Source organism: Peromyscus leucopus, chromosome 10 (genome assembly GCF_004664715.2).
Source record: "Peromyscus leucopus breed LL Stock chromosome 10, UCI_PerLeu_2.1, whole genome shotgun sequence".
NCBI classification, from domain to species: Eukaryota; Metazoa; Chordata; class Mammalia; order Rodentia; family Cricetidae; genus Peromyscus; species Peromyscus leucopus.
This window is the reverse complement of record NC_051071.1, coordinates 6,755,042-7,043,399: the sequence shown is the minus strand read 5'-3', so window position 1 is coordinate 7,043,399 and position 288,358 is coordinate 6,755,042. Positions and strand designations below refer to the sequence as shown.

At 37.7% G+C, this 288,358-nt stretch overlaps 1 long non-coding RNA gene across 2 annotated transcripts; it reads right to left on the bottom strand.

Annotated features, from left to right (window-relative positions):
- Window positions 1–97,477: 97,477 nt before the first annotated feature.
- LOC119088616 lies at window positions 97,478–234,164 on the bottom strand. Of its 2 annotated transcripts, none has more exons than XR_005092276.1 (4): window positions 234,004–234,164; window positions 158,542–158,692; window positions 100,009–100,083; window positions 97,478–97,702 (listed from the first exon to the last, which is right to left on the bottom strand). It is a non-coding gene; the product is annotated as an uncharacterized LOC119088616 (long non-coding RNA). The 2 variants fall into 2 exon arrangements; XR_005092277.1 differs by lacking the exon at window positions 234,004–234,164 and adding an exon at window positions 233,764–233,924.
- Between the last annotated feature and the right edge of the window lie 54,194 nt (window positions 234,165–288,358).

The window sequence follows — 288,358 nt, the reverse complement described above, 5'->3', positions numbered from 1 at the left end:
GCCTTTCACAGTCATTGAAATTTGTACTCGATGTTCTTCTTTTAAAACCCTATCCTCTTAAGTAGGGGAGGAGAACACACAGTCAAATGTTCTGAGAATAAAGCTAAGACCAGACACATAGACATGTAGAGAAGTCTGGGTTCAAGTCGCCTGTTCATGCTTTGATGAAGCTTCACTAACTACTCCAGCAACCCAGATATCAGTGAGCTTATTCTACAACTCAGCAGAAGCTTTAGTAGGAGGTCTCTGTGAGCTAGCAGTCTCAGATTTAGAAATTCAGAACCAGAAGCTGTGGTTGCTGGTTTTGTACACTCTGATCAATAATTCCTAAATACTCAGGATTTCACAGACTCTCCACATTCTCACTGAGACCAAAGGAAGGCGTTGCTATCCCCCTTTGCCATTTCCATGGGTCTGAGGCATTGGGTCATTGACATAGCTGTACCTGTGTCAATGACACATATTCACTCGGGACTTGTCTGTCTTTACATGTTCACTCAGGGCTTCCTTGACTCACTAAAACCCTGTCTCAAAATCCAAGGATGACGCTTGTCTTAATTAAAGGTTTATTGCTGTGATAAAACTTCATGACCAAATGTAGCTTAGGAGGAAAGAATTTCCTTCCCTTAAACTTCTGTATCACAGTCCACCACCAAAGAAAGTTAGGGCAAGACTTCAAGGCCAGAACCTGAAGGCAGGAACTAATGCAGAGAGCATGAAGAGTGTTACTTTCTGCCTTTCACCCCATGGCTGAATCAATTTGTTTCCTCATGCAACCCAGAAACACTTGCCATAGGTAGTTCTTGGCAGAACTTTCAAGTCCTTCTACATGATCTAACTCTTACACTGCCTCATTATTACATTATATCTATTCAGTTCTACCTACTGTAGCCATACTGGTTTAACATCTTAAAAAGCTAAATTTATCTACCCACCCTTCCATGTGTCATTGTATTGATTCTCCTCTCAGAGGTGATATTCTGGTCATAAGGAAGAAAAACCGTAAAATTATAAGATCAAAGGTGAAAAGTCTAGGAAGTGATTCTCACATTCAATATGTTGTCATTTTGAATTAATTTTTATAGTCTTTGATATCATGCCACAGAAATATCTTTCTGAAGAAAAAAAACCTCACATCTGTGCATCTTATTAGATAAAAATGCTTTGCTTTGACTCTAACAGCTTGTTAATAAGTATTTTAATATAGATGGGAAGATTACTTTTGTAATAAGTACAGCCACATACTGAGTAGGGATGAATTTTTTTCTGAGTGTGGTTATCAGAAAAAAGTAAAATGCTAAAAATAAAACAGAATTGAAATGGTTCATGATATTACTTGAAAAAGGAATGAAGCATGTGCAGAGATGTCTAGAGATGAGTGATTTCTAGAGAAGACATTGCCGTGAGAACAAATAACCACAATATTAACACCGTTAACCCTGAGTACAAACATGGATGCACATCTATTACAACCGTAACTTCTTTCCTGTTTTCTCTGGTTAGAATAAAGATCACATCAAGTTATTTGCATGTAAAAAGTTCATATTGTTAAACAGACTATTAATCACGTTTCTTTTCCCCTTTCTTATCCAGATAGATCTTACCAAAAATGGAAAGCCCCCATTCAGACATAAATGGCTTCAAAAGAAAAATCAGTCAAGAGCAGTGTCTACTAGAGTTAGGCTTAGATACAACATCCTCTACCACATGCTAGACAGTCTAATTCTTTGTTTTCTTCCAGACTCTCCTCCATACACTGTAACATCTTCTGCATTTTTATATAGTTTTGCTTATATTTTCAAATGGCAAATTAATTCGCTCATGAAGGTTTTGAACTTACAGCTATCTTCCCTTTGTGCAACAACTTAATCCTATTTCAACACAGATTCCACTCATTGATCTGGCCCAATTGGATCTTCCATTGTTATGCAGGATCTGCCTACAGGAGGAAATGGTGCAATTAATTACCATGTCTAAAAAATAAAACAAGCAATAAAAATATTTCTTTAAGGCAGTCTGCAATATTTCTGCCAGGATAGGAACAAAACCCATGATGCATTTACCATTAAAACTGATAAATAAAAGCTAACTGCCTTTAATTTTCATTTATTTATTTACTTTGTTTATTTTGTGCATGTGCTGATACCATGGTGCCTTTGTCATAGGACAACCTGTAAGAGTCAGTTTTCTCCTTCTGCCATGAGAGTCTTAGGTATGGAGCTCAAGTGCAGAAGCAGGTATCTGTTCTCATCCCCTGGTCCCTACTTATCTTTCAATATAGATATCTTAATCTATTAGTATCTTTTTAGATAATATAAACTAATTTTACTGTGGGGCATTTCAGCACTTCAAGGCATATAGAATTTTCCTCTCAGGATGGAATTTTGTTTGAAGTATTGCAATGTAAAGAGAATAAAAACACACTAAAATTATGTTTATTCATTGTGGCACAGACATTGGGAATTCCTGTAAGTACATTTGTCTGTGTATTTTAATAGATGAAGGGCTTTGACCATCATAGGATTAGGTCAGTAGTCAAGAAAAGAGAAAAGTACTACATTCTTCCATTTCCTCCCTGGTTTTACATTCCTGTAGTTTATGGACAATATAAAATGTTCTGTGTGAAAGTCACACTGTGTAACATCACAATGCACAAACATTAAGCATGTATGTATAACATACTATAGGATGGATATTAGACAGTTCATCATCAGCTTCATAGGTAAAGTATGGAGCTACACTGAAAATCTCCATGTGTTTGCGGTTACTGCACACCACTGCACATTTCACTACCCAAGCCCCATCTCCACCAGAGTTAAACTGTATTGTTTTAAAAGACTGCATTCAATGTACTTTAAATGCTACATTATAAATTATGCTGTAATTTATCTTATGTTTGTACACAGTAATGCTATGTGCAGAATTCAGAAATTATCTATTTCATTCAATAGATACCTAGGTTTCCTCCAGGAATCATATGTAAGAGTAGTATACTCATTTTTTAAATTTCATATAGAATATTATATTTGTATCAATTCTATCTCCCTTTCATCTCTATAAACTATCCTGCATTCCACACTCTACCTCAAATTCATGGCTAAATATATATATTATCCATTTAGTATTGCTTATATGTACACTTTTTCAGAGCTGACCACTTAGTATTAGTTCATCCCTGGGAAGGACTGGTTTTTCTTCTCTTAGGAATCACTAATTGTCTGTAGCTCTTCATTTAAGGGTTAGGGCTTGAGAGATTTTTTTTTCTCCATTAATCTTGACATATCAACTGGTAGTATTATTATTCAAGTCTTGTTTAGACAACCATATTATTGAGATTTCTTGAGGGTAGCTTCCCAGTCATATACAGAAGACACTATCTCACAGTAAACTGCCCAATTCTCTGATTTTTACAGTCTTTCCACCTCTTTTTTATGATGGTGTAGGAGTAATGTTGTAGATTTCTGTATTGGAGCTAAGCATCACATGGTTATTTGTTCTCTGCATTTTGAACGGTTGTGGATTTCTGTAGTGGTATCTATCTTCTGCATTTAGAAGTTTATCTGTGGGTATAAGTACATAGGATGCAATTAGAAATTATATGGGCTTCGGAAATTGGCAGTAGTAACTTCTCTAGAGTCCATGGTCTCACCAACCTTTGGTAGTTGCCTGAATTTATAGCACAAGACATGAATCTCATTCTTCTGAGCTGATCTTAAGTACAATCAGACAGCTATTAGTTATATCCAGGATATAAACAACGCTGCTATCACACCTTTAGAGATATATTGACATGCTGATCCCTGGAACTCTTGGTGCCACTGCTCTGCAGGACTATTGATTTCTTTTCCTTCTTGGCAGCTTGATGATGAGTTTATCATGTCACCACACTGTACACCCATTCCCTGTTTTTAAATATATTAGTTGCTACCAAATTTTGGGTTTTTATAACGTGCTGTTACAATTTTTTGCCAATCAAGCTGGTCACTGTTGTTGGTGGCGGTGCTTGTGGCTGGCTGCTGCCCTCGGTGGCCATGCCGGCGGAGGAGAGTGCTGGAGGAGAGTCATGAGCCATAGTTAACCTTTTTAGAGATTTATTGGGAGAAAAGGGGTGGGAGAGAGAGAGAGAGAGAGAGAGAGAGAGAGAGAGAGAGAGAGGAGAGGGAGAGGGAGAGGGAGGGAGGAAGGGGGAGGGAGGGAGGGAGGGAGGGAGAGAGAGAGAGAGAGAGAAAGAGAGAGAGAGAGAGAGAAACAGAGAAAAAGAGAGACCGCACAGGGAGTGAAGAGAATGGAAGGAGAGAGTGCGGAAAAGAGAGTATGCACAGAGAGCATGCCCGCTTTTTAGGCTGGGACGCAGTGCAGGCTGGTGACGTAATTAAGGACATAATCCTTACAACTGTAAAAATCTCATTTTTGTTTTAACTTGTATCTTTTTTTCTGTGTGTAGTCAGACTCATAGTTCTCAGAAAAATTAAATTAAGAAACTAAATCCATTTATTTTGTGGCTACCTGGAATTCTTTACTTTTTATTTTAATGGTTTGTCAGCATATTATCTCTGTAGAAAACAGAACACTTTGTGAAAAACAATAATTTTATTTGTTCCATGATGATTTGACTAAAATTTGTTGCTATTTATTCATCTTGGGCACTGATTGGATAGCTTAGAGGCTCAGAGGACTTCCTGCTCATTCAGAGAACTCAAGTGGGGTTTGTTCTCAGCACCCAAATTAGGAGGCTCACAACTGTGCCTGTAGCTCTAGTTCCAAGGGACCCAATACTCTTAGTTAACCTCTGAGTGTACCTATGCATATGTGGCACACACACACACACATACACACACACACACACACACAGAGAGAGAGAGAAATAAAGATAAATTTTATTACCTTATTTATCAAGTGTCTTCCATGCCACTGTGACTAGAATAGAATAATACCTCAATGGAAATAATGATAGAGTAATCTTGATCTACAATGAGTGGATAATATTTTGGGAATTTAATACTTTGAAATACCATTTCTTTGTGTATTCACTTTATGTTACATTAAGGGAAACTCATTTTAGGCATAATTTAAAGAGATTATATTTTTAAAATCCAAGAAATTTTAGGAAAGTCTCTCTATTAAGATAATTACATACTTTATTTTTCTATACATAAACTTTTAAAATGTCACTGATACAGACTTTCTAATGTTACACTGGCCTTCCACGGTGATATTTTATAACACTTTGTAATGCCAGATAATACTTAATCTGGCCATGATATAATAAATTTTATTTTTAAATATAGGATTGGAATTTACTTTTTGTTTTAGTATTTTTCCAATAATGATTCTTACTGATATTGGGCTATCAATTTTTGTTGTGGTTTTTCATCTTTATCAGGCTTGAAAGTTTGGCTCTTCTTGTGTTAAGTAACAAGTCACATAATGCTTATACATTTCAGTTCTCTGGGAATGATATTCATGAAATTAAACTTTTCTTTATTAATTTGTGTGTGTGAGTATGGCTATGTGTATGTGTGTGTGTATGTGTGTGTGTGTGTGTGTGTATGTGTGTGTGTGTGTGTGTATGTGTGTGTGTGTGTGTGTGCAAGTGCAGTATCTGTATTAGCATGTGAGAGAGAAGGCACTCCAATGCCACTGAGCTTGTGTGCAGACCAGAGGACTGTCTCTGGTGTCAGTCTTTGCCCTCCACCTTGTTTGAAACTGGAACTTTGAGGCAGGTAAGGCCAAAAGCGCTAGGTCATGCCCTAAGCAAACAAAGAGCTGTGACATTTGCAGTAGTTTTCTGACCCAGAGGAGCCTGGAACCAGAACCCCAAGATGACAATTGCCGATGTAAGACCCAGGGCCAAACCAAGAAACACTGGCGCTGGAAGCAGAGCCCGCCAAACAGCACACACATAAATACCTCGGCCCTTTGTTTAATAAATGAGATTGCTTGCCTATCTCCCAGAAGCTGTGTTGTTGACTCTGCATCTGCCCAACCCCTGCCCCTGGGATCAAAGACAGCAGGACCCAGCTGCAGAGCCAGCAACGTCTTGGTGGCCAACATGACTGTATAGACCCTTTCCCATGGCTCGCTATCTGAGTCCTTTTCTTTGGGGTGTTTTTTTTTTTTTTTTTTTTTTTTTTGTTTTTGTTTTGTTTGTTTTGTTTTGTTTGTTTGTTTGTGGCCAGCTTGCTGTCCTGATTACCACTGTGACTCAGCATTGTGACATGCTCCCTATGGCTATTTTTAGGTGAGTAGACCTCTATTCTCAGTTCTTTGTTCTTTCTCCCCTTTGGTGAGTCTCAGTCTCTCTCTCTCTCTCTCTCTCTTCTCTCTCTCTCTCTCTCTCTGTCTCTCTCTCTCTCTCTCTCTCTCTCTGCTCTCTCTCTCTCTCTCTCTCTCTCTCTCTCTCTCTCTCTCTCTCTCTCTCTTCCTTTTCCCTTGCTCATCTTTAAGGCACATACTGTTTATTTTTGATTCATCCTAGCATAAGGGCTGGCCACTCAGAAAACAGAATTAAGAACTGACCCCCCAAAAGGTCTTTTCTTTCTGGAGGCACCGTGTAGGCAACAAATCAAAGCCTCAAAAACTGTGGGAGCCCCCACAAAGGACTTACACTCAGTACCACAGACACAAGCTTTTTCTTTCATTCCCAACCCAAGACTTCACGGGACTCTCCATGGCTCTGAACCAACTGAGGTTTCTTGCCTGGAGATACTCGCCAGGAGAAACTCAAGGGATCTCTGCCCACTGGAGGAACCCAGCAGCCCCTGTGGGGTGTAGTCAAAGGTTGTTAGTCTATTAATCTATTCTTGAATTCGGTTACATGACCACCAGATAAGTGGCCAGTATCTGAAATTCACGGTCAGGCTTCTGATTACCCCCTACAGAAATCCCCCACTCCCTCTCTCTGGAAGGAGCAGGAATGTTCCTCTCATGGTACACCAGTTCTTTTTAGTCCCGTTGTTCAGCTGTCTGTCATCTCCCACCTTTTCCACCTGCCCTTGCCCGACCCCCATGAAGTGCTCCCAGGCCAGTCTGTCCAGAGGCCGTATGCCTCTGAGCACGGGGAGCCGCTTTTGCTGTCACTGCCCACGGCCCCTCCCAGCAGCTATGGCCTGCCTGTTCCAGGTGAGCTCAAGGAGCCAGCTGTTGTTTTCACTGCCAGGTGCCTGCTGCCCGCCCAGCAGGGGCTGCCCGTGCCGGCCTGTTCCAGGTGCCATGAGCAAGAGTGGGGAGTTGCAACCGCGGCCAGGGTATCTGAGCGGGTGGTCCGGCCACGTGCCCCAGCTGTGCAGAGCCACAGCCATGGGCAGAGTATTTGTATGTGGCACAGCCTGGCCACAGTCCTTATGCCCAACTGTAGTCCTACCTAGCCGAGGTTCATCCACCCGAGGGGCATGGGCAGTTGCATTCCTGAGCACAGCTCGGTTCCCAGCTGCAGTGGACTCGGGTGGTAGCTAAGACACGCTAGCTATTCCACTCCCTCCTGCCCCTCCTAAGCCCAGCCTGTAGTGCGAGAGGGTGGCTGGGGCCAGGCATCCAGACTGCACCTGTTAACGTTTCTCCGCTTTCCCCAGCTAAACAAAGGCAGTGGAGAAGCCTGCGATGTTTTCACCACTGGCACTAGAGGGGAGGCGGCATGCCTGAAATCCAGGCGCTTTCGTGCCCACCAAGTCTAGGCAGAGGGCAGGAGAAGGGTCCCTCCCACCGAGTCTCCAGGCATCCAGCAGCTGCGATCATACAAGGTACTTTTCATTCCTGTTGACAGCCACGGGAAGCACCTGGTTCAGTGTCTGGTTGCTGGTAGGAGAGGGCGGGGCTCTAGGTTCCTGGCCTGCTGCAGCCTTTCACGCAGTGTTCCAGAAGCACCTGGCCCCAGTCAGCAGCTGCATTTGTGATCAGGAGAGGGCTGCAGGTTTAACTCCCGCTGACAGCTATCTGAAACACTCCCAGGAGAGTGCATTTTTTATCGTCCCTGTGACTAACAATGATTAACTTTCCTGCTACAGTGAGAGAGCTTCAGATATTAGCACTTAAAGGTCCTTTACAGGCCAGGGATAGTCGCATCAAGCATGCAAACCGGGCTGGTTTTTAGGCTGAAGCCTTGCCATAGCACCCTGGATAGCTCCTGAGAATATCTGAGATTCTTCTCTCTGGATGCATATCTTGTTTCCAGCCAGAAAAAAAAAAAAAAAAAAAAGGAGGTTCTGGAAAGGGAATCTCCACATGCAAAATTCATAGCTATATTACCGGGCATTATAACCTGTTTAAAATCAGGTACCACAGATGATTTTTTTTTTCTGTTTGTTTGTTTGTTTTTGTTTTGTAGACAGGATTTCCCTGTGTAGCCTTTCGCCTTTCCTGGAACTCACTCGTAGCCCAGGCTGGCCCCAAACTCACAGAAATCCGCCTGCCTCTGCCTCCCGAGTGCTGGGATTAAAGGTGTGCACCACCACTGCCCCACCAGATGATGTTCTTAAAGCTTTTAATGACCACTGTATAAAACACAAAAGATGAATACCCTCTCGCTTGACTTCCTGCCTCCATATTTAGAGCCAGATTCGGAGAATGAGGATAACCCACCAAAGAAACCTCCTGTACAATCCCCTCCAGCCTCACCTCCTGCAGAGTGGACTCTCTATCCTTGGGCAAAACTTCCGTCATCCTTGTGCCATGAAGAGCATCACTGTGATTCCCTTACAGCAAAACCACCCTTAGTAACTAAAGCCTGTCCCGCTCCGGTACCTGAGCCCCTTATGCAAGCTCCAACAATAAAGTACACTATTAGCCCTTTTGCCCTCCCAGTTAATGTAGGACCTAATGCTGCCACCCAGCCCTGGGTACCCACCCCTCTTACGGGTCTTTGATTCATAAAGCTGCTAATGAATCAGGTCCTAAATCGTCATATTTTGAACAGGTGCTGTGACAATGGATTTACAAACCTATTATGATTGGTTCCATTTAATGAAAGCAGTACTGGAACCTGCAGTTTTTCTTAATTGGTGAGAAGCATATAAAGAACAAGCTGAAGCTCAAGCACGTCTAAATATTCAATATAATATTGCTATATCCCCAGACATGCTGACTGGCAGGGGCCAATATGTTAGTCCCATGACCCAAGCCCAAATTGGCCTACATGCCTCTTTTCAGCAGGTCTCTGACTTTTCATTTAAAGCCTTGAAATCCTGCACTCCTCAGGATCCAACTGCGTGCTTTCATAATCTGATACAGCAACTTGGGGAATTATTTACTGACTTCTTAGCCAGAGTCAGTGAGGCAGTGGAGAAAAAGGTCAATCTTGGCCTGACCAGGGAGATGATCAGTAAGCAATTAACATGGAGAGAGAGTAATGCCCCTACCTTCAATACAATTGTGGCAGTGTGTAATGAGAACATCCATAAATGGGTGATTGCTACTCATGATCTTGACCCCCAGGCAGGACCAATAGCTACCCTTACAGCCTCCCTCAATGCATTATTAGATTCCAAAGACAATGATTGTGGGCAGTCCTGTCCTCACACACCTGACTGTTCTTGCTGGGGCTCTCTCTGATCAGTCAGGTCACTTTTGTAAAGAGTATCCCAAAGCAAGGCCCAAGACCAAATGTCCCAAATGCCAAAAAGGTTTTCGTTGGGCACATGATTGCAGGAGCTCTCAAGTTCCTTTAAACTCAAGGGGCACCCTTCAGCCCACCAAGTAAGCCGGGCTCCCTCTAAACTTAGACTATTCTGGACCCTTCCAATATTTCCCCATTCTCCCATGATGACTGGATGGCAGACACACCAAGGGTCTGGATGACACTGGGGCAGAAGCCACTGTGATATCTTTTAATGATGCTCAAGCTTTCCCACATTGGAAACTTGAAGGCGACCTAACCATTACAGGGGTAGGAGGAGATAAGCCTTCTAAAACAACCATTCACCCAGCTCACTGGAAGGACCCCAATGTAATCAGGGGCGATTCCACCTTATTATAGCTGATACATCCCGTACACTTTGGGGTCGTGACCTATTAGAGGAAATGGGGGCTGTGCTTACCACAGATGATAAAACCATTTATGAGGATACAGCAACACATGATATGACAGGTCAATCTGGTAGAAATTCAAGTCTTTGCCCCCAATTCTAAGGGCCACTCCCCCCACCGCACAGATATAAATATTCTAAGGCCTATAACCATTAAATTGGACATCATAGAAGCCTGTGTGGGTGGAAGAGTGTTTTCCAACCAAGTTATTATAAAACTTAAACTATCAGAGTTGAGAAAATTAGTTGAAGAGTAATTGTCATAGGGCCACATTGTGCCTTCTCACAGTAGATTTAACACCCACATTTTTAAACTTAAGAAAAAGTCAGGAAAATATCACCTTCTGCAAGACTTCAGACAAATCAATGCACAAATGGAAAAGGTAGGCTCCCCTCAGGCAGGGCTGCTGCACCCAGGTGCTATTTCACCAGGGTGACATATTCTTGTAATAGATATTAAAGATGGTTTTTTTCTCAATGTCCTTGGCTCCAGAGGATAGAGAGCGCTTCACGTTCACTGCCTGGGAGCCCAATGTTCAAAAACCTGTTTCCCATTATCACTGGAAGGTGTTTCCCCAGGGTATAAAAAACAGTCCAATTATCTGCCTGTTGTAAGTTCAACAGGCCTTGGTTAGCATCCCTGGTGAGGTATTAATGATTCACTATATGGTTAATATCCCCTTGGCTCACCCGAGCAGACAGAAACTTCAGGAGTTGTTGCCCCAGCTCCTTGAGGACTTAGGAGCCCTTCACCTCAAGGTGGCCCCAGAAAAGATACAATGGCTACCCCCATTTGTCTCCTTGAGTTACCAAATCAGCCAAGCCATCCAACCCCTCAATGCCTCTATTATAATATGGAAGTCCTACTCCCTTACAGACCTCCAGAAACTCTGTGTCACCATTAATTGGCCAAGCAGTTTCTTCCAATTCTCAATGAGGGCATGAGACAACTGTTCTTCTTTCTCAAGGGGCATACCTATCCCTCTGCAAAAACACAGTTGACAGAGGGGCCAGAGACCTGTTAAAGAGGGTTAATGAACTCACCTATAATGCCTCCCTAAGGAGACACAATCCAAACCTTCCCTTGATAGCCCTAGGCCTTTGGACTCAGGATGGTGTATTGGAAGCACTGTGGCAATCAGGCCCTATTTCAAAACTCATTTAATTATTCATTTAGATCTTATGATCTAGCAAATATCCTTTGCTTTGATGCACACCATAGAATGGATGCTTCTTGGTGCATTCCTTTCTCCTCTTACTTTACAGGGCATTTTACAGGACTACAAGGGGTAATTGGAGAAAAGACTGGAGTTATGCAAGGTATCAAAATAACAAGCCCCACTATTGAGAACAAAGGGAAAAAAATCACTGAAGGCATTCAGCAACCATTTGACTCCTTTTGTCTAAATCCAGGGGAATATACTACTAAGATTAAAATATCAATTAACTGTGATCATTGCCCTCCCGATTTTGTACCGATAGTGTACCCCCTATATGGAAAGGCTAACTTGGGACTTTGGATCCAGACACCAGAGGAGGGTGAGGCTATCTATGAACTGTACTACACCAAAAACTATTGATGGTTACCTCATAAAATGAGTAAAAAAGGCCAGAACTGTCTTTGGGGCCTGGCCTCTGTGTGGCCTCCATGCCTGTATGGATTTAAGGCCCTTTCTGTTTATAAAAGGAGGCACTTACTTCAATGGATATCGTACCTTTTTATATTATGATACCATCTCTGCTTCTGACTGAGTTACAAATGATCTCTATGTTATCATGTGAAAATATTTTGCCCTCTCTGCCACCTCTGTATGCATAAAGACCCCCTTTTTCTTTATCTTAGCCAGTTCTTCCATGTCAATACTAAATTGCACTCAAGACCTTTTTAAGCTGGGACCCAGCTGGAATCCTGAGCAGGCCTCACGGACAGTGCACCTCCCTGCTTTCCTTTGGGTACCTCTGACCAATGTAACACATTTCCATAGGGCAGAATTGATGGAACAAACCAGAATAAAAAGGGACTTTGGAATATCAGTAGCCATAATGGCTGCTATTCTGCTTGCTGTGGCAGGTGGTACAGCGGCCACAGTCCCCCTGGTTCAAATGGGAGCCACTGTCTCTACACTTAATAAGGCCATAGAAGAGTCAGCCCAAGTATTAAGTACTCAACAGCTGATTAATTCCCATTTCCAGTCAGCTATACTCAATTTACAGCAACAATTAGATTTATTAAAGGAAGAAATCCAGACATTAAGATGGCTGGTAAGAGGAAACTTTGATCCCCAATTTTTCTCCTTTTGTTTAACCCCTTACTCAGTCTTGAATATGACACAAGAAAGGAGTCAGTTAGGGGAAATCATATTGGGATCATGGAGCAAAGAGTTCTTAAACCTTTCAGTACAACTCTCTAACGAAATCGTAAGCCTAAACTCTATGCGTGTGAAACCACTGCAGGTGTCTACAACATTCTTTTGCTCAAATTTGGGGTCACATAAAATCAATCCTAGACCTTTCAAAAATAATAGCATGGGGAATAATAAGGGGAATGATACTCAATAATTCTGTTGTTTAAGTGTTTCCTACAGCATGTTTCCTGGCGGTGTTGTGTCAACAAAATGACCCTGCAACTGCTAATGGCTCTGGAATACCCTGATCATCACTCCATGTAAGGAAATAATAAGAGCCTGGCTCACAGAAATTTGTGATGCCTCTGTCTGATTCCTCTGTCTACTGCTCTCATACCCTAGGCACTTTCCATGGGAACCACCCTCCCAGTGTTGGTAGCCAGAGATGGGTAAGAGCCTGTTAGGCAGGAAAACCTAACACAGTCACAGTTGCCATGTTGGAGGTCTCCTGAGGTGGCGACAAGATTAGAGCAAAGAACTCTAATTCTCACTAGCAGTCACAAAATAAAGTAAAAAGGGTGATATGAGGCGAGTAAGGCCAAAAGCTCTGGGCCGTGCCCTAAGCAAACAAAGAGCTCTGACCCAGAGGACTCTGAAACCAGACCCCCAAGATAACCACTGCTAACATACGACCCAGAGCCAACCAGGAAACACCATGGCAGCTGGAAGCAGAGCCCACCAAACAGCACACACAAATACCTCAGCCCTTTGTTTAGTAAATAAGATTGCTTGCATATCTCTCAGAATCTGTGGTGTTGATTCTGCGTCTGCCCACCCCCTTCTCCCAGGATCAGAGACATCGAGGCCACAGCTGTAGAGCCAGCAACAGTCATTGCTGTTTAATGAAGATCTGCTGACCCCTGGTTTCTGACAATCCTCCTGCCTCTGCTTTCTGTCTCTCTGCCAGGGTAGAGACATGCTGGAACTGGAGAAATTACACTATTGTGTCTGGCTGTTAAGTGGGTTCTGGGAATCTGCAACAATCACTTTGTACACTGAGCCATCTCTCAAATCCTAAATTGTTTTCCAAATGAAAAATTTATACAAATATGTTTAAAAATACATGGGCTAAATTTTTATAGTAAGGTTGTTCCATTTGTTGAATTTAATTTGTATAAGACTTTATAAAATTCCTGTTTATTTATGCATAAAAGTATCTACTAAGGTTAAGATTTTATATTTTATTTTCACTTAGAGATAAAAAGCAAACAAATCAATATAAAATGCATTAAAACCATAGACTTTAGAGAAAGATAAATGACCAACCAGAGTTCACATTGTACTTCTATTATTTGTTGTCCTTGTGGCCTTGAATGGTCTGGTTTTCTCCACAGCTCAATTTTAAGGGATTTAAAACTGGTTTGTCTTTAAACGTCAGTATGCTCAATTTGTATCCTAGCTAACTTGAGTAAAACAAAAAGAATTAGTATGAATGAGGTCCTCAGCCCAAAGCACATTAGACAGTGTATGACTGTTTTACTTTGTAATTATCTCTGTTTAATTTTAGCTTTCATTTTGACTAATTAGCTCACTATCATTTATTTCAGCTTGAATATTTCTACCTTGCTCACAAAATTTAAATTGTATATTTATCACTCGAAATCCCCCCCACACACACACACACTTTTTTTTTCTATTTAACTACTCTAGGCTTTTTCATGTTTTCTGTTTTTGCCATTATTTAAGTTAAAACTTTGTCTGGTTTGCCTATAAGCCTGACATGTAAGTTACATAGAGAGAAATGGGGGGCCTTGGCTATTTTATTCAGTGTGTTTTGGCAAATGAATAACAAACCACAAAATATTCCATCAGTACAAAGCATCCTCATGTGACTTGTTACTAAAACACTACCTTTGAAATAACTAGCTCTTCCTAAAAATATAGGCATAATTGTTTGTTGTAGAATTCAATGCCAACAGATTCATTTTTGGTTCTGGTTTTCTTTATGCAACATAGCATTCTTAGATATAAGCATGTTCCAATCAATTGTTTCTTTCTAAATCTAAATAATCCTATGCATAAATGCACTACTACCTAATGATAGAGTCATGTGAGCTCTGGCTTTGGATTAATATGAGTAAAGCTGCTTTAAGCATTTCTTGCACAGTACCCTTAAAAAGCTCACTTACATTTATTTTGGATTACTATGTAGAAGTTGAATTCCTGGGTCATATGACAAATATGTGTTTTTACTCTCAAGAAAGTGACAAAGGGTTTCCAAAGTGGCTGCATTATTCTGCATCCACACAGCAGCACCTGAGCTTTCCAGCTGCCCTGCAAAACCTACAAGGCATTGTCTTTGTAATTTTACTATCATAACCTTAATTTCGAGTATGCACTGACATCTTTTTGTTCTTAACTTGTAATTCTATGACAACGGATAAGGAATTTTTCCCACTGGCCTTACACATAATTATATATTTTACCTAGAGAAATCTTAGTCTTTCTCTCCCCTTTTTTGGGTTATGTTGTCTTCTTAGAAATTCCTGTTAGGAATTATCCCAAACAGAAAACTTTGTTTAAAAAAAAAAGACATAATTATGCCTCCTTTTCCTTGGTTTGTCCAAATAAAATTTGGAATAGTGTTCCTGCATCTTGTATTCTCAGTGGCTTCATGAAATTATGCATACTTATGGAGTACTATGCAGTATTCCTATACCTATAAGCATCCTATGATGTTCAAGTAAGTGTAAGCATATCCATTGCCACACACATTAATCATTAATTTGCAGGGGGAGAATGTATATATGAGATTCTTGAAATGTATAGTTCACTGTTGGAGTCATGAACTCTGCAGTAAGACAGCAGAACTTCTCCCTTAGAACTCCATGCTCATTGATGGCCTCTCTGCATCCCTTCCTGATCCTACTTTCCCAGCCTCTGAGACCATTATTTTACTGTCAGAAATTGTGCCTTTGTTTCAGTGGAATTTATTTCTATACACTATAGTTGATTTAACATCAGAAAATAATTTAATATATTTCATTTTATAAATGTATTTATACAAATGTAGACTCATTTTATAATTTACAAATACATGTATATAGAACCACTGTAATAGTACTGGTAAGGTAACTGATAAAATTCACTGTTTTCACTAAAATTGCAGTCAAGTACAAAAAAACTTAATGCTTTCAATTCAATAAAGACACCTATCTGATCACTAACATTTCTCTTTATAGTAGACTATAAGATATTTTTCCATATAAAATTGGGAGAGAAATGTGGGAACATATGTTTAGCAGCATTTTCTTTATTATTATTATTTAAAACAATTTAAATTTAAATATATTTTAATCTTATTCTTCTCATTCCCCAAGTCCTTCCAGATCCTCTCCCCCTCCCTACCCACCCAACCTTAAATTCTTAAAAAAAAAAATACAGCAATAACGCCCAAACCAAGAAAACAAAATACCCACCCCCCCAAATAGAACCTCCAAGCTCTAGCCAAATAAAAGCATACCTTTTTAAAAAGTGTGGAGTCCATTATATATTGGTCAACTACTCCTGAACATGAGGCCTGCCCAGGAGGGGTTGATATACCTAGTGTCACTCTACTGGAGCAAACTGATTTTTTTTCTCTTTCAACGGGTATGGCTGTTGAATTGTTACTCTTTACCCTAGAGCCTAGGTTTTCATTCATTCACTCATCCATCAACCCATCCATCCATCCATTTATTTCTAAAACAAATAGCAAAATAAAATACAATATGAAAAAACAAAAATTATCACACTGCAGTTGGACAAACCAACAGAGGGAAAAGAGTCAAAGATAAGACACAAGAATCAGAGACCCTATGTAGAACTGAATAGTATTGCAAAATAAATACAAAAAAAAAGAATCAGAGACCCATTTGTTTGTACATGCAGGAGTCCTATAAAAACACTAACCTGGTTATATGATATATGCAATATAATATATATATGCATAACATATGTGCAGAAGACCTAGTGCAGACCAGTGCCAGCCCTATGCATGCTACTTCAATCTCTGTAAGTTCATATGTGCTTTACTTATGTTGATATGGAGGATCTTGTTTTTTAGTGTCCTTCAACCCTCAGGCTCATACACTTTCTAACTCCTCTTTGTAGAGTTCCCTGATTTCTGAGGGGAGGGATTTGATAGAGACAACTCATTTACTGCTGAGTGTTCTAAGGTTTCTCATTCTCTACATGATGTCTCTATATTTAGTCCCATCTCTCCAGGGGGAAGCCTTTCTGATAATGGCTGAACAAGACACTGTTCTAAGAGTATTGCCAAGCCATGTGGTGGCAGCACACACCTTTAATCTGAGCATTTGGGGAGGTGGAGCCAGGGGGATCTCTGTGAGTTCAAGGCCAGCCTGGTTTACAGAGCGAGATCTAGGACAGGCACCAAAACTACACGAAGAAACCTTGTCTTGATAAAAAAAAAAAAAAAAAAAAAAAAAAAAAAAAAAAAAAAAAGCAGAAGAATATAGCCAAATATGATTAAGAGTTGTTTTATCACTACACTGCTACTTAGTTTTATCCTAGGTTCTTGAGCTATCTAATCAGAGGATCTTAGTAACCCAAGTAGTATCAGGTATGGGTTACAACTCATGGAGTAGGCCTTAAGTCAAATCAGTTATTTATTGCTTGGCTAATATCACAAGCTCTGTTCCATCATTGGTCTAGCATATTTTGCAGGTTGCACATCACCTTTCATAATAGCCTCAAATAATATAAAACATCTTGTGGTAACTCTAACCAAGCAATTCAAAGACATATGATAAAAACATCAAGTCACTGAAGAAAGAAATTGAAGAAGATATCAGAAGATAGATAGATCTCCCATGCTCTTGGATTAACACTAAAATTGGCCATCCTACCAAAAACATTCTACAGATTCAATCTAATCCCCATGAAATTGAAAGGATAATTTCAGCTTCATATGAAAATACACACACACACACACACACACACACACACACACACACACCAGGATAGTGAAAACAATACTAAGTAATAAAAGAGCTGCTTGATGTATCACTGCTGTAGATATTGCTCTGTATGCTGTGAATGTGTTGCTCTGATTGGTTAATAAATAAAGTGCTGATTGGCTAGTAGCCAGACAGGAAGTATAGGTGGGACAAAGAGAGAGGAGAATTTGGGGAACAGGAAGACTGAGTCAGGAGATGCCAGTCAGCCATCCAGGGAACAGCATGTAATGGCACACAAGTTAAGCCATGGAACATGTGGCAACACATAGATTAACAGAAATGGACTGAGTTTAAGTGTAAGAGCTAGTCAGTGGTAGGCTTGAGCTAAATGGCTGTACAGTTCATAAATAATATAAGGCTCTGTGTGTTTACTTGGGCCTGAGAGGCTGCAGGACTGGCAGGGGAGAGAGATTTGTCCTGACCACCATCAGGCTGGGACACAGGAAATCTTCCAGCTGCATATCACCATCTCTGATTTCAATATAGTAATAAAAACACTGTGGAATTGTGCCTTTCAGTGAGAAAATATCCCATGTCTTTTGAAACATTGTCTGTTTTTCTGAATTGTCATGCTTTTTCCTCTCCAAGAAAATCTTATTTTCTCAAAGTTTGACAGGCACATTGTATTTTTCCTAGTAACATTTGCATTTTATGTTGATCTATTTTGAATTCACTCTTCATAGAGTATGAAATAAAGTTCAATCATTTTTAGTGTAAATATTTAGATAATATTTTGATTTTGTATTATGTTTGCTATATAAGGTCTTTTATTTCTAGTTTGTTTATAGTTTTATCATAAAATATGTATTTATTCTGTCAAATAATATATGTATGTTAATAATAGAATTTAATAATAGAATATTATTGACATTAATTTTTATGTGATAAAATATCCTGGGTTTTTGGTGGTGAATTACAAAATTTAATATTCTTATATAGTATTAGAATTAATATTCTAATTTTCTCTTGTATTTTCAGTTATTAAATTAATTGTGCATAACACATAATGGCTCCAAAAATATACTCTCCATACTAAAGGGGACCATGTGGTATTTTGATACAAGTTTATATTGTGAAATATTTAAATCAGGTAAGGTATATCTCTCTCTTTTAATTTTCTTATTTGTTTCCTGTGAAAATATTCACAATCTTTTCTTGTAGCTTTTTAAAATGAGTAAACTTTTATTAAATGTTTTAAATCGATATTTCTCAGAAATATTGGTTTGTAATTTTATTTAATCCTTAAAGAACTTTGTATTTTGTTCCATGATTAACTCATTTCCCACAATAAGTTAAATATTTTTTCATTGGCTTCTATTTCTGATTTTTTAAAAAGTATTTTTATTATTTGAAATAATTTTAAATCTAAATATATTTTGATCATATTCTTCCCTTCCCCCAAGTCCTTCAAGATCCTCCCCCGCCATGCACCCAACTTTAAGTTCTTTCTCAAAAACAAACAAAAATCTAAAACAATAATCTCACTAAGCCCAAGAAAAGAAATAACCCTTCCCACAAAACCCACTGAACTCTAACAAGCAGAAACACACACACACACACACACACACACACACACACACAAAACAAAAAAAAAAAAAAAAAAAAAAAAAACTGTGTTTCCATTATATACTGGTGAACTACACCTGAACATGAATGAGGCTTGCCCTGGTGATGTATAGACGTGTTTAAATGTTCCAGTTTTCTTGTTTCTTGTTTTTTCTGTATTTCATTTGTCCTCATTGTATTATTTAACACAAAATTTAAATATCTCTCATTTCTTTATGCTCCTTTGCCCAAATAGATTTTTTCATTAAACATACTTAGATAAGTTCATCATTTAAATTATTTTATTTATTACATTGGGTGTCTCAAGAAATTTGTCCACTTCATCAACTTTACTGATGTAGAGTTGTTCATAATTTCTTTTACTAGGTTACTAATCACTGAGGGATTTGTATCTTTTATTTATTTTTGAAACTGGCAACTTAATTTCACATTTTTTTTACATTAGTCTTCCTAGCATGTTACCAGTTTTAGTGTGTGTGTTTGTGTGTGTGTGTGTGTGTGTGTGTGTGTGTGTGTGTGTGTGTGTGAAGCTGGGTGTGGGCTGGAGTATGAAGCCTGTATAAGGGCATGGAGAGGAGAGCGGGGGCATTGTGTACCCTGCTCTGTCATTCTCTACCTTATTCCTAACAGAAACAGGGTCTCAGGATGATCATGGATCCAGAGAGTAGGACAGAAGCCCTGGTGGTCCTCCTGTTTCCACCCACCTCAGTTGTGGTGTCACGGGTTTACATGGACATGAACTGGCATTTTTCAATGAGTGCTAGGATCCAAATTCAGCTCCTCATGCGTGGTCATGAGTGTCTCTTACCCACCGAGCCCTTTCTTTAGCCCTTTCTGACATTAAAAAAGAACAAAATTTTGTATTTGTTTGCAAATTTCAAGTCTTTATAACATTCTTCTTTGTGACTTACCTTGAGTTTAATTTGTTCTTCATTTTCTGGCTTATAACTGGAAAAATAGTTTATTGTTCCCTTTTGTTTTTTCCTAATAAAGCATTTAAAAGCAAGCATTGGTGTTTGTTTTCCTTTTAGTGTTCGCTAACCTGCTTTCATTGTCATTGTCCTCTATTGACTTTTCCCTAGATACCTTAATCTTAAATATACAAATACATAATACATATATCTTAAATACACAAATATATATTATATAGTATTTATATATGTATATATTTGTATTTGACATTACACTAAGCTTCCAATGGGTTCGTTTTATTTTATTTTGTGGTATATCGCATTTCCTCTCAGTGTTTCTCATTCCAGTCTAAACATTTTTACCTATTCTCTCTGTCTCTCTCTCTGACCATTTTCTTACATTCCTGTCTTTTTTTTACTTGTGATAATCTGAGTAGACATGTGCTAGACATTCTCCTGTTATTCCTCAACTTTCCACATCTGTTGCAGTTTCTTATTTCTGATTTTTTCTCTATCTTTGGTGATGGGATTCAAGTCTCTTGACTCCTTCTTATATACACTTTCTCTCTTTTTAGGATTGCTCTGACTGCTATCCCTGTTCTAGATAACACGTTAAACTCAGGGTAGATATCCTTCAAGAAGAAACTTCCAGATATCTAATGCTTCTGGACTGAAGTAAGTTTTTAATTCTGAGCATTTATAAAGCATCTCTAGCTTAAATTTTGTCAGAAATAAAATTTACATTTTGCTCACTTCTGCCCATCCAAGCCCTTCTTATGTTCTTGTTTGTTTTATTTCCTAGTAGAACAAGAGAAAAGGAGGACAAAAATTGTGCCTATGAGTTTCCTACATCACGTTCTGAAAGCTGCTTGGGAAGAGCTCTTTTGAAAGGCTTTGTTTTTCTTTACTTTTTTTTTTTTTTTACCATATTTTATCCATTCTCATGGTATTAAGACAAAGAATTAATTTCCCTTATTTACTTAACGCTCTTTTGTCCAATAGATTTAATTTTTTCCATTAAAATGCATTTATATAAATGTCACCACTCTCGAGGTGGTGAGTTATGCAATAGCCAGCTTTATTCAGAGCTTCAGATAATTTATACTCTGAGTGTTAAGGAGAGTAATCCAAGTACAGTATACAACCACAAGGACAAGCCATCCATAACAAAAACATGTTTTTCAATAGAGGCATATAAACAAATAACAATCGGTAGCTGTAATGAATAATCTGAAGTAAATTTACACTTATCCACTTCACCTGGAAAATCATGAAAACATTTTCCATGAACAATCCTGTGTTCTGAAGAAACCGAGTGTTCTCACAAGTGCTCAGAATTCCTCTCCCATGCCTCAAATCTTGGACTGTGTTCCAATACATGAAGTTCATCAGTAAAACATAAAATTCAGTATTTTTAGTAATATCTACATTGTGAAGCCATTGCTACTAGTACTTGAATATTTTTATCATACTCCCCAGAAACCTGAGACCTACTCATAAATCCTGCCCCACCCCCACTCTCCACAGGACCCAGGATTTTAAAGCTTTATGGATTCTTACTCTGAACTTGCATACAAGTAGAATTATTTAAGACATTTTATGCTATAGGTTTTTGATGTTTTTAAAGTTCATAAACCATAAACACTGTATACTAAGTGTAGAATTGATCCCTTTCTATGGATTAATTATATTGGTATGAATATGTATGCAAGCTTGTACATAAAAATTTTCAGCTCTCTTGAGTGCATATTGAGGAGTAAAATTGCTGGGTCATATGGTAGATCTGTGGTTTCCCTTTTGAGAACTTATTCAACTGTTTTCCATGGCAGTTACCACACTTTATATTCTCACTACAACTGTTCCCAGCAAATTTCTTTTTGATATGTCTATATGGTGTGTGTGTGTGTGTGTGTGTGTGTGTGTGTGTGTGCGCACACGCATGTGTGTTGCACCAATTAATGCAAATGTGTACACATGTGTGCATATGTACATATGGAGGTCAGAAGTCAATGTTGAATATTTTTCTGATTGCTCTCCACCTTTATTTGAGACATGGTCTCCTGATGAACCCGAAGCACATTAATTTGGTGAACTGGCTACCCAGCCAATGTACGTCAGGAACCTGCCTGTCTCTGATGCTCCACCTCTACTTAATACTGTAGTTACAGCTATGCGCTGCCTGCCCCTCCTGCTTCTCATATCACATCTGGGGATCCCAACTCAGGCCTCATCACTTGCAAGGTAGACACTTTACTGAGTCATATCCTTAGTCCCAGATTTTATACTTTTTAAAAATAAAGGCAATACTTGATCATCTCTCGCTACTCAGCATCTAGAGCAAAGAGCCTTGCCCATAGTCCTTCATTGACTGTGGGTTAAGTAAATAAAAAGTAATCAAATGGTTTAAATTATTTTATAAAACTATATGCCTCAAATATAATGAATGTTCATCATTAAAAATGCCTTTTGAATATATATGTATTTGAATAAATAATGTAAAATCACTTTATGCTATGTATAATAGTATCCGTGTCTACATCACAGAGTTAAAATTCAAATAAAGATCATTGTGTGTGTGTGTGTGTGTGTGTGTGTGTGTGTGTGTGTGTGATAATACTTCACAATTACATTGAAAAGCATAACTCTTGTGGTACTGAGCTCACTTTCACCATCCTATAATGACTCGCTGATGTCACTTAATACCACTTTCTGTGCCATTGGCCTCTGTCACCTGTGCTTCCGCTTGCACACTTGTCCCTTGCTGTGCAGCAGAGACAGTGGACTCAAACATGCCATGTATCTATGGCTTTTTCTGATCCCTTTGCTTATGTCTCACATTAGCTTTCAGCTGGTTAAATCTGCATTTAACCCTACCTCCTGTATTGTTTTTTCCTTAGAGATGCCTTCCATAATTTTTTTTATAAGTTTTCAAAATGTTTGTTTGCTTATTTACCTAGTGTCTGTCTTTCTCACCTGTATGATTGAGATTTCTCTGCTGGCCTCTCCTTGTGATAAATGATTGCATTGTTGAAAAGAAGGTATCATAAGCATTTTTGTTGGTGTGTATGTGCATGTGAAGTGTGCATGTATATGTGCACTATGTTCATGTGTGTAAGGGTGAGTGTGAGAGTGCACATGAATGTAAGTAGGGATGTGCATGTGCACATGCAGTGGTCAGAGGACAAACTCACGCGTTAGTCCTCACCTTCCACCTTGTTGGAGCCACAGTCTCTTGTTATTCACTGCTATGTATTCCAGGCAACTTAACCAGTCTTCACAGTAATCACTGCTGACTTGAAAAGAAGTTTTTCCTGGGCAGTGGTGGCACACGCCTTTAATCCCAGCACTTGAGAGGCAGAGGCAGGGGGATCTCTGTGAATTTGAGGCCAGCCTGGGCTACAGAGTGAGTTCCAGGACAGGCTCCAAAGCTACACAGAGAAACCCTGTCTCGAAAAACAAAAAACAACAACAACAACAAAAAAAAAGAGTGATGTGCATATAAACCACACATCAAAGAAAAAACAAATATGGTTATTTATGAAGAACTAGCTACATGACATTGCGTCTTCACCTTCAACCTTCTGAGCCCTACTGTTGACATTTATACTGCCAGGAGTTGAACCCAGTAACCTTGAGGCTCTACCCGTTCACATGCCCTTTTCTGGTGTGACTGAAAAGGTGTGTATTTGTTGTCATTAAGTATCCCTGTGTTCTCACTTCCACAGAATTTGAGAGTTTGTATTACAATTAACATTTCACAATGGAATTTTCTCAACTGAGTTTTAATAAATTTTAATACTCTCTATAGATCCCTTCAAAACAATGGTTAGCAGAAGCTTCAGGTGGATGTAGAAGAAAGTGAGTTATCCATGGGACTAGAGCTGCAGCTTTCAGCTTATGAATAGAGACAAATACAAACACCGTATTAGTATTTACAGTTCTAGATCAAGATCTTTATAATTGTCTGATTTTGTTCATTTAAAATTGGGCGAGAAAGTGTAAGGCACTGTTCCCCTCACTACAGTTAGGGAAAAGGAATAAATGTGGGGTGAAAATGACCCCATGTAGAAAAATAATACAATGTATTTCTAGAAAAGGAACATTTTTTTTCTAATATATATATGTGCTTTAGAACATATATATGTATATATATATAGTCTATAACACATATTATAATACACTCATATATATGCACACAATTTGGAATAAACAAATATAATTATTTTCTAATAACTTCAGAGAAAAGAAACACTGCATTTTTCTAATCTTAATGGTGTTCAAGTAATTATATCAAATATATTTGGTAAAACCAGCCAATATTTCCCACATGTTTTAGTAGGGGAATAAAGTTATATGAAGCTATTATATTTTAAGAGTTCCCTTTAATTTTTATTAATATTAACCAATCTGTATAAAAATACTAAACTAGGCATTGTTCATGGCAAATAGTTATGCCCACATACTTTCTTACAGCCCTCTTCGTCTGATCACTGTAAGCCCATCTTTTTCTACTAATATCATTCTTTTTTTCTAGTTGCTGATATCCTTTTGTAATGCTATTTCTTTTGTACCACAAATCACAGGGAAATGACATTAAAATGTGTGAATTATGTATGAAATATGTAAAATACAGAGAAATTTGTGGAGCCCATAGCATTTGGCAAAAAAAAAAAAAAAAAAAATGAAGCATCTTATGAAATGTTAAATTGCCAAAAAGATACCTATGAGTAGAGTAATACACACATGTCTTTCTTCAATTAGACAAACGTTTTTATGAAACCAAATGACATATGATGGCATAGATTTGTCATGATGCTCTTTATGGTATGTCTTTAGATCCCTTACCACTTGCAGTGAATCCAGCTGTGTAGTCTAGTACTGGGTGGTTTGAAGCCCACTTCTGCAAAATAAAAATAACAGAGAAGTACAAGTTTATTGGGTAAATCTTATATAGATGCCATTTCCCTAAAAGCATAGCGATCTTTCCCCTTGGCATGTATGGGGCTTTAAATGAGAATGGCCCCTGTAGGTCTCTACATTTGAATAGTTGGTCCACAGGTGGTGAAACTGTTTCAGAAGGATTAGAGCATGTGGTCTTGATGAAGGAGGTATGTCATTAAGGTCAAGTTTTGAGGCTTCAACATGCTCACACCATTCCCATTTCTTTCTCTCTGCCTCGGGGGTTGTGTCTCAAGGCTTGAGCTCTCAGCTGCTGCTCTAGCACCATGCTAGCCTGCTTGTTTCCATGCTCCTTTCCATGATGGCTGCGGACACTAACACTTTGAAATGGTAAGCCCCAATTAAGTGCCTTCTTTTGTAAGATGCCTTGGCCATAGTGTTTTACCACAGCAATAGAAAAATAGCTAAGACAGAGCTCAAAACATCTCTGAACAGCACGCGTTATCATTACTTTGCAAGTGAGGATACTAAGATACTAGGCACAGACATGCTGTCAACCTCCATCATAAGAAGCAGAGCGGAACTCAGAACCAGTTTCATCTGAAGCTACAGCCCATGCTCTTTCCCTACATCATTCAGTTTTTGGAATATATTAGAAGACCTTTAAAAAATTCTATATATGAGAACATATCCATTTCAAAGTGTGATTAAATATAGCATCTAACACTGTTCCTTCTGATGTCTAGAAGGGGAAATTCAGACTTAGGTGCTCATTTTCATGAAATCTGTCTCCCTGGAGACTTAGTTTTCAAAGATACATGTATCTTCCTATTTCTTTTGTACAATGAGCCATATAGATGATAGCTCAAATAATGTTAATAAGTAATTATACTATCTCTATTTCCACAGTTTCACATTTAACCAAAGGTCCATTCTATATAATTAAAAGCACAAAACACAAGTCATGCATGGAGTATAATACTTTGCAAGTAAAGATTTGGAAGAGTACGTGAAGCATGTTTATAAACACTTATCTATACCTCATTAATATTTTCACTTCTCTTTCATATTATAGAAGTCGTTTCACCTTTTTGGGTAATTAAGGGCATATGATGTCAAGAAACTATTTAGAAAGAAGAAATTAGGTATTCAGCTGCTTTTTTTGTCATTCACAAAGCAACCATCCTATAGATCAATGATTATTAACTTGTTATTTATATTCAACTTACTGTTGAGACAAAAATGGACTCTTTCTTACAAAATACAGGTTTTACATTAATTAAGATAGAATAATGTTAAACCTTAAAAGTATCATTGGCACAATTTCTTCAACTACTATCAATAATCCTTTCCTGTATTGATTATAAATGATGAAAATTAGTGTGGGACCAAAGGAATACATTTTATCTAATTTTGGGAGAAGTAGGATTTAGGAAAGTCAGTCTAAAATACAAGCCACACTATATAGAGAATGAATGAGAACGTTTGAGTAAATGTAAGAACTAGGAGAGGGAATGAGGGACTAGGAGTTAGGTAGATTCCCTGATAGGCAGCTATATAGAGAGAGGGGGCAAACTGTATAATAAACATGGTCAGCTTCCAAGATGGCAGGCTTCTGCATCATTCTCCTATCCTGAAACAAAATTTGGCAGCTTAAATGAAAGGTCTGACTAGTGTTTTCCCCTGTCAGTGGCCCTGGTACTTGTGGATTGGTCTGACAAGTGCAAGGGCAGATTAAGACATATTCACTCCAAAATTGTGCCTCTATCAGCTTTGCTGTCTTTGTTCAATCTGAATAACTCTCAATTTTGGGGGAGAAAGACCCTCTCAAAAACCTTTAAAGTCCCTAGCCTTCAAGAAAAAAACAAGGCTTCAGTTTTCTGAGTGCTTCCTAAAGTAGGCAAAGGGTGTGTGTATTTACTCACTCATAAAAACAAAACAAAACAAAACAAAAAAAAAAAACCACTTTTTTTTACCAGAACAAAAAAGAACTAAGAATAAAGAATAAATAAAATCTGGTGTTGATAATGAAGATCTCAGATTTCATTTGTACATAGCCTCATTTGTCAGCATTAGTGAAAATAGACATAACTTGTCCTTTTTATTTGTAACCTTAACATTAGTAGATGTCTTCTCACACATACATATTAGAATTAATCAAGTAAGCACCAAACCTTGATATTTCAATACAAATCATGAAGAGAACATTATTGTCCAGTGTTTCTAAGTACTTAACTGAGAGTGTTTCTGCCCATGTAAGAATAACAAAATCTTATCCAGGAATTAATATCAGTCTAAGAAACATCAAGAGAGTGCCTTCTGCAACAGCCATGACCTTTTCCCAAACATACCCCAGGGGAGAAAAGCATGATCTCCATCCTCTCACATGAGCCAAATAGAGAAGTGAACAAAATTTATTGTGGTAACATAGTTACGAAACCTCAGAAAGAAATTAAATGACATCTGTAATGGCCTGCTAAACCCTCCTTCTGGAGAAAACTTAGAAGACTTTCTTGAAATAATCATGATAGAATAATGAAGATGACGAAAATAGGATGAGGAACTGGAACATTTCCCTGAACCAAGAGAACCAGTTTTCAATTTCTTAATGAGGAGAGACTAGACACATTATCTGAATGACTATTTTTATTGGCAAATAATATTCTTCTACTAATCCAGGCCTCTATTCATACATACATATGAACACAGAGACATTGTCTATTTAGTAAGTATAGTGTTATCCATCTGGTAATTTATTTGTTGTGATAATTCTAAATAAAAGGAATTCTTCCATGGTTGCTCCAGATATACACCCACACTCATTGAGTATACCATGGGCTTCATTAATAAAGACTCAATCACCTATGAACCATTCCCAGCAGAGTTCCACATTCTGTTTTGAAGATGAAATAAAAAAAATCTTAAAAACTTAATTAAGCTTGATTATAAACTATTGATAGTAAGTAGCATTCCAACTTGGTAATTAAAGATTCATAACTGTTTTTCCTAAATAGAAAAAAAATGCTCATAAAATCCAAAGTGGCATAGAATTCTGGGTTCTTATGACTTGATTATGGTCATGTTACTGACTTAATACATCAAATACAAACAGAAAATTTGAAATTTATGACCTTGAAAATGTTTATGAGGGCCAAAGGCATAAAGCAAATGTTAAAGAAGAAATGCCAAATAATTTGCTATTTTCTCCCACAAGTCTCCTCAGCCACAAATCATTCCCTTGTGATACAGATATTGTGAAGTTAAATGCTCAGAAAATAACCTATAATTCCATTTGATTAAACATTGAATCATCAGATCATTATATTTCTGAGGGCTATTTTTGCTTCCTCTGTGCTTTGAATTAAGTTATCTTAGTAGAAACAAGTTTGTAGATAAGCTGGAGGTTGTGTCTACATCATAGATGCTTCTTTGATTCCTGTTATATTTAGAAAATTTTCTTGTTCAGAATATAAATAGAAATATTCCTCTAATCCCGTGTTTTCCAGCACTGTGTGTGTGCTGAGTGTATCTCCGGAGGCAGCTATATATAATAGCATACCACTCATCCTCAAGCCTTGTTGATTGAGCAAAATCTTGGGAAACACCTTCCATGTGACAGAAGCTCAGTAAAACATTTTATAAACGACCATCAGACCATTTCCACAAATGCAGACCTATCTGTAGAGAGCTGCGTGTAGCCGTGCCTCAAAGATGGCGCTGGCTTCCGCCTTCCACCCTCCCGAAGGTGAGTGCTCCCTATGATAAACAACTCCTTATTTGGCTAAGGCTAAGGATTTGGCTTGCTTCCCCGTACCTGGACCTATCCGCAGTACCCACATGGCAGATTGGGTTTGGCTGCCCAGAAGCTATTTAGGTTGTGGGTTGGCTTTCCCCGGGGTCAGAAGTCAGAAGATTGTTTCAAGGTTCCTGAATAAACTGCTTGGAGAAGAGCCTGGTGTTGCGTCTCCCTTGCTGGTCAAGGAGGACGCGACACCTATCAAGCATGATGATGCTGTCCAAGGTAACCTGTGATTGAACAGAGGCTGTCTCACTTTGTACTCAAATTAACTTTTGATTACTTAGTTCAATATAATTAGCCTATAAGATCCAAACACTTTACTTCTCCAACTCAGAATTCTTTTAAAATGGTGTTTCTATAAAAACACCACACATGCCCATCAGTGCTGGTGCACATCTTTAACCCCAGCACTTGGGAGGCAGAGATAGACAATCTCTGTGGGTTCAAGGCCAGCCTGGTGTAGAGAGTGAGTTCCAAGACAAAGCTACACAATGTCTTGGAAAAGCAAACAACAACAACAAAAACCACCACACATTTTAGCATATAAAGGTAAATGTTTAAATGCTGTTAACTTTAAAGTGCAACTGCAGTGTGCTTATTTGGTTAGTTTTTTGTGAGGATAAATGCAACAGTCTGTATACAGCTTCATGGAGCAAGAGAAGCATTCTATGAATCATCTTACTGATACCTGCCATCTTGTTTAAAATTCTATCATATAAAATAGTAATTTTCAAGTAAGAAGAATGTAACCTCAGAATAGTGCTGTGGGCCGCAGGAATATATCATAAGAACTCAGCTGGTTATGGCAAAATCACCACCTGAAGGGATCAGGGAATTGCTCCAGAGGAAGTCAAATTCCAAGGAGTTTTTGGTGTTACTTGGCTTGTTATATATCAGCTGTATTCTTTGTTTTCTTTTTGTTGTTGTTGTTTTGTTTTGTTTTTCAAGACAGGGTTTCTCTGTGTAGCTTTGCGCCTTTCCTGGGACTCACTTGGTAGCCCAGGCTGGCCTCGAACTCACAGAGATCCGCCTGGCTCTGCCTCCCAAGTGCTGGGATTAAAGGCGTACGCCACCACCGCCCGGCATCAGCTGTATTCTTTATGAAAGTCATGTGTGCCTTCATAGTTTTCCCAATTGACTTTTCCCTAAGAAGGGCTAACAGTGTGGACTGATCACTCTCTGGACATACACATTCCAGGTATTTGGAGAACAGCCTAGGGAAAGGCTTTCTTTGGAATCAGATATCTCCCTTAGCCACTTTCAAGGACTACAGGAAACACCACCTAGGTGGGCACCCAACTTTCAAGGACTAACAGTGATAGCAGCCCACACGCAAGTCTCCTGACTTAAGGTAAATTCCACAAGGGGATACTTCCTAGGTCAGTGGACATTAAGTAATAGCTTTATACAATTTAGCTCAGACCCTTCCTTCTTACAGCCTTACTAACTTTAGACCTCTAACTCCTTACCTAACCACTTCTTGGAATATTTAGATAACCTGTGCACTAACAGCTATGCTCAGCCAGAATCCCCAGTTCAAGCCTCCCTGTAATTATCATTATTAGCAGCATCCAGCCAGGTCCATGCTCAGTTGGAAAAAAGTACCTCATCAGAGATACCTCAGTGTTCTCTAGAACAGACTTAAGCATCCAGGCTACCTGTTTGAGAAGGCCTGGTAGATGTGCCAATTAAGCTTAACTACCACCTTTCCCAAATCTTACCTCTAGTTCCAGATCTCCCTTTAACTACCACCAGATGCATCTGCTGCACACTAACTGTTATGCCCAGATTGGGACCCCCCAAAGAGAGACCACCGAAGACCTTGGATGTCCAGAATGCAACAGCAAGGTTTATTCTGCAGATACAAGTCTAGACAGGGACTCATTCCTACACCCAATACAGTGAGGCAGGGAGGAGTGCCTCTTTCTTGGGGAAGTTAGTTTTTATAGGCAAAACCCATAAAATTTCTTAGAGGGGAGGGGGTTAGTACGGGTCCATCCTTGATTGGTCAAGTTTTTCCCGGGCTTGGACTTTATCTTATTTTATCTTATCTGTTTGCCCTGTCAGGAGTTTTACAACTCATCTCCAAGGTCTGGTCTTGTTATCTCTGGAGAGGGGCATCTCATGGTTAATTGGTTACCATCAGACATCCTGACTCTGTTCTTTTGTTCCTGGGGCTGGAGCCATCATTTCTGGGGACTTGAAACTGGCCTGGCCTAAATCACAGTCCCCAAAGCCCCCACTGAAGACAATGCAAAAGTAAGGTGTTTTCTAAGTTTCCAGGGAGGCTCTTCCAAATCTCTCACTCACAGCAGGGAGGTGGGGAGAAGGAGCCTCCCTTTTCTTTATGAGGCTAGTTCTTAAAGGCACAGACCATATAATTTATTTTAACCCACCTCCCTTTTTAGTCTTTTGGTCGAATATCCTGACTGTTTTCCAAAGTCCCTGTAGCAGATACAGCCACCTGGGGAAAAGGGGTCTAAGTTCTTATCTACACTTAGGAATCCTGGTTTAAGCTTCTCTTTGTCTGTAGGGGATAGAGTGGGGGGTTTTACTGAGGTATCACACTAACGACTGAGTACACCCCCCACCCCACCCCCGTAGAAAGACAGCAGATAGCTTAGAGCCACAGGAAAAAGGAAGGCAGATTTATTTTCTCCCATTGACCTAGCAACTTATAGATTTTTTTTAATTTTACAATACTATTCAGTTCTACATAACAGTCACAGATATCCTTGTTCTCCCCCTTCCTGCCCCCTCCCCTTCCCCACAGACCACCCCCCTTTCCTATCACCTCCAGATCAAGGCCACCCCTGAGGATTGAGATCGACCTGATAGACTCAGTCCAGGCAGGTCCAGTCCCCTCCTCCCAGATTGAGCCAAGCGTCCCTGTATAAGTCCCAGGTTTCAAACAGCTATCTCATGCAGCAAGCCCAGGACCTGGTACCACTGCCTAGATGCCTCCCAAACAGATCAAGCCAATCAACTGTCTCACCTATTCAGTGGACCTGATCCAGTTGGGGGCCCCTCAGCCTTTGGTTCATAGTTCATGTGTTTCCATTCGTTTGGCTATTTGTCCCTGTGCTTTATCCAACCTTGGTTTCAACAATTCTTGCTCATATAAACCCTCCTCTTTCTCGCTAATTAGACTCCCAGCGCTCTACCCAGGGACTAGCCATGGATGTCTGCATCCAGATTCCTCATTCCTTGGATGGGGTTTCTGGCACAACTATTAGGATGTTTGGCCATCCCATCACCAGAGTAGGTCAGTCCCGGCTGTCTCTCGGCCATTGCCAGCAGTCTTTTGTGGGGGTATCTTTGTGGATTTCTGTGCGTCTCTTTAGCAGGCAAATGGATGGATCTAGAAAAAATCATCCTGAGTGAGGTAACCCAGACTCAGAAAGACAAATATGGTATGTACTCACTCATAGGAGGATACTAGATGTGGAACAAGGATGACTGGACTGCTACTCACATCACCAGTGAGGCTACCTGGAAAACAGGACCCCAAGAAAGACACGGGGATCACCCAATGATGGAGAAATGGATGAGATCTACATGAACAGCCTGGACATTAGTGGGAGCAATGAACGTCGAGGGTCGAGGGAAAGAGAGCGGGAGATCCCACCTGGATCAAGAACAGAGAGGGAGAACAAGGAATAGGAGACCATGGTAAATGAAGACCACATGAGAAAAGGAAGCAACTTATAGATTTTTAACATTTTTTACCAAACACATTTAAGATTATAGTTGTGCACATAAGATCCCACTTCTTAGATATTACCCGAATTTAGCCTTTAGTTAATTCATTAGTCACTTCCCCTTTGGTTTGCAAATGGTAATTAACAACTACTGTCCTTCTTTGTGATTCTTATCACCCCTCCATTTGATCCTGATAGTGGACAATCACTGCCTGAGGAAATTCAGGCTGGGTGTCCTGAGTGGAGCAGAGGATTGTGATTTTTGATTGAGATACATAACTGTAAAGCAAGAGACAATGTGGGAATTAAAGGGAATGGACCAAAGAGCTTTTCATGCGTGGATTAATTCGCCAACTTTAAGAATAGATTCTCAGCTGGTTGACAGATTCTTCCCCGGACCCCGGAAAATTAGGGGCTGGACCCCAATAGTCTCCATTAGTATAGAAGAAAATCCTCTTGAAAAAACTAGTTAATAATGATGCACTGGTGCATACACATCAAGAATTGTTTGGTGAATTATTTCACTGTCATTTAGGAACGATAACTACAAGCTTCAACATGAGAGTAAAAATCTACATTTAAGACACACTAAAAAAAACCTGTGAGAGACATGGATGAGTGAATGGAGGTAAAGGGAGGAGGAAAGGAAGAATGGCATTGCCTGGGTGAGTTCTAGAAGGGATGCTTTAAACTTGTCGGAGACAAGGAGCATTTAAGCCAATGTGGAAACTGTAGGGAGTGGTAACTAGTAGACAAGAGGGTTTCTCTGTCCCACTTTCTGTCTTGCTGTCTCTCTTACTCATGGCCCCTGTGCTGGGAGTACTAGATGGAATAGCTAATCCAATTGATGGCTCTGAGAGCGCAGAAGGCCCAGGGGAAAGGACATGTAACAAGTATCAAAATGCCTATATATTTTTTTTTCAAATTCAGCAGAGACAAGAGGTATTCATAGACGTTTACTACCTCAGCAATCAAGAAAAGAAAGAGTGTTACAAAAACTAGGATAAACCCAAAGGCCTAAGGTTTTTCACAGCCACTGAGTCTTTGTGAAATAATTTAATGTCATTTCCATTTTAATGAAAAGTTCTTGATATCAAATACTTAGCTTTTCATTTATCTGTCACCTAAAATACACTGAAATAGCCAATATTTAGAGACTCTTGCAAATGTACCTGTAAGTACTATCAAGTTCTCTGCTTTTGGACAGATTGTTCTGTATGGTTCATGTTACATATATGAAATTCAATTTCTGCACAGAGTCTGAGATCAAGCTCTGCAACCTAGTTCCCATATTAGCTAGTCCCTTTAAATGACCTCAGTCAGAATTATTTGATCTCTTTAAATGTAAGCTTCTGAAGATAGACACAGGGATCCAATCTGTCTTCCTCAGGCTTTCAATTGTCATTTAAATATAAGAACTTTTTAGCAGTCATTATCAAACCTTAAATATAGAAAATCTCCCTAAGCTACTTCTTACTTAAGAAAAAACTTAATTGCATTTCAGATCATCTCTACAAATGAACCTTCACCAAATTAATGGTCATGCTTCCTGCTGAAATTTTTGGGGAATGTAATTGATAGTATTCAGAAGAAAATAACTGAACTCAAAAAATTTCTCTGAATGAAATCTCCTCAGACAAACAGTAGGACAAATTCAGTAAATATGACTTGGCTTTTTTTTATTTCACTGAGATAATAATAGGAACCACATCCTCCTTTATATTTCAAAAATCAATCTTTAACTTTTCTAGATAAGTATATTAATAAGACTACAAAGGAAGTTCAACTAAACTCACTACAATCCATCATGGTCCTTTGTAACATGCCTATTTTCAAACATTGAAAAAATAAATGTATAAAGCAAATTTTAATAAATATTGTGAGTTGTATTTCTCTTACCACCTGAAACATCAGCCTTTCCAGGATCATTGGATTGTTGGAATTTACACCAGTTGGGTGCTATTGAGCTGACATATAGCTTTCCAGATGCTTTAGCCTTTCAAGTTGAGATGAGAAGGTAGTTTTCTGCTCACTGTCATCATCTGTGACATCCAGCACCCAATGTTTATTACTCTCTATAAAAACTAAAAACAAACACAAATGTAAGCACTGTTGCTCCCCTCAAGGCATGTGGGTTTCTGAGAAGACTAAAGGTTTGCAGACATACTTTGAAGCAGAATGCCTATGGGAGATTCGTCGTAGGGTCTCCCCAAATAACAGCAGCCTGGCTCTTGGACTGGGTAATCTTGCAATCTTCTTTTGTCCAGTTACCTAGACCTTTATTAAATGACACAATTATTCTTTGTAAACTCTCACTGAAGTGTCTCTTTCACCCAGGTGTTTGTGGTTCCTGTAGCACTTCATCCTTTCTTCACACCCTCCACCAGTTTTGCCTCTCTTGTTAGTCCATACCAAACTGCATCAGCCATCCTGGCTTCTACCTGTTGTTCAAAAATGCCAGATGCCACAATAAAATCTGGGTGTGCTTACTGCACTACGTAGGACACTTCACCATGATATGCTGATACATTTGAGAAACTAGCATTTCAGGCTATTCCAGACCCCACCCCATGGAATGACCAGTTTGCTATTCTATATTAACATTCTTAATACTTTCTAATTAATACTTCCCTTCTTTGTTTACTTAGGGGTACTTTTGTGAGATGCTACCTTGAGAGCTTCCCACTGAAGTTATACTTACATCCACATCCTAATATAACAGTGAATAACATATATTTGTACTGTACATTTCATAAAGCTTGAAAATTCAGGATACTTTTAAAAGGTAAAAATAATGTTAAGTGAGTAAAACAAGTGAATAATCAGAATTGTATATCTGGGTGCTGATATTAAACAAGCATATGTGGTACATACATACACACCAAATATAACAGACATAAAGAAGCTGCTGTGATCAAACAAACAAACAAACAAACCACCCCTTGACCTCTCACTTGCCCTGCAATCCCAACTTACAGAAGAATGAAAAGCATGGCATCTCAGCCTATGTTTTGTTTCTTCTTCTTCATTTTGAGGCAGGTTCCTGTTGGACTCTACATCAGTAAAATAGTTTCTGTCTAAACTGCCTCATCCCTCTTCAAGGCTGAAGATTAAGACATTGTCCAAAGCTTGACATTTTCTTAAATTTTAGAAAAAAACAGTTGTTCTGAATCATTTGTTAACTGTCTTTCTTTTGTTAGCTTGCTAAGTATCTGAGGCTGAAGTCAAACTGTGCCTTCCTGCTCTGACAGCAAGAGTCGATTCTGACTTGTTTTGATGAGAGAGAGAGAGAGAGAGAGAGAGAGAGAGAGAGAGAGAGAGAGAGAGAGAGAAGAGAGAGAGAGAGAGAGAGAGAGAGAGAAACATGAATTTTGGTAGGTAAGGAGGTGGTAAGGTTCTGAAAGGAGTTGGGAGAGGACAGAGATTATGATCAAAATATATTTTATGAAAAAATTCAATACTTTTAAAAAAAAATGAAACATGTCTTATGGTCAACTTAGGATAACCCAAGGAAGGACAGTACAAAATCTACAATCTTATGAGCAGGTGATAAGCAGTCAGGAAGGACTCTGCTATTAAGCTATATTTAAACCTAAAGCTCAATAGGGCATAGTGCCTTTAATCCCAGCACTCTGGAGGCAGATGCAGGTGGATCTCTGTGAGTGTGAGGCCAGCTTTGTCTACAGTGAGTTCCAGGACAGCCAGAGCTACACAGAGAAACTCTGTCTCAACAAACAACAGAAAACAAACAAACAAACAAACAACAACAACAACAAAGAAATAAAGGAAGAAAGGAACCTAAAGCTCATGCCATTGGCCACGTTTCTTTTATCTGTTTTTAGCCATTACTCCTCCTCTTTAATTGGCTTCTGAAGGGGGAAAAGGTGGCTGAGTCATTTGCTGGAGCTTCCATAGTGGGGGAATCTGCTCTAAAACTTTTATTTCAAAAGCATTATAGGGAACCCCATACATATGTGCAACTTTTTGTCAATTGAAATAATGCTTCAATAAGCATATTTTATATTAAAAAGTTAAATACAACAGTACAGAATTAGTCCACAATGTGGTCTGCTCAAGTAACACTCTGACTGAATGAGAGAATCCTATTTTGACCTTCAAGTGATGACAGTTCCGTCTGCCTTAAAGACTGTGGGCGTCAGTAAACAGTAAGAAAACTGCAAGCCTGCAGCAGGATAACTTGCAATTTACCATCACAAGCATCAGTATTCGCTGGCTCCTAAGAAACAGAACGGTTTTCTGATCAGCATGGGACTTGAGGAAGGCTGTCAACTTGATTACTGGAAAGTGTCCCCTGAACTGAAAATAACATCAGAGCACAAATTCTGCCTGTGCAGCTGAAATGGCTGAATGTTTCCTTCCCCGAAGCTGATGCCAGGCAGCCCGTCACCCCACAAGACAGGCAGCCTGCTGGGGAAGCAGCAGGCTGCTATTGAAAGGACATACAGTACAAAAGACAAAAGGATTTGGTAACCAAAGGAGATTCAACCACAGCCGCATCCCTGGAACAACTCCTTCCTTCTTCCTTTCTTTCCTGTCTGAATGGATCTGAACAGGAAAGCACTTGTTTGGACATATGTGATTTACAAACGGGAAGAATGGTGAGGATGGACAGCCACTAACCACATCTTTGTGGAAATCTTGTATAGCTCTCATGGAGTCCCTGGCAATCCGCCAGTTGTGGTGATCACATCAATATTTATAACGTCGCACCAGGGTGCCCATGTTTGCCAGCAGGAGCGATTAATGTGCGATATCAACACCTATGACAAGGCACATTTTATTTCTGTCAACAAACAAAGCACATTGTAATCGCTCTGTCAGCTGCATACCCAACCAAGCCTTTTATTTTATACAAATAATCAAGAGTAAAATAAAACAAACAAACAAACAAAACCCCAACATCTATAGCTGGAGCTGAAAGATAAGTGTTGAAATGCAGTCAATTCCTTACATAGATTTCTTCAACTAGCAGGTGGCCCCATCTGTGGCCTGTATCAAACATTATGCAGCTCTGGGGGAGGGTTCCACAAAAAGCCTTGCTGCCTAGGGTTTTCAGGCAAGTATTTATCGTTGAGAGACAAACAGGAGATACAAGCGATATTCTGACGATAACTGTCAAATAACATTACTAATAAAATGACAGAAGCAGCTTAGGAAATTTTATTAGTGATTTCATATTTATTTAGCTATTTTTGCTGCTGTGGCTGTGGCTGTTTTTGCTTTAAGGCTCTGCCGTGATAAGTGATATCTTAGTAAGAGTTTCTATTGCTATAGTGAAACACCAGGGCCAAAAGCAACTTGGGGAGGAAAAGGTTTATTTAGCTTATAGTCCTAAATCATAGCCCATCATTAAAGAACGTCAGCATAGAATTCGAACGGGGCAGGAACCTGGAGGCAGGAGCTGATGTAGAGGCCATGGCAGGGTGCTGGTTACTGGCTTGCTCCTCATGACTTGTTCAGTCTGCTTTCTTATAGAATCCAGGACCACTAACTCAAGGATGGCCCCACCCACAATAGCTGGGCCCGCTTCCATCAATCACTAATTTTAAAAATGCCCTATAGGCTTGCCTACAGTCTGATCTTATGGAGGCATTTTCTTAGTTGAAGCTCACTTCTCCCTGATGACTATAGTTTGTGTCAAGTTAACATAAAACTAGCCAGCACAGTGGTGTGAAGTTTTGAGAGTTAGAATGGATTGGTGCAATAGATTCCTGTTGGCCCCATTAACAGGCAAAAGCATTTTATACAGCTGCTCACAAAAAAGGTAACAAATGCCAGTTCTTAGGCAGAAGAAAAGTGCAGACTGGTTTACTGAACTGTGAGAATAAGTGAGCTTTTCCAATAATGAAAGCTCATGTTCAGGGCTGCAGATGACTTAGATGCCTGGGTACTGCTTACGGTGGCTTGTGGAGAAGCTGTGAAACCAACTCAGTGACCTAAGTACCAAGTCTTCACTCCCAAAAATGAACACACTTGAGCTTGTCGTTGTCCACATGACTCTTACAGAGTATGTTCTTAGTACATCTAAATGAACTGAATATATCGTCAAAATTCTTCTGAAGCCAAAAGGAACAGCTGGTTGTAATGCAGGTATACCAGCCCCAAAATGACTACTTGTCCATGTTCTTTATTGTCATCAACTCAAGAAAATGGAACAGAGTACTAGCCATGAGGTTCCTGAAATTTGATTAGAAGTTGCTGCTGCGTGTAGAACTGGCATCTTGTGTTCTCAGCACTTTTCCTACATTATGTGATTTAGTTGCATAATAGGCCTACTATTTAAATTATTTACTATATCTATTTTAGAGATGAAGACATAACGGCTTGTCTTAAACAATGTGCCCAGGCTCTTCCATACAGTAAGCAATATTTTGGGAACCTGCATCTTCTTCTGATGCTAGTCTTTGTCTTTGATATAGCATATTATTTCCTGAATGACTAAGTTTAGAGTATTCAATAATTTATTCCAATAACTTACTTTTTTCTCAAAATTATTCTATGTGTCTTGGGAGACAGAGTGCCCTGACAATGTTTGACTTGACCCTCAGATGCTCAGAGTCTTAGGAGAAAAGTCAAATATATATAAGTAGAACAGTTAACAAATGATATGAGACAATAATTGAATGCTAACAGACAGAAGCCAAGTGCCTGTCTGTTATCACATATAAAGTCACACCTTTGAAATTATAAATACAGTCTTAAATATAATTCCTTCTGTGTGGGGAGGTGGTGTACTGGGATTGAGCACAGAGTCTCTCACATGCTAGGCAAGCTCTCTGCCACTGGGCAGCATTCCCAGCCCTTAAACATAGTCTGTCAGTTATCTCTGTCCTCTGTATGAATGAGGCTAATTACTTAGCTTTGATGTCTTTGCTTTGCCAATATATCTTCTATATCCACCAGACTCATGTGCAAGCCCTGTGAATTATGTGTATAAACACAGGAAGAGTTATTGCATGCCCTGACTCTTCCAAATATCAGGAGACAAACAATGCACCTTTTATTCACTCCTGCAAGATGGCATTAAAGACAAAGTGGGACAGCAAGGTGTTTCTTAGGATTAGGGACCGTTGGGGCACCCAAAGAAGAATAGCAGTAAAGAAGCTAAGGGCTACAGAAGCAGATCCAGGGCACCAGAAGAGAGAATGGTGTCCAGCAGGGAGGAGCAGAGGAGCGGCAGCACTTCAGAAAGAGCTCTAAGAGCTGTGCCCAGTAACTTCAGGACTACAGACCAGACAAGGGAAAGTCAGCCCAACACATACCTGAGTGGACAGCAGGTGTAACTTGACTTCCCTCTCAGGCCTAACCTCTGTAAAAGGCCAGCTTTTCTAGATCAGAGAGTGTAATATTTAAGAGAAGGATTAGGATGCTATGTGTGAAACTGTAATATTATGAGTGGCTAAGCAAGGCCAGGCTGAGAATCAGAGTACTTACTTCTCAAACCATAAATTTAAAGATAAATTTAAAAATAAAATATTGCCGAACTATCGACAGAATTTGAGGTAAGTTCCTTGAGGAGTGAATTTTGCAAGTAATTGTCTTCCAAAGTACAGGCTAAGCCGAAGGGGCAGCATATGTAGGACAATCATTAGATTTTCACAGTGATGAGAGTTGGACTAAACATAATGAAGTTTATATAAATCATGTGAATCTGCCTATGTTATGCTCTGTCAGCTTCATTAGATTTACCAAGTTTTACCATGTATGGCATTAATCAAATAATCATGGTATCTGAAGTTCTTTCTTGCATTACAGTAAAAAGAAGATAAAATGCAGCAGGATTGCCTTTCTTATATTAAGAACACAACTGCAGATTGCTGCTCTTGGGGACTTGGCCATCACTGTCTTTTGAAAACAGGCTCAGGGGAAGTTTCAGTTACATGATTACCTCCTATGTTTCTCCTTGTCATCTGGACCAGCAGGTTATTCTTCAGTGACAGGTCTTGAGAGAGAGGACCAGGAGATCAGAAGACGAGGAGACAGGAAGGTTTGGGGATGGGGGTTCTTGCACAAGCTATGGCTGTGCCAATAAAACTTGTAAGAAGTCCAGCACCTTGCATAGCATTTGCAGGAGAAGAAAAGGACAAAGACATCAGAAAGTTAACTAAGCAGTGTTGCACACGGAGAACAGAGAGCATCTCCATGGTATCACAGACCAAACTCACAAAGTCGCCTTGGGAATGATAGCTCCAGTGTCTTCACAGGGAAAGCCAGTTCCAAAGAACAGAAATCTCAACTCCTTCAAGGCTCTGGTCCCAGCCTCAGACTGGCCTTGCCAAGATTGTTCCTGAGCTAGTTCACAGAACCAGGTCTTTCGTTCTTTCAGCAGGGCCTCTGACAGAGCCTTGGACTGGTCCAGCTCGCAACATCCTTCGAAGTCCCAGAGACTGGAGACAGGTGTCCCTTAATAAGAGTGGACTTAAGATGTAATCTTCTTAAACTTTCCACTGAAGACTTTAGATGAGAAACTTATAGAAAACAATGGGTTCCTTCATATTTTAAAATGACCTTCCTCAGAGATTCTTTTCCACTGGATATCGGCACTGGAAAGTCTCGGAAAAGCTGACCACTGGGCAATGTCTTCATATTCTCAAGAAAAAAAAGAGTCGAGAGAAATCCCTGGTGCTGTTCTTCCTGTTTAATAGAAACCATCTACCCTTTCATCTTATGTGATTTCCCAAACCCAAACACTAGTATAAACTCTGGCTTTCCCCATGCTATTTCTATTCTAATATTCATGAGTTAGAGCCCTTGGCTCTCTCTTGGTACTGAATGTCTATCTTTACTGTATGTTTTCCATTTATGTCACGATATTTCTGAATTCATAGCAGATGCCTGTCGACCAAGAACTATTTTCAATTTATCTTTTTTCTGTGCCTGCAAAATGAGATGGCTTAAGAACATGTTGTTTTGGTCAGTTACCACTAGGTGGAGGCACAAAGTTTGAAGTGCTGAATAAATGTCCCTGCTCTGAACTTCCTGAAAGGTAATGGATCAAAGTAATACAAACTATTGTTGTTGTGTTCTTAAATGTCTGTAAATTCTATTGCCAAGATGATGCTGAGTTAACATATTGTTTTACCTCATTAAAAGGGGAACACACACAGGCTATATGAATAATGACAAATCTAAAATCCATATATTCTTACTAGATCTGAATAATGTATGTATGTAGAAAGATGGCTAGCAAAGAAGAAAACGCTTATATGGCCTAGCTATAGCCAAAGACAATTTGTATCATACTTTTGTAGTTGAAATGCCTTTAACACCTAAAAAAAAATAGTTTAGTTGAAATTCAGATGGAAGGAAGGGATGTTTGAATACAGAACTCTATTTTCTGCTCATGTCTGTATTTTCATGCAAGTTACTGATATGTGCCCAGCGTCCCCTCACACCCTATAAAAATCTGTTCTCAAGCTCCATTTGATAGCTTTAGATAACTAAATTTATGATTAACACATAGAGGAAATTGTTATTTCTTTAAAATTTTATTTATTAGTAGTGTGTGTGTGTGTGTGTGTGTGTGTATGCATGTGTGAGCACATGCTTGTGTGCACATGTATACATGCACATGATGTTGTGAGAGGGGCATTTTCATGCCGTGGTATGGTTGTGGAAGTCCCAAAACAACTGAGGGCATCACTTCTGTCAGCCCACCTTAATATGAGTTCCAGGCATGGAACTGGGGTCACTGAGCTTGCACAACAAACAGCTTTGCCCATTGTTAAAGTTACACCTTTAAGAAAGGAATTTCCAGTATTAGTAAACTTGTGGAGAGAGGGTGGATGCTTTTCTTTTCAAGCCTGAAATCACACAAAGGAAGACTGGCTCATGTTGAAATCCAGAATAGATGTGATTGATTTTCTTTTCCTTCACAAAGGCACTTGGACCAAGGCAGAAAGATTGTCCCTGGATTTGTTACGACTTTGAGAAGGGAAATTTAGTGTGTGATTTCTTGGCATGAAGTAGCGCCAAGCAAGAGAAATTTTACCGATAGCAGTCCTTTAAGTAGGAAAAAAAAAAATCCCTGGACTTTTTACTCCATAAAAGGAGCTAGTAATACCTGAAATGGAGTGGGGTCTGAGTAGATGAAATGGAAAATACAAATAAAAGGCCTCTATGAGCCCCAGCTTCAGGCTATGAACACATTGAAGCCCTTGTTACACAGGCTTGGAAAGTAAAAACAGAGAATTAGTGAACATGCTCCTCAAGAACTATTCTTTATAACTATTCTATCACTAAGTATTTGGGGCAAATACCTTTTGCTGTTGTTATTTGTATTTGTATTAGTCCAGGGAATTCATTGAGAAAATTATTACTTCACTTATAGAAATGTTATCTTGCAGCAAACAAAAACCTATTAAATTTGCATACTAAATCTTACATTTATCTCTTAAAAATTTCCTGTGCTGTGATTTTCAAAAGAGTAAGACTTCATTTAAACAGATAATTGTTGATATATGATTGGGACCCCATGGTTACAAGCAAATGGAAGTAGAGTTATTGATAGTCTTTGTCTACTACCTACTAAATATTAACTGAGAGTCATTGAGTTTACTCCAGCTCGAGTCTACACTGGTCATGTGGTTGTTCCTGCTTCTTTTCCTCTGTGATTGATTTATTATTGACAGTTTCTTTAATGATAGGTTTTTACCACTGTTATTACAGCAAATGTCTTGTAAAATGAACAAGCTGTGAACAAGTAAACTAACTACCATTTACCTAGGATTTTCAGATCTGTATGAGCTTAGGCCCACTTGGTAATATGAACAGGTATGAATTTTTAAGAGCAATGAAATTTTCTAATATAGCTGTTTTTTATTCTCAGGGTTTTGATAAATGATTATAGGGTTAGGGGTGGAACAATAAAATTAAGACTCAGTATTCTCCTTTGGAAAAGAAAAAGGGGAATGGAGAGGTATAGGTTTTATAATATATTAAGGTAGAATACTGTATCTATTAGTAAACTGATTTAGTAAAATATCAGTCTTAGATAATTTGCACTGATGTGGATTCTTGTACATCGATACAAATGTAAACTACTTTTATATTCATATTTAAGATAACTTGTATATTGATATAAATACAAAACTATATTTGTTATATTGTATATATATATATATATTCCTACTCTTGTTTGAAATATTTTGTATATTGATATAAATGTAAAGTTAGATTTATCATATTATATGGATGTTCTACCTCTGTTAGGGATATTTTGTATATTGATGTATATTAAGGATGCTGTTGTCATATCTCATATTGTACTATGCATTTATTTCTTCTGTTTAAGATATTTTGTGTTGTCACAATTTTCAGTTCATTGTCCTGATACTGTACATCTGATTGCAAACTGTTTACCTTGTTATAGAATCCTTAGTCCTTAGGTTATTTAGGTAGATAAGACTTAAAGATTTATAGTCACCCATGCTTGTCATTTCTATAGTTACGCTAAGTAGGTTTCCCAGAATTACAGAAACATATGTCAGATAGATAGGTAATCTTTAAACACTTCATAGATCTAGAGAATATGGCATTTAAATGTTTGAGAACTTCAAATTCTGTTGATACGAGACACAATTGCTCCTGGCAGCACTGGTCTGATCCCAAAAGAATGCTGGGCTTCTGAGACACTCTGTTCAGAAGTAGTCTTCTTCTTGACACAAAATGGTCTGCTGGGCAAAGAAGTGCCCTTGTATTGACTGCTGACAGTATGAATGTTGTCCTTTCCAGATGAGCAGGACACAAGGAAAAGCGACTACTGAACCTTGCCAAGATGGGGTAAGAAGGTCTTTCAAAATTCCTGCTTCTGAAAATGGTCTGTCAGATATTATAGGCCTGTTGCCAAATTGGATGCCCCAACAATGTTCAGAAACTTTAGGTGACTGTCCAGGCTTGGAACTCTCTCTGTCTATTCTCAAATATTTTCAGAAATTGCTTGCTTACATTGTCTGTCTTCTCAGGTAATATTATGATCCTTCTTAGGTCTTTGATGGGATTGAAGACTAATAGTTACAGTTACAACCTTCTCATATCTTAGCTAAAACATATTAAGAACTGGATTCAGATTCTTGAGGATAGGACACCTATTGGAATAGTCTCTGTAACATACCATTTCCCTATGTTCTGGACATCTCTGGATTTTAGAATGTCTCTTGTTTGATGTTTTTCTTGCTGGTTATATTACTATTTTTGTTTAGGTTATTACCTTTCCCATTTCCTGGATGATACTTGATAATTGTTCTTATTGTATATAATTTTATATTAGGTTAGAACTTTATTTAGAAACAAGGAGAAGATGTAGTGGATAGCTGGTCTTCCTATGACCTTGAAGCACTGCCCTAGAGATGCAACAGGTAACTGCTCCACCTGCCTATGACCTTGAAGTACACGACCCTGAGGCAAAGCCTTTCAGCGACCCTTAAGACCTGAGATACATGTAGGCATTGCTCTCTTAGCTCCCTTGTGGGACTTGGATGCAGGACTAATTCAGTCGGCTGGAACAGTGTTCCAGAACCTGTGTCAATTCTGTTCGCTACAGTGAGTTTTTCCTCTCAATAAATTCTTTGCCCTTTAAACATACTCCATGGATTTCTTGTTATAGGCATCCATATCACATCTCCCTTCTCCAAGATTGAGGGAACATAGCAGAAAAAAAAATGGCAGGAAGTTTGTAAGTGTCAGATGTTGGGGAGGACTGCTGAAGATCAGTGTCTTCTGGACATAGCATGACATTCATGAACACACAACACTTGTCACATGTACAAGATAAAGGCAGTCAAAATTTCAGCAGGAAAGAGAAGGCCATGGAAAGGTCCCATAAAAGGCCCCATCCCAGGTAATGAATTATTGAAGGATGATGACTAATTTTGTCTCAGGGATATGACTTCTTGTAGGTTGCTTTATTGTGAATGGTCTTACATCCATGAACATATTGGCAGCACTAACTGGACTCAGTGGATTTTTTCAAAATGAAAAAAAAAAATGACATGAAATTGGCAGGATGAACATAACATGTTCAGAGAGGTCTGGAAGAGTGGAGATGGCTGATTGGATATAGATATGATAAAAGTATGTTGTTTACATGGATGAAATCTGCAAATGATAAATAAACAGTATTTTGTGATTATTTTAAATGGAAATAGAACTGCTCAGGCCTAGGCCTGGCACCTGAGAGATACCCCGTAAAGATGGCCTTTATCTTACATTACAATAAATATAACCACTCAACTTTCCATTTACTGCTTATATTCTCAAAATTCTGTCACTCACTTGAAATTGTAGTTCTTACCTTTGGCCTTATATTAGAATTTATTGAAGATTTAAAATGTGAAGGCAAAGTTAAATCCCAGTCCAACTGGGAATGGGACCAAGATTCAGTATTTTCAAGTTTGCCAATGTGTCACCAAGGTCAAAATTGTCCTTCTTTAGTTTTGATACTTTTCAAAATTACAGTTTTGTGCTTCAAGTGTAGTTGTGCAGATGCTGAGATGTTGGCCAGTAGCTGAGCTGTACTTTTTACTCTTGATCTTTAGTAGCTTTTGCTTCAGCTCCTCTTCTACTGCCAATTTCTATCATGTCTCTGAGCCTTGCAATGCATGTACCTCTAATCTTTGCCATCTTCCCTTTAACCTCACTTCACGTTACACCACTAATTTAAAATGAGAACGCTGGTACAGAGAGATGTCCAAGCTGGGAAAAGTAAAACTAGGGACATGACTACATCTTTAGGAATAATGAGAACAAGCTGAAATGATAGTGGCATATAGAATTTTAACCCTTCTATTTAAGCATAGAAGCTACTAAATAACAGGTACCACTAATGTTGAGTAAATGAGGTTTACTGAAGGGAAATTGGAGCAGTCACATTGAAGGATGCTGCTCTCTGTGGAGTCACTGTGAATAGCAGAATCCAGAGATGCCTTCAGTGGGCAACAACTTCCATCTGAATGATATTTTAATTTTAATGTCCTAATATTTTCCAAATATTAGAAATGTGGAAAACATCAATTAGAATGTTACTTTAAAAAAATTAACATTCACTTTATTCATATAATGCAAGAACTGAACTGCCACTCAAAAAGTTGGAGGAACAACTTGTCATTCTTCTCAACATTGTACATGCTATCATTTCTTGATATATGTGCAGATTTCTATGAACTTTTCCTGTCCATTGTCCTTGCAGGTGAAGCTCCTTGGCCTAGAACTCACTCGGGCAGCACTAATGCTCCCAACGACCCAATCTGACTCCCACCAACCAACCTTGCTCCCATGCTGAATCTTCACAGACAGTCCAGTGCTAACACCCTCTTCTCCTCACAGGGCTTCACACAGAAAGGTAATGGGATGACTTGGAAAATAAGGCATCTTTGATTGACACCAGCTCTGAAGGTGTATGATGACAGGGACCTTGGTTAAATGTCAGTGGTGGTTACAGAGAAATGCCATCAGTTAATATGATCCCAGAATCCTGACACCATAAGACATCATATGACACATGTCATGGTTTTTAATATTAAATAAAATCTGATAACTTTCATTTGCTTATGACAATCCACAGAATTGTTTTTTCTAAGACAAATGACTGTAAAGGTCAATCTCTCATTTTTTATCCCCCTCCTTACAACATTTTACCATTTCCTCTTTCAATATGTTCCCTATTTCCTTCTTGTTTGTTACATTTTTAAGAGAACTGACGAAACCTTGTTTTTCAGTAATTCACAGATTTGAAAATCCATACTTTAAAATATCTCTAGACATAGCAAGCTGAATAACAAATTTAAAATGAATACACAATTTCCTTTTGTTTTTTGCTTTCTGGGGGGTTTTGGAAGCTAAAAAAGATTGTGTAAAGGCAACGTTTGATTTGGTAAGAATTCTCTGCTTGCTGCTGAGAGCCAAGCTTGCAATAAACATGTAAACAACTTAACAAATGAAGATGTATTTGACAGGTCTTGACCTCCGTGAGGGTGTCAACATTGCTCTTCCTATTACATTTTCTTGAGGAATAAAAATAATTCTAAAATCATAGATAAATCACTTTATCAAAACTGCTTACTTATATTCTATTCTTTATAATTCAAAGATTCATTGGAATTATAAAATTATGTAAATTGTGGTAATGATGTCTTAAAATGCATTTCATTATTAAGAGGTCAATTAAAACAGATTTCAAATCTTGATGGTCTTGCTATTTTTCAGTAACTATTTTTCCTACAGACAAGCAGCACACTCTTAACACTCTATAGAGCAACCACAAAATAGAAAACTTAGGAAGAAAGCTTTCCAAAAATGAACAAACAATGATATCTTGCTCTCCCCTAAGCCCTGGAGTAAAGCTAGTCATGATAAGAAAAGGTAAAAATCTCTTCATTTTGATTTTGTAATAAAAAAATTTTACTGTCACCCTTTTAGAATTTTTAACTGGATTTGAGAATTAAATTGGTGTAAAGCAAATTAGTTGAATACATTATACCAATTTAATTTAAGTTTTGTGACTCCACCCACCTCCCCAACAGTGGGTAAATCTAAATGTTTTCCTGTAAGGTAGAACAAAGAGAGTCAGTTGTTTAGAAAATACCTAAAATGTGTATGGAGACTAAAGAAAAATTAGATTCAACGTGTTCTATTTATGCACCATCCTCTGTGTGATTCCCTGACACATGCTTGCATTCTTCTAGTGATGGAGAACATTTTCCCATGGAAGTTTTTATTTATTTTCAGAAAAATCAGAATGCGTTTCGTGACCTGCTAACCAGGTAAAATGACCTTAATCCAAAGCAGTCCTTAAATCAAGTAATAAATTGGGGGAGCGTATTTCACCATTTTCCTCCCTTTGTTCCATTAGCAGAGGGTACTGAGACATATTTAATATGTATCCTGATTTTCAGTAAGCACACTTCCATTTAGCTCACTTACTCTGGCAAGGCCAGAGGGAATACATCAGCTGATAAGCCTGCATAGATTAGCCATAGGATCCTGGTCTTGGGCCAATATGAATTCTCTGTCTCCCAGAGACATAGACTGGTAGGTTTTCTAAGTTCCCCAGCTCACCATACACAAGATAAACAGCACCTAGATATCAAGGATTCACAGAACTGTAGCCATCTGGAATTAGGGAAGTCAATATCCCCAAACAGCAATAGATGAAGATGAAAACCCAAACTAATGGACAATGAAAATACTGCCTCACACTGTGGCAAACGTTCCTAATTCCATGGCTGCCCACAGGGAGATGTTAAGGACTGACAATTCAATCCCAGTGCTTTAGACAATCAACAGTAGGAAACAATCTCTGAGGCTACATCTCATACTATTTTTTTGGAGAAAGAGAGGGGGAAGTTTCAATTCTTCATATAACACATTTCAATATCAAAGTAGAAAGGAGAATTTGCCTATTTAAGTTGCTTCATAGAAAGTTTTATTAGTAAGTTTGTACTTGATCTGGGAGAGAAGCCATTTCAAGTCTTATGACACTATAATGTCCCACTAGAAGTGATAGCAAACCAGTTAACAGGCTTCTCTTTCTATAATTCTTTCAGAGCATGGAAGAAACCTGCACTTCTATGGTTGTAGCTGGTGATAGTTAAACACACATCCTTCATTGGGGCAAACTGAAGAGCAAATAGGAGAATTTAAACTGACTTCCTTAGACTGCAGTGTTGGAACTTGGTCTAAATCAAAGCCACCTTTTCTACACTGTTTCATTCTGCATGGTGTTACTCCATATCGCCTCTGTGTATACCCACCCTGGAGCAACAGCAAGCCAAACCACTCTGGAAGAGTGCAATGTCCTAAATGGGAGGGGAAAGCTAGATATTTGATTCTAGGTTGGGCTAGAAATAAAACAATGTTAACTCTACAGAGTAGAATGTTCATTGCACTTATTATCCAGATAGCCTAACTCCTGGTCACTTGTATTCATGACCATCAACATAATAAATGTTTAAGCCTAATTTTTATGGTTTGCTTTTTAATAAAATTAGAAATTGAAAATTCTTACAATGTTTATAAAAATTAAATTAAATTTAAAAAACGAATAAACATAAATTCCTAATGAACAGATGATGAAATTAAAATTGAATAAAGCCATGACATAATTAGAAAATTTTAAAGTATGGTATTAGTATATTACAAATGGACCAAAGTTTCATCAGAAACAACAATATTACAAAATTAAACACATTTGTTACACAGTATAGCATAATATTCAACTCAAAGAGTTATAAAATATTTGTACAAAAGACAGAAATGCAAAGCAGAAATCCATGAAAATATAGAGGAGTAGAGAAGATTTACAGTAGCAAATTCTGGCTCCTTAGATCTATTCATTTTAATACAATATACATATTAAAATATGAAAAGGCATAAATAACCAACATGTATTACAAAGTTGATACTTGACAGGTAAATATTAAAGATAGAATAAAATAAATAAATAAAATATATATTAAATTACATGAACATATAAATAATCATGTCTAAGATTTACTTTTGAATAATATTTTTGAAAATCATCAAAGAATCAAGTTAGTAGTTAAAATACACATTCTCCACCTCAATATTAATGTATCACCCACACCTAGACCTCTAGCCATCAGTGAAAATAAACACAGACATATGCACATTTTACCCCCAAGTGCTCATAATCTTAAAGTTTTTAAAATAAATCTGTAAGATATATTTAAGCTTATACGATGTAATTATTTTTATGGCTACAAGCAAAGTTATCAACTCCAAATAACCTAAAATCTAAGTGGTACAAAGATGCACAATAAACATGCTAGTTTCATTAATATAAAACAGTTAAATTTCTAAAAGAAAAGAAAAATATCATCAGATAAACAAAATTACCAATTACCACATGATCCCAATGTAGGCCAAATTTTCTACCAGAAAACTTCTAGAAACTATAAACAAATTCATCAGTGAAGCAGAATACAGAATCAATTTGCACAAATAAATAATTATTCTGTACACCAACAAATAGGGAGGGAGACCTCAAGCACATCATCTAGGAAAGAGCTGTTGCAAACTAGACACAGTAAAGATTTTTCTTTCTGTAGGAAAGAAAAGTTACCCAGATCCACACTTACTGGCATCTGTGACACAACATCAAAGTTTCTTTTGTTATAATTTTCTGGTTTTCCTCCTGTTACATTTATAAAATTAACTAAAACAGTCAGGCATGGTGGCATATGGCTTTAATTCCAGCACCAAGGAGGCAGAAGCAGAGAGATCTCTGAGTTTGTGTACAGCCTGGTCTACATAGCAAGTTCTAAGCCAACCAGTGCTACACAGTAAGACCTAGTATAAGAACAAAATTAAAACTAAACATAGTTCTTTGGAGACAGAGAGGCAAGAAAATAGAGGGCTGGCAAAGAGTAGTGGGCAGAATGGAAAAGAGAGTCCTCATGTTTGGTATACTCTGTCTGAGAATTTTTTGTTGTGTTAATTAGTTAGACGACAGAATCCAAGTTCTCCAACACTGACAAGGAGGCGTTGAATGTGGCCCACTTCAATCTGAGACATCAACATAAGAGGATGGGAACAATCCACACCACATTTTGTCCTCATTGCCATTTTCTTTAAATAATAAAATAACTTTTGACAAATGATCATAACAAATCAACATAACCCATTTCTAGATTAGCTTCCCAAAGCCTTCCTACATAAGAAATTTCCCTAAACATGCAGTGAATGCAGGGATGTATCCATGAAGAGAAGCAAAGCCTGTGGAAGCTCCTTGGCTGGGCTCCTTGACTTCCCCTGCTCTGTCAGCCCCACAGGGGAGAATACACTGTGGTCTGTAAGACTTGATTTCCGGGTTGGCAGTTTCAAGTAGAAATCCTGTACGACATTTTCATTCTGTCAAAAGGCTAATCTGAACCCCTGTTGTCCATCTTGCTGCATTTTAATTACCAGTAGCTTCTACTTGGGGAACATTAGTCATCTATTGTTTAATGAGACACTTAACCTCTGAGAGTGTGCTGGAACACACTAGCTGTTTCCGTGTATTCTATGCCCCCAGAGACTGTTTTTTTCTATACAGCATGGTAAAATTTTTCAGAACTTCACTTTACATCTAGTATTCACTTAAAGGTGAGTATATACCATGTTTGTCTTTCTGAGTGGGTTACCTAACTCAGGATGATATTTTCTAGTTCCATCCATTTGCTTGCAAACCTCATGATGCCATTGTTTTTTCTCTGCTGAGTAGCACTCCATTGTGTATATGTACCACATTTTATTAATTCATTCTTCAGTTGAGGGGCATCTAGGTTGTTTCCAGGTTCTGGCTATTATGGAATAACACTGCTATGAACATAGCTGAGCATGTGTCCCTGTGGTATGATTGAGCATTCCTTGGGTATATGCCTACGAGTGATATAGCTGGGTGTTGAGGAAGATTGATTTCCAATTTTCTGAGAAACCACGACACTTATTTCCAAAGTGTCTGTACAAGTTTGCACTCCCCCAACAGTGGAGGAGTGTATCAGAATCATGATGGGGAAACCTACAGAGACAACCAGACCAAACTAGTGGGAACTCATGAAAGTTGGATCAATGGCTGTGGAACATGTATGGGACTGAACTAGGTCCTCTGCATGGCGAGACAATTATGTAGCTTGATCTGCTTGGGGAGCCCCCTAGAGGTAGGATCAGAATCCAACCCTGATGCATGAGGGGGCTTTGTGGAGCCTACTACCTTTGATGGGACACCTGGTGCAGCCTTGAGGCAGGGGGAAGGGGTTGGACTTGCCTCTACTGGATGTGCCTCCCCATGGGAGGGAGGCCTTGCCTTCTTGTGGGGAGGAGTGGAGGGTAGGTTGGAAGGGCAAGGCTGGGGAGGTGAGAGGAGGGAAGAGGGGGTTCTTTGGTGTGTAAAATGAATGAAAAAATTTTCTTAATACAATTTTTTTTCAAAACTTCATTTGTATTTTTCTAAAGCTTATCTGTGTTTGAGGAATAAAAGACATGAAACTGTGGTCTCTGAGATTATTGATCAAGAGAGCTATTGTATCTCAAATTTTACACTATATTTTAAAATTTTAGGTTCCATAGCAACAGATAATAAATGTGAATTGCCATTATTAGGACTATCCTGGGAGCTGTTGGGCTGTTTGGGTGAGAATTCATTTTAAGATTTAGAGCATCCAAAAGAACAGGCAGTGGGGTCTATCAGGAAGTGCCTAATCTCATGAGTCTTCTTTTGGGGGAATATGAAAGAGTATGGTATACAAGTCTATATTATGTTCTGAATAAATATTAACAAATAATGTCACTACTATGTTTATTTCCCTTTTAGAAGTGTCTCATGGTGGCTTATCATCTCACTTCTCTCTAGTGTTCTTTCTGAGAGAAATGGGTAGCAAAGGTCGAAACAGTAAGCCAATCACAAAGCCCCACATACAAGTTCTGTGTCTACAAATGAGATGGACTAACTGGAGACAGGTTTCTGCATACAAAGCTTCACTATTACAGGAGCATTTACATGATATACAACTCAAGCTCAATAGTGTTATGGTAAAGATGCCTGAGGAACACATTCCACGTACAAGTTTGCTCTATGGTAGTTACACCTTGTTTCATTAGAAGCACTAAAAGGAAAGGAAGAAAAATGGAAAAGATGATATTCTCTCTTACATTAACTGTTTCTCTCCCACAGCCTGACCCATGGTAATCTTAAAGTCTCTCCTGAGGAGCCCATGCTCATAAACTCCTATACCTACTTCCCTTCACCTACTGAAATGATGTCATAGAGTCTGTCCTGTAAATTGCTCAGATCATGAGAGCTTTATGGTATGACATGTTTGTAATACATTGAATCAGTTACTTTTGTATAGATATAACTAAACACTAGACATGCACAGCTGAAAGGAGGAAATATTTACTTTGGCTCATTGTAGCTGATGTTTTCTCTGGTCCTGCCCAGCGCCACAGACCCCACAGTCACTTATAAAATAATCACTCAGAAGCTTATATTGATTAAAACTGCTTGACTATTAACTCAGGCCTACCACTGACTAGCTCTTACATTTAAACTCAGCCCATTACTGTTAATCTATATGTTGCCACGTGTTCCATGGCTTTACCTGTGTGCTGTTACATGCAGCTCCCTGGATGGAGGACTGGTGTCTCCTGACTCAGCCTTCCTCTTCCCAGAATTCTTTTCATCTGCTTGCCCTGCCTATACTTCCTGCCTGGCTACTGGCCAATCAGTGTTTTATTAAACCAGTGTACAAAAGCATTGTCCCACACAGCACATATTTTCAGAGGCATGACTATTAATTACTTCAGGGAGGAAATATCAGCGCATACTGCTCACAAAATGGTAGCAAGAACTGGAAAAGGGGAGATAGACTTTCTGTAACGACACATCTCAGTTTCCTACTCCTCCAGCTAGCCTTTTCTGTTGTTGTCCATAGTGTCATCAGGGGTTCAACCTATTCATTACATCAATGCGTTCATGTTCTGTCTCTGGAAATAACCTCAAAGATATACCCAGAAGTGTGTTTCACTAATCCAATAGGTGATTCTTAACCCAATCAAGCTGAAAATCAGTATTAATCATCACCCATATGTTTGCTGCTCAGCATTATATACTTTTAGCTACACTTGGTGTTTTCCTTAAGGAGAGGTTAGAGTGTATCTAGTAAATTAGTGCAATTCTATAAAATAAATTATAAGATGGTAATTGTGTCAAGGATACAATATTTCAAATTTAACATAGAAAATAAATTAAGAGTTAGTCTTGAACAGGATTTCAATTTGGAGGGTCTCAAAAACACCTGATACTGTGTTTTTGAAAGATATAAAAAGGAAAGCTAATAAACACTCAGGTTAAAGCAAAGACACCAAGTTCTTATTATCGCTATGCCTCTGCCCATGACAGAACAGATCATGTACAGACTATAGCAGAGCAAAAGCCATGTTTGAAGAATGACCTAGGTAGGAATGGGCTATGTAGTGCTCAGTAGCAATCCCAGTAATAAGTTCTGTATCCAGTCTGGAGTTCCCATTATAGTTACCAAATGATCAGTCCTTTATTACATATAAGCTGGTAGCCAAGATAAAATATTAAGTTAGTCAAAATTTCACTTACAAAATTAAGAGGGACTTCAAAATTTCAGGTTCCAGAATAATGTTCTTAAGTATTTTTTTAAAATCCTCTATGCAAATGATGTTAAGCACATACATTATACATGTAAGTCTGAAATTAAGAAAGCACAGTCAGCATCTCATATCCTTTGGGAAGCTAGAAAATACCTTTAGTCATGGTAGAAGATTTTTTTAAAAATGTGATGAAGTGTTCACTTCATTCTAATATAACATGATGTGGTGGATACTAGACAGACACAAGTAGGAAATCATTTTATGACTCAGTAAGTTACCATTAACAAAACTATGTTCTGTATGTAGTAAAGTAAATTCTTTATCAAGTTGGGCAGGTCAAATAAAGTACAAATGAAAGAAGAAAGGTTAGAAAAGAATGGCATGCGTACTGCAAATTCCAGGGTTGCTGGAGTCTTAGGGAGTGGGTGTTAGTTATTTAGCTGCATTGTGTTCTTACCCTGCAAGGAAACGTCACGAAACATGGCAGAATCCGCTTATAAGAGTTTATTAGAGATAAAGGGATAGAGAGTGCAGGCCTGTGGGAGAGACATGTGCGTGATGAAGAGAGAGAGAAGAGAGAACCGGGAATATGGCGCTCCACTTTAAAAACCGGCTGGGGGCATGGCCAGGTCACATCACTACTCCACGCATGTGCGTAGATCACATGGTCACGTTGCGCGCTTACATGGCCATGTAACGTCACGGATCCTGGTCATGCAAGACACCTTGACCCGGAAATGGCTATCTTGACCTGGAGCTTGCTAGGCGGAGGTGTCCAGGTCTGCCGGGTATCCTGGTTACGAGAGACGCCCTGACCCGGAAATGCCTATCCTGACTGGAATTGGCTAGGCGGAAGTGTCCGCCTGGTATATGTGACCGTGGGGGCGTGTTGTGAACCCTTCAGTGGGCAGGAGAGATACACAAATGGGAGAAACAGCAAAGCTGAGGCTGCAAAGAGAAGGAGAGATATACTTAGGAAGACTCTGCTCTCTAGATTGAAAAATCTGTGTTTAACTTGCTGGCAATGATGTCATTGGTGGTTTCTACAGTGATTCATCATGGTTATCAACTTGACTCTTCTGAGAAAAGGGAACCTCAGTTGAGGAACTGCCTCCATCAGATTGGCCTGAGGGCATGTCTGTGGCACATTGTCTTGATTAATGTGGGAGGAACCCGCCCACCGTGGGAAGTGCCCTTGTGATCCTGGCTTGTGTAAGATGCAAGCAAGCAAAGCAAGCTAGTAAGCAGCATTCCTTTGTTTCTGCTTCAGATTCCTGCCTTTGCTTCCCTTGATGTTAGACTATAAAATGCAAGACAAATAAACCCTTTTCTCCCAAGTTGCTTTTGGCAAGTGTTTTATTATGGCAACAAAATGCAAATTAGGAGAGTTTCTAAAGAGAAGGTAGCTGCCATTTTAAACCATAAGGATATGTTCCTTACATTACTTTAGTGTTACATGTCTGGGATAACTATATACATACTGAAGGCACTGTTGGCTTAAATCCCATGATAAATACTAATTCTTTTTTTTTCTTTTTTTTTCTTTATTAAGAAATTTCCTATTCACTCTACATACCACCCACAGATCCCATCTCCTCCTCCCACCCCCTAGCCCTCACTCCCAAGCCACCCCACATCCCCACATCCTCCAAATCAAGGTCTCCCATGGGGTGTCAGCAGAGCCCAGCACATTGAGCCTAGGAAGGTCCAAGCCCCTCCCCACTGCACCAAGCTGTGCAAGGCATCACAGGCACCGGGTTTCCAAAAACCTGTCCATGCACCAGGGACAGATTCCCATCCCCTTGTCTGGGTGCTGCCCAAACAGTTTGAGCCAAACAGCCATCTTCCGTATCCAGAGGGCCTAATCCAGTCCCATGGGGACTCCACAGCTACTAGTCTACAATTTATGGCCTTCCACTAGTGTGGCCTGTCATCTCTGCATGTCTTCCCATCATGATCTCAACTTCCCCTGCCTGCAGAATGCCTCCTCTCTCATCAATTGGATTTCCAGAGCTTAGCCTGGTGCCTGGCCGTGGATCTCTGCATCTGCCTCCATCTGTCACTGGACAAAGGCTCTATGATGGCAATTAGGGTATTCACTAGACTGGTCACCAGAGTAGACCAGTCCAGGCACCCTCTAGACCACTGCCAGCACTCCCAGGTGGGGTCATCCTTGTGGATTCCTGAGAGCCTCCCCGACCCTGCCTCTTGCTATTCCCACGACATCCTCGACTATCATGGTATCTCCCTCCCTGCCCTCCCACTCTGTCCTTGTTCCAGCTCGACCCTCTGTGGTGGTATTCTAATTGTACTGAAATGTGATTTTGATTGTATGTTAATAAATAAAGTTCCCCGGGGGTCAGAGCTATTAGAGCCATAGACAGAGTGTGGCGGTGGTGGCACATGCCTTTAATCCCATAGATCTCTGTGTGTTCAGGGATACAGCCAGCATTGGAGACATATGCCTTTAAGACCTGGGGGGCTGTACATACAGACAGTGATGAGGCAGTCTCGTGTTTGGGTTTACAACCAATGAGAAGGCAGAATGACTATGGAAATGACTGACACACAGGGAAATAGCTGTCTTTCGGGAAGCTGGGACACAGCAGGAGGAAGGGTGAGATTTTAGCTCTGAGCTCTGACCTCTTGGCTTTCTCTTTTACATTGGTTCTGTGTTTCTTATTTAATAAGACGGTTGGTTACTCCTACAACCCTCCCTAAATATTAATTCTTTAAGAAGCTTGAACTTTTCCCTGAAGTCCCACCTTTGACCTCAGGCCATTTGTTCTTCCTTTCCTTTCTGGAACCAGGAAAGCATGCTTAGAAAGTGGCCCATGTTAGGGGCTGAGCTGACAACATTCTCCAATATTTGAGCAATTGTTTAACTTCAACACTGCATATTGACGAGGGCAAATAAATTTTAAAAAGTAAGAGCAATTACATGAGTAATTAGGATTAATTAGTGCTAATTACTGTTTTTCCTACAAATAGCTCATACTGAAAAAGCATGTCATCACATAACCTGATTGTGCACCAACAGCATTTTTGAATGTTATCAATTTTATATTTATAGAAAAAAATTGAACATCATTTTATTTTGTAAAAGATGATTAATTTGAGAAAACAGCTTTGCTTAATGAGATGATATTGCACTGGGTTGTCAGCTTTCATGTGGCCTTCAGATTTGGAATGGAGTGCTTTCACTTGGCCCTGTTTCCTGCCTGGAAATGCATCTTGCAGAAGAAGCAGCCATGGGGTGTGAGAGTCCCAGATATCTTATGCTGTCTTGTACTTACTGTCAATAGTACTCCCCGCTGGGTTTTAGTCTCTTTATCATTTGCCAAATTTGTATCAAAATTTCAGATTTTAGCCCAATAAAATCATAGCAATTGATTGTGAAACATGTTTATGATTATGAAACAAGTTGCCTACCTTTCTAGTAGCAAGTGCAGTCCTGTCACAGAGAACACCTTACACAGCAATTCCTATCCAAGACTGTTTATCTTTCTCCCTGAAGCAAAGCCTGAATTAGCATGTGATCCTGGCATATGCCACAGGTCAATAACAGATTTTACTAAGTTAAAATGATAAGATTATTTTCATATCATCACTGTGAAAGTGAAGAGAAAGTGTGTATGTATTTCTAACACTTTCAGAATATTTTATTTTTACTAATAGTAGCAGTATTTAAAAATTCCTCTTTGTTCTCCAAAATAAATATCGCCACCCAAATGAGTTGATTTTATAATTACTAAATAATGATTTATTTATAGACTGTTTAATATAACATGACCACATTCTTCCTCCATAAAGAATTTCAGTCTAAATAGAATGCAACTTTGGCTTCATGGTCTCTGATAATTTTAGTCTCAAAATAACACATGGCATATGAACTAAAACATGTTCATCTGCTCAAACTACTAAACAGGACTTCTTCAGTTTTGTGGTCACAGACTAGAATTCTGTTCCTTTATTTTTGCTTTTCTGTGTTTTGTTTTTATCTGTTTTATTTGTTTTTTCTGTTTGTTGACAAGCTCTCATTATGTAGCCCAAATCATTATGTAACCAAGGCCAGCCTGGAACTCTGAGACTTCCCAGCTCCCTCCACTTCCCAAGTGTTAGGGTAAAAGGCCCAAGTTTCCGCATCTGATTTTTTTCATTAACTGCTTATCCCCACTCCTAAATCTTCTTGCCTCCCAGACAGAGTTCAGACTTTGTGTTTTTACTTAGCTGATGAGCAAAGTCTTCTAATGTGTCTGTGAAAGGTTCCACACTATTGGAACTTGATGTGCTTCTGTAAAAATTAACACTTCCAAATGTATATTCTACTCTCAGTTATCAGTTTATGGGGATGCAGTAAGCTAGATTGTGATCCACTTGCTAGCCATTATTTCCATTTCTGGACATAGTTCCCAATACTTTCTAACCTCAGTTCAGTTTGGAAACTTTGGGCTGTGAGTTCCCTTCAGTGTGCTGGCAGCAAACATCTCAGAGTATGCATGTGTTCTAGTGTTCTAGTGAAAGGGTGGAGGGCTTGAGGGATGTGGGGGTTTCTTTGTGCAGACTCATCTAGCAATGAATTTGGTGTACATGCAATAGCAGGAATGTGGTCCTACCAGACATACACTTGGGAAGCAAATACCAAGGTGCAGTGGAGGCTTTGTATTCACCAATGTCCTTCAGGATGGCTGATGGCTCTCTGTATTAGCCAAAACAAAACTGGGAAATGAGTAAACTGAACTACCCAGAAGAATGGTGTTTTCTACAATTAGAGGCTTCCAATGTGACAATGAAACCATAATTTAACATATGCAAAATAAGGCACATTCTAGAACCTAAACTCATATCAATTTTAAATCTTCAATTTCCCTTAATTTTGAGGTTTTTGGGTATTTTTTTTCTCATTGTGGAATCACATTGCCTCATGTTTACAAAATATTTGATTTTTCCATTTCATAGTTCATATTTCCCTCCCACTCAGTCATGGTCCCTTTATACTTTCCTGGTTTCTGTGGTGACTCAATACTGGATACTCACATCTGAGGATTTGAAGTGAGGACCACAGCTAAGAGAGAACATATGATGTTTGTCGTTCTTGGTCTAGGTTACTCAACTCATATAATACTTTCTATGTCTTTTCATTTACCTACAAACTTCATGATTTCATTTTTTCTTTTCAGATGTTTATGTACCATCTTTTCATTATCCCTTCATCTGCTGAAGGAAATTTTAGTTGTTTCCATTTCCTGGCTGATATGAATTGAATAGAGCAACAACAAACACTGCTGAGAAGGACCTATGGAGTAGAATGCTATCTACTCCATATCCTTTGGGTATACGACCAGGAGAGGATAGCTAGGTCATATGTAGATTTACTTTCAGTTTTTTGAGGATTCTCTATACTGATGTCCAGAGTGCCTGCACCAGTTGGCATCCCCACCAATAGCAAAGGAGGGTTCCTCTCTCCCTACAGCTTTGCCAGAATTTATTGGTGTTTTTTCTTGATATTAGCCATTCTGATTGGGGTGAAGTGAAATCTTAAAGGTCTTTAAAAAGCACTTCTCAGTCAATGACAATAGATTCCTGGATTATTAGCACTTTTAAAACATATAAACAGAAATAAATTGACATTTTCCTTGAGCTTTCCACTGACTGTTCATGTGAGTTACTAGAATATGAAAACAACAATTATGATTAGTATAGGTTTGTTGTTTGTTTGTTTTTTGACAAGGTGGCACTATGTAGCCTTGTTGACCCTATACTCACTATGTTCCCGGGTCCTTGAGCTTGCAGCACTGTTCCTGCTCAATGTTTCAAGTGCTGAGATTGTAGGTATGCAGTATCACATCTAACTAGAAAAAGATAATTATAATCCAGTCTTAGTATAACAACTGAGAGTTCATGTTAATAGTAATAATAATTATACCTTTGTTTAGTGAATCCTTTACTATGTAATTCTCTTCTTACTTTGTCCTGGTGTCCTAACAATTACCAAATGAGGATAATTACATTATATTTTATTATTACATGTGATCTCATTATAAGTCATGAGGAAACAAAATAATTTTTCAAGGTGGTATAACTACTTAAGAATGTTATTAAACTCTTGAACCAAGGGCTCAGAGAACATTACAGAGGAAGGAGCAGACAGATTATAAGAGCCAAAGAATCAGGGAGTTTACTATGATGTATGACAATTGCTAAATAGTCTTATTAATAAAAAACCTGGAACCAGATACTGGAGTAAAAAACTGAGAGATCAGAAGAGCAGAAGAAGCCAACCACATTCTTACCACCTGGAAATCCTCACCAAAGAGACCTACTTGCTGTATACCCAGGCCTATATGCCTTTCTGTTCTGTATTTTACTTCCTCTCTGTCTGTACAGAACTCCAGACCTCTATGGTTAGTGCTGGGATTAAAGGCATGTGTCACCATGCCTGGCTCTGTTCTCCAGTGTGGTCATGAACTCACAGAGATCTGGATGGATCTCTGCCTCCCAAATACCAAGATTAAAGGCATGTGCTACCACTGCCTGAGTTCTATGTTTTATATAGTAGCTGGCTCTGTCCTCCGATCCCCAGATAAGCTTTATTAGGGTGCACAGTATTTTGGGGGGACACAATATATCACCACACTATGATATTATTTCTCCCAGTAAAATCAATCGCTTTCCTATAAAGTCTCACAAACATGAGCTGAATAAAGATGACACCAATAAACACACCAGATCATACGGGAGAAAGCTCATAAGGCTTCTACCTGAAGAAATAACTACAGCAACTGAGGAAAGTGGGAGGCAATAGAGGTGGTCCTCCCTGGCAAGGACACAACAACTGATTGTCTAATCTCAAAGTACCACTTGAAAAATACATATGCAAGTAACATTGTATGGACTCAACAGATTATATTTTGGATATATATATATATATATATATATATATATATATATATATATATAAACAATTTCAATTGGTGGAAAGAAAGGCCTTGAATTTGAAGAAAGTGGAGGGGAGTATATGGGAAATTTTGGAGGAAGGAAGAGGAAGGGAGGAACATAATTAAAATAAAATTTCAAAAATGAACAAACAAAAAAGAATGATGTTAGGACCCAAACTTTCAGTTTGACTCCAGATCATGTGCTTTCATGATCTCATGAGCCTCAAACCAGAATGGAGAAAAATGCCTCCCTTCCAGAAAGGTAACATGTGGTGGTATTTGTTTTCCAAAATATTGTGTACTCTTATAAATTTATCTGGGGTCAGAGAACAGACAGCCACTAGATACAAAGGCTAGAAAATGGTGGCACTCACACCTTTAATCCTAGCATTCCAGAGATAGAAATCCCTCTGGATCTCTGTGAGTTCAAGGCCACATTGAAAATAGCCAAGCATGGTGACACACGCCTTTAATCCCAGGGAGTGGTGGTAGCAAAAAGATATATAAGGCATGAGGACCAGAAACTAGAAGTTTTTGGCTGGTTAAGCATTTGGCTGGTTAAGCATTCAGGCTTTTGAGCAGTAATTCAGCTGAGACCCATTCCGGATGAGGACTCAGAGGCCTCCAGTCTGAGGAGACAAGACCAGCTGAGGATCCAGCGAGGTGAGATAGCTGTGGCTTGTTCTGTTTCTCTGATCTACCAGCATGGACCCCAATAACTTGCCTCAGGTTTGATTTTATTAATAAGAACTTTTAAGATTCCTGCTACAGTAACACACAGAGTTTGAAAGATGAATAGAAGTTAGCAAGATTGTTTGGAATAGAAAACAAGGGGACTGAGGAAGAGTGTGTCAGGAAAAGAACACAGACTGTGAAAGGACAAAGAAACTGTAGAGTCTAGATGCCAAAGGTAGGTCAGTAGTTCTAAAACTATGAGAAAAGAAGAGTGAAGAGTGAAACCAGAAAGTTGAGTGATTACATGAACCTGTCAAAGCCCACAGTACCTGCTGAGGAGCTTATGATTAAGACCCTTTTGATTGGACTCAAGGTTCACTCCGTGAGATGGAGCCCATGCCTGACATGTTAATGAGGCCAAGAACCTGAGGTTAGACAAGCAATGGGTCTAGGAGAAAATACCATTATTATTCTGCTGGATTGCAGAGATTCTCAACCTCTGGATCGAGACAGTCTTGGGGGTTGAACTACCCTTTCACTGTGGTAACCTAAGTACATAGGAAAACACGATTTTGCTTGTTTGTTTGTTTTCTTTGGTTTTTCGAGACAGGGTTTCTCTGTGTAGCTTTGCACCTTTCCTGGAACTCACTCTGTAGCCTGGCCTGGCCTCAAACTCACAGATTTGACTGCCTCTGCCTCCAGAGTGCTGGAATTAAAGGTGTGTGTCACCACCGTCCAGCAGGAAAACAAAATATTTTCATTAGAATTCATAACAGTAGCAAGTTACAGTTATGAAGTAGTAAGGAAATAATTTTATGGACGGGAGTCATCACAACATGGTAAACTGTGCTAAAGGATCATAGCAATAGGAGGTTTGAGAACCACTGTGCTAAAGGAATACTGCAAAAAAAAAAATTACTTCTAATGACATATTCAACCCTCATCAGAATCAAGAATTGCAGAGATCCACAACCATACAATGTGAAGAGAGTAAGTGACTTTGGAGCACTCAGTTCTAAATGGAATGTTTTCACTAAAGCCCTTCCCTCAGTAAGGGGAGACAGAAGAGCCAGAAGTAGTGGATAACTCCAAGGAGAGAACATCTTCCAGACACAAGATTAAATCATATATGAACTCACAGAAACTATAACAGCATACACAAAGACCTGCACAGTTTCAAGCCAGAAAGATTCCAGCACTGAGAAAAGAAGTGGAAAGTACTTCTCCCAAGCAAAAGCTGTTTGTCATTTTGATACCTGACAGTGAAGGGAAAATGAGCTTTCTCCAATGGAGTGTCATTGGATATACCAACCACACTCCAGGGCAGGCCCATGCCAACAAGTAGTTGACCAACACAAAATGGGCCTCCATGTTATTTATATGCTTTTCATTTTGTTTGTTAATTTTTGTCTTATTGGATTTTGTCTGGTTTTTGTTTGTTTGTTTTTTTTTTTTGCTTTTTTTTGAGTTTTGTTACTTTTAGTTTGACGGGTTTTGAGAGAAAGAAAGAACATGAAGTTGGGTGGGTAGTGAGGTTGGGAAGAGCTGGGAGAAGCTAGGAAAGGGGAAAGAATATATCAAAATACATTGTGCAAAAAATTTTTTAAAGATTAAGACTTTTAAGACAATGAAGTTGGAGTAGAGAGAAGTACATACATTTTCATTTAATTGCATGTGGGGAATAAATTGGGTAAAAGACAAAGAGATAACCCAGAACCTGTTATACACTCCAGAAATCCTCTCCTCAGAAAAAGGAAACAGAGAAAGATTAGGGATTTGTTAAACACAATTACAGTGACAGAGATAAGAGTGTAGGTGCAAAAATAAATCTCCAAGAAAGATAGAAAGAGTTGGATAGTGTTGGAAATTTGAAAGAGCAGAGCAGATGAGACCAAGGGGTCCAAATGGGCAACTGAAGATTGCAGTGTGATTGTAAGGAATCCCTATGAGGGAAAAAAACGTTACTGAAGGAAAATGTTGAAGACTGATTTGAAAATGCAACAAAAATAGTAAACTGTTTTAGGTTTTGCTGAAGTCAACTCAAATGCAACTTTTCTGACATTGTTACCTAACAACTTGGGAGGCTGTTAGAAAATTGCTAAAGAAGTCCACATTAATGTGAGAAAATAGGTCTGCTTACATTGTGTTAGCCAGCATTATATAATGGATTCTTCTCTGTCAAAGTCCTACAGTGAATTGCACCAACTCTTGGTATCATTATCCACACTGTACAGATAAAACTCATACCATCATGTCAGGATCATCTCACACAGGTTGTGATTCTCATGTTAAAAATGATCTTTTTATGTCTACAGAAGTCAGATTCTCCTGGGATCAGAGTCAGCTTCAAATAAACGTCCAGCACTGTCATATCAGTTTGCAGAGAGTAATGCTCTTGAGTTTTGTGGAATACAATTTAAAACTCAGCACTCCATGAAACTCAGGAATTCTCAATGGGATCCTGTAAAGGCTATTTTTATTATAAGTAAAATTTAGTTCACTTTGCTACTGAAAAAATCTGTAAGGAATGCTTTCCAGTTTTTGGAGTTATTAATTGGGGAAAACATCTATTATTTTATTCAGAGTCATGAAAAGAGACAATTAACAACTTATTTCAGTGATTTTGGAGATGTGGAACCAGATTAAGACATGATTCCTCAGAATGGTTTTGTTACGAGCTAAGTGAAAACTGGTCAAAAATATGGGTGGAGGCCAAAGAGATGGTTGAGTGGTTAAGAGCACTCACTGACTGCTCTTCCAAAGGACAGGGGTTCAATTCCCAGCAGCCACATGGTGACCCCCAACCATCTATAATTCCACTTCCAGTAGATGCAATGAACTCTGCTGCCCTCTGCAGGCACTGCACACACATGTTACACAGGCATACATACAGGCAAAATGTCCATATACACAAAATAATTCTCAAAATACATTTTTATTGTGGGTAGGATTAAGGAAGTAAGGGAAAGACAACAGTGGTCCACAAAATAACCAGTATCCATATCCATTTTGTATTTTCACAGTAATGCCTTAGTCCCTTCTAAGCACAGACAATGCTGCATGCTTTCTCAAGTTCCCAATGGTGTTAATTTTCTAAGTCTAAACATAACCAACCTACTTACTGAAAGGCACAAGGAACCTCCAAGGCATCAAGCTAATTTAGCAGGAATTCAGGACTAGTTTCATCAATGAGAATTCCCATCAGTTACTCAGTATGGTGATTCTCACATTTAACCAATAGGTACAACCTCTGCTTCAGATAAAAGCTTAATGACTTTTCTGTATATATGTGTAAGTATATTCACATAGACACAACTTTGTTGTGTTGCTGTTCTGAATGTATTTACACATCATTGTTTCTTTCCCTAAGGGAGTGAACTTGCCCTACAGGTAAACTTGTTCTCATATAGTAATTAATGATATCAGTAAGCTGTACTTACCCACTCTCCCAAAATGTTTTCAGTGTAGCTTAGAAATCCAAACCTTCTTTCCCATAAGATAATTGGGTTCAGAAGAGCAAACTATTAATGGTCACTGTAACTGGGTATGGTACTTTAAAAGAAGACATCTATGAAACTTGTAGATTGAAAACAATTCTCCTGATACTTATTTAGTAAAGAAAAGCTGTATGAAATTTCAAAGGCTGTACATAGTTACAAAGAACTAGACATTATCACTAAAGGACAATAAAGATGAAAATCAGATGCTAGAGGTCTGTTACAGAAACAATTTATTACATGCCAAAAAATAAGGGAATTGAGTTTTTATTCTTTAAGAAACTAATTTCTGGGCTGTGTTGAGTTCTTGTGAGTTTATGCATGGTATTTGTATAAGTCATACATAATTTGAGCAAACAATAAAGCACACAGGAGGAAACATTCTTTTATTTCCAAAATAATGCGTTGGATTAAAAGCTTTACATATCTTTAAAAGAACTTACGTTATAATTTTCTCAACCTAAATTTCATTTACATATGTAATGCAGCATTTAGCAAGATAAAAATAAACTCAACTCCCATGAATCATTTGCACTACCAGAGGTTATACATTTCAATATAAGCCAAATGTCTCACAAAATTGGTCAAGTTTAAGCCAAAGTAAGTCAATTATGAAAAAACTAGAGTATAGTCAATGGTTTTTATACAAAAAGCAAAAAGGCTCACATCTCTCCCCTCAGGAAGAGGCTCTAAAGGATTCTCAGACTTTAGATCTTATTCATGACTTTCTCTCTTTCAAAGTGTCTCCTCTTTTAACTAAATGGCATTTTTTTTTACTGTTGTCTAGGCAGTAATCCTATGCAATTTTAGTCTCCATTCTCCATTCCCACTTAACTCTTTTAGTAATAAAAGGGTAGGGAGGGTCCCCAAACATCCAGTAGCACCTGCCTGTCACTGCCATGATGTCAAAGCAGGCACAAATGTTAGCAGGAATGTCAGTTGCTTTGAAATGAAGAAACTTTCCTATGAGACAGACAGCAGCAACTTGAAAATTGTGCATTTACCCTGGAATGTCAGCAGCAAGTTGAACAAGGCTCTCTATGGTGAATCTAAGCATGTTTGCCTGCCTAAGATATCTACAGTTGGTTTCCTATGGGACCAGGCTTTTATGCATCTATAATGACAACTAATTTAGATAACTTTACTTTGTATTGACCAGTTGTAGTTTCCAGAGACTATCCAGAAAGTTTACAACTCTGGAGAGTTGATGTGGTAGAATTCAAACAGTTTCCTAGTAAAACTGTGAGTTAAAATAAGTACAAAGGCAATTTCTCTGGCCTATAAAATAAGCCTAGACTCACAGAAAGTACACTGAACCACCTCCTTTCCAATAGTCTTAGAATGGACAAAGTAGATGCCCATATTCTACAAACAGGCTGTCACAAGTAGATGCCCACAGTACACAAACAGACTGTCATAGGTAGAAATTTTGATTTTTAGAAAAGTCGCTTTACCTCTTGGACAGGTTTTACATTCTGTAAAATCAGAACATTTTGTAGAAAATAGCTGAGATCTCTGTGATCGAAATAGGTGCTTACTGAGTTTAGGGTGAACACTACTTTCACTGAATGCATTTAATTACTTGACACTCAGAAGAATAGAAGGGTCAGAGAATATGAGTAATATAGCCAAGCACAAGTCCTGTAAATGGCCACTTTAGGTTGATTCCAGCCATTAAAACATAGTCTGGAAATAACTGACTCTTTAATGGTACCTTTAACAATGTTAACAGTCAGGGCAATAGCTCTTACCTGTGACTGACAGATTTAGCAAATGAAAATACAAATGCTAAAAGTGGCGTTTCAGACAATTAATTATCAAAGACAGGAACATTTGAAATATTGGAAATATGATCCTTTGGATGTTCATCACCCATCTGAAATTGTAATATGGGACTGCAATCAGCAAATTCTAGGGTAAATACTACTCTCAACTTATCTTTGAAATGTGTTTGCATCTCTATGCCAAGCCTTTTAAGCACTAAAGATTCTTCATTGTGTGTCATTCCCTCCTTCCACACTGCTGGTTCTCAGAGAGAAAGTAACAATACCCTGTTCCCCAACCTAGTCATCCACAGGCCTTTATCCATCTCTCTCAGGTCTGTTGATGAGGGTGTGGCATTTGCTCTGGTCTGTGTGTCTAGAAATGTCTTTTATACAACTGACATTTTGCCTGATATTTTGACCCCTGTCATAGAGAGGTCTATCCACAAACCGTTTTGCTATTTCTCCTGAGCAAACCTCTCTTCCTTGGACTTTGAGTATATAGTGTGTCCACAGATGGACTTTGACCATCTCTGGAGTTCTCTCTCTCCTTTTTTAATGATGAGAAAACAAGATTAAATTTATTTTTGAATTTTGATATTTTAAGCCAGGCAGTGGTGGCACATGCCTGTAATCCCAGCACTCAAGAGACAGAGCCAGGAGGATCTCTGAGTTAGAGGCCAGCCTGGTCTACAGAGTGAGATCCAGGATAGCCAGGGCTACAAAGAGAAACCCTGTCTTGAAAAACAAACAAAAAAGACACCTTGAATATTTCAATAATAGAATTTAGGTTTTTAATTGAAAATGCAATTTTAACACAGTATATTATGATTATGGTTTTCCTTCCCCAAACTCCTTCCATGTCCTCCCTACTTTCCCACCTGCCCAAACCCACACCATTTCTTTCTCTTTCACATTACGATACAAATAGACAACTAACATCATGATGATGATGATGATGATATTAGATAAAAATAAAACAAACAAATCAAAATAGGACAAAATACAAGAAAACAAGTGAAGAAGAGTCAAAGAAAAAGCTTAAGACACATATAGACTCAGAGAAACTCACACTCACACAAACAAAAATCCCATAAAAACACAAAACAGGAAACCAGAATATATATGCAAGGACCTGAAAGGTTAAAAAAAATCCCCAAGGAAGAATTACGAGACAAAGAACCTACAGCAACTGCCATTGACATCTTTGTGTTACCCAGCTGCTGCTGGGCACGGGCCTGGCCTTGAAAGTGCTTTGTACACTCGGTGAAATGCCACTGGAGAAAACTGATTTGTCATTTTTGAGGAGTTATCAACTGCAGATTGCTTAGGCTTCTGTCCCCTATCCCTCCCAGTTCTGGGACCCTGTCAGGTTTTGACTGGTGCAGGTCCTAAGAAAGCTGCCACAGCCTCTGTGAATTCATATGCAGATCTGTCCTGCTGTGTTCAAAAAGCCTTCCTAATTGTCTTCCAACCCCTTAGGCTCTTACACTCTTTCTGCCTCCTCTGTCCTGGAGCTCCATGAGCCCTGTGGGAAGAGATTTGATGGAAGCATCCCCTTTAGTGTTCCAAGATATCTCACTCTGCGTATTGTCTGTGGGCCCCTGCATTTGATCCCATCTACTGAGGGAGGAAGCTTCTTCGATGCTGCTGCACAAGGCACTATTCTATGAGCATAGCTGTAGCAAGCACATACCCCGGTTACGGGGGAGGAATAATCACTCTTGATTCAGACTTGGTATAGCACTCATTTATTCACACAGTAAGATTACAAGCAATATTCATCCTGTCTTCCAAATGGAAGCAAGAGTACCTCTCCAGGTGTACAGGTCCGGACTCACCAAGTCTGGATCTTGGGTCAGCCTTCCTCAGGTAAGCCACTTCTGCACTGGGGACAGGATCTCATGTCTCTGGCAGAGGAGAGTCATCTCGCGGGAGGGCCTGACGAGCTCTGTTGGTCGGATCTGAGGCTTCATCTTTTATATTCTTTCCTGGTTGGGTTTCCAGTCTTATCCCTACTTCCACGCATAGCTTATAGCTTATCACTACTCCATTCGTGATTTACTTACATCATTCTATTGCTTATCACTCCTGACCAGGGTTGTTCACCCTAGGCCTTACATGTGTTCCTTACAATAGCAGAGTGTTGTTAAGAGTCCTTTTAAATATTAGGAGTCTTTTAGGAGAACAGTATTATTTGGATTTCGCCTAGGTCTCTCACCTATTTGGTCTTAGGTTCTGGCCCATTTGAGCAGTATTGGAGATGGGTTCCATGTCATGGAATGAGCCTTAAATCCAATCAGATGGTGATCGGTTAGTCCTACAGGCTTTATGTCACTCCTGCGTTAGCACATCTTACAAGCAAGTCACCAGTGGTACAGACTGGACGGTTGTTAGGTGGATTGGTGACTACTTTTCTCCTTTGGTAGCATACAGAGTAAATCCCTTCCAGCAACACGACCATGAAGTACAGGTGAACCTCAACTTCGATATGTTTAATGAGTTGTGTAGGTGTTAACTTCAGCAATAAGGATTTACCATCAGTTTATGATAGGAACCAATAGCCTGGGTTGTTTGGAGGTTCACATGGCACCAACAACTCTGTTAGAGCCATTCATGAAAATGGAAGTTTTATTTGATGACAATACATGTCCAGTTGGGGCTCGATTTCTCCCATTATTTTTGCAGTTTCATTTAGATCACCTTCATATGATGTAGAAAGCTTCAACTGCATTAGATTTCCATACAACCTCTCCAATGGCCCTTAGTTATAGCTGTCTCTCCCTGTATTCCCTGTGACTCCCACATCCCCCACCCCTATGTGTGGTGGTATTCTAATTGTACTGAAATGTGATTTTGATTGTATGTTAATAAATAAAATTGCCCGGGGGTCAGAGCTATTAGAGCCATAGACAGAGTGTGGCGGTGGTTGCGCATGCCTTTAATCCCATAGGTCTCTGTGTGTTCAGGGATATAGCCAGCATTGGAGACATATGCCTTTAAGACCTGGGGGGGGGGCTGTACATACAGACAGTGATGAGGCAGTCACGTGTTTGGGTTTACAACCAATGAGAAGGCAGAATGACTATGAAACGACTTACACACAGGGAAATAGCTCTCTTTCGGGAAGCTGAGACCACTGCAGGAGGAAGGGTGAGATTTTAGCTCTGAGCTCTGACCTCTCGGCTTTCTCTTTTACATTGGTTCTGTGTTTCTTATTTATTAAGATGGTTGGTTACTCCTACATCTGGCGCCCAACGTGACAAGAATCCATTAAAAACTGCTTGGCTTGGTGGCAGGTCCACTTTCCCGCAAGGGCGGCAGGCCAGGTGGCCCCCTATTTCGGGCGGTTGGCTTCCTAGCCAGGGCCTAGGTCTGCTTGGCCTCAGGCCGGACTAACTATGAGCTACTTGCTTAAAGCCTGCTTGCTTAAAGCCGGTGCTACAAACAACTCAGGACTGCCCTGCCGAACAGGGCCCCTGCCTGTAAAGCCAACGCACATGGTCGGAGCTTAAGGAAGCCAGAGCCAAGCCTTGACTAGGCTCAAGAGGGAACATTAAGCTTTAGCCGGCTATGCTTTCTTGTGCTTTCTCTCTCTCTCTCTCTCTCTCTCTCTCTCTCTCTCTCTCTCTCTCTCTGGATTTACACCTCAGACACTAGGTGGCTGTTTTGAAAATCCCCTCGGATTTCTACTGTTCTACACAGATTTGGTAAGTCATAACATATCAGATATTTTAAAGGAAACTATTTAAAAGAGAATTTTTTTCCACATTAAAAAAAAATGGGTTTTATGTGTACATTGGAAGAAAATTGGGTTTTGTTCGAAATTTTAGGCAGTCTGACAATGGAACAACTATATGAGAAGATTAGTATTGGTGGAATTATGCAGTTTATCACTATGCTTATCCTCCTTTTACACTTTAAAAACATAGTCAATTTAAGTGCCAGGATGACAGCTTTAGAAAAACTTGTTAAACCTGTAAAAATTCAGACAGAAGAAATTAACAGCGAAGTTGTTTCAAGTTTGGATCATAAGGTTACAGATAGAAAGCCTGTTTTCACACAGTCACCCTTAATTTGTCCTATAACCGTACAGCAGATGCCTGATCAAATGGCTACACAAAATATTTGGGCTCCAATTGAAATGTTGGATTTAAAAAGGTTTAAGGAGGCAATAGTATCTTATGGCATGCATTCCCCATATGTAAAGCAAATTGGTCAACATGTAACAGGATTGGTCAACATATAATAGGATTGTCCCACAGGACTGTCGGGACCTTGCACAAGCTGTTCTGGAACCCAGCCAGAGGCTTCAATTTCTAATGTGGTTTAAGGATGAGGCTAAAAACATAGAAAAACAATGGAGGGATAAAGGAATACAAGTTTGCCAGGATCAGCTTATTGGAGAAGGCCAATATGCTTCAGTACAAACACAATGTTTATATGATGTCCAAACCCTAATTTTATGTTGAATGGCAGCCTTGAATGCATGGGACAGCGTTGAGGAACCAGGAAAAAAATCTGAGTCATTTACAAAGGTTATGCAAGGTCCAAAAGTATCTTTTACAGATTTTTTACACACACTGGCTTCAGCAGTAAAGAGAATGTTCTCAGATTCAGAAGCTAGTAAGGCAATAATTGAATCTTTGGCCTTTGAGAATGCAAATGCAGCATGCAAAAGAATAATCAGGCCGTTAAGGGCAAGATATGCACCTTTGGAAGATTGGATTAGAGACACAGTTAATATTGAGGTTGATAAGCATGATGCTATGTGGGTAGGAGAAGCAATTTCAAAAGGTTTGAGGAATGTTAGATGTTTTGGATGTGGTTTGAAGAAGTAAAGAAAAATTTGCCTTGCTGGGGATTACAAATTGCTCCTGAAAAGATACAAAGAGGAGATTCTATTAATTATTTAAGATATAAAATAGAGCTACAAAAAATTAGACCCCAAAAGGTGCAAATTAGGAGAGATAAACTACAGACTCTTAATGACTTTCAAAGATTATTTGGAGATATTTCTCATCTACAAACTATTGTTGGGGTAACAAATGATGAACTGACTAATTTGTTCAAAACCTTAGAAGGTGACAAGGACTTAAATAGTCCAAGAGAATTATCACCTGAAGCTGAGAAAGAATTGGCCTTGGTAGAAAAGAAAGTACATGAAGGGCACGTGGATCATATTGATCCAAAGCTGGATTGCATTTTGGTTATTTTACCTTCTAGGCATTCTCCTATTGGAATATTAATGCAGAGGGAAGATATTATATTGGGATGGACATTTTTACCAAATAAACCAAATAAAAATTTAAAAACTTATGTGGAAAAAATCTCTAACTTGATTTGGAAAGGAAAATTGAGACTTCGTCAGTTAGCAGGAATAGACCCAGCAGAAATTGTCATACCATTAACTAAGGAGGACATTGAAAAATTATGGACAGAAAGTGAACCTTGGCAAAGAGCTTGCAGTAATTTTTTGGGAGAAATTAACAGCAAATATCCCAAAAGTGATAGAATTGATCTTATAAAGAGAGCTGATTGGATCTTGCCTCGAATTGTATGGCAAAACCCCATATCTGGAGTTCGTACATTTTATACAGATGCCAACAAAGAAGGAAAGGCAGGTTACAAATCAGAAAATTTAAGTAAAGTGGTTCAATGTCCGTATAATTCAGTTCAAAAATCAGAACTGTATGCTATTCTGTTCTTATTAATGGATTTTTCAGAACCTTTCAACATAGTAACTGACTCTCAGTATGCTGAAAGAGTGGTGTTACATATTGAGACTGCAGAATTTATCCCTGATGCTTCAGAATTAACTTCACTATTTATTCAATTACAAGACACAATCAGGAAAAGGAGTCATCCTTTATATATAACTCACATTCGATCCCATACTGGTCTGCCAGGCCATCTAGCACAAGGCAATGATGAGATTGATAAATTATTGATAGGAAATGTGCTGGAGGCCTCAGAATTTCATAAAAAACATCATGTCAATAGTAAAGGCTTAAAAAAGGATTTTTCCATAACCTGGCAACAAGCCAAAGAAATAGTAAAGAAATGTCCTACTTGTTCCTTCTACAATCAAACGCCATTACCAGCAGGATGTAACCCAAAGGGTATTCAGAGAAATGAAATCTGGCAGATGGACGTGTTTCACTTTGCAGAATTTGGAAAATTGAAATATGTACACCACACCATCGATACTTATTCAGGATTTCAATGAGGAACTGCTTTGAGTTCTGAAAAAGCTGATTCTATAATCACTCATTTGCTAGAAGTTATGGCCATCATGGGTATACCTGCACAAATCAAAACTGACAATGCTCCATCATATGTCTCTGTTAAAATGAAACAGTTTTTTGCTTATTACAATATAAAGCATATTACAGGCATACCACATAATCCTACAGGTCAAGCAGTTATAGAAAGGTCAAACAGAACTCTAAAGAATATGCTAAATAAACAGAAAGGGTAACAAAACCCACAGAAATAGACTGCATAATGCTCTTCTAACTTTGAATTTTCTCAATGCCAATGAGAAAGGAACAACAGCTGCAGAGAGACATTGGATAATAGAAAAAACTACAGAATTAAATCAGCTTATATACTTTAAGGATGTGCTGACCTCAGAATGGAAACCAGGGTATGTATTACATTGGGGACGAGGTTTTGCTTTTGTTTCTACAGGAGAAGATAAGCTGTGGGTACCATCAAAATTGATAAAGGTTCGATTTGAACAAGAGAAACCTCTTATTTAGAGGAGGTGTTAGTTCATCAACCAGCATGAGCATCCAATTTAAACTAACTTGTATCAATAACACATGCCTTTTCATTTAATCAGATATTAACTTGCCAAAAAGGAACATCCCCAAAATTATTCTTGGTGAAAGGTTTTTGTTTTTGTCTTTTAGGAGAATGAAGGTTAAAGAATCTGAAGAACACTGGACAAATGAGACAACTGAAGAAAAGGGATAAATCATCTATCCCAAGAAACAGAGTGAAACGGCGTATGGGTATATATTATCTAAAAAATTTTATGTCTTCCTACATGTTTGTTTCTGCTTTTCTCTAAAGATTTAACACTATTGGTCTTCTAATAGTTCCAGTTCAATTAAAATTTAAAGCTGACTTTGGAGTTGGAGAATGGCTCTCTTCTTCTTTAAACTCAAGCATGTTGTTAAAAGGAAAATGCAAATTCCCTGTATCATGCCAGAATAAAAGAGCCATCTTCTGCTCTGGGACAGGAAAAAAGCCAAATTAATTAAGGGGCTATTCTATTACTAATCTCAACTCTTTGATTCTATTCTGATTCTTTAAACTTTTCTTAAAGTATGAATTTTATATCAAAATTTACAAGATTAATATATATATATAGAGAGAGATAGATAGATAGATAGATAGATAGATAGATATTTATACATTTTAAACTTTGTTAAGATATGAATGATCATATAGAGTACTAACTAATTCTAGAAAAAGCTTAATTAGCTGCATATATATGTCTTTGTTTTGATTCTTATCAGTTTTCTGCAGGAAATCACGGCCAGGCCTAACATCAACTGAAGTCTCCAGAAAGAAGATGTGGCCCCACAACAACAACAATTCCATGTGGACAATAATAATATCATTAAGCTGACAAACATCATCCACAGATCAGCTTTGAACTACAAGGTGATCAGAGCAATTTTGAGATGACTAGCTGAGATAATCCAGTCTCAAAGACTACTTGAATAAGGACTTGAGATAAACCCTGAACTTTGGCATTATACACAGACTGGATAATGAAGGATATAGTTACCTTTCCTAGAATTTGACAATTAACCTAAAATTTTTCTTTCAGGATAAAGAAAACTTCGCCCATACCCAGCAGGAAGCAATTTTAAGAATATGACACCCACATTCCCAAAGAGGTGGGGTGGGGTGGGTGGTTTTTTGGTCTTTTTAATGGGTTTTGGGTCTGGCATAATTTTCAGTGTTTGGTTGGTTACAAGTTGTTGTCAAGGGTTAGGAAAAAGGCTAAGCAAAGGAGATTAGATTTAAGGTTCTCATTTTTAAAAAAAGAAAGGAAGAAAGAAAGAAAGAAAAGAAAAAGACAATTACTAGTTTTAAATACTTTACATTGGATTGGATTGTTTTATATTGTATACAAATTTGAAACTGATATTGTTAGAAAATGCTATATGTATATTTCTAATTGTATTCATACCATTCATTTAACAATGTAATGCAATTTTCTGATCCTTGAATGTTATTATTACCAACTATTAGGATATAGAGAAATGAAAGTTAGTAGTTAGACATTACAATAGAACTTGTAATCATATTAGATAGGTTTTAAAAATTGAGCAGAGATGTTTTAGACAGGTCATCTTCAAACCCTTCAGAGATTTACAAAATATGGCATTTACAATGTTTTAATAACTTAGAAAATTTTTCTTTTTTGAGACATGTTGGCTCCTGGCAGTACCAATCTACTTCAGAGAAAATATGGGCATTGAAGAAACTGCATATGGAGTCAGCTTTCATTGTGGCAAAAATTAGCCACTGGACAACAAGGTATCCTCAAATCAACAGGACAAAATGGACAGACAGGACATGAAACAAGGGACTACGGATTCTTGCCAAACAAGTGTGGTTATGGCTTTATCAAAAGGCATCTTCTGAGGCCAGGACAATATGGCCCCATCCCTGAAGTGGCCTTCGCAATCCAGAAAAGGTACAGTGCCCTTTTCTTTGAAGGCAGCTTAACAGGCAGAGGGCCGATGGCTTCTGTTGTACAATGGAACAGCAGCTGAAAGTTCATGCCTCTCGATAGTAGACTGGCATTTAATAGAGGGATGTGGAGAAGAAGGGGATGCTGAGATGAAGCCATATATACACAGCCAAGAAGAATGGACAGCTGAATTCAAAAACTGTCAACAATTTCCAGAATTTAAAATCCTGAATCATGACAGGACACTAGTGGAATTCAGGTGTTTCTGGTACATGGACTGCTCTCACCCAATGTGAGGTTGAACTGTTGACCTTGTGTATATCCTACTTCACAAATGAGTCTGTCAGATATGCTAAGCCTATAGGCTGAAGATGATGCCCCAACACTGTGGAGAAACCTCAGGTGACTGTCCAGGCAGCTGGCTGTTTCTGTCAACTCACAAATTTTTTTGGAAGTTGCTTGCATGCACTTCCTGTTTTTATTTTTGTTAGCTAATATTATTTCCTTCTTGGGTCTCTGAGGAAGTTGAAGATTAATTAGTTATGGTTGAAGATTAGTTAGTAATAGTTGAAAATTAATTAGGATAGAAAGTGTATTAGATACATCTTGGATTTACCAAAATAGGATAGATAATGGAATTATTTTCTCTGATTTGTCAAATACAAATGGACTAGACATTGTTTAGGTATTTATTACTTGTATATATTGTATATAGTTATTGTACTTTTGTATATAGTTTTTCTTTTGTTAGTTATAACCTTTTGCTTTTTTTTTCTTTTTATTAAAATAGAAAAGGGGAAATGTGGTGGTATTCTAATTGTACTGAAATGTGATTTTGATTGTATGTTAATAAATAAAGTTGCCCGGGGATCAGAGCTGTTAGAGCCATAGACAGAGTGTGGCGGTGGTGGCACATGCCTTTAATCCCATAGATCTCTGTGTGTTCAGGGATACAGCCAGCATTGGAGACATGCCTTTAAGACCTGGGGGGGTGGGGTGGGGGTGGGGGGTGGTGGTGTACATACAGACAGTGACGAGGCAGTCACGTGTTTGGGTTTACAACCAATGAGAAGGCAGAATGACTTTGAAATGACTGACACACAAGGAAATAACTCTCTTTTGGGAAGCTGGGACACAGCAGGAGGAAGGGTGAGATTTTAGCTCTGAGCTCTGACCTCTTGGCTTTCTCTTTTACATTGGTTCTGTGTTTCTTATTTAATAAGACGGTTGGTTACATCTACACCTATGTTTGATCAACCCTTTCCAGTCCCTCCAGCCATAATTATGTATTATATCTCTGCTTCCTAGGGTGATACAACACTCTCCTCTAGTCCCTTACTCTATACCTGATCTGTGTGATTATATATATTGAAGCCTGCTTATTGAAGACTTAACAGGTGACATCCACATACAAGAGAATACATATCATATTTGCATTTTGGGTTTGGGGTTACCTCACTCGGGATAATTTTATTTTTTGAGATGGTGTTTCTCTGTATAGCACTGATTGTCCTGGAACTCACACTGCAGATCAAGCTGGCCTTGAACCCAGAGATCCACCTGCCTCTGCCTCCCAATTGCTTGGATTAAAGTTATAAGCCAGCACTGCTCAGCTATGATTTCATTCTTTTGATAGCTGAATAATGTACTATTGTTGTGTAACAATACCACATTTCTTTAACCATTCACTCATTGATGGACATCTAGCCTTGTTTCCTATTTCTAGCTATTAGGAATAGAGCATCAATGAATATGTTTACTATGTTAATCCTACAGATCCATGAGCATGGGAGATCTTTCCATATATTTATTTTTTTTAAAGGAAAAGGAGTTTTATTTGGCTTATGTTTCTAAGTTACATTCAATCACTCCAGGGAAGCCAAGGAAGGAACTTAGGATTGCCTCAAAATTTCTATGTAGCCAAGGATGACATTGAACTCTTGATCCTCCTGCCTCTACCTTCAGAGTGCTGCTTTTGATGGTCCATATTGGCTCAGAAGGATCTTTCATACTTGGTTCATGAAGAATCATATCCCAAAGCTACCTGAATAAAAAGCTCAAGGTATTTGCATGGAAGCAGTGCAAATTAGGTCAGGGAAGAAATTGGCTACTGCACTCCATTTCATCCTCAAAGACCATCAAATCAAATCAGGAAGATGTAGGTGAGAAGTGTAACAAGGCTCATGTATCCAGCAGTCTAGGGTTCTGCTCACCGTGGGCTCCCTGCACACCCAACCCACTTCTTATTTCTGCATTTAAACTACAACTACCAGTGCTGCTTCTGTCTGAGAGTTTCCCTGTACAGTAGCTAAATGTAGCACAAGAGACCACCAGTTACATCTGGGTTTCCTGATCACCCCAGGATGTGAGTGAATTTGGGTGCTCTTGTGTCTGATGCATAGATGTGAGTGTGCAATGCCCTTGCCTATCTCTCCAGACTTGTTTTCATTTGATATTATATTTTGTCAGATCTTAAAATGGTTACACTGGCTTACTTCTTCGGTCCACTTGCTTGGAATTTCCTTTCCATCCTTTTACCCTGAGTCAGTGTCAACCCTTGATGTTGAGATGTGTTTCTTGGATGCAGAAGAATGGATCCTACTTTTGCATCCATTGTGTACTTGTTGTTTTTTATTGGAGAATTGAGACCACTGAGTTATCAATGAGCTGTTTTTGTTGATTTCCATTATCTTGTTGTGGTGTGGGTATTTCCCCCCTCCTTTTTTGATTTTCTGCTCTAAGGTTATTTATTTTGTGTGCTTTCTTAGGGGTGGTTAACCTCTTCAAGTTGAAGTCTTCCTTTTGGTGCCTTCTGTGGAGCTGGGTTTGTAGATTGATGCTATACAATGTAGTTTTATCAGGGAATGTCTTTCTATGTCAATTGTGATTAAAAGTTTTGCTGGTATAGTAATGTAGGCTGGCATCTGTTGCCTCTCAGAGTTTATAGAACAGTCCCTTCTGGATTTTAGAGTCTCCATTGAGAAATCTGGTGTTATTCCAATATGTATGCACTTATATGTTACTTGGTCCTTTCCCCTTGCAGCTTTTAAAATCCTTCCTTTGTTCTGTTATTTAGTGTTTAGATCATGTCCCAAGGGGAATTTTTCTGGTCCATTCTATTGTGTTCTTTGTATTACACCTTGATAGGTAACCCCTTCTTTAGGTTAGGAAAATTTTCTTCTATAATTTGCTGAAAATATTTTCTGTGCTTTGACCTGGGTTTCTTTTTCCTCTATTCATATTATTTTGAATGTGAATACATACATTTTGAGTTTTGTCCCAGATTTTCTGGATGATTTGTGTCTGGAAGATTTTTTTTTTCAGATTTAACATTTTCCTTGACCAAAGTACCTATTTCTTCTATTTTGTCTTCAACGCTTGAGATTGCCTCTTTCTCTTTTGTATTCTGTCAGTGAATACAAGGCTTGCCTTTGAACTTCCTGTTCAAATTTTTAAATTTTTCATTTCCAGTTTTCCTTCACTTTTTATTTGTTTATTTGGTTTTTATTATTCTTTTTCTACTTTCATGTCTTGAACAGTTTTCTTCATGTTATTCACTGTTTCTGTTTTCATAAATTTCATTAATGGCTTTATTGATACCCTCTTTAAGGAGCATATTCATAACAGCCGCTTTGAAGTCCTTGTCTTGTTTTTCAGCTATATTGCATTACTTAGGGACTACTGTAGTAGGGTTGCTGAGTTCTAATCGAGACACTGGTTGTGTTATTACACTGTAATTTCAGAATCTAGGTTTAGGGTGATTGTAATTCTTGGTGTTGATGTGTTGTTTTTGTTGGGAGAGTTTTCCTTGGTTTCTCTTGCCTTCTCTGGATCTTAGGGATATTTTGTAGTGTGGGTTGCCCCATAGGGAGTATTTCTGAGTCCATGTCAGGTGTGACCACTGGGGTACCCAGGTAGAACTTGTTTCTAACTATTGGGAACTGAGGTGAATGAATGTGGGGATGTGCTAGAAGGGCAAGGATTTGAGAAAGTCTGCAGGAGGGAGGAAAGCTGCATCTGCCATAGTATCTATGAATTCCATGGTGAGTTAAGGAATAGGGGGAAGACAGCCCCCTGAAAGTGTTCTGGTAAAGGGTTGGGGATGAGACTGAGAATTGGGATTGGAGTGCAGGATAAAGGGTAAAGATTGACTACCTGATTCCATGGCAGACATGATGATGAGATTTCCAGGGACAAAATACTTTGGGTGTTTGTTGGTGAAACAGAGGAATGGGGAGAGTGAGAGAAGATCTCATCTCTGTAGCTCTTAACTTACCATAAACATATGGCAAATACTTACTAAATGAATAATTATATTACATAATAACATGTTGATAAAATGATTTAAAAATCATGGAGTATCTTATGTTTGTGAACATTTATGGGGTTTTAATATTTGATGTCTATATTGCATATAGTAATTACACTTATGCCATATTAAACAGAAAACAAGAGGATTTTTTATTCTTTAGTACTGTTTACTGTTGTTTATTCTTCTATTTTCTTTACAAAGAAGCTACAAATATCCAATTAACCACTGAATAAATATAAAAGAAGTTTTTATATGAAAATAAAATGAAACTAATAATTTAAATTATTTCAATAGACTCCACAGCTCTGAATATTTATTGACTATGGTTTTCTGTAGTGGTCTCCATCTTTTGTGAAGAGAGAAGTTTCTTTGATGAGGAATGAACACTGCATTATCTATGGGAATAAGGACAAGTGTTTAAAAATTGTTGTTAGGGATTATGCTGATTCAGGAAATTTGTGTGTTTAGATTCTCTTCCTGTAACCATGATTTCACTAGCTCTAAGTAGATAGCAAGAGTTCCAATGCCAGGTACATTATCCCTCTTGTTGAACAGATATTAAATCTAATTGGAGTACCATTGGTCATTTCCAAGGTATGTGTGATACTATTGCACCCTTAAGGTTGTCATGCCATGCATTGATGTGGGTCATAGGCATCATAGCTGAGTTGGACTGCTGATTGCTTCTCTCCTTGGCAACTTCTGGTACCATGGAAGTTAGTCCTCAGGGAGGGACATTCACGTCAGTTCCAGCTCAGAGACTTCTGGGCCCTGTTTCTGAAATGCATGGTGTCTTCATCAATAGGGACTTGCCTTCCACTTCTGGGGGTAATAGAAATAGGCTGCATATTTTGGAACGTAAACATCCCTTGCCAACAACTCAAGAGGACTTCTCATATTTTGTAATAGGGTTTTTATTAAGTGGTCTTTGGAGCTTGGAGTAAGTACAATCACCCCAGATGAGGAAAGTTTTTTTTAATATATATGTATATTTAGACACTAAATTATAGGCATTGTAAGCTTTTTACATAAATAGTTAATAATATAATTTTCTGTGACTTTTTCAACCATCCACATTATTATTTTCTACCTTCCTCCTGTATTTACCTTCCTCCCCTTTCCCCAAGTAGCCTGGTTTCTCCTCCCTTCCTCCATGAGATCACTTGTATCCTGATATTTCCTGTTATCTTCCTCCTAACTTCTTCTGTATTAATCCCCTTTCACATCCTACCTTCTTCTATATTTACCGACTAAGAGGCCCCAGCTGTTTCCTTTTCCCCTATCCAATATCTTAGAAAGCATCTTCAAAATATAGTGCTGGGAAAACTGATGTCCACATGCGAAGAAATTAGACACCTTGCACATAAAGTAACTCCAAAACAAATCTAAAAAGACTGAAACCTGAAACACCAAATCTGCTAGATCCTAGCAGCTAGCAGAAAACATAGGCAGTTCTTACATCATCTATTTGTAGGAAAGGAATTCCTCAATAGGACTCTGTTTTCCCAAGAATTAAGGCCAGTAATTGACAAGAGAGACCTCACAAAACTAACTTATCAATGGCACAAAAGAAAAACAAACAGACAAAAGGCCATTAACCAGGTAAAGAGAAAGCTTACAGAATGGAAAATAATATTTGCCACCTATCCATCTGGCAGAGGTTTGATATACAAAATATGTAATGAACTGAAGAAACAAAGACTCAAACAAATGACCCATTCAAAGAAAATGAAGCCTGGGACCTGAATAGAGCTTTTAAAAGAAAAAAAAATGTCTGAGTTACATATCAAAAATGTTCGTTATCCAGAATGGCAAAGGTCAATGGAGCAGCTAACAAGGGCTGCAGGGGACATGGGAAAAGGGAACTTCATCCACTCTGGAGTTTGTAGTGTGAGATTACAGACTGGTGCAACTATTATGGAAATAGACGTGGAAAAGTCTCAAAAAGCTAAAAGTATAAACACCATATGACCCAGATTCACAATTCCTTGGCTTTATGCCCAAAGGGCTCATCATCCTCTACCACAGATACTTGCTCAGCCATGTTAACTGCTGTGCTTTTCACAATGTCATATTAGGAAATAAAAAGCACCTAAATGTCCTACAAATGATGAAGGAGATAATGAAAATGTGGTACATGAGGTAACATAAACTCAGAAAGACAAATGTCACATGTTCTCTCTTATTGGCGGGTCCTAGTTTCAAATCTTTAGATGTGAGTGCATAGCCTGTAGTAGCTACAGAGACCTAGAGAGTGAAATGGGACCATTGCCAGGATAGGGAGGCTGGGGAGCAATGGAGGGGGTAGCAGTGATCTCGTCAGGAAAATTGGAAAAGGGGGGTCCTAAGGAGGAGGGAAGGAAGTCAGTTTAGATGCTCTTTTAATGTTACTACTGACAGGGTATCAGATTAAAGCCAGTGAATTTTAAAAATCAATCTATTCTCATATACATATATACTTAAAACTTAAGTAGCTGCTACATAAAGTCCATGAGAATGTGTGGCCTATAGGGCACTATTTTGAAGTTTGGTGGTGAGAATCTTGATTCCCACTTGGTGTAATCTGAAACAATGATAAAGACAGATGGGAAACTACAGTACAATAATGGAGTATGACATTCTCTCATAGAATAAGAAAAAATCATATATATATATACATATATACATATACATATGCATATATATACATATACATATGCATATATATATATATATATGAACTTACTTTGAACACATTTTGCTTTTAAAGCACTTGAAAAAAGATGGTTACATCATGGTATAACTCCTCCACAGACAATTCAGCTCATTTCCTCAGAATATGCTTATACACACAACTTTCCTCATGCTTCCTCCTCCTGTGAAGAGATACTCACCCTCATTTGGGAATTTAGTTTGCTTGAAAATTGATTTCATTTATCATGCAGCATCATTTCAACATTGAACAGCTGTGTGAACAGGTACTGCTATACTGAACAGCCCTAACTTTTAGCGGTTAGAAATCTGCTGTCTCTACAAAGAGGCTGAAGTGAAACACTTGGAACTGGAAAGTTAACACTTAAAACTTAAGTAGCTGCTACATAAAGTCCATGAGAATGTGTCGTCTACAGGGCAGTGATGAGAATCTTGATTCCCACTTGGTGCAATCTGAAACAATGATAAAGACAGATGGGAAACTACAGTACAATAATGGAGTATGACATTCTCTCATAGAACAAGAAAAAAATCATAATGGATTTATTACCAAACATACAGTTACTTTTATTTATTTTTTTCCAGTATGAATTTGACATTATTTATAACTGACTAAAACATGGCAACTTTGTTCTTGAAAAGGTCAAGGTGGCTAGAGAGCATGAATTCTACAAGAGTAAGCAACATCTCCTCTGGCATCGACCAGCCCACGGTACCTTTGTGACACAGGAAACAACTTTGATGGTCTGGGGCTATGCTGGCAAGAGACAGTGACAACCGGTAGCTGTTAGATTTCTACATGAGTGAGGGCACTTCCCACTTTTTTGCAAAGAGCTGACAGATCTTATTACAGTGACATGATGCCCATCTGCAAGAAAAATTGATGTGCACAGGAAATTGCTATTTTTGTTTAGGACCTGCTGTAAACAGGAAAAGCTGATTTTTACTGCACAGAAGTAGAGACAGGATGGCCAGAGGTTGTCAGGGCAGATGAGACCAGTCTTTATTTAGACAATTCAGTAACTTTCTCTTATCTAAAGACTCTTTACTTTAAAAAAAAAAAAAAGAAAAGATAAAGAAAAGAAACCCATCAAAATCCATTTCAATCTGTCCCTGAGTAGAATGTAAAACAGACATCAAAGGTTAGCACTGTCTGCTTCAGGTGACACTTTGTCCTATGCTTGAACAATTGGATGAGTTGTCAAAATAATTCACACCAACCTGCAGGGTCCGAGAAACCTAGAAACCTGTGGCCCACACAGGACTTCTGAAGTCCAAGTTCATATATATATATATATATATATATATATATATATATATATATGTATATGTATATGTATATATGTATATATGTTTGGAACATTGTTTAGGGAGAGCTGGTTGATTAGATCAAACAAATTAAGTGTACACAAAACAAGGAAAACAAGAGTAACAAAGTTAGCTGGGCCTGGTGGTGCACGCCTTTAATCCTAGCACTGGGGAGGTAGAGGCAGGCAGGTCTCTGTGAGTTCAAGGCCAGCCTAATCTACAGAATGAGTTTCAGGACAGCCACGACTAGGAAAAATGATTTGTCAATTTGAAAATTATGTGTTTATAAAATATATAGGAGGCTAGAGCAATGGCTCTTGAAGACACCAGATTCTGGAAAAAATTTCAGATCCTAAAGCCGAATTCTTGGTGTGGTTTTAGATTTCTGTGTCTCTGAACCACCTCTTTATTGTTTCTATATGAAATCTAGAGTGATGAGAATGGGAGGGATTTTTATCAGTTTATTTTAGAAAGTAAAATAAGCAGATATAAACACATGCTGCCCAGTGGATATAATTTACAAGAAGCACCAGAAGCAATAAAGGACAAAGGTTGCCTGAGTTTCCTCTCTACACCAATGGTGTACTCTACAGTCCCTTTCTAATCACGTACCTCAAGCCACAATCACTAAGCTGTGTCACAGCTGATTGTGAAGAATAATGAAAACTCTCTCCCATATGCACAGGGTCTAGTCTGGTCCCATGCAAGTTCCACAGCTGTCGGTCTAAAGTTTCTGAGTTCCTATGAGCTTGGTTCAGTTGTCTCTATAGATTTCCCCATCATGATGTTGACCCCCTTTGCTCATGTAATCCCTCTTGCCTCTCCTCTGCATACAGGAGACATTTGTGCAGCTGGGTCTGTTTGAGAGGCCTCTGGCAGTGTGATCAGGATCTATCCCTGGTGCATGAGCTGCCTTTCTGGATCCCATTGCCTATGATCAGACACCTTACTCACTCCTGATAAAGTGGGGAGGGGCTTGGTCCTACCTCAACTGAATGTACCAGGCTTAGCTGTGCTCCCATGGGAGAACTTACCCTGTTGGAAGAAGGGAGAAGGGGTGGGGTAAAAGGTGGGGGGAGCAGGAGGAGGGATGAGAGGGGGATCTGTGGTTGGCATGCAAAATGATTAAAAATAAAGAATAATAAAAACTCAGGAGTGCTAGCTGCAGCCCAATGACTGAGTCTCCCGAAGATGATACTTCTTTTTTCCAATGAGCCAGATAGTAAATGCTTTTAGGTTTTGCAGGAAAAAGGCAAAACTGAGCACATTTGGAGATTCTTTTATAATCATGAAGATCATAATTAATTGAAAAATAGGAAATCTCTTTTAAATCATGAATAGTAAGAGACAATGAAGAAACAGACCTTTGGCCAAATCTATCCCACTTGGCCTCTGTTCATCACTCTCTGATTTGAATAGTGGCTCTGAAGTCTATCTCTTGAGCTCTAAAATGAGGGTAACAATACACCCCTCTTCCTGGTTAGGAAGCTGTGAAGATGAGTTCACTGCCTAGGGAATGTTTCAGAGCTCTGCCTCACAGCAGATACTCAGCAGATGTTTACTACAAATTTTTGAAGGTTTACAAACTGTGTTAATTACATTTGTTCTCTGTTACTTGAGGGCTTTTCTCCAGGTTCCCCAAGCCCCGCAGTCCCACAATCCACTTATAAAATAATCACTCAGACACTTATATTACTTATAAACTGTATGGCCGTGGCAGGCTTCTTGCTAACTGTTCTTATATCTTAAATTAACCCATTTCTATAAATCTATACCTTGCCACGTGGCTGGTGGCTTACCAGCGTCTATACATGCTGCTTCTCCTGGCAGTGGCTCAATGTCTCTCCCCTTCCTTCTTCCTGTTTCCCCAGTTCTCCTCTCTCCTTGTCCCTCCTATACTTCCTGTCTGGTCACTGGCCATCAGTGTTTTATTATATAGAACAATATCCACAGCACTTCCCCTTTTCTTCTTTTTTTTAAAAAGGAAGGTTTTAACTTTAACATGGTAAAAGTACATAAAACAATTATTGAGCAAGAATTACAGTTACAATATTAAAGAAGATGTCCTATCTATCTTATATTTGTGAGTTTAAGGTTTTATATCTAACTTATCTTTTATCATAACTGAGGAAATTACAACTATCTAGTCTTCAACCACATCAAAGACCTGAGAAGGAACATAATGGTACCTGAGAAATGGTAGATAGATGCAAGCAACTTTCGGGAATCTTGCAAGAGTAGACCAAGACAGCTGGCAGCCTGAACAGTCACCTAATGTTTCTCAGCATTGTTGGTGCATTCAAATTGGCTACAGGCCTAGAGTATCTGACAGACCATTTTTAGAAGCAGGAATTCTGAGAGACCATCTTACCCTGTCTTGGCAGAGTATAGTGGTTGCTTTCCTTGTGTCCCGCTTGTCCAGAAAGGACAGCATTGCATTTGTACTGTCAGCCATCAAGTCAAGGGCAGTTCTTTGCCCAGTAGGCCATTTTGTGCCAAAAAGACAAACTTCCAAATGGAAATGTCTTAGAAGCCCAACATTTTCTCGGGATCAATTGGTGCAACCAGGAGCAATTGTGTCTCACGTCAACAGAATTTTAAGTTATTTAAATGCCATATTCTCTAGGTCTATGAAGTGTTTGAAGATTACCTATCTATCTGAAATATAACTATGCATACCTAGAAGACTTAACTAACATGGCTACAAATATGATTATGATAGATGACTAATTATTAATCTATTTTTAATTATCCATTACAATTTTAAATGAGTTAAACATAATACCTCAAACAAGAATAGAAATATATATATATATACATATATATATACATATATATACATATACATATACAGTATAACAAAATTAACTTCAAGTTTGTATCAATAAACTAAAATTTATACCATTGTAAAACATTTAAACAAGTTGTTCTTTAAAAGTAGGTTCATTAGTCTACCCTTTTATCTTATCATCTCTATATCCTCCTATATATCTATATAATATCCCCTTTTCTTTTTTAGAAAGAGATCACATTTATAATCAACCTGTTTTAAATAAAAATATTGGTTTTTCTCTGTCCCATACCAGAGGGCTCTTCTGATTTGGGACACAAGAATCTCTTAACCATTTTTTTTTAAAGCAATATGTCTGGGTTTAGAGGGGGAGTGAGCCAATTCCACCTCTAAAGCCAGCTTGGTATATTTGGGAATTTGGGCATAGCATCTCTTACTACTTCCTGCTGGAGGGGGGCGCTGTATCTTATGGGGATGCAAAGAAAATTTTAGGCCTATGAGGTAGTCCGTGAGGCTGTATTGTGTGAAGCAGTTGCCTTGAAACCGCTCTGGATGTTGGATCATCTGGGCCATGGTGTCATTGGAGACCTTTCAGGGGGTCTTGGCTGGTGAAACCTGATGTATCTTAATCTGGAACAAATCCGCAGCCTCTGACTTTCTGTGGAAACAAAAGCAGAACCTCTTTTCCAAAGCAACATATCCTTAAATCCAAATTTTGAAGTCAAGGTAACTTTAAAATATACATTTTGGCATAACTCAACAGCTTTTGTAATCAAATGTTTTTCTTCAATTACGAATATCAAAGAGAACATAATCCAGATTCTCTGTGTGGTAGCCATCTTTACGTGGCTTATTTTTTATATAACCTCAAGCCTAATGCTTTAAACTGCACCATTCTAAGACTGAAACAGCGCTGTGGCTGCTGGCTCCGCCCACTTCAGCTTCCCAACATGGCGGTGGTACATTTTCCGCCAGCTTGAGGAGCCATGAATTCTCAGAAATAGTGGGTCTAAGCTTTTATCAAATCAGCGTGTAGTCCAGAAACCTCTTTTTTTTTTTTTTTTTTTTTTTTTTTAATACTAGTAAAGACTAAATCTACCACACAGCTTAATGTGCCGCTGGCAGACGCCTCATTTCCGCCATACTGCCGGTCAAACGCACATGCCAGGAACCCGCCAGTGTTCAAACCTGCGTTTTGCGTGTCTAGCTGCCCGTATGAGACAAAAAGCAGGAACCTGGTTTTGGCTTTGTTTAGAATTGGTTATTAAATATTGTCAGGTTTATGGTGGAAACTCGAGCCATTGGGCGCCATTTGTTACTTGAGGGCTTTTCTCCAGGTTCCCCAAGCCCTGCAGTCCCACAATCCACTTATAAAATAATCACTCAGACACTTATATTACTTATAAACTGTATGGCCGTGGCAGGCTTCTTGCTAACTGTTCTTATATCTTAAATTAATCCATGTCTATAAATCTATACCTTGCCACGTGGCTGGTGGCTTACCGGTGTCTATACTTGCTGCTTCTCCTGGCAGTGGCTCAATGTCTCTCCCCTTCCTTCTTCCTGTTTCCCCAATTCTCCTCTCTCCTTGTCCCTCCTATACTTCCTGTCTGGTCACTGGCCATCAGTGTTTTATTATATAGAACGATATCCACAGCAGTTCTCTAACAATTTGATGCATGTATATAATGCATTTTAGTTACTCTCATCTACACCCTTTCTTATCATCCCCCGCATCAGCTCCCCATTATCCCTACTAATCTGTGACCAGAATTCATGTGTTTTCGTTTTGCTTTATGATTATGGTCATCTGTGTTGGTGGTCTCACCAGCGCACACTCAGCTGAAAGCAATGACTTCCTTCTCCCAGAATTTAGTAATAGCGAGTAGTTCACCAGAAGGAATAGGTCCCCATTCAAGACAGATTAGTTTATAAATAAATTAATTCTTAAGAATCTGAAAATGAACATTCACCAAATCAAGTGCTGAGTACATGGTTACTATGCTTTTTTAATTAAAAACTTCATTGAAATGCAGCTGGTGTGATTGGAAGCTTTGTGGTCAGAATTCTGAATTGAGTCTGAAGAGAAGATAACTCCTTTCTAAATTAAAATCGCTATAAAACAAAAATTTCTTGAAAATATTTTGTAGTATCATAAAAAGAAACACTATCCACTGTCATTCATTACTTTTTTATATGAAAAAGAACCAGTAAGTTCTATTTTAAGTCCTTATAGTGCATACCCACTTGTGGGAGGCCAACTGGGTGACCAGCTCCCACATTTTATGACAGGCTACTCTTGAGGAGAGAGGGATGAGAGATATTAGACAGAAGGATAGAGGGGAGAGAAAGAGATAGAAAAACAGGATAGCCTTGGGAGGGCCTGGATCATTATCTACCAGCCCTTTAGTCTCTTCTAAAGGGCTATTTATAGGAATGCCAAGGGGTGGAGCAAAACCCAGCTCAGCCAAGTGTAGACCCTTTCAATCACCTAGTAACCATGCACCCAGTCAAGCAGTCCTCTAATGCAGCTCTCCTGGGTAAAGCAAGTGCAGATCTCACTAGGAAACCTTTGTGGGCCTCCACAGCTCCTGTTCTTGATATAAAAAAAGCCCCCCCCCAGGTCTGTCAGATAGACTGTGCCTGTCTTAGTTCATTCTTGATGAATTTTACATGCATACATTCAGGAAGCTATCAAGAAGAAAGTTGTCCATCTTTGGCTACCAGCCTTTGGCAAGAGGGGGTACAGACCTAACTCAACTCTGGCACAGGTCCCTACTAAGAGCTTACAAACATCCACAGTGATCTCCATAGCTGCCACACTTCCCAGTAAAGGAGTAGAGGATAACAAAGATAAAGTGTTTAAATATATCTAAAGGTAAAAGAGTAATAAAAACTTCAAGATGCTTCTAATTTGATTTGGTTTATCTTTTAAAAATTAATGTCATCTAATTTATCTGGACTAGACAGATATTGAATTTACAGTTTTTACAAACTTACATTCAACATTTACACTTGTTAATTCAATATTTACACTTTTTATATTCAATATTTACCCTTTTACATTCAATATTTCCACTTTTTACAAACCTACAATGTATTTACAAGTAGAATGAATATCACAATACATATTTACACTTTTTACAAACTTATATTCAAAAGGAAATGGTATAGAACTATTTTACAAATTTATCTAGAAGAATCTCTTAACATTGCTAACTCACATACAAAAGCAAACTCTATAGGACTACTTTACAAACTTTAGCAAACATCTAGAAAAGATTTCTTAACTGAACTATTATATTTTCCTTCAACAAGATAAAAAGTACGCAAATCATGAGTTACCATAGTAAAAATTATAAGTGAACTCAAAACTGCTTTATTTCTAAAGTTCCGAGTTCATAATGAACTTTGATATGAGACTCTTATGAACAGCCATCAAGCTTCATTTGGTAGCTATGGGTACAATTTTCCCCCTTCTTAATTTTTTGAAGCTGCATCTTAAGATTGCCATGAGCTCTTTTAACTATGCCAAAGTTTCTTTCTTGTTTCTCAAGTACAACCCAAGTTCTTATTTTTCTTTACTTGGCCATAAGCTTTTTCCATATCTAAAGCAATTTTACAGTGTACAGACTGCTTTCCTTTGCATTCTTAAGGGTTTCAAAACAACTTGAGAAGTGTGATTAGCATATTAATTGCCTCCTGACAGGCATCACTCATTTTTCATTTTCCCACAGCAAGTAATCTCTACCAGACAGGCAGGCTGTTCACCCATTGTGAACATGGTTTTGTGCTAGTACTGAAAATTCAAGATCAAGCGAGGTTTTTTGTTTTGTCAGGGGGCCCCAGGAGGTTTCTGTTCTCCTTGAGCTGGCATTGACAGTTGTCCTTCTTTCACTTACCATAGTCCCTGGAGTGGGCTATGTCTATCCATCCACTTGCATTCAGACAAGCATTTTTGTAACCCTTTGTTCCCTGTCTTACCAGGTCAGTGAAAAAGTAAAGAGAGTACTTGAAAATAGAACTTTTTTAGAAAGATTTTTCCCCAATAGAGAAAGAAAACAACAACAACAACAACAACAAAAACCAAGCTTTTTCAGAGACCTTTACCCCAATAGCATAAGAAAAGAAAGAGATTTTTCAAAGAAACTTTTTCCCCAATAAAAAAAGAATAGAAAAGGCTTCTCAGCTTTTTTTCTAATACTGGTTTGAAGGGGAGATAGGAATAGCAGAGAGGATTTGCCCTGTTCGAGAGGATTTGCCCTGTTCTAAGTTTTTTTTTTTTTTTCCTAGAGCAATTACAGATGAATTTCTCATACTGATGGATGTTATTTCCAGGTGAGTTAAATTTTGCTTTTACAGAAAGAAAAAAAAATCTGAGAAGGAAAGACCTGAAAAGCTTCCAGGTTTGTTTTGCTTTGTTTTAGAGAGGGATTACTAAGTTTTCCCCATGAAAGCCTTCAGTTTTTGAGAGAAAGATTACTACATTTTCCCCAAGATTTCTGTTCTCCATTCTTGGCTTCATGGCCAAGAGGATCTGATGTTATGATGTTTTCATACAATGGTGATATCAATGGAGTGAAGAGTTTTATTTCATTCACATCCACTTCAGGGAAAATTCTTTCCTCGGCTACTCAGGACTTAAATTTAAGCTGTTCACAGGAATCTTTTTCCTGTCTGTTTTCTTTCATAGTATTTTTCATGACTGCAATTCTTCCCGAGGAGTTTGCATTTAGAGTGTCAAGAACACAGCTCCTCTGTCTCTTTGCTTTTCTTATAAGTTTTTCTAAAACTATATTTCTGTTTTCTACCTTACATTTTTTCTTCTTACCCTAAGTTTTTTCTACACTATATTCCTACAGTCTACCTTATATTTTTTCCTTAATTTTTATAGATAGAAAGTAAGAGAGAGAGAAAAAAAGAAAGAAAGCCAGAGAGAGACAAATATTCACTGCAGCCTCACTTTTCAACTTTTGAATTCAGCTGCCTTACTTTCACTCCCGAGACAAAATGTCATCACATCTATTTTTAATTCCTTTTTGGGCATCCCCCCTTTTGCACATGACACCCCCTCTCTTCTTTTGCCAAGTCTCCTGTCCCTGTTCCTGGTGTTATTTGTGGGAGCCCAACTGGGAGACCAGCTCCCACACTTTACAACAGAGAACTCTTGAGGAGAGACAGAAGAGATATCAGATAGAAGAATTGAGGGGAGAGAAACAGATAGAAACGCAGGATACCCTCGGGTGGTGGTGGTGAATCATTATTCACCAGCCCTTCTATTCCTTCTAAAGGGCTTTTTATAGGAATGCTAAGGGATAGAGCAAAAGACCTCTCCCTAGCTCAGCCAAGTACAGACCCTCCAATCACCTAGTAACTATGCACATGGTCAAGCCATCCTCTAATACAGTTCTACTGGTTAATGCAAGGTCAGATCTCACTAGGAAACCTTTGTGGCCCTCCACTCCCACTCATAAATAGTTTTTTATATAAGGAAGTTAAGGGCAGAAATGGGCACAAGAAATTAATCATCATCCCATCATAGCAAGAAAGGCACATCAGTTAATAATAATTGAGGTGTTTTGTTTTTGTTCCCTGACCTTAATGAACCTATCACTCAGCTCTGTGCCTTTCTAAAACTTTAGATTGTCTTCTTGGGTGTTTCACCTTGAAGCTATTTGACAAAACTTCTTAGTTTATTTAAGTTCTTTTCAAAGTTTTGTTGCAGCTATGATTTACTCCAAAACCTGTGAACACATCTCCCAGCATTAAGAATAAAATGATTTATGCTAGCTGGGCTACTAGGATTCAACTTTTTTTTTTCAATCATTAAACTAAGCCACAGTCTATATGGCTCCTCAAAGGAAGCTCATGAATTCCAGCTCTGTGAAACTCTCTTGTTTTACTTTTTTTATTCTCTGCAGGGCCTGCTTTATCACAGACAGGAACATGATTTTATCCTACCTCTACTTATGTTGATTTTTCCACTCAATCCCTATCATAATTTCTTCTTATATATTTTAAAAGCCCTCAATCATCAAAATCTTATTTAAGCTAACATTATTGTTGTATAAAATCTTTGCTACAGTTAAACAGTACAGTTTAGGAAGAAATCATCTTCACAATAATCCATGGTAAAAATGTCCAGGAGAATTGGATATTTCCAAGAGATAATCATACTGCATTAAGGGCAGTGGGGATCTCCCCATGCCCATCCACACTATGCTAGATATCAGAGAGAAATGGCAGCGGCAAACACACAAAGACACAGTAGTAGCGAGAACCCTTCTGGGGCTGAGTCTCCCAGGGCCTTGACTATCTGAGAGTCACCCATCAGAGTTTTGTTTCCTGGGGTCTAATCCTCTGAAGTCAATTATCATATGCTGATCCTCTGACAGGGCAAGATTCTCAAGTTCAAAATTAAGAGGAAGTGAGAAGCTATATAAAAACAACTAGAGGGGAAATATAATGGGGAGTAAATATGGCAACCTCTGAATATTTGGAGAGAAGGAAGAGGCTACCTAAGATAATACACTCTTGCCATTGTCTGGGCAGATATTCAGTACCATTGTGCATTGACATGAGAATTTTAGACCAAAAAAATTGTATTTTAAAAATATATCAAAGCAGAAGTTCATGAAGATGATTATGGGGAAGATGTTGTAGTAAAAGAGAAACTTGTGCCTCTTATGAGTACAAGAACAAATGACAGTATATATGCAGCTAATATGTAATTGTTTGGGTTTTTTTTAACTCTTTGGCTTTTGGGGAAGCTGCCACACAGCTCCCAAATAAATACACATAGTCTTATTCTTACTTATGAATGCCCAGCTTTAGCTTGGCTTGTTTTTAGCCAGCTTTTCTTAAATTATCCCATCTACTTTTTGCCTCTGGGATTTTATCTTTCTCTATTCTATACACCTTCCTTTCTTTCTTACTCTATTGCTGGTTGGGTAGCTGTGTGGCTGGCACCTAATGTCCTCCTCTCCTTCTCCTTTTCTTGTTTCTCAATCTTCTCTCCCCAGATTTCTCCTCCTATTTATTCTCTCTGCCTGCCAGCCCCACCTATCTTTTCTCCTACCTTGCTATTCACCATTCAGCTCTTTATTAGATTAATCAGGTGTTTTACACAGGCACAGTAACAGTTTCACAGAGTTAAACAAATGCAACATAAAATAATGCAACACATCTTTGTATCATTAAACAAATGTTCCACAGCATGAATGAATGTAACACATCTTTAAATAATATTCCACAATACTAATATACAGGTTGGAGTCAAGAATAGAAAATTACTAAGGGAAAACATCAAGGCTAGGAGAATTTTCCTGATAGTAGTCCACACAATAAAGTACCAAGGCAAGAGTGAGGAATTCCGGAAGATACCAACACTATTCTTGCTGAAGTTACTCAGTAAGAGTCTTGCGAGCAATAGACAGGAATGACTAGAATGAGAATGAGGTGCGAGGGTGTCTATAGGATTATCCCCTCCCTTTATCCCAGACCTGGACCAGAGTAAGAAGTGATAAAGAAATAGAAATGAATTTAAAAATATAATAGAAAGTGACAATAATTTGAAAGCAGAGCCACAGTTCTGTAACTGGCTTTGGACCTGGTATGAAAAGTAGTTTCAAAGTAAAAAGGAGCTCATATACTAATAAATGGCCTCTCTTTTCCTTATTACAATTTATGAAAACAGTTAGGGGTAATAAATGATTAATGAAGTGTTTGCTTCTTTTCACTTTCCTGTTTACAGAATATTTAGACAAAAAGTTGCACACCTGTTACTCTACTGAGCTTTGTGGCTACCTTCAGTCCTCACTTTGTGTTTCCTTCAGGTTTAACACTTTCTGGCATTCTGTCAAATAGCTTATATGACTTTAAAATTGTGATTTTGTTCTTGAAGAAGTTTCATGACTCCAAAGTTAGCAGTGATTTTATTTCAATATACATTCCTGACATAAGATCTTTGATGTGTAAATTGCTCATATGCTCCTCTAAAATCATTATAAATGGTCATATCAGAACTATCTCTGTGCTGGCTGGCTGCCTGTCAAGCCCTGTAAGGGCACTGTAAGACAGGAACAAGGATTCTGTATATGTGGTGCTTCTGGTAAACAAATACTTCCCATATAAATTTGAGATCTAAAACCTCCTGGATTGTAAACCGCAGGAAGTCAATGATAAAGTGAGTGGGGGAAGGTACATTTTTAAAATTTTACATAGTTACTATGAGAAGAATGGATAAGATAAACATGAGTGCATAAATGCTAGCCAGTTTAAATGCTTTTCTGGAGGGCTTTTCCTAGTTTACAAAGCCTAAAATTAATGTATGTGATGCTTCTTTAAAAATTCCTAAAAAAATATGTAATAGTAGCTTTCTGTTGTTTGAAACTTTGATGGTCTTTTAATAAAAAAAAAAAAAAACCCAGAGTCATATATCAAGGAGAAAACTGAAAGATTAGATAAGCAGAACAAGCCACAGCCACCATCCTCTGACTCCATGAATCCTCTGACTGAAATCCTCTGAGTCTTCATCCAAAAGGATGTCAGCTGAACTGCTTTAGTTCCTGTTTCCTCATACCTTATATACCTTTCTCTGCCCTACCATCACTTCCTGGGATTAAAGGCGTGTGTGCTTCCCAGTACTGGGATTAAAGGTGTGTTCCACCACTGCCTGCTTTTCTTTCAAGTGTGGCCTTGAACTCACAGAGATCCAGATGGATCTCTGCTTCCCAAGTGATAGGATTAAAAAATGTGTGCCACCACTGTCTTGTCTCTATGTCTAATCTAGTGGCAGGCTCTGTCCTCTGATCCTTAAGCAAGTTTATTAGGTACATAATATATCACCACAGCTTTCGTAGATCATGTGGATGATCTTGTATGAATTATATGACATATGAGGTTAAATCACCTTATTGAGGGTGGGTTTAATCTCAAGGAATTGAAAACTGATTATTTATCTCAGAGGAACCAAGAAAGATATCTTTCTTGAAAATATTTCTACTTCCAATTGTTGCTTAAATGACCATCAAATGACTTAGCTGTTAAAGATTTAAAATTCCTGTGTCTCTCAAAAGGCCAACAGAAGTCAACATAGCAATAGGTGCTTCTGAAAAGTGGCTAGTGTTCATTCCACCCATAATACCCATGAGGTATGATGCAACCCACAGAAGAATTAATTTGTTTATCGCATGCTCCTTTGACTAAGTTGATTTGCTGAACTGAAGCATGAAGTAAAGCAGAAAAGTCATGAACTTGCTCAGAGTGGAGATGGTAACAGAGTCCGATTTGGCCATATGTTTTCTCTCTCCAAACAGTCTTAAATACTGATACACACAACACCCTTTATGATATACTTTAGGAAGACAAAAGTAACATACTAATCCAGCCACAGGAGAGGGGCTCTGAGCACACAACACTGGACAAACATGGAGGCTAAATGGTAGGCAACAAGGAAGGGAGAGTGGAACACCCCACCCTACCCCCCACCCCCGGCCTCAGTCTCCTCATCCATGGAATTGGGCCTTCTTGGGTTCTACCTAGTCAGTTTTTACTCTTACAAATTACCTATCTGGACCATACAAGGCAGTACCTTAGAAGGTTTATTTATTAGAGGCAAGAAAAAAATGAAAGCATTTTCCTTATTACTGATACTCTTCATGTCAGGTCTGACATGCCATAATCACTGTACTATATAGACACAAGAGCCCATTGTTGTTTAGAAGAAAGTAAATCATGCATTGACTGTAACAGTCAGTCATTCATGAGTTACCTTAAAGAGTAATTTAGTTGATGGTCTCAGTGATTTTCAGCTGTAGCTATAAGAACTCTTTGAGTCTGAGATTACAACCTTATTCTTCTGGAGAAAATTAATGGTGGCTTTAGGGATGAGTAAGTAAAACATTTATTCAAAACCATGATTGAATCTGAACAAATAATGGTTTGGAATAAATGTGTACAATGAAAGCTGGCTGTCATCATTTTTAAACAGCTGGGGAGTGAAATTATTAAATCTGGACAAGACACTGTCTGTGTCTTTAATGCTGACTCTAATACTGGAGGGTACACATGAGAGATGGAAAATATTATGAACATGCTTCCCTCCAGCAGGAAGCAGAATCGGTGCTATTACCTGACAGATACAATTTTAACCTGATCTTCCATGACCTCATTCTACATAGCTTCTACGATCATCTATCCTTGCTGGAGCCTGACTCCTAACAATGCGCCTCATATACTTATTTATGTTGATGTGAACCTATGCCTAAGAGATTATCTTATATGACACAGAAACATGACATTTACATACCAAGACAAATTGCTAATAGAGAGTTCAATACTACATAATGATCAAGATTTGATAAAAGAAACAGAATCCATTCAGATATACTTAATAAGCAAGTCATATTTATTCAAAATCTTAATATCCCACACAAAGCAAAATCATAGAACAAAAGGCTTTATGCTGCCAATTAGAAAAATAAATATGATATAAGAAATGAGTGGGAGTGGGCATATCAGAGACTGGTCATTTACAAGTCCCATAATATTGTCATCTGAACTGTTTGGACTAGGTCCCATGCTGTAGAATCAAAGATAAGATGGACTATCTGAAATGAAAAAAGACACATGCTCATAAGTATAATACAATGGTGATGATGGTTCTTAATTCTTAATTTTGGCATAAACAAATGTGCACATCTAGTCCTGTGAGTTCTGATTTAATCTTTAGGGAAAACATATAGTTAAAATCTTTATACACACACACACACACACACACACACACACACACACGTATGGTTTCCTGTATTTCTTGCAACAAATGCAACAGTGTGCAATGCATAGAAGTCCACTGATAATATAACTGCTTCAAAGAGAATATGAAGGATGATTAGCTTGGCAGATGAGATAGGCATGCTAGCTCAACAGAATGGGAGAAGTGAAGCCATTACAAATTTTCACACTGCTTAAAGAAGGTGATGTTTCCCTAATATTTAATAGGATTATAGCATTGGTTAATGCATTTATATCATAGCCATAGATTTGAGAATTAATTTATTAGTTTCACTAGCCTTTTGTAAATGATAATAAGTATGCAGGGATTGTGCCCAGAAGAAGATGACAGGAGGTGATTGAATATTATTATTGGAGAGCCTAGGAAAGAGATAATATGTTTTATACCAAAATTGTGATGCTTTTACTCAAAATACATTGTAGCAAGAATTCCAATTGATCTTAATAATAAAATCCTAGAGTCAGATATTGGGGTAACTGCTGAAAGATCAGAGAAGTAAATGATCCAGACACTAGAAAGACTTCTTATCTCTACCAAATTCTCAGACTAAAAAGGGCTGAGCTCCTGTCTCTGCTCCACTTTATCACTTCCTCTCTCCAACCAGCCATAACACTTTATGTCTGTTGTCTATACAGACCTCTAGACCTCTATGGTTTGCTAATGGCCAGCTCCTCCCTCTAATTAAGGCAAGCTTTATTTGTTAGAGCACAAAATATCACCATATTTCCCTCTTTTTGTCTAAAATAAAAGAGAATGTTATAACTAATATAAGGAAAACTATATACAATAAGTATAATAACTATAAAGACTGTAACAGGCAATAATTACGTCAATGATGTCTATTCCATTAACAATTGACAAATTCAGAGAAAATACTCCATTATGTATTCTTTCATAGTGAGTCCAAAAAGTTGTAACTAGCTCACTTTCTATTCTAACTTGCATTACCAAAACTATCTTTTAATGTCTTTCAACCCTATACACTTTGTACCTCTTTAGTGCATTTCTTTTCTGAATCTGGTAACAGGGAATACTATAACCAGAAATATAAAGTCTTCAACTTCATCAGAGATCTGAGAAGGAAATAATATTACCCAAATAAGCAGGAAGTGCAAGCAAATGACTTCCGAAAGATGTTAGAAATGACAGAAACAGCTGGCTGACTGGATAGTCACCCAAGCTTCCTCTGCAACATTGGGGCATCTGTTTTCAGCCTGCAGGCCTAGAATATCTGACAGACTTTTCTGTGAGGCAGGCTATTCTGAAGGGTTGTCTGCCTTGTCTTGGCAAAGTTCAACAGTCACTTTCTTTTGTGTCCTGCTGATCCAGTTTGCACACCATATTGTCAGCAGTTGAGACAAGGGCACTTTCATGTCCAGTGGCTAACTTTTGCCACAAAGAGTTTCTTTGATGCCTATCATCTTCTCTGAAGCAGATTGGTGCTGCCAGGAGCAGACATGTCTCATTGTCATAAAAAAGACTTTGTATTATTAAAACATATTCTATAGATCTCTGAAGTGTTTGAAGATGACCTATCTATCTAAATATATCTCTGTTTGACCTTGAAAACAAGCCTAATATGACTACAAGTTTGATTGTAATGACTAACTACAGACTTGTATTTCTTATTTCCAAATTAGTTTATAATAGTAACTTTCAAGGACTAGATATTTGCATTACATCGTTAAATGAGCTGTATAGGTACAATACCTTGAACAAGATTATATATATATATATATATATATATGTATATATATATATATATATATACAGTATGCTCTAACAAAAATAATCTTAAGTATGTATCAATATATAAAAATCCATATCAATGTAAAAATATTTAAAATCAGAAGGTTTTTTTGGTTTAAATTCAATTCAATAATCTACCTTTTATCCTTTTTTTATATCCTCCCTCTTTTTTTCAAAATAGATTCAATAATCTACCCTTGTAGCCTATCATATCAATATCTTCCTTTTTTCTTTTCAAACAAAAGAACCCTGAATTTAATCTCCCTTGTTTAGCTTTTTTCTTACCATTACCAATAACAACTTGTAACTAATTCCCCTAAACAATGACAAATACCCATAATCCATTGAATGACCAAAACCCACCCAACTCACCTCTTGGGAATCTTGGGTATAGTGATTGTAAATTTACTTCCAGCTGTCTGGAGGCAGTAACATTTTTAGGGAATCCTGAAAAGAAAAATTTGGGTTAATTGTCAAGTCCTGGGAGAAGTAGCTGTATTATTTGCTGTCCAGTCTCTGAGTAATCTAAAAGTGTAGGGCTTGTCTCAAGTCTTGTCTAGAGTAGTCTGTGAAGCTAGTTCATCTCAGCTAGCCACCTTGAAATTTTCCCCAGCAGTTAGTAGTTCAAAGCTGATCTTTAGGTGATGTTTCTCAGCTTAGTGGAGTTATCATAGTCCTGGCAGAATCGTCACTGTGGGGCTCCATCCTCCTTTTGGAGACTTCAAAGGTCACTGTTAAGTATGGTCATGGTTCACTGAAGAAAACTTAAAAATTTTAAATGTCATGTGCAGCATATCTCAAAGAGGTTAAATGATCAATATTTGTTATGTACATCCAGTCTACTTTCTGCTGCCTGTATGAGCATGTGTATAGCAAATTGGAACAATATTCTTTTTTTAAATTAAACAATTTTCTATTCATTTTACATAACAACCATGGATTCCCCTGTCCTCCCTCCTCCCACCTCCCATTCCCACCTCCTTCAAGGCAAGGTCTTCCATGGGGAGTCACCAGAGCCTGGAACACTCAGTTGAGGCAGGTCCAGTCCCCTCCTCCGTGCACCAAGGCTGAGCAAAGTGACTCAGCATAGGCACTAGATTCCAAAAATCCAGCTCATGCCCTAAGGACAGGATCTGGTCTCACTCTCTGGGGGTGCTCTAAACAGTTCAAGCTAAACAACTGTCTCACTTATCCAGAGGGCCTAGCCCAGTACCATAGGGGCTCCTCAGCTTTGGTTCACAGTTCATGTGTTTCCACTAGTGTGGCTAGTTGTCTCTGTACTTTTTCTAGTCATGGTCTCAGTATCTCTTGCTCATATAATCCCTCTTCTCTGTCATTGATTAGACTCCTGGAACTCTGTCTGGGACTTGACCATGGATCGCTGCATTTGCTTCCATCAGTCACTGGATGAGGGTTCTATCATGACAATTAGGGTTTTTGGCCATCCAATAACCAGAGTAGGTCAGCTCAGACACCCTCTCAACCATTACCAGTAGTCTATAGTGGAGACATCTTCATGGATTCCTTGGGACCTCTCTCACTCTGCTTCTTCCTATTCCCATGGTGTATTCATTTATTATGGTATCTCTTTCCTTATTCTCTCACTCTGTTCCTGATCCAACTAGGATCTCCTGCTCCCCTAAGCTCTCTTTCCCCTAAACCGTTGCCCTCCATTACTCCCTGACCCCTGTTTTGCTCATGTAGATCTCATCCATTTCTCAATCACTGGGTGATCCCTATGTCTTTCCTAGGGTCCTCTTTACAAGCTAGACTCCCTGGAGCTGTGAGTTGCAGTCTGGTTATCCTATGCTTTACATCTAGTATCCACTTATGAGTGAGTACATACCATGTTTGTCTTTCTGAGTCTGGGTTACCTCACTCAGGATGATATTTTCTAGTTCCATCCATTTGCCTGCAAACCTCATGATGTCATTTTTTTCTGTTGAGTAGTACTCCATTGTATATATGTACCACATTTTCTTTATCCATTCTTCAGTTGATGAGCATCTAGGTTGTTTCCAGGTTCTGGCTATTCAAATAATGCTGCTATGAACATAGTTGAGCATGTATCCTTGTGGTATGATTGATCATTCCTTGGGTATATGCCCAAGCATAGTATAGTTGGGTCTTGAGGAAGATTGATTCCCAATTTTTTGAGAAAGCACCATACTGATTTCCAAAGTGGCTGTACAAGTTTGCATTTCCACCAATAGTGGAAGACTGTTCCCCTTGCTCCACATCCTCTCCAACATAAGCTGTCTTCAGTGTTTTTGATAATAGGCATTCTGACAGGTATAAGATGGTATCTCAGAGCTGTTTTGATTTGCTTTTCCCTGGTGACTAGGGATGTTGAGCAATTCCTTAAATGTCTTTTTTGACATTTCCATTTGAGATTCTTTTGTTGAGAATTATCTGTTTAGCTCTATAGCCCATTTTTTAATTGGACTGTTAGGTATTTTGATTTCTAGTTTCCTCAGTTTTTTATATATTCTGGATATCAGCCCTCTGTCAGATGTGGGGTTGGTGAAGATCTTTTCCCATTCTCCAGGCTGTCATTTTATCTTATTGACCATGTCCTTTGCCCTACAAAAGCTTCTCAGTTTCAAGAGGTCCCATTTATTAATTGTTGCTCTCAGTGTCTGTGCTACTGTTGTTATATTTAGGAAGTGATCTCCAGTGCCAATGCATTCAAGACTATTTCCTACTTTCTCTTCTATCAGGTTCAGAGTAACTGGATTTATGTTGAGATTTTTGATCCACATGGACTGAGGTTTTGTGCATGGTGACAGATATGGATCTATTTGCAATCTTCTACATGTTGACATCCAGTTGTGCCAGCACCATTTGTTGAAGATGCTTTCTTGTTTCCATTGTACAGTTTTGGCTTCTTTGTCAAAAATTAGGTTCATACATGTGTGGTTTAATGTCAGGGTCTTCAGTTTGATTCCATTGGTTCACATGTCAGTTTTTATGCCAGTACAAAGCTGTTTTTATTACTGTAACTCTATAGTAGAGCTTGAAGTCAGGGATTGTGATGTCTCCAGAGGTTGTTTCATTGTACAGGATTCTTTGGCTGTCCTGAGTTTTTTGTTTTTCCATATGAAGTTGAGTATTATGTGGTGGTATTCTATTTGTACTGAAATGTGATTTTGATTGTTTGTTAATAAATAAAGTTGCCTGGGGGTCAGAGCTATTAGAGCCATAGCAAGAGTGTGGTGGTGGTGGTGGCACATGCCTTTAATCCCAGCACTTGGTAGAAGATCTAGGTAGATCTCTGTGTGTTCAGGGATACAACCAGCATTGGAGACATATGCCTTTAAGACTTGGGGGGCTGTACATACAGACAGTGATGAGGCAGTCACGTGTTTGGGTTTACAACCAATGAGAAGGCAGAACAAAAAGACTATGAAAAGATGTACAGACAGGAAGTAGCTCTCTTTCGGGAAGCTAGGAACACCACAGGAGGAAGGGTGAGATTTTAGCTCTGAACTCTGACCTCTTGGCTTTCTGTTTTACATTGGTTCTGTGTTTCTTATTTAATAAGACAGGTGGTTACATCTATAGTATTGTTCTTTCCAGGTCTGTGAAGAATTGTGCTGGGATTTTGATGGGAATTGCATTGAATTTGTAGATTGGTTTTGGTAAGATTGCCATTTTTACTATGTTAATCCTAGCTATCCATGAGCATGAGAGATCTTTCCATTTTCTGGTATCTTTTCAATTTCTTTCTTCAGGGACTTAAAGTTTTTGTCATACAGGTCCTTCTCTTGCTTAGTTAGAGTTACCCCAAGGATTTTTATATTATTTGTGGTTATTGTAAAAGATGGTGTCTCTCTGCTTTCTTTCTCAGCTCGTTTGTCATTTGTATATAGGAGGGCAACTGATTTTTTTTAGTTAATCTTGTATCCTGCCACAATACTGAAGGTTTTAATCATCTGTAAGAGTTCCTTGTTCCAATATTTGGGGTCATTTATGTATACTATCATGTCATCTGCAAATAGTGAAAGTTTGATTTCCAATTTGCATCCCCTTGATCTCCCTTTGTTGTTATATTGCTCTAGCTAGAACTTCAAGTACTATACTGAATAAATATGGGGAGAACAGACAGCCTTGTCTTGTTCCTGATTTTAGTGGAATCACTTTGAGTTTCTCTCTATTTACTTTGATGTCAGCTATTGGCTTGCTGTAAATTGCCTTTATTATATTTAGGTATGTTCCCTGTATTCCTGATCTCTCCCAGATCTTTATGGTGAAGGGATGTTGGATTTTGTCAAAGGCCTTTTCAGCATCTAGTGAAATGATCATATGTTTTTTTTCTTTCTGTTTGTTTACATGGTGTATTACATTGACAGATTTTCATATGCTGAACTAATCTTGCATCTCTGGGATGAAGCCTACTTGATCATGGTGGATAATTGTTTTGATGTGTTCTTGGAGTCTGTTTGTCAAAATTTTATTTAGTATATTTGCATCAACTGGTCTGTAATTCTCTTTCTTTGTTGCATCTTTGTATGGCTTGGGAATAAGAATAACTGTCACCTCATAGAAGGAATTTGGTAATGTTTCTTCTGTTTCTATTGTGTGGAACAATTTAATGAGTATTGGTATTAACTCTTATTTGAAGATCTTGTAGAATTCTGCATCGAGACCATCTGGTCCTGGGCTTTTTTTGGTTGTAAGGTTTTTAATAACTGTTTCTATTTCCTTGGGGGTTATTTGTCTATTTAAATAGTTTATCTGGTCTTGATTTAACTTAGGTATATGGTCCCTATCCAGAAAATTGTCCATTTCTTTTAACCTTTCCAATTTTGTGGAGTACAGGTTTTTGATGTATGACCTGGTAATTCTCTAGATTTCCTCATTGTCAGTTGCTATCTCTCCCTTTTCATTTCTGATTTTGTTAATTTGGATGCTCTCTTTCTGCCCTTTGTTTAGTTTGGATAAGGGCTTTTCTATCCTGTTGATTTTCTCAAAGCACCAACTCTTCGTTTCATTGATCCTTTGTATTCTCTTAGTTTCTATTTCATTGAATTTGAGTATTTCCTGGCATCTATTCCTCGTGGGTAACTTTGCTTCTTCTTGTTCTAGAGCTTTCAGGTGTGCTGTTAAGTCACTAGTGTGAGATTTCTCCAACTTCTTTATGTGGGTATTTAGTGCTATGAATTTTCCTCTTAGCACTGCTTTCATAGTGTCCCATAAGTTTGGGTTTGAGGTATATTCATTTTCACTGATCTCTAGGAAGTCTTTAATTTCTTTCTTTATTTCTTCCTTGACCCCTGGAATTCAAATTCAGTTGATCATTGTATTCAGTTTCCATGAGATTGTAGGCTTTCTGTAGTTTTTGTTGTTGTTGAAATCTAACTTTAAACCATGGTGGTCTGAGATTATTCTATTTTTTTTTTTTTTGTATTTAGAAAGTAGTTAAAAAATTTATTTGTATTTAGAAAGTAGTTAGAAATGATGCTGGTCTAGAAATCCTAATGTACCATGGGAGTTTTCAATGTCCTGGTTTTGATAATAGTTCATTGAGGAATTATGGGAGATGTGCACAATCTTAACAGCTTTTTAGTAAATTTGTAATATATAATAACTTCAAAATGAAAAGTTAAAATGTATTTTATCATTCTTGTCATTTGATTATAGCCATTGCAGACATCAATAATGAACAAGCGAAAATATTTTGATATTAAGATCATAATTGTGGACCAGATGAGTGTAAGAAGCCAGGCTAATTGAGGCTGAGAAAAATTAGTTTTGCCTTTCTTTTCAGATGAGAAGCAAAACTGCAGGCAAAGGTCATTATTATACAGAGGATTACAATGGAATGATTATTGTCATAACCTATCACACACTAATGACTATATAAATTCACAGTAAAATCTTCAATATATCATGTCAAATGAGGTAAGCACTACAGCCCCAACATCCTTCAGTGCAGATAAAAATGAAGCCAGTGCTAACATTCCTACAATTATTTTATAACTCAAATTATTATAATAGAATGAAAAGATATTTGCCATTTTTAGGTACTTGATTTCTTTGTTTTAAACTTCATAATATCCTATTTTTTCTTCTTGAAAACACAATTATCAATCCATTTACATGTAAATTAAATAAACAAAAGAGATCAAGTTCAATTCAAAGAATACCATTCTGTGCTCTACACATTCATTTCTTTATATCCCCACTAATGCAATGCAAATAGCTTAAAGGTCCATTCCTACATTTATTACCTTAAGCACACGTTGTTAAAAAATATAATGTAAAATTTAAAATTTTAAACCATAAAGAATAACTTTAAATAAATCTTATGTATAGATGTTCTTCAGAATCAGAAAATTTAATTAATACTTTTAATTGAATGCAAGTAATTATGTGTTCTCATCAAGTACTATCTTGAGAACATAACCTTGTGTATTAAAATTGACTTCTACTTTGTGACCTAACAGATTCCTTTGGAAAGAAAAGGAGCAGCTTTTGTATTAAGTCAGGTGATGTCAAACAGATAAATCCTGAGTCCCAGCGTGGCTGTGACAATGAAAGCAAAGGAATGGAACCTTCAAATCATTTATATGTGCACTATAACATCTTTGTTAGAGTCCAGAAGTATACCAGGGTAACAAAACTGGTTTTCTTAAATGTGCCATGCAATTGGGTCAATATCTATTTAAGTCAGATATGACCTTGCTACAAGATATGAAGGTTAAATGCTTTAATAAAACAAAGAAAATACCTATAGCTATGCATTACACATGTAATACAGGCATCCAACCGATTTCTTCATTTCTAGTCTACTCATGGATATAAGGCAATTTTAAAATATATACAGAACAAGGTGAGATGCTAAGTGCAAACCTTTCTTGATTTTGAAATCCCAGACTAATACCCTGCAGGTCTGGATTTCAGGAATAAATCTAAGGCATATTGCTTTGGAAATGAGAAATTTTTTAGTAAAGGCTAGCTTCTAGATGAAGACTATATGAAGTCCACCATGCTTTGTATATAACAACAAATGCTTTTATGTGTAAAATTATTGAACATAGATTTTTCTATTAAATTCGTTTACATTAAAAATGTTCAGAGTGGCTGGGCAGTGGTGGTACACACCTTTAATTCCAGCACTCAGGAGGCAGAACCAGGCAGATCTCTGTGAGTTCAAGGTCAGCCTGATCTACAAAACAAGATCTAGGACAGGCACCAAAACTACACAGAGAAATCCTGTCTTGAAAAAAACAAACAAAAAATGTGCAGAGTGCTCCAAGTTCCGAAAACCAACATCAAGAGCCATCTCTATTGCTTTGGGTTTACACAGAACAACAGTAATGTCATGAAAATGAGCTTATATGATAAAATATATGTGGTCAGCAAAAGAGACACTTCATTCTTTAACTGTCCTATGTGCACCTAGTCCCATTGGTTACAGGAAACAGGCAATCAGTGATATGGAGAGAGGAATATTTGTTAGGCAGAAGAAACACACAAAGGCACAAAGAAACACAGTATTCTGCAAGATCAAAGTTAAAGGACAGTATTCTGCAACACAAAGAAATCAACAGATGTATGATCTAATTAGAAGTTGCAGGTAGCAGAGGAAGACTCAGAAAGAATATGTATTGCAAATAACTACAACTGGAACAAACAGGCAGGTTTAAGCAAAGACAATAGAATCTGACTTGCATAAGGGGGTGAGCAAATATGAAGGAAAGAGACCAGCAAGTCTATCCAATAGATCAAGTATGTGACAGTTTATCCCTCTGCAGGAAGAAATGTGAATTTATTGATGTATGAGAAAAATTATGGCTAAAATGAATGCAAAGATTGTTGATGAACTCAGATGTGCTTAGATAACCAGTGACAGGAACTTGCAATACAAATTAATTTTTTACATCTACAGGACTTTATGCATAGAAAAACATTTTTCATATTTATTGAAATAAATTTCTTCATGTGTTATATTCTGATTATGGTTGCCCTCCTCAACTCCTCTAAAATCCTCCCCACTCATCCACCTAAATCCATGTCTTTTTTTACCCTTTCTCTCTAGGAAAAACAGACATCTTACAAAGACAATGAGAATAAAATAAAACAAACAAACTTGAATAGGACAAAACAAATAAACAAAAAAACAAAGAGCCAAAGAAAAGCCCACAAGAAACACATAGATCATCACTCACTACATTTGTAAAATCACAAAAACCACAAAATCGAGAACAATAATACACAAACAAAAGACATGTAGGGTAAGAAAAGGAGACCAAAAGAAAGAAACATGTGGGTTACATGCCAGCAGGCAAGACTCCTGCAGGCAAGCTTGACTACTACCACCCCATCAGACCCTGTACTCTGCGAGCCCTACTGTATCCCCCAAACCCACCCATTCCCCCAAGGCCACAGCACTACCTGAAACACAGACTCCACTAGCAAGGACTGGTCCAAAGGTCCAGCCAGAAACTCCAGCCTTTCGGCCTTAGACCCAGAGGCACAATCTGTCCTCACACCCACACCCACGGCAGCCACAGTTGCAGGCCAACAGGCAAGGCTCATGCAAGCAGGCCCGACCACCCCGCCCCAGTCAGACCTTGTAATCTACAAGCCCCTCTCTGTCCCCTAAACCCACCCATTTCCCAAAACTGCAGCTTCTGCCTAAGACACAGACTCTGTCACCTCTGATTGGACTGAGAGGTAAGTGACTGTTTTCCTAGCTGGTCACCCCAGCCTCTAGGCCTCCACGACCCCAGCACCTCCCTGAAACACAAGCACCATCAGTGCAATTCTCTGAGATACAGACACCATTTGAACTGATTGGAGGAAGAGATAGGTAGATGCCAGTGCAAGAATACATTCAACAACATAAATAACAAGTGTCACCACTAGAACCTAGTGGTTATACCTCAGCAAGACCTGAATATCCCAACATAGAAGAAGCAGAAGAAATCAACCTTAAAAATTACTTTATGAAGATGATAGAGACCTTTAAAGAGGAAATAAAAAATTCACTTAATGAAACCAAGGAAAAGACAAACAAAAAATTGGAAGAAATCAATAAACCCCTTAAAGAAAGTTAAAAAAAACCAAGAAAAAGGAATTGAACATGTGAAGGAATTGAACATGTGAAGGAAACAGTTCAAGACTTGAAAGTTGCAATAGAGACAATAAAGAACACACAAACTGAGGGAGTGCTGGAAATGGAAATTTTGAGTAAAGGAACAGGAACTACAGATGCAAATATAACCAATAGTATGCAAGAGATGGAAGAGAAAATCTCTGGCATTGAGGATATAATAGAGGAAATAGATTCATTGGTCAAAGAAAATATTAAAGCAATATGACCAACAAAGTCATAACATAAAACATTCAGAAAATCTGAGACACCATGAAAAGACTAAACCTAAGATTAATAGGTATAGAAGAATACCACCTCAAAAGCACAGAAAATGTATTTAGCAAAATAATAAAAGGAAACTTTCCATACCTAAATAAGAAAATGCCACATTACTGAGGGTGTTTATTAGCTGATCAATGACAGGTGGTTTTTTTTTTTTTTGGTCACTTATGTATAATATCATATCATATGCAAATAGTGAAAGTTTGATTTCTTCCTTTTTAATTTGTATCCCCTTGATCTCCATTTGTTGTCTTATTGATCTAGCTATAACTTCAAGTACTATATTGAATAGGTATGGAGAGAGTGGAGAGCCTTGTCTTGTACCTGATTTTAGTGGAATTGCTTTGAGTTTCTCACCATTTAGCTGATAAACACCTTCAGTAATGTGGCAGGATACAAGATTAACTGAAAAAAATCAGTAACCCTCCTATATACAAATAATAAATGGGCTGAAAAAGAAATTAGAGAAACATTACCCTTTACAATAGCCACAAATAACATAAAATACCTTGAGGTAACTTTAACCAAACAAGTGAAAAACTTGAACTCAAGAAACTAGACCTCAAAAAGAACTTGAAGTCCTTGAAGAAAGAAATTGAAGAAGATATCAAAAAATTGAAAGATCCCCCATGCTCTTGGATAGGTAAGATCAACACAGTAAATATGTCAATCTTACCAAAAGCAATCTACAGATGCAATGCAATCCCCATCAAAATCCCAATGCAATTATTCACAGACCTTGTAAGAACAATACCCAACTTCACATGTAAAAATAAAAAACCTAGGATAGCCAAAACAATTTTATACAATAAAGCAACTTGCAGAGGCATCACCTTCTCTGACTTCAAGCTCTACTATATAGAGCTATAATAATAGCAACAGCTGGTATTGACATAAAAACAGACATGTTAATCATTGGAATCAAATCAAAGTCCCTGTCATTAATCCACACACCTAAGAACACCTCATTTTTGACAAAGAAGCCAAAACTATAGAATGGATAAAAGAAAACATTTTCAACAAATAGTGCTGGCATAACTGGATGTCTACATGTAGAAGATTGCAAATAGATCCATATCTATTACCAGGCACAAAACTCAAGTCCAATTCAATGGAAGACCTCAACATAAATTCAGTTACACTAAACTTCACAGAAGAGAAAGTAGGAAGTATCTTTGAACACATTGGCACAGGAGACCACTTTCTAAATATAATACCAATAGCACAGACACTGAGAGCAACAATGAATAAATGGACCTCCTAAAACTGAGAAGCTTCTATCAGACAAAGGACACAGTAAGTAAGACAAAACAACAGCCTACATAATGGGAAAGGATCTTCACCAACCCCACATCTGACAAAGATCTACAAAATATATAAAGAACTCAAGAAACTAGACATCAAAATATCAAATAATCCAGCTAAAAATGGAGTACAGATCTAAACAAGAGTCTTAATAGATGAATCTCAAATGGCTGAAAGATATTTAAGTAACTACATAACATTCTTAGTCATCAGGGAAATGCTAGCCAAAATGACTCCGAGATACCATTTTCCACCTGTCAGAATGGCTAAGATCAAAAACACCAATGACAGCTTATGTTGGAGAGGATGTAGGACAAGAGGAACACTCTTCCACTGTTGGTGGGAGTGCAAACTTGTATAGCCACTTTGGAAATCAATATGGTGACTTCTCAGAAAATTGGGAATCAATCTACCTCAAGACCCAGTGATAACACCCTTTGGCATATGCCCAAGGGATGCTTAATCATACCACAAGGACACTTAACTCAACTATGTTCATAACATCATTACTCAATAGTCAGAACCTGGGAGCAACCTAGATGCCTATCAACTGAAGAATGGATGAAGAAAATGTGGTGCATATACACAATGGAGTATTACATAGCTGTAAAAAACAATGGCATCATGAAATTTGCAGGCAAATGGGTGGAACCAGAAAACATAATCCTGAGTGAGGTACCCCACACTCAGAAAGACAAACATGGCATGTAGTCACTCATAAGTGGATACTAGATGTAAAGCAAAGGAAAATTGGTCTACAACCCATAGCTCCACAGAATCTAGCTAATAAGGCGGACCCTAACATGGTTGCATGGGTCATCCTGGGAAGGAAACAAATGAGATCTCCTGTGTAAACTATGGTTAAGGGGGACAATACAGAGGAGGGAATGGGGGAATGAGAGCATGAGAGAATGGGATCATTGAGTTGGGGGAGGGATGGAGTGGGAGAGCAATGAAAGAGATATCTTGATAGAGAGAGACCTTATGGTATAAGGGAGAAACCTGGTGCTAGGGAAATTCCCAAGAATCCACAAGGACAACCTCAGATTAGACTACTAGCAATAGTAGATGATGCCTGAACTGGCCTACCCTAGTAATCAGATTGGTGAATACCCTAACTGTCATCATTGAGCCTTCATCCAGTAACTGATGGAAACAGATGCAGAGATTCACAGCCATGCACCAGGCTGAGCTCCAGGAGTCCAGTCAAAGACAGGAAAGTAGAATTATATGAGCAAGTGTAGTCAAAATCATGATGGTGAAATCTACAGAGACAACTGAACCAAGCTCATAGGAATTGATGAGCTTTAGACTGGCAGCTGTGGAACCTGAATAGGACTGGATTAAGCCCTCTGCATACAGGAGACAGCTGTGTAGCTTTATCTGTTTGAGGAGCCCCTGGCAGTGGGATCAGGATCTATCCTTAGTGGATGAGCTGGCTTTCTGTAGCCCATTACTTATGGTCAGATGCCTTGCTCAGTCTTGGTGCAGGGTGGAGGTGCTTGGTCCTACCTCAATTGAATGTACCAGGCTTTGCTGACTGTCCATGGGAGGGAGGCCTTACTCTTTTGGAATAGGTGATAGAACATAGGTCATGGGGTTAGGGGAGGCTGGCAGGGAGCAGGAGGAAGGATGTGAGGGGGATCTGTGGTTGGTATGTAAAATGAATAAAATAATTTAAATAAGAGAAGAAACAAATGTATAGTCAGAAGTTGTCCTATGTCCCTCCCAGCTCCTGTGGTCCAGACAAATCTCTCTTACTCATGGTTCTGTATCTACTCAGAACCAAGTAAACACATAGAGGCTTATATTATTTACAAACTATATGGCCTAATGGCTCAAGTTTCTTGCTAGCTAGCTCTTGTAACTTAAATTAACCCATTTCTATTAGTCTATATCATGTTATGTGGCTTACTGATCTGGGGCGTGTTATTCCTCGGGCTGACGTCTCTTTCACTCTGCCTTTCTTCTTTTTGTATATCTGCCTGGATTTCCCACCTACTTCTAAACTGCCTTGCCATAGACCAATGCAGCTTTATTTATCAGCCAATCAGAGCAACATAAATTCACAGTATACAGAAAGATGTCCCCAGCACAAATGTGTAAACAAGGCATTATGAAACAAAAAAGAAAAGAAAAAGAAAAAGAAAAAACTCCAAAAATACTAACAAATTCATTTTGTCTTGTCTGTCTACTTCTAGACAAGTGGCTTGGCCTTAAGAGTAGTTTATATATCTCATAAGATACCTTTAGAAAAAAAACAAAATTTTCATTTGTGAACAGTTATCAGTTGAAGATATATTCTGGGTTTGGAATGGGTCTTGGGTCCATAATGTAAAAAAGTGGTAAGTAACCTCTAAAATTGGTAAATTTCTCACAATTCCTGAAGTGCTTTATTTTCCAGCTTCTATTGTCTAGCAAGAATCTGACTGTAGATTTTACTGAATTGAAGTGTGTATTATACACACACACACACACACACACACACACACACAATTAAATAGCAGTGAAGCACATGAAATTGAAATATTGTGGCAATGAACCATAATGAGTTTGGAGAGGTGCTAGTAGTAGTAATACTCATAAGAAAAGTTAGATTTTCAGAAGTCCAGACCCTGAAAAGACAATGGTGAAACAAGGCCAGTAGAGGACATGGTATGGATATGAGAAATGAGAACAAAATTAAATTACAAATGTTCCAAATTAATTTTTAAATTGTGCAAAAGAACACAAATCTGAAGCATTACTATAATTATTCCTTATCAATAAAATTTTGGGAGTCAGATAGTGGAGTAAGAGCTTGAGAGATCAGAGAAGCAGAGAAGCCACCAGTCTTTCCTACCCGCTTCCTTCCTTCCTCCAAATAGAGAGCCAGATCCCTTTCCTCCCCATAGAACCTGTAGACTTCATCTGTGAAAGCTTGGGGAGGAAGTTTTTGTTTGGGAATCTTTTATACTTAGATCCAAATGTTCTTATATTTACAGGACTGTTTAATCATCTATTCCTGGAGTAAGACTTTTGTAGTTTGTGTCTTTTGAATTTTTTCCATTTTATTCTTTAAAATATTTTTAGATCTGTGACTGTTTAGGGCTCTTCCCTGATATCAGGAGCACATCTTTTCCTCCTTTTTCTAGTTAATCTAGGACTTACCACATGTTCAACTTTCTGTTTTATTGATTTTTTTTTCTCTCTTCATAGTTGCCTCCTGAGTGTGGGGATTAAAAACATGCATGACCACTGCCTAGCGAGGCTTAGATTCTTTATTGTTGTGTCTGATGCCATACATCTCCCAAGAAATCTGGTGTTTTGTTTTAGATTGAATTCACTCACAAATACTCTCCTTCTGATTTGTTCTTTTACCCAAATGTGTGTATATGTGTGTTGCTTAGGTATTTTCCTGATGTTTTATCTTTTTGTAGTATATTTGTGTTAATTTTCATGATTGAAATACATTCCTTTTCATTCTTTCACCATTACATACTTGTACGTATTTTTTAATCATATTTGCCATCTCAATACCCTCCGATATGTCCCCTCCCACTCCTGTGTCCCCTCCCACTCCTGTGTCCCCCCCACTCCTGTGTCCCCTCCCACTCCTGTGTCCCCTCCCACTCCTGTGTGTGTCCCCTCCCACTCCTGTGTCCCCTCCCACTCCTGCTGAACTTGTCCTAACCAACATTCCCTCCCACTTGCATGTTTTTTGTTTGACTTGGATTTATTTATCTGGAACCCACCACGTGAGCTTGGAAGGGTTTTATTTCCTTGAGCAAGAACACCTTACCCATGGTTATGCCACTAAAGAATTTCACTCCCACTGGATAACCATTAGCTGCATTTATCTCCTATGGCAGGACAGAGCCTCAGGATGGAATGTTGATAGCCCAACTGTATGTAGCTTCTGTGCATTCTAGAATGAAACAGCCATGCCACATTTAGAGGATATTTTATAGCACTCCTTTCTATTTTCTGACCCTTGTTTTTGTTGTTTTGTCTCCTCTTCTGAGATGTTCTCTTGACATCACAGGGATGCCCCATTTGGGACCAAGTCCCCAACAATAACTTATTATTAGCATTTTGACCAACTGTGAGTCTCTTCATAAGTTATTGCACACTGTAAATGACACTTTGCCCATGGCTAAGAAAAGCACTAACCAATGGGTGTATACTTATATATTTAGAAGGTAGTTTCATAACATGTTAATTAACCAAAACATCAGTAGTAAAGTCCTCCCTAGGGTGTATGAACTTCCCACTCATGGAGTTTTGACTATGTTTACCATGTCATTCATGATTTCCTACTAGTGGAAGAGTCCTCATGTCCAGCTGGAATATTGTTGATTACCCTCATAATGATTGAGCTACTATTCTACCAGAAGGGTCATCTTGTGAGGCAAGTTAATATTGTAACATACAACGTCCACAACAGAGAAAGATAGTTGGTTATTTTTCTTCCACATTATCTTGCCTTGATCTTTCCGACTCTATGAAACTTATCCAATAAGGATGAGAATTCTACCTCAGTTCCAACTAAATTCCTTAACATCCAATAACTAAATTGAAGTGTGTACTGTCTTCACCAACAGGGGACTTGCCATCAGTTTTGATAGGCAACAAAGAGCAATGGCACAGTTTTATTATTTGGGAGCTTTTGGATTCTTTCTGACCAACAGATCATGGAGAGGTTTCAATTTAATAATCTATGGCATTTGAGAACAGTATTATCCATCTATGCTGGACACTTTGGTTTAAACTCTTCTCATTTTCTTTTTAAAATTTTTCATTTTAAAATTCAGCTAACAAATAGTAGGTTTCCACATGTGTTCCTTCATACATTATTAGCTTTAGTAAGACCTCTCAATCCCTGCTGTCGTCCCCAACCTTTCCAGACCCAGTCTTGAATCTACTGTGACACATTTCATGAAAATGATGTGTCCTTTCTTGATAAAATAGTTATGTTGGACTTGGAAAGAGTTTATTGGACTGAATATTTTGTTTGCCCTTCTGATCTTTGTTATTTGTATCCTTCTTTCATCTTCTTAATTTTTGATTATGTTGTAATCCATTGTATCTCTCTGTAATTTAGTTTTATTTTATTAGTATGGTTGTTTTACCTGCATGTATGCATATGCACCACATGCATGTAATGTACAAAAAGGCCAGAATAGGACACAAATCTCCAGGAACTGGAGTTACAGAAAGTTCTGTGCAACCATGTGGATGTTAGGAATTTAGCCTGTGTCCCCTGAAATTGTCATCAGGACCCTTAACTTTTCAGCTCCCTATCCAGCTCACACTGCATCTCTTTCCTTGGAAAACTATCTCTTTAAATCATACCCTCTCACAAACCCATAATTATCAAAATTTAACTTCAAGTAACATTGATTTGCTTCAAGAATATCAAGAAAGCTTGTGACATTATGATTTCATTTTTCTTTTCCTGAAGGTTTCCCAGTTTTTCCATGATTATGATTTTCTCTATAGTAGACATTTTCTGACACATCACTAGAGTTCTGTTCTAAAATCCCATAGTATTATCATTGAAGATTAAGGATCATAATTTCAGCATTGGCTAACCTCTATTACTCATATTTATTTAATTTGTGCTCTGTTTTTGCTTTATATATTGTCTAATTTCTATAGAAAAATAACTCATGATAAGTATTTTTATCATTTTAATTAAAATATTACAACATGATTTTCTCCTTCCCTTTCCTCTCTACAGCCACTCCCACACCCCTTTGCTCCAATTCCTTCCCTTCACCCCACACTCCCAAGTCCCCTCACTCTAACACCTTCCATTCACCCCACACTCCCAAGTCCCCTCACTCTAACACCTTCCATTCACCCCACACTCCCATGCCCCTCACTCTAACACCTTCCATTCACTCCATATTCCAAAGTCCCCTCACTCTAATACCTCCCATTCACCCCACACTCCCATGTCCCATCATTCTAACACCTCCCATTCACTCCACATTCCCATGTTCCCTCACTCTAACACCTCCCATTCACCCCACACTCCCAAGTCCCCTCACTCTAACACCTCCCATTCACCCTACACTCCTATGTTCCCTCAATCTAACACCTTCCCTTCACCCCACACTCCCAAGTCCCCTCACTCTAACACCTTCCCTTCACCCCACACTCCCAAGTCCCCTCACTCTAACAACTTCCATTCACCCCACACTCTCAAGTCCCCTCACTCTAACACCTTCCATTCACCCCACACTCCCATGTCCCATCATTCTAACACCTTCCATTCACCCCACACTCCCAAGTCCCCTCACTCTAATGCCTTCCATTCACCCCACACTCCCAAGTCCCCTCACTCTATCACCTTCCATTCACTCCACATTCCCATGTTCCCTCACTCTAACACCTTCCATTCACCCCACACTCCCATGCCCCTCACTCTAACACCTTCCATTCACCCCACACTCCCATGCCCCTCACTCTAACACCTTCCATTCACCCCACGCTCCCATGTCCCTTCACTCTAATGCCTTCCAATTGCCCCACATTGTCAGGTTGATAACCTCTTCTTCCTCAAATATTATGGTTATATACATTAAAAAACAGACTCACCGAGCCCATTTTTATTCATTCGTTTGTTTGTTTGTTTGTTTGTTTGCTTTTTGTATATATAGTTTCAGGGCTCACCAGTCTGTACTGTTCAACCAAATAGGGCGCTCATACCTGGGAAAGGCTGACACTCTCTCAGGAGTCAATGGATTTACAGTTCTTTGTCCAGGGCTATGATTCCATGAGATTATTCCCCCCTTTAGAGTTCAAGTCTTGATTTTTCAGGTCTTGATTGTGCATATTTTTCTATAAGAGATTGTTTCACAACATAACTCCTGGTTCTTTAGCTTTTACAGTCTTTCTATCTCCTCTTCTGTGATGTTCCCTGAGTCATAGATGCAGGAGCTATGCTTTAGATGTATCAGTTAAGGCTGAGTTCCCCTACAATTTACTGACCTCTACATTGTGTCCAGTTGTATTTCTTTTTTTATGATAGTCTCCATTTGCTGAAAAGATAAGCTTCTTTAGCCGGGCGGTGGTGGCGCACGCCTTTAATCCCAGCACTTGGGAGGCAGAGCCAGGCGGATCTCTGTGAGTTCGAGGCCAGCCTGGGCTACCAAGTGAGTCCCAGGAAAGGTGCAAAGCTACACAGAGAAACCCTGTCTCGAAAAACCAAAAAAAAAAAAAAAAAAAAAAAGATAAGCTTCTTTAATGAAGACTGATACCCACTTATATGTGGGTATAAGGATATGATTTGGAATATGGTTATAAATTGCACTAGTCTAATAAAACAGTAGTCATAAATTCTCATCTAAGATATATAATCTCACCAGCCTGGGATGTTGGCTGGTTGTGTAATGCTGGGCATGAGTTGATTGGACCTCAAGTCTAATTAGACAGTTATTGTTTATCACCAATATCTGAGTGCACATTTATGGAGATCTTGGCATGCTTGTCATTACTGTGGTTTATAGGTGTCACAGCTAGGTGGAACTATTGACGGCTTCTCTACCTTGGCAGAATGCATAATATTTTCTGGTGACATAGAAACTAGACTGCAGAAAGCTTTTGGTTTAAATTCTGCTTGAACAATCAGAGTCTTGTGTCCTAAGTGTGTTGTACTTTCAACAATAGTGGCTTACTTTCAACTTCTGAGAAGTAAGCTAAGACAAAATTCATATTCTATATTGTTTTGGCAGTCACTGGAACAACTCTACCACAACCATACTAAAGGAAATTTTTAGTACCTGATACTGGAGTTTTTCTTAGTCTATCGTTCTTCTGAGGAACATTGTCAGCCCTAGTTGATGGTTAATACAGCACTGGTTGGTCAGCGGAAAAGTCATGGGCCACAGTTACCAGAGTTAGAAAGAGCTTTATTAGAAAGAAGCCAGGCCTGGAGAGACAGGAAGATGGCAGGAACAGAGCGGAAACACAGAGGCAGAGAGGGCAGAGAGAAAACGCAGAAAGAGAAGGGTGGGGGTCTGTGTCCGGCTTTTTAAGGCAGAGACTGTGTGACCACACCATGGTTACTCAGTTGCCCGTGCCCACTGATGATGTAGACTTCAGACATAGGACCCCGAGGTGCTCGTGTACAGAATCCTAACACTAGTGGCCTAACTCCTTTTAGTGTGTGTGTGTGTGTGTGTGTGTGTGTGTGTGTGTGTGTGTGTGTGTGTTCACATTCAGTTATATGTATGGTTTTAGGGTAATATAAAATAAGGCTTTGTTAAGCAGCTTTGGTGTTATTTGTCCCTCTTTATTTTTTGGTGTTAATCTTCCCATTTTCCTATTTCCTGTTTCATATCACCTGTAACCTACTATCTCCCTCTCAAGACCCTCCTCATGGTCCATTTACAATTCCTTGGTTTCTGGAATTACTGAATGTTATATATTAAGAAGGTTTGCGGCTAGAAACCTGAGATGAGAGATAACACGTAGGCTTGTCTCTCTGAGTCTGGGAACCCTCTCAATACATTTTCTAGATCCTTCCTTTTACCTGCAAATGTCATTTCTTTTTACAGCTACATAGTATTCTATAAAGTATATGAACCACATTTTTATTATCCATTCATGTGTTGAGGAACATTTTGGTTGTTTCCATTTCTTGGCTATTGTGAATAGGGTAGCAATAAAAAGGTGTAAGTAGAATATTGACCTCTTTAGGCAGAAGCCAAGGAGTGGTATGGCTGGGTCACATGATAGATTTATTTTTAGGTTTTGAGGATTCTTCAAACATATCACATGAGTGGCTCAGACAGTTTTCAATCCTACCCATAATGAAAAAGAATTCCCCTTTCCCCATAACCTCACCAACATTTGTTTTCAGCTGTTTTGTTGATTTTAGCCATTCTGACTGGGATAAACAGAAAATTCATCTGTACTCATTTGTATTTACCTAATTATTAAAGATGATGAAAACTTTTTAAGATTCTTCTTAGCCATTTTTATTTCTACAATTGAGACCTCTCTATAGTGATCTTAAGCCTATTTTTAAAAACCTTTTTATTCATTTTGCCAAACACAGATTCCCCCATCCCTCCTCCTGCTCCCCCATGCCCGTCTAACCCCCCCTGACCCACCCCTCATCCCCTCATCCAAAAGGGTAAGTTCTCCCATGGAGGGACAGCAAAGCCTGGTACATTCAGTTGGGGCAGGACTCAACCCCTCCCCGCTGCCTTAAGGGTGAGCAAGATGTTGGACCATAGGTAATGGGATCCAGAAAGCCAGTTCATGCCCCAGGAATAGATCCTGATCACATTGCCAGGGGCTTCTCAAACAGACGAAGCTACACAACTGTCTCCTGTATGCAGAGGGTCTAGTGCAGTCCCATGCAGGTTCGACAGCTGTCAGTCTAAAGTTTGTGAGTTCCTATGAGCTTAGTTCAGTTGTCTGTAGATTTCCCCATCATGATCTTGACCCCTCTTGGTCATATAATCCCTCTTCTCTCTGACTGGACACCTGGAGCTTGGCCTGATGTTTGGTTGTGGATCTCTGTATCTGCTTCCATCAGTTTCTAGATGAATTAAGCCCATTTCTTAATTGGGTCACTTGTTTCCTTGATACTTTGTGTTTTTGAGTCCTTTGTATATTCTACATTAATTGCCTATCATGGTTATAGCTGGCAAAGTTTCAGTCCCATTCTGTAGGGTTTTTTTCCTGTTCATTTCATTGATTAATCCCTTTCTTAAACAGACTCTTTAGTTTTCTGAGGTCTACTTCTCAATTGTTGGTCTTAATTCCTATTCAAATGGATTCCTATTCAGAAAGTCCTTTTATACAACTAAAACATGTATGGTACTATGTTTTCTTCTATTATTTTTATTTTTTAAGGTTATAAATTGATATCTTAAGGTACTTGGAACTACTTTTATGCAAGGTGATAGCTGTATGTCTAATTTTATTCTTCTACATATGGACATCCAGTTTCCCAAGTACCACTTGTTGAAAAGGATATATTATCTTCAGTGTATGTTTTTTGCTTTTTGTCAGATATCAAATACCTGCAATTACATGTATTCATGTCCAGGTCTTGTACTTTGTTTCATGTCTGTTTTTTGCCAGTACCATGTTGTTTTTTATTACTGTAACTCTATAAAATATCTTGAAGCCTAGAATGGCAATTCCTCCAGGATTATTCTTTTTGCTCAGTATTGCTTTGGATATATGTAATCATTTATGATTCCATGTGTATTTCAGGATTTGTTTATTTGTATGGAGAATATTCAAGATGGTTATTTAACAATGTAAATTTTAATGATCCATGAACATGGAATGTATTTCCATTCTTCAGTATCATTCTCAACCTCTTTCTTTCAGAGCTCTGAAGTTTTCATTATAGATTTATTCCAAGATATTTTATTTTATGTTCAGGTTTATTCCAAGATATTTTATGTTTTTTATGATCTTATAAGGGAAATTGTGTTCATGATGTGTTTCTCAGTGTGGTTGTTTGATAGTAGATAGAAAGGGAAATGATTTTTGTATGTTGATTTTGTACATTGCTGATTTTTTTACTGTTTCTATAAGTTTTCTGGTGGAACATTTTGGGGTCTCTTACGTATAATATCATATTGTCTGCAAATGAGGACATTTTGACTTCCTCTTTTCCTATTTGTACCTATGTAGTTTCCTTATCTCGCTGCATAGTTCCAGCTAATGCTTCTAAGTTTCTAGAACTCTATTGAAATAGAGTGAGGACAGTGGACAGTCCTGTTTCATTCCTGATTTTAAATGAGATTGCTTTGAGTTTTTTTTCCATTTAGGATAATGTTGGCTGTGGGTTTGTCATACATGGCATTTATTATGTTGAGGTATATTCTCCATGATCCTATTCTCTTTAGGACTTTCATCATGAAAGCATGTTGTATTTTGCAAAAGGCTTTTTATGCATCTTTTGAGATAGCCAAGTGATTTTTTCCTTTAGTCTATTTATATGAATTATTATATTCATTTATACATATTGAGCCAACTCTACATTCTAAGAGAAAATCAACTTGATCATGTCACATGATCTTCTTGATATGTGCCTATATTCAGTTTTCTATGGATAATTTTTCTCTCTCCTCTATGTTCATCAAGAATATGGTCTATTATATTAGTTTTGTTGTTTTTGTGTCTTTACCTGGTTTGTGTATTAGAATGACACTGGCTTTGCAGAATGAGTTTGGGAGTAATATTTTTGTTTAATTTTTAAGTAATTTAAAAAGTATTTGGTTGTATGTCTATGAAAGTCTGGTAGAATTTGGATGTGAATACATATGGCAATAAATACTTTAGTTTGGAAGACTTATTACTGTTTCAATCTCATTTATTGTGGATCTGTTTAGGTTGTTGGTATTTCCTTGCTTTAACTTTGGTAGTTTGGATGAATCAAGACATTTATACTTTTCTTTTCAATTCCCCAACTTAATGGAGTACAGTTTTTTAAAGTATTCTCTGACAATATTCTGAATTTCTTTGGTGTCTGTTGAAATGTTCCCCAGTTCACTTCTAATTCTGTTCATTTTAGTCATCTCTGTCTTTATATCCTCGAATTTGTCCAAGATTCTATCAATCTAGTTATCTTCTTACAGGACCAGTTCACAGATTTATTGATTTTTTTCATTGCATTGTTTGTTTGTGCTTGACTAATTTCTGCTTTGATTTTTACTATTTCTTGCCTTTTATCTGGTTTGGGTTTGATTCCTTCTTATTTTTCAAAATTTTTTAGTTTCATCATTAAATCATTTATTTGTGCTCTTTATAACTTAAAGACAAAAAATACATGATTTTCTCAATAGAGGCAGACAGAAGCAAATCTAAGATATATTCATGATAAAAGCCCTAGAAAGAGTATGGTTAGAAGGAATATATCTCAACATAATTAACACTAATATTGTCTTTCTCCTTATTCTTGATTAAATTTTAACATCTGCAAAATGATTTCAATTTTAACCCCATTTTCTTTCATAGCCTTCCAGATAACCTCTTATACCTCTCATATGGATGTCAGGAGTCATATTGACCATATTCATCCACATACTTAATGGTATTTCTCCTTTCTTTTCTGTATTATTTTTTCAAGACAAGATTTCTCTGTGTAACAGTCCTGACTGTCCTGGAACGCACTTTGTAGACCAGGCTGACCTCAGACTCACAAAGATCTATCTGCCTCTGTGTCCCGAGTGCTGGGGTTAAAAGTGTACACCACCACCATCAGGCTTCCTTTTTTATAGTACATAGAGATGCCAATACTTACCTGTTCCTTAAGAAACTGAAAAACATTTGGAAACTCCTCAGTCTCCACTGATCACTCCCAATAGAACCAAATCATATTGTCGTTACTTCATTTATACTTCTGCAACCATGTCCTCCATGTCTCTCCATTTTCCTAAACTATTTCCAAAATCCTGGTAATGAATAACATTTCTGCCACAGGCTACGTTTGTCTTTGCACAGTCTGTCTTCCATGCAACACCTCATGCCTTATGCAGCATTTCACCACCACTGTGGACTGAAAGGAGTACTGTTTAGTCCCTACCCTGCTTTGCTGTCTCCACTGCATTGAAATATTAAGCTCCAGAGTGACTTGTGAATTGCTCATAGGTCTGTCACCTTCTATCGCTATTTAGTTTGTAAATATGTAAAATATGTACTACCGAATATAATTTTTTAGGTAAAATAACTCAACGCAATTGCTAAATGAATTAAATAAGAAATAAAATAATAAGGCAAATATTATTACTGATAATTAGAATGTTTCCCCTGCTCTGCATTGCATTTTTTTGTAGGAGTTACACACCTGTTGTTTTGGGAAAGAAAAAAATATTATGGAAATGTATAGTAAACAGTGTTATTTGAACTTGTCTATTTAAAATAAAATTTCAGCTCAGGAGCCAGATGTTTTTTTTTTTTATCCATTCAGTGCCAGACATCTGGATGTTTACATATCCAACAATGATTGGTTAATTTTGTTTTTTTTTTTAAATTTGGTTATTTAGCATCATGAATAAACAACTTAAATCCCTAATATAGTATAATAAATCTTATATTGTTTAAACATGCAAGAAAGGAGAATTTCATTTTTTGTAGTAAAATCTTGGTGAATCCCACTCCCTACTCATCCATTTATAACATGACTTCTATAATGTTGTCAATCAAGACATTATAAATTATTTCTACAAAGTAGGCATTCATAGTGACATTTTATAAATGTTAATATTAGACATGTTATCCCAGAGTATAAAGAGCATCTCAGAGAATTTTGATATGAGAGCTGATCTTACTTAGCTTTCTGTTCTAGGTATTAACATTTTATTCATTTTGCATTTTTACTTAGGTTTGCTTTTTATCCCCACCAAGATCATCTTTTAAATAAAATATTTACTGATGATCACACACTGAATGGTATCTCTTGGTATTAGTTCCTAGTCATCTTCCAGATCTTCCTTTATATTTTTAAGTTTTGATGCATTCCTGCCTTAAATAACATCTACACAAAAATGTAATCTTATTGTTGGCATTGTAGGCATTGATGAGGCTTCTTATCTGTGAGGACATCACAATAGGTATGAATAGCTGACAACATGATCTCTTCCAATAAACATGATAGGAAAGCTGATTTAAACCTGATTCTTTTGAATACTACTGGTCTAAGATAGTTACACCATCATCATCATGGTCAACATTATACTAGCAAAGATTTATTGAGCGTTTACTTCATGCAGAACCCCATGCTTTGCAGACTTTATCTCCCTTCATTTTTATAAGTTATATAAAAAGCTGCTGTAATCCAATAAATACCACAGTCTCACACTCAGATATCAACAGAATGATTCCCTTAGGGTATCTGTTGGATACTAATTCCAAAGGTTACCAAACAGTGGGAGGAAAGAGTACTAAGATACTGCACATGTGAGGGCCTACGTATCCAGGACTATGGAAGCCAGAGTGACTGTGATTAATATGCTTATAAAATCTGTGATTATCCAAGATAGAGTTGATTTATATCTACTTTTAGTGTGTTAAAGTAGGCATTGTAATATTACAAAAGATGCAGCATATTGCATAGAGTTGCACAAAGGTTTCTGATCATGAGAGCCCAGTGTGGCACTAGTGAGCATCCCATAGTGAATCCAATACCCTTTTTCAAAAGCATGATAATTAACAATTACAAAAGTCAATTTTGCCACCAGTTTTCCTGACATTCAACGTGACTTAGGACCTGGGCTCTGAGAGCTCTAGAGAAACACAAAGGATTGATGTCTTGTAATGAACATGAGCTGATGGTGTCGTGTATATTATGAGATCATACAATCCTTAGAGGGAAATCAAATGAGAACTGTCTCACATGACCTATGACTATTTTAAATCATTTGAACCATTTTCTTTTAGGTCTTCTCTAACACACTCTAACTTGCCTTATGAAAATTACTGAAGATTTGAGAACATTTGGTCCTATGGCAGAGTATTTTTACTTGCAGGTATTTTCACTTGCAGAAAAGATGAATGGAAGCATTTTAATGAGAAGTCTAAATATGCAGCTAGCATTATTTTGCCTATTGTATTCATCAGAGCCTTTTCTGTTCTTTGCTTGCCATTTTCATGTGCAGATTCCAAGTTCTTTTGGGACTACCTGCTGGACTTTTCCATGATCCAAGCTCCATGTTGTTTTCTGGTAACACATGACATATGTCTAACACCAAAGTTTCTAATAATACCACAAACTACATGAAATTAAGCTTTCTAGAATACCTATTAGATATTTAAATGAGTTATATTGTTCCTATTACATTTACTGTTCATTCATCCTGTTTTAGAGTCTACTCAGAAAGCAAGTTATGAATATACAAGGTACTGAAAATGAAGGCCCTGCAACTAGAAAAAAAAAAAAAAAAAAAAAACAGGATGTATTTTCTGCCCATTACTAACTCTTGTGATCACGGGACCACTTCACTTTTTATGCTTACTTCCTGTTCAATAGCTTCTGTGATCCTAGTATATATAATTATGGTAAAAATGAAGGAAGATAAAGCCTGCATAGCCTGGGGTTCTGCAGAAGCAAACACTCAATAAATCTTTGACATTGTAGTGTTGACCATGGTGATGATGATGTAAGTGTCATAGACCAGTAGTATTCAAAAGACACAGGTTTAAAACAGGGACAGAAAAACATTAGTGTAGATTCACAATTACCTACTACCCTGTGGTTTACTAGAAAGGAGTGGTGGCTCTGCTAGACAAGCAGAGATTGCATTTTGGGGAAACATTGGACCAATGACCTCCAGTCCCATCATATCTACCACAGTGACTTTGGTACTTCCTTTGCCACACAGTGATTTGCAGCAGCCGCATCACTCATCCATCATTCCTGCTCTTTCTCTCAAGTCTGGAGGAAAGGAGACTTGCAGCTGTGGAAGGGAGCATCAGGCAGGGCAGCCCTAATGTCCACTCTTTGGAAAAAAGGTTCTCAGGGCAGGTTTCCCTTACTTGTTGCAAGAAATTCATCTTAACTGTAATCAGAGAGGCTGTGGTCACTTGCTAAAGAGCTCCTTTGAGCTTTACCTATAACTGGAATACAAGAAAAGAATGAGTGAAGAATGCTTTCCAGTTAGAGTAAACCATTTGCAAAAACTGTGACAGAAGCAAACCCAAACTAGAAGTGTGTTAAAATAGTAACTTTCTTGTTAATTATTCAAAAGGTCAAAATTAAATTATTTATACACATATACTAATAAGATGCTTTAGTTGTGTGTGTGGTGTGAGTCTCTGAGTTTCTGGACTATAATATTTAGACAATCGCTTTAGGTTTCATTTTTAGCTTCAAATATTATGTATCAGTTAATGATAATGGTGCTAGCTGGTCCTTATAATAGTGCTGGTGGGGCTGAAGCAGGGACCACAAGGCTGAGGCCAATGGATATCAATATCAAGGCCCTGTCTTTAAAATAAAAGGTAAACACTTTTTAATGATAACTCCTAATTTTTAAAACTTTTATTCTTCTCTCATGCATTACATCATGACCACAGTTTCCATTCCCTCCACTCTTCCGAGTCCCTCCACCCCCATCTTCCCTCTCCTCTAGATCTACTCTTCCTCAATTTTCCTTAAAAAAAAAAAAAAAAAAAAAAAAAAAAGAGCAGCTCTCTCAGGGATATGTGCTGAACACATTTTTTCCCCTGAAAACTGAAAGCCCCAAGTGTTTTACATTTGAGGGAAGAATAGAGTAACATGATTATCTCTAGCTTTTCTTTCTTTTGACAAACCACCTTTCTTGACAATTCCCTTTAAATTTTGATGAACTCATTTAGGAACCACTGATTTTTCCAGCCCTTCTAAGTATGCAGAAGTGAAATGCACATGTTGGAGAAATGTCTGACTCAGGCAGAGGCTGATGGGTGAGGGCATTTTGGTTTTAGCTGCCCATGCAGCTTACTCTGTGATTCTCAAGTTGGAGCTGGAATGTGAAAATAACAAGAAAATCCCAGTCTTGCTTTTAGCAGCTATGTGACAAAAGCAGCAGAAACCCACAGAGCCCACGGTCTTCCCAGTCAGAAGCAGCAATGTGACCCCCTCTCCCATCTCTTCAAAGCTGTGCCTCTTCCAGGAGAGTTTTGGCCTCCTTCACAGAAAAAAGACCTCCACATCTGTGAGCAACATCTTAGAAACACAGCATCCCAGAAATTTCACAGTGGTTTCTTAATACTGGCACTTGATATTGTGAGTTATGACTATTTTAATATTTCATCTTGGGATCTGCTTTGAGCAACATTACTACTTTTCAGGGGATTGGATGCCTTATAACTGGTAACACTAATTGAGCCAGTCTTCAGAGTCCAGTCATTACACTGATGATTCCAGAGGGACGAGCTATCACCACTGAACAAATATAGGGCAGAGGAAGCTTATCAAATCGTTTTTTGTGTGACAGAAATTATTTGGGATCAAAGCCAGATTCTAGAATAAAGTCGAATTATACAGCTGCTCCCCTGAACTGGGTAAAGCAGCCTGACAATGAGAGCTGCCAGGTCTTTGTACTAATATTAGCTCAAATTGGGCCCATGCTTGACTCTAAAAGCTTGTTACAGCCATATAAAATAATTTTACTAATAATGATAGGGTGTTTTTTTTTCTAAATTAAACAGCTGTCACACTCTGCCCAGAGCAAACATACATATATGAAAGCCATTCTTTTTAGATAATGGTTACCTTCTTCAATAGAAAATCACTGTGCTATATAACAATATTTCCTTGTATACTTACGAAAAAGACATTTTCCACATTCACTTGGTAACTTCAAGTCTTTCTTCAGTGTTCAGTACTGAGATATCAAATGAAAGTGATTTGTCAGTAAACAGCCTTTGTTTCTAGGTTTATTAGAATTCAAGCATGTAGTGAGGCTGATTGTGGTGCCACTCAGTCACCCCAGATTTTTCCTGTGACTCAAATCAACACACACACACGCACACACACACACACACACACACATCAAGACTGACTTACAAATTTTCTCAAATCCTATTTTAATTAATATTTCCCAAAATATTCCTCATTTACACTTTATTTTTATGTTTGATGAATGTTTTTCTAAGGATTCCATGATTTCAGAAACACACAAAGCTTAGAAATACAGAAACACTCATGCAAAAATGTGTCCATCCACTACTTGACTGCATTTTAAGGATGAGTAAACATTCTTTAATAATAGTGCTTTAAGCCAAACAGACCACAACATGAGATAAGAGAAATTCCTGCAACCAGACATCTGGAAATTTTAGAAAAAAAAAAAATCTAAGAGGATGCTGATTATCATAGGCATTTCTATTTTGCATATTTTATAGCAAATCTTTAAAAACCAAAGATTTCTGTTAAGAAAATATCTTAATTACAGACACAAGAATGCCTTTCAATCCTTTGTTCTAAAATTCAAGCTGCCTTTTTTTCCTGAATAGACTTAGAGTGGTACTGTGCTACCTATCCAGGGGCCAAACTGTTTACATTTGTGTGAACTGGTACTAAGATCACAGCTATAGGAATAAATGCATCAGCTCTCTCCATGTTCCTTGGTGGCTCACAGAAAAACAAATGCCAATGAAGGCACATAGTCTGCACTCGAAGCTGCAGGCATTTAGGAAATCTGAAGTGGAAACATCCTCAAAGTCCAGTGCTCCAAAACCCTTTCCTGTAGAACTAACTTAACAGACCTATTTCACAGAATTGAGTATTTTTCATACTTCTGCTTGAGCTGACACATTATATCTTCAAAAGTGCTTTTCTAACAATGTGAGTAACTATTGAAGTGGATGTAGATCTTGACTAAGATAAAATCCTCAAAGAAACCTCATGGATAACCTAGAAATATGAGAGGTATTTCTTAAAGAGAGAGACACGTCAGTTAGCATCAGCCCATCTCTAATAAAGTGTTGATCAAATGTATTAAAAAAGGTCTTTTAATCTAGTCACACTTATATTTTAATGTCATTTTGTGTGAGAGAGGCAATCAGAGACATAGATTAGCACAATGGTAATCCCAATTCAAGTTATGAGAAAGTTCTTTGGAGAGCTTCATAGATGTTTTGTATCTATATTATAATTATTTTAATTTATTTTTCAAAATTCATCTGGACACAAACATAACATCACCATATTTTTCAGTGATACAGGGAGTTTACATTTTCTTTAAAGGAAACCATCTTTCCACACATATGATTAGTTATTTAGCTTGCACAATGTCAACAACTACTTCTCACTTTTGCAGCCTTGTAGAGCTTAAGGATGTAGACACAGGGAGTCCTCACTCTTTGACTCCTTGGATGGCATTGTCAGTAGAAATGCTAAGATTATTCATAGCTTTAATCTTCTTCCGAAGAGTTATTATAATAATAAAGTCAAAATGATAAAACTATTTGGATCATCACCCAAAACTCTCTTTAATGTTTGCAGGAAAAAATGCTGCATTATAGTAATGAAATCGGCCAGATATGGACTAAGAGATCAACCTATCTTCAGAGAATAAGGTAGTAAAAGAGAATTAAAATATGTATCTCTTCATCATCTGAGCCAGACAGTGATAGACAACCAGTCCAAGATGAACAAAAGATGTATCAGGCATAAAAAAATGTGATGTCATCTGCCATATAATTTTTTTTCATATTGAAGTATACCATCAACTTCTCTTTGTACTTTAAAACTTTTTTAACTAAAGCTGGCTCTGAAATTACATAATGATTTTGAAACACATAGAATTATACTTATGAAACTGTATAGATCTGTTAAACACTGTGGGAGATGCTTGATTTACTTCTTGATGATAATCTGCAGAAATAAAGAACTTTGTTTTAGTTGTCTTGATCCCCCCAAGTCTTCTTTTGGATAGGACCTATCATACTTATTAAATGCATCTTACTTATTGGTCTAAGACAAGTTTGATCTCTGTGTGTTTACATTCCAAGCTGAAAAAATGAGTTATCCTTGTACTAAGGGCAAGAGAAGTGACTCAGAAGTTAAAAGTGCTTAAGTATTCAGTTTCCAGCACTCGCTTATAAGTCCCCAAGCACTAGTGACTCCTAGCCTTGTGGCTCTGATACCAGTTTCTGTCCTCTACAGGGGCCTGCACTCATATACACATATACATGTAAGTTAAAATAAAAGAAATCTTTGAAAACACAGGTTTTTTCAAACAGGGGTGTCACACTCCCTTATTTTCAGAAATCTAGTCAACTTCATACAATTTTAATATGAATTATAATTTCTAATATTTTATCATATTTACTATATGCCAATTGGCAGCCTAGGCATTGATTTATATTATCTGCACAACAATCTGCTGATACAGGAACAGATAATAAAATACCTTTTTAAATGGAAAATTAGTTTTAGAAAAATATGATAACTTACAGGTAAATATGTGGGAAAGCTGAAAATCAAACACACGCAGGATACCTGATGTCAGAAACATAGTAAGTCTTTGTAGCCACTGTACAAACTAACAGGCTTCCTTATGACATTCCATAAACATCACTTACCTTGGTCATATTTCCCTCCACTCTTTCTCCACACACACCCCTTGATTGTCCTTTTTCTTCCTCCAAATAGTCCTTCTTCTGTTGTCATGTCCTGTATAGACTTCATATCTGATGTAAAGCAGGTGATACTTTGTCTTCCATTTCTCTATTACCTTCTCTTAATTCCTGCCCCCACCCTCACTTTAGGCCTCTTCCTCCCCCATGCACAGTCTGGTTCCTTTGTGTCACATAGACACAGATATGTACATATTTATATAGTATGCTTATAAATCTCGCATTATTTGTCTTTCTGAGTCTGGCTTGTTTTGCTTAACATAATGTTCTCCTGTTCCACCCACCTTCTGGAAATTACAAGACTTTGTCCTGGGCTGTGTTGAATAAAGCATGATTGTTAATAAATACAACATTTCTGTGAATGATGCTAACAGATGAGTTTTGGGTGTAGGGATGATAAAAAAAATTGTCTGAAAGTATTGATGTGATAGTTGTAGAATTCTGATTAACCAAAGGTACTAATTTAAATGGGTGAAGTGCAGAGCAAGTAAATATATCTTTATAATCAACTAAAAACTGTAAGCCCAACACTGGTTCCATTCTTTGGCTATTGTGAATCATGCAGCAATAAGTAATGATATTCAAAACTTTTATGTTATACTGCTGAGATTCCTTCAGGTCTGTGGTCAAGGGTGATATAGCTGGATTATGGTTGTAGTTTCAGTTATTTTGAGGAGCTTCCATTCTGCTTTTGTACCAGCAATGTATGAATGTTTTGTTTCTCCACATCTCTGTCAGCATTTGTCTTCTTAATTGCTGCCAGTCTTGCTAGGGTGAGATAGAACCCAAATATACTTGTAATTTGCTTTTTATGATATTTAAAGGTGTTGAATGCTTTTTAAAACATGTATTGGCCATATGTATTTCTCAGAATTGCCAAATGCATTTGCCTATTTATTGATTGGATGATTTGTTGGGAGTGCTATTTAACTTTTGGAGTTCTTTACAAGTTCTAGACAATGAATCCTTCCAGTTATATAACCAGCAACAATTTTTCTCTCAATCTTTAAGCTGTCTCCATTCTGTATACTCATACTATTAATCATATTAATCATTATACTTCAGTTTTCCTATCATTTTCCCCACTGTGCATGTGGGGATCCTAAAACAGAAAAGTCAGATAGATTAGCATAGTGATAGCACAGAAAATGTCTTATTACTCTAAACTGGGTCTCAGGCTGACAGTATCAGCATAGAGCTTGGTAAGTTACAGACTTTCATGCTGCATCTCAGACTTCCTATAGAGCCTACTTAACATATGCATCCAGGATAACCCTGCCCTCAAGAACATTTGTAACAGGTGAAAGATGAGCATGCCTAGAAGAAAGTTCCTAGTACCTTATCTTAAAAGAAATAAGTGATTAGTGTAATTATTTAAAAATGTTTTTCTCTTAGATGTTTCAGGTTCAACTATGCATTTAGCAAACAGTAAAATTAACAAAAGTGTGTATAAATAAAATGGAAAGAGTCAACAAAATTTAACCAAATGTAAAATTACTATCATCCTAGACTAATTAATTATGCTGATTCCTGCAAATCATTTTGCCTCTAGGCTATTATCTGCTATCTAAACCACTTTAAAATGACCTTAAATTTATACTGTTTTTATCCATGACCTCATGCCATCCAGTATAGAAAAGGTCAACATAAATACAATGGTTGTTAATGAATAATTCTAGCTAGGTAGTATTTTCCCTTACATATTTTAATGCAGTGACTCTTAAACATATAGAAAATTATGTGTCTAGAAAGTTTACTAGATTTATGAGTAATGTTTTACATTGTATGGAAAGTCTGTCATGGGAGAACTACCCATGAACATGCTTATCAATGTTGCTGTGTCTAGTGGTGTCTGATTTGATTAGACTGATTAAAATAAATTAAAATACATCCACAGATAGTATGACAAAGTATCTTACATATCACTTTTCTCCCATTGAATCCATGTTTTCTTTCTTGTGACAGTATCTGATTTAATTTAAATTGATTCTTATAAAGGTTAGAACCTTGAACACCAGATGTGTTTTGATTTGTACTTTTAAGGGTTTTTCTTGGGTTCTTACTTCCAGATTTGATTCTAATTGAGTAGAAAAAGTATACTTGGCAACTGAATTCTTGTGCTGTATGTCCACCCTGATAAATGCTCTTCAAAGTGCTTTATTTCTGTTATGGGGCATTAAAACCCACTCTTGACTAGGAATCAACCATGAAAAATGCAGTTCTTAGAGCAATCAATGTGCTTTATGTGCCTGGTATAAATAATATACTTACTGTGCTTAGAAATGAGATCACAAAGCCAAGAGCAGACCTTGTAGCTTTTCTTTCCTTATCCTCAGTATGGGGCAATTATAGTGTAGTGAAATCTTATGAGAAGATACAATGAATATCAAGTAGCTTATACTGTTTCATTATTTGTTTTATACTGTATGTTATATCTCATGTGTATTCATATATTCTCATATCAACCTATTATTAACAGTTATCTGAATTGGAGGTATGGTATAGTAGCAGAATGCTTGATTAGTGTGGGTAAGATTCACTGCCGTAAATAATGAAATGAAATTAAAAATAGACACATTTATACAAATTACAAATTAAAATTATTTGCAAGCCTTTGAAATCTTCACAAATAATAACAATTAATTTTCCTTGTACAATAAATATTGGCTGTGATTGTGCTTCTCCAAACATTGACTATATGTACAATATTGAGGCTTGCTTAGGGCATGTGAGATAAGACTGTGTATTGATTAATTCAAGCATTTGGTGTGAAAGGTAATTAAAGTTGTGTTTGAAATTGTTTATAATATAATTATTTCACAGATCCATTTTAGCATATTAGACAAGGGGAAAGGACATTTAAAATCAAGGGGACTGTGTTTAAGGAAAGTATCAATCCTTGAATGCAGCCAGGTCAGGAACAGAAAATCGGGATCATGAGTAGCTCCTGGACACACTTGCAGAGAAGGTTTCTGAGACCTTCTCTTCAAATTTCAAGACCCAAAAGTTTTGCTGCCTTCACCTCAAAGTTTGACCACCAAAAAAGGTTCATCTTCAATCAAAACAAAACAATAAAACACATAGATTATGTAGGAAAAAAGGCTCGTCTTTCCTTTTAAAAAACATTTATTTTTCTTTATTTTTTTTATGTATGAGTGCTCTGTCTGCTTTTATGCCTGCATTATAGAAGAGGGCATCAGATCTCATTATAGATGGTTGTGAGCCACCATGCAGTTGTTGGGAATTAAATTAAGGACATCTGGAAGAGCAACCTGTGTTTGTACCTGCTGAACAATCTCTCCAGCTTGAGTTTTATCTTTCTTAAGTACATATATATATTTTTTTTCTAATTGCCACAAGCTTTAAAAGTTCCTTTTTTCAGAAAATAATTTAATTTTGAGTGCATTGAGTATCCAAAAGCTCAGTGTACTTGTAAGATTACTGATGGAAGAATTGGTTTTCATTTCCTCAGATAATTCAAGCTCTATATACTTACTCTACTACCCAGTGACTCTTAATATGTGATGTAGCACAAACGCATTACCTTTAATTGTCTAGGTGAACTTTTCCTATAAAACTGTGGACATATGGACAATTTAAGCCTCTATGGAAAACTTATAAAAGTTATATATTTGCTACCTTTTTCCTGTGATCAAATAAATATGCAAGAGACAATTTAAAGGAAGGAATTATTTAGGATGGATCACAATTACAGATAGTTCAGTTCTTGACCATTGATTCTGTGCCTATGATCAGGTAAAGCATGACCATAGGAGCATATGACAGTTTTACTCACCTCATTGTATGAAGGAAGCAGTGAAGGAAATAGAGCAGAGGTCATTTGCACCTGCAGGACTTTCCTCAGTGACCTGTGTCATCCAGCTAGACCACCTAAAGGTTCCAGACAGTACCATAATATAGAACCACCCATTTAATACAAGTACCTTTGGGAGGGAGGTTTCGAATGTAAACCAAAGCAAAGTGGGCTTAAACATGCAAAATAAACAAGGTAGAACATTCAGTTACTCTCCCAAGCTACAGTCAAGCTGTTTTGTCAAGATAAAATCAATTTGTAAACCTTAAAATGAATGTTCTGGTAGTTGTCCTCAGGCCACAGGACTCGACGGACCCCAGCTCCTCTCCTTTCTCCCATTCTGTGTTAAAATGTGGTCATTTGTTTCAACATGTACTCCCGTCTTCCACTGTCCTCCCAAGTAACCAGACTAATGGACCTACCTGTGTAAGCCTTCAACCTTCAAAACTATGGATAAAATAAAACTTCTTTTTACTTCATAAGTAGGCAACTCAGGTGCTTGATTCACTGTAGTGATGGAAAGTCTTCAATAGGGTGTTTTCTTTCTCTCTTTGCCACTGGATTTTATCAACTCAGCAGCCATGTCTTCATCCTCTCATTCTAGCACCAAATTGAGTCTAAAGCTTTATGACCAGAATAGGCACCATGAGTCCAATACAAGATCTCTACCAAAACCCAAACAATGGAGCAAAACCTGTATTTAGTTATTCTCCTGGGGCCAGATTTGTTCTCAGAACTCATAGAAATCTGCCACTTCTTCAGAATAAATATGCACTGTGAAAAACAGGTCAAGTTAGGTTGTTTTTGCAAGTGTATTACTTTTTTCTTTTGATCTTTTATTTATTATCTGATACTTAAAAGCTTAAAAATTACATATACCTCTGAAGCTACATTAATTTTTGATACAGTCATCCATTACAAAACATGTAGATCATATATTTCCTTAGGTTAATGAACAGTTATTCTTTCTTGCATCAAGCCTTTGAAAAATGGAAAATGCATACAAAAATTCTGTAACGCTTCATATGCAACTTTCAGATTTGTTTTGCTAAGCTTATAAGATATTTTCAAAATGGTATAAATTTATAAAGTGTCCATATTTGGTAATTATCAAGTTCCATCTATTTATCCTACCTTTTATGTAGCATGATTGAATGGAAAATTGCAAAAGAGCTAATAGAGCTGAAGTAAATAGCTATAGTCATATCATTAATGAGCATATTTATTCTTTGTCAGGATACGGATTGGCCACGATGCCCAAGAATCATCTTGTGGCATTTTATATCAAACTTAGAATAGGAAATACTGGGTATGTACCCTAAGAGGAAGTGAGTAAATCTAGAGTAATGACACATCAACTAAATAATAGAGCCTTCAAGAGTTGCAATTCATTCCAGATAAATTCTCTGGACAAACAGAGTGTAGAATTATCCCAGATGTAATTAATGTATTGCCTCAAACTGTAGCACTAAAGAAATGAAATTCTAAATTTAGTAATTTGGATGAAGCAGAAAAGGTTAAACTGAACAAAGAGTGATTTTCTGTCTTTATTCTTGCCCATAAATAATACATTCAAGTCAGAAACAAACTCAGTATAGAATAATTAGATGATAGTAATGTTTCCAGTTGAGTATAAAATTACTGTTGTATGTTTTCTGAATGCTACAACGAAATGGTAACTATTTTCTAGAATACAGAAACAAAACTAAATTTTTTTCTCTACATTCGGTGATGATTTTTGGCCAGTTTTGGAGGCAGAAACTCAAAAACAAACCTGAAAGGATCTTGAAAGTGATTAAAACATAATGTGTCAATAGCTTACTAAGCTTTGGTTGTGGCAGACATTGCTCTCGCTGCATGGGACAGAGGGGGTAGTTATGTAATAACTGAATTCGGCCTGTGGTGTAGAATAAAAAAAAAAAAAGGGTGATACCTGTAAATTAGAACAGGAATGATGTCTTGGTGAATGTGGAAGAGGGAGAAGAATGGTGCACTAGAGTAAAGCTCTGAAGAAATTAACATGCCCACAAATTCAGAGTTGACTTGCAACTCCGAGTACTTGAGCTGCAAATGAAATTTCCTTATTGTCATCTTAGTTGCGGGGAACAATAACGTCATTTCTTACAGTTGCTATTTCTAGTTTTAGTGTTGCAGTGAGACCATTATAACAACAAAACCTCTGCCAGAACCAAAACACAGTGGACCCAAACAAAAGAGCAATGCAAGCTCACTTCCTCACTAAAGCAATAAAAATCATCTCTTGTAAGAATATAGTGTTTCGACATTGAACATATAATCTCATGTTCTATTGCTTCATCAGTGACCCCAGCCTGTCTTTTTCCCAGCCTCAAAGGGTTCTTACACAGAGACAATGGAGAGTTAGGTGGAATATTTCTAGCTATATAGATAGAACTGTATTTTAAAAATAAGGTATTTTTAGACATTGTGTTTTTACTTGTAATTATGTAATAAGCAGCTGTGCAGTACAAACCTTCAGCTCTTAGAAATTGCTTCAGCATTTGCACAGACTTAAATTTTACCATACTTATAATCTCCAATTTAATTAATCCATTAGCTCATTTTATAATGTTTTGATTGCATAGCATCTCAGAGACCATTTTTTGAGTTTAGGGATCCAAAGAAGCATAAGACATGTCTGCCAAGGAGCTCATACGTGAGTCAGCACTACACACCACTGTAAAGCATCGGACTGCAGTGACAGACATGCTCTGGGAAGCAATAGCTACATAATGGAAGAAATGGTTGATTCTTCTCTCCTGCTAGAGTGGATCAAACTTCACAGAACACATCAAAGTAAGTCTGGAAGCATATATTCCATCCCCACTCAGATAAGGGGTAAAAGGCCCGGACAGGTATAAGAAATGGATTATATGATGCTGAGTCAGCTGGCATTTCAGTTGAAGCCAAGAATTTGTATATTAGTACATTAGTGATAAAAACAAATCCCTAGAGTATCAGTAGAAAAAGAATTGAAGAGAAAGATATTAAAGGAAGGAGATATATAGGACCTGGTAGCATCCTAACAGCCCTAACATCCAACACAGCAGATTTTGTTTGCTCTAATATAGATGTCACTGAAAGTGCTATATTTGTACTGCATTTATGTACAAAAAACAGGAGAAGGATTAAGAATTAATTGAAGCTGGGTGTGATAGTGCACATTAATCACAGCACTCAGGAAGCAGAGGCAGGTGAATTTCTGTGAATTTGAGGCCAACCTGGTCTACAAAGCCAGTTCCATGTTAGCAAGGGCTACACAGAGAAACCTTGTCTCAAAACAACAACAACAACTAAGAATTAATTAACTAAGAGTTTAAATGTAGTCCTGATCTGCCTGTGCAAAGTTGCTCCCTAAATACCATAGTATTTTCTACTTCTTTGGCAGTCAAGAACTCTTCTAAATTTAATATAAATGACATATTAAGCTTAAGAATTGTTTTTTTTTGTTTTTTGTTTTTTGTTTTTTGTTTTTGCAGTTTTGACATCACAATCTGATCCTAGATCTGATTATTAGCACAGGGTTAAGAATAGCATAACTTGTATTTTAAAGTTCTTCCTCCAGTCATACTTAGATTTTAATTATAATTGTTTTATACCTGTTTATTCAGTTAGAAATCTTGCACTAAATCTGACTGGGGGATTTCCAGAGACATTAGAGAGGCTAATGTCTCTCAAATTGAATTTGGTTCATATAAGCCACACTGTCTTCGTAAATTCATCCAATACTGCTAAAATAACAGACAGAAATCCCAATAAAGAAGATAAAATTGAGGGTCTAGAAAGGTAGGTCAGTTGAAAAGTGCTTACCTAGCATGAATGAAGGCATGGGTTTGCTACTCAGCACCATGGTAGATACAGAAGTATCAGAAGTTCAACGACATCACTGAATGCATAGCAGCTTGATATTATTCTGGGATACATCAGTATACATACACACACACACACACACACACACACACACACACACACACACACACATATATATATTTAAATTTAAAATATTGAAAATTAGTTTTGCCAATTTTATAGCTAAAAGCTAATCTCCAGGAGAAAATACTTCTTTTATATCAAGACAAGATGAAAAATAACCCCCCCACACATTTTATATATATAATGTATGTGTTTAAAACATATTCTATAAAATGTATTATAAAAGGTATTCCACTGTCTTTTCTTGATGCACATATTCTCATCTAACTCATGTATGAATTTGTACCTCTTGAACTCTTCTAGAATATGCTGACACTGGTGATATCTGTCCCTAAATCTCTGCCAGCTTCACTCTCTTTGTCTCCATAACTCGACTCTTCCACAGAATGAGAACCCTGGTATTTATGCACATGGAACATCTACCCTGCTACAACCAAAACACCCACAATCATCTGAATCTTGATTATCACTCAGTTCTTCACACTGTAGATATAAAACAGCTTCAGAGCATACATACTGGAGAAGTTCATACAGACCTTGAGTTGAGAGATGAAATTCAAGAGTTCCAACTAAGACTACTGGTCAAGAAAAAAATTTATAGGCCCATCCTGGACCCCATCCCTGGGCACCAGCCACTTCTGGGAACACCTGCCCAACTTGGCCCCAGGTTCTGGCCACCGGGCAGGTCTCCTTCTAGCTCCACCGGGAAGGATCCCCTTGTCCAAACCCCGGCAGCTCCTACAATCTCCACACCCTGCCCCCATGCCCATCTGCCTGAGACCCCAGCCACTTCCTGAGACTTAGAGTCCGGCCCCCAGCTCCCATCCCGCCCCCAACTTCCCTTCTGGACCAGAGAGGGCTCCCATCCTGCTCTGGACTTCCCTTCTGGACAAGAGCTCACATCCTGACCTGGACTTCCCTGCTGGACAAGAGCGCACATCCTGCCCTGGTCTTCCCTTCAGGATAAGAGCGCCCATGCTACCACTAACTTCCTGTCTGGACAAAATCTCCCATCCTGCCCCAGTTTCCCATCCAGATAAGAGCTTCCATCCTGCCCCGGAGTTCCCATTTGGACAAGGGAGCTTCCATCTGGACAAGAGAGAGAGAATCCTGAATCTGTCAGCTCTGTCTGAAACAAGTGCACTGATAAGGCCAAGAACGAAACATAAGGAGATGGGCAGACGTCAAGGCAGAAGTACATACAACAAAATGAAGAGCAATACAGCATCACCAGAACCTAGCCCGCCTCCAACATCTAGATCTGAACATCAAAAATTGGAAGAAGAGAAAAAAACAGCCTTGTGAATAACATCATGAAGAAGTTAGAGGATTGTGTAGAGGAAAAGACAAAAAAAATGGGAAGAATGCTGTAAACAACTAGAGGAAAGGGCAAACAAATTAGAAGCAAACAATAAAGTCCTGGAAGAAAACAAAGTACTGAAAGAAAATTATGAAAAAGCAATGACACAAATAAAGGAAACAGTCCAAGACCTGAAAAGGGAAATGGAAAAAATGAAGAAGACACAAACAGAGGGAATGCTGGAAATAGAAAATCTGAGTAAAAGATCGGGAACTTCAGATGCAAGTATAACAACAGAATGCAAGAGATGGAAGAGAGGATCTCTGGCATTGAAGATACAGTAGAAGAAAACATTAAAGCCAGCAAAGCCATGAACCAAAAACAAAGTCATGAACCAAAATTTCCAAGAAATTTGGGACACCATGAAAAGACCAACCCTATGAATTATAGGGATAGAAGAAGATGAAGAATACCAACTCAAAGGCACAGAAAATATATTCAACAAAATCATAGAATAAAACTTTCCCAACTTAAAGAAGGAAATGCCTATGAAGATACAAGAAGCCTATAGAACACCAAACAGACTAGACCCCCCAAAAAAGTCCCTCAACACATAATAATTAAACAACTAAATGTACAGAATAAAGAAAGAATATTAAGAGAAGCAAAGGAAAAAGGCCAACTGACCTATAAAGGCATACCCATCAGAATAACACCCGATTTCTCAATGGAGACTTTGAAAGCCAGAAGGACCTGGACAGATGTAATGCAGACACTAAGAGACCATGGATGTCAGCCCAGACTAATATACCCAGCAAAACTTTCAATCATCATAGATGGAATGAACAAGACATTCCAAGACAAAGCCAGATTCAAACAATACTTATCCACAAACCCGGCCCTACAGAAAGCACTAGAAGGAAAATTCCAACCGAAGGAAGTCAGATACACCTTCGAAAACACAGGCAATAGATAAAGCCACAGCAGTAAACCCCAAAGAAGAGAAGTACACACATGCTACCACAAAAAATAACAGGGATGAACAATTACTGGTCATTAATATCCCTTAATATCAACAGACTTAATTCACCTATAAAAAGACATAGGCTTACAGAATGGATACGAAAGCAGGACCCATCTTTCTGCTGCATACAAGAAACACATCTCAAATTCAAAGACAGACACTATCTAAGAATAAAAGGCTGGGAAAAGACTTTCTAATCAAATGGTCTTAAGAAACAAGTGGGTGTAGCCATCCTGATATCCGGCAAAATAGACTTCAAACTAAAATCAATCAAAAGAGATCAAGAAGGGCATTACATACTGATCACAGGAAAGACACATCAAGATGAAGTTTCAATTCTGAACATTTATGCCCCAAACACAAAGGCACCCACATATGTAAAAGAAACATTACTAAAGCTTAAACAACATATAAAACTCCACACATTAATAGTGGGAGATCTCAACAATTATCCACCATGATCAAGTAGGCTTCATCCCAGGGATGCAAGGGTGGTTCAACATATGAAAGTCCATCAATGTAATACACCATATAAACAAACTCAAAGAAAAAAACCACATGATCATCTCACTAGATGCAGAAAAGGCATTTGGCACAATCCAACACCCCTTCATGATAAAATTCTTGGAGCGATCAGGAATACAGGGAACATACCTAAACATAATAAAGGCAATTTACAGCAAGCCAACAGCCAACATCAAATTAAATGGAGAGAAACTCAAAGCAATTCCATTAAAATCAGGAACGAGGCAAGGCTGTCCACTCTCCCCATACTTATTCAATATAGTACTTGAAGTTCTGGCCAGAGCAATAAGACAACATAAGGAGATTAAGGGGATACAAATTGGAAAGGAAGAAGTCAAGCTTTCCCTATTTGCAGATGACATGAGAGTATACTTGAGTGACCCCAAAGATTCCACCCAGGAACTGATAAAGCTTATAAACACCTTCAGCAACATAGCAGGATACAAGATCAACTCAAAAAAATCAGTAGCCCTCCTATATACAATGGACAAAGAAGCTAAGAAGGAAATCAGAGATACATCACCCTTTACAATAGCCACAAATGACATAAAATACCTTGGGGTAACACTAACCAAGCAAGTGAAGGACCTATATAACAAGAACTTTAAGTCCCTGAAAAAGAAATTAAAGATGTCAGAAAATGGAAAGATCTCCCATGCTCATGGATAGGCAGGACCAACATAGTAAAAATGGCAATTTTACCAAAAGCAATCTACAGATTCAATGCAATCCCCATCAAATACCAACACAATTCTTCACAGACCTGGAAAGAATAATACTCAACTTCATATGGAAAAACAAAAAACCCAGGATAGCCAAAAGAATCCTGTACAATAGAAACAACCTCTGGAAGCATCACAATCCCTGACTTCAAGCTCTACTATAGAGCTACAGTAATAAAAACAGCTTGGTATTGGCATAAAAACTGACATGTGGACCAATGGAATCGAATTGAAGACCCTGACATAACCCACACACCTATGAACATATAATTTTTGACAAAGAAGCCAAAAGTGTACAATGGAAAAAAGAAAGCATCTTCAACAAATGGTGCTGGCATAACTGGATATCAACATGTAGAAGGCTGCAAATAGATCCTTATCTGTCACTGTGCACAAAACTTAAGTCCAAGTGGATCAAGGACCTCAACATAAATCCAGCTACTCTGAACCTGCTAGAAGAGAAAGAAGGAAGTAGTCTTGAAGGCATTGGCATAGGAGATCACTTCCTAAATATAACACCAGTAGCACAGGCACTGAGAGAAACAATCAATCAGTGGGACCTCTTGAAACTGAGAAGCTTTTGTAGAGCAAAGGATACAGTCAACAAGGCAAAGTGACAGCCTACAGAATGGGAAAGATCTTCACCAACCCCACATCTGACAGAGGACTGATATCCAGAATATTAAGGAACTCAAGAAATTAGACATCAAAAAGACCAACAGTCAATTAAGAAATGGGCTATAGAACTAAACAGAGAATTCTCAACAGAGGAAACTCAAATGGCTGAAAGACATTTAAGGAATTGCTCAACATCCCTAATCATCAGGGAAATGCAAATCAAAACAACTCTGAGATGCCACGTTACGCCTGTCAGAATGGCTAAGATCAAAAACACTGAGGACTCTTTATGCTGGAGAGGATGTGGAACTCGGGGAACTCTCCTCCACTGCTGGTGGGAATGCAAGCTTGTACAACCACTTTGGAAATCAATATGGCGCTTTCTTAGAAAATTGGGAATCAATCTCCCCCAAGATCCAGCTATACCACTCCAAGAAATGCTCAACCATACCACAAGAGCACTTGCTCAGTTATGTTCATATCATCATTGTTTGCAATCGCCAAAACCTGGAAACAACCTAGATGCCCTTCAACTGAAGAATGGATAAATAAACTGTGGCACATATACACAATGGAATACTACTCAGCAGAGAAAAACAATGACATCATGAGGTTTGCAGGCAAATGGATGGATCTAGAAAAAATCATCCTGAGTGAGGTAACCCAGACTCAGAAATACAAATATGGTATGTACTCACTCATAGGAGGATACTAGATGTGGAACAAGGATGACTGGACTGCTACTCACATCACCAGTGAGGCTACCTGGAAAACAGGACCCCAAGAAAGACACGGGATCACCCAATAACGGAGAAATGGATGAGATCTACATGAACAGCCTGGATATGAGTGGGAGCAATGAACGTCGAGGGTCGAGGGAAAGAGAGTGTGAGATCCCACCTGGATCAAGAACAGAGAGGGAGAACAAGGAATAGGAGACCATGGTAAATGAAGACCACATGAGAAAAGGAAGAAACAAAGTGCTAAAGAGGCCCACAGAAATCCACAAAGATACCCCCACAAAAGACTGCTGACAATGGTCGAGAGACAGCCGGGACTGACCTACTCTGGTGATGGGATGGCCAAACACCCTAATAGTTGTGCCAGAAACCCCATCCAAGGACTGAGGAATCTGGATGCAGAGATCCATGGCTAGGCCCCCAGGTGGAGCGCGGGAGTCTAATTAGCGAGAAAGAGGAGGGTTTGTATGAGCGAGAATTGTTGAAACCAAGGTTCGATAAAGCACAGAGACAAATAGCCAAATGAATGGAAACACATGAACTATGAACCAAAGGCTGAGGGGCCCCCAACTGGATCGGCCCTCTGAATAGGTGAGACAGTTGATTAGCTTGATCTGTTTGGGAGGCATCTAGGCAGTGGTACCAGGTCCTGGGCTTGCTGCATGAGATAGCTGTTTGAAACCTGGGACTTATACAGGGACGCTTGGCTCATTCTTGGAGGAGGGGACTGGACCTTCCTGGACTGAGTCTATCAGGTCGATCTCACTCCTCAGGGGTGGCCTTGATCTGGAGATGGTGGGAATGGGGGGTGGGCTGGGGGGAAGGGGAGGGGGCAGGAAGGGGGAGAACAAGGAAATCTGTGGCTGTTAGGTAGAACTGAATAGTATTGTAAAATAAAAAAAAAAAAGAAAGAATTTTATAGGCTACCAAGATCAGAAGCATCACTGAAGGACATCTAGAATGTTACCCTGTAGAGAACAGAAACTAGACATGAAAAACATGTCTTGCATAGATATTTAATAATATTTAAATAAATATTGATATATTTAATAATATTTAAAAATTATCATTTGAGAGAAGAAATCAGAGTTTACGTATCCTGGATCCATGGCTGTGTGATGCAAAATTGGAGTGCATAATTTTTAAAATGTGTGATAATGAAGATCATTAGAACAGATGGTGATAAAAACATGTGAGAGTAGAACATGGAAAAGTCCATTAACAGCAACAGTAGATTTGAGCACTCTTGTATAGATGATTATATTGCTATGATTTTTTAAAGATTTTTATTTTTATGTGTATGAGTGTTTTGACTCCATATATTGGTGTGAACAATGTTCATATGATACCTACAGAAGTCAGAAGGGGTTGGAGAAACCCTGTGTTTGTGTCACAGATAGTTGTGAAGTGCCATAAGGGAGTGCTGAGAACTAAACATAGATTCTCTGCTAGAGTGGTAAGAGCTCTTAATAACTGAGCAATCTTTCCAGCTCCTACTCCTCTGATTATTTCACTAAATTATTTGGGGCTTCAAAAGCTTTTCTATTTGAAGAAATGAAGATGTTGGACCAAACAGTTTCTAAGATCCTTTCAAGTTCTAAAATTCCAAAGCTCATTTCTACTCACTCCACAGCCAGTTCCCTCCTAAACCAGTAGCTCCAATCAAAGATCTGCTTTATCTTTCTAAAGAAAAGTATTCTTAATGCAACTTTATCTTTCTAGAAAAATATTAATAGCACAAAACCTATTAAACAAGTCTCAGAACTAATAAGTGTGCTTTTATTAGAGTTGCATGGATATATTTTCTGAGAAAAATGCTGATTCACTTTTAAATACACACTGAAAGATATTTAACAAATATGTATTAGCTGGAATTGAACAAATTTAAGTAAATAAATATTACATGTTGGCAAAAAGAAGACATACAGCTCGGGTTATAGTTATGTTGGTATTCAACTGAGTATGTAATTCAGTTGGTATAGGGAAGCATGAAGCTTGGTTGGATCTTCAGTATTTCATAAAATCAGATATGGTAAAGAATTCCAGATATGAAGGCAAAAGAATAAGAAATGCAAACATTAACTTATGTTGAGAGTTCAAGACTAATTCAAGCTATGTAAAACTTGAACAATGCCTCAAAAATATATAAATGAATGAATGAATGAATAAAATAGATCAGCTATATATATAGATAAAAATAGAATGATGTGTTAATTTTGACTAGGATATAAGACAAAAAGGACCAAGAGGTTTCTCTGTAGAACTTTAAGGAAAAGAAGGGCAAAAAATGATTAATTTTAATTCTGAGTATGCTAGGTAGGACATGCCACATTAATAAAACACTTTTTCTTCTTTGCTGTTACTATGCTTTTCTAGGAGATATTCAGTGCTCTAGTAGAACAAAAAAAAAAAAACTTTGCATTTTTTTTTGTTTGACAGATTTGAAAATTAATTTTTACAATTTTGCTATACATAGCTTCCTCACATGCCGGCTCCTCCCGTGTGTGTGTGTGTGTGTGTGTGTGTGTGTGTGTGTGTGTGTGTGTAAAGTCTATCCATATACGTTTGTTGTCATCTCATGTGTATGAGTAGATATTTACTCTCCAGTATTTAAAGAGAGCAACATAATTGCAGAGTAAAGTATAGTTTTTTTAATACATTTGTCCTTGTAAAAAATAATGAATGACTTTTAATTTTTTACATTTAAGCATAAGTCTCTGGATGTTTTCCTCACACTATACAGTGGAATTAAGAAGAAATGCTAAAAGTGTCACAATTCTGCTAGAGATTGTTGCACCCTCTAGTCTGGTCTTCTAGAGATTTTCAGTAGAGTTTAACCTATCTACCTAAGTAACCACAATCTGAAATTTTTTCTATTTTCATGTATAATATGAGAGCTGGAGACAAGTGTAAGATCATGTTGCCAGCAAAAACAGTAACTCTAAACACCTTTATTATTTAGATATATATGTAATTATTAAACCACAATTTAAAAATAATGCCTTAAACTCAAGAATGAACTCAGAAACTAGCCCAAAACGTCATTTAAAATGCCACAAAGGTGAGACATAAGGAAGACTTATTAATACATTTTACTTCCTCTAATTTTCTGTCTTCTAATATTTCTATGCCTTAAAAATCTATCGTAGTGACTGAGTATCAAATACTCTTCCCTTTGTTGAACAGAAAATAGTATCCATAAGCCACTGCATTGAAACCAGTTTGCTTACAACTGACTCTTCCCCGAGTGCCACTTTCAAGAGCATTAAATAAACTTCACCAGCTCCTTGAGTTAAATTTTTCATTTCTCATTTTTGGTTTGGTTTTGTTAAATGATTCCTCATCAAAAAATAAATAAAGATCCTTATTTGCACATTTTATCTAATATCAAATTCCTTAGGTTTGTAGAGCTGGTCATCAGCTGGTGGCATCATTTTATAATGAGGTTTAGAGGTGGAGCCAACTGGAAGAAGTAGGGTCCCCAATGAGGTAACCCTGAGGTTCCTGTTCATGATGAGCTGTCATGACCTAAAACCATGAAGAGAAAAAAAATTCCTTTCTCCCTAAAGTTTTTTTTTTTCTGTCAGAGCAGTAAGAATTATATCTAAAATGACATTTTTAAAGCATATTCACGTGATTTAATAGTATTTTCTGTTTGGAGTGATCAGTAATAAACTCTCACATTATAATGATGAAATGTGAAGAAATGGAGTCAGATGAAGTGAAATGGGTTAAATTCAGTAAAAGAAGTACACACACACAGAAACAGCACACATGTCCACACACACCACACACATACCCCCCCCCTACACACACACCACAGCATACCCCCATCATATATTTGCATATTCAATTTCCAGTTGAACTGTTTGGAAGGGTTAGGATGTGTGGCCTTGTTGACTAGGAAAAAGTGTGTCACTTGGAGTGGGCTTTGAGGTTTCAGAAGCACATGCCAGTCCTGTTCCCGCTTTTTCTCTGCCTGCTGCCTACAGATCAGGATGTAGCTCTCAACTCCTTCACCAGCACCATGCTTGACATCATGCCGCCACCTCCCTGCAGTGATGACAGTGAACTCACCCTCTGAAGCTGTGAGCAAGCCCCCAGTTAATGCTGTCTTTTATCAGAGTTCTCTTGGTCCCAGTGTCTCTTTACAGCAATAGAACAGTGACGGAAGTAAAGGACTTGCATAGTATTGCAGGTGCTAGCATTTAACAGCATTCAAAAATGATAGAAATAGCTGACACACACAAAAACTGCCACCCTCATTAGTATACTGCCTCCTGATATGCCCCTTTAGAACTTACAATTATATATAAATATATATATATTATAGAAAATATGAAACATTAAGGTATATCTACTGACATCAGGCTTTGCCAAGAGAGGTAACTTCTATAGAATTAAATTTTAATGTATATTTGGAACATTTCAATCCATAATATGATTTCTCATTCTGATTGTCAAGCATGATGGTGTAATATGTTGTTGGTAGTGAAGATATTTTAAACACCATAAATTTAATTAGCATTCTCCTCAAGAATTACAGCAAAAAATGACTTTGGACCTTCAAAATCTCTCTGAGAAAATGAAATAAGTGTTCAGATTATGTCTACAGATATAGGTTTAATTAACTATTGTGTGAATACATAGATCACACATCACACATTTAATTAAATACTTTAAATGGCATCAGAGGTTTTAGCTTTCAAAAAACAAGCAAAACTCAAAAGCAATAACTTAAAGAATTATTTTCCACAACTTAATTATTCAACACTGGAAAAAAACGCCTTGAGATGGGAGGTGGAAGGCTTAGTCTTAAACTAAATTTAGAAACATTTTAATTGTACACACACACACACACACACACACACACACAATTAATTTACAATGAAACAAAATAATTTTATTCAATTGACAAGTGTTTTTAACCACCAAATACAAGACTTATTTATTATATATTAGTAAGTACCAAATTACCATAAACTTTTCAGCCTTAAGAAGTACATATTTGCCGGGCATTGGTGGCGCACGCCTTTAATCCCAGCACTCGGGAGGCAGAGCCAGGAGAATCTCTGTGAGTTCGAGGCCAGCCTGGGCTACCAAGTGAGCTCCAGGAAAGGCGCAAAGCTACACAGAGAAACCCTGTCTCGAAAAACCAAAAAAAAAAAAAAAAAAAGAAGTACATATTTATTTTCCAATAATTCCTGTGGTTTGGAAATCACAGTGTAATTTAATTGAATACTCTGCCTTGGTATCTCTCACAAAGTTCTTCTTCGGGGAATTGACTTATTTGAGGCTTCAATGGGAAAGAATCTACTTGTAATCTGCTATGAACACTAACAGGATTCTTTTCTGTAAGTGCAGTCAGGTAGAATCCTTGGGAACTTAAGGACTTTGAAGCAGAGACCACCTTGTCATATAGTTCTTCCACATGGATGCTTGCTTCCTTAAAACTAGCAATGCACAGGGTTAATATTGTTAGTTAGTAAGATGGAATTACTATAAACTTCTCTGATGTAGTCATAGGTCCTGTCCACAGCCAACTGGAGAGAAGAAAAACCCTATGGGGCAGAGATCACTTGCTAAGACAGAAGTAAATATGATATGTCATCTTAGTCTAGTCGTAAAGTGTCTGTTCTACGAATAAGTTTTACAAGCCACCTATCCTTGTCATAAAAATAAAAGAGAGCCAAAATGTCATTGATACATTGACAGTTTTACTCCTTATCATGTTAACATGTGGTAATTTAGGGAGTGATACATTAAATGTGTAAGGTAAATTAAGTCTGTGAGCACTAAAGCCACCTAAACACAAAATGTTGATATTTTAATTTAGCTTTGGAGTAATGGAAATAAGAAGAAGCTATCAGATGAAAATCACTGCTGGCAACTGGCCGTTCTTTCTAAAAGGAGAGTAAAAATGAGAAAAGGAAAAGGATGGCATATATGTGTTCATCCTCAACATTAGGAGAGTATGAACACATACAGATTCACATTAAAGGGAAACTTATTTTGGAAAAGAGATGATGAGGGAATTTTTGGAAAAAATGGAAGAACTGTAAAATAGAACCTTCATAAAATATTCTCCATGAAAGTAAAAAGGAAGTATGTATGTTACAAACAGGAGCACACTTTCAGAATTAGGAAGCTGTCCTACAAAAATACTTCTCTCTTCAAGAGTATGTAATGGAAGTATGTATTGTAGACAGAAAATATAAGTTAGTGTTAGAAGACTCTATAAGAGTAATTTTTGTTTTATCCATTTTGAATCTGAAAGTGGATAATCAAAGGTGAGATGCTTCTTTAACCCTGTATCTCTCCATCTGTGCCTTTGTCAAAGCCAGCCACCTTTTATATATTTGCCTCTCACTCTGCTGAAGTACTGAGCATGTTTCCCACACACTGTCCTGAACCGTATGAACCTGTCCTAAAATAAGCAAATCACTTTATCCCTCCGAGTCTCAGCATGACAAAGAGAGATGATCACTTGTGTCCCACATACCTATGGGTGTAAGTTAACATAAATGGCCTGAGAGTATGAATAGTCATAACAAACTAAGGTTATTACCACTATCATTTGATGATGATATTCTCTTTTAAACTTTATATTCATCATGAACATTTAAAATTATTTCAAATGAGTAGAGAAATCTCAAGTTTTAAGGAAAAACAGCTGGTATATATTAACTTTTAAGTCATAATACTTTCAAAATATTTAGATGGATGGATGTTCAGCAAATATTTGATAATTTGATAGTATGCGACACAATTGGGTTGGTTATTGTGTCGTTCTCACTAGAGTGAATATTCCATGAGCACAGAGATTTCTGTCACTCATTCTTGTGCCCTTTCTGACAAGAGTGGCATTTGGCAAACACTAGAGTATGGCCTATCAAATTCAGTACATGCCCTGCCATTACTGTAGATTGGTCTCCACACATTGTTACCTGTGGTAAGTACAACACAAAATATGATTGCTTTGACTCTAAAGAAAGAATACGCTCACTAAGCATGTATTACAAGTGGTAACTATTCTCTTATTGTTATAGTTCATCTTTTTTTGTTCCCAGTTTAAAAGTTAAATTATATAATAACTAAGTATGGTAAAGTATAGTGTTGAAAAGGTATTCATATTTGCAGTTTCAGGTATCCACTGGGGCTTTGATGTATATTCCTCATGAAAATAAAGATGGGAGGAACTGCTGTAAATGGATTACTTAATTAATTTCAGTTACTTTAGGTTATTTTCTTAGAATATTTAGACATTCAAAACAATACTATTTTGATGGTTTGTGGATAATATATATATATATATTATCCACAAACCATATATATATATATATATAAATTTCCAGTTATACAGAATACTTGATACATATTAACTGTTTGGATCATTAGGAAAATCAATGATAGCAAGAAATACTTGGACTCAAAAGTATTCATAGTGTTCTTTTGTGTTTACAACATTGTCATTACAAACTTGATTTAACTTTCTAATTTTGAAGGTACAGCCTGTTGTAATGCACAGATGCTCCCTGTGCAATGCCAGCTCTCAATGAGTATGATTGGCTCACGGAGCACAGAGAGTGTTGTGTTAGTGGTACAGCCAGTTTGCAGAACTGTTTGCATTTCAGTCTTGAATCAGACATCAGAAACAGAGATTCCTAAGCATGAGAAATGAAAGCCGTGCAGAGACAATGGGTAGGGTAGAAGGGAAATAAAGGTCACTCAGCAGCACCAAGGAATTTAGTCAACTGAGACTTGAACATAGATGCTCACAGGTTGATTACCTGAAAAAAGAAACATTAGCAAAGACCTACTGCATAGTGGATACTGGGCTGTGAATGTTTTTCAATACAGCCCTTGTTCCCCAGAGATTGTGAACAAATAAAGATATTTATGTACTGATCTGATATGTGTAGCTGGCTAATATTTTTCAAAATTAATTTTTAGTTTTCTTTATTCTTGAGGATTTCATACATGATTATAAGAAAATGTTGACATGTTTCCCCTTATTTCCTCCTTCAATAATCTTCATAATCCTCTCAACATGCCTTTCTTCTCACTTCATGACTTTTTATAATTTACTCTAGTGCTGCCTCTCTCTCTCCCTCTCTCTCTCTCTCTCTCTCTCTCTCTCTCTCTCTCTCTCTCTCTCTCTCTCTCTCTCTGTGTGTGTGTGTGTGTGTGTGTGTGTGTGTGTTGTGTGTGGCCATTCACTTGAGCATAGGAATTCTGTCTGTGGCCACATCCTCAAAAAATTATTTTATCTTACCTAGCAACTATCAGCTGCTAACAGCTCCTCAGTGAAGAATGGGGTCTGACGATCGATCACCTACCACATCTATGCCAGAATTTTGGCTGGCTTTATCTTGTGCAAGTTTTATACAATAGTACAGTCACTAGACTTTCAAACTAAAGCTATGGGTAATGGAGGTAGTTTTTTAGAAAGTGTATTGTAAATTTAATTTAATATTACCTTTAAAACATTTTAATTCTTTGAGAATTTTATATAGTCTGTTTCGATTACATTCCCCCCCAACTCCTCCTCCTCCTCTTAACCTGCCTCAGTCCACTTTTCCTCCCCTTATATTTTTCTCAATAACCCATCACTATAGTTTATGTTGTCCATAAATTCCTGGGCATGGCACTATCCACTGGAGCATGGTCACCTTACAAAGTGCCACACTCTTAAAATTCAAAACAGAACATAAACTTTACTCTTCTTCCCCACAGAAGCCATCAGTTGTCCTTAGTGCCTCAGTTAGGTGTGAGGGCTTATGAATCCCTTCCCACAATTCTAGAAGGGTGACTGGCTTGATATTATGTAGATTTTGTGCATACAATTACAGGTCTTGTGAGTTCAGAAGTTTAGTGGTCCTGCCTTGTCCAGAATATACTGTTTTGCTATATTCTCCCCATCCTCTGGCTCTTACAATCTTTCCACAGTAGCTCCACTCTTACACAAAAGTCCCTAAGCCTTGAAGAGGGAGTGTGATATAGATATCCCACCTGTAGTTGAACATCCTGTAGTCACTATTTTGTCTTTGTCTTACTTCAGTCAAAATAACTAAGATTAAGGAAGCAAAAGATGGCACTGGAGAAATGGCTGAGCATTAGGAGAACTTTCTGCTCTGGCAGAGAACCAAGGTTTGCTTCCCTGCACTTACATACTTGTCCATAATTGCTTGCATCTTTAGTTGTAGGAGATCTGGTGCTATGTTTTAGCCTCCTTTGATACTACACACTTTAGACGTGTTTACATACATACAGGAAAATTATTTATATCCATAAAATATTTTATAACAACAATAATAGGAACAGAAAAAGAAGAATAGCACCTCAAAGGGCCAGAAAATATTTTTAACAAAACAATAGAAGAAAATTTTGCTAACCTAAAGAAGGACATATCTATAAAGGTACAAAAAGCTTACAAAAGACCAAATAGATCAGACCAGAAATGAAAGCCTCATTGCCACATATTAATCAAAACAGTAAACATACAGAACAAAGCAAGACTGTTAAAATCTGTGACAGAAAAAAAGCCAAGTAACATATAAAGGCAGACATATTACAAGTATACCTGACTTCTCAATGGACACTCCCAAAGCCAGAGAAGGTCCTGTACTGATGTCCTGAAAATGACCACAGATTCCAGTACTACTATATTCCCCCAAATTTTCAATCACCATAGATGGAGAAAACAAGATATTCCCTGATATAGTCAAATTTAAGCAATATCTGTCCACAAATCCAACCTAACTAAAGATACTAGAAAGAAAACTCCAACACCAAAAAGTTAACTACACTCATGAAAACATAGAAAATAAATAATCTCACAGCAGCAAAACCAATAGAAGGGAAACACACACACACACACACACACACACACACACACACACACACACACACTACAACCACCAACCACAAAATAACAGGAATTAGCAGTCATTGGTCATTGATATCTCTCAATATTAATGGACTCAATTCCCCAATAAAAAGACACAGGCTAACCAAATGGATAAAAAAATATAATCCATCCTTTTGCTGCATATAAGAAACACACCTTAACATCAAAGATAGACATTACCTTAGAATAAAACATTGAAAAAAATTTTCCTAGTAAATGGAACTAATATTAGCAAACTAAATCCCAGAACACATCAAAAGGATCATCCACCATGATCAAGTAGGCTTCATCCCAGAGATGCAGGGATGGTACAACCTATGAAAATCTGACAATGTAATCTACCATATAAATGAACTGGAAGAAGAAATCCACACAGTCTTCTCATTAGATGTTGAACAAGCCATTGACAAAACCCAACACTCCTTCATGATAAAAAGTCTTAGAGAGATTAGACATGCAAGAGATACGCCTAAACATAATAAAGGCAGTTAATATCAAGCCTATAGATAATATCAAATTAAATGGAGAGAAACTCAAAGGAATCCCACTAAAATAAGCAACAAGACAAGGCTGTCTACTCTCTATATATCTATTCAATATAGTACTTGAAGTTTTAGCCAGAGCAATAAGACAATGAAAGAATATAAGGGGGATATAAATTGGGAAGGAAAAAGTCAAAGTATTGTTATTTGCTGATGATATGATAGCATAATACATAAACAACCACCAAAATTCTATCAGGGAAATCCTACAGCTGTTAAATACCTTTAGTGAAGTGGCTGGATATAAGATTAACTCCAAAAGAAAAAAATCAGTAGGCCTCCTATACACAAGTGACAAATGGGCTGAGAAAAAAAATCAGGGAAACAACAGCCTTCAAAGTAGCCATGAATGATATAAAATGTCTTGAGATAACTCTAACCAAGCAAGTAAAAGACTTCTATGACCAAAACTTCAAGTCTTTGAAGAAAGAAATTGAAGAAGATATCAGAAAATGGGAAGATCTCCAACACTCCTGGATCTGTAAGATTAATATAGTAAAAATTAACATCCTACCATCCTATAGATTCAAGGCAATACCTATAAAAATTCCAACACGACTATTTACCAATCTTGAAAGAACATAACTCAACTTTCATATGGGAAAGCAAAAAACACAGGGTAGCTAAAACAACCCTATACAGTAAAAGAACATCCAGAGGTATCACCCTTCCAGATTTCAGGCTGTACTACAGAACTATAGTAATAAAATTTGTGTGGTATTGGCATAAAGACAGACAGGTGCATCAAAAGAATTGGATAGAAGATACAGATGTAAATCCACACCCCATTGTTGACAAAGAAACCAAAAACACACAACTTCAACTAATGGTGCTGGTCTCACTGGATGTCAGCATGTAGAAGAATTCAAATAGATCCATACCTATCACCCTGCACAAAACTCAAGTCCAAATGGATCCAAGACCTCAACATAAAACCAGATACACTGAAAGTAATAGAAGAGAAAATGGCACATAGCTTTGAACACATTGGCATAGGAGACAACTTCTTGAACACTGATAACAAGGCTCTAAGAACAACAATCATGAAATTAAAAAGCTTCTGTAAGGCAAAGAACACCACCAATAGGACTTAAGGCAACCCATAGAATGGGAAATTCACAAACTCCACATCTGACAGATGCCTAATATTCAAAATATATAAGGAACTTAAGAAACAAGGCATCAACAAACCAAACAATACAACTAAAAATTGGGTACAAATCTAAACAGAATTCTCAGAAAAGGAATCTCAAATGGCTGAGAAACATGTCAGGAATATTCAACATCTTTAGCCATCAGGGAAATGCAAATCAAAACTACTTTGAGATTCCATCTTAACACCTCTCAGAATGGCTAAGATCAAAACAGAAGTGACAGCTCATGCTGGGGAGGATGTGTTACAAGGGTAGCACCCCTCCACTGCTGGTGGGAGTGCAAACTTGTACAGCCACTTTGGAAATCAATATGATAGTTCCTTAGAAAATTGGGAATCTATCTACCTCAAGACCCAGCTATACCAGTCTTGGGCATATACCCAAAGGACATTCCATCCTACCACAAAGACAGTTGCTCAACCATGCTCATTTCAGCTTTATTCATAATAGCCAGACACTGGAAACAATTTGGATGTCCCTCAACTGAAGAATGGAGAAAGAAAATATGATATATTTACACAATGAAGTATTATTCACCTGGTAAATACAGGTTTATCATGAAATTTGAAGATGAATGAATGAAACTAAAAAAAAAAAAATAATCCTGAATGAGGTAACCCAGACTCAGAAAGACAAACATGGAATATACTCAGAAGTAAACATTACATCTTAAGTAAAGGATGATCAGATTACATTCCACAGACACAGAAAGGCTATGTAACAAGGGAGGGATCTAGGTGGAAGGCATGGGTATCCCTGGGAAAGGGAAATAGAACAGAGTTCACTGCTGAACTGATGGCTGGTGGGGATGTGAGCTAGAAGGTTCAGGTGGGAGGCCTGGAGGAAGAGAGTAATAGAAGAAACTGCCGGATTTGGGGACAATTCAGGGTTGAGGTAGAAACCTTGTGCAATAGAAGCGCCCTGAAATCTGTGAAGGTGACCCTAGCTAAATCCACTAGTAATAGGGAATATGGAGATTGAACTGGCCATCTTCTGTAACCAGGTAAAGCTCCTAGCAGTGAGTATGGGACAACCATGCCACAAAACCTTCACCCTACAATCTGTCATTCCTGGGAGATGTGCTGGGATAATGGTGGTGCAGGACTTGTGGGAGTGGCCAACAATTTAAGGCCTATGGGGTAGTCCATACCTGACACTGCTTGTATGGCCAGGAAGCAAAGGCAGGGCATCCAGAGACACAGGATAGAACCAAACATGACCCTGGCAAGAAAAAAAACAAGCCAATGTAATGATTCCTAATTGTTGTTGGATCCTAATGGCTCTTTCGAAAGAAAGGGTGAGAAGGCATGGCATCAATGACACAGACACAAGAAGTCAGTTGAAGGCAAACAGGAGATTTGTTTATTCAATAATGGGGAAGGCCTTATACACCCTCCTTCCAGCACCCAAGCTGTGTTCCAATCTAGTGGCATTGGGTAGTCATCCCTCATTGCCTGGGCATGATCAGGAACTGACAGTGACCAGGAACTCTGACAGTGCCTGTGGCTAGGCCCTCAGGCAGACTCCACATTGGCTCATAAGGAAGCACATTATTTGCATGCATTGCAACTGGTTTGAGCCAAGTTCCTCATCCCTATGGTCCTGTCCTATTACACCTAATGGTAGTCTGCTGTACTCATAGATAAATGCCTAGACCAATTGTTATCAGACTGACATCACCCAGCAGCTGATGGTAGCATATGCAGAGACCCACAAGTGAGTACTAGATAGAGCCAGGGGAGCCATGCATAAGAGGGAGGGGAAGGATTGTAGGAGCTAGAGGAGTAGAACACTATGAGACCATGACCCACAGAATCAACTAAGCAGGACTCATAAGGGTTCACAGAGACTTAAGTGACAAAAACAGTACCTGTGCAGATCTGAGCTAGATCCTCTGCATATATGTTATGCAGCTTGGTGTTCTTGTGGGACTCCCAATAGGGAGTGTTTCTTTTCCTTGCTCTTGTGAACCTTTTCCTCCTATTGGATTGACTTATTCAGCCTTTATATGAGGGTTTGTATTTAGTCTTATTGTAACATGTTAGGCTATGTTCAGTTAATGTCCCTGGGAGGCCTTCTCTCTCTCTCTCTCTCTCTGGAAGCAAAATGGAAGAAGAGTGGATCTGGGGTAGGGGAATGGGGCAGGGGCTGGGAGGAGTGGAGGAAGGGGAAACTGTGATCAGGATGTAATATATGAGAGAAGAATCAAAGAAAAAATAAAATTAAAGAAAAGAAAATGCAGGTGAAATACTTATTTAGTTTCAGTAATGAGACTGAATGATGTGTGGGAAACAGTGTACAGTGAGTACTGAAGGATTTAGAATAAGTAGAAAGAAGAAAGACAAGAGAATAAACAGAGGCATGGGTCCAAATTTTCCTTCCCTCCTGGAGACCAGCTCAGACATGGGGCAAGTGGCAATGGTACCAAGAGCTCCTCTTCTGAAGCAATAGAATAAAGTCCTCACAGTCAGACACTGAAAGGCACAATTCTGGTGGTCACCACCATCCTTACATCTGTAGGTGAGGATAGGATGTAGGCATACACATGAGTCTAGTTAAGAAACCAGGCGAAGGAGTTGGGAATGAAAATGTCTTTGGGCTAGAACTGAAACACACTTTATATTAACTTCTTACATGCAAAAAGGTATTTTATACATATCTAAGAGGAGACTATAGACCAAACTGAAGCTAAGTGAGTCACTCAGGCCTTGGAGAAGAGAAAGGCCCAACAGTTGAATCAGCTATCAGAATGGCCATCCTGAAATCTGAGAGCACCCGATGGCTCTGTCAAGCTCTCATAGTCATTCCCTTCTGTAAGACATATTCACTACTCATATCACAGTCTTGGAGATAGGTGATAGTTTTAAGTAAGAAATAAAACCTTCAAGCTTTCATTTTGTAGATATTTCCTAATTTCAGAGGACTATATAAATTATACAAAATTTTACACTTGAAATAAAAAGTGTTTGTATCCTTATCCCTAACTAAACTAAAGGTGATTGTTGAAATAGAAAATAAATTAATTATAAAGGAATTATTTTGGAAAAGGGAACCTCAACTGAGAAAATTTCCCCACTAGATTGATCTGCAGGGAAGCTTGTGGATCATTTCCTTTATCGATGACTGATATGGAAGGATCTAACTCACTGTGAGGAGTAACACCCCTGGGCTGGTGGTCCTGTGTGCTATAAGAAAGCAGAATGAGCAAAACACGAGGAGCACGCCAGTAAGCAGGCTTCTGTCTCAGGTCCTGCCTCCAGGTTCCTGCCTTGAGGCAGGACTTCCTTTGATGATGGACTGTGATGGGGAAATGTAACACAAAATAAACCCTTTCCTCCCCAACTTGCTTTGAATTTTGCTATTGGTCTTAGTTAGGTTTTCTATTGTTGTGAAAAGACACCATGACCCTGGAAACTCTTATCAAGGAAAACATTTGATTGGGGCTGGCTTTCAGTTTCAGAAGTTCAGTTTATTATCATCATCACAAGACATGCAGCATGCAGGCAGGCATGGTGCTGGAGATGGAGCCAGATCAGCAGCCAGGTAGAAGAGAATGCCATACTGGACCTGATTTGAGTATCTGAGACCTCAAAGCCTGTGCTCAGTGATACACTTCTTCCAACAACAACAACACACCCACTCCAACAAGGTCATACCTTCCAAGAGTACCATTCTATGAGCCTATGGGAGCCATTTTCTTTCAAACCGCCACAGTGTTTTATCACAGCAATAGGAGCCCTAACTAAGACAGGGCTAATAGAACAAAATGCCATAGATGTGATGGCAACTAAATGACAAAAAAAAAAAAAAAAAAAAAAAAAAGTGTCGCTTACTCTCTGCTCCAGGAAGTCCAAGATGAAGGAAAAGTTGGCATCTGGTTGAAACCAGCTTTCCAGCTTATAGAGTTATTTTGCTCTATGTTGCCATGAGATGGAAGAAGCAGGACACGTCTCCTGGGTCTCCCTTATCAGGAACTGGCCGTGCCTACAGGGGCAGAGCACACAAAATTAATAGTCCTGTCCTTTCAGTCCTTCTTTCCAAACACTGGTAACATTGATAAGGATATTTCAACTCTCTGTTGGAGGTCTGTCTTAACAGTTGTGACTTTAAGAGAATTGACATTGGTAGTAAAAATGTTACATAAATCAGATGGGTTCTGAGGTCAGTATTCCAACGCATACTCTTGCCTTTTGGATACTTGCCCATTAAGTTTATTTATAACAAACTCCTGGGGATACAGTTTCTAACAAACCCAAATTACTATGATAAACCTTAGAACAATTTGGTATATGTTCACCATGGGGAGACACAGAAAATGTATTTTTCCTGAAAGAGTTAAGTTTCAAACTACTTTGTTCAGTTGAAAATTGCCCCATTGGAAAGTTCAACATGGAATGCCTACAATACTGCAAGAGAAGCTTTTCACAGGATGCCTTCAGCGCCGCAGGGGAAGCTCTACATGGGATGCCAAAATGCAGGGTGTATGCAGGACCCCAAGGAAAGTACAACACAGGGTGTCTGCGGGACTGCAAAGGAAAGTACAACACAGGGTGTCTGCAGGACTGCAAAGGAAGCTCAAACATTAGCCTCTGGCAACTAAGCTGATGAAAAGGAGGTATAGAACCTAGGAAGTTAAAAGGAAAAAGGAACAATCATGGGAGAAGTAGCAATGTACTCACAACAAGGATCTTTCACTTTTCTTGGTGGAATGCTTATGATTAGGCACAAGGCAAGGGAAAAACTGAGCTGTAAACGAAGAAGCATCAGGAACTTACCTTGAACTCCTTCAGTGCAAAGGCACTGTCCTCCATCACTGAGCCAGGTGCATCTCACACTTAAGTTTCTACACACCCTGCTTACATTCTAGAGCCCCCAGGCTCTGACGTGTTCCTGTACACTTAGTCCATAAAGATTTAAGTCTCAAGGTAACTTTCAGACTAATAGGGTCACTTAAAGACAGCCACAAGTTTATATGGTACAAGCAGAGAAATATGTTTTAGTATAATTTGTGATCATTTAAGTCTGGAAAAGATACTATAAGAGGAGAGGAATACAAATGAATGGCAGTACAGATTGTCATACTCAACTGAGCAACAGTGTGTGGAACTAAACAAAATATAGGTCACATTGTGGATTTCCAGCATTTCCTAACAGCATGGACTTTTGGAAACAGCAAAAGAATGTATAAAAATTTCCTAGTATATATGGGTATTTTGTAGTTAGAGAGACTGTGTCATGTGACAAAACATTGCTGTTATGTGGCAGTATCTGGCACACAGTCCTTAGTAAATAATAGCTGAGCTAAAATCGTATTATATTCACAGTCACCTAAGAATATGTCTGCTGTCTGATTAGTTACAAAGAAACACCACACAATAGCAGAATTCTTCCCTTTATGAAAGAAGTTAATTTATCCTAAGTTCCTTTAGTTCACTCTGAAATGATAGAACGCTTTTGTGACTACCAAGTCTAGAAAAAGATGTGTGCCACAAAACCCTTACTTAGGAAAAGTGTCAATTTCACAGGAAACAAAAAAATACCATAACTGTCATATTAAGGCCACAGAAATAGAAGTGAAAGTCACTTCTTGTTAGTTATAATTTCACCATGTCTAATGACTGATGATCAACTGAAAGCAGAGTGTTGCTCTCAAAGTCTATCACATAAGATGCCAATTTATAAATGCAAAGAGGGAAGAGTGAACACATTTTCTAAGGGCCTCATTATCCTTAGCTGTCAACTAATATACTGAAGAAATGACATCAGTTGCATTCAGAAGAGGGAAAAATGTAGGCCCCACCCCACACTGGTGGGAGCCAGTGCAAGAAAAGAACAGGTGATGGAGAGCTGGGAGTGATGGAAGAGCAGAGCGGTGAGTGCAACTGTGGAAAGAGGTGGAACTGGCTATGCGCCTGAGAGAGGGCTGAGGTCTAGGGTGGATCCTGTTAGTGCCCAGTGGGTTTGATGGGGTGGTGTGCAGCAGCCTGGAGCTTAAGCAGATGCAGACTCAGCCCCTGAACAAGCTGCCTGGTTGAGGGCATCAACCTAGCTCTAGGCAGTGACAGAGGGTTGAGATAAGGAACAGTCCACCTTCTAGATTGGACCTCCTCGAAGGACCGCCGTGTCCCGTGATGCCACTGAGGGCTATGTGTGAGTCAATAGCCTTGATGTGGCTTGGGTCTGGGTTGATGTCTGAGAAGCGCATTGTCACCTGATGGCATGCAGATGTTTGTGGCCTGTGCAGTGGCCTGAATCCATGTTGATTTCCGTGGGCCGTGCTACACCCGGTGACTATACCGATGTGAGTGGTCTTCGCTGCCATCTAGGACTGCAGTGGTGTCTGGGTCAGGCCTGCCACCGAGGGCCATGTCCAGGGCTGAGGTTTTACTATAGCTGGAGTCTCTGTTGATGTCTATGCCCTGTGCTACCACAGAAGGCCATACTGATGTTGTGGTCTGTGTTACAGCCTGAAACCATGTTGATGTCCATGGGACAATGGTTCGGCTATGGCCCACATCAATGTGGGTGGACTGTGCTGCCGCCTGGAGCCATGGAGAAGCTCAGCCCATGCTGCTCCTGAGGGCCTTGTCCGGGGCTTTGGCCCTTCTGTAACCAGGAGCCCTGTTTGAGGTCTGTGCTGACACCAGAAACAATGTTGAAGCCATGCTCCTTTCTCCAGAGGATCCTAAAGAGCAAATGAACTACTTTGGTAGTGACATTGATGACAAGAGACACAAAGCTGAGAACGATGGACATGGAAGACTTCTGTGATAACCCCTAACTCCACCCCATCCAGTCCTCTTCAAAAAAAAAATAATAATAGTAACAGCCTGAACGGGAAACCATCAAAGAAAACTCTTAAAGCTGTGATAGGATGCTGATGTATCACTCCCCACAATAGATGGCTTTCAGCAGGAGTGTGGGAGGGGAAGAACTCAGCTGTGTTTATTGGGCAGGCCATTGAGAGTTTGCGCATACTCCAGTGAGTATGTAGGTAACCCAAACAGGACTTTATTTTTATTTTTTTTTTTTTTTGCTGAGGGAGGGGGCAGGTTACCAGTGTTGGAAGATGGACAGAGAAAGACTGGGAAGCGAAAGTGATAAGGTGTGTATAATGTGAAATTCCCAAAGAATCAATAAAATTATGTTGGGAAAAAGAGAAATGAAAAATGCAAAATATTCTAAGCTACAATCTTTTCTTAGAAGTGACCAGTTCAAAATAAATAAAGAACTGTTTCACAATAAATTAATAGAATTCTAAAAGAAGAGAGAATTTTGCCATGCTATGCCTTGAAAGTTAAGAAAAGAATAAAGAGTTGATGTAACAACCATGATGGTGAAAGGCAGGAGACAAAGGTCTGAGTCTTTGGGAGCAAACAATGTGAGCTATGGATTGGTTTAAGTGGAGGCACACAGTTACACTATGAAAAGATTTGTAAACTATGGAACTATCTAAAAAGAATAAGAATTCCTAAGATTTATCACTTTATTTTTCCTTACAGTTGAAGAATGTAATTTCCTAAAAACATGATTCCTAAGCAATAAGATCCAAATCAAAAGATATGTTCTGATTAGCATCAAGCTGAGCTTTCCTTATGACCATCCTACCTCCTTACTATTATCAGCATAATGATATAAGCTAAGCAGCATTCAATGAACAAAAATATCTCATTAACGAAACACTGTTTGCCCTAACTATTCTTAATCTATCAGCCAGTCAGATAATGTGAAATGCTTTAGTACATAAACAATCCAACCTTTTCAACTACCAAATTTCTTTTAAGTTGGATGTGGTGGTATTCTAATTGTACTGAAATGTGATTTTAATTGTATGTTAATAAATAAAGTTGCCCGGGGGTCAGAGCTATTAGCCTTTAATCCCATAGATCTCTGTGTGTTCAGGGATACAGCCAGCATTGGAGACCTGGAGGGCTGTACATACAGACAGTGACGAGGCAGTCACGTGTTTGGGTTTACAACCAATGAGAAGGCAGAACAAAAGACTATGAAAAGATGGACAGACAGGAAATAGGTCTCTTTCAGGAAGCTAGGAACTCGCAGGAGGAAGGGTAAAATTTTAGCTCTGAGCTCTGACCTCTCGGCTTTCTCTTTTACATTGGTTCTGTGTTTCTTATTTAATAAGGCGGTTGGTTACATCTACAGTTGGAAATTCTTCAATGAGATAAATCTGTGACTACATGTATAAATTAATGCTAGGAGTGTTAAGTGTTATATATGTACTGTGTACTATAAATAAATATATTTCCCTAAAGACAATTATATCCTTGACATATGCAGAGACAGCCTATTCATGAAATGCTTCCTTTATTAGCTCTTCAGGTATGATTCTTTGGTTGCTCACAAACAAACTTAACTCTAACTCCTGGAAAAAGAGGGAATTATAGTGAATTATATTGGATTAACTCCAAATTTTTAAAAAGTTAATATGCCACGTTTGAGAAGAAAACCAAAGCAGCTTTTGGGATCTGAGCAGTGAGTCTCAGTATAAGATTACTTCAGGGGATGCTCCTGGAGTTGTGCCATCTCAAACAAGAGCTGCTACCAAAATGTAGCCAGTTGAGTCTAAATGTTAATTAGTTGTAATTAAAACTCAGTTGCTTAGTTACACTAGCCATATTTCTAATACTCATTAGGCTATGTGGCTTGAAGCTACCATATCAGGCATCACAAATATGTAGTATCTTCCTGAGTACAGAAGTAGCTGCTGGGCAATGTTAGCTTAATGTGGCTCAGCCTCCTACATGAATCAGCTCCACTTATTTTTCCAAACATTGTCAGGATTAGAACTCTTCAGAGAGTTTCTTTGCAATACCTATCTATCTACCCACCTTTTTGCTGGGATTTTACAGAGGATGATGGTGAAGAACACCACACTATCTGAGCTACACATTATGTAGAAGACATACATTTCCACAAAGACCTATGGGTCTCATATTTAGAAAGACATAAATGGAAACTGTATGGGCAGAAGCACCCAATGCACACCACAGTATTCATCCTATTGTGTTCATCTCTATGGCAGAATGTATACCCAATGTACACCATTAATGCTTAGTCTATTTTGTTCATCTGTTCACTTTAGTCTTAGTGTGATAATGTAGATGGCAATGCTGGGCAGTCTTCATTTGTCAGTCAGCTAATTAAAACAGACGGTAACCTCTTTAAAGCATCCATTCCCTAGACAGGCATTTGGGCTGCAGTGTGCTAAGCTGTTTGATGTTATGCCAAATCTCCTGGCAGGTAGGCCAAAAACAGAAAGAAACCCTGGATCCATTTACCTTGTCTCTTTATGTCTGAATTATACTTCCCTTTAAATCTAGTCCGGTGATAAAGTAATTGCATATTCTTATCAAGTTTAAGAAAGCTGGAATTTCTTGCTTCAAAGGGTCCATTTTATTATGTAGTAGTTTTCACCTTCACAGAGGAAGGGGAGCTAAAGGAATATTTTCTCAGTGCATAATGCTACCAAGCACTCATTTTCACCATACAAAGTGTCTTTGTTCTGTATTTCTACCTTGATTTATGATTGCAGACTGCAGATCATATCTCACAGTTTCTTGTGGTCTGATGGTAATATACTTGCTGGAAAAAATATTCAGACTTCAAATAGATTGCAGCATGAATTTCACAGTCAATATGCCAGGAACTCAGCACAACCCTTTTTACAGGTTTTGGACAAGAAGAGGAAGTCATCCAAAGCATGTAAATAAGAGTAACAAATGGAGATGCAGTGTAATCATGAATGATGGAGTCAGGTTGAAGCCCTGAGTGTCAGATATCCCAATAAAAGAGTAATCTGAGCTGGTTAGTCACCTGAATCCCTTTAGCCACCTCTTCTCTCATTCTAATTATGCTGTTACCTTATTCCATGGTGCACACACCCTATTCCACGGTGCACACACCTTATTCCATAGTGCACACACCTTATTCCATAGTGCACACACCCTATTCCATGGTGCACACACCCCCATCTCTCCTGTTGGGTCACTGAAGTATATGACAAAACAATTCTGGTATAATGTATTACATATTCTGGTAATATGTATTCTTCTTGATTTATTTTTTCTTTCCTCTCAATATATTATCCAGACCTTCAGGATCCTCTTGCCTATAGACATTATTCTTTCCAAGATTAAAATTAGAAGTAGCTTGAAGCCCAGACTTCTTTTGTTCATCTACACATAAACTTGTTGCAGAAATTATTCTGGAGGTTTGTAAAGGCAAAGGGAAAGTTGTGAGGATGAGTTCTGTAAAGAAGCGCGAGAGAGAAGCTATGTTTTCCTAGAGTGGTAGAGTAAAACTATTTTTCAAAAGATTTGTGCTACATTCCTGTGTGATCCTGAATCCCTCTTCCCTCTCTTTGACTGGACTACTGGAGCTCAGCCTGGTGCTTGGTTGTGGATCTCTGCATCTGCTTCAATCAGTTACTGGATGAAGCATCTATGAAGACAATTAAGGCAGTCATCAATCTGATTACCAGGGTAGACCATTTCAGGCACACTCAGCACTCTGCTGAAGTGGGGAGAGGCTTGGTCCTGCCTCAACTGAATGTACAACTCGCAGCTGTCCTCCCATGAGAGAACTTACCCTGTTGGAAGGGGGGATGAGGGGTGGGTTGGGGTGGAGGGAAGGCAGGGGCGGAAGGAGTGGGAGGAGGGATGATGGGGGATCTGTGGTTGGTATGTAAAATGAATTTAAAAAAATTAAAAAATAAAAAAAATCTTTATTTTTTTTTAAAGAAAGGGCGAGAGAACATGGCATAAATTAGGGGCATAAACTTTGAAAACCACACATTACCAGATGTGAAAAACTCCCCATATCTACATTCTTTGACACAGAAACAAGATGGTTAGAGAAGCTTGAATGTTCTTGCTGAGCAATGCAATGTGTGTCATGTGGTAACTACATGTTGACCATCATGCCACAATAAGTCTTTAATATGGCATCATTTTTCAAGTAGACCAAACAATCACTAGATAATGAGTTACTCACAAACATCTTCCTCTGCTTTGAAAGGGAAGATTCTTTTGGACAGAATAAACAAAAGCTGTATATAACTGTTTGAGAATACCTAACTAATATGGCTATAAGTTTGCCTATTACAGATGACTATTAATCTGTATTTTAAATATATTATATATATATACACTTTTAAATGAGCATAAACATAACACCTTAAATATAAGTAAAAATATACATATAGTTTAACAAAATTGACTTTAAATCTGTATCAATAAACTAACATCCATACCAATATAAAATATTTTGAGATTAACAGCTGTTTTTGGATTAAAGTAGATTCAATAATCTACCCTTTTTCCATCAAAATAATTAACCCTTTCCCCATAATTTCTATATGATATCACCCTTTCTTCTTTAGAAAGAGATGGACTATGACCAATAAAAATTTATAACCAAACGCCTAAACAAGGTCAAACATCTATAATCTATTTTTTGGTGGGGAATGTAGGCATAATTCTCTAGACTACTTCCTTTTCATTGATGGGGCTGATAATCCTTAAGGACATCTGAGAAAATCAGGACAATTGTTAAGTCTTGGCTGTAATATTTTGTAAAGCTGGAACATGTCAGTTAGCAGACCTGAAGTTGTTTTGGATGTTGGATCATCTGGCCATTTTTATTGGTGTCTGGTCCTCTTGTTCTGAACATATATAAACTTTTAAAGCTAACATATATATCTGCATCAATACAAATATAAACTCTCTATTGCACACAAGCCAGACAAGGATTTTTTTTTTTGTTTTATGGGTAGGCAGATGAAATATACGATATGTGTCTTATAGTTACTTTATATTTATTTTCTCATGTCTGTAGTTAGGATTTCAAGGGCTCTTCCTCATTCAAACCTGCTTTTTCTTAATCCAGAATGAATCCATAGTCTCTCATTTCTTGCAGAAACGAAAACATAAACTTTCCCATGAAATGACATAACTTTTAACACAAATTTTGGAGTCAAGTTTTTTTTTTCACATATATGGGTTGGTTTAGTCCAGCAGCTTTTATAATTGAATGTCTACTACCAGTTATCCTTTGTTCATTAAGTCAAAAAGTCCAAATAGAACATAATAAAATATAAAAACCAGATTCTCTGTGTATTTCCCATCTTTACATGGCTATTATGTTTTTATTATGCTTTTCCTTTTTTATGGACTTTACTATTATTTAATTTACACTTTTTTCCTCTCTCTCAAGCCTATGTACATTTTTCAAACATACTGTGACCCATTTAGGGCCTTTCTGTCTGAATCTGTTTTTACTGTATATCTCTATCTCTTTCTGATCATATTGTGGTGGTATTGTGTTCCCCCAAAATATTGTGCACCCTAATAAACTTATCTGGGGTCAGTGAACAGAACAGCAACAATATTAAGCGTAGAGGTTAGGCAGTGGTAGCACATGCCTTTAATCCTAGCATTCCAGAGGCAGAGATCTGCCTGGATCTCTGTGAGTTTAATGCCACACTGGAAACAGCCAGGCATGGAGACACATATCATTAATCCCAGAAAGTGAGCCTTTAATCCCAGGAAGTGATAGCAGAAAGCAGAGAGGTATATAAGCCATGAAGACCAGGAACTAAGCCTGGTGAAGCTTTTTGGCTTTTAGCAACAGTTCAGCTGAGATCCATTCAGGTAAGAACTCAGAGCTTCCAGCCTGTGGAAACAAGATCAGCTGAGGAATTGGCGAGGTGAGGAAGCTGTTGCTTGTTCTGCTTCTCTGATCTTCCAGCAGTCACCCCAATAACTGGCCTTGGATTTGTTTTTATCAATAAGTATCTTTAAGATTCATTCTTCACCATATGTGTCTTTAAACTGCTAATACCAAAGCTTTTGTTCCCTGAGTGCCTACCTTCATGGCAGAGGTACCAGTGGGAGCCACATTTATTGCCCCTATTCTGGGGAATTTTAGGGTCCACACTGTCAACATGTAGAGCATTGCCATCTGCTGCTTATTAACCCCATTTAAGTGTTTGGTAGCAGGGCCTCTTAAAAGAGCTGTGCAGCTTTTGCCACTGGTAAATGGGATGATGAAGGGAAGAAAATGAGGGGTAATGATATGTAGGTCTGTGAGTGAGATTTGAAAAACCTTATGTAGTTTCTATGCTAATTTTGGACTTTTTTATAATTTTTGCTATTTAAAGCAATTTTAAACTATTTTGTCATATTCCCCTCCACAAGTCCTTCAAGATGCTCTCCATCTTCATGTCCCTCAAATTTAAGTTCTTTTTCAAAAAACACAAAAGTCTAACACACACACACCCCAAAGTAGTTTTGATTTGCATTTCTCTGGTGGTTAATGTCTTAGTTGGGGATTAATTGCTGGGAAGAGACACAATGACCATGGCAACTCATAAAAGAAAACACTTAATTGGGTCTGGCTTACACTGCAGAGGTTTAGTCCATTATTGTCATGGCAGGAAGCATTTTGACATGCAAGCAGATATGGTATTAGAGAGGTAACTGAGAGTTCTACATCTGGATCTGCAAGAAGCAGGAAATGAAATTGCCACACTGGGCCTCACTTGAGCATATGAGACCTTAAAGACCACCCCGGTGACATACTTCCTCTAACAAAGGCATATCTGCTCCAACAAGGCCACACCTTCTGATAGTGCCACTCCCTTTGGATCAAGCATTCCAACACATAAGAATTTGGAGGCCATTCTTATTCAAATCACTACAGCTAAGTATGTTGAACATTTCTTTAAATGTTTCTCAGTCATTTGAGATTTCTCTATTGAGAATTCTCTGTTTAGATTTGTACTCTATATTTTAATTGGATTCTTTGGTTTGTTGATGTCTAGTTTCTTGACTTCTGTATATATTTTATATATTAGCCCTCTATCAGATATGTAGTTGGTAAAAATCTTTTTCCATTCTGTAGGCTGTCATTTTGTGCAAATGACAGTGGATTTTGACAAGGAGAAGATTCTCGGGGTCATGAGGTCTCATTTATTAATTTTTGAACAGTGTCTGTGCTTATGTTGTTTTGTTCAGAAAGCATTTTCCTGTGCCAATGAGTTCAAGGATATCTCTACAATTTTTCTTTAAGGTTCAATGTATCTGGTTTTATTTCAAGGTCTTTGATCCATTTGGAGTTGAGTATTGTGCAGGTTCATAAGTATGTATATATTTGGATTCATCTACATGTAGCCATCTAGTTTGACCAGCACCATTTTTGTTGTTGTTGTTTTCAGTATATATTTTTGTCCTCCTTATTGAAAATCAGGTGTCATAGATGTGTGGATTTATGTCTGTGTCTTCAGTTTGATTCCATTGATCAATATGTCTGATTTTGTACCAATACCATGATCTTTTTAATACTACAGCTTCATAGTACAACTTTAAATTGGGGATGGTGATACTCTAGCAGTTCTGATTACTCAGGATTGTTTTTCACTATCCTGCATTTTTAATGTTTCCATATGAAGCTGAAAAATATCTTTTCAAAATCTGTGAAGAAATGTGTTGGAATTTTGATGGGGACTGCATTGAATCTGTGGATTGCTTTTGTTTGATATCTTCTTCAAATTCTTTCTTTAATGACTTACAGTTTTTAACATACAGGTCTTTCACCTTCCTCGATTAGAGTTACATCAAGATATTTTATATTATTTGGGGATATTTTGAAAGATTTTTACTGATTTCTTTCTCATACCATTTATCATTTGTATATAGGAGGGCAACTGATCTTTGTTACTTAATATTTTTATCCTGTGACTTTGCTGAAAGTATTTCTCAGCTGTAGGAGTTTCCTGCTGAAAATTTTTAGGATCACTTATGCACACTATCATATCAACCGCAAATAAAGATACTTTGGCTTCTTCCTTTCCAATTTTACCCAATGATCTCCTTCAATTGTCTCATTGCTCTATCTAAGATTTTAAGTACTTTATTCAATGGTTATAGAGTGGGCAATTTTGTCTTATTCCTGATTTTGGTAGAATTATATTGTATTTCTCTAAACTAAGTTGTTGTCTATAGTCTCACTATAAACTCTCTTTAATACGTTTAGATATGTCCCTTATATCCCTGACCTCTAAAACTTTTTGTGTCACAAAGACACATTACATTTTCTTAAAAAGGCTTTTTCTGCATCTAATGAGATGATCATGTGGTTTTTGGTTTTTGTTTGTTTCTATGGTGGATTACATTTAGTTATTTGTATATGTTGAACCACCCTGCATCTGTGGGATGAATCCTACTCGATCATGTGGATGATGTTTTGAATTGTTCTTGGATTCAGTTTGCAAGTATTTTATGGAGCATCTTTGCATCTATGTTTATAAGGGAAAATGGTCTGTTATTCTCTTCCTTTATAGATCTTTATGTGGTTTGGATACCAGGGTAACTGTGACCTCATAAAATGAATGTGACAATGCTCCTTTGGTTTCTATTTTGTAGAATAATTTGAAGAGCATTGGCATTAACTCTTCTTTGAAAGTCTAACAGAATTCTGTGCTAAAACCATATGGCTATGAACTCCTTTTAGTTGGGAGACATTTGGTTACTGCTTTTACTTCACAAGGAGTATAGATTTATTTACATTGCTTATCTGATTTTGATTTAACTTTGGTAAGTGGCATATATCGAACAAATTATCCATTTATTTTTGATTTTCAAATTTGGTGTAGAACAGGTTTGTTTGTTTGCTTTTTGGTTATTTTTCTTTCTATCTTTTTTTTTTTTTTGGTTTTTTGAGTACAGGTTTTTAATGTATGCCCTTATGATACTTGGAATTTCCTCAGTGTCTGTTGTTATATCCCCCTTTGTTTCTGATTTTGTTAATTTGGATATTCTCTGTATGACTTTTAGTTAGTTTGGATAAGGATTTGTCAATCTTACTGATTTTCTCAAAGAATTAACTTTTTGTTTAATTGATTCTTTGAATTTTTGTTGTTGTTATTGAGGTTTGTTTGTTCTATATTTTTTATTTCAGCTCTGATTTTAATTATTTTTTGGTGTATATTCTTTTTGGATATGATTTCTTATTTTTATTTTAGAGCTTTCAAGTGTGCTCATAAGTTGCTAGTATGAGATCCCTCCAACTCTTTATGTAGGCACTTAGCACTATGAACTTGCCTCTTAGAATTACCTTCATTGTGCCCCATAAGGTTGGGTATCCTGTGTTTTCATTTTCACTCAACTCTAGTCTTTAATTTCTGATTCTTTTCTGTCTTCATTCATTTGTAATTCAGTAGAGAGTTGTTTAGCTTCCATGTATTTGTAAGCTTTCTTTTGTTGCTGAGTTCCAGCTTTAATCTGTGGTAGTCAGATAACATTCAGTGCTATTCTCAGTTTTTTTTTTTTTTTTTTTTTTTTTTGTTTTTGTATCCTTTGTGATTTGCTTTGGGTCTGAGTATGTGGTCAATGTTGGAGAAAGTTTCATGAGCTTCTGAGAAGGAGGCATGTTATTTAATGTTTGGATGAAATGCTCTGTAGATATTTGTTAGGTCCATTTGGTTTATAATGTCAATTGGCTCCACTGTTTCTCTGGTTTGTTTTTGTCTGGATGAACTGTCTGTTGGTGAGAGTAAGGTATTGAAGTTTCCCTCTATCAGTGTACGAAGGCTGATGTGTGATTTAAGATGTACTAGTGTTTCTTTTACAAATTGGGTGTCCTTGCGTTTGATGTATACATGTAAAGAACTGAAATATCCTCTTGGTGGATTTTTTTTTCCTTTGATAAGTATATAGTATCCTCTCTATCTCTTCTCATTAGTTTTGGTTTCAAGTCTTTTGTCAATATTAAAATTGCTACAACAGCTTATTTCTTGGATCCATATGCATGGAGTATCATTTTCCAACTCTTTGCTCTGAGGTGAGTCTATCCTTGATGTTAATGTGTGTTTCTTGTATGCCGCAGAAGAATGGATCCTGCTTTTCCCATCCATTTTGTTAATATATGTTTTTTTATTGGAGAATTGCGACCGCTGATGTTGGGAGATATCAATGAACAATATTTGTTGAATCCTGTTATTTTGCTGGTATGTGTGTTTCTCTGCTGGGGGATGTCTTTCTGCATGCTGTGAATATATGCTGTTCCCATTGGTTAATAAATAAGCTGCTTTGGCCTATGGCAAGGCAGCTTAGAGGCAGGTGGGAAATCCAAGGAGAGAGACAGGAAAAAGTAAGGTGGAGTCTGGAGAGGTGTGAGCCAGCCATTGAAGGAGCAACATATAATGTGACACAGGTAAAGCCACAGAACATGTGGCGATAGATAGATCAATAGTTATGGGTTGAGTTAAGTTATAAGAGCTAGCTAGCAAGAAGGCTGCCATAGGCCATACAGTCTGTAAATAATATTAAGCCTCTGAATAATTATTTTAAAAGTGGCTGTGGGACCGTGGGGCCAGGTGGAACCAGAGAAAAATTACCACTGCATTTGGCATCCAGACGTGGTAGTGAGAATTTCCACCAAAAATCTGAGAAAGCTTTAAAAAAAAGATCTAAAATGGATCTAAAAACTCCTTCCTAGTAGTCTCTAAAGCAAACTGTGAGCTATAGTGTGGTGGGTTTGCAGCACGTGGGCTTGACCTACAGCATGGTGGATTCCTGATGCAGTACAGGTGTCTCCAAGCTACCCAGCATGGTGCATGGCAGATTTGGCTTTTGCTAGAGCAGGCAGAAGAAAAAAAAAAAAAGTTTCTGGGCTACACACTGCTTGTTGAAGGCATAGACACATGACCTCCCAGAGTCCGTGGAGAGCATGGCTCCCAGTGCTGACAGTGAATTACCTCCACCATGTTGGAAAGCTTAAATGGGTGGAGTCAGCAGCTAAGGCTGCCACATTGGCTGCAGGACCACGGGGCTGGGTGGAACTGGAGAAAACTTAATGACTACATTTCTTTTCTTTTGATTTACTGGTCTGGTGTTATTTATTCCTTGTGGTTTCTTGAGTGTGTATGATTAATTTCTTTAAGTTGGAATTTTTCTTTTTCTGCCTTCGGTAGTCCTGCATTTGTAAATTGATGTTACTTAAACTTGGTTTTATCGTGGAATGCGTTACTTTTGCCATGTATTGTGATTGACAGTTTTGCTGTGCGTGGTAGTCTCAGCTGGCATCTGTGTTCTCTTATAATATGTAGAACAGCTGTTTAAGACTTCTGGCTTTTAGAGTAGCCACTGAGAAGTCAGGTGTTATTCTAACAGGTCCACTTTTATATATTACTTGGTCTTTTTCCCATAAAGCTTTTAGTATTTTGTTGTTGTTGTTCTGTTCATTTAGTGTTTTAATTTTTATGTGCTAAGGAGACTTTCTTTCTGGATTACTCTATTGGGTTTTCTGTATGTTTCTTGTACCTTAATGCACATATCTTTCTTTAGGCTGGGTAATTTTCTTCTATGATTTTGTTGTAAATATTTTCCATGCCTTTGACTCTGTGCTTCTTCATCTGTCCTATTATTCTTTGATTTGGTCTTTTCATAGCATCCCAGATTTTTTTTTATTTAACATTTTCTTTGACTGAGGTATCCATTTCTTCTTCCTTTTCTTCAATGACTGAGATTCTTTCATTTTTTAGTTCTATTGGTGAGGCTTGACTTTGAGGTTTGAGAGTCTAAATTTTTCATTTCCATGTTTCCCCCAGTTTTGGTTTTCTTTTATGATTTTATATTTAATTCCAGGTCTTGGGGTCTTTTCTTTATTCACTTCCTTCCACTGTTTGTGTTTTCATAGATTTCTTTAAGGGATTTATCATGTCCTCTTTAAGAACATCGATTATATTCATAAAGGTTATTTTAAGGTTTTTTTCTTGTGCTTCAGCTCTGTTGCACTTCTCAGGGCCTGCTGTGGTAGGGTCTCTGGATCTAGTGGAGACCTATTGTCCTGGTTATTATTGATTTTGTTTTTATGCCTGCATCTAGGTATTTGGGATTGTGAAGATAGTAATTCTAGGTGCTGATACCAATCATTGTCTTTGTTGGGTGGTTTATTCTGTTTCTTTGTTTCTGTTGTCACACACACACACACACACACACACACACACACACACACACCGTTCTTTCACAGTGTATGGAGGCTGTGTGTTACTTATAGGAAAATCTTCCAGGGCCCTGATCAGTGTGGCCACTAGGAGTTACAGGTAAAATATGTTTGTTGGTATTGAGACCTGAAACTTAGGAATAGAGATGGGCTGGGGACAGTGGAGGGCCTTCACTAGAGGGAGGAAAGTTGCATGTTCCACTAGGACCTGTTTCATTAGTTCCCTGGGGATGAGGTCAGAAAATGAGGATAGGCTACAGCAGAATGTCTGCTGGGGATGAGACTGGGAGATTGGACGTGGAGGGATAAGAGGTGAATATCTGCAGTTAGCTCATTTGCTTCCCTTTCAGGAGTTGTCTGTAGGTTATCAGGGAGTGGCTTCTGGAGATGGGGGGTAGGACAAAGCAACTAGTGAGATAAGGAAGGTTAGGACGGGAAGATCCGTCAGAGCACCAGAGATGAGGTGGGGGCGACTGCCAGAGGTGGGCTGCTGCAAAGCTAGGATGAGACTGAGGGATTTGATTTGGAGGAGCAGAAGGAGAGGTGAGGGTCTGTGGTCAGCCTACCTGCTTCTCTGGCTGGAGTGATGAACTGTTTTATTTGGAGGGAAGTTTGACATTTTTAGGCATCTGCCATTATGCTTATGTGCTTGCTATCACAAATATTTGGAGTGGAAATAATGTCTAGTCTATATTTGGTTCCATGAACCTTCAGCTCCAGGGTACAGACATAAAATTAGCCATTGAAACATCATCCTCAGACTCAGTGACACTTGTGGAGATGAAGCACAGCCAGTGGGAGTTTTCTTGTATAACAAAAAGAAAGACTTCTATTGCAGGGAAAAACTTCAGGACAAAAATAAAATCTGAAAACAAATTCAAGGCATAATAGTGGGTTCTGAAAAGGTGTGATAAGCCTTGCCAAGCCCCTGCAACCCACTCTTTCACAGTATTCCATCAAAGGTGAGGTCAGTGTTTCACAGAATATAATTCATGGTGTTTTTACTGCATAAGGGAAGATGAAGTTCACATAGCCTGGATAGGGTCTGTAAGTAAGTAATGCAGTTCTTAAATGGGTTTCACTACCAACTTCCTTCTTTGTGGTCCCTATGGAAGAAATAGAAAATAGGCATTATTTCTTACAGCTCAGAATAAATCACTTCTGGGCTAGAACTGAGAATATATATAGTTGCTTCTAGAATAGGAGTTTTACAGCCCTATTCTCCTTGACATTTTGTATAACACAATCAAAATAAAATCACCTTCTAAAATTTCTATTATTTTATATTTATTATTTAGATTTTTGGCCTGTTATCATGATTCATAGTGGGCTCTGGTTTCTCAGAGACCCATAAAGAGGCTCTTAATTATACATACCACAGAGGGAAACCCACTTAAATATGTTTTAATGAGTAATTCTTAACTTTAAATTAGTGTTCCCTTCTTGTTAGCAAAAAAATGATTAAAGTGGATCAAATCTTTGAGGGACACAAGGAGATGCTCTGGATTGCTTGCTTGGCAAACTGTTCTAGTGTATTGTTATAAAAAGTGGTGGGAGCCTGCCCTGCTGGAGAAATCCCTTTATCTTGATGCTGGAAGTCATAAGCTCATGATCTGCCCCCTGCTCCTAGAATCCTCTACAAGAAGGTCTCAAAATTAAAATATGTGTCAGCTTGTCCATCACTTTTTGCTTGCTATCTTTAAAAAGCACATAGACTAACATAATCAAAGAAAACTAATGACAGATCAGGTCATTTTCTATTTTTTAAATATTTGATATGAAAGAATAAAAGATTATCAAAACTACCCATAACAACTATTAAACCCATTTACAAATGAAGAATCTGAAGAGTTACAAAGTTAAATCATTTGTTCTAAGTCACAACCTGTATGTTTAAGGCTTTCACATGTTTTGTTTTGTTTGGTTTGCCATCAAAAAAAAACATGAAAATATATCTGAATGAACTAGCTAGTAGAGGAAATGTGGAGATTAAAGAGAAGCAAACATTAAAGAGAGACCTAGATCATGATTCCCAAGGAGCTTCCTCCTTCCGGGATACTGTTGACTTGGTTGTTATATTTAGGAAAGCACTAGTGCTGGAGAGACAGCTCAACCATTAAAGGTTAGGCTTGACCAAAAATATAAGAAAGCATGGAGCAGACCCTAAGCCAGTGTTTCATAGAAAAGTATGCTGTGAGTCAGTTAAAATCACCCTTGTTCTCAGTCATGGATACTCAGTATACCTTGAGCACTATTAACTTGCATGGCCAGGTATAATGTGCATGATATCAGTGTCAGAACCTCTTTTATTATTTACTAATTAGTAAACAGCTGGGACATCATTCAACCTCTTCAGAGTCTCTCTCAAAATAGCAAGTTCTTTCTTCTCAGAATTAATTTTGAGTATTGAAGGATATCATAGTATATTGTGTAAGCTATAAAAAGTCTGATTAATTAAGCTTTATATGTGATTAAATGTAATCTATAAACAACAGTTAAAAGCATGGGATATTTCATGTCTTCTGCATACAGATATACCAGTACTAAAGGACATTGTTAACACTGTCTGTTTATTTATCTCTATTCTACTTGTCTCAGAGCTTAGTAAGATTTGGCCATATTTTATTCCCTTCAACTATAACATAAAAATGTAGATGATACTTATTTAGTTATTTACTCTTTTTTATGAGACAGGGTTTCTCTGTGTAGTTTTGGTGCCTGTCCTGGATCTTGCTCTGTAGATCAGGCTGGCCTCAAACTCACAGAGATCTGCCTGGCTCTGCCTCCTGAGTTCTGGGATTAAAGGTGTGTGCCACTACCATCTGGTTATTTACTTTTATCTAAATATTGACTGTTAAATTAGATGAAAAAATGGTGGTAAAAAGAACTTGTATGTTCCAAATGTATCTTCATTTTTACTCTAAATGGAGCTGATTTCTCTAATTGACTCTTAAACCCTGATTATCATTTAATTTCCTTATTAGTTTTATTCATACTTAATAAGTACTGCTCTAGGTTAGTGATGAGGGTTGGTAGGAGGTAGGGGATGCATGGATTTGACTCTCGAGTGTAGCAATAAGAATGTCTGAGGAGAAAGAGACTCTAATGATGCTGAAACATACATTGATTAACAACACATTATAGCCAAGAATTTCCAGTATCACTTGCCTGGACCAGTCTAATGCATCCCAACAGGGCTCTCTAGTTTTATTATGTCATTCCCACTCATCCCCATGGATGCTTGCTCCTATTATGTTTACCTTACAAAGGAATCCATATTTTTCTTCTTCCAACCAAATGTTATAAACCCCAAACCTCCAATCACAGAGGGGAAAATATCACTCTTCAGTTTAGTACATGAGGCCCAGCACAATGTAATAGTTCAAAAACTCCTTCAGGGAATATTTTTCTTCCTTCTTTATTTCTTCTGATATAATATGCAGCTAAAGTTTGCAGAGCAAAATAATGTCTGTTCATCAGTATACTTGGGCTCCCCCTGCTTAATGTTTTCTACTCTTGCTCTTCATTCTGGAATTTCCTAAACTATCATTGTTCATTCAAACAGACCCCTACAATCTGCAAATGCATGCTAAAATTCAGTGTCCAATGTAGTGAGTCTTTCATTCTGTATGTCTAGCTCCCTCCATGCTTCCTTGGCATCTCCTCTGTGCCTCCATTATTTCCTCCTCTTCCTTGCTTTCCCGCAAAATCCCACCTATACCTCCTGCCTAGCTATAGGACTTTCAGATTTTTATTACACCAATCACAGCAATACACTTTCACACAGTGTACAAATATCCTATAACAGTCATGTGCAAATTCTGCAAACCTCACGTATAACTAGTGTTTCTTTCCTCACTAGCACAATAGATAATGACTTATATTTCAGATTAAATTTAATTATGGAACACATATAGCACAGATACACATTTATGGATCAAAGTTACTGTAAATCATAGGCTATTTTAGCTTAAAAACAGAATTTCTGTTTAATAGTAATAGTTGAGATTTTTATTGCAAATGAATAGCTTAATTTAGAAATACTCAGAAAACAATTCTCAAACAACAATCAGCCATAATTTTGCTAGTATTTATACATGAAATAAGTCGACAAACTTACAACTGTATCAGACAGTGGAAATTTAAATTAAGGCCAATTTATGTGACAAAAATTTCAAGGCACAATGGCTTAGTAAACTATTCACTGACAATCCTCACCAAGAGTGACCTAATGGGCTTTGGCATACATGTACTATGTCCCAAATAAATACTTGTATAGTCTCTGTCCTGGTTAGTGTATACCCAGTATAGTCATGAGTTTGCCTTCTCAAATCAGCCTTGATAAAAAAGAGAAACATCTTAGTGATAGTGAAGGAGACTAAGCATCTGAAAACCAAGATAACTTAGAGTTATTGAGGGAAATAAGTCTTGTAACTGGTGATGGAGAAGTCCTACAGTTGGGTATGGAATAAGAACCAGCAAATGAAGGCTACACAAGCTCTTTAACTTTCCAAATAGGAAACATTGACCATGGAAGGACCCCACAAGCAGAAACACCTGAGACATTGCAGTTCTTTGTGTTTACATATGACTTGAAGGGATACCACTACTGTGTTGTCTGAATAGCTAAGAGTTTTCTTTAAATTGTGACATTCCTGTTACTTTCTTCCTTTATAAAGTCTGTGCAGAATACCAGCAAGTAAATGAAACCTGTGATCTTCTGCTCTTACCTTCTGAAATGTCTTTTGTTCCTTAATGAAAAGAAACCACTGAGTGAACTACAATTTTGAGTATTTCTGAGGTTAAGTGCTCCTTGTATTCTTCTTAGACACAACCTTCAGTACCCAATAACCATTGTGTTTGCTTTGTTTTTAGAATTCTTTCATATTCATCATATTATGAATAATTCCAAATTTAAATATTCTGTCCTCACACAAAGTAAAATAAGATATCAGAGCATGAACACTCCTTTTTAGAATATATAGATATATACTATATATGTATATATCCTTTTGACCTACTTCTAAAGAATATTAAAAAATCATAACGATCATACATATGTACTTATTCTATCAGTACAGAATGATTGTTAATGGAAAAATATAATAATATCAATCAAGCCCCTAAAAATTCAGATTATGATTCCTTCAAATTCCTAGTGTATAGGCAAGCTCCCCACCATCCAGAGTTTACCCAAGAACCAAAGCACTATTGACTACATATCTTATTTGGAGGGTGAAGCTTTTGAGCACAAAACTGGACCATTTGACAAGAGCTGGTTGAAGGGACACTCATTGCTACACACTGTAGCTAGAGTTTTCCTGCCTGGCCCATGGTCGGGACAAATCTCTCTCACCTGCAGTCCAACAACTGCTCAGACCCAACCAAGTAAACACACAGAGACTTATATTGTTTATAAACTATATGGCCATGGCAGGCTTCTAGTTAGCTGTTCTTATATCTTAAATTAACCCATTTCTATTAATCTATAAGTTGCCACATGGCTCATGGCTTACCAGTATCTTAACATCTTCTCATGGCAGCAGCTGGCAGCTTCTCTCTGCTGTCTTCCTCTTCCCAGAATTCTCCTCTCTCCTTGTCCCACCTATACTTCCTGCTGGCTACTGGCCTATCAGTGTTTTATTTATTAACCAATCAGAGCAACACATTTAACATACAGAACATCCCACAGCACTTCCCCTTTTCTTTTTTTTCAAAAGGAAGGTTTTAACTTTCACATAGTAAAATTCCATATAACAAAACAATTATCAAGCAAGAATTATAGATACAATATCTAGTCTATTTGTATTTGGCAAAATTAAAGAAGTTATCCTCTCTATCCTATATTTGTGAGTCTAAGGTTTCATATCTAACTTATCTTGTATCATAACTAAGGAAAATTATAACTAGTCTTTAACTACATCAAAGACCTCAGAAGGATATAATATTACCTGAGAAATGGGAGAAGGATGCAAGCAACTTTCAGGAGTCTTGCAGGGTAGACAGAGACAGCAGGCAGCCTGGACAGTCATCTAAAGTTCTTTTGTAAAGTTGGGGCATCTGTCTTCAGCCCACAGGGCTAGAGTCTCTCAGTCGTTTTCCTCTGTGTCCTGTAGAATGTCTGGCGGTTTCCTTTGTGGAGCAGGAACCTGAAGGACCATTTTGCCAAGCAAAGTTCAGTGGTCACCTTTCTATGGGTCCTGCATGTCCAGTCGATCAAGCAGTCCAGGCAAGAACAGTTTCTTGACCAAATGGCTATTTTTGCCAAGATGAAGATAAACTCCATATAGAGTGTCCTTGATGCCCATCCTCCTCTCTTAAGTAAATTGGTGCTGCCAGGAGCAGACATGTCTCATTGTCCAGAAAGTCTAAATTTTTAAAACATTTTAAATGCCATATTCTGTAGGTCTTTGAAGTATTTGAAGATTACCTGTCTATCTGAAATATATCTATGTATACCTAGAAGACTTAATTAATATGGCTACAAGTATGATTGTCATAGATGACTAATTATTAATCTATTTCTTAATTATCCATTACAATTTTAAATGAGCTGTATAAACATAATACCTTAAACAAGAGTAGAAATATACACACAGTATAACAAAATTAACTTTAAATTTGTATCAATAAACTAAAATCCATAGCAATGTAAAACATTTCAAACAAGTTGTTGCTCTTTAAAAGTAGGTTCATTAATCTACCCTTTCACCCTATCATATCTATATCAACACACCACCCACTAATAGTCAAGCAATCCTGCCTGCTTTTTAGAACATGAATTAAGGAATTAACATCACTTATCATGACCAAAATGTCAACTTTAGAAGCACAATACTTTCTTGTGTCTAAACTTATACACAAAGCTATTTATGAAAATAATAATAAAACTCCAAAGACTTGGAAACATGGATTCCTAGAGAAGATAATTTTATTTTTAATGTGTTAATTTAATTATTTTAAAATTTTTATTTATTAAAAATTTTGTATATTAGATCCATCCTTTGTACACATTGTCCTTAAATATTTTATAGAGGTCCCTACCTGCTCAAATATGGAAAGAATTCAAAGTCCTAAGTAAATTGAGTCACACAAATAACTTGCTGATAAAATCTACTGCTTCAGCATATCTAAAGGAAGACCTGCTGAACAATGCCACTTTATCCATGAATTCTGCTTTACTAAGTGAGTCCAAACTGTTCAGAAAAAAAAATGGAAGCTATCAGAAGATGAAAGGATGGGGGAAGTCAGGGTACTTCTGATGCTCTCCTTTTCCCTCCTCTGGAATCTTTGTTCAGTGACTATATTCCCCACCATGATTCTTTTCATAGATGGCCCCACCTCTTGTGACTGTCCCAGAAGAGTAGTGTGACTCTTCTGGAATAATCATCATTTTTAGTTTCTGGAAGAAGTGTGCCCTATTTCTGCAAGTGCCTACTCCTGTTAATATTGCAGCATCCTTTCTGGGTTCTATGCCCCAGGCCCATATGCATGTGATTAACTTTGTAGTGATTTCCTTTATATTAAAATACATAGAGTGGGTATAATCACCTGGCTGTACTCTGTTGCCAAGAATGCCAACTTAAAATAGACTTGATAATTTAATATTCTTTTTAAAATTAGGATCAGTCTAGGGAAATTCAAATGGAATAAGCATATAGGTGTGTGTGCAGGGTAGTGATCTCTTATCTGATGACAAATTTACTTGTCAGGAAGTGGGTAGAGTGAATATTCATATAGTCCTTTGTCTGGATTCAAAAGTAGTAAACTAAATATTGGGTGTGACTGTACTATGGTAAAAAGGTCTTGTTACATTTTTAGTCTTAAATACTCCTTGATTCATTCATTCATCAGAATATAAAACACCGATAAACAGAGGCTAAAACTATTCATGAGAGTTTGATCATGCCTTTTCTCCTCATTTGTTAAGGCATCAGAATTCTGGCTCACAAACCAGAAATGCACAAAACAATTCTCCAAGAAGCAGCGCCATGTGATTAATTGAACACATATCTACCAAGTACCTAAGGAGCAGCTAGTCCTCCCTAGGCTGAGCTAGGCCCCACTCCCGACCCCGCTGGCCCACCAAGCTGACAGCTTGCCATTGCTCCCTTAATAAGGAATTCTAGGAAATTTTGCTCTATAATTCCCAAGGGTTTTAAAAAACATTATAAGGTTATTACATGTAAAACATCCCCTGTGTTACTAATGATAGTGTGAAAATATGTTAGCAAATATACAGATGTGGTGGTATTTTATTTGTGCTTTAACAAATAAATCTTGCCTGTAGATCAGAGTATGTAGCTATCTACTAGAGGCCAGACAGTCATGGCCCACACCTTTAATTCTTACACTTGGGAGGACAAAACAGGAAGTGATATGGCTAGACAGAGAGAGGAAATAATAAGGTAGAGTGGAGACAGGAGCTCAGCTTATTCAGGCTGAAGATTTGGTAGAGGTAAGAAGCCTTTCTAATGGCTGGCCTCTTCACTGATCTTTCAGCATTTATCCTGATATCTGGCTCCGGTATTTTATTATTAAAACCAATTAGAATTCACATCTAGTGTCCTACTTGTGGAGCACTAATTCATGAAAAAGCCTCTTGCTGCCAAGCCACAGGCACAGGCCATAGCCACACGTGGCCAGAGTTCCTACCCCACCAGCTAAGTTTCTGTTGCAGCCTATCTGTAGCAAACTTTTGGGCTCCAAAACCCATAGGAGGTAGATGCTTTCCTACGTTCCCCTGTGCAGACAGCTGGCTCTTTGGCTTCTTCTCTCCCAGTGGGTTGTGGACTCTCTCTGCATACCCTCCTCCAGCTGCTACTATACTAGGCATCTGCCTTGAAACCCACTCGGGCTTCCACTATTCACCACAGAAGCAGTCCGCGTCTGAATTCTCATTGTCAGCAGATTTGGTGAGACAATTGGGAATTCTTAAAGGTAGGATTTAGTTAAGAAGGAGACATTTTTCCCACATTAAAAATAGGAAACACTATTACAATGGAGAGAGTTAGGTCTCTGTATGATAATATACTGGGCAGTTTGTTAATGGAACAATTAAATGAGAGGATAATTAATGTAGATGGGATTTATGTAATGTAAATTATAAATATTATCTGTTTGATCATTTTTATCACTAAAATGTTGGTTAATATGAGTGTTAAAATACAAGTTTTAGAAAAAAATGTATTAAAATAGATCAGATAGATATTCAGATCCAGATAGCAGAGTTTAAAGGAGAACCAGTCTCAACATTGCATTATAAGGTTACAGAGGAAGAGTCTAAGATTTTCTAACAGCCAACCTTAATATTTCTAGTAACTTTACAACAACTGCCAAATGATAGATGTCCTCAATTCTGTGTAAGAGCTGAATGGACTCCTGTGCAAACATTAGATTTGAGGAATTCAAGAAAGTGATAGTCTCATAAGGCACGTATTCACCTTTTGTGAAGCAGATGTAAAACTCATGGTCAACTTATAATAGAAATATCCCACAAGACAGGAGAGATTTGGTTACAGCAATCTTGGAGGCTGGTCCCCTTTACAGTGGGGAACCTGGTGGAAAGATGAGGCTAAGACCATTGAACAACAGAGCAGGGCTAGAGGTATGGAAATCTCCCAAGACCAATTTCTTGGAGAGGGAGGGTATGCTAATGTAGAAAGGCAATCTCTATATGATGATCACATACTGGCTTTATGATGTGCAGCAGCCTAGAATGCTTGGGACAGAATTGAAGAAATAGGAAAGAAAACTCACTCATTTACTAAAAATACAGAGGGCCCCAAAGAAACCTTCACTGATTTCTTACAAATGTTAGCTTCAGCAATAAATAGAATGATACCAAATTCAGAAGTAAGACAAATAATAATTGAATCTCTGGCTTTTGAGAATGCTAATGCACAAAAGAGTAATTATGCCATTAAAGGCAAGTTTAGCACCCTTAGAAGAATGAATCTGAGAAACAATCAATATTGAATCTCATAACTATAATGATGCTTGGATAGGAGAAGTGATTTCCACAGGTTTGAGAAAAAATCAAAATCTCAGGTGTTTCAATTGTGGTAAACAAGGTCATCTAATCGGGGATTATAAAAAGGACATTCCTAGAAACACTGTTTTTCAAAGAAAAATCTCAACAGAACTCCCCTTCCTTCTGTATTATGCAGAAGGTATGGCAAAGGCAGTCATTGGACTAATGAATGTAGTCTGACAAGGTAAAGACAAGGTAACTGTAGTTGAAGTTTTCCTGATCCTGCCAGGCTCCCATGGGCCTGTGGCCCCATAGCTGCTCAGACACAAATGAACACACAGAGGCTTATATTAATTATGAACTGGATGGCCTAATGGCTCAGGCTTCTCACTAGCTAGCTCTTACATCTTAAATTAACCCATTTCTATAAATCTATACTTTGCCATGTGGCTCGTGGCTTACTGGTACTCTTACATCTTGCTTCTCATGGTGGCAGCTAGCCTCATCTCTCAGCTCTGCCTTTCTCCTTCCTTTCTCTCTAGTTGGAATGTCCCACCTAACCTTATTCTGCCTCACCATTAGCCAAGCTTATCAAACAATCAGAGCAACACACATCTACAGCATACAGAACTACATTACACAGCATTCCCCTTTTCTGCTTAATCAAAAAGGAAGGTTTTAACTTTAACATAGTAAAATTACATATAATAGAACAGTTATCAGGCAAGAATTACAGTTACAATATCTAGTCTATTTGTATTTTGCTAAATTAAAGAAAATATTCTATTTATCCTCTATTTGTGAGTCTAAAGTTTTATATCTAATTTATCTTATATCATAACCAAGGAAAATTATAACTATCTAGTCTTTAAGTACATCAAAGACCCCAGAAGATTATAATATTACCTAGGAAAACAGGAAATGAACTATAAGCAACTTCCAAAATTCTGGAAATAACAAAGAAAGCTGCCTGCCTGGACAGTCATCCAAAGTTCCTCTGCAATGTTGGGACATGCATCTTCAGCCTGTAGATCTAGAGTCTCTCAGTCTATTCTTCCTGTGTCCTTTAGAATGTCTGGCAGTCTCCTCTGTGAAGCAGGAAGCTGAAGAACCATTTCATTTTGTTTTGGCAAATTCAGTGGTAATTTTTCCATGGGTTCTGCATGCCCAGTTGATATAACATTTTGTCAAGCAGTCCAGGAAAAAAAAAGTTTCTTGACCAAATGGCTATTTTTGCCAAGAAGAAGATAAACTCCATATGGAGTGTCTTTGAGCAAATGTGTCTCATGGTCTAGAAAAGTCTAAGTTTTTCAAACATTTTAAATTCCACATTCTGTAGGCCTTTGAAGTATTTGAATATTACTTACCTAACTGAAGTATATCTAAAAAACTTAACTAACATGACTATAAGTTTGATTATCCGATGACTATTAATCTGTATTTCTTAATTATGTATTACAATTTCAAATGAGCTGCACAAACATAATACCTTAAACCAGAGTAGAAATATACATACAGTATAACAAATTAACTTTAAATTTGTATCAATAAACTAAAATCCATAGCAAAGTAAAATATTTATGCAAGATGTTGCTCTTTAAAAGTATATTCAGCCGGTCGGTGGTAGCACACGCCTTTAATCCCAGCACTCAGGAGGCAGAGCCAGGCGGATCTCTGTGAGTTCGAGGTCAGCCTGGGCTACCAAGTGAGTTCCAGGAAAAGGCGCAAAGCTACACAGAGAAACCCTGTCTCGAAAAACCAAAAAAAAAAAAAAAGTATATTCGATAATCTACCCATTTATCCTATCGTATCTATATCTTATATATCTATATCATATCCCCCTTTCTTTTTTTAAAAAGAGATTGATTATAACCAATAACAATTTGTAACCAACAACCTAAACAAAGACAAGCAGCTATAATCCAGTTTTTGGAAATGTGGGCATAGTTTTCTAGGCTACTTCCTGCTGATAGGGGGCACTAGTCTTATAGGGATCCTGAGAAAATTTGAGATGATGGTTAAGTCTTGAGAGGACCAGCTATGACCTTTGTTGATAGGTACCATCTGTTAAGGTTCAGGAGGCCTAGCTTGATGAAATCTATCCATCTTAACCTGGAACAAATCTACAGCCTCTTGCTTCCTGTGGAAATAAAAACAGAGCCTCCTTTCCAAAGCAACATATCCTTAGAAATAAATTTTGAAGTCAAGATACCTTTAAAATGTACATATTCATTTAACTGAGCAGCCTTTACAATCAAATGTCTCTCTGCAATTAAAAATCACAAAGACAATATAATCCAGACACTCTGTGTGATTTCCATCTTTATGTGGCTTATTTCTTATATTACTTTTACTTTCTCTTTGAAGACTTTATTTTTTTAAACTTTCTATTTCTTTATATAACTGTCTATATTCCTTTTCCTCTCCCAATCCTATGTACATTTTTACACACACTCTAAACTGTTTAGGGTTTATCTCACCTGAATCTGTCTTATTGTGAATCTATTGCTTTAAACTGCAGCATGAATGGGACTGAAATGGCAGCTTTGACTGATGGCTCCACCACCTCAGCTTTCCAACTTGGTGGAACTATGTTTACTGCCAGCTCTGGGGGAACCATGTTCTTCACTGATTCTGGTAAGCAGTGGGTCTATGTTTCCATCCAGCATCATATAGTTCAAAAATCTTTTCTTTCTTTCCTTTTTTTTTCCTAGCAAAAGCTATATCTACTACGCACCCTGCTGGGCAGCCTGCAGACACCACTGTGTACAGTAGCAGGAATCCACCATGCTGCACTCAAGATCATACATTGTGAACCCTCCATACTGTAGCTCAAGTCCACATGCCATAGCACCTCAGTACCTTGGAGTCTCTGTATCTCGACCTGCATGAGACATGAAGTAGAAAGAAACCTGTTTTTGCTCCATTATTGTGTGTTTAGAAGCCATTTTTAAACTTTTAGGCCTTATGGAAATTCAAGACAACCACGTTGGGCGTCAACTAACCATTTGGCATTGAGAAATGCCTTGAGGGGTCTCTAAAAGGACCCCATGTCAAATTCAGTTCAGTCATTTCCTGTCACTGTGGAGGAAACTCCTTCCCAGAGCAATTAAAAAAACTAATGCCCATTGTAAGAAATCATACTACTCTGGATATTAGAATAGCTATAGAAGAGAGAACAAAAAATTCAGGAGAAACCATAAAGTGAATGTTTTTGGCAAACTTTTATAAATGAACAAAGACCAAAATTAAAAACATGAATAAATGGTATTATCATTCAAGGTCTTGTAGACACAGGTGCAGATGTAACAATAAATACACCAGAATCTTGGCATCCAAATTGACCTCTTCAGGAGGTAAATGTTCAGCTTTTAGGAAATGGAATGTCATCTCCTGTGAAACAGAGCATGACACGGGTCAAATGTATAGGGCCAGAAGGACAGAGAAGAAAATTAAAGCCATATGTGGCTAACATAGCAATGAATTTATGGGGATGTGATTTGTTACACAATGGAATGCTCAGATTAACATTCCCCAATCTCAGAAACAAACCATAAATTAATGTTTGTTTCAGGGGAAATTTTAGAAGGTAGTATAAAGAACAATCACTGATCATTCAGGTTGTATGAAAATAGGGCACAACAGCTGTTTATCTTTCAAAGGCACCTACAACCCTTCCTTTAAAATGATTAACAGATAAACTGTATGGGTTGAGCAATGACCATTAACATCAGGCAAATTGGAGGGTTTAGAACAGCAGGTACGGGATCAGCTACATGCTCAGCATATTAAAGAATCAACCAGACCTTGGAATTCTCCTATATTTGTTATTAAAAAGAAATCTTCAAAATGAAGAATAATAACAGATCTAAGAGCTGTTAATAAAGTGATTCAGCCAATGAACTCTACAATCTGGAATTCCTTTGCCTTCTCTGTTACCTAAATGATGGCCTCTTATAGTTATTAATTTAAAAGACTGTTTCTTCACTATATTTTTACAAGAAAAAGAGAGAAAATTTACCTTCACAGTGCTTACTTATAACAGTTTTCAGCCTGTTAAGAGATATCAATGGAAGGTTCTCCCACAGGGAATGTTAAAATACCCATATCCTGTACCAATATTTTGTAAGTCAGGTATTGAAAACAATATACAAGCAATTTCCTCTATCTATAGTTTGTCATTAAGTGGGCAACATCTTATTAGCTGATTCAAATGTGGATACTTTAAAGAAAATGTTTGAAGAAGTAAAGAAAATTTTGCCTTGTTAGGGATTATAAATTGCTCCTGAAAAAATATGAAGAGATTTTATTAATTATTTAGGATATAAAATAACCCAACAAAAATTTAGACCCCAAAAGGTGCAAATTAGGAGAGATTTATTGTGGACTCATAATGACTTTCAAAGATTGTTAGAAGATATTTCCCATCTACGGGTCACTATTAGAGTAGAAAATCAAGAACTGAATAACTTGTTCAAAACCTTAAATGGTGACAAGAAAATTTGGTGATATATTGTTTGTAATTTAGGAATTGCCTGAAGACCAGAGGAAAGAGCCAGCCACTATCTTAAACATAGAGGCAAGGCACACACCTTTAATCCTAGCACTCAGGAGGCAGAGGCAAAGATCTCTCTGAATTTCTGTGTGTTCAAGGCCACACTGGGATACAGACGATTAATCCAGTCTAAAAGAGAAACAAAGCCAGGCAGTGGTAGCACACACCTTTAATTCCAGCACTTGGGATTACACATCTTTAATCCCAGCATTAGGAAGGTGGAGACAGAGTCGAGAAAGGAATATAAGATGGGAGAAGATATGAACTCAAGCTCTTTCCAGCTGAGGAGTGAGAAGTGGTGGCTATGGCTTTCTCTGCTTCTCTGATCTTTCAGCTTTCACACTTATATCTGGCTCCAGGTTTTTAATGAGACCAATTAGGATTCATGTAACATAAGGACTTAAATAGTCCAAGAGAATTAATTATAAATCTGACAGAAAATTGGCTTTGGTTGGAAAGAAAATACAGGATGCACATGTGGATTATTTGGATCCAGAGCTTGATTGCATTCTGATTATTTTACCATCTACACCTTTTCTTATAGGAATATTAATGCAGAGGGATGGATCTTTTAGACCACATATACAGAGTAAAAAAATAAAATAAAAATTTATGTGGAAAATGTCTCTGAGTTGATTCTAAAAGGAAAATTCAGACTTCATCAATTAGGAAGAATAAACCCAGTAGAAATTGTAGTAACTTTTACTAGTGATGAAATTGACAAACTATGGAAAGAAAGTGAACCTCAACAAAGAGATTGCAGTAATTTTTTTGAGAGGTTAACAACAAATATCCCCAAAACAAGAGAATTCAATATATAAAGGGAACTAACTGGATCACTCCTCGCATTGTGTGGGGACACACCAATATCTGGAGCCCGAGATTCTATACTGATGCAAATAAATCAGGGAAGGCAGGTTAGAAATCAGAAATTTTAAGTAAATTGACTCAAACACTAATGATTCTGTCTAAAAGTCAGAATTATATGTTATTCTCATGGTATTATTAGGTTTCTCAGAACCTCTTAACATAGTTATTGACTCTCAGTATGCAGATAGAGTTCTTTTACACATTGAAACTGTGGAATTTATTCCTGATAAGTCAGAATTAAGTTTGGTATTTATTCAGTTAAAAGAAATAATCATGAATAGGAATCATCCCTTATATGTAACACATATTAGATCCCATATGGATCTACCAGGCCCTTTAGCACCAGGTGATGATGAAATTGATCAACTATTGAGAGGAAATGTACTCTAGGCCTCAGAATTTCATAAAAAACACCATGTTAATAGCAGGGATTTGAAAAATTATTTTCCCATCACTTGACAACAAGCCAAGAGAATTATAAGGAAATAATGTCCTTCTTGTTCCTTATATAACCAAACTCCACTAACTGTAGGAAGTAACCCATAGTATACTCAAAGGAATGAAATGTGGCAGATGGATGTGTTTCATTTGGTAGAAATGGAAAATTAAATATACAAAATATTGACACCTATTCAGGATTTCAATGGGCAACTGATTTGAGTTCTGAAAAGGCAAATTCTGAAATCACACATTTGCTAGAACTTATGGCCATCATGGGTATACCTGAACAAATTAAGACTGACAATGCTCCAGCACATATCTCTCAAAAAATGAAACAGTTTTTTTTATTATTACAATATAAAGCATATTACAGGTGTACCACACAATCCTACCAGACAAGCAGTTATAGAAAGATTAAACTGAACTCTAAAGGATATGTTAATAAACAGAAAGGGGTGATGAAGACCCCCAGAAATAGAATGCACAATGACTTATTAACTTTGAATCTTCTAAATGCTAATGAAAAAGAAAAGATAGCTGTGAAGAGACTTTAGATAACAGAAAAAAAAAAAACTACGGAATTAAATCAACTTGTATTCTTTAAAGTCAAACTGACATCAGAATGGGAGCCAGGGTATGTGTTAGGTTTAGGAAGAGGTTTTGCTTTTGTTTCCTCAGGAGAAGAAAAGCTATGGATACCATCAATATGATAAAGGTTTGATTTGAACAAGAGATGATACTTCTTCAATGGAGTGATCATTCAATCTAAATTAACTAATACACCTAACAAAAACTTTTCATTTGATCAGATATAGCTTGACAAATAGGAATCTCCCAAAACTTAGGGTTGGGGCAGGGTTTTGTTTTTGTCTTTTCCAGAGAATGAAGGTAATGTAATTAAGGAATCTGAAGACCACTAGACAAATGAGACATGAAGAAAATGGAAAAATCATCTAGAAAAAAGTCCCAAGAAAAAGAGTAAATTAGTTTATTGGTATATCACATCTCAAACAGAATAAAATTTTATAAATCTTCCTAAATGTTTGTTTCTGATGTTCTCTACAGACACATAATGTAAACGATATTTTTATAATTCCAGTTCAATTGAAAATTAAAGCTCTCTTTGGAGTTGGAGTGTGGCTCTCCCCTTTTATAAACCCAAGCATGCTTGATAAAATAAAATCCAAAATCTCTGTCTCATCTCAGAAAAGCCAAATAATATGGGACAGAAGGTAAACAAAAGCTAAAGACTATTCTATTGCTACTAATCTCATAATTCTTTGGTTTCATTTTGACTCTTTAGCAGCTTTTCTTAAGTATAAATATTATCTAAAAATTTATAAAATTAAAATATGTGTTTTAATATTTGTCATGATATTAATGGTTATATGGAGTATTAATTCTAGAAAAAGACTTCATCTAGCTTCCTGTATATAATTTCAGATTTGAGTCTCTTTCAAGTAACTGGAATCAAGTTTTTGTACTCTGGATATACGTAACAAATATAGGTCCTTTAACCTCTTTGAGATTTGCTGCATATGACATTTATAATGTTTAAGTTTTCTGCAATGAACCATGATCATATCTAACTGTGACCTTTGAAGTTACCAAAAGGAGGAAGGGGCCCTACAGCAATGGTTCCACCTGCACTATGGTAAGGCCATTAAGCTGACAAACACCACCTAAAGATCAACTTTGGACTACAAACATCTCAGAACAATTTCAAGGTGGCTGGCTGAGATGATCCAGTCTCACAGACTATTCTAGCTAGGACTTGAGACAAGCCCTGCACTCTCCAATTAGGCAGAGACTGGACAACAATGAAACAGCCCCCTCTCCCAGGACTTGACAATTAATACAATTTTTTCTTTGCAGGATCCTCTATAGATGCAATCTCCCCCCAACAGCAGGAAGTAAACTTAAAAACACAATACCCACATTCCCAAGAGGTGGGTTGGATGGTTTTTGGTTGTTCAGTCGGTTATTGATACTTACCATTGTTTAGGGTGGTTGGTCACAAGTTATTGTGGCTGAGAAAAAAGCTGAACAAAGGTGATTAGATTCAGGGTTCTTATTTTGAAAAGATAAAAGGAATATAGAAATGATAGGATAAAAGGGTTATTGAATTATTGAATCTACTTTTAAAAAGCAAATACTTGTTTAAAATATTTTCTATTGACATGGATCTTTGTATATAAGTTGATTTTTTTAGAAGATACTATAAATACATTTTTACTTATTCAAGGTATTGTACCTATACAACTCATTTAACAATATAATGCAAATTTCTAGTCCTTGAAAGTTATTATTACCACCTAATAAGAATATAAAGAAATACAAGTTAGTAGTTAGTTATTATAATTAAACTTGTAGTCATATTAGGTAGGTTTTCAAAGTCAAACAGAGATATATTTTAGATAGACACATCGTCTTCAAACACTTCAAAGATCAGTAGAATATGGTATTTAAGATGTTTTAGTAGCCTGGGTTCTTTTTTTTTTTTTTATGACTATGAGACATATCTGCTCCTGGCAGCACCAATCTACTTCAGAAAAGACGATGGACATCAAAGAAACTCCTTATAGAGTTTACTTTCTTTGTGGCAAAAATTAGCCACTTGTCAAGAAAGTGCCCTTGCCTTGATCGCTGATAGTATGCTGTCCAAATTGGACATGCAGGACACAAAAGGAAGGACTACTGAACTTTACCAAGATAAGGCAGGACAGTCCTTCAAATATGCTACTTCACAGAGAAGTCTGTCATATATGCTAGGTCTGTAGGCCAAAGATGAATCCCCAACATTTCAAAGGAACCTTGGGTGTCCAGGCAGACGGCTGTTTCTGTCATTTCTAACATTTTATTTGGAAGTCACTTGCTTGCACTTTCTGCTTACTCGGGTAATAGTATTTCCTTCTTGGGTCTCTGATGGAGTTGAAGACTTTATGCTTATAGTTATGGTTTTCCTTGTTACGAGATTCAGAAAAGAAATTCACGAAAGAAGTGTAAAGTGTATAAGGTTGAGAAACATTAAAAGATTGCTCTGGTAATTCAAGTTAGAATAGAAAGTGAATTAGGTACAGCCTTTGGATTCACCTAGATAGGATAAATAATGGAATATTTTCTCTGAATTTGTCAAAGTTAATGCAATAGACATTGATGACATATATTGCCTGTTTATATCATACATAGTTATTTCATTTATTGTATATAGTTTCTCTTATATTAGTTATAATCTTTTTAATTTATATTTAAAAAAGGCAAATGTGGTGATATTTTATTTGTGCTTTAACAAATAAATCTTGCCTGAAGATCAGAGTGGGTAGGTAGCCACTCGAGGCCAGGCAGTGGTGGCACACCCCTTTATTCCCACCACGTGAGGAACTGATATGGCTGGGTGGGGAGAGGAAGTGATAAGGCAGGGTAGAGACAGGAGTTTGGCTTTTTTGGTCTGAGATTTGGTAGGGGTAAGAAGTCTCTCTAGTGCCTGGCTGCTTTGCTTCTCTGACTTTTCAGCATTTACCCTAATATCTAACTCTGGGTTTTTATTATTAAGACCAATTAGAATTTGTACTACATATAGATCATTGGATTTTTTTTTATTAATTTAAAGGTCCTAACTTAATAATTCAGGAATGTCTGAAAGATGTGTATGTAAATTTGGGGAAGTGTGTCTGGGCAGCTCACTACTCTATCTAGATCTAACTCCAACATCAATTTCCTTTGTAAACAAACGCACTAATTGTTACACTAAGCTGCCAATGAGATGGGGTATATTAAGCCCAATTTTAGCATGTATGGAGCATATAAAATGTGTTATTATGATTCCTTAGAGAGTAAGAATTTTGATAAGAAATAAGAAATAAGATAGACAAAGTAATACATAAGTCCATTAGAATTAATTACATATATATGTATATATGTAATTATATATATATGTATATATGTAATTATATATGTGTGTGTATATGTATATATATATAATAACTACTATATTTCACGTACTTTCTAGGCCAACTGCTAAGAAGGAGCATATATGATAGAGAAGCATATAAAATAGAGATAACAAATATGTTAGCATACCAGTGGTAATAGGCAATATAAAAGGAATAAGTGATAGAATGAAAAAAGACTGATTGATTCTAATTTGAGAATTTAAGATCTTTAGAGGAGATGATACAAGGCTATAATTTTGATGAGTTGATAGTTTTTTTTTTTTCCTGCTGAATAGCTAAGGAAGAGGAATTTCAGGTGAGAAAACAGGTATACAAAGACTTAAAGAATGAAAGCACATGGAGCCTTTACAGATTCATGAATCAAGTTGGACTGAAGTGAGAGCAGGGATAAACTAATCATGGAGTAAGCTGGGAAGTTGAAGGTACCAGTAAATGTGGAGTCCAGCTGGGCAGGAAGGGCGGCAAATGGCTGTAATTCAAATATTTGAGAGGTTAAGCCAGGAGGCTCATCAGTTCAAGGTTAGCCTGGCCTACATATTGGGTCTGAAGCTAGCTTAGACTAAAAAATGAGATCTTTTATCAAAAACTAGAAAGCTGTTAAGTGGGAATGAGAGCTCAATTTGAATTAATAACAGGTAAGTATGTTTGTATTCCCAACATCATACATAGTGTCTGGCATATAACAGGAAGAAAAGATTGAAAAGAAGTGAAGAAATAAATGAGGGAGAGAGAGGAAAAGGAAAAAATCAAGTAAGAGTAAAGAAGAAATTAAACAAAAGGAAATTTTATCAAAGGAATTTTCAGTCATTCACTTACTAAATTCATAAAGAAACAAATTTAAAAATGGAACAAAGTCTTAATTTCACACAAAAACAGTAGATTATTTTTCTTAAGACCGATGTTTCTTTTTTCTTTTCTTTTTTTTTCTTTTTTTTTTGGTTTTTCGAGACAGGGTTTCTTTATGTAGCTTTGCGCCTTTCCTGGAACTCACTTGGTAGCCCAGGCTGGCCTCGAACTCACAGAGATCTGCCTGGCTCTGCCTCCCGAGTGCTGGGATTAAAGGCATATGCCACCACCGCCCGGCTAAGACCGATGTTTCTTAGATGAACATAGATGTTGACAGTCCAAACCTCAAGGGAAATTTAGATACCTGGGATTATTCATTTAGCTCTGACATTGTGACAGAGATCTGACAAGACAAGAACATTTGGTGAAGGAAGAAATCACTGCATTCAAAGACACTTTGATGTGGCCAACAATATTTTCAGAGATGCAGAGAGCACATATGAAGGAAATGGAGGAGCTCTATTCCCAGAATGGTGAAGATAGGAGCTCAGATTTCTCCCAGACACTGTTTTGTCTTTGCACAGCTGCCAGCTACAGATCTCAGGGAACATTCACTGAAGTCAATTGTATCATCATTTGCACAGTACGTATGTCATAGGAAACAATAATTTGAGCTTCCCCTCTACAACTCAGTGGCAGACTATGTTTTGGAACTTCAAGTCAGAAAAAAGTACCCTTGTTTTTGTCTGTATTTCTAGATAAATTTGGAATCTTTATGAAAGCAAAAGGCATTCACACAGAAACTCCTTGGACTATCATTATCCTTGGACTATTCCATTCATTACATGGGGGAAATCCAAGGTATACAGTATGTCAACTTAAGAAAAGCTAAGGGTTCAACTTTCTAGTCAGCTACTGCAACCAGTCTACAAATCTGAACAGCAAGCGTATTATCCTTTTGGAATATTTAAGACATCTGCATAAATAATTAAATGTAGCATGAATCTTAAAGAGTCTTATTAATAAAATCAAACCTGAGCCAGGTATTGGGGTGAACTGGAAGATCAGAGAACCAGAACAATCCACAGCTACCTCACCTCGCCAGATCCTCAGCTGGTCCTGTTTCCTCAGAATGGAAGCCTCTGTGTCCTCATATCCGAATGGCTCTCAGCTGAACTGTGCTGCTAGAAGCCTGAAAGCTTAACCAGCCAAATGCTTCTAGTTCCTGGTCCTCACGCCTAATATATCTTTCTGCCTTCTACCATCACTCCCTGGGATTAAAGGTTCGCTTTCTGGGATTAAAGGCGTGTGTCACTATGCCTGGCTCTTTCCAATGTGGCCTTGAACTCACAGAGATCCAGAGGGATTTCTACCTCTGGAGTGCTAGGATTAAAGGTGTGAGTGCCACCATTTTCTAGCCTTTGTATCTAGTGGCTGTTCTGTCTCTGACCCCAGATAAGTTTATTAGGGTGCACAATATTTTGGGGAACACAATACCACCACAATTAAATAATAAATAAACAAGGCCACGTTGTGGTGATGTACTCTGTCCCTCAATACACTATGTCCCCCAACAAAATTTACCTGAGGAACAGAGGGAAAAAATAGCCACTATATTAGATATAGAAGTCAGGCAATGGTAGCACTTGCCTTTAATCCTATCACTTGGCAGGCAGGGATCTGTCTGGATCTCTGTGAGTTCAAGGCCACACTGGGGAACAGAGCCAGGCATGGTGACACACACCTTTAATCCCCAGCACCAACCGTAGAGGTCTGGAGACCTATACAGACAGATAGGAAGTGACAGAGCTGGGTAGGAAGAGGAAGTGATGGAGGTGGGCTGAGAGAGCAAATGAGAGAACAGAACAAAAAGGCATATTAGGTGTAGGTAGACAGGAAGTAGCTCGCCTTGGAAGCTGTGGAATTAGTGAGGTGAGGTTAACTGTGGCTTTTCCTACTTCCCCGATTTCTCAGATTTTCACTCTTATATTGGGCTTCGAGTTTTTTATTTAATAAGACAGTTTATCAACTCATTTACACCTCATTAACAAATGTGAACGGTCATGTTGGCATGTATGTCAGCTAAATGGGATTTACTTTCATTAAAGGTGATAGTGTATGCAGTACAGTTAAAAGCCACTATTTCTCATTCTTTTATATGTTCCAATCCCATCTAGCAAGAAAGCAATTATGTTTAAAAGAAACAATAATGTTTAAGAGCATAAACCTTTTACATGGGGAAACTATGTTTGAATCCCACATATGCACTCACTGAATTAACACTATTGCTCATATTTGCAACATACCTGTGTTCTAATCTCCCTCAACAGCAAGATGGAAATAGGAGAGTAATACCTGCGTGATTCAAAGCACCATGAACAGTAAATGAGTTGTACCATGATTCCCTGCATCAGCATCACACAGTAAATACTCAGAAAATATCAAGTATAATATGCATCACTACTTTTAATACTCACTTACAATTTGTGCCAAAATCTAACTGCTGCTGCCCCTACCTAATGGTGCATTAAACCCTCTGTTGGTTCCCACATTGTTTCCCTGCTTGTTGTATCCTAGCTCACTTGCTGTTTGCACAAAGTTCTAAAGCAATCATTTACATGCTGATTTAACTACATCCTGAACTTAAATTTGAGGGCCAACAAGATGGATTCAATAGATAAAAACACACATTGTGCAAGCCTGATAACTTGAATTCAACCCTGGAACCAACAGTAGAAGGAAAGAACAGATTCCCAAAAGTCATTATCTAACCTCCAGGGACACATGATGGGCAAAAAAGGACATAATTGGTTGTATCTTTTCAGAAAGCAATGGAGTAAAAAGAAATCAGAAGAAAGAGAAACCTTAGAAACTACACTAGTACTTAGAGACCGAAGAAAACACTTTTGAATGAATAATGGATACTGAAGATATCATGGGGAAAACTTACAAATTTCTACCTATTCAAAAAAAAATTTTTTAACAATTCTTCAGAAACTCCAAGATGCTGCCTGGGCAGGTCTAAGTGGAATGTTTATAGCTACAAGTGCTGACATTAAAAAATCATAGTCATTTCCAATAAATAATCTAATGATGCACCTTAAGACTCTAGAAAAACAGGATGCTACAAGCCTGGTAGATGGCAAGAAATAATAAAATTTTGGGCAAAAATGAAATAGAAACTGAAGTACAATAAAACCAACCTATCGATTAAAGGATTAACCATTGATGAATAACAGCATTAAGAAACCCTAACAAGCAATAAAGAAAGAAAAACTAAATTGATTACAAATAGAGATGAAAATGTAGTTGTTAATTAGATCACTAAGAAATAGTTAGAAAAACTGTGTTCAAAAAAGCTCTAAAACTAAAAGTGGATAAATTTCTAAACTCATTTAACCTGCCAAAAATTCAGAAGGCATAAACAATTTTACAAACACATAACAAGCAATGAGATTGAAGCAGGATCTAAAAATCACTCCAAGAGTAGGTAGATTCACAGTTGAATCCCATCATTATTTTAAGGATTATCTAGCATTAATACTTTCAAAACTGTTCCACATCAGTTCACATAGCTTCTAGTATCCCTAGACCCTGACTTCTTGGACCAAACCTCCACATTCTACCTAGTATCTGGTACTGATGAATAAGAGGTCCCTGAATATTGAACTTCCATCCCAAACTGTCACCACACACCAGCTCTCAGCCTCTGGAGCTGACAGGGAAGAAGACCTCAGATGCTTACATGAGCCTCTTACAACATTTCTCCAGTCACTCAGCTTCTTAAATTGATAGATAAGCAGCCCCCAGACTGTCAGACTCTCAATTTACTTCCACTCAGCCAGCTAACTCTAGATATGCAAATACACAAGCAATATGAAAGTCTGAGATAATATGTCTCTTCCAAAAAGTACTAATTTCATAATAATGACTCCAGTGAGAATGACGTGGAAGAACTGCTAGGTGAAGAGTTCAAAATAATGGGTATAAGTGTGTTTAAATTAGTTAAATAAGACATGAATATACTTCAAGAAAATCAAAACAAAGAGATAAATGAAATAAAGAAGTTAATGCATGATATGAAAACAGAATTCCATAAAGAGAGGATTGCTGGAGGAAAAAAGTCAAGATAAAGTATGCTGTATACTAAAACCCCAGTAAACAAAATAAAACTGAGCACCAAACTCATCCTATGACATTCCTCTACAGGATAATTAATTAGGCCTATACTTTTATCCTGCGCAAAAAATCTATAGAAAATTAATCAAAGACCTCAATTTCAAATACTAAACACTGAAACCAGTGTAGGAAAACATTTCAAGATATAGACACAAGTCAGAAGCTTCTGAATGAGACTCTAATAGCACAGACAACATTCCAAGAATTTACACACGAGACTACATGAAGTAAAAAGCTTCTGTATAACAAAGAAAGTTATTAACACAGTAGACAGACAGCATACAGAATGGAAGAAAGTCTTTGCAGCTGTACTTCAAACAGGGTGTTAATATATTAGACGAATAAATAACTGCAAAAATAAAACTATATAAGCTTCCAATAAATAAATTATTGTGTGATATTTTGTTTGTGTTCTGACAAATAAAGCTTGCTTGGAGTCAGAGGGTAGAACTAGCCATGAGTTAACCATAAAGGTCTGGAGGTCTGTACAGAGAGAAACAAGAAGTGATAAAGTCGGGTAGAGACAGGATCTCAGCCCTTTTGGACTGGAGGAACAGAAGGGGTAGGAAGTGACTGTGGCTGCTCCTCTGCTTCTCTGATCTTTCAAGTTTCACCCTGATATTTAACTCCTGGGTTTTATTGATAAGATTAATTAGATTCACACTTCAATAAATAAATAGGACAATGAACTGAGCAGGCAGTTTTCAAAAGCAGCAAAACAAATGGACAGATAAATATATTTTAAAGTTTTGAAAACGTAAAATCATCCTGAAAATACTAATTAAACTATTCTGAGATTTTACCTTACCCCAGACAGAATGTCCATCAGAAAGAAAACAAATGCTGGTGAGGATGTACTTCTAAGCTGTATTCAGCTTGACATAAACTAGCGTCAACTGGGATCAGAAAACCTCAGTTGAGGAATTGTTTCCATCAGATCAGCCTGTGGGCCTGTCTGTGGGGGTATTTTCTTTATTAATGACTTATTTGGAAGGTCCATCCCACCATGGACAGTGCCAGTCATGGGTGTCCTGGCTTGTATAAGAAAGCTAGAAAAGGAGGAGAGATTGCTCAGTGGTTATAAGAGATTTTTGCTCTCCCAAAGGACCCAAGTTTGGTTCCCAACACCTACCAGTGGGCAGCTCCAGATCTAGGGGATCTGATGCCATTTTCTTGCCTCCCCTGAAACCTGCATATATATGGCATACAGACACACAGACACACATATAGACATATATTATACATATGAATAAGAAAACAGTTTGAGCAAGTCATGGAAAGCCATCTATAAAATAGCATTTCTTTTATTGTAAACTATAAGCTAGAATAAACCCTTTCCTCCTCAAGTTGGTTTTGGTTGCTGTTTTATCAAAGCAACAGAAAGCAAAATAGGACAAAGGACCACATGCTTTCTTGGACTGACCTCCAAAAATGCCACCAGCTTCTTAACATGATGTCCAAGAAAGCTTTCTTTGTGGCACTAGGAACGTAAAGGTGAAGAGAATACTTGTGATCCCAGTGCCTCCTTTATAATGAAATTTCACTTTCAAGATGAAAGGCTCTTTCAATATTGTTTCTCCCAGTAGAAGTTACTTCTCAACTGAGCCCCATTCCTGCCCTCTAATCTCAACTAGGGAAGAAACAGTCAACAGAGCCCTGGCCACAGGCAGATAGATAAGAAACATTGCTGTCAAAAACAGGAATGTGGGGACTTAAGATTGGTTGTAAAATCCATATTCTTGACAGATGTGTGTGATGGCCAAGTCCAAGAGCCCATTTAAAGTGCCAGGCAATAAGGAAATTCTAAAACAAGTCCCTCCAAAGATCTTTTCCACATCACCACTTTATTAGAGCTAAAATTGTTATAAAACACAGATTTGTAGGAGAAAGAATATGTAGAAGAACTCAATGTCAACACAAGATAAATAATCAGAAGTAAGCCAACAATAGGTCACCCATAGCTACAGCACACATCAGTAAGTAGGTGAGGGTCCACAGTTCTTTGCTTTTTACTACCACAGAGACCTTTACTGAGACATTTAGCCCCTCTGAACTCCATATGAAGAATGAAGGAATGGTGCTGAATTTAAAGCCATTATCTATTCTAAAACTATTGTTCTATTTTTATTTTATTTCTGAGTATTTAAAAAATCAAATCAGATCAAACTAAATTTACATCATGTATGGGTATACCTGATTGATATTACTGTTCTATTGTTCATTATTACTATGATGTAAAATATCTGAAAATTTAGAGAGTAATAGAATCTCCGGCATACTTTATTTGAAAACAAATAATTCTATGATTGTTAGGTAAGTTTAAAGATGAGCAGAAACTTTACAAGTTGTATAACCTACTCACTCTTAATAAGCAGAGCAGAAACTTCTTAATTTGTGAAAACTACTGAAAAGCTAAAAGATGGCAATTAAAGAATCATTTCAATCCTGAACTTCAAAGTACAATAAAATATTGTCTTGCTATCAAATTAAAAGTAACTCTGATTAATAAATTCTTTTCAAAAACAAGGAATAAGGACTTGGAAATTTAAGCAATGAACAACACAAGAAATTCTAAAGAAAGTTACAGTAGGTTAGCAAGTTGTAAATCAAAGCTTCTCAATTAATCTTACATCCAGTAGAGCATGGTGCTTATGAATGCTAGTCAGCAGCAGTACATCATGTCATACCACAGAAAAACATTAAATGAATTCAAATCCCTGGCATTTGGCCCTCTTAATTGAACATTTCACTTATTCATATCCCAATTAAGTGGATTTAACTATCTCTCTGGGTGATGTTCATCCTTTAATAATAATATAAGTACAGCAAAGTAAGACCCCTTCTTATTCACAGTAATAAATACACACACATGTTGTCTTTCACTAATGAAAACCAGTAGTTCATTATTGGTGTCAGGTCCACTGTCAATGCTCACTTAAGTTTCATTAGCATCAACAATTTGTCCCAGGAGTATATTCTTCAATGGGTAAAAATTACATTTTCATTCATGGAGGCATTTAAAACTTCTTGTATAGCAAAGTCCACATGTTGCTGCTGTTGTCAGAATCAGAATACAGAGAGTAAAACATGACACAGTGGCCGTTCTCTGAACAAAAGAGTCCCACCTCTTCAACCTGTGAGTATGACTCCCAAACATCTGAATTAGTATGTAGACTTAAACTGTCAATAAAGTTTCAGAATTACAGTCATTTCATTATCACCTTCATGGGAAATAGACACATAGTACTAGAATAACTCTCTTTCCCTGGGAGAAATTGTATGCCAGAAGACAACTGGTAATATTCAGAATCCTTTCTGAGTTTGGCACATTGATGGTATATAATGGATTGAGGCAAGTAATACTGCTGGACATCCTGCCATCCACAGAATGGTTCTACAGTAAACCTAAAGTCAATAATGCCAAGATTGTGAAAGCCTCTCGAGACGGACGAACAGGGGAAGGTGTGCAAAGGGCCACGGCAAACATGCAGCTGTCTGTGGTTTTAAAGGGGGATGAGGTGGGGGCTTAAGAGATTATTTCTGTGAGGCAGTTCATTTTTCAGAAGTACAAACAGCCTGAAATTTATCAGCTAATGAGAGCAAGTGTCCTCAATAATACGTGATACAGAAGCAAATAACCCACAAGGCTCCCCATCTCTACGAGCAGGGATTAAAGCAGTATAGTATTAATACACAGATGAACTCTTCCCAGAGCTTCTACTCTGTTATATACGATACCAGTTGTACATTCAGAGGTTACATCAGAAATATTGTGAAATATATTACTATATTTTTGCAAACTTTATCATTATGAACTTTATGAAAAGTAAACTAAACAAGGAAAAAATGAGACTGGTGGAGTGACACACACCTGTCCTTCCACATCTCAGAAGACAATTTGAATCTAGAGTTCAGGTAAGCCTAGACTCCACTGGGGAACCCTCTCCATAAATAAAACCCAAACAAACAAGAAAAGAGAGGTGTGTCTATAGTCTCTTCTCTGACTAAGTTCCCTCATGTGTTCTTCGTTTTACTATCTTGGTTTGATTTTAATGTTTCTTCTCACTAATGAAATCTGTAATGTGCCTTAAAAATGTATTGGCATTTGATTTATCAAATGAAACATATCAGTAAAAATGTTTACTCTTTCATAATAATATTTTTATTTTTGAAATAAAAATATAATTACTTTATTTTCACTTTCCCTTTCTGCCCTCCAACCTCTCCTATGTAGACATGTTAACATAAAGAGGAAATGTAATGGGACCCCAACTCTAGACAAAGAACTACAGGCAGTCAAAAGTTTGTTCTTAATTGAATTATTAATGATTAAATAAACAATTTAATTATTAATGAGAGTTACCAAAAATAACTTTTTTCTAAAGAAGTCATAAAACAATTAGAGACTTCTATTACTGTTGTTTTAAGCACAAAGCATCCTTTTACAATTCAGAAGAGAATACAGGCTCATAAAACTGAGAAGAGATATATCTCCAACAAGGAGAATGTCTCTTTGAGCCCAGTGTCTGACGGGCTGAACCTTTCCATTAACGTCTGGTTTCCTTTGATTTTCTAGCATTTACTGGTATCCATTAACTGTTTTCAAAGGTTGTTTCTTAGGAATAGTAATATAAAAATGGAGGATCAGCTTTGTTTGCTCTGAATCAGCTACAAGCAAGCATTGCTATGACAGTCTTGAATAACTGTGGGTTATAAAGGTGAGAAAGAGCAGCTTGTTCTGTCTTCTGAATGATAAAATAATAATACTTTTAAAAAAAAATCTTAGAACCTGAATTAGTAAAGAAATAAGATGGTCGCAAGCAACATACAACAAATTCTGTTGTTGATTAGTAATGTTTACAGAAGCCAAATTATGGTAGAAAGTGTTTGCACAAATTCCTTTGTTTACACGTGTTCTTATCAACAACAGCACATTGTCATCTCTCCCTACATGGTCCTCCCCACTGTATACATCAGCAAATATTGCAACCTCTGGCCAGTGTCTTTAGGCCAGTGTCTTTCCTAGCAGATGATCCTTGCTACAAGCATTATCTCAATCAAACTGACATCTCCACAGCTCCAAACAGCAAGAATGCAGTGATAGATGTCTCTTTCCTAGACCATCACATGTCAGCCTGCTCTGTGGAAGTTGTCAGTACAGCATTTGGAGGAGTCTAAAATTTCTATTAGCAAAAAAAAAAAAAGAAAAAAAAAAAGAAAAGAAACTTTTCAAAAGTGGCTACGTCACATTTTTTTCTATCGAATTCTAGAAAGTTTCCAGGAAGAACTTACTAGGATATGATGTATTAAGTAATGTTTCAAGAAATACAGCTTGTCAATTTAAAAACTCAAATAGATAGGAGCTCACCCCAGCTGCCAACGCAGCTCTGTCTTCATATTTCCTGACAGTGGAAGTCATTTTATTATTCACTTAGAAACTAATAGCAGAAACCTGATACACTTGCCTTTGCTTAAAATTTCACTCTTACACAGTCTACTACACACATATTCATTCATCTTCCAGGATGTTTCTGTGAGTTCACTAATTTGTTCTTCTATTAGTGCTTGTAACACCTCATTTTTTTCTCACTTTGATTCTTATCAACAACACACACATTGCCATACCACTCTTTATGACATAACGGAATCTCAGTCTTCCCCTCCAGTGCATTACCCACAATGAAGCAAGCATAACATTTTAGAACATTAAATATTTAAGATGTTCAAATGAGCAAAGATAATACCATATACTTATGAGTCTACTATACATTTTATAACATGAACTACAGATATTTAGACAGAAGAATCATATAGTGAATGAGAAAAATAGATGAATCCATGAGAAACCTTTTAGGAAACTGAAGTCACAAAAGATAATACACAACAAAAAATGACATGAGCTGCTAGTTTATGACTCAAATATGTCAGGCAGCTCTCTCCAATCCTCCTCTCCAATTTTTACCCATAGAAACCTGCCTTAAGCATGGGATCATTACATAAAAAGTTTGCTTCTGTTTTCAAACTTTACACAAATAGTACTCCTAGAAACCTCCTAAGTGGTTCCTGTTCACTCATTTGAATCATGTATAATAGTCAGTGAAATCTTCACATTTACCTATTCTCTCATTAATGAAGCAGCACTTTCACTACCACATACAAAGTGGTGCAGCTTGTCTCATGCTGTATAAACTCTTCCTCTAGGATGTGAGCACAGTGTGGTGGTTATGGTAATAATTGATGCTTAGTCGTGCTCAGCTCAACTTCCAAATGTCAGTGGACATTGCTGCCAAGATGAAGTGTTGCATATCCCTGTTTTCTCTCTGAAATTATCCATTTCAATTTTAATACTTGAAGCTTGATGGATATGGGGCAAAATTTCAGCTCTCTGTGTTCTCCAAGTAATTGCTGAGGCATAGATATTTGCTACCATGGGCTGGGTTTCACTCCAACTCCTCTCCCTCACCTCTTCTTTACCTGTCAGAATTTTAACTTTTTCCATTCTCATTTGCAAGAAAACTTTATCAGTCAGAAGTTACAATTCTTTATCAGATAATTTCAAACATTTTAAATAGTCTGCCTCATTTCTGTAGCTTGTAGTTTAATTTTGTTTACATTGTCTTTTGGTGATCAGAAACATTTGATAGCAAAATTTGTCATATTTTCCTTAATATTTGTGCCATTTTATAACTTAATAAGTCATTAATCAGCCAAAGATTATGCAACTATTTGTCGTAATTCCTATTTAAAATGCCAAATGTATGTCTTTCCTTTTAAAATGTTTTGTTTATTAGTGAAAGGAGAATCCAATTATTTTTACATTTTATAAGTTTAGCAATTATTAGCTAATAATTTTAAAGATACTTCTATAATACGTTTCAAAAACATGTATCTGGGCTGCAGTCAGGATGTAATATATGAGAAAATGAATAAAATAAGTAAATAAATAAACTGTAAAAAATGGAGATACTTCTAACAGGAAGTAAAATAAAATGCAAAAAAAGTTTTTAAAAAATTTATCTGGTTCCTTAAAACTTTCATAGTTGTGTATTTGCTTAACTTCACACAACTCTTATACCGTAAGATCCTAATCAACACATGATCCAAGAGGCTCGACGTGGTTGCCCTTCCTCTCCAGTCCTGTCAGAGCTGCTTTTGCTTCTTTGTCAGCTACATAAGCTTCACAAGAAGAGCCAAGACCGCAAATAGATCCATTTAGGTTGACTAGACTACTCTGAATGTACAGATTAATTTGAAGTAAATTGATATTTTTTAAAATAATGGATGCTTCATTTCTAAACTTGAAATTGCTCCCTTATCATTAAAGTTTTGTGTGCTTCAGGAGCGTTTTATAACTATTACCTTGGTTTCCTAAGCACGTTTCCCTTGTGTGTGTGTGTGTGTGTGTGTGTGTGTGTGTGTGTGTGTGTGTGTTAACCTGATAGGTGGTGGTTATGTAACCTTTCCCAGTTGACCAAAATCCAGAAAACTTGCAGAATTCTCTTTACTATATTAACTTACCTACATACATTTTTCAGTTTCCTGTGAAAATCATTATATTGTTGGAAAGTTACTTTTCTCCTTTTTGAATTTTTTTAGCTATCTTGCTGGCTAAATATAATCTCCAGTTTTAAATTTAATATAATTTCAAATGGTATATTTTATTCTCAAATATAATAAAAATTTTGCATTAAAAATATGATTCTTATAATGGACTTTTAACAGACCTCCTTTTCCAGCTAATTTGCTTCTTTAATTAAACTACATTTGGCTAAAAGTTAAGAACAGTGATGATGTTTGCAATAAGGTATTTAATAATTACATCAGCAAATATTTGGAGGTATGTAATTCTGGGTTTGACTAGAAGGTTATTAATATCAGCATGATGGATCAAGGGTGCTGGTCCTTCATTTATGGTATCATTGCAACCATTGCACTGGCATAGAGTCAGTCGTATGGCAGAAACAAGAGGCATGTTAACTACCGCACACCTCTTCTCATTGGAGAAGGCATTTTCAGAAGCTCTCCCTTAGATTTCTCCTTACACCTGAATGACAAGACCTGAGTTGCCAAATTCCTTTACACAAGAAAGGCTAAGAAAGTGAATAGTTTGCATTTTCCCACTGGACAGTGAAAAGTGCGTGATGACAGAGGAGTTTAGCAATTGCTGTTACTGAGATACTAAAAGTAATATAAGTAAAGTTTCCTTTCCTATTCAATATACTGACAGCATCCATTTTCTAATCTATGAAAGAGTGATGAATTACAGATATTTTTGCCACATCTGATGGTACTTTTAAATAGATTATTTCATCTGTTAATCATGTTACTTTAACAGTTTTTCTAATATTGAAATGACCTTGCTTTTCTGAGATCAATACACATGGTCACAGTGTATCTACTTTTAGAAACAGCTGCATTAAAAGTGTTCCTGTTGAGAGGAATGTTTCTGAATCTAGAAGTGCCATCCATCTATAATTATCTATAATTTTCTTTCTTAAACTTTTATTACCTAATTTTAGTCTCAATATTATGCTAAACTCATTAGAATGAATTTTATCATTTCCTCTCTTCTATTCTCCAGGGAATAATTCACATAGAGATTGCTTATTTGGCAGACTAATTTGGCATTATATGGCTTCCTGCATGTTGAAATAGAGGTGGCACTATAGCTGAGGGGCCTCACAGCAGCCCTTGGCTCCAGACACTGAATCTGGCCCTTGATCCACATCTATTCACCACACTCAGTCCCTGTTATCCCACAGGAGTCAGTCTCCTGCCATCACTGACTGAGTCCTGCTTCCTATATGCCATCAAGATCACAGCTGAAGCTTTGGTTACTAATTTATACTTTACTTCTCCTTTGCTCTTTAGAAACATTTGGTTTGCTTTAGATCTCAACATCATTGTAACTGTTTTTATATTTTATGCATCATTTGCTTGTGTTTGGAGATGAAGACTTGCTTTTAAATGCATATGCATTGTTAATTATAATCCCAGGAGAACTCTTTGAAACTTGAGTCTAGCATAGGCTGCCAGATTCAGCTTTGATCCTCCTCAGCTTTACTCTCCTCCCCTCTAATTTTGCTTCCCTCAATCGTTGAGGCTGCATGTGATTCCTAGACTGAAAATCCATCTAGCCTCGGGATTTTTGTATATTCTCTTGCAGAATATGGAATTCTTCTCTTCATCCATACCCTCAAGACAATCATTATCCTCTCTCAACTTACTATATCCCAATCCTGGAGATGCCACCTGACAGATAGTGTCATTCCTGTGGTGTCCCCAGTCACTGGGGTTCTGTATTACATGCTCTTGCAGTACCTTATGGTTTTCTTTTCTACAATATATCAAACATATAATGAAATAACCACTTGATTAATTTTTTATTAATATATAGTTTTACAAATTGTCCATAAGCTTAGTGAGGACAAGAACATCATTTATCTCTCTCATTATATTTCCAGTACCTGTCACACTGAGAATGTAATCAGATATCATTAAATTACCAAATGATTTGGCCTTATTTCTATTAGTTTCATAATAAAATATAGATTCAGTTTTTCAGATTAAATTAGTTTATCCAGGCATGGTAACAATAAATTTAGAATTTAAAAAATTTATATATCATATAAAGAATGATAGTAATTTATAAAATATGAAAGGCCATTTTCAGGCAAATAAGCAAAAATTAATTCAAGGATTCAGTCTTACAGAGGCACTGAAACAATCATAGCAATTCTAAACCACCATCTTTAACTCTGGTCACACAAAATGGGCCTGAGGAAAGTTACACACTACTCACTAATAATAATGAGCAAACTATATGGTTGATAATAGTTAAGAGTGAAATAGATTCTGAGTTAGATTTATACAATCATTCCCAACTCCATAAGTATTAGATGTTGTTCTGATGATGTGACAAAACATGACCAAGACAGTATATAAAGAAAAAAATTCCCTCTATTTTTATTTATTTATTTACTTTACATCCCTGCTGCAATTTCCCCTCCCTCCTCTCATCCCTGTCCCTCACAGCCAGCTCTCCTCTGTCCCTACCCCCTAATCCACTCCTCCTCCTCCATTTCTGTTTAGGAAAGGGCAGATCTCCCATGGATATCAACAAAACATCGCATATCAAGTTGCAGTAAGACCTCCCCCTCCCCGTGTATATGGACTAGGCAAGGCAACTGAGTATAAGTGGCTTGCAGTTGGCTCCCTCCACCCCTGCACAGAACAGCAGCTGGATCAGCAGCTGGATCAGCAGCAACATTTATTTATGAGTGTGATACCCATTTTATTCCTTAATAAATACATCTTCCTCCCAGACATCCATAGATTTCCTGCATTACCCTCTTCTGCAGGATTCCATGAATTCCACCTAATGTTTGGCTGTGGATATAGGGAAAGGAGGCTAGCTAAAGAAACACAACCTGGATCTGCGACCTGAGCCAGAGAAAGAAATACTTTATCCTTGAATCCAGAACCAAAGAAACAGGCCCTGACTCTGAAACCAGTGCCAAAGAAACATACTTTGTCCCTAGAATTAGAGCCAATGAAAGAAATATTCCCTGGCTTTAGAATTAGAGCCAAAAAGCTAAGAAAGACCAGTGAAAGAAAAACAGTTTGACTCTGAAATCAGGATCATCTCTGCCCTAATCCACAAAACTAACCAATCCCTGAGCAGAAAAAAAAAAAAAAAAACTGACCAATCCCTGGACAGAAAATCTTCTCCCTGGAGTATCTCTGCCCCCAAGAGATCATGTATAAACCACCCTGCCTGTTCAGTTGTTGGAACTTTGCTGGAATGTCCTTTAGGGGATTGAGCAAGGTGGAGCTAAACAGAAGAAGCTTGCTGAGATATCCCTTAGGGGACTGAGCAAGCCAGAGCAGAAAAGTAACAGGTAACTTTTCAATGGAGCCTGAGGAGATTGCTACATTTTGGTCAGGGTTTCCCTTTACCAGAGTGAAGAAAAAGAAGCACCATCTTGGACTGGAGAAGAAGCAGAGCTCTGTAGGGAAGCCTCCTTAAGTGGGGACTGAGTAAAACTCAGCTGTAATGGCTCTCCAGGAGAGGAGTAGGATTGCTATATCCTGTGGGAAGACCATCTCCTACCGCACCCCACCTCCAGGTATAGCCTGACTCCTGAGTAGTCAGGATACCTTTCTCTCTAGAGCTGAGTTGTCCTAGCAGTTCAAAGCATTTCTTGACTTTCCCTAGCAGTCAGCATACCTTTCCTTTCAGAGCTGAGCTGTCCTAGCAGCTTAAGGTATTGTCTGACTCCTCCAAATAGTCAGGATACTTTTCCTTCCAGAGCTGAGCCGTCCATTGCAACTCCAGCTGTCAAAGCTGTTCTAGCAGCTCAAGGTGTAATTCGACTCCCCAGACAATTAGGAAACTTTTCCCCCAGAGTTGCAACACTTGCTTACAGTGGATCTCCATCTCTTTCCATCAGTTGCTGGATAAAGCCTCTCTATGACAGTTGGGTTAGACATCAATTTATGTATAGCAGAATATAATTAGACATCATTACATTGACATTATTTTCCTTCAGTCATGTTTGGGTTTATCCTAGGTTGTTGGGTCATCCATCCTGTGGGTTCTAGTGCTCCAGACAATGTCAGGAATGAGCTTACTCTCCTAGCATGGGTTTTAGGCTAGACCAGTCATTGTTTGGATACCCCCTCAATCTCTAGGCCACTCTTATGTCAGCATACCCCATAGGCAAGACAGATTGTAGGTTGAAGGTTATGTGGCTGGGTTGGTTTCCACTCCCTCAACTTGAAGTATTGACTGCTCACAGGAGGTCGCCAGTTCAGACTACACATCTGCTATGGCTAGTCATCTTAACTGGGGTCATCTTTGTAGATTCCTGGGAGATTCCTTTGCACCAGTTTATTTTTTCCTGACCCTGCAATGCCCCTCTTTTCCAGTAGTCTCTTTCAATACTCTTCCCCTTCGTCACCTCAACCTGATTGCTACTATAAATCAATCTGCTACAAAATAGTTGAGCACATGTCCTTGTGGCATCCTTTGGGTACATGCCCATCTGGCCCATCTGGCATCCTTTGGGTACATGCCCAAGGGTGGTATAACTAGGTCTTGTGGTAGATTGATTCCCAGATTTCTAAGAAACCACCATATTGAATTCCAAAGTGGCCGTACAGGTTTGCACTCTCAGCAGCAATGGAAGAGTGTTACCCTTTGCTCCACATCCTCTCCAGCATAAGCTGTCACTAGTGCTTTTGATCTTAGCCATTCTGACAGATGTAAGATTATGGAGGCCCAAATTACTCAGTCTGAGAATCTGAGCTTGCTTTATAAAGCAGGGCTGCATGAGGGGATGATTTGACCATGGGCATAGTTACCAGGTATTTGGAAGGGTCCACACTTGGCTGTGTGATGTGTTTTGATCTAGCAAGGGGGCAGTCTTTTGCTCCACTCCTTGGCATTGTTATAAAAAACCCTTTTGAATAAATGGAAAAGGCTGTTGGATATTGACCCACCAAAACTATCCTGTGTTTCTGTCTTTCTTCTCATCAACTAGGTCTCTCTTTCTACCTAATATTTTCTTATCCCTTTCTCCTCCTCATAGGAACACTGGGAAAGGTGGGAGCTGGCCTCCCATAGATGACACCCAAACAGGGTTGTGGGTGCATAGGAAATAAGTGAGAGTCAGGAGCACTGCAGAAGCAGTTGAGCATGTCTGGTTATGAATTAAGGTTAAGGTGGTGGTAGTTTATTCTTTGGGAGCAAAAACTGTATATAGATAAAGCAAAGTAAAGTTAGGCTGCAGAAGTATCTCTCTGTTTCTGTATCTGTCTATGTCTATGTTTCTGTGTTTCTCTCTCTCTAAAGTTATAAAATAGTTTTGGTGAAGGTTGAGAAATATAGGTTTTAAGGATATGGTGAAGGTTTAGTATAAAGTAATTTAGGGTAGAGTAGTTTTCACCCCCTGAGTACAGACAGGACCTGGGAAACACAAAGCAGCCTCCAGGACCTAGCAGCCACTGTGAACTTAGCAGTACCAGTGGCTTCAGAGGCTCCAGAAGCTGTCAGCAACAGTGGTCTGAGAGTGAAACGCTCCTTCAGAGACTGCCAGCTCCAGAAAGCCACAGCGGCAGAGCATGAATGGCTGCCCCAGTCAGGTGTCAGCAGCTGAAACTGATGTGTCAACATTGCAGTGCAGGCAGCAGACACTGAGAAAGCAGCATGAGCGGCAGGGGTCCGCATACTTTCTGCCAAGTAAAAGCCTCACTGAGGAGCAGCAGCAGTGGCGGGAGCGAGCACAACATAGACTTTGGACCCCAGGGGCCAGAGCTGAGTGAGGGACAACTGAGAGTGAGAGCACAGGATGTTGTGGCTGCTGTGTGAGAGACAGACTCCAGAGAAAGATACCTACAGGGTGTACACCAGGAGGCCAGGGAGCAGGTGCCTTTGCATCTGTGTGTGTGCATCTGGGGGACACAAGGGTCTGAGTCCCCAGTAGCAGAGTGAAGTGGAGTCATGTGGCTGGTAGCATGTGGTCATGCAAGCAGGGCAGAGCATGAGGAGAGACCCCCAGCAAAACAGGTATATGGTGATATTTTATTTGTGCTGAAATGTGATTTTATTTGTATGTTAGTAAATAAAGTTTGCCTGGAAATCAGAGGTCATAGTAAGCCAGGGACAGCAGTCAGGCAGTGGTAGTCCATGCCCTTAATCTGATCACATGGCAGGCAGAGTCTCTGTGTAGTCAAGGACACAGCCAAGCATAGTGACATGAACCTTTAATCCTAGTACCAACCATAGAGACCTGGAGGTCTGTATAAACAGGCAGTGATGAGGAAGTCATGTGGTTGGGTTTAGAGCCAATGAGAAGGCAGAACAGAAAGGCAATAAAAAGACAAGTCAGATAGGAAGAAGCTCTTTCTGGGGAAGCAATGGTAGCAAGGTGGTAAGATAAGGTAGGCATGACTCTCTGATTTCTTTGTCTATTTACCTCTGTATTTGGCTCTGGATTTCTTATTTACCAAGACTGTTTAGAATTTCATCTGCACAGGTAACAGAACTGGGATGTGGCAGCCATGACCGGCCATAACTGGTTTTCCTCCCAGACCCAGAAGGGCTGCTTGAGAACCATAGCCCATAGCAGCAAGGTGGCATTCAGCCATGCACCATGAGGTGTGAGAGAGTCTTCAGGGCCTTGGGACACTGGGGTCTCTAGGTGGGCAGGCCTAGAGTCAGGAGGCACAGACAGACCAGGACTGTGAAAGCCAGCAGCTACAGTGGTGCAGTTCCTGTTTGCTGACTGTAAGATCTCATTTGAAGAGGATTCTGCACCAGCCAGCTATTGTGGCACTAATTGTGGAGCTAATAGCTTTTGTCCTAGAGCAAAACTGCCTTAGGGGAAAGCTACATATTTCAAAGCACAGCTGAGAACCAAGAATGAAAGTTTCAAACACCGAACTAAATTGTTACATTCAGGGGAACTGCAAAAAAAATTTGGTTGTGGGTTGCTTTGTATTTGGAACTTTAAGACTGGTATCAGAAAGCTTTCAGTGGAACATTAAGACTGGTATCAGAATTGTCTTTTTGAGCTTTTCAGAGTTAAAAAATGGGATGAAGAGGAGTGATTTAATTGCAATGGAACAATTTTGAATTTACTTATGCATATATACTCTATCAACTGTGATGACTTATGTATTGTTTTGTGTATGCATATTTGTTTTATTAACTGAAGTGACTCACAAACTGTAAAAATGGAAATGGTTTTGTGAAGAAATTTGGGAGAAGTTTGGGTTTTTTCTAACCAGGCTCAAAATGCAGCTTTAAAATTATCAACAAAAGGGAGAGTTAATATTCCTCAGTCTCTTCAGTTTTAAAAAATAATTCTCTTATCCCTTGAGTGGAATAATATTAATTTGTGTTAATATACCCTAAATTTGTTAGCAAAAAAAATGTAAATAGTTCTGTTAAGAGATCTAATTTAGAATGTTTGCTCAAGTTTGTAAAATGTAAATAGTCCTATAGAGAGTTTGCTTTTGGCTGTAAGTTTGTAAGAATTGTAAATATACATCATACTATTTATCCTGGAATTATGTGAACATGTTGATATTAATGAACCATGGTTTGATGAAGCTAAGGGAGTCTTTAAGTTTGATGCAATTGCATCAGGCGTTTATTGATTTATTTGATGCATTGACATAAAGAGTTTATTGATTTTAACAAAGGGGTTTGGTGCAGCTGAGGCTGCTATAGACATTTTAGACCCATTCAAAATGGCCATTTTATCTTTATCATTCTGTATTCCTTTACTGGGAGATGTGGCAACCAAAGGAAGCAGGAGTATTGTTTTGGTAATTCTAGCTACTTGTAAGATCTTAGTGGAAAACCTGACTCAGAGCTGCACGGAGTTAAGCACTGTACACTCATTTGAGATTCATATTATTAAGAAGGGGGAATTTGTGGAGACTCAAATTATTCAGAGTCTGACAATCTGAGCTTGCTTTACCCAGTAGGGCTGCATGAGGAAATGATTCGACCACGGGTGTGATTCCCAGATGTTTGGAAGGGTCTATACTTGGCTGTGTGGTGTGCTTTGATCTAGCAAGGGGAAGGTCTTTTGCTCCACCCTTTGGCATTGTTATAAAAAGCCCTTTTGAATAAATGGGAAAGGCCATTAGTAATTAGGTATTGGCCCAGGTCCTCCCAAGGCTATCCTGTGTTTCTGTCTTTCTTCTTGTCAACTAGGTCTCTCTTTCTACCTAATATTTTCTTATCTCTTTCTCCTCCTCCTCATAGGAACCCTAGAAAAGGTTGGAGCTGGCCTTCCACATAAGATGGAATCTCAGAGTCATTTTGATTTGCATTTCCCTGATGGTTAAGTATGTTGAACATTTCTTTAAGCATTGCTGTGCCATTTGAGATTCCTGTTGAGATTTCTCTGTTTAGATCTGTATTCCATTTTTTCTTTTTTAAGAAAATTTTTATTCATTTTACAAACCAATCACATATCCCCTCTCTTCTTTCTCCTACCCCTATTCCCTCCTCAAACCAGGTAAGGCCTCCCATGGGGAGTCAGCAGAGCCTCTGTACCCCATTTTTAATTGGATTATATTTGATTTGCTAATGTCTACTTTCTCGAGTTCTTTATATATTTTGAAATACAGCCCTCTATCAGATGTGGGGTTGGAGATTTTCTTTTCCCATTCTGTATACTGCCACTGTATTCTACTGGTGGTGTTCGTTGCCTTACAGAAACTTTCTGGTTTCATGAGGTTTCCTTTATTAATTGTTGTTCTTAGTGTCTGTTTTATGGGTGTTCTGTTCAGAAAGTTGTCTCCTGTGCCAATTCATTCAAGGCTATTTCCTACTTTATCTTGTATTAGGTTCAGTGTATCTGGATTTATGTTGAGATCTTCCATCCACTTAGACTTGAGTTTTGTGCAAAGCGATTCATATAGATCTATTTGCATTATTCTACATGATAACATCCAGTTATGCCAACACCATTTGTTGAAGATGTTTTCTTTTTTTCTTTTGCATAATTTTTTTTTTTTGCCAAAACTCAGGTGTACATAAGTGTGTGGGTTTACTTTGAATTCAATTTGATTTCTTTGGTCCACTCATCTGTTTTTATGCCAATACCATGTTGTTTTTATTACTATAACTCTGTAGTAGAGCTTGAAATCAGGAACAGTGATACCTTCAGAAGTTCTTTTATTGTACAGGATTATTTTATCTATCTTGAGGGTTTTTTTCCCATAAGAATTTGAGTATTATTTTTTTCAAGTTCTGTAAAGAATTGTGTTGGAATTTTGATGGGGATTGCATTGAATCTGTAGATTGCTTTGGTAAGATGGTCAATGTTACTGTTAATCCTACTGAAACTGACCATTTTCCTCTATTATTATTGATATAGGTCTTGGTAGGCAGCCTGGCAAGTAGAGAAGTCAATTTCGTGGAGAATCCAAGGAAAGAATAAATCCTGAGAAATCCTGGTAACATCTAGATGCTTGCCATTGTGTTGCCTCCTGCACTCTTCCTCATATGACCAGGCTCCTTGTTTTGCTTTCTGTCATTCAGTGTCAGTTTCTGTTACTGGCAGATAGAGAAGCCTGATGAATTCACATCATTATAATAATGATAACCTTTTGTCAATTTAATCTCAATTGAACCTGTGATATATGATCTAAATTAGAAAAACAATTCCTAATAATCATAATTTCCCCTCTACTTTTTATTGATGGGCTCTGGAATGCATTATGCTACAGACACTCTCTGGGAAATCGGGTCACTCAGTTGAGCCTTCCCTACTTCTGTACCCAGAGTACCACATGACTGTATTCCCTCAAAGATTATAAACATTACCCATGCTTGTTACTAAGAGTAGTGTATATGTTTTAAAACATCTTTTATATTTACCCACCATATCTCCCTTGATATTTGATATAATCCTATAAATAAAGCAGATAAGAAAATGAGGATAAAAGGAGTCTGACAAGTCATTTCTTCACCATCAACCCAGACATACTTTTTTCTTGGGAGAGTCTGGTAATTACTGTTCAAAATTATGATGGTAGACACCATGCTTCCTCTCTAGGTTCATTCTATATTTCCTGACAAACTAGCTTTCTGAACCCCAAATAACTGACTTTCAAATCAAGAATACTTCTGTTCTGCTTGGATGTCTGGAACTGTTGTTTGTTTGATTAATTGCTTATTTGTTTGTATTTGCTTTTGTCTTCAAATTCTGACGTATTTTAAACAGTAACATGACATATTATAAAGATAGAAAAAAAGATTGAAATACATGTACCCCAGTAAGAACTTGAAATTTAGAAAGTGAGCCATCTTTTAAATTTTTCAGATTGATCCCTTAGTTGCACTTACAGCACGGGCAATTAATTTGGCTAAAACAAAATATTCTTTGATGATCATCTAGAATAAAAGAGGGTGGTTTTAAAGATGACAGAATTATTATTGACTGGGGAATAACATGTGCAATTGGTATAACCAAGCAAAGATCAAAAAGACCCTCTGATTATAAAACATCAAAGGTTTCAGGCATGTCCTCCCTCAGTGGCAAGCTGAAAATATTGGGGATCCCATTTATACCCCATCACTATGGAATAATGAGTATCCCCTTGATGATAGGCTGAAGCAAAACTTCAGAATTGCACTGCTTTAAATCATTGAGTTTCTTAATTAGAGAAACGGTTTTCCCACTAAGGATCTGTTACTCATCATGCTCACATTATTTCAGTGTATAATATTATGGGAAGTGTGATTTAAAAGTAGTCCCTCTTTGGCCAATTACCAGCCACTTGACCCTAAGTTATTCTTAACATTTCTTAACATTTCCTCCTCTTCTTAATAAGTACATTTTAATGAGAATTAAATGAAAGAACATTTGGGTCCATTTTATCTTATTGTTAGCAAACACCTGATGTGGGATAAATTATAGTGAATGAAAATTTTGACTAGAGATGTAGCACAGTAGTAGCATGCACAGGCCCTGGATTCATTCTCCAACACTAACAAAGAAGGGAAATAAATAATTGTTTGTTTGTTTTCACATCTGGAGTCTGTGCATTCTATGAACATAGTGCCAGCATCTGCTTAATGTCTAGTGAGCCTTTTTGCCCCATCATAATATAGTAAAATGTAGCAAACCCAGCATGCTAGATAAGGATGCTCTTGTCTTATAAGACAGTACTAGTATTGTGGAGGCTTCAGCCTCCTAACTCCTTCCATTCATAATCACCTCCCAAGGTCCCAGTTCCAAATATCACTAACATATGATCCTGGTGATTAACTTTCCAATGCACAAATTTCAAGGGACATTGTGATATATAATTTGTATTGTCACCCTGACTGGGTTTGTAGTCACCCAAAAGACACAGCTCTTGGTGTGTTTGTAGGCATATTTCTAGAGAAATTGACTGAGGGAGACTCATCTTGAACATGTGCAGCAGCATCTCATGGTCTGGGGACTTAAATGGAATAAGAAGGATAAAAGAAAAAGCAAGCTGCACACTAAGAGCTCTCTGTTCTGTCTCCTGATGTGCTCAGACTTCAGCAAGTTGCTTCACATGTCTGTCACCACAGCCACAAAAGACTCTCACTACTATGCCCTTACCACCCTCGATCCAAAAATCATAAGCAAAAAAAAAATAAACCTGTCATCTTTTATGTTTCTTCTTGTTGAGTATTTTGTCAGAATAAAAGTAAAATAACTAATACATACTAATAGACATTTCAAATCATCCACAAATAGCCATATAAGAAAATGTACAGAAGTTTCATGATACCCAACATAGTGATAATTCCTTTGTGTGCCATCTTTCATTCTGGTAACATCACAGTTTAAAAAAAAAAGAACAAAGATAAAGGATTCATACTACCCAATTTCAAAATGTTGCAAGTCTATAGCAGTTCTGTATTTCAGGCATAAAGGCGAACAACTTGACCAATAGTGCATATTAAAAAGCTCTGGAATAAACCACAATGATTTTCCCAAAAATGTACCCAAAAATGATTTTCAATAAGGATGCCAAGGCCTGTTCAACTAATAATATTTACAAATCTGGACATCATATTCAAGAGAATAAAATAGATGCTTATTTTATCTATGATATGATGATATGTGAGTATTATCCGAAAGGGCCCAGGAGATGACTCAGTTGGTACTGGCCATGTAAGACTGGCAACCTAACTTTAGACATCTACACATATGTAAAACTCCATATACCTATAATCCAAGCTGTGGAAGATCCCTAAGGTTGCTGGTCATCTAGTCTAGCACATTGTAAACTTCAAGGTTCAGTAAAACAACTTTTTTCAAAACACACAGTGGAGAAAGTTTATAGCAACATGTGGCTTGTACACATAGGCATATATAAAAAATTAAGGCAAAACAGATTTAAAAAACACACATTTAGGGCCTAAAAGTGTGAAATGTATAAGAAAAACTACAGAAGTTTCATGATACCCAACATAGTGATGATTCCTTTGTGTGCCATCTTTCATCAGTTCTGGTCAACATCACACAAGATGCTCCAGTGAAGAAAAGTGACAATAGAAATAGAGTAAAAAGCATTTAGACTAGAAAGAATGGTAAAGTAAAATTTCATTTATGGATATATATATATATATATATATATATATAAACACACACATGCAAAACACTAAAGAACTGAAAAACAGCTACTGGTTTATTTCCATAAACTAGTAAGTGTTATCCCTATAACATAATAAAAATCTATTGTATTTGCCAAAGCTTCAAAAGAAATAAAACACTGAGGGTAATCTTAACCAAGGAAGTTTAAGAAACATTGGAAACTACAAAACATTGCTGAAGAAATTTCCTGAATTAATAATAAGACATTCTGTGTTTATATATTAAGGTGATAATCATACCAAAATTAACCTACAAAGTCAAACCATCTCTATTCTTTTCTCCTATCTATGTATTATCTATCTATCTATCTATCTATCTATCTATCTATCTATCTATCTATCTTCTTCATCATCATCATATGTATATTTTAGGAAACCCTAAATTTTATATAAGATTGTAAGGGATCAAGAATACCAGAACTTAAAGGTCAGTTTTTGTATTATATGTTTATTTTTACCGTGCCTTATTTCAAAGTAATTTAAGTACATTGTAAAAAATGAAGCTGTTGTATACTAGACTCATTTACCTTCATCTGCTCATAAAGGATTTTGAATTGCAGTTTATGCTTAGTGCTACAGAATCCAATCTCAGAATTTGAGCAGCAGTGTAATGCTAATTCAAGAATAGTACAACAGTAACTTTATATAAATTCAGTATGTCAATAAAGCAAAAACTATGAATAGTAAAAATGTATAGAAAGGACTTTGTGTAATAAGTATTAATCTAAAACAATAAGTATTTATTCTAAATGTTCTTTAAAAATATTATGGCTACACTTTGAGGTCTCATCAACATGTATATCTAAACATGACCTGAAAAACAATGATAGGCTAAATGGAACTGGAAATGCTCATGAGGCCTCTACCCTAGAGAAAGTATTTTGGTCAAGTAGGAAATGCTGAGAATACGAGGGATGGTCTTCCTCAGGGAAAATCTCCTCCACAACTGGTTAATCTAACACCAAGTGACCAGCCCTGAAGACATGTACATACAGCTAACATTATATGGTCTAAGCAGCTTGCAGTTATAAATTAGGACTATATGTATAGGCCAACAAGCCATGGATTTGAGAGCAAGGGGACATGTGTGGGAGGGGTGGAGGAAGAAAGGGGAAAATGTAATCATATTATAATTTCAAAAATACAAAATATTTTAAAAGAAAATATTGGATAAGTGTATTCCAATAATATTATGGCTTATATGAATGGTGGCTCAAATTTGTCATTATAGTGTTAGGTAGGCAGAAGCTGGGGCAAGTTGAAGGTCAGCATGAGCTATAATGTAAGAAAACTCTATACCAAAACTTTGAAGAAAGAGAAAGAGGGAGGGAGGGAGGAAGGGAGGGAGGAAGGGAGGGAGGGAGGGAAGAAGGAATGAAGAAAGAAGGAAGGAACAAAGGAAGGTTTGATTTCTATCACCCACACAGCAGCTTATATCTTCCTCTAAATCCATTTCAGGAATCTGGTCCCCTCTTCTGATGTCCACAGGCTCCTATATGCACATGGTGCACATACTTACACTCAGATACACATGCACATTAAATAAATAATGTATAAATTATAAAACTAATTATCAAAGACAATTCTATTTTTAACATTTTTAGTAGAAACCTGTTCAGTCCCTTATGTAATTTAATTTAGTGATATTCAAATAATTGAAGTTATTTTACTGAGAACAATTCTAAAGAATAGCTTTTCAAAGAGCCCTTTGCAAAAGGCTCATTTTGATTCATATTGTAGTCATTGGTCATTTTGAATTAGATCTCTCTAGCATTTATCCTTATTTTCTAAAACAAATTATATGAGTGACTTAATACAATTGTTGCCAGATCCCTGTTCCACAGTGAAGCTTAGCCGAAGGTACAGTTGGCTTCTGTTCAAATGCTGTGTACATCCAAACAGAAGCTAAAACAGATGCTACTGTACACATAATTAGCCTTTGTAAAAGATCTCGTTTTTTCTCTCTTTTGTCAGAATGCCTGCTCGTTGCCCAATTCCCCAAACTCATCAGGTGACTGATTGCTAGGCAACCAAGCAATGCCATCTAGAGAATTCTCACTCTCACTTCAGCAGATGCCATCTCACCTAGATACAACGGGGTTTAAAGCTTCAGAACTTGTTTGCATAACCCCATAAGTTGACATTAAGTGTGGTGCATTTAAGACAAGTAAAACATCACATGATCTTACTGAAAATGTTCAGATTAAGACACTCTGTAATCAAATAGCACAAGATAGTCATTAAAAAAGGTTGGAAATTATGAGTGAAATGTAGCTGATTTTAAAATCACCTCCTTCCTTTCTAACAGAAATGTAATACCATGTAGAACTGACAAAAGTCTAATACCACATAAGATTGGTCTTGTCTACAAATTTGTATTTTACAGCTAATTGGTAAACAAAAAAATTATAATTAAATTCTATTAGATGATACAATGGGGACAAAAGCATTCTCAAACATTGTATAGCTTTGAGATCTTAATTTGACTATTTCAGTTTCAGAAAATTAGAAGTTTTACCAATGTTTCCTCTATCAAATTTACCTGTTATATTTGATACTCTCATTATGTAGTCTAGGATGTCCTTCAATGCAATTAATCAACTGTTTCCTTTTTTAATGGAGCACGTCCCTTTGTAAACATCAGCTGATGTTCAGATCACAAAAGAAATCAAATAAAATGTCCCTGTATGTTTTTCTTTGGGTAAGTTATTTATAGTAGTCCTTTACAGAAGTTGTTAAGAACTAACTGCTAATACATGCCAGAACCTCTCACCACATCACATGAACAGCTGTAGTGCATCACTGTCAATGAGGGCAGTTGGGAGAAAGATAACAAGTTTAAAGGCTCTTATTTCTTCTTATGACATTGAGATTGTTTGGGTATATTAGGCAGTTATACTTTTGAAGTAGTCGGTTATATCAAGCTCAGGTTTCAGCCTGCTAGAAGTTCCTCATGTAGATAAGCGAGCCTCAGTTTTCTTTCCAGAAGAGTGGATTAAGTCAGTAGTACCCCACAATGAAAAACTGGTTTTCCTTCTGAAAGGGAGAGTTTATTCATGTCTGAGAGTCTTGCTCAGGTGCCAGATAGAAAAAAAAAAACAGCTGCATACTGAATGTCAGTATGGCTTTGCAGCTGAACAAAAAGTATGCTCATAATAAAATATTCATTGTGGAAAATGATTGATGTGGGTATCATAAGGGATACTTGTAAGGCGCTTTGACACAATTTTGCTTTCTGTCTTACATTCAGAAGAGCCATGCATGTAGGTGAGCTTTTCAATTTTATGAAAGAAGACACTAAAATTCAGAGCACAAAGGTCACAGAATTAAAGACATGCCATTGCCACTCACATGTTAGTGGTTGTGTCTTATATCCCTACAAGTGAGAGCAAGAAGCTTTGAAATCAATATTGCTTTTAGGCAGGTTCTTGGTACGTAGCCAGGGCTTGGGACAATCTTCATATTTTAGCCTATCAAATACTAGAATAACAGACATAAACCACAACATTATGCTTTTGTGTTGAAATAATTATGGTTGAACTGTTTTTCCTTTATTTAAAACTTTGGAAACTCTATAATAGTTTTAAAGTTTAGTGTAATCTGAGATTGACTGATGTTAAATTGAATGTAATAGTAGATTTTATAGACAGTCAGGCAATCATCACCATATCAAAAATGTACTAAGATATTTTGGAAAATAATAAATTGGTCCTATCTAGGGCAATAAGCTTCTTAGTGAAGAGATTCACAAATAAACCAGAAATGCTCAAAATAGACTCAACAGTCAGGCAGGTTTAGAAAAATCTCAAGTTGCACATATTTTTGAAGCCATTTTATTTAGGGATTTGAACTATTGGGCCATCACACTTTGTTGTAGATAAAAGCTGCTTAATCACTTTTTATCTTCTCCCCTGCATTTTATAATTTGTATAAAACTTTTATATAAAATCACTTGATTTTGGCTCCTCTGGATAGAACTGCCTAGAGTTAAAAGTACTAACATTGAATAAATACTCATAAAAAGTATATCAAGGTGGCAAATTCCTTGAGAAAGATGGTGCAAAATTCTGAATGGGTTTGTCCTTTCAGCAAACAACATTGAAAAGTCTTCCAAACAAAGCTTTCTCTACAATTTATTCTTTTGTCTTTTAAAGCATGTCTGATGTAAAATGGAACCAAAATTGCTTTGATCTACACTTAAATGAGGAGTGGTGTTTGACTAATTTTCTAAAGAACATCTTCTTACAATCAAGGAAAATCATTGCCAAAAGATGGCCCTTGTGCAGTCAATGCCTCATCATAATCTCCAGAGTCCTCTTCATTCTGGGTGAATGCAGCTACATCTGAGTCATTTATTGTTTGCAAATTTCATACATGCATAAATACGCTTTGATCCCCTCTCCTCTAATTCCATCCCCACTGCCATTTTACCTCTCAATTCTATATGCTGCCTTTAAAAACACACTGAGTCCACTTAGTACTGCACATATACATACATATTCCTACCGAAATTCTCTAGAGTCAAAGAATTCAAAACATTTCCTTTAAGATGTAAGTGGGGAATTTGCTTAAATGAGAGAATTGTATTACTATGTAGTAATAAACCATTGTGAATCTAATCTTAAAGCTATTTCTGAAAGAAATTAGCATTTGATTCAAGCGCACACAGGGTGTGTGTGTGTGTGTGTGTGTGTGTGTGTGTGAGAGAGAGAGAGAGAGAGAGAGAGAGAGAGAGAGAGAGAGAGAGAGAGAGAGAGAGAGAGAGAGAGAGATTTGGGGCTGGAACATATGAAACTGACTCTTTCTGCCCTAACAACCATCATTGACCCACAGCTTCTTCTAGGAGTGGCAGTTGATAAGCTCCTTCCTCACCCATGATGGAATTTTGGCTTGCTTTATCTGGTACAGATTTTGTCTTCATCATCACAGTACCTAATAATTCATGTATGTACCAGTCTAGTCATGTCAGGAAAATTTAGTTTCTCCATGAACATCCACTACCTCCTACCTTTATAGTCTTTTTTCCCCTCTTCTGCAATGATACTGAATTTTGTGAATTTCTAAGATAGCATAGTAAAGAACTTTAAAATAGGTAAGATCTGAATGTGTATTTAAGGACAGATATAAATACCCACCTCTTCAGGTCACAGTTGCAGATTTATTCCTACCACATGGTGATCTGGCTGGAAGATGCTTGGTACATATTTAGAATACCAAGGTCCAACAAATTTTGAAAAATTTTCAACCAGTTCTATTAATTTACTTAACATATGCAAGTATGAGACCAATGGATGTATTACAAAATACCAAATTTATTTTATGCATTTTAAAAATAAAAATTGGAAATGTTTATAAATAAACTTGTAGATCCTGTAATTTTGTTGTAAAGTCAGAGTTACATGGATTGGGAGTCTGATTTGTTATTTTCCTTAGTTTTCTTTTACAAGGCATGGAGGAGTCTTAGAGTACCCTTGGGTATCACAATCAAGATGTGGCTGTTGCTGCTTTTCTGGCAATTCATCATATAGTGCTCTCGAATTTTTTAGGCTGTTACACTGAGTTGTGACTAAATTTGTGTGGCCACATGTTTTGCTTGTGTGGCTTAGTAAAGCAAATGTTGGCATTGATGGGGAAATGTGCTCCACTTCCCAGTTGTGTTAAGAGTGTAGGTTACCACTCAATAGTGTAACTAGTGTGTTCACTAAAACCCTTAGGCCTCATATTCACTTGTGGTTGATCGAAATCTATGACATAAGATTTATTATAGGCCGGGTTGTGGTGGCGCACGCCTTTAATCCCAGCATTCGGGAGGCAGAGCCAGGCGGATCTCTGCGAGTTCGAGGCCAGCCTGGGCTACCAAGTGAGTCCCAGGAAAGGCACAAAGCTACAACAGAGAAACCCTGTCTCAAAAAACCAAAAAAAAAAAAATTATTATAAAAAAAGCAAATTCTATATTTTCTGTAAATTTATTTGCAAAACATTGAACACATTTTGATATTAATATGATTGTTGGTAGTGATCTTAAAATAGGGAGTTGTAACATCACTGACACCAACCTCTAAGTAGATTGGAAGCACATAATTTATAATTTGTCATCATCAAGTACATCGCATATAATAGGAACTCAAAGAGGTTAACTGGTTATTGAGTCCAGTGATATCCTTATCAACTCTGAAGTTCTTCAGATTCAAAGAATATAAACCATATCTATTAAAATGTGGAGATATTTGCTTAAATGATAGAATTTTATTATTATCCATTAAAAAGCCATTGTGGACCCAGTTTTAATAGTGTTTCCAAAATAAATTACAATTTGAATCAATGAACTGAATAAAGACATCTCCCATCACTAATGTGGCAAATCTCCCTTAATCCATTGGAGAGAAAAATGTGTAAACCAAATAGCAAAGTAAACATGAACTCTTTTTCCTTGAGCTAGGATATCCATCTTCTCCTGCCCTCAGACATCACAGTCCCTCCTTTGGGGGACTTTAGAGCCCAGAACTTACACCAGTGACCTCCTCATTCTTAGTCTTCAGGTTATTGCCTTCAATAATGAGGTCATATACTTCGTTCTCTTTATTCTATGGTTTTTAAACTCACTACAAAGATTTCTTTTCCAGATTACTGAAAACATTATTCTTGTCTCACATTTGTAGGAACCAATTCTTATAATAAAAATCTTCATAGATAGACAGAAAATAGATAGATTGATTGATTGATGAATAGTTGATAAACTATAAAGAGAAGATAGGTAGGTAGATAGGTAAATAATAGATAGATGATAGATAGATAGATAGATAGATAGATAGATAGATAGATAGATTATTTTATTCTCCTAGAGACTCTTAATACACAAAATACATCTCATTTTTGTACACATCCTGTTTGTGTCTTTGCACCTAAAATGTATCTTGTACAGAATGCAAAAGAAATTAACATTGCTGGCTCATATTTTTATAAATCTATCCCGTCAAACTGCACTTGGACTGACAAGTTTAATTTTAAGTTTTACATGAGGTTAACAATATGATGTGTACATATTTGTTGTAATTATCAGCAAGTTATTACCATGCCCATGGCCTGAAAGCTACATTCTTGTTATTATAACACTTAAAATCTACTCTCTTAGCAGTTTCAAAAATGCATTATTACTAGCCACAGTCACTATCCTGTACATTAGATTCCCTGGAGATACTTGTCTTATTAATAAAAAATTTAACCTTTAAGCAATATTGTCTCACTCCTCAATCCCACAGTCCCTAGAAAACATCATCGTACCACCTGCTTCTTCAAGTTATAGTATTTGAGATTCTCTATTCCTGCAGAACTAAGCTGTGTTTGTCTTTCCGTGTCTAGAATCTGTCAAGTTCATTGTCATTGTCATCAGGATTCTCTTATTTTGAATTTTGAGCAAGTTTACATACATACATTTATGTGTGTATGTATATATGTGTGTGTATGTACACATATGAATATAATAACAATTAATGAGAAAAAGAGGCTGTGATTTTTTTTAGAAAAGCAAGGAGGAGTAGATGGGAGGCTTTGGAGCAAGGAGGAGAGTAAAGGAAGAAATGATGTAATTATGTTTTAATCACAAAATAGACTAAGGCTCCAGTCTCTTCAGAGATGTGGGTTCAAATTCCACTGCTGCCAACTTTACTCTAAATTGACTCACTCTAAGAAAAAGGATTTGCAAAGCTCCTTCCTAGAAACTACTTAAGGCTTGAAGAGAATTCTAGTTCAATTCACAGCAAAGCATCTCTTTAATAGTGGCTTGACATGACCTATAGTCATTTAAAAATCAATTTTACTTTTATCGACTTGTTTTGTGAACTAGAATGTGATTTAGAAGACCGTGTGCCCTGGAGAATGAACAGGCTGATGCTCTGTTTGGACTGATCTGTGCATGTCTATTAGTTCTTCTGACATGAGTTGGTTCTGGTGCTTCTTGGTCCCTTTTTATTCCAGTCCATCAGCAGATCCGGCCTGCTCCAAGTACTCAGTCATTTCCATTTTCACCTCTTCTACACTTATCTGTCCAAGCGACAGTAGCCCATGTCTTTTCTGTACAATTTCAGTTGTTCTCAGAATAGTACTCCCTGTTTTATTGTCTATTTCTATTCACTTACCAGACCATAAATGTGTAAACCAGATAATATCTCTCTCCTAATAAAAGTCCATTAGACATAGTTTCTTTGCACTAAGAACAAAATCAATCCTCCTAATGGTAGTTTCAAAGATGCTGTGTCTTCTTCAAATGCCCCTGTCATCCAACTTCTGTCTGCCTGTCTGTCTGCCTTCAACTTCCATTGTTTTGTCTCCTACTCACCAAACTTTAGTCGGTGACTTTTCATTTCAAGGAATGTCTGCATAAGTTTCTTTCTCCTCAGCTGGTTATTATGTAACTGGGTCCTTCTCATTCAGAAGAGTGATGCCACATTTACTGAGAAATCTTACTGGGTGCCCCAGCTAATATAATGCTCCTTTGTTCTGAATCCAGAATTTCCATTTCTTCTAAAACTTACTTACAGTAAATTAAATTACTTGTTCAATTACATGTTTTTTCCAGGTTTTGGCTATTACAAACAATGCAGATATGAAAATAGCTGAGCAAGTGCTCTTGTGGTATGATTGAGCATTCCTCGGATATATGCCCAAGAGTTGTATAGCTGGATCTTGGGGGAGATTGATTCCCAATTTTCTAAGAAAGTGCCATATTGATTTCCAAAGTGGTTGTACAAGCTTGCATTCCCACCAGCAGTGGAAAAGAGTTCCCCTAGTTCCACATCCTCTCCAGCATAAGGTGTCTTCAGTGTTTTTTATCTTAGCCATTCTGACAGGCATAAGGTGGTATCTCAGAGTTGTTTTGATTTGCATTTCCCTGATGATTAGGAATGTTGAGCAATTCCTTAAATGTCTTTCAGCCATTTGAGTTTTCTCTGTTGAGAATTCTCTGTTTAGTTCTGTAGCCCATTTCTTAATTGGACTCTTGGTCGTTTTGATGTCTAATTTCTTGAGTTCCTTATATATTCTGGATATCAGTCATCTGTCCGATGTGGGGGACATGGGGATTGCCCAATGACGGAGAAATGGCTGAGATCTACATGAACAACCTGGACATGAGTGGGAGTAATGAAGGGCGAGGAGCCAGGGAAAGGGATCCTGTAGGAGCGGGAGATCCCAGCTGGACCAAGAACAGAGAGGGAGAACAAGGAATAGGAGACCATGGTAAATGAAGATCACATGAGAAAAGGAAGAAACAAAGTGCTAGAGAGGCCCACAGAAATCCACAAAGATACCCCCACAATAGACTGCTGGCAATGGTCGAGAGACAGCCGGAACTGACCTACTCTGGTGATGGGATGGCCAAACACCCTAATTGTCATGCTAGAAACCTCATCCAATGACTGAGGGATCTGGATACAGAGATCCACAGCTAGGCCCTGGGTGGAGCTCCGGGAGTCTTATTAGCAAGGAAGAGGAGGGTTTGTATGAGCGAGAATTGTTGAAACCAAGGTTGGATAAAGCACAGGGACAAATAGCCAAACGAATGGAAACACATGAACTATGAACCAAAAGCTGAGGGGCCCCCAACTGGATCAGGCCCTCTGAATGGGTGAGACAGTTGATTGGCTTGATTTGTTTGGGAGGCATCCAGGCAGTGGGACCAGGTCCTGTGCTCATTGCATGAGTTCACTGTCTGAAACCGGGGGCTTATGCAGGGACGCTTGGCTCATTCTGGGAGGAGTGGACTGGACCTGCCTAAACTGAGTCTATCAGGTTGATCTCAGTCCTCAGGGGAGGCTTTGCCCTGGAGGAGGTGGGAATGGGGGGTGGGCTGGGAGGAAGGGGATGGGGCAGGAGGGGAGATAACAAGGGAATCTGTGGCTGATATGTAGAACTGAATGGTATTGTAAAATAAAATAAAAGGAAAAAAATTGATTCCATTGTAGAAAACTGAGAAATTCCCAAAATCTTCTGTATCTCATACCCTCAGTATACAAATAATTTATCATCAAATGAACACTTTCACCATTTCCTATGTGAAATGCCAGTATTACATACAAATGTACTTTTCTTTGTGAATTGATAACATAGGCAAAAACTGTTTATTTTCTTTCTGTGATGCATAATGAAGCACAGCATTTGCACATCATTTAACATTTTTCTAGAGCCTAATGTTGCACAGATACACACATGTGTGTACATATATGAATGCATAGTTTATAAAAACCAATTCACTTTTTGAACATTTAGTTGCTCTATTTTTTTTCATTATGGCTGATTCTTTTGTATGGATTCTTTTATAAATGAATGCTTGTGCATAGCCTTGATGGTTTCCACATTGTACATTTCTGTAAGGCAAATATTTTGAAAGAAAGAGTAAATGTATATTTATGATTTCATTCCCATTGTTTTATTGGAAGTCTGAATCTAGGCTGATGTAAGATAACTTGACCCATTCATTCTCTTGTTAGTGCTTTAACATGTGCATTTATTAATTTTATTACTCATTTTCAAGATGTAATGATATGTATTTTACAAATAGTAATTGATTTTTTTCTTTGTGTATTAATAGTTTAGTTACTTAGACAATTTCTATTTTATATTAATTATGTGTTTATGAGCTTATATATGTAAAGCTTATTAGCTATTATTTGTAATACACCTTGCAATAAAAGTCATTCATTTTATCCTCTCTCAAATCTCATTTTACTTTTCTTCATGTTTTTCATAGCTATATAGAAATACTCCAGTTTGTATAGTAAATACATCATCCTTCCTTTTTGACTTCTTTCCCTCTTTTTAATCCTGGGTTTTTTTCAACATGACAAAAGATAAGTACCATGTATAATTTTACGTGATTATTTAGATATATTTTCATCATTTAGCTCTCAAATATCCATAGAATATTTCATTACAATCAAAGTCTTTTCATATAAGCAGATTTTATTTGCATCTGAACTATCCCAATAGCCTTCATGAATACCTTACATGTTGGCTGTCAACACTAGAAAAAAACATGTATAATAAAGTCTTCCTGTTTCTGAGCTGCCATGATGTCTTTATCAAATTAATAGGATTCTTTATCTTGTCTACTTGCAATCTTGAAAGAAACCTTATTACCATCACTTTCTCAAGGGTTACATTTGTCAGATTCCTGTTCTCTCACAGGCAGTTAAAACTTTCTCAATGTTAGTGAATGCATCTGCTATTCTTGTACACTTACTGCCTAGGATTACACAGCAGATTTCAATCTCTTACCTGCAAAAAAAAAACCCAAACACATTCAGAGAACCTGGAGGAATGATTTTGGAGGGTGTTTACATTCACAGTCTTGTTGTAGGTAGAATTCTATATATGCCTTCTACCCTGTGCACACAATGTTCTACCTTAATTCCTACAATTGTCAATATCACACCCTGACTATGTCATTTGCTAGAAATAAAATGGCTTTGGAAATGTTCATTACCATTAGTAATCAGTCAACTTCAAGATAAGAAATATCCAGAATTGTCATTTGAATCAACCTAATCACATAAACCCTTATCAATCAGACCATTTTCTCAATGGAGTAGCAGAAGAAAAAGTCAGCTCTGAAGAACAAGGGTGCTGTGATATAATAGTACAGACTTCTAAGACAAAGAATGAAAATTGCCTATAGGAGCTAAAAGCAACCCCACCTGATCGCTAGCAAAGACAGGAAAATTCATTATCACAATTGTAGGAGACTGGATAAGGCTAGAATATGGATGCTCCATAAACCATAGAGATAAGAGCAAGGCTTATCTGATGTCTTGCTCCAAAGCAGAGAGCCAGACCCACTGTCCTGGAGGTCTACCTACACAATGAGACCATATAACAAAATGATAAATGCTACACTTCCATGCCACTGAACAATTTGGGGAGAGTTTATTGTGGTAGCAATAAAACTCCAAAGAATACCTGCATCTTGTCCAAGCAAAGGTGACTTATAGAAATGGGCAAGAAAGAAGAAACTGCAAATCAGAGCCTACATCTTTAAAAGAGAGAACCACCCATTGCAAAAAAAAAAAAAAAAAAAAAAAAAAAAAGTTGAGGGGATGAGGAACTCTAACTGATTTAGAAATATTATAGATTCCCTTCCCAGTGTAATTTACCCTACCTCAACAGAATCTTAAGAATCCCTTATTTGGTCATAGACACAAATTTTGGGGACTGAGTAAAGTGCCACTAATCACCAATTTGCTGGGTTATACTGAGAAATAACCCCACCTGCAGTTAGTGCTAGAGAAAAAGACTATAGATATGAAGTGAGATATAGTAGAGAATCATATCTATGTCTGTAAGAAACAACATTAAATTCATTGCTCCAAGTGCTGCTTTCTGAAACCTATCAGTCTTCTAATGAGGTCAAGATTACTGTAGTTTCTCCTGAAGTGACTGAGTGAGGCAGGGTCTCCCTGGAAGATGGAGAGATTGGACTAGAGGTTTTGCCTAGAATACAATCTAATGACCTAAAATTTGACTTTGATCTTGATCCAGTGGTCTTACTGACTTCCCTTAGAACTGTCTTCATATGAGATACTTCCAACCAACCTCCCCTTACACCTTAATTGGTGTCCCACCTGCAATGATGCCTGATGCCATGAGACTCCTATGTCATGCTGTTTCATGACTCCTTCCTGATTTCTCTCACAGACAATTCCTCTGGTATATCTCATCACACTTAGTCCTGTCTTGATATCTGCCTTTTTCGTGGAGGACTTAAGTGAAGCAACAGCAGGAGAAAGGAGCTGAAACTTACTTTGACCTGTCAAGGACATGAGGGGCAATCACAGATACAAAGCAGATCTGGGACAGACTGCTGTGTTCAGATGATAGAGGCCCTGCTAATATCCTTGTAATGGAGAGGTCCAGCTATTGTCTTTGTAGGGTAGAGTCCCTGCTAGTGTCTTTGAAGGGTTCTCAAGGGCTGCAAACACTGACCCTAGAGTAGATGGATCTTCGTTTGTAGCCTTGCCCCAGGCTGTTAGGCACTGGAATAGGATGGATCGGACACACTTCACCATTCCCAAATGTAGATTTTCATGAAAAAAAAGTCCAAAACCCATTTCTCTGGCAGTTATGTGCAATTGGGCCACAGATACTTTATTTGTGGGTTTCCTCCAAAATTACTACAGCCTTGGACTTAGCCTTTGCTATGAGAGCATCAGGTAAGTGTTGTGGAACATTATTTTAAACTGTGTTGCATTTTTTCCTCCTGCTTTTGTTAACAATTCAAAGATGTGTTTGATTAAATAAAATTAACCTGCTGTCAGGAGGCTGAGTCAGCAAGTAGCTTACAGGAAGTGGTGGGAAGGAACCATATGTAGCAAGGTTTTTTTAAGTGGGGGCTGAGAGAAGGATTAGGGTTTTTTGGAAGATGCCAGCAAAGGGAGAAGGTTACCTACTTGCTATTCAGCTTCTGTGTGCAAGCAGAATTCTACCTTAACTTTTGCATTGTGAGTTCTTTAGAGGGATAGAGATCTAGATAAAGTTTCCCTTAGTAGCTTTGAAAGAGTAGGTGCCTGAGGGAACAGAATCCTCTCCAGCTGCAGCCCTTGTGGTAGCAGCAAAGATGCAACGTCTGAACAGGACACCCATTGCTTAAGGAACAGCTACTGCAAATAATAAAGAATAGTTAATAATAAGAAGGTCTTGGAAACCATGATCACTTCATGAGAATAATTGGTGTTTGTCATACTTTCTTAACTAGGAAGGAAATAGTTGCTTTGATTGATCAGGGGTAATATTTCCTGGAGGGTACAGTTGTTAATTTCTGACATTGGAAGTTTTCAGCAGCTGAGCTGCCCAGCCTAATGTTAGCCCAGTGAAGAAGAATCTAGTCAAAGAGATGTGTAAGTGTTTTCTGTGCAGACACAGCCTCCCACAATCACATCACCACTGTGAAGACCTATTCACAGCTGTACATACTGAAGCTCAGAGAAGTTAACTGACATGGAGTTAGCTACAGAGTTGATTAGCGATACAGCAGGGGATGAAAGCTGGTGTCTAACAGATGGTGACTCATGGAATGTTCTTATATGTTCTCAACTGAAGGGATACTCTGTTAGAGGCTATTGTCACAAATGAGCTGCATCAGAGGCAACACGTGAAAGAATGTTATTTAGAGTCTGGTGGCATTTTCCACATGATTACCATAGCTCTGTCACTTGGGTCACCATAAAACTATCTGCTGATTACTCAGAGCTCCTAGGGCTGTCTCATAAAGGCATCTTTGTGATTCTCACCAGAAACCATCCTCTGGGATGACAAATAACATCGATCATTAAAAATGACATCCATAATTTCACAGCCAGGGAAGAGAGTCTTTTAAAGCTGTCAGTGAAACAAAAGGGATTCTAGAAAATGCTGATGCAATCTCTTTAAAATCTTGGAAAATTCTCAAACATGAAGATGAGCTGTCTCTTTTATACCTGCAGGATAAATACTAAGCTATAGCTTGCCTCAGCAATGTCCACTGTGTCTCTGCGGGTGAGATGTGAGACCCTGAGGCTCTGTCCTTGATAAATGGCCTCCAAGGAGCTAGTGAGCTTTGCTCAGGATGGGAGTAATGGAGGACAGGCAGAGAGATGGGAAGCATACTGTGTATTACAGGAAGGGGAAAGTGGGAGGCATAGCCACAGCGAGGGCCAACGTACACACAATAGACATAAACCCAAGCTGGGTTTCATTTGAGCAATGAAATAAGTCATACATTTCAAACCTCCAATTTTACAGAATTTAAAGTCACCTTTCTCCTCTCTTCTGCATTAATTTTTTCAGGATTATAAAAATGCTGAACTGTTGATATGTCCCTATCAATAAATTTGTAAAATACATGGGAAAAAAAGAAATGAAATGTCCATTTTCTTAAAAAAAAAAAAAAAGAGGAGGAGGGAAGTAGAGGAGATGGACCTAGAATGCTTGTCCTTTTCTCATTAAGGGCAGGAAGCTAATTACTCTAAATAAGCAGAAATGTACATCACCCAGACTAATAAAGACTTGCTCTCCCTGAGAGAGAAGCAAAAATCCTCCAAGTAACTGCAGCTGCAGGGGACAGGGGTAGGGGAGGAGGGAAGTTACCTGTCCCCTTGGGGCTGAGGGTACATCGGAAGGAGATGACTTCACTTGGATGCCATATATCTGGATGCATACTCAGGAAAGAAGGACCAACAATGATGCTGACAATCAATCCACGCCATTGTTGCTTCTCCACACTAGTTCCACAAATGTGTTCTACACATCCCATTGATTATAGCTATGCTTTACAGAAAACTAACTACAACAGTCAATGCACAGAGGTCTGAAAAACTGATGCCCTACCTCATTAGTGCTCTGGTCCTTATTATTTCCCTCGTTTTGTAACACACATGATGGCTTTCCCCTGCTATCAGTGTGCAGTGAGTTACAGACTTCCTGAGGACCATCACCGTCCACAGGGTTTCCCCGCTGGGGTGTGGGAGCTGTGCATGTCAAACTGCAGAGAACCAGGGCTTAGAATAGTTGTCCTGTGCCTCTGCTTGCTGACTTGGCACTTAGTGTGAGTACCTCCTCCTTCCAAGATACCACTTCCATAATTACCAAGAGCGATTCTATTTTCAGAGTAATAGCTGATAGGGTGTAACTGGACACCACAGAGACACAAGAGTTTCTCTTTCTTTAAGGGTCTTTTTGCTATTGTTATATAATCTTCTTCTCATAGCAGCTGCTTCTCAGGCTAAATGAGATTATTGCTGGTCCTGAGGTTCTTTCTGTCTACAGGTTATATTGTTTGAAATCTGCAAATGTTGTAAGACATGGTTGACTATGGCCGCTCTGAAGTTCTTTTCATTTTGACTGAATGTTAGACAGGTTTTTTTTTTTTTCCTGACTTTAGACCTTCCACCCCCTGCTTTAGCAAGCTTCCTTTTGTAAATTATTTTTCCTTCAGTTTCAGATGTAAATTCCCTTTAACTCTGCAATATCATCCTCAAATATAGAATGCCTACATCCATTTGCTTCTGAAACTAAAACCCCTCACTCCCCCAGAGCCAATAGAGTCTCACACATGTTATATAGTGAAAGAATAACAAAATATAGCTCTAACATCCATTATTGGTGAATTTATGTTCCCAGAAAATCCTAGGGCTTTGTGGAACAGGTGAATTATACAGTCAGATTCTGTAATTCAGGATTGTTTTCCAGGGCAGTGCCTCTGTATAGGTTTTATTTACTAATTTCCTATCACCTGCTAGTCTTAAAAGGAAATCAACAGCACACCAGTCTCAAAGAACCTTGTCTCTAACAAGCTGCCCTGCGAGACTGCATTTGATGAATTCAGAAGGACACACTGAGAATAACTATTCTCAGCATACTTTGCAGCAACAAATGGGGAAAATGCCCAAAGTTTCTGATGTGTAGGAGCCTCAGCAAAGTGACAGTGGAGGGAGTAAGATTCTGTACGAGAAAGCATCCAAACTGAAGCCAATGAGCTGCTTCCTCTGTATGAGAAAGCATCCAAACTGAAGCCAACGAGCTGTTTCCTCTGTATGAGGAAGCATCCAAACTGAAGCCAATGAGCTGCTTCCTCTATCTGTTTATGAAATGTTTTGTACTAGAGAGTGGGGTGTCATAGCTACACCATAGATTTCCCAGAATTCTTTACTTCATAATCCTTCAAAATCCTACCCAGAAAAAAAAAATGGTAGATGGCAGGACTAAGATGCAATTTTTATGTCTTGATGCAGCTAATATTAAGAATTTAGTGTCTGATAATACAAAACTGTATGCAACAGATCAATAATGTTACCTTTACCTGTGAACCCAGCATCCATCCTGTGAACAGAACATGACCAGCACTTTACAACCCTCTGTTTAATTCTCTCTCATCCAATTTCTGTTTCTTATCTGTTTGACTCCAGTCATTCTTTTGCGGTTCCTTTCCATACAGTCCTATGGTCTCCGTTTCATTATTCCCTCTCTACTGAAAACAGAGGCAGGTATTCTTAATGAGTTAAAATGAGTGTACCAATAGACTTACAGTGTAATATTTGAAAAAGAAACCCCGTCTTGGTGTTGTGTGCAAAGGTATTGGTTATCTGACATTGTGTAACATCTTCATGAGCATGCTTACTGCTTCTGTTGATGAGTTTTTGTGACTCAATTATTACCTAGATTGCTTTTAATGTTTATTTTCCATAGTAGCAAAAAGCAAATAAATGTAGTATTATAATAAGTAATAAATACTGAGTTATGAAGCACACATAATAATTATCTAACACGGTTGAAAGGTGTAGACAGGTCATACAAGAACATAATTATGGAATGGGGGCCCAGCTAGTCTGATTATCTTAGATAACAGAACTTGTCTGTATTAAAGAGTAAGAGAGGAGATGGTAAAAGTGAAAGTTTCTGGTTAGTTATTAACTGAGTTTTGAAATGCACAGTAGTTATACTTCCTTTACTCCTCCCCTACTATTCCAAAGCTAAATTTCTGCAATTTTCAAAGGAAAAAAACTTTCTATGTGTAAACTCTACGAGAATTAGTGACTAAACAGGAAAATCCTAAAGAGACTGTTAGAGATTTGATCTTCATTGATCAAAAATCTTAAAGAAAACTATGAATAAACACTATTTAAGAGAAAAGTATCTTCAGAGAAATTATGTGAGTGATTATATATGTCTCCAATAATTTTTAAGGTACATAGCAGGTGGTTTGTAAGCTCAGTTTTAAGAGTGTCCTCCTAGTTGACCAGCACAGCTCATGATTTCAGAAGGTCATAATAAATGAAGCCTTAATGGAGTCTAAACTCCAGTTCTGCAGTCTGAATTGATTCTACGGGTCTGCACTAAGCAACCTCTTGTCCTCTTCTCTGCTTATTACTTACTCCCCTGCCTTGAACATGAGGTCAGCCTAGAGTGACCCTGAGGACTATAGCACATTTAAGTAAATATTTAAATGATTTAGGAAAAGGAGGTACTGGAAGTAGAAAAGTGTGGAATTAAACTGTGACCAACCCAGACTGTGGAGGCAACGGCCATATGTAAGTGCCTAATGAAATACTGCATCACGAACTGAGTTCAGAAAATGTTTTTTTAAGTTTCCAGGAGAAACTAGGGTTCTGTAGTTTGTGAAAAGGTGAAAGTCTTTCTCCATTGAAATAATGTTTCAAGAAGCTGCATCAATATTTACAAAAAGAAATTTCTTTTTATGTAAAATTCTAAAACTTCACAGGGTAAAGATGAAGTTCTTATTGGTGCAGACTTGCCTCCTCACAGCCTCCCCCAAATAAACTAAATAAAAAATATCATCAGCCCCTGTGTGCATACATATCTGTTAGCAGAAAGGGGGAAATGTACTGAAATTAAGAGTATCCTTTTACTTAAATGGCATTCAAGTTTAAAAAAATGAAGAATTTATAGAGCATCAAAATTCTCTAAACACAGGCAGCTTGCATAGATAAACAGCCTGGAAAAGGCCTTAGTCTGAGCTATAACTGCCTGAAAATGCTGTGGTTCTTGCCAGCTACACCCATCAGACATTATCATGGCAATATTCTACAGGTCCCATGCAGAGGAAATAGGCTTGCCCTGCCCACATTGCCTGATACTCCACAGTTTTCCAAACCCTAACAGTGGTCAGTCTTCAAGAATTGGAAGGATGGAATTCTTCAAGAATGGAATTAAAGATTCCATTCACCCCACACCTCCATGATGCCCCTGCAAAGTGCTATTCTCCAAAAGAAGGTGGTTTCAGATTATTTAATATATCCTTGTCGGACATGTGATGTCCCAGGTGTGGAAAGTAAAAAACAAATACTCCAGTTACCTGAGGAAGAACAATCTGAGTAGCTCTGACCTCAGTTAAGTCCACTTAGCAGACTGTTTTGATTCTGTCTGCTCTGAGATAGAGATAAAGGTTTCTTGCTTACTTCATGCTTGATATTAATCGATATAATTTTGCACATTCTTCTGCTTCTATGAATCAGAAAATAAGACAGAAAATCTTTAGAATTTTGACATGGCTACTTTGTGCTAAAAAAAAAGTCTATTCTCCTGGCTCTGTGGGGAGGACAACAGAACTTACAGGGAAAGTTTAATGATTCTAGGATTACTTTCCACCACGAGAAAGCAACCAAGGGAGGTTTTTTTTTTCTTCCATAAATAGCTTTTCTTTTTAAAAAAAAAATTCCCTTTGCTTTGACAGACTGATTTTATAAAACCTGTGTGATAAAAGATAGGCAATTTCTTTATTAGCTGTTGAGACTGAAGGTGTTAGATCAAGGTGCTAAGCAGAATGACTGCCCTCCACAGTTGGGGACTAGCTCAAGTCTTTATTGATAGTTTGAAAGTCTTGATAAGCCACATTTTCTTGGGGAAGTGATGAGAGCAGGCTTCAGAATGGAGTCATGTCTCAGACCCATGCTGCAGGATTTCTTACATGGCCTAAGGAGAGAGGGCTGGTCCACAGGGCTAATGCAGATATTTGTAAAACATTGCATATGGTGTTTTCTACGTCATCCAGTCACACTGTGGAATCACAATAGAATTACTAGTATATCACATTCTCTCTAGTACACTGAAACTGATTTCTTCATAATTTCCATTAGATAAAATGAACACAAAAACTGGAAACCATGTCTCAAAGCCCAGATGATGGTTTGTTCTGAATCTAAGACTCAGCTACTGACACTGACTCTGACTCAATACCTATGAGATGCATAGCTCTGAGCAAGTCAGGTTACAGCACACACACACACCCAATTGCTGCAGTTATAATCTCAGCAGACTGTATGCACATCACACCCCGATTGGCATCACTCTTCTGGCTGGCCTGCTAAAACCTCATGGTGACTCTCAAAGTCATCACTTTCATCTGAAGATACCGAGCAGGATCCTCAGGCATTTCTGCTCAGGAAATGTAGAGCACATACGTTCCCTCCAGAAAGAAGGCTTGGTCCTTTTCTGCCACACATAGCATCCATCTCTCTCTCTCTCTCTCTCTCTCTCTCTCTCTCTCTCTCTCTCTCTCTCTCTCTCTCTCTCTCTCTCTCTCACTCACACACACACACACACACACACACACACTGTATTGATCTAAAGAAAACATCAAGTTGTTAGTGAGGAGAGTTAAGACATAGAAACAATGGATTTTAAGTTTATTGCCATCAAACCTTAATCATCTCACATACTCCCTAAATAAGCAACTGTTTCCACTTTTCATATACTGAGATCTCAAAGTGCAGTTTTCCTCATGAATTTAAATTCTACCATTTCTCCTCAAAAGAGGCATGAAATTATTAACAGTAGTGAACCATTGTTGGACAGCTAATGCTTAAGGACCTCAAGGAGACCCTTTACACATGTATAGTTTTAGTTAATCTCAGCAATCCTGGAGAAAGATTCTAGCATTTTAGTCATACAGGCAAAGTCACTGGAGTATTAAGTCCATAAATGAGAGCTCTAGGCAGCAACTTTCCCACTGGGTAAGTTGGTCTCACAGATAATTTCTATATAGAGGTCTGGGAGGCTGAGACAATCTGTAGCTAACTGGCACTATAGTACATTCCTAAGTGGTTGTACAAGATACCATTATTTCCATTTTATAGAAGGGAAACCTCAACATGAAAAATATTGTATCTTGTGCTTACATACATTCTCCTAACTCCATGGATTAAGATTCCATTTATAGTAAGGCCTGAGCAGGACTTAGTTCAGCTTTCAAATTGGAAACTCCAAAGAGAGCTACAAGTACCTTTCCTAAAAATTAAAGAAATCTGGCAACCACAAAATTCAATTTATCCAATCCCCAAAATAGGACCTTAGAAATAAATGTGGTTATTTATAGGCCTGGAAATTAAGTGGAAGCCCCTGAGAAAAAGAGAGCGAGTACACTCAGCAAGCAGCTGAAGAGTATGTGGGCACATTGTGATGCTCCAAACTGTGAGGAGCTGGTCAGGCTGGGGCAACTGTCACCTGCTGCTGGAGAAGGACAGGCTCTGCCACTGCTGGTGCAAAGATCACTGCAACCCTCATCCCTCTCTCCTCTGTTACTCAGCATCATCTAAAAAAATAGTAAGAGGGGAGAAACTGTCCTCAGAGCTTGCCTAGGAGGTTTGGGAGCAGCTTGATAAGCAGTTATATTGTCCCTCTGTTCTCTGGTAATGATTTCTAAGACCTATATCCCTTTCAAATTTCAAAAGTTTGGCTATCATACAGGACGGAGAATGCCAAACAAACAGTACCAATCACCATATCCACTCTTCTTAGAATCATATTATCAACTCAGACTACTGATTGGCATAGGTTCTGCCTCAAAACAGCCAGTTTAATCACTGAACTTTGTCTGAGATTTCTCTGCAAAGCATATCAAAGTCAATATCACAGGATCTGAGCTACTGTCCCACACTTATCTCATATCATCTTTCCAGTCTTGGTAAGATTGCCATTTTTACTACCTATCCATAAGCATGGGATATCTTTCCATCTTCTTCTATCAATCTATCAATCTTCTTCAATTTTTTTCTTCAGAAACTTAAAGTTCTTGTCATATAGGTCCTTCACTTGCTTAGTTAGAGTTACCCCAAGCTATTTTATATTATTTGTGGCTAATGTAAAGGATGACGTTTCTCTGATTTCTTTCTCAACCTGTTTGTCATTTGTATATAGGAAGTCTACTGATTTTTTGAGTTAATCTTGTATCCTGTCACATTACTGAAGGAGTTTATCAGCTGTAGGAGTTCTCTGGTACAATTTTTGGGGTCACTTATGTACACTATCATATCATCTGCAAATAGTGAAAGTTTGACTTCTTACTTTCCAATTTGTATGCCCTTGATCTCCTTTTGTTGTCTTATGGCTCTAGCTAGAACTTCAAGCACCCTATTGAATAAATATGGAGAGAATGGACAGCCTTATCTTGTTCCTGATTTTAGGTGAATTGCTTTGAGATTCTCTCCATTTAATTTGATGTTGGCTGTCAGCTTGCTGTAAATTGCCTTTATTATGTTTAGTTATGTTCCTTGTATTCCTGATCTCTCTAAGACCTTTAAGATTAAGGGGTGTTGGATTTTGTCAAAGGCTTTTTAGCATCTAATGGGATGATCATGTGGTTTTTTTCTTTCCATTTGTTTATATGGTGCATTACATTGTCAGATTTTCATATGTTTAACCATCCTTGCGTCCCTGCGATGAAGCCTACTTGATCATGGTGGATAATTGTTTTGATGTGTTCTTAGATTCAGTTTGCCAATATTTTATTGAGTATTTTTGCATCAACGTTCATAAGGGAGATTGGTCTGTAAATCTCTTTCTTTGTTCCAACTTTGTGTGGTTTGGGTATCAGGGTAACTGTAGCCTCATAAAAAGAGTTTGGAAATGTTCCTTCTGTTTCTATTGTGTGGAACAATTTTAAGAGTATTTAAATTAGCTCTTCTTTGAAATCCTTGTAGAATTCTGCACTGAAGCCATCTGGTTGGTCCTGGACTATTTTTCGTTGAGAGACTTTTGCTGACTGTTTCTATTTCCTTAGGGGTTATTGGCCTATTTAAATAGTTTATCTGTTCTTGATTTAACTTTGGTATGTGGTACCTATACAGAAAATTATCCATTTCTTTCAGATTTCCTAATTTTATGCAGTACAGGTTTTTGAAGTATGACCTGATGATTCTCTGGATTTCCTCATTGTCTGCTGTTATGTCTCCCTTTTCATTTCTGATTTTGTTGATTTGATGTTCTCTCTCTGCCTTTTGGATAGTTTGGATAATGGCTAGTCTATCTTGTTGATTTTCTCAGAGAACCAACTCTTTGTTTTATTGATTCTTTGTATTGTTATCTTTGTTTCTATTTTGTTGATTTCAGCCCACAATTTGATTATTTCCTGGTGTAGATTCCTCGTGGGTGAGTTTGTTTCTTTTTGTTCTAGAGCTTTCAGGTGTGCTATTAAGTCACTAGAGTGAGATTTCTCCATCTTCTTTATGTGGACATTTAGAGATATGAATTTCCCTCTTAGCACTGCTTTCATAGTGTCCCATAAGTTTGGGTATCATTTTCATTGAATTCTAGGAAATCTTTAATTTCTTTCTTTATTTTTTCCTTGACCCATTGGTGATTCATTTGGACATTGTTCAGTTTTCATGTGACTGTAGGTTTTCTGTAAATTTTGTTGTTGTTGAAACTTTAATCCATGGTGGTCCAATAAAATACAGGAGTTCATTCCATTTTTTTAAAATCTGTTGAGATTTGCTTTGTGACCCAGCATATGGTCAATTTTACAGAAGGTTCCATGGGGTGCTGAGAAGAAGGTATATTTTTTTTTGTTAGGGTGGAATGTTCTGTAAATATCTATTAAGTCCATTTGAGTCATAACTTCTGTTAGGTCCCTTATTTCTCTGTTAAGTTTCAGTCTGGCAGATCTATCCAGTGGTGAGAATGGGGTGTTGAAATCTTCTGCTACCAGTCTGTGTGTTTCGATGTGAGATTTAAGCTTATGTAATGCTTCTTTTACAAATGTGGGTGCCCTTGTATTTGGGGCATAAATATTCAGAATTGAGACTTCATCTTAGTGGATTTTCCCTGTGATAAGTATGTAATGTCCTTCCTGATCTCTTTTGATTGATTTTAGTTTGGAGTATATTTTATTAGACATTAGGATAGCTACACCAGCTTGCTTCTTAAGTCCATTTGATTGGAAAGTATTTTCCCAGTCTTTTACTCTGAGGTAATATCTGTCTTCAAAGTTGAGGTGTGTTTCTTGTATACAGCAGAAGGCTGGATCCTGTTTTTGTATCCATTCTGTCAGCCTGTGTCTTTTTATGAGAGAATTAAGGCCATTGATATTAATGAATATTAATGACCAGTGATTGTTAATTCCTGTTATTTTTGTTGGTAGTGTTGTGTGTTTCTCTTCTTTGGTATTTGTTGGTGTGAGATTATCTATTACCTATATTTTCATGGTTGTATCTAACTTCCTTAGGTTGGATTTTTCCTTTTAGTGCTTTCTGTAGGGCTGGATTTGTGGATAGGTATTGTTTAAATCTGGTTTTATCATGGAATATTTTGTTTATTCCATCTATGTTGATTGAGAGTTTTGCTGGATATAATAGTCTAGGTTGGCATCCATGGTCTCTTAGTGTCTGCATAACATCTGTCCAAGACCTTGTGGCTTTCAGATTCTCCATTGAGAAGTCAGGTGTTATTCTGATGGGTCTGCTTTTATATGTTACTTGGAATTTTTCCTTTGCAACTCCTAATTTTTTTCTTTATTCTGTATGTTTAATGGTTTGATTATTATGTGGTGAGGGGTCTTTTTTTTGGATCAAGTCTATTTAGTGTTTTATAGGCTTCTTGTACCTTCACAGTCATTTCTTTCTTAACTTGTGGAAGTTTTTTTCTATGATTTTGTTGAATATATTTTCTGTGCCTTTGAGTTAGTATTCTTCTCCTTCTTCTACCCCTATTATTCTTAAGTTTGGTCTTTTCATGGTGTCCCAAATTTCCTGGATGTTTTGTGTTACGACTTTTTTTGGCTTTAGTGTTTTCTTTTACTGATGAATCTATTTCCTCTATTGTATCTTCAATGCCAGAGATTCTCTCTTCCATCTTTTGCATTCTGTTGGTTATGCTTGCATCTGTAGTTCCTGTTCATTTACTCAGATTTTCCATTGCCAGCCTTCCCTCAGTTTGTGTCTTCTTTATTGCCTCTATTTCAGTTTTCAAATCTTGGACTGTTTCATTCACCTGTTTAATTGCTTTTTCTTTGCTTTCTTTAAGGGGATTAATGATTTCTTCCAAATTTTTATTTTATTTGTCTTTTGTTCGAATTCTTTAAGGGTAGTCTTCATTTCCTCTTTAAAAGCCTCTATCATCTTCTTTAAGTCATCTATCCATCTCTTCCTCCACTCCATACAAGTGCTGTCTGTTTGTCCCCATCACTTAGTTACAGCCATGTACTAAATTCAGGTAAGATGACTGAAACAGCACATTCCCCTGCTGCTCACTAACTCCACGGCCACCAGGTTTTGTTCCTTTCTTAGCTATTTCATTTCTCGTGGGACCCCTGCAAGACAGAGGCACTAATATGACATATATAGTCATAAAGTTGGTCCTTCCAGACTTCATAAGGAATTTGCACTGGGATCCTTACACACTCAGTGCCCAAAGCTTATGTCAGGAATTTATGTCTAACTTGTGCCCAGAAATGGATTTTCTCTGTCACAAAGAAATCTTTCTGAAAGTAACAACAGATTGTTGGACTGAAAGGGGAACTAGAAGTAAAAATAAATGGAAGGTTAGGAAGAGAGTTGCTTATGACATCATGCCTTGAGAGACTTAAACAGCACTTGATATGGAAAAAGTCTTGTGGAATGTCTGAACATCCCTTTCTTCTTCCTGCCTTTTATTTTTCTAACTTATTTTTCATCTCTTAGACAGCTTTTCACTTCTTAGGAAAGACTATCACTGGGGAGAAACTCTTTTGCTTCACCAAGGCAAACTAATTTCATGTGTTCATGCTGGCATCTCCCACTTGCCATGGTTATCTGCTTAGAGAAAAACTCAAGCCAAAGCCACTGCATTTGCTTGAAGCAGTGGTCCACATCCTTGATCACTGGAGACAGGAGTGAAAATTCCATCTCCTTTTGTTTTACTGAAAGTGTGCACTCCAAGCCACCTTTCAATTTGGCTAGCTGAAACATCTAAGACCCAAGCTCAGGGTTTCAAACTTTAGGAGAAACTGTCCTATTTGTTGGTGCAGTGTTTGGTACATTTGCAGAAAGGGTTTTGCCACTGAGTTAACAAGTCTCAGGTTACCAGTGTCTCAGGCATCTTTTCTTCCATTTGTCCATGAGGAGAACAGCAAAGGATAATCTCATTGGATCATTTAAGGAACATGTTGACCTCATACCCTATCTGGGAACATGAATCAAGGATACCTGCTCAAGTTCCTTTTGATTCTGCCCCATCAATCACAGTGGCTTCTAATTAACACTTCCACTTGCTCAGGAATAGTGTCAGTGGAAGTTAGGAAGAATTTTTCAGATCAAGATCAATTAGATGATCACCCACTTAAAGGCAGAAGTCAGACAGTACCAATATTCTCAAGGCCAGGAACATATTTTCATTGTCACCAGGTTGTATGAAGAATGGTTGACACAGGACGGAGATAGCTAATTCAAGCTCCTAGTATATGAGGTATATGGGCTTCTCCACTGGTTGTAATGTTTGATGAGAATGTGGGGGAAAAGAGGCCTTCAAAGCACTGAAAATATCTTGATGACTACATTTCCTTCTGAGTGTTATGTGAGAGTGATACAACACACCCCAATGATATAAATACATCCTATCTCAATATCACAAGACAGACTCTGCAATACCAATCCAAACCTTGCAGAGATCATGTTAATTGTGACTGAAACTACATTGCCTTCTCTTTCATCTGAAAGAGAAGTATGTTTCTCTAGGATACATTTATATTATTTCATGAAGGGATAGTGATATTATTGGTAACCAATTCAAAAACCTTACTTATAAATGCAGACTCGCAAATGCAAACATCCTCAAGATGGTTCATGTTCCAGGAGTTGAACCTGTACACCACTGATAGATGTTAATAGTATTTGACTACCAACTCAATTGCTCCTGTGGCTGTCTTTTTGTTTACCCCTGGAATCTGTACAGCTCAGAAGGCTGACAGTGCTTGGCCTACAGCACAGGCATTTATCACATGGAATTCCTTTTGACTAGAACCTATCACTGATCAGGATCTCTATTGGTAAGGAAGGACCTGGGGAGAAATTCAGCCCAGGTAGCTTTATTTTTGTCCTTTAACCTTTTGGTGTTGGATGGAAGACATTATATGTTTTACGAGATCAATTAGCAGTCTATAAGTACAGTGCATATTGTTTACTTGCAAACAGTGTGTGCTTGCTGTTATGGACATGCAAATTTTCCTTTCCACACCTTTAGGCTTCTGTTGATGATGAACCATTGATGATTAGTAATCTGCAGGACTCAATGAAAAATGCTGAGGCTTATAGATTGGGGTATCTGTAAATACTCCTATCTACAGATGGACCCAGAGTTGTCTTGTTCTTGTACATGGAATATAGGAGAATGTGGGTGAAGGATTGAAACACTAGTACTGGGTTTGTGGCCTCCAAATATCCTTGACAATTTATGTGTTATTTAATTTAAAAGTAACTTTACAGCTTTGAAACAGATTTTTTGTACATTTTTAATTTTATAATTTAATTTAATTTTACATATCAGCCATGGATTCCTTTGTTCTCCCCCCTCCCACCCACCCCCCCCCCCGCCCCCCAGCCCACCCCACCCCCCATTCCCATCTTCTCCAGGGCAAAGACTCACCTGAGGATTGAGTTCAGGTAGACTCAGTCCAGGCAGGTCCAGTCCCCTCCTCCCAGATTGAACCAAGCGTCCCTGCATAAGCTCCAGGTTTCAAACAGCCAACTCATGCACTGAGGACAGGACCCAGTCCCACTGCCTGGATGCCTCCCAAACAGATCAAGCTAATCAACTGTCTCACTTATCCAGAGGGCTTGATCCAGTTGGGGGCCCCTCAGTCATTGGTTCATAGCTCATGTGTTTCCATTCGTTTGGCTATTTGTCCCTGTGCTTTATCCAACCTTGGTCTCAACAACAGTTGGACTCCTGGAGCTCCACCTGGGGCCTGGCCATGGATCTCTGCATCTGGTTCCCTCAGTCATTGGATGGGGTTTCTAGCACGACAATTAGGGTGTTTGGCCATCCTATCACCAGAGTAAGTCAGTTCCGGCTGTCTCTCGACCATTGTCAGTAGTCTATTGTGGGAGTATCTTTGTGGATTTCTGTGGGCACTGTGGATTTCTGTAGCACTTTGCTTCTTCCTATTCTCGTGGGGTCTTCATTTATCATGGTCTTTTATTCCTTGTTCTCCCTCTCTGTTCTTGATCCAGCTGGAATCTTCCACTCCCCTAAGCTCTCTTCTAGACTGCTACTCACAACTCCAGGGAGACTACCTAGAAAACAGGACCCCAAGAAAGACACAGGCATCGCCCAATGACAGAGAAATGGCTGAGATCTACATGAACAATAGGGACGTGAGTGGGGGTAATGAAGGGCGAGGGTCGAGTGAAACAGATTTATAATGATTAATGGAAGTGTCTAAATTTAAAGGCAATAGAAAGTAGCAGAATAAGAACTTGGACTCAGGGCCACAGAAATTTCAAATATCATGCTCTTTTACTAGTCATCATTGGCCTGAATGAAACTGGATGTTATTTTTTAAGAGTTGAGAGTGCAACTTTGATGATTTGAGGTGAGCAAGCAGGCAATGGCTATATATCCTTTCCTCCCCAGTCAGCAGCTCTGGCAAGTTGGAGCTAATTTATCAAAAGAGGATTAAGAGTAGAGTGGGAATCTGGACTTCGAAGTGAGGTACTAGCCCATTCTTCTCTTAAAGGGAGTCTCTTACTCTCTCTACAGCAAATTATGACTTTTTTGCAAAACACTAGTACAAATTCCTTACTTTCAGCCATGTGTGATATGAGGGTAAGAGAAGCATTAACCATGACTTGTGGTCCTGGGAAGACACACTGGCTCAGCCTGGAGCCCACCTGGCATAGGACAGAGCTCATAGCATCTATCTTCTTCCATGCCATGAGCTGGATGGCTTTTAAAAGAGCAGATATTTATTTTGTAATGCTATAGAAGTAAGGAAGTCCATGATCAAGGTACTGGCAGATTCAGAATTTAACAAGGGGCCACTCTTTTATGTGAAGTGCCTTCTAGTAGTGTCCTCCTGTAGGGGAAGTTAAAACCAGTTCTCTGGTGCAGCTTGCATGAGAATATACTGCTCAGCCGGCTTTGTGCTTGTGACCTAATCCCTTTCCAAAGTTAAACTTTGAAGTTTAAACTTCCTACTAGTATTGCTTTGAGGGTTCAGACCTCAACATGAACTAGAGAGGAACACAAGTATTCATACCATAGAATTATACTTCCTGCAGCCTAAGAACAAGAGGGTCTAGTGTACCAGGGCTGAAGAAGATAGATATTACAGTTCAGAAAGGAAGACGGTGTGTACTTCCCATCTTTTTGTCTGACTCAGGTCCTTAATTAATCTGGGACTCCAGTTATGTTGGTGAAAGTGGCTTTCTAGTTAGTCTACTGATTTAAATGATAAACTTTCTAAGATTATCCTCAAAGACAATATTTTTAAGATATATTTATTTTAAGTGTATGAGTATTTTGCCTGTGTGTGTGTGTGTGTGTGTGTGTGTGTGTGTGTGTGTGTGTGTGTGTGTACCAAATGTGTGCTTTGTTCTCACAGAGGTCAGAACAGGACATTGCATTCCCTGGAACTGGAGGTATAGAAGATTGTATACAACCATGTGGGTTCTGAGAATCAAACCTAGGTCCTCTACAAGACCAACCAAGCTCTTAATCATTGAACCATCTCCCCATCTCCCATAAATAATGTTTGAGCAGCTATCCAGGCAGCCTTGGACCTGTCCAGCTGACATAAAACTAACCGTATAAATTAGCCATTTCCAATGGAGATGAACTGACTGTAAACTCTTGACTCTGTGGTTTTGTTGTGCATTGTTGGTTTTCATTAAAAGATTGATGCAAGGGCAGGAAAAGGGGGCCATATATCATATTCTATCACATTCATTGACTAGGTATACTGTTGAAAGAAAGGTTCAATTGAATTCAGAGTTGTTGCTGGGACATTTGACTTTGCATTGTTCAGAAACATTGAACAATGAACAGAAAACAAAAGCCTGGTTGGAATTTGAACTAATGAAAAAAGGAATAAGATTTATATTGTGGGGAACTGTCTTTAAAATTTCAAGCTTTTCCAAGAAATAGCTATGGCTTTGTCTTGAGAGACAGGCGCACTGGGGGCTCTGGCTCTCAGATTTACCTAGATGGAACAGGAAACTGATTGTACTTTCCAACATTCTCATTTTAAGATAAACTTCTGTATTTATCATGGGTCACATAATTCACATATTGCTCCCAGGGAGCTGCTCACTCAGAAGAACAAAGGCATAGATATGGTCAGCATTGTGGCCACCAGTCTGATTAACTTTGAATTTTGTGCTGATAGTTCCTCGGGGGCAGGAATTAGCCCTCTGTCGGCATTTGAGTTTCATTGGCTATCAGAGCACAATGATCTTGCAAGGCTCAGGCTGATTATTACTCTCACAGAGTGACAAGTGTGCCCCACTGAGAAGGTCATATTGCCAAGGAGAAAGCACTGCATTTAAAATCATGTTATGTGGTTCATTCATAGGTGAGTTCATGATTCTTCCTTCACCTGGTAGGTGAGGCCTTTGTGAAAACTCACTTTGTACTTTATTTCTGTAGCTGAACTGAGGCCTTTGGGTTCATCCTGTGGACATTCTGATGCCTATAATGGTCCCAGAGTCTTTGTCTAATGCCAGGCTCAGAGCATGGTGCAGAAGTATACCAGGGATAAAAAATGATGGCTCTGGGAAAGGCCTTTGGAGAGTCACTTCTAAATGTGGAAGTTCAAGGTTATATTTTCACAGTCACTGAGAACCAACACAGATTTGGTTAAGCCTTGGAGATACACAGCCTCTTAACCTCTCAGTGTTTAAATAGAAGAGCTGTCAACATGATACTTTGTTGTCTATTGATACAGTGTATATACTGTGTTTCAAAAGTATAGAAGATGAGGCCAAGGACAATGTCACAATGAACGAACTTAAAATGGACTTTTGTTGAGATTTTACTTAATGAAATAAAAACCATTAAGCATAATCACTAATCATTTCCCTTTCTTTTTCTCAGTCTTCTATCTAGAGGAAATTAATCATTGAATAACGAGTTAAATTTAACTAAATACACCAATATGAACAACAGTTATAGTCTGAGATAATGGCATGTGTAAGGCACAGAAAAAAAATGAGTTCTCTTGGAAATAGCATCCAGGTCTGTATGGCAACCAGGCACAGGGATGTGCTGGAGTGGGGAGGGCAACACTGGACAGACAAACAACAGCAGCTGCTCTCCTAGCAACTTTTTAGCAATGTAAAAGTTAGCTAGGATGGAGGAAGCTTCCAGTTCACTTACAGTATGGTTTTGTGTGTGTTTGAAAAAAAAAAAAAGGTGTGTGGTGTCTTTGGCAAAAGGGTCTTAACATTGAGTTCTGGTGGGTAACCAATGGCAACTGTCATTGCCTGTGTACTTTGGAGTGCCTCTGGAGTCTTCCTGTCCAACAGTTCCTAGGAAGCTGCTGCTTACATGACACTAAGATTATCTGTTTTTTTAAAAATAGATTTAATTTTTATTTTATGTGCATTGGTGCTTTGCCTGCATGTATCTGTGAGAGCATGTCAGATCCTCTGGAACTGGATCAGATAGTTGTGAGCTGCCATATGGGTGCTAGGAATTGAACCCAGGTCCTCTGGAAGAACATCTCTCTGGCCCAAGATTATCATTTAATAACCCATGGCTTCTGGGATTGGAAACATCTACCCATACATGATACCACTGTTTCAATCCATTTTTAAAGTATGGTTTCTAATTAGCCTGTAAAGTGGTAGGTTTTACTGTGACTTCTTCATATTTCCTTAGTATTGCTTAATCTTTCCCTTGCACCCTCTTCTGTTCCTCATGCCATCTTCCATCCCATCCCTATTGGAACATTGAGACTCCTAATATTCCCATTCTTGTTTGTCATGTTATATTGTACTACCTTCTCTTGCCCCTTTAATATCTCTCCATCCCACTGGCATGGCCCTTCTTATTTCCACAGACATAATTGAAACAAACATCCATATATGTGGCATTTGACTTTTGGGCCCTGGGTTATTTCACTTAGTATATATTCCAGTTCCATCTACTTCCCTGCAAATTTCATGATTTTATTTTTCTTTACAGCTGAATAAAATTCCACTGTGTGTATATGTGTCACATTTTCATCATCCTTTCATCAGTTGGTGGCTGTCTAGGCTTAGTCCATGTCCTAGCTATTATGAAAAAAGCAATAGTTGACATGGGCGCAAACATATTTTTAGAAAGGGCATTGTAATATCAGAATTAGAACTATTTCTGGAGATAGTCTAGAACCGGCCAGGCATAGAATATGACACAATTTTAAAATACACTAGACAAAATTTCTAAGTTACAAAGTCTAGTGTGGTGATGCACGTGTGGGATACCAGCCTTGAAAGACGAAGGCAGAAGTATCAGGAACCTCAGTATATAGTTTGAAGACAGTTTGGGCTGCAAAAGACTTCTCTAAAACCAAACTTTCTAAGTTATGGAAAAATTACAGTTTAAAACTTTAGCTTCAATAAATTATATTATTTGTAATTACTTTCTTCATAAGTAATGATCGATACAGAGTTACATATTTTAACATTTCAAAAACAGTCATGGTTCAATATCTGTTTTGTCAGTTATTATTATTTTTTTTGGTTTGGTTGATTTTGGTATTTCTTTTTTGACAGGCTATTATAAAGCACAGTCTGTCCTTGGACTTACTGCACAGCTGAGGATAAGCATGGCTGTTGTCCTGCCTCTGTCTCCCAAACACTGTGATTATGAGAGTCTGGCACCAAGTCCAGTCTGTCAGTCATTACTACAAAGCCAGTTTACCATGGTTATAGTAATAATGCGGGAAGCACTTCCAGTCACCCTTCTTTCCTTAAGCAATATCCTAGGTGAACCACACATCCTTCCAGAAGTTCCCTCTGACAGCCTAAAGGAACCTGTCTGTTGTGGGTTAGAAGCTGTCCTCAGACACAGATCTTTCATGCTAGGCTTCATACCAACCCTGCAGGGTTTATCTCCCAACAACACAGACAAGCTTTGTCTGCATAGGAGGATGTACATGCATTCTTTCAACTATTGGATTTCTTACTTGAAATCATCACCCAGCTACTACAATGAACCAGTGGGAATATTTACACTCAAAATAACAGTACAGAAATTGTTGAGAAATGAAGTTCCAGGCTTGGGGATAAACAATTTACATGTATAGTGTGATTAGATTATCAAAATGATTGTGAAATGTTATTATCACCGTAACTTTAATCAGAGCAAACTGAGGTGCTAAAAGGTGATGATGACCCAAGATTACGTTTTATTTTTGAGTCTAAAATCAAAGGTTTAATCATGTGTATGACTTCAGAGCTAACACTTTTCCATTTGTCTGTAAACATTGTAAGGATTCATATCTTTAAAATATGAATACATACCTTTAATTCCTTTTATTCAAGGTCAAAGTGTTTTAGCTTCTGTCACTGGAGACTGAGCTTATCATGCTAGGTCCTCTAAGCAGGCCTAATGGCAGCCATGCCAGCACTGAGATGCCCTGCCTCCCATGTGGTAGTAGCATAATAGTTCCAAATCAGAGGGGGAACCATATAGTACACGATGAACTTTATGCCAGGAATCTGGAGTTTGACTCAGCAACAGTTTTCTCTGGGAGGGTCCAAGTTTTGAAGTTACCCTGTCTAGAATATTATTAGTCTTAGAGGATGCTTATTTTAGCTGAGCACCACGATGTTGCAAAGTTACACTAGATGCCATAACTTTCAGTGGCTTAATGTCATCCTTGCAGTTTTAAAATAGAATTTAAAGAGCCTTGAAGAGCCTGGTGAAAGCTCAGTGTGCCAGGTACCTAGACACTCCACTTTATCTCCAATTTGAAGGCCTATTAAGGAAGGAGCTGCAGTGTAGTTTCCAGGTCACTTCAGAGATCAGCAGACCTCCCTACAGCACTTTTGACTCTGTCTTTATCACTAGCGCATTTCTGTGTCTTTTTCCTCTGTGACTATCCTGAGCTATAAGGTGTTTCAGGGAAACTGAAATGCAAGCTTTCTTACAGAGGATTATCCAGTTTGCTAATGTCTGAAATCTTTCCAGTTTCAAGGAAGAAGTCTGAGGAGTTGTTAACATTGAAGAAATCTAGAAAAATGGCACCAGGAAAGTTTGGAGCACAACAAAGTAACACAGAATTTAGCTCAATTATAATTTTATGCCATTGACTATCTTTTGGATAATGAACTGCATACTGATTTTCCAGTTGGGCTCCCTTTTAATAGCCATAAGAGAGAATTTCTGAAGAAAATAAATGTTAACTTCCCTATTTAGGAGTCAGTGATGCCTATTATCAGTGAATGTTGAGAGTGGAGGTGAAAGACATTTCCTTTTTATCAGGTGAGTCTAGCAATCCTTTGGCACTTCTTTGCTTTTATTGACTTCAGCAATGAACTACGTGACTTGATTTTCCTCTATGTGCTTTTTTCTATTATCACCCCAGTGAACAAAAAGATTAAAGAGTGAATAGAAAGCACTGTAGGAAAGAACTGAAGCTATGAGGCACTCTCGCCCTTCAAAATGATAGCATGTCACTAAGTCCATGTCACTGAGTCAATGACTTTGTGTGCCTGAGCAACTTGTAATAGCTTACATGCACGATTGTAAGTCATGACAATGAGTTAAAAATAGAACATGGACAATTATGCATACTTCTCTGCACTGTGCACACTGTCCTCAGGTTGCCCTGGCAGCAGGCCAGCCTGGAAGGATTCCAGAGGAGTCCTTTCTTTGTTCTCCCTGCCATCTGTATATCCCAGGACAGGATGGTTTAACATCACGTTGCTACCATAACATAAAGTTCAGAGTTAATGGGACTAATAGCTAACATGACTGAATCAAACTTATAAAATGTGGTTTTGTTCATAAAATAAGATGAATCTCACCAGAATGTTTTCTGTCTAGCTTCAATTTCAAATTACTCAGAGTCAAAGCTAAATATAGTGGAGATGCTTAGACACAGGTTATAGATGAATAGCTGTGTCAAGTGGTTCAAATATCTGTTTCTAATTTTATAAATTCAAAGAAATTCTTAAGCCTCAAGTAGTATGAACTGACACTGACTTCAATTTTTCAGACCAGAGAGCTGGAGGCCACAGATAGCTCCAGATTCTCCCTGGCTCAGTGAGCTGCTTTAATTAAATAACTGCTCAGTATTAAAAGTATCCAAATGTGTGCTGATCTGAAGCAAACCCAATGTGACTGTTTTAGTCTTTGCCTTTGGCTTCTTCTGGTGATCTGGAGGCTGTTCCGTGGCTCCTCTCTCAGGAAAAACTGCACTGATCAAATTCTCAACCATATACTCAATACATAATGCGCTTTCCAAGAATCCTCGTCAGTTTCTCGCTCTGTAAATTAGAGTATAGGTTTGTAATTATTAAATACATGAAATAGCTTTTTGATCTAAAAATAATCTATTTAAAGTCACTTAGCTGATTTTTAAATCACTTTCAATGTGCTACAGTTCACAGACCCTCATATTCACCTATCTTAGCATACAATTGAGTTTTTTTTTTTTTTTTTTTTAGTAGTTAAACTTCAAGTTTCCAAACACTGTCATTACTACAAAAATCTTGTGTGTCTATTTGAATTGTCTTGGCATGCTTACAGAAAATCAGTTGAAAATAATCTGAGTTCTCCAACTTTGTTCATTTTCAAGGTCGTCTTTCTGGGTCTCTCACAAACTCGTGCTATTATGTCAGCTTTCCAATTGCTAAAGTAAAGAAGCACTGCTGAAAACTAGACAAAGACTAGATTCCATTTGTAGATCAAATTGAAGAATTTTCTTAGCGTTGTGTTCTAATTCACAAACAGTAGAAATTTTGTTTATTTGGGCTTTTTAACTTTTCTCTTTGTGATGGTGTTTTGTCCTTTGCAGAATTTATTTTTAAATTTGTTATTAAATGTATTCATAAACATTATATTATTTTTGATAATATTTAAATGTTATCTGGTTTTTTGATTTATCAGAATCTCAACTCTGATGAGATGGGACATCTTTTTCTTCTTTTCTGTATGCCATTTTTGTTTTACACATAATCTTTATACACATTGCAAATCTAAGTCTGCATTATAATTATCATTTTAAATAAGTGTATGATTTGAAAGAGTGCAGGAAAAGAAAAATGTATAGCTTTAACTTTGGGTGCTGTCTTCATCTGCTTCTCTCTTTTTATTATTTTTGTTTATTTCTTCATATATATATATATATATATATATATATATATATATATCCTATCAGCTTCATATATATAAAGACACTGTGACCACATAAATTCTTAGAAAGGAAACCATTTAATTAGGGATTGCTTACAGTTTCAGAGGTTTAGTCCATCGTCACCATGGAGCGGAGCATGCAGGTAGACATGGTACTAGAAAGGTTTCTGAGAATTCTACATCCAGACCAGCAGGTATCAGGAAGAGAGAGAACCACTGGGCCTGGCTTGGTCCCACCCCCAGTGACATATGACGTCCAGCAAGCCCACATGTACTAACCCTTTCAAATAGTGCCATTCCCTAGTGACCAAGTATGCAAATCTATGAGCCTTTGAGGTCCATTCTCAGGCAGACCACACATTTTACTCCCTAGCCCCTATAGGCTTGTAACCATATAATAATACAAAAAGAAACCATCCAGTCGAACTGCAAAAGTTCCCATAGCCTATAGAAGTCTCAAAACTACTCAAGTCTAAAGTTCCAAGTCTCTTCTGAGACTCAGGCAATCTCTTAACTATAACCACCTTTAAAATCAAAATCGAAATGCATATCACATTCTTCCAACATACAATGGTACAGGATATGCATTACCATTCCAAAAGAGAGGAAAAGGAACATAGAGAGGACATACTAGACCAAAGCAAGAACAAAAACCAGCAGGGCACACTCCAGACTCTGCATTTGATGTCAAAGCACTCTTCAGATCTCTAATTCCTTTCAGCTTTGTTGGCAATAACTTGCTACTTTCTTAATAGGGTAGTTCTATACTTGGTCTGCAGAATTCCTTGGCAGAATCCTATGACTATGGCATTTCCAACATCTTGAGATTCCCAAAACAATCTAGGCTTCATTTTCACAGCTTCACAAAATGAAATGACCTCCCTGGGCCTCCATATAGGGACACCCCTAACTCATGCCTGGCATCAGCAGCTTTCCTTAGGTGTGGAAGGAGATTCCACAACCCCTTTCTTGTATCTTTGACCCTAAAGGTAGACTCATGTGACTGAATATGCCAAGTTTTGCTGCTTGCTGGGACTGTAACTTATTCTCCCCCACTTGTGCAATTACATTTGCACCAGGTTTCTGTTGTCCACGATTTCCTTTGATTAAGTTTTTCCTGAATTCCTATCCACAAGTTGAAAGCTTAGCTGGGTAGAGTCTTGCTCTGAGGTCAGAACCCTCTTTATTTTATTTAACATTAGGTTCTTCTTTAAGCTTTTCCATTACACTTCCTGGTGCTCCTTTTCTCCTCAAACTAAACAATTTTTATTTTTTACCTTGCTCAGCTTGCTCCTTTTCATTATATATCTGCATTAAAGTGGCCACTAATAACCACATGACAGAGTCGACACTAGACTGTCTTGAAATCTCCTCTGCCGGGGCCCCCAACTGGATCAGGCCCCCTGAACGGGTGAGACAGTCATTTGGCTTGATCTGTTGGGGAGGCAGCTGTGCGTTGGTGCCGGGTCCTGGGCTTGTTGCATGAGTTGGCTGTTTGAATCCTGGGACTTATGCAGGGACGCTTGGCTCGGTCTGGGAGAGGGGGACCGGACCTGCCTGGACTGAGTCTACCAGGTCGATTCCGGTCCTCGGGGGAGACCTTGATCTGGAGGAGGTGGGAATGGGGGGTGGGCTGGAGGGAGGGAGAGTGGGGCGAGAGGGGGAGAACAGGGGAATCTGCAGCTATTATGTTGAACTGAATGGTGTTGTAAAATAAATTTTAAAAAATAGAGATTTTTAAAAAAAGAAATCTCCTCTGCCAATGTCATTAATCCAAAAACTTCAATTTAGCCTCAAGTAGATTTTTTTGGACAAAGGCAGAAAGCATCTACTTTCTTCACCAAAATATTACAGTGGTCTCTAGGCCACTTATTGATATTCTTCTCCTCTGAAAATTTTTAGCTGAGCAGTCCTAATCTGCATTTTATTAACACCATTGTCTTCTATGGTCCTATTAGTATGGCCTATTTGTTTAACTTCTTGCCTAATCTAAAATCCCAAAGTCCATATCTGCCAACAATCAACAGGTTCCAGCCTGTCACAGCAATACCCCACTCTCTGGTGTTGGGCATATTTCCCTATAGTCTGTAGCTTCTGATGTTGGTACTCAGAAGGTAGTATCTTTTTCATGTTTATGATTGCCCACTCCACAATGGGTGGCTTTATTTTCAGCTGGATCTCTAACTTTCTGTGATCTGTGGAATGCCTATGTGACTTTTGAAATCTCATTCACAGCTATTAGCTAATTTCTACATGGTTACTCCATTTTTGACCCCCTTCCTTGTCAGGGAGAGTTCCCAGCTTTTCAGACTTTTTCTAACCCTCTCCTGAGGAGAACTACTATGCTATGAAGCAGCAACTGTGTGTAGAGGTGAAGCGAGGAAGTTATTCCTTTTTGCTTCCCCATTAGGATACCTTTAAGGAGTAGGATTTGTGTTTTGGTGTAAATGCATGGCATGTGAGGGGACCACAGATATCATAGCTGCTTCCACTCCTAAGAGGAATTCCCATGTAGCTCATTTTCCAAGAAGATGGATGCACTTACATTTGCTGACTATCAAATCCACTTGGAGTAGTGTTTCCCTATGAGAAATCCAAGGGAGATGAGAGCAAGCCCTTGGGCTACCTTGCCTCCTGGTGGCCTTTCTCTACAATATGGAGCTGTTCAAGAAAAAGAGTCTACATTCTTCACCATTAGCCACACCTTGTTCTCAAACTGAGTGGGAACTGAGAGTAACATATTAAGTAGATGCTAGGGCATGAGCAAGAAAGCTGTTCCACATCAAGGAGTGTGGAACTGGGACCTATCAAAGCCATATAAAAGGAAATCCTTTTGTCTTAGAGAGCTGGAAGGGATGGTACCATTAATAGGGACTAAATATTTTTTAAAAACCATTTCCATATGTTTTGGTTAATAAATGCTTCCCAACTTGTGATGGGCTTGTTAACAAATTTCTAAGTTCTTAATTCTGAACTACAATATGTTTGATTTTCAAGAGATAAATTTACATGAGCTTGACACACTATCCCTGGAAGCCAGAGTATTTTCTGTTTTTATTAGATTATGAATGGAATTGGTTTCTTACTATTTTTATTGTTCATTATTTGGACAAATGTAAGTACTATCATTTTAAAGTCTGTAGTTTCATCAAAATATTAGTAGCATGATACAGCCATGCTTCACCTGAGGTGAGGTTTCTCTTGCTTATAAGGTTTTTGTTGTTATTGTTGCTTTTGGTTTTTTTGTTGTTGTTGTTGTTTTGTTTTTTTAACCTGACATGTTTTGTCATGTTATAAGAGGGTAAAGTGCAATATGGAGTATTTGTTTCTCTGAGACATAAAGAACACTCCATTATACTACTTATTAATGAAAAGGAACAAAGGGATACCTACCAAAATTAACACCAAGGGAACCACAAGGCTTTGTGGAACTAGAGGTCAAAAGAAGAAGGGCCATTGAGAATCTGCTTTTAAATAGTTTTCACTCTTTGTGTGTGTGTGTGTCTTTCTTTCCCTTTCTCTCCAGATCACTTGGCTTTACAATCTTGACTATAAATGGTTTTTAGTTCAAGTAATGAATTAGTTGAAACTGGGCTTCAGATAATAAGAATGTAGTTCAACTGCCTAATTTGGGGTCCAAAGTCCATTCCTGATCAAGTCGACTCTGTCTCCACTGAAGATGTGTGGGGGTCTTCTGGCCCCCAGGAGAGGACCTGATAGAAATGACATTTGATTTTATCTTTGTGGACTTTACTGTCCATTTTCTGAACCAGGAAGGAAAGTTTATATTTAAGTCATTGTTGGTGTTTCCATCCTTAACATCTAGGATAGTTTCATAAAAACTCTGGGGCACAAAGCCAATAATGAATAACCATCAGATGAGCTTTGTTGTCTGTTAGAAGGAGATAGAAGGTGTTAAGAATTATGGTTAAGTAATATGGTTAAATTATGGTTAAGTCTCCCCAGACTCAGAAAGACAAACATGGTATGTACTCACTCATAGAAGGATACTAGATGTGGAACAAGGATAACTGGACTGCTACTCACAACACCAGGGAGGCTACCTGGAAAACAGGACCCCAAGAAAGACACGGGGATCACCTAATGACGGAGAAATGGATGAGAGCTACATGAACAGCCTGGACATCAGTGCCATGTCCAGTTGTAACCAGAGAGACTTCCTCCGGCAGCAGATGGAAGCAGGTACAGAGATCCACAGCTGGATATTATGTTGAGAGAGAGTCTAAATTGAAAATATCCATCTGGTCCCTCCCTTTGGAGTTTGGGGAACCCATGGAAGAGGGTGAGGAATAATTGTAGGAGTCAGAGGGGATGGAGGACACCAGGAAAACATGGCCCACTGAATCAACTAAGCAGCACTCACATTGGCTCACAGAGACTGAAGTGGCAAGCATAGCGCCTGTAAGGGTCAGCACCAGGTCCTATGTATATATGGTATGCTTGTTAGCTTGGTGTTCTTGTGGGACTCCTAACACCAGTAGTGGGTATATCTGACTCCTTTGCCTGCTCTTGGGACTCTTTTCTCCTGTTGGGATGCCTTGTCCAGCCTTGATATGAGGGCTTTCTTTATCGTTTCTTATTTTCTCCTTTTTGGATGTCATCTCTTGGAGTTCTGCACTTTTCTGAAAAGGAACCAGAAGTGATGAATGGATCTGGGAAAGAGGGTAGGTTAGGGGGAGCTAGGAGGAGTGGGGGGAGGGAAACTGCACTTAGGACATATTCTATGGGAGAAGAATCTATTTTCAACTAAAAAATAAAGTACAGGGCATAGAAATATATATGTATATACATACATACATACATACATACATACATACATATATATATATTATATAACTTCTGTTAAATAATAGTGCACAGTTCTATCTACAGAAAGAGAGCTGAATCCCAGAATTCTCCAGAAACAAAATAAAAATGTGAGCCAATATGTCAAAAAAAAAAATATGGCTACTCAAATGCAGACTGAAAACACACAGTGAAGATTCCTGAGCATAACACTCAGATAAGAACCACCTATATCAGCATAGACTAATCATGTGTTATAAATATTGAAAGCTCTTTCTGTAGAGTTAATAGCCATTGGTCTAAGTCTCCCAATGGCCAATCTATCTATCCATTGGCCACACCATCTTCTTCCACTGAACTATGGAAACCCTCTCCCACATATTTTTTCAAACACTGCCAAACAACAGGCTACTGAGTAGCAGATCCAGAACCTCACAGGACTGTGACCTGCTGCTCAGCCAATGCCTTGTCCTGTTATTTAAACTACTTGATCAGCTCTAGGGTAGTCAAACAACAGATTTCAGTTTAGACTTCAGAGTTCAGCTCTTTTGTCCTATAGCCAATAAATATGCTTTTCCTCTCCTAGTATTTCATATAACACGCTTAGAAATTAAGTTTTAAAATGAAATTATGTTAGATTTAACCCAAAAGCATGTCTGAAATGTAATATGTATTATTTGCCTTTTAAATCAGGGACTCCTCCCCAGAATTCCAAAAGTACTAAAGTTATGTCTTCTTCCAGCTGCTCCCATTGCTTACAGAATAATTCCATAGACCAGGTTTACAGGTCTAAATATATTGTTAAACATATTTTTGGGGGGAGTATTGGTGTGTGTATCACATAAGTTAGTCAGAAGAGAGGGGTGATTATCAATTGCATAAAAAATTTTCAAATCAAATTAAAACATTAACATACAGGCACACAAACTTTTATCATTTGAACATTCCATGCCCTGTTTTATTTTATTTTTTAATTTATCCTATCATGGCTGCAGGGAAGTCCAGCACCGAAGGACTGAAGCACTCTTCCCTTCACCTAGGGCAAATTTATTTACTCTTTTTTACAGTTTAGATAGTTAATTTCCATACCTTCAAAGCAACCCAAAAGGAGCTCCCAGAGACCAAATGCCAGGAGCAATTTACTTGAATTATCAGGTACCTTGGTTTTCTGGATTTCCTGGACCAAGTTTTGCATAGGCCTTTTGATCCTTGTGGGGCTCTCTGATCCTTGACTCTCAAATAAGATTCACATAGGGTGAAAAGGAAACAAAAAGTAAGAGAAACAAAAGGTGTGGCTAAACAAAGGAAGGATTTGGGATAGGTGCTGCTCTCTGGAGCCAAGCCAGGAGCTCAGCAGGAATGCCACTACAGATGCCCCTTTAAATAAATAAATAAATAAATAAATAAATAAATAAATAAATAAATAAATAAATAAATAAAAAACAAATCAACTATCTTGAAGGTTATGCAGCCTTACAGCAAATATAGCCTTCTTTCTATCTATTTGTCTTATAATCTTATGCAAGTATACAAAAGCACATTTTAAAGCCAATAAAGTTACTATCACTAAAACAAGGGCAACACCTGCTAGAATAAGAAGTCTATTAAAGTGATTCGTAGGATTAAATGAGACTATAGTATATGCTAGATTTTCCATAATATCCATTCCTGTTGTATCAGGTAACTTTTTTACAAAAGTTTCTTTGATTTCTTTCTGTAAACCAAAAAACCATTTGAGAAGCATAACGGTGACCCAACAAATGCATTCTAACCTTTTCCCAATCATATTTGCTCTCATTAAATCTCTAAATACCTAACCCCTTCTAGTATGTTTTTAAATTTGACCTTTGAAAGTTTATATATTCCTAGAGCAAGGCCAACAATCTGGATACTGGTGAAGTTGTCGAGGCCATGGCATGACTCTCCTGTGATGATCCTGGTACAGAAACTTGTTGAAAGAATATTAAAAAGAACACATTTTATCGTTGGACTGGTGGTTGCAGTTATTATGGGAATCATTGCATTGACAGCGACAGCAGTGACGGCTGGAGTAGCGCTTCATAAAGAAATCCAAACCGTGAATTCATTAGAGATTGCCATAGGCATTCAGAAGAACTTTGGACTGAACAAAGTAAAATTGATAATGAGATAGTAGATGAGTTAGCTGAACTAAGACAAGCTGTTGTATTGTTAGGTGACCAGTTAGAAATTTAGAGGGAGCAGATAAAATTAAAATGTGATTGGAATGTTTCTTGTTATTGTATCATTCCCTGTTTTAGAATGATGCAATATATCCATAGAAGGGAAATTTAGTGACTAGACAGATGGCTCAGCAGTTTGGCGTGCATACTAGTCTTGAAGAGGACTTGAGTTTGGGTCCCTGCATCCATATCAAGCAGCTCAAAATCAACCATAACTCAAGAGTTCAGATTTGACACCTCTGCAGGCACGAGCACTCTCATGCATGTACTCACGCGCGCGTGCGAAACACACACACACACACACACACACACACACACACACACAGAGGTATTATTGGAGGTTCTCTGTCTCATAATGCTGTCAAGACTTTTTTCTTTTCTTTATGTATCTATTGTTTTCCAGTTTTGTGTTTTTATGGGAGTTCTCTGTGTGTGAATTTGTGTGTCTCTGTATCTTTATGTGTTACTTGAGGTTTTTCTTTAGCTATTTTTCTTTTAATTTTGTTTGTTTGTTTAGTTGATTGTTTTTACATCCCAAAAGCAGTTTTCCCTCCCTCCTCTCCTCCCAGTCCCTCCCCCCACCTCCCCTGTTGCCCATCTACTCCTCCTGTGTTTCTCTCAGGGCAGGCCTCCCATGGATATCAACCAACCATGGCATATCAAGTTGCAGTAAGACTAGGCACCTCCCCTCATATTAAGGCTCCCTAAGAAAAAGGATCACAAAAGCAGGCAAAAGAGTCATTGTTAGAAGTCCCACAAGAAGACCAAGCTACACAACAGTAACATATACGCAGAGGGCCTGGGTCAATCCTACACAGGCTCCCTGATTCAGTCTCTGTGAGCTCTGTAAGCCCAGGTTTGTTGGTTCTGAGTGTTTTCTTACATGTCTTTGAACCCTGTGGTTCCTATTATCTTTCTTCCCCCTCTTCAACAGGGCTTCTCAAGTTCCACCTAATGTTTGCCTGTGAATCTCTGCACCCATTTCAATTAGTTGCTGAGTGAAGCCTCTCTGATGCCAGTTGGATTAAGTATACCATAGCAGACCATCATTAGAAATCATTCCATTGACTTTTTTTTGCAAGTCATATTTGGTTCTATCCTAGGTCTCTTGGTAGTGTCCTGATAGAGATGGGCTCCATCTCATGGCATGGGTCCCAAGCTGGACTAGTTATTGGTTGGCCACTTACACAATTTCTATATAACCTTTACCCAGCATATCTTGTAGGCAGGACAAATTGTAGGTTGAAGGTTTTGTGGCTGGGATGGTATCCCAATCCCTCACTGGAAGTCTTGCCTGGTTACAAGGAAATGGCCAGTTTAGGCTCTGTATCACCCATTAGTAGGAGTCTTAGCTAGGATCACCATCTTAGATTCCTAAGTTTCCATTGCACTAGATTTACAGCTCATTCCTGAGATGCCAGTCATCTTTCCTAGTAGCTCTCCCTCCATCACCCCCACCTGATCCTTCCTGTTCCCTTCCCTACTCCCCCACCCCAACTCACTTGTCCTCCCTCAATCTCTACTCCATTTCCCTTCCCAGGGAGATCCATGTGTTCCACCTTGAGCCTTTCTTGTTACTTACCTTCTCTGAGTCTGCAGATTATATCATGACTATCCTTTATTTTAGTCAATATTCATTTATATGTGAGTACATAACATGTTTGTCTTTCTAGGTCTAGGTTATCTCACTCAGAAAATCTTTCTAGTTCTATCCATTTGCCTGAAAATTTCATAATTTTATTTTTAACAGCTGAGTAATACTGTGTTGTGAAAATGTACCGCATTTTTTTTATCCATTCTTCAGTTGAGGGACAGCTAGGTTCTTTCCAGTTTCTGGATAATATAAACAAAGCCACTAAGAACATAATTGAGCAAGTGTCCTTTGTGACTATGCTCAGGAGTGGTATTGAGGAAGATGGATACCAAAATTTCTGAGAAACCATCATATTAATTTCCATAGTGGCTGTATAAGTTTGTACTCCCACCAGTAATGGAGGAGTGTTCCCCTTGCTCCACATCCTCCCAAGCATAATTTCTAATTTCTGTCTTTAAAATTAGCCCTTCTGATAGGTGTAAGATGGAATCTCAGGGTCATTTTCACTTGCATTTCCTGATAGCTAAGGATGCTGAACATTTCTTTAAGTGCTTCTTGGCCATTTGAGATTTGTCTATTGACAATTCCCTGTTGATATTTGTACTACATTTTTAAATTGGATTATACAATTTGTTTATGTCTAGTTTATTCAGTTTTTTATATATTCTGTAAATTAGCCATCTGTCAGATGGGAGATTGGGAAAGGTCTTTTCCCATTTTAGTCGACTGTCATTTTCTCCTATGGACAGTGTCCTTTGATTTACAGAAGCTTTTCAGTTTCATGAGGTCCCATTTGTTAATTGTCTATCTTAGTGTCTGTGCTATTGGTGTTCAGGTTAAGAAGTTGTCTCCTGTGCCAACACATTAAAGGCTGTTCCCCAATTTTTCTATCTGATTCAATGTATCTGGTTTCATATTGAGGTCTTTGGTCCACTTGTGATTTGTGTTGAGTGGTATATGCTAACATCCAGTTATACCAACACCAGTTTTTGAAGATACTACCTTTTTTCACCATATAATTTTGGATAATTTAGCACAAATAAGGTACATATAGGTGGGTAGATTTATGTCTGAGTCTTCAAATCAATTCTGTTGGCCTGGCTGTCTGTTTTTATGTGAATACCACTCAGTATTTATTACTATAGCTATGTAGTAGAGCTTGAAATCAGGGATGGTGATACTTCAGGAAGTTCTTGATTGTACAGAATTGGTTTAGCTAACCTGGGTTTTTTGTTTTTCCATATGAAATTGAGTATTGTTCTTTCAAGGTGTGTAAAGAATTGAGTTGACCTTTTAATGGGGATTGTGTTGAATCTGTAGATGGTTTTGGTAAGATGACCATTTTTACTATGTTATAGATCCCTCAGCATAGAAAATCATTTCATCTTCTGATACCTTCTTCAATTTCTTTCTTCAAAGACTAGAAGTTCAAGTTGGATAGGTCTTTCACTTGCTTGGTTAGAATTACATCAAGATATTTTATATTCTTGAGGCTATTGTGAAGGGTAATATTTCCCTGATTTCTTTACCAGCCCATTTATCTTTTGTATAAAAGAGGGCTACTGGTAATTTGTATATAGGAGAGCTACTTGTTTTTATTTTTTTCTTTGAGTTAATCTTGTATCCAGCCACTTTGCTGGTAGAACTTTTGGGGTCACTTATGTACACTATCATAGCATCTGCAAATAGTGATATTTTGGATCTTTCCTTTTTAATTTGCATCTCTTTATCTCCAACAGTTGTCTTATTTCTCTAACTACAACTTCAAGTACTATATTGAATGGATATGGAGAAAGTGTACAGCCTTGTCTTGTTCCTGATTTTAGGAGAATTTGTTTGAGGTTTTTCTACATTTAATTTGATATTAGTTATTTGCTTGCTGTATATTGCCTTTATTTTGTTTAGATATGTCCTTTGTGTTCATGATCTCTCCAAAATTTTATCAAGAAGAGGGGTTGGATTTTGTCAAATGTTTTTTCAGCATCTAATGAGACGATCGTGTGTGTGTGTGTGTGTGTGTGTGTGTGTGTGTGTGTGTGTGTGTGTGTTTTCAGTTTGTTTATATGGTAGATTACATTGACAGATTTTCTTATGTTGAACCATCTCTGTGATGAAGTCTACTTGACCATGGTGAATCATGTTTTTTTATTGTGCTCTTGGATGCAGTTTGCCAATATTTTATTGAGTATTTTTTCATCAATGTTCATGAGGACAATTGGTCAGTAATTCTCTTTCATTATTCAGTCTTTGTGTAGGTTGGGTATCAAAATGACTATGGCCTCATAAAATGATTTGGCAGTGTTCTTTTGTTTCTATTTTGTGAAATAATTTGGGGAGGATTGGTATTGGTTCTTCTTTGAAAGTCTGGTGGAATTTTGGGCTGAAATTATCTGGCCCTGGGACTTTGTGGGGGAGAGTTTTAATGACTGCTTCTATTTCCTTAAGTGTTACAGTGCTATTTAAATTGTTTATCTCATCTTGATTTAATGTTGGTAAGTGGTATCTATGAGAAATTTTAGATTTTCCAGTTATGTGGAGTACAGATTTTTGAAGTACTACTTTATGATACATTGGATTTCCTCAGTGCTCATTGTTATGTCCCTTTTCGCTTCTGATTTTATTAATTTGAATATTCTCTCTCTGCTCTCTACTTAGTTTGTGTAAGTGTTTATCTGTATTATTGATTTTCTGAAAAACCAAGTCTTTGTTTCCTAGATTCTTTGTATTGTCTCCTTGTTTCTATTTTATTGATTTCAGCCCTCCGTTTGATTATTTCCTGCCATCCATTCCTCTTGCGTATGTTTCCTTCTTTTTGTCTAGAGCATTCAGAAGTGCTGTTGAGTTTCCAGTATGAGATCTCTTTAATTTCTTTATGCAGGCACTTAGCGCTATGAACTTCACTCTTAGCACTACTTCCATAGTGTCCCATAAGTTTGTATATGTTGTAAATTCATTTTCATTGAATTCTAGGAAGTCTTTAACTTCTTTATTTCTGCCTTGACCCAGAGATCATTCAGTAAATAGTTGTTCAGTTTCATGAGTTTGCAAGCTTCTGTTGTTTCTGTTGCTGTTGAAATCCAGCTTTAATCCATTGTGATCTATTAGAAAACAGGTGGTTATTTCAATTTTCTTCTATCTGTTTAGACATTCTTTGTGAACAAGTGTGTGTCCAATTTTAGAGTGGATTCCTTGAGGTGCTGAGAAGAAGGTTTATTCTTTTGTGTTTGAGTGAAATGTTCTGTAGCCATGTGTTACAACCATTTGAGTTATAACATTTGTTAGTTCTATTATTCCTCTCTTTAGTTTCTGTTTGGATGACTTGTCAATTGGTAAAAATGACGTGTTTAGTCTCCCACTATTAATGTGTGTGGTTCAACATGTGAAATTAGCTTTAGAATGTTTCTTTCCCAAATGTGGGTACCCTTGCATTTGGGGCATAGATGTTGAGAATTGAGACATCAACCTGGTGGGTTTGTTCTGATGAGTATGAAGTGTCCTTCCCCACATATTTTTTATTAATTTTGGTTGGAAGTCTATTTTGTTAGATATTAGAAATGCTACACCAGCTTGATTCTTTAGCCCATTTGCTTGGCAATATTTTTTCTAGCCTCTTACTCTGAGATAATGTATGTCTTTGATATTGAGTTGTGTTTCTTGTATGATGCGGAAGGATAGGGTCCATTTTTATATCCATTTCATTAGCCTGTGTTTTTTTTTTTAATTTGGCAATTGAGTCCATTGATATTGAGAATTATTATTGACCAATGATTGATAATTCCCGTTATTTTGGTGGTGGTGGTGGTTGTAGTGTGTATGCATTTTCCTTCTTTTGATTTTGCTGGTGTGAAATTACTTAATTCCTGTGGGTTTTTTGGGTATAGATAACCTCTTTGGGTTGGAATTTTCCTCCTAATATCTTCTGTAGGGATAGATTTATGAACATATATTATTTAAATTTGACTTTATCATGGAATATCTTGTTTACTCCATCTATGCTGATTGAAAGCATTTCTGGTATAATAGTCTGGGCTGGCATCTGTGGTGTCTTAGAGTTTGCAAGACATCTGTGCAATCTGTGCAGGCCTTTCTGCCTTTTAGAATCTCCATTGAGAAGTCAGGTATAATTCTAATAGGTCTGCATTTATATGTTACTTGGATTTTTTCTCTTGCAGATTTTAATATTCTTTCTTTGTTCTATATGTTTAGGGTTTTCATTATTATGTAGTGGAGGGTACTTTCATTTCTGGTTCAATCTATTTGGTGTTCTATAAGCTTCTTGTACCTTTATAGGCATGTTCCTCTTTAGGTTAGGAAATTTTTCTTGTATGATTTTGCTGGAAATATTTTCTGTGCCTTTGAGCTGGGAATCAACTTCATCTAGTCATATTATTCTTAGGTTTGGTCTTTTCATACTGTCCCAGATTTTCTAGATGTTTTGTGTCAGGAACTCTTTAGATTCAACATTTTCTTTGGCCAATATATCAGTTTTTTCTGTTGTATCTTTTTGCCTGAGATTCTTTCTTCCCTCTCTTGTATTCTGTCTGTGATGCCTGAGTCCATAGTTCATGTTCACTTACTTAGATTTTCCATATCCAGGATTCCCTTGGTTTATGTTTTCTTTATTGCTTCTATTTTCATTTGCAGGTCTTGAACACTTGTTTGTGGTTTCCTGGATTTCTTTAAGGGATTTATTCATTTCCTCTTTAAAGGTCTGTATCATCTTCATAAGACTGGATTTAATCTAATTTTCTTGTGCTTCAGCTGTGTTGGTATCCAGGGCTTGCTGTAGTAGGATAGCTGAGCTCTGTTGATGTCATATTGCCCTGGATGTTGTTGATTATGTTCTTACATGAGCCTCTAGTTATCTGGGTCTGGAGTTATTATAGGTTTAGGTGTCAATTTCTGAGTTTTTCTTTGTTGGATAGATTTTTTTTTTTTTGGTTTAGTGTCTTTTGGCTGTGGTAATTTCTGTGTTTGCCTCTCTGGTCTTCTGGCCTGAGTGGCCTCTTATTCTGGTGACTACTGAGGCTTGTGGTCCAATAGGATGTCTCTTCTAGGGTTTCGACAGCCTATGTAAGCTCTGGTGTTCCCAGTACTCTAAGATATACTTTTCAAAATCTGTGATTCTGTGAGGTATTGGAACACCTCTCGATCCATTGTAGATGCCTTCTTGAGAGTACCCTTTGCTTTATCAAACATGATACCAGGACTAGGAGTCTGGATGTACAATTGTGGTGAAGGTATATCTGGAGAAGCCACGTCTTCCCATCCAGTGATTCCATGTCATCCATGAACTCTCTGTAGAGAAGAATATTGCCTTACCACTGTAGTCTCTACCTTAATTTCCTAAATTTAAAATGTCTGTGTATTGAATTAAGGGACAAAAGTTATGTATTTCAAATCAAAACTTTTACTTTCCTTTAGCAGATATAGATATTTTGCTGGATTTTATTCCCTTAATAATACCATTTATTATACTTTTATTTTCTTCATGAAAATGACATTTAAATTCAGTTTAGTTGAGGGCAATAACTTGAGTGTTTTAGAGTATAAATTAATGACTAATCTAGTAAGTACATTTTAAGAGAAAGATTCAAAATTTTCAATTTTGGAATAATTGTTTTTTGAATGCTTTAACATATTCTGTTATAAGCCAATTCTAGGACACACAATGTTTTCTTTTAACACCATTTAAGCATGTCACCAAACCAGACATGCTTTATAAAAAAAAAAAAAAAAAAAAAAAAAAAAAAAGCAAGCCATTATTGAAAATGCTTAAGGATTTTACAAAGGCATAATAATACATTTAAAATGCCAACACAGAGGAGACCAAAGATGAAGCAGGAAGATCACAAGTTTAAAGAAAGACTGCTTCATCAGAAACATAGGAGCATTTCAAATCCCTCTCCTGTATGTATGGGTGAAAGAAGTCTAAATGAGGGTGTTTTGTAAGAATTAGCACTGCTAATATCTGTCATACAACTACAGTGCCTGGAATGTAACAAATAAGTGTCAATGAAAATGCCTGGGAAAAATTACACAACAATATAATGGAACATCTTGTTAAAAAGCATCGACAGTATTTTAAGCATCATGAGTAATCTAAAGATGATAATATGGTTAAATGCAAATATCTCATTTCTTGTGAGGATCTGAAAAAATCTGCAAGTTTTGGTACTGACTATGGGTGCTGAAACAAGTCCTCCACAGTTATCAAAGGACAACTCTACTCAATAACTATTGCCTAAATATGTTGAAAATATTGGACAAAAAAATAATTTATTTTATTAATCTAACAAATATTTATTGAATAGCCAACTACCTGCTAAGAACTCTGCCACAGGCACAGAGAGATGGCTCAGCAGGTAACAGTATTTGCTTGGCAAGCATGGTTACCTGAATTTAACCTCCAGAGTGTAGGGTGAAAAGGACCAAGGAGAAAACAACCTGACCCTGATTAGGCAGGAGACCTGGGCCAAGGAAAAATCTTTGACCATGACTTGACCCAAGGACCAGGGCTTGAAATCCTACCAATCTCTGAGATTGCCCCAGAATCAGGCCATAAAAATCTACCAATCCCAAACCACCGTGGAAAGCTCTGCCACCACCAAGAAACTCTATCTAAGCTCTGTATCCTGTTCAGTTTAGTGTTGCTTCTTACCTTAGAGGCAGTCACCCTCTTAGATTATTTCTTCCCAATAAATCTGTTGAATGAGGTTTGTGGTGTGACACTTTCACCATTGGAGCTGAGCTGTAATAACTTTCACCAGAGCCAGAGCAGAGCGGAGCTGTAACACTTTTGCTGGGGAAACCTTCCCCTGGTGAAACAGTAGTTATGCTCCAGAGGACTTGAGCAGAGCTGTAACACTTCTCCAGAGCAAAGCTGAGCTCCCTGTGGAAGCAGAGTTATTACACTTGCATTGTGGAACCCTTTCTCTAGATCATGGCTATAAGATGCTACACTTGCAGTGACTTTCTGGTAATCCTTGGCCCCCAATTGTCAACTTACCTTTCCATCCAAGCTTCAGTGCTTACACAGAGACTATGTAAAGGTAGAAGGACAAAGGAGAGATCTGACTCCTGGTTCCACAAGATTGTCCTCTGGCTTCCACACAGGAGCAGTGGCACTTTGTCCATGCACACAACACCACCTCTCTCTCTCTCCCTCTGTCTCTCTCAGACACACACACACACACACACACACACACACACACACACACACACACACGCACACACCCCACATCATATACACAGACTAAATAAATGGACAGATGATAGATGATTGATAGATAGATAGATAGATAGATAGATAGATAGATAGATAGATAGATAGATAGATAGATGATAGAAAAATTCTACCATACTCTGGAATAAACAGCAATTGTGATGAAATTATTGCCATCTTGAATTAATGATTCCCTGTCCTACTATCTCAGTCTGATGTTTATCTTTGGGACACTAATGACCTGACTCATCAAACACAGTCGTTCTGGACAGAAGAAAGATAAATCCTGAACTGAACAAAGATCTTCTTTTAACAAATTGTGTTCCAAATTATATTAAGTAGTCTCTCTTTTCTTTCATTTTTCTTTTCTTTTTTGAACTAATTTATCCAGAATTTAGGGAGTGCTACATAAATAAATATCCCTAATGTATTCTAAGTGACTAGAAAGAGTTAATGTAGATTGCATAGAAAGTTGTATATTTATATTCTCATGGAATTCATTAAAATAATTTTAGAATTAACCCTGTTAATTCTAAAGACAAATTATTATCTTGTCATCTAATCTAAATTTTTCTCCATTTTAATACAATATCCTGGAATTAGCACTTTCTCATTTTCTTAACATTTCTGTACTTCAAAAAAAAAGGTGTGTGTGTATGTGTGTGTGTGTGTGTGTGTGTGTGTGTATGTGTCTGTGTGTGTCTTTGTGGTGTGCATGCATGTGTGGTATGCATGTGTCTGTGGTGTATGTGTGCGTGTATGTTTATGCCTGTGTGTCTGTGTGTGTAGTTTGTGTCTCTGAGTATGTGTATATGCACATGTGTTTGTGTGTATCTGTGTATATATGTCTCTGTATGTATGACTCTGTGTGTATATATCTTTGTGTGTATGTCTGTGTGTGCATGTCTATGTGTGTATATCTGTGTGTTTATGTGTGTGTTTACATTTACTTGTATGTACATATGTGCTTGCCCATTCTAGGATATGTGGAAGTCAATGTTTGGTGTCTTTATTTGTTGCTTTCCACCTCAATTTTTGAGACAAGATCTCTCACAGAACCTGGAGTTCATCATTTTGACTAGACTGGCTAACGGGCCATAAAGAATCTCTATTTCCATTCCTCTCCACCAGTGTTGGGATTATAAGTATGCTCAGCTTTTATGTGAATACTGAGGATTTGAACCCATATCCTTGTGTTTATGTGGCAAGCACTTTACCCTTTGACCTATTTCTCCAACCCAAGTAATAACTAATTAAACTTGAGCAATGAATGCAGTTAAGTATAAATAACATAGGACAACACTCTATCTTTTGCAAAAATCACATAGTGTTTACTTGAGATTCTACATCATTAGTAATAATACTTAAAATGGCACAACTGAGAAATAATTTAACTCTAAAATTAATTGAGGATATTTATGAGAAGGCTACTGACCAACTTCTAGTGTTAAATGGATGTGAGTTTACAGCAAAGGCTGCATGTGTTTCTGATGAAGAGGAACTGACCTTGTCCCAGCATCTTAACCTTCCCATCTTAGCAGATGAATGTCAGTTGCTGTGTCAGTGGATTGAAGTCAATAACCATTGACACTGCTTGAGGATCCCTTGGGCTTACAAAGGCAGTTTCCAAATGAGAACACCGTCTGCTCATGAGTCAGTGTCTCTACTGATGACAACAAGAGCTTGAAGCGCCACAGCTCAAATGAATTGCTGCTTCTCTGTTCTTTTTAAGTAGCTGTTAAACAGGAATGGTGCATAATTCGCAGATCTACTCCCTAAATGAGGAAAGGTCCATCCTGTGAGAATTTTCAAACATTGGTGTTCTGCAATGCATCACTCTTACTCTCCATGGAGAGTATGAATGAAAAGTATTCATCAGTATGAATGCTGATACTGTTAAAAACTTGCCCAGACCATTCCTTTAAAATGAACTTGGTTATTATGTCTATGTAAGTGTGAAGGTAATGCTCAACCCAGACATCCACATACAATGCCTTACTTCTGCAGTCCTTCCTCTACTTTTTTACTTACTTACTTTGAATTAACTATGTACACCAGCCTTGTGATCAGTTAACATCTGACAATATGAAATGTTCCCAAATCTGTCTTTGAATATTCTTTACTCTCTTGTCCTCATAATTTTTTAAAAGACATACAATATTTGATAAAGGTTATAGGACTTTGGGATAGCTTCTTAACTTTGGCAGTCGGTAAATGAAAGTGAAGTTGGTGTCATCAGAGTTTACTAACACTAAAGCTGCTCTATATATTTCATGAATCTGATACCACAAATTAGTTTTGCTTTCCTTTCACAGGAATGATCCTGGATCTGAGAGGAGCTATTAGAAAGGGTATTCTCTTGAATAGTGGACAGTCAGAAGTAAGATATATTGAATATGCACTCATCTTCTTCAAGCTCCATTGCTGCATTTTGAAACTTTTACAAAAGAGAATGATTCCTTTAGCTGAATGTAAAGATAGTTTCACCTGTGTTCTTCATCTATTCACATAAAGACTTTTGAATTTAACTTTTTATTTTTAAATTTTTCTTAAGAATTTCAAATGTGAGTATTATATTTATATCATCCCCAAGTTCCATCTCCAATTCATGACATCTTTAATTATTATTACACACACACACACACACACACACACACACACACACACTCACTTGTGAGTATGAGTATGTAAAAACCAGACCTGCTGAGTCATTTTAGTGTACTCATACATATATGTGTTTAAGGCTAATCACTTATGATTGAATAACCTATTAATAAGCCCATCCTTGGTGATCTGGTTCTCCCTCTCTCCAGACCCATTCATTGCCTATAGTTCTGCATCTAAGGGTAGAGCCTTGTGAGATTTCCCCATCCATTGCATGTCAGCTGATATTGTCATTGTATTGGTCTTGTTTAGGCAACTGTATCATTGGAGATTTCATGGGTGCAGCTTCCCTGTTATGTCTTAAAGACACTGCCTCATAGCAGACATAAAAGTCCTCTGGCTCTTACAATCTTTTTCCTCCACTTCCATGATACTTTGTGGGCCTTAGTTGCAGGGGTTTTCTTGTAGATATATCACTCTATGAAACCTATGGTCAGTTATTCTCTACATTTGACCAGTTATAGGTTGTTGTAATGATCTCCATTTTCTGTAAAAAGCTTTTTAGATGAAGAGTGAGATGTACATGTACCTGTAGACATAAGGATAATTAGTTAGAATGCAGGTAGATTATACTGGTTTAGAAAAGTGACACTAACAAACTCTCCTCTTGGGTCTATTTTTTTCACTAGCTACAAGTAGTTGACTAGATTTCCAGTACCAGGAATTAATTTCCTTCTCTCAAGGGGGCTGTAACACAATTATACAGTTGTTGTTTACTCTTGAGATGGAAGTGCCATGATTGTACACTTGAGGATATCTTGCCATGATGGTCATTGTTGTGATTCACAGCTTAATAGATCTATTGATTGCATTTCTCCCTTGGCAGCTTGCATGGCACCTTCAGATATTAGAATACTATGAAAGTTAGTCCTCAAAAAGAAGGCTTCTTGGTTAATTCCAGCTCAGTTTGAACAAGAAAGATGAAAATGTGACATCTGCAATATGATTCCTTAGCACCCCATCAAAACTCTTATTATATCATATTATACCTATAATTTTGTATATTTCTCTTTTCCTCCATGTTTTGACTTTTAAAACAAAGAACTGTTTGTTTCTCCCTACAATTTCATTTATATCTGGCCCCTGTTCTATCTATAGTAGACAATAAAGTTTAAAAGTGAAATGTCAATGACCAGCTGTGTAATTTGCACTAGACCATTATATGAAACATTTTGTTAATTATGCTAAAGAGATTAGATGATCTCCTTAATCTAATTACAAAGTATCATGATCAATAAAAAATAATAGTATAGCAATAGGAAAAGATATAAGAATATTTAAAGGTATATGCTAAAACCTGAAGGAACATGTCACTGAACAACATAATATAACCTGATCACAGTTTCCCTCCACTCCTCCAAGTTCTTCCCCACCTCCCCTCTCTACTATTGCTCCATTTCCTCTTCACAAAAGAGCAGGCCTCCAAGAGAGGACAGCAAAACAGGACCAAAGCAAGATACCATAAGACAAGGCAAAAGCTCTCATATCGAGACTGGACAAGGCAACCCAACATGAGGAAGAGTCTCAAGAGCAGACAAAAGAATCAGAGACCCACCCACTCCCTCTGTTAGGGTCCCACAAACAACACCAAGCTAACAGCCATAGCATATTCACAGAGGACCAGGTGAAGACCCATGCAGGTGTTCTGCTTGATGCTTCAGTATCCATATGCCCATATGTGCCCTGCTTAGTTAATTCAGTGGGCCGTGTTCTCTTGGTGTCCTGCATCCCCTCTGACTCCTACAATTTTTCCTCCCCTTCTGTCAAGGAGTTCCCTGATCTCTGAGGTAAGGGATCCAATGAAGACCTCTAATTTAGACTCTTTCTCTGCATAATATCTGGCTGTGGGTCTCTGAACCCACTCTCATCTGCTATCAGAGGAAGCCTCTCTGTTGACAACTGGACAAGGCACCAATCTATGAGTGTAGCAGAATATAGTTAGGAATCATCTCATTGATTTTTTTCAGATCAGTTGTGTTTGTTTCTACCCTAGGTATCTGAACTATCCAGTCTCCAGTCCCTGGCCATTCAGGAAGTATAGGCATGGTCTTCCTCTTACAGCTTAGGCCTCAAGTTAAACCAAGCATCTGTTAGCCATTCCTGTAAGTTCTTCACATATATGCCCCCACACATCTTGCAGGAAGGACAAAGAGGTAGAGGGTTTTGTGGCTGGGTTGGTGTCCATGTTTTATTTCTATGGTCTACAGAGTACCTTCTTGGCCAATAAGATTGGAACATGGGGTGAAGGCTCCACACAGACACAAGCACAACCTCTCCACATTCAATAAACTGTGTGGATGTTGTCCTACACAACAGGGTGTCACCATAAGCTTTCATAGAGTGACTATGTCCTAGTATCAGTCTGGGTTTTTTAGGGATCTCCACAGGAAACCCTCATCCAATGAATTAAACAAAAGCAACACAGTCTTCACACTGGAAATCTTCCCTGGCTACAAGAGATGGCCAGTTCAGCCTCTGTATCATCTATTACTAGGAGTCCTTACTAGGGTCACCCTCATATATTTCAGGAAGTTTCCACTACACTAGGTTTTCACACCAACCCCCAATTGTGCCCCAGTTCCACACTCTTGACCCCACACACCCCCAGTCCACCTGTAAATCTACTCTATTTCCTCTTCCCAGGGAGATCCATGCTTCCCCAGTAGAGCCCACTTCTTTAACCTCTCTGGGTCTAAGGATTTTAGCTTGATTATCATTTACTTAATAGCTAATATCCACCTATAAGTAACTACATACCATATTGATCTTTCTTGGTTACCTCACTCAGGATGATTTTTTTCTACTTCCACCCATTTTCCTGCAATGTTCATGATGTCATTCTTTTCACCAGATGAGTAATACTCCATTGTGTAAATGTACCACCTTTTTTATCCATTCTTCAATTGAGGGACATTTAGGTTGCTTTCAGTTTCTGATTGTTATGAATAAATCCACTATGAACATAACTAAGAAAATGTCCTTGTAGTAGGATGGAGCATCATTTGAGTGAATGCCCAACAGTGGTTATAGATGAATCTTGACGTAGATCAATTCTAGGTTTCTGAAGAACTGCCATATTGATTTGCATAATAGCTATACAAGTTTGTACTCTCAAAAGCAGTAGAGGATGGGTCCACGCGTCGCATGTAAAGGCTGCCAAGGAACCCGACGAAGCTGAGGGCACCGAGACATCTAGTTCAACGCTCTCCAAACCCACTAAAGATAAGACTCACCCGGGGGCCCCCTTAATCCCCCTCATAGTCCTCCTGACATTAGGAGGGGCATCACCAGAGAGCCTGTCTCCCTGACGCTGGCCCTGTTACTGGGAGAAATTACCATGGGCGGAATAGCTGCCGGGGTAGATACAGGGACCGCAGCCCTTATGGAGACCGGCCAATTCAGACAGCTCCAAGTAGCCATGCTCAACAGAGATGGTTTAAAGAATGGTTCCAAAGGTCACCATGGTTTACGACCCTTGTCTCCACCATTATGGGCTCCCTAATCATCCTCCTGCTCGTTTTATTGTTCGGGCCATGTATCCTCAATAGATTGGTGCAATTCATCAAGGATAGGGTTTCTGTTGTCCAGGCCTTGATCCTAACCCAGCAATATCAGAGGCTCAGACAGTCAGAGATGGAGCTGACCCCTTATTCTCCATCCTAAAATGAAAGATTCCATTTGGTACAAAAGAAAATGGGGGAATGAAAGACCCCCGCTCCATTATGAGGACATGGGGCGTTGGGCCGATGAAATGTCCCCCCCCCCAATAACTTAGCCTAAGAAACGCCATTCTGAAGGAATCAGAAAAACAAGAGTTCACAGCCGTAGCCAGCCACCCGACCTTGAGAGAGATAACTATGGCCAGCCATCCAGCCTTGTGAGAGAGAGATAACTGTGGTTGGCGGCCTTGGGAGAAAGACAGTTGAGTCAAATCAGGATATTTTATGGCTGGCCTCCTGGCCTTGAGGAATAAGCAGCTGGCCTGGGCAAGGCCAAATCAGCCACACACATACGACCCCAAGTTCACCCTGGCCTTCTTTGAAACAACCAATAGGGACCCTGTAACTATGCTTCTTGCTTCTGTAACCGTGCCTCTGCCCTGGAATCCCATAAAAAGTCCCCTTTGCCCTGGGAAGGGGCGCAAGTCCTCCTAGAGACTTCGCCCCGGGTACCCGTGTATCTAATAAACCCTCTTGCTTTTGCATCTGAAAAAAAAAAAAAAGCAGTAGAGGAGTGCTCATCTTTCTCCACATACTCTCCAGCATGAGCTACCTCTTGTGTTATTGGTCTTAGCCATTTTAACAGGTGTAAGATGGAAACTCGAAGTCATTTTGATTTTCATTTTCCTGATGGTTAAAGATATTGAACTTTTCTTTAAGTGTTTCTCAGCAATTTGGTACTCTTCTATTTAGAATTCTCTTTTTAGATATGTACCTCATTTTTAATTGGATTATTTGGGGTTTTATATCTAATTTCTTGAGTTCTTTTTATATTTTGGATATTAGACCTCTATTGGATGTGGAGTTGATAAAAATCTTTCCCTATTCTGTAGGCTGCCTCTTTGTCTGTTGATGGCATCCTTTGCCTTAAAGAAGCTTTTCAATTTCATGAGGTCCCATTTATTAATTGTTTATCCTAGTGCCTACACTATCCGCATTCTGTTCAGAGATGTTTCCTGTGCCAATAAATTTAAAGCTGTTCCCCATAATCTCTTCTTCCAGGTTCAGTGTGTTTGGTGTTCTGTTGAGGTCTTTGGTTCACTTGTACTTGAGTTTTGTACAGGTTGATAAACATTTTCATACTTATATATGCTGACATTCAGTTTGACTATCACAATTTGCTGAAGATGCTTTCTTTTTTCCAATGTGCATTTCTGGCTTCTTTATAAATAATCAGTGTTTTTTGCTTCTTATTCTTTGTCTCTTTTGAGGGACTGCCACCCAGCTCCCAAATAAATACACACAGAAACTTATTATTACTTATGGATGCCCAGTCTTAGCTTAGCTTGTTTCTATCTGGCTTTTCTTAACTTAAATTATCCCATCTATCTTTTGCTTCTGGGATTTTCTCTTTCTCTATTTCTGTATATCATTTCTTTCCTTCTTTTTCAGTGTCTGCCTGTGTGACTGGGTGGCTGGCCCCTGGAGTACTCCCCTCCTCCTTTTCTTATTCCTTGATCTTCTCCTTCAAGATTTCTCCTTCTATTTATTCTCTCTGCCTGCCAGCCCTGTCTATCCTTTCTCCTGCCTTGTAATTGGCCATTCAGCTCTTTATTACAGTAATCAGGTGCTTTAGACAGGCAAAGTAACACAGCTTCACTGAATTAAACAAATGCAGCATAAAAGAATACAACACATCTTTGCATCATTAAACAAATGTTCCACAGCATAAAAAATGCAACACATCTTAAAACAATATTCTACAAAAAATCAGGTGTCCATAGGTGTGTGAATTCATATCTGGGTCTTCAATTTGATTCTAATGATGAACATGTCTGCTTTTCAGAAAAGACCATGCAAAACGCAGCAAGCACAGCCAAGAGGATTAGATGGCAAAAAATAACCAAAATGAGGGCTCAAATCAATAAAATAGAAACAAATAGAATAATACAAAGAATCAGTGGAACAAAGAGCTGGTTCTTTGAAAAAATGACAAAAATATACAAACCCTTAAACAAATTAACTAAAAAACAGAGAGAGAATATTCAAATTAATAAAACCAGAAACAAAAATGGGACATAACAGCAGACATAGAGGAAATCCAGAGAATCATAAAGGTGTACTTTAACAGGCTATACTCCACCAAATTGGAAAAAAAAATAAAACAGAAGTGGATAATTTTCTTCATAGGATCTACTTACCCAAGCTAAATCAAGATCACATAAACAATTTAAATACACCTATAAGCGCTAGTGAAACAGAAGCAGTCATTAATATTCTCTCAACTAATAAAAGCTAATAAAGCAGAGAGAGTTACGTAGAATTCAACTAGACCTTCAAAGAAAAGTTAATGCCAGGACTTTTCAAATTATTCCAAAAAATCAAAAAGAAGGAACATTGCTCAGTTCATTTTATGAGGCCAAAGTTACCCTGATATCCAAATCACATAAAGACTCAGCAAAAAAAAGAGAATTGAATCTATATAGAATTGAATCTAAATAGAGAAAGGTAAATTGAATATAGATTCAATTCTCCTTATGAATATAGATGTAAAAATACTCAATAAAATACTTGCAAACTGAATCCAAGAATACATCAAAAAGATCATCTACCATAGTCAAATAGGTTTCATCCCAGAGATGCAGGGATGGTTCAACATATGAAAATCTGTCAATGTAATCTACCATACAGAAAAGGCCTTTGACAAAATCAAGCACCTTTTCATGATCAAAGTCTTGGGTAGATTAGGGATACAAGGAACATACTTGAATATAATAAGAGTAATTACAGCAATCTTATAGCCAACATTATATTAAATGGAGAGAAACTTGAAGCAATTCCACTAAACTCAGGAAAAAGTCAAGTTGTACACTCACTCCTTTTCTATTCAATATAGTAGTTGAAGTTTTAGCTAGAGCAATTAGATAATTGACAGATCAAGGGGATACAAATTGTAAAGGAAGAAGCCAAAATATCATTATTTGTATATGATATGATAGCATACACAACTGAGCCTAAAACTTCCACCAGGGAACTCCTACCACTGATAAAAAAAACTTTTAGTTAAGTGGCTGGACACAAAATTAACTAAAAAAACAAACAAACAAACAAAAAAAAAAACAAAAAAAACCTATTAGCCCTCCTATATACAAATGGCAAATGGACTGAGAAAGAATCCAGGTAAATAGCACCCTTTCACAATAGCCATAAATATTTTAAAATATCTTGGAGTAACTCTAACAAAGCAAGTGAAAGATCTGTATGACAAAGTTAGAAATTGAAGAAGATGGAAAGATCTCTCATGCTCAGAGGTCTGTAGGATTAACATAGTAAAGATGGCCATCCTACCAAAAGGAGTCTGCAGTTCCAAGGCAAGCCCCAACAAAATTCAAATACAGTTCTTTACACAACATGATAGATGATTCTCAACTTCATTTGGGAAAAAAAAAAAAAAAAAAAAAAAACCCGGGAGATTCAAGACAATCTTGAACAATAAAAGAACTGCTGGAGGCATCACCATCCCTGATATCAAGTTGTACTACAGAGCTATAGCAATGGATGCTTTTGATATGGCAACTTGATAATCCAAAGCAAGTACATTCCCCATTTGTTATATAAATTGATCAATTGATTCCTAGTGTTTATTAATGTGAGCTAAACCCACCAAATCATAAAACTTTCTGGAGAACTGATAAAACTAGAACCTTCTTCTAAAATATCTAATCAGTGTCATGTACCACTTTTATAGTTCATATTGATGTTTCAATGCCTTAATTATTCCCTTCATCTTAAATATAAACAAATTTTCCTTTAATAAACATAGAAATGTAGATTGAGTTCATATAAATAATTATGCACTGGCAGTAATGAGAAACAAACATCAAATACACACACACACACCCTTATGTCATTCACTGTAACTTTGAATCTTGTTGTTCTCTTAAGTGAAGTGATAAGGTTACAGAACTTGAATTGACTTGGCTCAGTAATTAACTTGTGATTGTATCTGTGAGGTTTTTCAAAGTCACTTCTTAAACATCAAAGTAAACTGTCATTTTAAAATAATTTGCCTTATCTCTTTTGCATTTCTTGTAATGAGCACATAATCATAACAATATCTGTTTAAGAAACAGGAACCTCCTAGGCTATTATATCCAGTAGTTAGATACCAAGTAGTCTATATATTGCACAATTTTCCTTCTCAAATGCCCAGTGACATTGGAAAATGTAGGTAAACTCTGTGATAGGTTCCTGTATAGGTTAGCACCAAGTTTTGCTTTCACATAAGGTTTCTATCTTGATTCTCGTGTAATGTTAGTTTATTCATTATTTGAATATAAACATATATACATACATACACAGCATACATATATGTGAAATACATTGAGTATATCAATTCTATGTAATCCAGATTTCAAATATTACATATCTTTTTAAACTAATCTAATCCACATCAAATGCTAATATTTGACAAAATAATACTAAATTCAACTAAGGTGTATAAATATGTAAATTTATTCCTGAAGTCCAATAAACCTTGCATTACAGTTCAGAATGGCACAGAGAAATATATAGGGAAAGCTTAGACAGTGAAAAGCTACATGAAGAAAAGCTATAGCAATAGACAGAGATGACTAACTTTAGAAATTTATTTTTAAGTAAAGTTTGTGGAGAATACCAATTTGGTATTATTTTCATTAAATAGAAGGATTTGACATGTGAGCTCTTTGGTGACTCAAACAAAGTTCAGTGTCTTATTTCAGGCATTTAAATCTAAACAGCAAGATAATCATCTTGAAAAAATAAATTAAAGTCAACAAAATGCAATAAATATCTTTGATAAAAATTTATATGATAGCTATACAACTTGAGGCTGACTGTAAAATCTGATGAGAATAACAAAATTAAAACAAAAACAAAATGCTGAATATAGGCCATTTTATCAACTCACAGAAGCAACTGGGCAAAGCAACATATTGATGAATTCCCCTGGAAGAGGAATATTGGAAACCTACTATTAAAATTTATCAAATGAGTAGATAATAAAATACAGTCAACTAAGCCGGGTGGTGGTGGCGCATGCCTTTAATCCCAGCACTTGGAAGGCAGAGCCAGGTGGATCTCTGTGAGTTCAAGGCCAGCCTGGGCTACAGAGTGAGTTCTAGGAAAGGCACAAAGCTACACAGAGAAACCCTGTCTCAAAAAAACAAAATTAAATTAAATAAATAATAATAAATAAAATATAGTCAACTGAACAGTTGATTGAAATTGGAATTGCTTTGGGTATATATCCAGAATTTGTTACTCATGAAAAGAACTAAAACTGATGACAAAAAAAGAGGTTTTCATTCTTATATCCATGGCATCCTTATCCACCATATTGAAATATAGAATCAAAGTAAATATCCAGCAATGGATGAAGATATAAAGAAAATAAAGTATACACACACACCACACACACCACACACACACACACACACACACACACACACACACACACTGAAATGTTGGTTGTTCAAAAAGAGAAATCCTATCACTTTTGACAAGAGATGACTCTGAAATTCATTAAACTAAGTTGCAAAAGTCAAGTACAGAAAGAGAAATACTTCATATCTTAATTTCACATGGGATCTAATAAAGTTAAGCTCAGAAGAGAGTGAAGACTACCAGAGACTGAGATCAATAATAAAGAGAATACCAGAGATGTTGATGAAAGGGTACAAAGTTTAGGTGAGAAGAATTATTCTTGAGACTGGTTGCACAGAAGAATGGGGAGAGTAAAGAAAAATTCTGTAGACTTCAAAACAACTAGGAAAACAAACGCTGTCTTATTCAAAAAAGTATTTGCTAAGTAAGATGATGCATATTTTAATCTTGCCAGTACTCCAACTCAACCATCTTGCCTGTAGTTCTACTTCTACTGACTGTGGTGTTACTTTGCTTTCTATTTTCAACAAAATGATGTTTTCTGAGACCTTTTAGAATTAAACTCTAGGACTTAAGATGAATTTTTTGTATGTGTTTTCAAAGGTTTGAAACATCTACTCTTTAACATTTGAATCAGTTACCTTCCTTAGTAAAAATATTTCTTCCTAGACCCCAAGAAGATTGCAAGGAGCAGGAATGAGTTTTTAAAAGTCAACTTCAGTTCAATTCATCAACATTTTCCCAGAACTACCCCTTCAAGCTTCCGAAGTAAATAAATCTGCTGCATGGTTGGTATTGGGCAATACCGCCCCTTGCACAGAAGATGTCTGTTACAGAAGGTGAAATCTCCAGAAAGCTGTCTCTCTCCATCGTCCCCTCAGCAATGTCCACTACATGAGAAGTCTGCTGGGTTTATTTTATGATAGTAGTTGATTACTTCTAAATTCATTTATATGGCTTAAAGTAAAAAGAAAGCGCAACAGAAAGGTTGCCATGTGTGCGCTAAAATACATCATGATGATTTTCTATAGAATCCATTCTAATTTTTTAAGAGTATTATTTGAATTAAAAATTTTATCTTGGAAATATATACTTTAAATACATGTAGTAGGCCCATGTAAAATATGTAAAGACTAAAGTTTTCACTTTACTACTCTGGTGGAATAATGAATGGTCCTAATGTCATATTCTATTAGTAATTACAAAGAAATTTACTTGACAAAAAAAATGGGCCTTGTAAAACTTATTGTTTTAGGTTTTTGTTTCTTTATTTAAGTGGGTTTTGTTGTAGTGTTGTATTATGCTTTAGGGTTTTTAGTTCTTTTGTTTTATATTTTTCTTCATGGTAAATTGCTATAGCTCTTTTTTCAAACTAAAACAATAGTTATCTCAAGTCTTTAAGCAGTTATATCCAGTTATTTTTTTTTTGAAAGGAAAAAATATACTTTATTTCAATCATTACAGGTTCTGGAGGGGGAAATGCCTCTTCTGATATGGTACCTATTTTTAATCTTTGTTCTCAAGTTTGTTTTTTATTTTACTTTCAGTTTCTAAAAGGTATTTGTCATATTTTAAATTCTGTTTTTAAAACTTTTATTTATTTATTTAATATCCTAACCAGTTTCCCCTCCCTCCTGTCTTCTCAGTCCCTCCATGACCTCCCTTCTGCCTCCCCACCCCATATCTACTCCACCTCTGTTTCTACTCAGAAAAAGGACAGGCCTCCTATAGATATCAACACAATACAGAAAGTTGTAGTAAGATGTAGATGAATTTCTAAAATGATCTTATTAAATAAAAAAAAAAAAAACAAGGAGCCAAATATAGGAGTGAAAGCCTTAGAGATCAGGGAAATAGGGAAAGCCACCAGCCAACCTTACCTCACCAACTCTGCAGCTTCCAAATGTGAGCTACTTCCTGTCTTACCCATGCCTTTATTGCCTTGCTGTTCTGCCCTCTCATTGGCTCTCTTAGGCCAGCTACCTCACTTCCTCTTCCTATGCAGGTCTGTCAATTTCTGTGTGTCTGTGCAGACCTCCAGGTCTCTATGCTTGGTACTAAGATTAAAGGCATGTGTCACCACACCTAGCTCTGTTCCCTACAGTGTCCTTGAACACACAGAGACAGGTAAGTGATAGGATTAAGGGCGTGTGCTGCCACTGCCTGACTTCTATGTTTACTTAAAATGGCTTGCTTTTTCCTATGATCTCCGGCAAATTTTATTAAAGCACAAAGAAAATACCACCACAGTAAGACTAATGCTTCATCTTGTATTAAGGCTGGGCAAGGCCACCTAGTATAAGGAATAGAGTCCCAAAAGCCAGCAGAAATGTCAGAGACAGCCCTTGATCCCACTGTTAGGAGTCCTACAAGAAGACCAAGCTATACAACTGTCGCATATATGCAGAGGGGCTAGGTCAGTCGCATGCATGCTCCCTGGTTGTTAGTCAGTCTCTGTGAGCTCCTATGAGCCCAGGTTGGTTGATTCTGTGGGGTTTTCTTCTGATGTCCTTGACCCAGTCAAGCTCCTACAATCCTTCCTCCCTCTCTTCAAAAGGATTCCCTGACCTAATAATATTTGACATGGATCTCTGCATTTGTTTCCAACAGTTACTAAATGATGCCCTTGTGATGGCTTTTGGGCTAGGCACCAATCCATGAGTATAGTAGAATATCATGAGGCATCATTGCATTGACATTTTTTTTCTCCAGGCATATTTGGTTCTATCCTAGGTCTCTAAGCCATCTGACCTCTGTGTCCTGGTGCTCCAGCCAGTGTTAGAGGTGTGACATCCTGTCCTTTTAGTTCTTTCATATGAAGTTGAGTATTATTTCTTTGAGGTCTGTAAAGAATCATTTGGGGATTTTTAATGGGGGTTGTATTGAATCTGTAGATTGCCTTTGGAAAGGTAGTCATTTTTACTATGTTACTCCTACAGATCCCTGAGCATGGATGGTCTTTCCATCTTCTGATATCTTCTTCAATTTCTTTCTTCAATGACTTGAATTTCATATCATACAGGTCTTTCTTGATTAGAGTTACACAAAGGTATTTTATATTATTTGTGGTTATTGTAAAAAGTGTTGATTTCTTGCTTTCTTTCTTGACTCCTTTGTCATTTGTATGTAGGAGGCCAACTAATTATTTTAGTTAATCTTTAGTTAATGTCCAACCTCTTTAGTGAAACTCTTTATCAGCTGCAGAAGTTCCCTGGTACAAGTTTTGGGTCACTTATGTATAGTAAAATATCATCTGCAAATTATGATACTTTAACTTCTTCCCTTCCAATTTGTACCCCTATGATCTCCTTTTGCTGTCTTGTTATTCTAGCTAGAACTTCAAGTACTATATTGAATAACTATGGAGAGAGTGGACATCCTTGTCATGTTCCTGATTTTAGTGGAATGCCTTTTAGTTTCTCTTCATTTAATTTGATGTTGGCTATTGGTATATTGCTTTTACTATGTTTAGATATGACCCTTGTGTCCCTGATGTCTCCAAATCTTTTATCATGAAGGGATGTTGGATTTTGTCAAAAGTTTTTTCAGCATGTAATGAGATGATCATGTGTTTTTGTTGTTGTTTTTGTTTGTTTATATGGTGGATTACATTGACAGATTTTCTTATATTGAACCATCACTACATCTCTGGGATGAAGCCTACTTAGTTATAGTGGATGATCTTTTTGATGTGTTCTTGGATTCAGTTTTCCAGTACTTTATTGAGTATTTTTGCATCTATCTCCATATGGGAAATTGGTCTGTAATTCTCTTTTTGATGAGTATTGTGCAGTTTGGGTATCTGTGTGACTGTGGACTCATGAATGAATCTCATGATGTCTCCCCTGTTTTTGCTTTGTGGAATTATTTGAGAAGTATTGATATTAGCTCTTCTTTGAAGGTCTGTTAGAAATGTGGACTGAAACCCACTGGCTCTGGGCTTTTTTGGTTGGAGACTTTTAATGACTGACTCTATTTCCTTGGGGGATATAGGTCTATTTAAATTGTTTCTTTGATCTTGATTTAACTTTGGTAAGTGTTATCTATAAATAAAAATGTCCATTTCTTTTAGATTTTCCAATTTTTTAGAGTATAGGTTTTTGATGTATGACCTTATAATTCTTTGGATTTCTTAGATGTCTATTGTTATGTCTCCTCTTTCTCTTCTCGTTTTGTTAACTTGGTTATTCTCCCTGCCTTTTATTAGTTTGGATAAGGATTTGTCTATCTTGTTGAGTTTCTCAAAGAACCAACTCTTCATTTCATTGATTCTATGTATTATTCTCTTTGTTTCTATGCTATTGCTTTCAGCCCTCAGTTTGATTATTTCCTGCCATCTATTCCTCTTTTATGTCTTTGCTTCTTTTTGTTCTAGATCTTTCAGGTGTACTGTTAAGTCACCGGTATAAAATCACTCTAATTTCTTTATGCAGGCATTTAGTGCTATTAACTTTCCTCATAGCACTACTTTCATCATGTCCCATAAGTTTGGATATGTTGTGCATTCATTTTCATTGAGTTCTATAATTTCATTCTTTATTTCTGTCTCAATCTAATGGCAATTCAGCAGACAGTTGTTCGTTTTTTTATGAGTGTGTATGCTTTCTTTTGTTTCTATTCTTGTTGAGATTCAAATTTAATCCATGGTAAGCTGTCAGGATACAGGGGTTTATCTCAGTCTGTTGAGATTTGCTTTGTGACTGAGTACATGGTTAATTCTGCAGAAGGCTCCATGAGATGCTTAAAAGGTATATTCTTCTGTTAGGGTGAAATTCTGTAGATATCTATGTGCATTTAAGTCATAACATCTGCTAGTTCCATTATTTCTTTGTTTACATTCTGTCTGGACAACCTGTTCATTTTTGAGTTCGATGTAGAAGTCTCACACAATTAATGTGCTATGGAAAGTCTTTCTGTATGTTTTGAATATGTGTTGCTATGATTGGTAAATAAAGAAGCTGCTCTGGCTTATGGCAAGTCAGGTCATAGCCAGACAGGAAATCCAATAGAGAGACAAGAAGAAGAAAGGCAGAGGTGAGGGAGATGCCAAACCACCCTCCAAGGAACATATAATGGGACACAGGTAAAGGTATGGAACACGTGGCAATGCATGGATCAATAGTTATAGGTTGAGTTAAGCTATAAAAGCTAGCTAGCAAGAAGACTGCCATAGGCTGTACAGTTTATAAATAATATTAAGCCTATGAGTGATTGTTTTATAAGCAGCTGTGGGACTGTGGGGCTGGGTGGGACCAGAGAAAACTTAGGCCTTCACTAATGTGTTGGGTTGGATGTGATTTAAACTTTAGTGATGTTTCTTTTACAAATGTAGGTGCCCTTTCATTTCTGGTATAGATGCTGAGAACTGGTTACTGAGTCATGCTGAATCAGACTTCCTTCTTAGATCAGGCAGATAAACAATCTGCTGGCCTTAGAGTTTACAGAGACCCAACATATACACTGCAGGCCTGCAAAAGAACACTTTCTGTAGTCTCCCTTTTCCCCTACACATACACATATCTCCAATGGATAACACAATTTTTCCTTCCAAACTTTCTTTCTCCAACCCATTGCTTTGTCCAACTTCAACCAGCATTTCCTTTGGAACCCACAGTCCACTCTAACCACAGAAGCAAGCAGGCTAACTGTAAATCTTCACTTCTTCCTCCTTCCCTCCAAGCCCAGTCTCATCTCCAGCACTGCAGCACAACTTCTGCTTTGGCCTCACCTAAACCCTAACCCTATTCCCAGGAAATTCACTAAGCAGATCCTGGTAAATACTCATCTTTTCTCCCTCCACTGACCCTCCCTCAGCCTTCTACCACCTGCCCATCCTTATTCCTAAGTGTCATCTCACAATACCTAGAAATTCATTTTACCTGGAACTCCCAAAAGCCATAGCTATCAGGATCCCTGAAGAATTTCCTACCAAAAAAACAGACAGCCAACACACTCTTCTAGAACCAGAGATTAAGCAGAAACCAAGAAACAAAACACCCAACAAATAAAAACAGAACTAGATATCAGCAAATAGAATTACAGTTTTCCCAATTCC